Consider the following 281,539-nt stretch of genomic DNA (forward strand, 5'->3'; position numbering starts at 1 on the left):
AAGCTACTAAATCACTTTTATTCTATTTAAAAGTCTAAATAAATTTCTTAATATTTAACAAATATTAAGTATAGTGGTAAGATGGATTACATTTTCAAAAGAGAATATAAATTCAAACTTTAAAGACGATATTGTTGAAAAAACAACCCTAAACTATAATCATGAACCGTACAATAGACATATAGTAGTACAATCTAAATTGCTTTAAATAAGAAAATATTTATTTTAAAAATGAAAATTTATTTACTTTATATTCAGTTAAACATTTTTTTGGTTATTAAAGTACTTTTATTAATAGAGGCATTTTCTTTTGTCTAGTTTAGAATAATACAGCGATTTGTCTATAAGAAAAATTATTGAGAAATATTTTTTTTAATTTCTTTCTTCAATTATCTGTATATTTCTCCACACTTTTTTCATAATAAATAATAACAATAATTTAGTTAAAACCAAAAATTGACATAAAGAACAATACTTAGAGAAAATAATAAATATATCAAATTCGTGAACTCACGTACTCTCAAACTTTGTATGAAAATTTCGCTACGCTTTGAATTGATTGCGTTGAAAAATTCAACACAATTTTTAATGCAATTAAATCACATTTTTTAAATGGTCAAATGTTTGATAAATTTCAACCCTAAATTTAATGTTAACAAAAACTTCAAAATCAACAAAAGTTTGATTTAACCCCAAAATCTTTTCGACATGTATTTAAATTTTTTATTATAATGAAATTTTATGGAATTTTTAAAATTACCGATTGAAATAAAAAGAGAGAAAATTTAATATTAATCCATCATTGATTATGTCCGGTAGGGTTTGTTTTAAAAAATATGAATCTACATTTTAATTAATTCAACTAATTTCAATATTAAAATAGAAGAAAAATTGGTTTCCAGATAAAAATAATATATTCAATAATTGATCTAACATTTTTCAGGTCACCAATATAATTTCTTAATTTTTGACATGACTTTGATCAAACGGTTATAATCTCCTCATTTATATCTTTAATAACAACTATTAATTTAAAAAAAATCTCATGAGATATTATTATAATAAAATCTCACCTTAGAAATTATAGTAAATTAATAACTGAACATATATAATTACTAATCTCGAACTAATTATTATAAAATTTGAATTGTGAAATTTCAAAAGCTAAATTATCATAATTTTGATTTAAAGGGGAAAAATAATTGACCTAATAAAAATAAAAAGAATTGGAAGAAAAATCAAATGAACATACAAACTTGATTGAAATGTCAAATAAGCATAAATGTGTTTGAAAAATTATGTAAAAAATTTAAAATATAAAACAAATTTTTTTTATCAAAACCACCGCAATTAAATTTATTAACTAGATCTAAATTCTATTGTAATTTTTAAAAGTTTATTTTTATGATGTAATAAATATTATTTTAAAATTATTTTTATATTTTGATAAATTTTTAAAAAATTATACACACATGATAAAAATAATGGGATTTGAATCTAAAACATTAAATTATCAATATTTATTTCTTCCATGTACTATATGAAATATGAGTTGTCTCAATTCCCCACTTGATTGAAGCTGTGAAATATGCAATATGTTAGTACGATCCAACCTTAAATTTTATGTTATACTAAGGTGACGTTGTTAATATGAGAATATTTTTTTTTTCTATAAACAACAAATGTCTTCTCAATCATATTTCGAAGCCTCAAAAATCTAAAATTAAATAATTCACGAGCTGTTTATAGTGTTATTGTATAATATTGTTCTCTCAAATGATATCATACCCTATGATATTGCGTAAGAAAACCTTTTTTATTTGCATACTTAGTATCAACCTTGAAATATTTGAGTTCACAAACCAAATAGGTTATAACTTTAATTATAAAAACACATATAAACTTAATTTGCAAAAAGACTTATATTAGGTTAAATCCCTTTTATGAGATGTAAGTTAAGTAAAAAATAATATAATTTTTTTATAAAAAATGTTTTATAAATTGTCTAAAATCTTCATAACGCTTATTGTAAATAATATAATTTTGTTCATAATCTTAGAAATTTATTTTTTTATAAATAAGTTATAAATATTCTTTATGAATAGATATATTATTTTTACAACACATAGCAATGGTACATAAATAAGTTACGTTTGTATTTAGCCATAATTTTTTTTATAAATAAAAATATTATAACACTTATATAACAAAAAAAATAGTTACCTGTATTTGAGTATTTTTTAAATTATAACACTTATATAAATAATTCTTTTTTTAAAATTATATTTGAGTATAATTACCTGTATAATTACTTTGATTTTTACACTCTCTCCCCAAAATCAAAAAATATAATTAGGGTGTTCTAATTTCACCCAATTTGTTGTGACCCATAATTACAATAGTTACCTAAATATATTATTTTTATGTAATTATAAATAATTATATTTAAATCCTTGAGTTTGTAAACAATTTAGTGAATGGATGGATTGATTTCAATTGCAATAGATGGACGTGGGAGAAGCTATAAAAGCATAGTAATGCAATCTCAATTTAATATGTTTTTATGTTAAAAAGGAATAAAAATAATTAGAAAAAGGCATTTCAAACAAATAATAGACATCGGTTTTAATAAATGAATAACTTAGGGTTAGTTTAGATGGACGGTGTGTTTATCTACGATTAATATAAAAATAACGGTGATAGTGAGATTAAATATTATAGTGTAAGACAATAAATAAGCTAAACACACCGTATCGCATCAAACCACACCCCATTGTCCATCCAGACCCACCCTTAATCAGTTTAACTAAGAGATGTCAAATCAAATCTTATTTTTTATCCACATATCAAATCAAATCTTAGCCATTAATTAGAAAAATAATTTTGTCAAGATTTTAATTAGCGACACGATTATGCAGATTTGAAACAAAATTTAGATTACTAATTGGTTGTAATGAAATTAATAAATAGTTTTAGGGTACTAAATCTGTACATAAATTGAAAAATTTTAACCCTTCAATTGAAATCTTGTCATCTGACTCGTTTATTTATTTTTTAAATTTTAAAATATAATTTAAAAATATATGAAAAAATTTCAAACCAGTTAAAAATTTCTCCCCTAAATTATCATATCATTATCAATAATTAAGTAAACGTGTTGTAAATCATTATGTGTTACGGTAGTAATAGATTACTCCATTTTATTAGCTATTAGAAATTCAATTATAACTGGTTTAAATATCTATATATATATAATTATTCAGTACATTCTAAGTAAAATTATTTAACTATGCATGTTTTGTCAAAATGGTCCTAATTTCTCAGTTATGGTCTTGCATATAAACATGCCATGGTCTAGCCATGGTCTAATCATTATTTTATTCGTCAATTTGTCATTTGCCACAGAACGAATGTACTCAATTCTGCGTTCCACTCGTTTTGAACATTTATTTCAATTTCATAATTCAACGATAATTTTATTTCAACATTAGATATGAATAAATACATAATAACATTCACCAATATAATAAATAAATCTTAAAGTTTAACCATATAAACTTACATGGGGTAGATTTGTTGAATTTGTAGTAGTTTGAGACTATTCTTCTAATTTCCTTTTTTCTCGTTGATCTACAAATTATTGATCTAAAATGTAAAGTTATTCATTAATTAGCACATATTTCAATTCTAATTCAATTAGACCATGGCATGTTTATATTAAGACCATTGCTGGACTATGGCATTAATGTAAATGATGAATTGACAGATAAAACCATAACTGGGTTATGACACTATGGACCATGGCAATGATTAAATATAAGACCATAGCTGGGCTATGGCATTCTGATGATAAGACTATAACTGGGTTATGACACTATGAATGTAAGATCATGGCAGGACCATAGCAATACATGTGTAAGACCATAGTTGGACTATGGCATAAAGAATATGATATACTCACATCTGTAAGTCGTTCCTTGATTCAGTAAGAATTGACAAAAGACTTATGTGAATGAATTGAAAAATATATTGATTAATAATGTTATTGATCTGATGGAAGTATGTTCATTGATTTATGTTGTGCTTGACAGGGAGAATGTATGATTTATTTACAATTTAGTTTATTATATTAAGTTCGGTAAGATCAATGTTAACCTAATAAAATTGCTAAGCTTCATTAAGCTTACATGTGTTGTTTAAATATTCTTTGTAGATTTTCAATAAGTTCAGAGGATCAGATCAACACATCGGGTCACACTATCCAAATTGCTCCGGTAGATTTTTGTTGTACATTTTATGGTTTATATGACATGTATAGGGTTGGTGTGGAAAAATAATTAAATTTGAAGCATGGTTGTGAATGACACACACACACACACACACACACACATATATATATGTTAGTATGCATGTATTTAGTAATAGATTTTAGTAAATCAATGAATAAAGTTATTTTGGTAAGTTTAGGTTATTGAGTTTGTGATGTTATATTATGTTTAAAAACATAATTTTTGGCTTGTGTTGATTGTTTGATTGGGGCTATTTGATGTATTGAAATATTGTATGTAGGTTGATGTCAAAAACGGTGAGAAAAGTGGCCTTAAAATGACATATTTTCGTCCACACGGGTAGAGACACGGGCGTGTAGTCTGGCCGTGTGTTCTGTGCACCTTAAAATTTCAAAATAGAATGCCCAGGTTTTTACACACAGCCTAGCACACAAACGTGTGGCTTGGCCGCGTGACCCAAGTTAGTAGCTACCCTAATTTGAACACGGACTGGGATATGATCGTGTGCCTCACATCTAATGCCCATACGGCCTAAGGCAAGGGAGTGTCACCAGGCTGTGTGAGCCATACGGGCTTGTATTTTGGGCCTCGAGGGCCTATCTAAGGAACAATATGAGTATAATATGAGTGATTCTTGATCTGTATAATAAAGATGATGAAATATTCTCAAATCAGTTTGTAAAATGTAGTAATGCTCCGTAACTCTATTCCGGCAATGGATAAGGATTAGGGGTGTTACAAACTCTTGATTTCTCTCTTTAAAAAAAACTCTTTTTTTTTTAAAAATTAATTTCTATAATTCTGCTACTAGTGCCATTTCATTGGTTATCTTGATTTCATTTAGAATAACAACATCATTTTTGGTCGTTTCTTTATCAAGGTTTTGACGTGGCATTGGGTTACGTCGAGACTTCTGTTCAACGAGCATCCATGGCCCAAAGGCCTTCGTCGGCTCCGCTACCTTGTTCTTCTCCGATGAGGCTATCGTTGCCACATCCGTACCTATCTCAATGTCATTTGCTACGCCAGAACTAGGACATAAATTCTACAAATGGTCGAACTTGCCATAGGAGAAACATACTGATGGAAGTGATTCAAACACGACCCTCTGAACCATATCGTTGACTAGGATCTGAGAGACCAAGGGCTTTCCCAAGTCAATACACACTACCATCTAGGCAAATTTCCCTCTTATCACCCTTATTCGTTTGAAAATCCAGTTTAGTAACTTTACCTATCAAACTTCTGATTTCCTCCAAGATACGCTGTTTATGAAGATAACCAGATAGACCAGGTAGCTGAACCCAAACCATAATGTTGCTGGGAAAGGCTTGAAGGGGTTAAATTTTGGAGTCCATAGTTGTTTCGTGAGATACTACCCAAGAACGATCCTATAAGATAATTACATGTAAAAAATAATAAAATGAATAAATAATACATCAAATTGAAAAATAACTCTTAATTTAAAGAAAAAAAAGATTTAACTCAATAGAAAAACCTCTCAGTAAATAAACGTATAAAAGATTGAGACATTTTGAAAAAGAAAGAAAGATTGAAACCTTAACTTTATTCATTAAATATATTAGAAAACACAAATTAAAAAAAGAAGAAGCAAAATTTGATAGCAAAAAAAGACTAAAAAATACAATTAGGATCATTTTGATAAAACATACAAACATTAATGATCAAATTTATCATTAAACCTTAAAAAAAAAAAAAAACATCCAGTGAGACTCAAACTATATTTATCCTATCGTTCCATTTTGTAATTCCGCCGTTCCCCCCTTCTTTAAAGCTTCATAAGTTTATTTCTCTTTATTTATTTATTTATTTATCAATTTCCACCATTTATCATTTGATTGATGACACCTGTCTATTCCCACCTCGCATGTGAATACAATAATAATGCATAACAAGTCAAAAAAATTAACAACTCGTATTTCTTTCTATAAACAACCATATATGATATGTTCAATATTAAATTTCATATATACCATATTTAGCTTTATTACCTTATTAATTTTACCATCTCTTAAAAAAAATACCATCACAAGTTAATTAATAATTATCACACTGAGGGAATGAAATTACTATTAAAATCATATTTACAAAAAATAAAGAAATATACTATTTATGAATAACCTCTTCTTAGACAAAAATAATAAAAAGACAAAATGTCTTAATATTGGTATTTATTAGTTTAATTAAAAATTATTTTAAAGTAATATTTCCAATGGAAATGATTTCGAATTGATTTGTAAATTATAATTATATTTTTTAATTACTGATATAAAATTGATTATTATCGGCTATAATTGACAGGGCAGGGCGGAAATTGTTAAAAAATATAAAGAAAGATGGTACATGTGGTGTTGATTTACGAGTAAAGAATCGGGTGCGTCAATTTTTATTTATGTGAATATTGTTTCAAGTACTTTTTTTTATCTTAATGTCAATGCAATCATATAGGATTTTGTCAGTTCAACTCTTTTTTCATTTTTTTTTGGTTGTATTGCTTCTCTCTGGATTTTGGCCTCTCCTTTTCTCTGCAAAGTACAACAATTAAACTCTGCTCTCAGGATTCACTGAACAAATCTGTGTTTCTTTTCCACCCCCAAGGACTAGGAAAGGCAAGGGTATGTTTTTTGCCCCCTCTCTTTTCTTTATGTTTTCTGTGTTAGTATCTCATGTATGATGAGCTTTTTTTGAAAGTCCAGATATGAGAAATGAATTGGGTGTTTCTTTTGGGGATTTGGTTTTGAAAATTGAGTTCTGGAATGAATATATATATATATTACCATTTTCATGATCGGAGTGCAGGTAAAATAAGGAAAGAGAAGTGTTTGTTAAATAATAGTGATGGACCAAGAAAATAAAGTAGCGAATGAGGAAGGTGATATTGAATGCTACTACGGGAAGGACATGGAGGATAGGATCTACAGTCAACCCCTGTTGACTAAGAGACACAACACCACATCCCAGATCGCTATTGTGGGTGCCAATGCTTGTCCCGTTGAGAGCCTTGATTATGAGTAAGCTCTAAGTCCTCAGCTTTATGATCTAAGCGCTGTACCTATCTCTCTTGCTATACACGCTCGGATTGTGTTTCTTTGTTGATGTTTTTTTTTTTTTGGTAATCAACGGTCAGCAATGCTAATAGTGATGCAATTTGTTGCAAAAGAGTGACATGCTTTGATTTATAGCAGCCTCAAGTACCGTGATGAAAAGATCAACTATGATCTTGTTGTCTTTGCTACTTGTTCAATCGTGTGTGTGTGTTTATGTATTGGTATTGATTGCTACTACTCCAGACATTAACATTCTTAAAAAATATGTAATTTTACTACTTTTTTATGGATTAGTTATGTTTAAATTGTTGTTGAATAATTTGTCTTAGCTACCAATCTTTGTTTTATATATATATATTTGTTTGAACAGGATTATAGAAAATGAATTATTCAAGCAGGACTGGAGATCAAGGAGGACGATCCAAATATTTCAGTATGTTCTGCTTAAATGGGCATTTGCACTTATTATAGGCCTCGGCACTGGACTTGTTGGGATCTTTAACAATATAGCAGTTGAGAATATTTCTGGGTTCAAGCTGCTAATGACCACAAAACTCATGCTCGAGCACAAGTAAGCCAGCTTTACTATTGCTGCAACTTCTAAATTTTTCTAAGTAATAAGCCTTGATTCCTTAGCCATTTTGTGAATTGCTTATGCTATCTTGTAATTTTGTTCTGCTTTCTCGCTTTCTGGGGAATACTGATCATTGATCCATTCACAGCCCGTAATGCTTTCTACTTGGACAATTAGATTATTTACATTTTTCTGTCAGGCAAATTCAGATCTGCAAATGACCAAAGTGATCCAAAACTACTCCTTAACTTCTAGTTTTGCATATTTTGGTTTTTCTTCACATCACTACCTTGCATATGTATGATGACATCCTCATATGTTCTTAAATATCAGAAAATGCTACACTAATGTGAAAACTTGTTATTATTTGACCACTGGAACTGCCTTGAATATGTATGATGAAATCCTCATATGGTCTTGAAACCTCTAATTAGATGTTAGTAGTTATTACTTTTTCCAGTTTATAGTTAAACCAGCAGATTAGTTTAGTTATTTATCAGTGTTCTAAAGTTCAACATATTTCGGTTTTTCATGTAAGTCAGATTTTTGAAAATATTTGTGGCTCTATCATTGGAAGAGGATAATTGAACTTCATCTTTAAGATTGAAAAAGAAGAGGAAAAAGTGGGAAAAAGTTTCCTCCATATAACAAGACTAAGAAGAACTAATGGACTTCATGAATGCTTTTTCTTTCAAGGCAGGCATTTCATGTACCTTGTTGATATATTTAAGACACGAGAGAATCTAGCTAATACTGTGGCACCATCAAAGTTATTTGGTTTTGAGATAATTGGGATCAGGAATGGTTGGTCATTAGCAGAGATTGGTGGTTAAAGGTAATTACAAATTGGTTTCATAATTTCATGGATGGTTCATGTTAAAGTGGTTATCAGCTGGAGTAAGAATAGGTTTAGCAGCCATTACAGCACTAGTCCTGATGCATGTGCGTGAAGAACTGGCTGTAAGTAGTTTCAATGCTGGAAAACTAGTTGGGATGTAGTAGTTGAAAATGGATTTAGCCAAACATAGAATAGCACGGTTGCTTCGCATGTCCACTATTTTCTAATTTTCTTCTTGAGTTCAAATTCATAAATTGCATAATAGTCTTTAATTTCTAGCAATTATTTCAGATTGATCTGCATTTTTATATTTTCAAGTGTAATCAACTTATTGAAAACTTACAGTTTGATCAATTTTAGTACGGGTCTAATGTGGTTAGTGTTAGACTTTTAGGTGGGATTTACTTGACAGTCCCACACGATAACTAAGACATATAATGATCCAGTGCAGATACTACAAGGCTTTTGCAGCTTTAGCTGGTTGCAATTTAGCTCTGGCAGCAGCAGCTGCAGCTCTTTGTGCTTATATTGCTCCAGCAGCAGCAGGTTCTGGTATTCCTGAAGTGAAAGCCTATCTCAATGGCGTGGATGCTCATTCGATACTGGCTCCAAGTACTCTCTTTGTAAAGGTGAATGGCATTGGTAGTTTAAACAATATTTAGCAAGCTTCTTTTGCCTTTTATCCTTAACATTGCCTCCTGTGCTTTTGATACTGGTTTGCAACTTTTGTATATATCAATGACTACTGAATTGTTTACTACTCATGTGAACATAGTCTTGGATTGTAGGGACACACATTTTTAATATTTATGTTTATTGATTGAAGTTGAACCTGTTTTCTGTATGTTTTTTTTTTTAATATAATTTCATTTCTTATTGCATATCTGGCAGATTTTTGGTTCGATCCTATGTGTATCTGCTGGATTTGTTGTCGGCAAAGAAGGGCCTATGGTTCATACAGGTGCTTGCATAGCTTCTTTAATTGGACAGGGAGGTTCGCGAAAATACCATTTGACTTGGAGATGGCTTAAATATTTCAAAAATGATCGTGATAGGCGGGACCTGATTACTTGTGGAGCTGCTGCTGGTGTGGCTTCCGCCTTTCGTGCTCCAGTTGGCGGTGTACTCTTTGCCCTTGAAGAGGCAGCATCATGGTACCCCCTATTTCTCTGACTAATGAGTTTTTTTGTTACAGCTCCTCTCTTTTCCCTTGTTTTCTCTTGCAGACTCTCATAATGCTGGTAGATTTTTACATATGGCATGAAAGATAATTCATAACATTACTGAGAAGATTGTTTTCCATGCTAGTCATGCTGTGTAACTTTTTCTAGTTTTATTTATTCAACTTGCAAGACTTGAAATACTTGATATCTCTACTAAATGAAGCAGTCATTCTGCATAATTGTTTGGAAGCCTGGTATTAGATTGCATGTTGACATAGAAACTCAGAAGTGTGTGAATCACAATGATTGACTGAAATGTTACTTGAATATTTAGTGATTTCATTCTTATTTCTTGATGCTTAGTTGAACACGTTGCATTTCATGTTGAGTACATTACATACATGTCCTATCATGATGTGTGTTTTTCCTTTTCTTATCCATAGGTGGAGGAGTGCACTTCTTTGGAGAACCTTTTTCACAACAGCAGTAGTTGCTATAGTTTTGAGAGCTTTCATACAATTATGCTCTACTGGAACTTGTGGTTTGTTTGGGGAAGGAGGACTAATTATGTATGATGTCAGTGCGGCCAAAGTGGCATATAGCGTGCCAGATATTCTTGCTGTGATACTTCTAGGAGTTATTGGAGGCATTTTTGGAAGCTTATATAACTATCTTGTGGATAAGGTCCTTCGCACTTACAGCATCATTAATGAGTATGTACTGCAATCAATCTATCATACTTCCTGGTATACTCAAGCATAAGTAGTTTGGTAATACTATTATTATCAGTAACATGACAACATTAATAATATATGCTTACTAGTAATAACTAGTTTGCTTCTCTTCTATTTTTTTTTAAAAAAAAAAAAGCAAATTTCTGTTGTCCCTCATGTGACAGCCCTATACTATTTAATTTGATTAACACACTGGTAAAGGTTCTACAGTAGCAGTTTCTAGTGAATAAAAATTTACCTTTGTGCTACATTTGATGAATCCTATAGCCTAAGTTGTTCACCTGTTTCTGCAGAAAAGGACCTGCTGTTAAGATCCTACTTGTTGTTACCATCTCCCTGTTAACATCAATCTGTTCCTATGGATTGCCATGGTTTGCTACATGCATCCCTTGCCCCATTGACACGACTGAAAGCTGCCCCAACACTGATCTATCTGGAAACTATAAAAGCTTTCAATGTCCACCAAATCATTACAATGATCTGGCCTCCCTCTTTCTAAATACTAATGATGATGCTATCCGTAACCTATTGAGTACCAGTACTACGAAAGAATTTCATATCTCCTCCCTTTTCATTTTCTTCATTGCTATTTACTGCCTTGGTGTTATCACTTATGGGATAGCTATCCCCTCTGGGCTCTTCATTCCTGTCATATTGGCTGGAGCTGGCTATGGCCGCCTTATTGGTAGACTATTTGATCCGATCACTAAACTCGATGTTGGTCTGTTTGCCCTCCTTGGGGCAGCTTCTTTTCTTGGTGGCACTATGAGAATGACAGTTTCCTTGTGTGTTATACTGCTTGAGCTCACTAATGATCTGTTGCTGCTTCCACTTGTCATGCTGGTTCTCCTTATCTCGAAAACTGTGGGTGATATGTTCAACCATGGGGTCTATGACCAAATAGTAAAACTAAAAGGATTGCCATACATGGAGGCTCATGCAGAACCGTACATGAAACATTTAGTTGCTCGAGATGTTGTTTCTGGTCCTTTAATCACCTTTTCTGGTGTTGAGAAGGTCGGAAACATATTACATGCTTTGAAAACTACAGGGCATAACGGGTTCCCTGTTATTGATGAACCACCTTTCGCAGATGCTCCCGAGTTGTGTGGGCTTGTTCTAAGATCTCATTTACTTGTTTTACTTAAAGGAAAGATATTTTCATGGGATAGGGTACTTTCAGGAGATGAGGTAGTACGTAGAATCTCCAAATTTGACTTCGCCAAGGCAGGGTCAGGAAAGGGAGTCAAACTAGAGGATCTTGATATCAAAGACGAGGAAATGGACATGTATGTTGATCTCCATCCAATCACCAATACATCACCGTACACAGTGGTTGAGACCATGTCACTTGCCAAAGCTGCAGTTCTCTTCCGTCAGCTAGGTCTCCGGCACATGTGTGTGGTACCAAAGAGTCAGGGGGTAAGTCTCTCTTGCTCTCTATATGTTTTTGCTGCATGTCAGCCTTTTTGCTTCAAATAATACATTTTGGTAAGAACTAAAAGCTTCCTTCCTGGAATTAGGAGGATCAATAACTCGAACTAGTTAGTTAGCCAATCTTACCTCTTATATATATACATGCAGGCAATTTCATCTTAACTTTCCGCTATTTATCTGATAAATGCAGAGGCCTCCAATTGTTGGAATTCTGACCCGGCACGACTTCCTGCCGGAGCATATATTGGGACTGTACCCTCACATCAGGCTTCGGAAATGAGGATTAATGAGCTATATGGTTGGTGTATGTTTGGTTCCTATGTAAGCTGGCATCCATGGCCATTATGGAACTTGTTGAAGAGACATTCTGTGGATATTTTTCAGAGAGACAGGCTTTAAGCCTGAACACTTCCCCCCTAAAAGTGTTTATTTATATTATCTTCATTTCTTTTCCCTTTTTGAGCATGTGTGGTTTATACATACTACAGAGTTTTGTGGCAGCAATTAAACTAAATTGCCTTGAAGTTTGTTGATTCAGAATGTACAAAACGAAGGGGTTGGAATAAATAGGCTATTTTTTTTAATCTCTTTTGATAAGATTTATTTATTTTGGAATATGTTCGAAAGAGTTATATCCATCGTTCTACAAACATTTATCCATGGAGTTTAACAAGTTTTAGTATCAGTGAAGAGGATAATTTTTAATGCATAATCGGTGTTATATTAATCTAAACTTTTAGAAATTTCAAACAAACGAACTTTATGCAACATTGGAGTTGGGCTTCAGAATTGATCTGTTAGGTGTATTTGTTGTGCTTTTCTTAGTTCTTTTTTTTTTCTTTCAAGAAAATGCATTGGATCATTATTAGTATTAAATTCTAAAGAGGTATTAATGACTTAATATAAAATATGCTATGTACCAAAAATATATAAAATATATTGAATCAAGTTTTTAAAAGTTTTATGAATATACTTAACGCAAACATAGTTGGGAAAAGATTAAAAAGATATTATCTTTTAAAATTATTTTTACATAAATTAATAAAATCTCACAATAAGATTTCAACTAAAACTTTATTTAGAATGTACCATAATTTAGTAATGTTAGTGAGGTTTTGAAAACCTATAATTTCTTTTTTTTTAATTACAAGTATCTTTATTTGATTTAATTTTTTAAAGTAGTTTTATTTAGCTTGTGAGAACTTTGAAATCCCAAGTTCCAGTTTGATTATGTGAATTTTCATTCCAAATTTTATTGATATAGGTATTTAAATGTGTATTATTGATATTTGTAATTGTATAATAGTTATATTTAGAATTTTAAAAAAGAAGGATTAACTCTTTATTTATTTGTGTTTTGTCTTGAATAGAGTGGTGATTAAAATTCTTATTAAACACTCGTTTGATATGGGTTCGAACTGTGTTACTCCTATCCCGTATTCCTAATATTATATAAAAACTCCTTATTTATTGGTCAAAACAAAATATTCTCATCAATTTTAACGCAAGCAAATTTGTTTCTTTGTTTTATTTTTCACAACTCACATATCACTCCGCAAATTATTGTGGACGCACATTACAACATACAATATATTTGCAATTCGATCTCATACAATTGTTTTTTGAGTCAGACCAATGGCTGAACCGATCAAGTGACCAATTTGTCAGTCCGACTTTTCCAATTAAAAATCATTTTAAAAAAACTCAATTCAATTATAGGTTCAATAAATTTTTTAATCGATTTATTCGATCTGTACCAGTTGGTTATTCAACCAATCCAATTTGATTCGGGTTCCTAATAAGCAAATCTTTTTTATACAATTTTTAGTATACTTAGGTTCCTAAAACTTAGTATACTTATTATGTAAGCATATATATATAGATATAGATATAGATATAAAATATGATTTGATGATAATAAAGTTGGATATAAAAAATGGAGAAGCTGGAAAAGATGAAAAGAAACGCTCTCCGAAAACAGCCTCAACTAACCGACTGAGCAAGCCATAAAGGATTCGACAAAAGGACAAGAAACTGCTGGAAAACTGCAAAGGAGTCGATAAATGAGCATCATCATCATCTCTCTCTTTTTTCTTTTTCAATTGATCATTGCTGATTCAAAAGCCGTTTTAACTTTTAAAACACAATCAGCATCATCGTCTCCATCTCATTCACCGCTGAATTATCTTTATATTCACACAATTGCTGCACTGGAGAAATATATAAAACCCAGAGATGGAAAGGATGAGCTGGGCCTTGGTGTGGCTGAGCTTGGCCTTCAAGTTGGTGGTGGCAATCTCAGTGTGTGATGGCCAGTTTCCGGCGATGTTTGTGATGGGGGATTCCTTGGTGGATAATGGGAACAATAACGGCTTAAGTTCATTGGCAAAATCCAATTATCCTCCCTATGGTATTGATTTTCAAGGGGGTCCAACGGGGAGGTTCACCAACGGTAAAAGCATCATTGATCTCCTTGGTACTCATTCTTCTCTACATAATCTCTCCTTTGTATGGTTTTTTAGTGATATTCAAACTCATTATTGTTGCGCTATCATGATAATTTCAGTGTCTCTTCCCTTTGTTAATAAAAGACTACATAAAATAATATGAAATATAAGAAGTGGTTTATCTCCTGTTAAGAGTTAATTTATTTGGTATCTTAAATTTTTAAAAAAATTACAAATTTGTGCATAAAAATGAGACCTCTAATGTTTCTCAACTTTGGGGTATTTACTATTTTGGTACTTCCAAAAAGTAATTTATAGACACTTATGCGTAAATGGAGAATATATTATGTTTTACTCGCGTTTATGGGTGGTAAATCTTACACAATTCATAAATTTTAAATGTAATTTGATAATTATAGTAAAAGAAATGATCTAATTTGCGAGTTTGATCACGAAAACCTTATATTTATTTCGATGTAATTAACCAATCCAAATGCTCTTAATTAAGATGTATGCATTCAAATAGCTGTCCCATTGTCATCCATATATCTACTAAAACCATTTTGCAGGGGATTTGCTAGGCCTTCCGCTTCTTCCAGCCTTCACCGTAACTTTCACCGGCCAACAAGATATTAGGGTCGGAGTAAACTATGCTTCAGCAGCAGCTGGGATCCTTGATGAAAGTGGCCTAAATCTAGTAATTTCTAATCCAATAAGTTCAAAGGTTGATTCTCTTTTCTCCCCTTTAAACGAAAGGAAATAATGACCATGCAGGGGGACAGGTTCAGCTTAAGGCAACAGGTAGAGAATTTCAAAACCACATTGAACCAGCTTAGAAACCAAATGGAGCAGGACACACTGAACCAATATTTGGCCAAGTCTTTAGTTGCCATCAACATCGGCAGCAATGACTACATCAATAATTATCTCATGCCCTCTATTTATTCCTCAAGCTCCACTTACACTCCCGAAGCTTTCGCTGAACATCTAATAAATGACTATGATGCTCAAATAATGGCACTATACAACTTGGGGCTCAGAAAATTTTGTTGGCGGCCATTGGACCACTCGGTTGCATTCCAAACCAGCTGGCCAAAGGCTTTGCGCCGCCGGGGAAGTGTGTGTCGGCTGTGAACGATATGGTGGAAATTTTCAACCGGCGGCTTAAGAATCTTGTTGATCAGTTGAATCATGGTAACTACACCGAGGCTATTTTTGTTTATGGCAATACATATGGAGCCTTCAATGACATATTGGGTAACCCGGCTACTTACGGTAAACATTAACTGTTTCTTTCTTCTTACACAAATTTGTTTAATCTTATATAAAAAATTTAGTTTAATTAAATCAGATATTATTTTAATTATTGCAGGATTTAAAGTGGTGGATAAAGGGTGTTGTGGGGTTGGAAGAAACAAAGGGCAAATAACGTGTCTTCCATTTTCAATCCCATGCACGAATAGGGATGAATACGTGTTTTGGGATGCTTACCATCCAACCCAAGCTTTCAATAAGATTATAGCTCAAAAGGCATATTCAGGCCCTCAATCTGCATGCTATCCCATCAATGTTAAGCAAATGGCTCAACTCTAGGGATTGTAATATCCCAGCTGCTTCAAACCAAGAGTTTCTTTTTTTTTTTCTTTTTTTGGGTGAATAAGGATAGTGTGGAATATGGAAATTTTGGTAAATGCTTGCTGCACAATTTTAAAAATAATTATAGCACTCCTTGTAATATTATATAATATCAATTTTATATTTTTTGATATTAATTAATACATATACTAAAAAATTATATATATACAAATACCTTACATATATATTTTATAATGTTGGCTCTTACAAGGTTTAACTTGTTCATTCAATACTTTTACATATATCGATATTTATCAAATTAAACAATAAGAACTTTAATATCTATTAAACAAGTCTCGATTTTGAGAATGTGAATAAAAATAAATAAATCATATGTAAATTTTCTCCTATTTGGACTCCAAAATATTTGGCCTAAATATGAGTGGTTAGAAGAAAAACATAAGTAGAATCAAATATGTTGATAGAGAAAAATTAAGTTGGTTCATAATAACACTATTTAATATAACATGTATATTCTAATTAATCTGATTAAATCTTAATTAGCATGCATACACCAACAGTCTTAAGCCCGGAGCATGAAACTCAATTGATCAAAACAACTATTCTGTAAATCGGGAACAATAATAATGAAGAGGTTAGTTCTATATCCAAACCAACACTTAGTATAATTATACATGCATATATATGTAAAATTTCTAATATACATATAGAGCTCGCTTTCGAGGCGAATTACAAGCATAATGATGAGGAGCTTAATCACCAAAGAAGAATCACCTGATACGAATGAAACCCAGCCCAAGTTAAGTTTTTGAAGATAGAGCAAGTCCTCTCCTCCCTTTACTCGACAAGCGAAACATTAACTAAAACCCTGTTTATAATGATGAGGGGTTTAATTAGTTCTTTAAAACCAAGTTGCCAAGGTAAAAGATCTTGATCTTCAAGGTCTTCATCACCGCCAACAAGCTGATCTTACTCTGTTTCTTGGGGTAAATCATCATCCCCGCCCCACTGTTCATGGCCGCCTTCACCTCTTTCCGGCTGCGCAAAGAAGAGGCACGTTTGAGTTCTTCGTTGAATTCCTCCCACAGCATGTCCATTTTCTCCCTGTCCTCACCGTCTCTCTTGTTCGCTTCACTTTCCGATGATAAGCAGGAGACGGAGAAGTTCTTGCTTCTCATCGGTTCTTCTTCTTCTTCTTCATTATTATCTCCATATTCGGGATATACCAAGGAAGTTACACGCCATAACGATGGTAAAGAGGTGAATTGAGGCAAAGGATTGGTGATTTTCGGGAAGCTAAAATCTTCGGAGACCATTACGATCCGATCCCCAGTAAAAACAAATTAAGAAATTATGGGTGGGGAGGAGGGAGGAGATAGAAGATCAAAAAGACTCAAGCGTTAGTAAGAAAAATATATAGGTATACGTGTGGAAGGGGAAACCATAAAACAAAGTCAAAGTGAAGATGGCTCCTTCATTCCCGGCTAGCGCCGGATTGTTCGGATGAGATCAATTTCATGGAAACACACCCGTCACTGAAATTGATGTGAGCGACGATACAAATATATTGCCAACTAGGCCTATAAACAAAGTATGTATTTAGAAAAATATTTATTCGTGGTGAAAAACCCTAGCCGTCAACTTTTTTTAGATTAAATTTTGTTTCGGCAGCCGGGCCGTGGACCTTCGGCTCATTATTTTTCATGACTTTTTCATCATTTTTATTTTGTTTTAAATTTAAATTTATATTATCATTTTTTATAATGTTTTGTTCAAAAGTAAGTGTGTTTTCATTTTTACTTATGTTTTCATATGAGATTTATTAATGTAAGGATAATATGGGATTTATGCAGAATTATTCTCAAAGGGTTTTATCATGATTGATTTGGTGATGAAGAGGCTATAATATAAATATAAGTGGTTTGATTAAGTTGACACATTTTTTTTCTCTAGATTCTTCCAAGAACGAAGCCAAAATTTTTTTTAAGGGGGCCGAAATGAAATTTTAATTTTTAATAGTCTATATCTTTATAATTTTTAAAGGATTAAATTAATTTTTTATAATTTTAGGGGGCAAAGTATAATTTTACCTTTACTAATTTAAAATTTTAAAAAATTTTAAAGAACTTAAATAGCAATTTTTCATTTTAGAGAAGGGCTAGGGCCTCTGCCAATTCTTCTAGATTCGCCTCTGGATTCTTCCAATGTTACAATTAGTGCCCGTTTGCCTTTTTAACTTTTTTGAAATTATTCTAAAGACATGACATTATGTATTAATTTATAGTAAATTTTTTATTGTAATTTTATACTCTTATTATTTATTATTCTATTGATGATCACAATTTCTTTAAAAAAAGCAAGTATTTATGTTATCTCATTTTAAATTAAAATGACGTGAACCTACCAACCCTTGGACGTTTACATTAAAGAAGATACTGCCAAGCCAACAAATAAAAATTGAAATTAGGCGTTTATATTTAGAAAAATATGTATATGGTTTTATGTTATTATAAATTACAAACCAACCAAGCCTTGGGGTGTGGGCCAAAACATGGAAGATAGATGATATAAGCAGGAAAAACGTGGGTGACTTAGTGTTGACTAGTTGGTTACTTGTTGGCGACGCCGTCCACCCTGGGTTGGGGGTCATCATCCATCGCTAATGGTGGACTAATTAGAGAACCATCCCCGACTACTCTCTCTAATAATCTAATTCCATTCCCACATGCCTCTCTTAAATGCCCCATCTTTCTTACCCCTAACTTTTACCCCACTCCACGCTAATCTTATATTCATTTTCTCAAATGCATATTTTTATTTATTTTTTAATAATTTAATTTTTATCAGAATAAATTTTTTAATAGTTTAAAATTAAATTATTTTCTTTCATTTTTTTAAATAATTAACTGGACAACTTCCAATCGAATATACTACATAATTTTTTAACTTTTTTTAATAAATAACGGTTTACAATATAAAGCAACGAAAAATATCGAATATAAATATTTACACTCATTGCTTGAACTAAATGTCAAAATCCCAATACTATAACATCATTATTTAGCACGGCAAACCACCAGTGAGAACGTCAAATTTATTTGAACTAAAAATTGAAAACCGTCAAAATTTTTTAAGCACTCGAAAATTTCATTAGATGGTATATAAAATTCTTTATTTTTTGAAATGGAATTTTTTTTTATACTTAGAGGCATTATACTAAATGGTATTTAGAGTGGTGATTCTCCATTAAAAAAAAACTACCAATTACACATCTTACTATCATGCATACAAAGATATGAAAATAAAACGCAGCAAAACATGAAAATAACTTCCGAATCAAAATAGTTCCAACAAATGAAATTCTAAAAGAAAGTGAACTGACATGTTATAATTTCCTACTCATTAATTTGTTGGGTAATATTTTTTTCAACATTCACAATGATTTAGAGATGTGAACAAAAATGGATTCTAGTTGCTCGTTGCTGATTTCAAATGACCCCTTTTATATATATATAATTTCAAAGACGGCCATACTTTTTAACCCAAATTTCTATCCCATTGTTGATCTTCTTCTTGTTACTAGTTCAACATTTTCTCCAACAGGTAGACCTACCTATCATCGCCATTTGAGAAACGTTTTTTTTGCCATAATGTGTTGTCCAGTTGAAAATTTTCAATTTAGCTTGAAATGAAAGAAATTTGGACATAATAAGCAATGGCTTTGGTAAGCTCTGAGTCAAGTGATTTTTGAGAGTTTGCAAATATAACTTCAGCATAATTATAAGTAGAATACAGAATCAATTCAGGAAAGTTCATATATGATTGGATCCAATTACCCATTTTGTTTGTTTTGGATGGGGAGCGGGGACCATGATTTTTGACAAGTTGATGGCTCGTAGCTTAGCATTTGCACATCTGTTCAATTATGCATGTATCGTATTTAAGTTGATGTGAATTAGAGGGTCCACGCCTAGATGCTTTGGACTTTGGAGCTGTGTTTGACTGTATTGTCGTAGCCTTTTGCCACTTTGGGTCCAGCGAAAAACACCAAAAATGAGTAATGATAATTGGTATGCGACAACACATGATTTTGTTTCATAATTTTTCTTTTCAATTCATAAATAAAAGAATAATATATTTTAATATATTTAAACCATTTTAATAGAAATGATTGATGTTATATTTTGTATTTAGCTGTTGCTTTTATTTTGTTAGAGATTTTTTTTCAATTAATTTAGTTTTTACTATTATTAGAGAAATTAAATAATGTTAAATTTTAATGAAAGTTATTTTTTATTATTTTAAAAATATCATTTATTATTTGATAGACTATTTAGTTAATTTAGAGTGCTTTCATTTAGGTATCCCAAAATTAATTTTTTATAATTTTGTCACCTAATTTTTAATATGATTTTATTTTAGTTACTCAAGTGTTAACTGTATACGTCACATTATGTTGTTGAACTTTCATTTCAGTCACTCAACTTTTAGATCATTTTCATTCTGATCACTCAAAAAAATATCTTTTTTAAGTCTTGATTGGAGTAAAAAAAAAGGTTAAAGTGAAAAAAGGGTAAAAACTAAACGATACACAAAAATTATCAAACTGTACTTGTTTATCTCGTTGCCGAAAATTCTAAGTTTGGGTTTTGAAATATAAATTTTTAAATATTAGGATTCAAAATTATAGTAACAAATTGGTCGATATTATCAATAGATAATAAAATGTCAACAATTTATTTAATTTATTTTGATGTTTTGAAATTATTTTCAAACACTATCAATGAAAATATGATATTGAATCTTCCATACTAAGCTGAAAAAAAGGAAAAATCCTATCAATTAATTTTATCTTCCATTTCAAACAAAACTCATATTTTTCTCATAACTTCTTTACCAAAATGAAGAACAAACAATTAGTTTAATTAATTGCAAGTAACTTTTATTTTACTTTTAGCTTAGCATGGAAAATTCGAGGTTATGTAATCAAAACAGTTTTAAGTTTTGTAAACAATTATTAAATATGAATTATTTCAGTTGATTTCGTTTAAAGATAATCTGAAAACATAAAATAAAATTTTAAATTTTAAAAAAGAGATTAAATTAATTAATTTTAATAATATAGTAAATAAATTTTTTTATTGGAATTAAACTATAACTAAAAAATAATATTTTTATGTACTTTTTAAAATACTAATCTTAATTGATTTTAAATTAAATTTATTTTTAATTAATATAAAAATTAAATTAATCTATTTAATAGTAAAAATATTGATTTAAATAGGTATCTAATACAAATACTTTCACCTTTGATGATTTTACTTGTGTAACTTTGTTTGAGATGATAAGAAAAAAAATTTATATATATATATTTGGTGGAGTAGTAGAAAAATGGACGACATCTTCGAGGTTTAAACTTAAGTTTTCCCCTTAAGAGTATAATATGTGTTATTACTACACCTAACCACTTGTTAGTAAAAAATAAAAAATTTTATTTCTCATAAAGGAACTCAGATAATATGTATAAAAATATTAAAAAATACATGTAAGATGTATTTATTTAATTTTAATTATACAATGTATTTAAAATAATAGAAAAGTATTAATATTAAAAAAAATCAAAGGCCTTACTGACAATATTAAAAATATTATAATTGTTATTGATATTGCAAATAATATATATTTCTCTTAATAAAATTTAATTTTTAAATATCATAGATTTGCATTTGTAAAGCGTTTATATGAAATAAAGTTTTGTTAGTATAAATTTTGTATTAGATTTTTGTAATGATTTTACTTTTTTCCTCTAAACATATAATTAAAAATACTAATATAGTCTTAGCTTAATTCATCTAGTTGTTATTGTAATAAAGGTAGTTTAATTTTTAATTGACGCTGGTACGTATAGATATCAGTTTATTTCAGTATATCGTTTCAAATTTATTATATGTTAAGTTTCATAAATACAATCTATCATTAAATAAATTCAAAATAAATAAACATAAAGTTTATTTCGTAAATGATAAAGTTGAGGTTTTAGAGACCTGAGCGTGTTAAGTTCAAATATCACTATGTGTGATGTTTATTATTTGAGTTAATTACATTTGACATCCTCAAATTATAACTTTCATTCAAAATTGATTTCAAACTTTTGTAAAATTTTAATTACTCCAACTTGTCGATATTATATCGGTCGGATCTTTTCATTATTGAAACCATTAATTTAACAAGCAAACGACAAATAAAATTTCATGTGACATAATTTTAAATGAAAAATTTAAGGAAAAGTAAAATGTTGTCACATAATTTTTAAAATTAAAAACTAAATATAAAGTAAAACCAAAAAAGAAAAAGTGTGAACAATAATTTTTGTAAAAGCTTTGAAAACTTCAAAATCCATATATTTACAACATCCAGTTTTTTACAATATTCATTTTTTTTAAATTCGTTTTGAAATTATGTCACAAGATCTAACGTCTCATTTAATAGTTAAATTAACAATTTTAGTAATGCAATGACACTATTAATATAGTATCAATAGTTTAAGGATGTAATTAGAATATGTTAAAATTTGAGTATCAATTAAAAATAAAAGTTTAAAAGATGTTGAATGCAATTAAATTTTTTTTACAGAATAAATTTTTAATTATTTTCTAATTGAGTCATTACAAAAAGTCAATATACGAAGTTTCAAAAATTATAGTATAGATGAAAAATCAATCTAAAGAAACTCCATCAGCGAATGGGCGTTAATTTATGTAGATGTAAGTGTTCCAGGCAAGTCGAAAAACCACAAAACTTAGTGATCTACCTTTAGTCTCGCATGCAAGCCCAATCCAAAACCACTTACCCAGTTTTATGCTTCCTACCCCTAACTCTATGGATAAGCTTCTAGATTTGAAATTTGAAAATTAAAAAATAAATTCTAGGGTTAAATATAAAATTAATAGTCGAATTTGTCTATTTTTCTCAGATTGGTATTTATAGTTTTTTTTGCCTTAGATTGGTACCCAAATTTTTTTTCCGTCTATTATATTGGTATATGAGTCTAGTGTCATTAAATTTTTATTGACGTGGTAGTATTGGCCACTTGCGCACTACCAGATGTCACTCTCTTTAGTTTAAAAATTTGTAACAGCTAAAGAGGTAGAAAAAGACGATAGGAAAAAGAAAATTTTAAAGGAAAAAAATAAAGCAAAAAATAAATGAAAGGGTATTTAAAAATATAAAATTAAATGAAAAATAATTAAAGAGAAACAACTTTTTAAGTCAAAGAGTGATACGTGGTAGCACGTGAGTGGTCAGCACTATCACGTCAACAAAAATTTAATGTTGTTAGACTCAAGTACCAATATAATGGACTGGGAAAAATTTAGGTACTAATCTAAAACAAAAAAAAATCATAAATACTAATTTAAGAAAAATAGAAAAATTAATTTTATATTTAACCCTAAATTCTATCATTTATTATTTTATATATAATTAATAATACATAAAATATTATTAAAAAACAATTATGAGAGTTAGGTTTAAAATTTTTATTGGGGTTTGAGATTTTAAGTATAATAAATTTATTTTGGATTTAGACAAAGATGAGTATAATATTTAAATTTAGGTTTGTGATAATATAATTGAATAATGAATTTAGGTTTGAGTATACAATGTGGATATTTTGTCTATAAATTTAAATAATGTTTTTTCAATATTTTAAATTTAGGAATAAAATAAGAATTATTATGATTTTAAGGTAGTAATATAATAAACAATAAACGGTACTTTTGGCGGTTTAATTTTTTTCAAAATTTATTATTTTCTATATAAATTATAGATAATAATTCAAATATATAAAATTGATATATGTATGGTATAATGATTTGAATTATATTTATAAAATTCTTATACATATTATATTATCATAAACATTAGATATGCCATTTTTGGTTGTGTTATATAAGATATTTTTATTATAATAAAATATCTATATTTACTCATGAGTTGTGTTATCGTAAATTTAAAAGTAAAATTAATTATTACATTCAAAATAAAAATATTTATAATTTGTCTTGACTTATATAGAGTGATAATTAATTTTTTTGTCAAACACTCGTTTAACATGAGTTTAAACCGTTGGACCCCATCACCTACTCCAATATTTAAAATAATATATTTATAACTTATAATCCCCTAAACATTTAATTTCGTCTGAGCTTACTCAACTCAAATCAATCCAAACTCAATATATATATACATATATATATCTAAATTTTATAAGATGAAAGCTCGAAAAATTCAAGTCCAAATTGAATTTAAAAAAATCTAAATCGATGTAATCCAAATTAAAAAATAATTTGATACAAACTCACCCGCCTAGTGGGATTCATTAGAATATTGACAATATTGTGCAGAATATTCCGATCTTTCTTAGGGCTAGTTTAGTATTGCTTTTGAGGAGCGTTTTTAAAAAGTGTCGTGGAAAAGTGATTTTAAGAATAACTTTTGAAAAGTTTTGTTTAAAATTTAAGTGTTTAGTGTTGCGGTCAAAAAGTAATTTTGAGAAATAAAATATGTATTTTAGACATGGTGTTATAAAATAATAAATATGCATTTAAATAATGTTCAAATTAGTTAATATTATGATATTTTAGTAAGAATATAAAAAATAATTTATTATAATTTTTTGTTAATATTTTTAATATATGAAATATAAAATTTAAATCGAATATATAATATTATATATTTAAAATAAATTTAAATAAGAAAGTATTACTCAATATAAATATTAATAAAGAATTAAAATTATCATTTGTTACTAAAAGCGCTTCTCTCAATAAGTGGAAGTAAAACTATATACGATTGTAATTATTCTTAGTTTTCAGGTTCGTATAACTTCCAACTAGCTATCTCACAAAAATTAATAATTTCCCCGTAAAGTTCCAAGTAAAACCTCTGGTATTTAACTATGCATAAACATTATGAACAAGTCAACAGCCAGCTAACCCAAAATATTGCTTGCAAACTAAGCAACCACCCTTCAATTCTTTCTATATAAACAAGACAAATTTCATGAGCTTAAGCAGACTGCAATGGAGTTTCCAATACAGGCAGAAACCAGTAGTTTCAACACCTATTTCTGTCTGCTGTTGGCTAATAACATTCTTCAAGCAAAAGGTGTTGAAAATGGATCAAACACAGTGATCTCACCATTTTCATTCCATCTTTTGTTGAGCTTGATTGCAGTTGGATCGAAGGGACGTACTTTAGAGCAGCTATTCCACTGTTTAGGATCCAAAAGCCTCGAAGATATCAATTCACTAGCTTCCCAAATGGTTGATCTGGCATCACCATTCAATAAAAGCAATGGGGTTTCCATTGGTGAACCAGACTTGTCCTTTGTTAATGCGGCTTGGGTCGCTCAAAGCTTAAAGCTGAAACCTTCTTTCCAAGAGATTGTAGAAGGTGTCTACCATGCCATTGCCAAAGAAGCTGACTTTGCCAATAAAGTAAAATTTCCTTTAGTTTTTCTTATATTTTATGTATATTCACATTAATTATCGTTTATTAATTTGATACTTTGACAATGAAGGCTGAACAGGTTGTAGCTGAAGTAAATGCGTGGGCTGAGACTGCAACAAGAGGGCTCATCAGGAACCTTCTCACAGCTGAGGCCTTGAAGGTTATAAATTAACATACAGCTTTGATACTTGCAAATGCACTTTACTTCAATGGAACATGGGCTCAACTATTTGATACATCAAAATCTAAACAAAGGGTCTTTCACCTCTTAAATGGTGAAAAAGTTCATGTTCCTTTCATGACTAGCAATAGATTTGAGCGTTATCTTTACAGATCATTTAATAGGTACAAAATCCTCAAACTCCCTTACAAAACTAGTCAACCCACTAGAAAATTCGCCATGCATTTCTTTCTACCAGATGCAAAAGATGGCTTGAAGAACTTGCTACAAATGTTCAAGTCCAACCCTGAATATTTCAACAAGCGATTCGATCTCGTCAACGAGAAAATTTTCGACTTCTGGGTTCCGAGATTCAAGTTCGAGTTCGAGTTTGAAGCATCGGAGGCGATGATCAAAATGGGACTAGATCTACCTTTTAATAGAAGTAAAGCAGAGATTACTGAAATGGTAGACTCGGTTACTGAACCTCTATTTGTGAGGAAGATGTTTCACAAATGTTTGATTGAAGTGAACGAGGAAGGAACCGAAGCTGCTGCTAGCACTGCAGTTATAATCGAACAGCAGCAGCAGTCGGTTTATCCAAATCCAAGCTTTGTAGCGGATCATCCTTTCATGTTCATGATCAAGGAAGAGACATCTGGAGTTGTGATCTTTGTTGGAGCAGTGCTCAATCCCTCGTTGGACTCCTAATATCAAACAAATGGGTTAAGAATGTAATAAAATTAAGAAACAATTTGGGGGCAGGTGATTTCTATTCATCAACTACTGCTTATATTCCAATTTTCATTAATTACATGTCGCAAAAGCATCTCGTTTGTTGAGAGGGATTAAAAGGTTCACTTTTAGGATGTCGCAAAAGCTTTCTAGTTCAGTTCTTGCCCAAAAATGGTATGATATTAGTTAACTTTTTAATGATGTTAAAAATTAAAGTTTTAGTCACCAATCAAATTTTATGACATCATTAAATTTTAAAGGCCATGGATAGAGAAATTATTTTATGCACCATTCCCATCGTATTATTTATGGTCTATTTCTAATTATTTAATAACATTTCAATAATTTTTTCTCATGTCCTTACATATAATTTGATAATCTTTTTACCATAAAACCTAAATCTAGAATCTTGAACCTTGAATCTAAGACTTAGAATCCCAACCCTTAAACTCAAGAACGTAATCCCAAACCCTTAAACCCTAACCTCGAACTCATAACATGTAATCTCGAATCTTTGAACATAAACCCCAAATCCTAAATTTTAAGATTTAGAGTTCAGGGTTAAAGATTTAAGATTTAGGGTTTAAGTTCAAGGTTCGGAGTAAAATAATTATCAGAATCATGTGTCGATGACATGGAAAAAAATTACATAAAAATTACTAATTTTTTTTAAAAGAAATTAATTGCACAAAAATAAAAAAATTAACTTATGGAAAAAAATGATTAAAATTTGTAAAAGAATAAAAGATGGTGATTTATAATTTAAAAAATAATTATTTTAAATAATTTAATTAAAGTTAAATTAAATTAGAGAAAATATTAAATATAAATAAATGTATAATAATATTTTGTTATTTTTAAAATTTAATGACACTATTTTATTGATACTTAATAACTATACCTTTTAAAAAATTGAATTAAGCGTATTTATAGAAAAAGGTGTTTAATATTTGATAAAAATACCTTTTTCAGTTCTTCTCAATTTTAAATTTGAGAAAATTAATCTCCCCACAAAAATTAAAACACATAATTCCTATTAATTTCGAGCAAGTAAAGACAATACATAACAGCAATAAGGTTTTCTATCCAAAAATCCCTCGTGACAAGAAGAAAAAACCCTTATTTCCTTTTGTCGAATTCTTATTGGATGATGTAATTTAAAATTAAAACTTTATTTCCAACCTATTAAAAACAAAACAAAACAAAATACACATAGTACTATAAATTTTATATTAGGTTTTTAAGCAATTTTATAAATTTTAATGCTATAAATTTAGTATTTCATAAAATAAATAATAGTAAACTCATATTATTTATGTTTTTTATATTATATATTTATAAAATAATTATCTACTCTAAAAAAAATTGATCACCTTTTTTCAAAAACGATTTGTCTTTTAAAAAACTACATATTGTCCTAAAAATGTTTTAATGTTAATTAGATATGTTCATGAATTGGATAACCCGCCTAGCCCAATAGATTCGAACTTATTAGGATCGAGCTTAGACAAATATTTTTACACTTCAAGCTAGTTTTAGCTCGAATTCAATTTAAATAATAAAAAATATTTTTAAATTTAATTATAAAAAATTCAATTAAAAATATATTCTTAATATTTTATAAAAAATTAAATAGTTAAATAGTTTTTTTAAGTAGGTTAGGTAAAAAACGAGTCTAGATTAAAATTTTTTTTTTAAATCAAACTTCAATTTTACCTGATTCATTCACGGACAACTTTAATATTAATCAAGGTTTCACCTCAAAATCTAATTTAATTTACTTCAATTTAAAAAAAATACATAAAAAGATAAGCATTAATTTAAAGTAAATATTTGGTATATATTATACAAACACCCTTAATAGGGTGTTCACAATTTGGTTAAAATTGAATTAATCTTCAAACCGTTCTAATTCGGTTAATCGATCGGTAGTCGAATTTAGTTCGATCAAAGGTTGATTAATGATTTTTTGAAATTCTAGTTATTGGTTAGTTCAGTTCGAAATCAGATAATTAATCAAATTAAACAATTAATCGAAATAATTTATTTATTGTTTTCAACCCCATTTAAAATATTTCGATTCAGTTAATGTATTTAAAAATTTGTTGATTCAATCAACGACTAAAAATTTTATATTTTGAATATTTCAATTAATAATAATTTGGTTAGATTACCACCGTTTCAACATCTCTACCTTAAAATACTTGACAAATAATTTCGAATAAATTAATTATCGATGATTAATTTAGTAAAAGTGAATAAAATTCGATTTAACTCGAAAAAATTAAAAAAATTAAATTTCAAATTATTTAAATCGTGATAATCGAAGTAATTTCAAGTTTAAATCGAATTAAATTTTTAATTATAAATAACTTAAAAAATTCAATAAATCGAATATTAAACTATCCCCCCAAGTCTCAACTCTTCCCTTCAAAATTTTTACGAGTACCTCCAAAAATTTTTTACTTTTCCTCCCCTCTTACTCTCAAAAATTAAAATCTTATTTTTTTTAATAAGTTACTTTTATTTATTTGCTTGAATTTTTTTATTTAATCATTTTTAAAAACTTAAAATAAATTACATAAAACAAAAAAAAACACCAAAATTATTTTTAAATTTAATTTAATTAAATATATTTCATCTCAAATTCAATTCAAGAAAATTTCAAATTAAATTAAAATTATAAAATAAAACTCTCAATTAACTTAGGATGTTTTGATTGGATTCCATCCCACCCTCAACCTAACTTGTTGAAGACAGGTTGGCCGACTACTTTGACCGTATGGAAGAAGTTTGCCATGGCTTTGGGTTTTGGTAAAGCTAATATAAATATATAAATTTATTTTTTCATTTCCCAATTCCCACATAGAATAGTGGTGTGCCTACAGTTTTTTACTTCTGCAATTGCGAGAAGAAACGAGACGGTCAAAATCCAATGGATTTGGAAACGGTGAAGAAATACTTGGAGAAAGGAGTTGGGGCTGACGGCGATGACAAGAACGCCTCAACCATCAATGGCATGCCTTCTAGATTCTTCGAAAACTTCATCATGCAAGGTCTCCATGTTGACCAAATCGAAAAGGGTCGAGTCCTTTGCTCCATGAAAGTCCCTCCTCGTTTGCTGGTATATCTTCTCTCAATTTCACAATTCATCACAAATTTTGATTTTGGTTAATTCTAATTCGGTACTTTAATTGATTATTGGTGCCTTTTTTTTTATTGTTTGATGCTTGAATTGTGCAAAAAAAAAAAGAACGCTGGTAATTTCTTGCACGGTGGAGCTACTGCATCACTGGTGGATTTGGTTGGATCAGCGGTTATTTACACCTACGGAGTTAGCACCAGTGGAGTTTCTGTCGAAATCAGTATCACTTACTTGGATGCTGCTTATGTTGGCGTGAGTGATTTTCTCCTACTTTTTATCCTATTTATCCAATTCCTTTCCAGGTTTGCTTGACTTGATCTTATAATCCGAATGAATTTTCTGTTTATTTTCTGTTCATTTTTCTTTTACTTTGAAGAAAAAGAGGAAACTGATTCATCAATCATTTTTTGGGATCTCTTCAACCCGTCTCTGGGTTTTCATGGTAGGAATCTTAGAATAAATCAATTGGGCGGATATTAGTTTGGAGATCGTAGAGCTTGTTAATACCTGAAAACCTTTGTAGTTCACGGGAGGATGTTTAGTTAACTACAATCTTCCTCTCAGATCAACGCCTGTTGTCAAGTGGTAAGGATTTCGGCATCCTTAAAGTCTCAGTTTTGAGTCTTTTGAACATAGAAAGTACCTCTTTGGGTTCAACCTGTTGCTTCCGGATTCCTGGGTCTTACCTTCAATGCCTGATTTGGAATGCTGAAAAATGTCAAGAATCAGAGGCTCTGATAGTGGTAAATATGCTCTGAATTTTAATTGAAAGTGGTTAACTCAAATGAAACATGATCTGAACTTTATTTCAAAGTTCATTTGAATAAGAAATCCTTTGATTTGGAATTTCGCATTAATTAATTAGATTGCTTGATTTATTTGCCAACATTTCAACACAATATTTCTTTTCAATTGTATGAGATACATTATGTTGGAAATACAATAAATTCTATAGTCCGAAGACCTTGGTCTTTGAATGATCTAAATAGTCAATCCAACATTGCTTTGTTCAAGATGTTTGAAGAGGTTTAGGATAGTGCACTTAGGCTCTTATAAAGCAATTTTGAGGAGCTACCTTATGCACACAAGCGCTGGTGATCGCAAAGCCAAATTTGGATCCATAGGCCAAAACCTTTTTTTTGAAGGGATGTGGTCCCAATTTGTTGGATGGAACAAAGGGTTTTAGGTCAAATAGAAGTATTGCTTCTATTTATGATTCTATGCCGGAATTATGTAGAAAGTTATGTAAAGTATTTTTTTGATATCTTTTACTTTAGGAAAATAGAACTCTCCAGCTATAGAAAGAAATGAGGCTCTTGTGATGTTCTTAATGTACATATTGTTGTTCCTGCAGGAGGAAATCGAGATAGAGGCTAAGGCATTGCGTGTTGGGAAGACTGTTGCCGTTGTCACGGTTGAGTTTCGGAAGAAAAAAACTGGGAAAATCATTGCGCAAGGGCGTCATACCAAGTACCTCACCGCCCAGAGTAAAATGTAAATGATATTTCTATCTGAGCTGTCTTCATACGCAATTCCTTATGTTAGCATAAATATTTACACACTCACCACGTTCTTTTTAATAAGTGAATTTCATTTGAAATTTCTTGCCTGCTCTTCATCTCCAGTGACTTGTATAAGTATTTGGTTGTGTAAAACTGTGTGTTAGCATTATATCTAGAACTTGATCCAGCTCCAAAGGACTTTGACATCTTCCCTGGTTGATAGTATATTTATAGTTTCAGTCTGCTGTTGTGCACTCATGGTCGTTTACCTTTCATCTACACTGTTGAGAGTCAACAATGAATGTTTAACTTCAGATAGATTTGGATATACGAATGTATTATCCGCTTTACTTTTTAATTTCTCTTTATAGTCTAACTTCGGGTATTTAGCAGATAGGAATAACCGGTGGATAATGCTATTCAGTTCATATTCAATTAACTTAATGTGGATTTGAATTTTAAAACAATTATGCAGACTTAAATTTTAATTTTATAAATATTACAGGTATTCAATTTGCTGTCATTTCTTATTAAATATTGTTCACATGCAACATAATGTCAATAAAGATTTTGTGGCATCAGACCCAAATAGTCATAATTGAGATTTTCCTTAAATTGCAGTTCTAACATATTTAATTTTAAAAAAGGCTTAATTCACCAATTGCACCCTAAATTATATCTCTTTTTCTAATTTGGTATCTATACTATTTTTTTGTCTAAATTATATCTCACTCTATTTATTTATATTTCAGTTTTGACTTTGAGACCCTATAACCTAATTTTTAAAATCGTGTATTTTCTCAAATTTGAAATTCTTTCCCACTGTTTTCCAAAACGTAAAAATTGGGTCACCAAAGTACTGTGTAACATTGAAAACGTTCACTTAAAATTTATTTAGCATCTAAAAATGGTAAAAGTATCATAAAAGCCTTTTTATTAAAAGTCAGATTGTATTTTGTCCTATTTACTTAAAAAATGAGCAATCTAGTCCTTGTAAGTTAGATCTAGAGGTGTGCATGGGCCAGGTTTGGGTCAAAAAATGGGCTTAAAGTTTTACCCAAGCCCAACCTAGATAAAAATGTTAAAATTCGGGCCCGACTTGGCCTGCCCATGTTAATTTTTATATAATTTTAAAAAATACATAATACATCAAAAATACTAAAAACATCAAAATAAATATTTCTCAATAAATTGAAAATAAATTTTAAAAAACATGTATACTTAAATAACACTAAGATAGATGTAACTTAACAAGCAAATGTCTCTAAAATAATAACAAAATTAACAAATGTCTTTAAAATAATAATAAAATTAACAATAAAATAAGTTTTATACAATATCTAAACAATAACAACAAAATAGTAGCAATATAATAATAAAATGGTAGCAAAATAAGAAGAAAGTAACAAGAAAATAATATTTTTTTGTCCTTTAGTGAATTTAGGCCAGACTTTTTTAAACAGGCCTTATTTTTTTGTCCAAGCCCATTATTTAGGTTTATATTTTTGCTCAAACTCTTTCACATTTCGAGTGGCCCAACCCATAAGCAGGTACTTAAATCAAAAAGTAAATTAGTCCATTCTATTAAAAAATTTATTCATTTTTACTGTTAAAAACTAGCGTTGCTGATAGAATAATCAAACAATTACATATGATATAACACGTATGCCTCATTCTGACATATAATGACAAATTTTTAATAAAATGATTAATTTGCTTTTTTGATTTGATATACATGGACAAATTTAACTATTTTTTAAATAAAGAGAACAAAATACAATTTAACCTTTAATACAATAACCTCTACAATACTTTTATCTCTAAATATTTTCCATTTAAAACTTTAAAAATTGTTCCAACTTACCATTAGTAACACACGTTTCTCATCTCTTTCTTCACAAAAACATCATATCTCTTTTTCTTTTTTCTTTCTCTACATGTTTTTTTTGCCCATCTCTCAATTGATCTCTCTCGTTCTGTGATGGGTCTTTTTCAGAGAAGAAATAAATAGTTGATAGTGACCCCAAAGGAATCCAAGTGAGAAGAATGAAGGTTGAATTGCAATGTACCGTACTCCGATAATAATAATGAAACTGAAACCAAAGTCTAGAACAAAAATTGACCAATCGGCGCTGACTTGGACCAGAATCCAAGCCTCCAATAAAATTCAAAACGTGTAAGTCGGGGGATTAATACATTCATATATGAAGACAAAATTTGTGATAAGCCCAACGAGTTTCTTCTTTCTCCCCCACTGATCCAATATTATTTTAATTTATAATGAGGTAATTATTACGATATTTTTAATTTTTTATATAATGTAAAGTAAATACTTTTAAAATCATTTTTTATGTGAATATTCACGATGCATGTTGCTTTATTTAATTTTTTATTTATTTTTTCAAATTAATATTATAATATATTTTCTTATATAGTTCCGAATTCATATATTATTTAAAAATTAAAAGAAATTATAAGTATCAATGATAGGTAAGAATAATTATAAATATATTATTTAAAAATTGATTAAAAATTTAACATATAAAATTACATACAACACGTCTATTAATATCTCGTTTATTAAAAATATATAAAATTAATTTAAAATTTTCATTGACCGGTTAATTTAAAATTTTTATTGACCGAGTTGGTGTCAAGTTGATTTATGACATTAACTTCATCGTACACTTAAATAATAATATAGATATTTGAGGATTTAATTGGTTGCAATGAAAATAAGCAAAGTGTCAAATTTATTCTCACTGTCTATATTTTTTTATCAATTTGATCCATTTTTAGTTAAATTTAATCTTCAACATTTAAAAAAAATTAAATTTAACCATTAATCTTATAAAAAAATTTAATTATTTATTTTTAACGAAAACATTAACTAATACAATAAATTTTTAAATATAACATCCTGGGTGCCAATCACGTGGACACTATTCTAATTTCCTTTTTATGAACTTTTTTACTGTCGAGTTACATACTAGTATTATTAAAAGATTGGATAAATTTCATAGATAGTGACTTAACTATTAAAAAATTTTCGTTTTAAACACCCAATAAAAAGTTTACAATTTAAACACCTCATTTTTTATAATCACAAACAAAAATCTCAACATTTATTTTTTCTTTTAAATTTTTATTTTCCACGTAATTGAATTAAAATTTATGTCATTGTTATTCATTTTAAAAAGTTTATCATTTTAGTCCCAACTTTTAATTTAATTTGAATGAAGTATAACCCAAACATTTACATTTGTGAGTCTCTGGTGTAAGAGAAATGCAGCAGTTAAAGAGAAGGAATTTGGAAGGGAAGACGTGGGAAATCAAGAAGAAAATGGAAGATACAACAATAAATCCCTTCTCTTCAACTCATTGTCTCTTACACTGCCCAAGCAACTCTTTATTTCCCCTACTATAAAGCTCTCAAAAAATTGCTTCTGCACTTTTCAAAATAAGTTTTTGTTGAATATCCATCTTAGAGGAAGTGCCAAAAATGTCACTTGAGCATGGTTCGCAGTTGTTTCAATCACCTTTGTTGAGTTTTGAAGCCTTTGTGTGGGCTGTTCTATTGGTTGGAATAGTTGCGTTGTGGCTTTCACCAAGGGGTTCTGCATGGGCTGGTTATAGGTCCAAGGCGAGTGTTGCCATCCCTGGTCCACTCGGTTCCCCACTTCTTGGATTGCTCACAGTATTCACCGGTGCCACCCCTCACCGAGCCCTGGCTAAACTTGCTAAAACTATTAAAACAGTGAAGTTAATGGCTTTTTCCGTGGGGTTCGCTCGGTTTATCGTGTCCAATGACCTTGAGATCGCGAGGGATATCCTCGACAACAACAACTCAGCTTTTGCTTATAGACCGGTGAAGGAGTCAGCCTACGAGCTGTTGTTTCATAGGGCAATGGGTTTCGCTCCATACGGTGAGTATTGGAGGAACTTGAGGCGTATCTCAGCCACCCATTTGTTCAGTCGAAGAGAATCACCGGCTTTGAAGGGTTCAGGCGTGAGACTGGTGCCAAAATGGTCGAAGAGCTAAAGTGTTTAATGGAAGCCAAAGGTGAAGTTCTTACAAGAAGGGTGCTTCATTTTGGGTCTTTGAACAATGTGATGGCCACTGTGTTTGGTAAAAAGTACGACTTTGAGAAGCCTGGAGAAGGGTTGGAGCTAGAGGGGCTTGTTAGTGAGGTACGCGTGCAAAATCAAAATTTAAAAGAAAAATCCATGTAGTATTTTCGATATTGATTTTATCGGAAATAATCAAGGGTGTTTAAATTATAAATTTGTTTTGGGTCTAAAATAAAATATTTAGTAGTTAAGTAATTATTTATATAATTTATCTTAAAATTAATGTTTTAGTATTTAAAGATAATTTAATATTTTTAGAAGGTTAATTGCTAAATTTAATTTTAAAAATGGTAATCAAAATGATAAATGACGTAAACTTTGACTAAAATAAGAAATCAAAATTTTGAACTAATGTTTTAAAAAATATTTTATATGAACTTGAAAACAATTTTTACATTTAAACTTAATTTTTTTATCTAAATTAATTTTTGAATTTTTTTAAATTAATCTTTAAATTTGATAATTTTTCTTATCTTAAACTTGACAAATTTTCTTACAATGACTTGAGATTTATAGTTTTAAAATATCTAAAATTAACTTGTGATAAGAAAAAATTCAAAAAAAAAAGGTAAAATGATTTAACCCTATATTTAAATCAGATAAGGGAGAAAACACATTTCAAATACTAAACACCATATTGTTGTGAGGGATAAGTAGTGAAAAGATTAGACTTAGAAAATAAAATTGACTTGAAGGGGTTATAAAAAAATATTAAGTTAAAAATAAATGCAGAGCATATATATTTATAAAAAAAAGGAAAGTCTGGTCCCACTGCACCGCACAAACTCTATGTTAGAAAAATATTATTTTTTCCTATTTAAATGAATTAGTGAAAAATCTGTGTACTAATCAGATATTGCTACGTCTCGCGGAATCTGAAGTAAGTTCTCAATATTACAAAGTTGGAAGGCAAAGAGATACATATATTTATAAAATGAAAAAGGTAATTACTAAAATAAATAGAAAAGGGTTTTTAGGAATTTTGGCGGTTAAGGTTTTAGTAGGATTGATATATTCGATAATAGAATTTTTCGGCCAAAATGTTAAAACCTGAGCCTGTTCAACTTTGCTTTCAGTTTTATTTTTCCCCTTCTTTTTGGCATTTTTGAAAGCTTTCTGTCTCTGATCCCAAAATCACAAGGGTATTTTCTCTTTCTTCTTTAATTTTTAAGGCTCTTTTTATTTTATTTTTGATTTTATTTAACATTCTTCTCCGTAAATGAAGTTAGGGTTTTAGAATGGATTGAATGTCGGTGCTACAACTCATAATTTCTCAAGGTAAGTCCCTTCTTTGGCCGCCGCCGTAATTTCTCGTTTCTTATGCTTCCTCTGCTATTGTTTTTCTTTTATTCCCCTCAAAGCTAAATGCTTTATGTGCTTGGTTGCTATGACAAAAGAGGGGGAAAAATGAAGGAAAATAAGAGTCAGGATCGTATGCTTGATGTTTGAGGTTTTTTTAAAAAAAATAATTGTTATTGTTTGATCCATTTCCCCATGAGCCATTCTAAGGTAAAATGTATTATTTTTGGCATCGACTTTTCTGGTGCCCAAGACGTGATATTATTTGCCAAATAGTTCTCTTCGAACATTTTCCTTGATGTACTTAGCCACGCCCTTGATTTTGGTTTTCTTTTACACTGGAAGTTGAGTATTTTCAGTGAAGAAGCTGACTTTTGATTCTAGAACCTGTTGATTAATTGAAAAGCACCATCGGCGAGTCAATTAACTTACAGTCGACAATGGGCTCAGGTTGGATGTGAGGGACAAAGCTTTGTTGGCTTAGCAGATATTTGAATTTAATTACTGAAAGAAAATAAAATACGAGGCTGAGATTTTGGATAACTAGAGTTGGGGTATCTATACGGAACCTGTTAGTGGTGGTGGGAGTATCAAATTTTTAGTTTGAAACATGGGATTAGCATGGATTAGTAAAGATACAGTACTTCTAAATTTTATGAACTGTGGTGGTTTATTTTCTAATATGAATACTTTTTTAGACAACCTGATTTTTAAGCTTTCTCTTAGAATTGGATGAGTAGAAAGTTGAAAGTGACACTTTGTGTTACTTGTATTTATCTTGGATGGGAATCTACTAGTTATTTGATATTAAATTGTGGATTCTCATGATTTTGGGTGAAATATATGAGCTTATTTTGCAATGTGATTAAAACTGAAAATGTTACCAACTTCTCTTGATAAGGTGTGAGTAATTGATTAGGAAATAAAAACTGGTAAAGGCCGTAAAATTTTCCCCAGTTCATTTTTCAAATAGGATGTTGATTTTTGGACTCAATGTTGGTCTTATTCTGTGGCTTTTCGTGTTAAGAAAAGGTGCTGGCTGCATTAGACAAATTTCTTAGTGTTGTTTGTAATTGTACATGGTGGTGTTTCAGAACTGTGCTGAAGTAGCTGAAAGATCTAAGAAAGGTTTTTTTTGGTTTAAACTGGACTGATCCGGGATGGCAGAGCGGGGTGTCTGCCGGCAAGTTAAATTCCTAAATTCTCAAGGAGATAGCACTGCCAAATCGTTGCCTGGAAAAATTGAGGAAGAATATGATGAAGATGATAAAAAGCATGTGAAAACTATGTTGATTTCATGCCCAGAAGTACGGAAGAGAAAATGCCTTTCCTCCAACCAACTGAGAAAAGAAAAAGCTGCAAGATGTGGGAAACAAAGCTTAAGTAATGGTCCTAACAAGGGCAAGCAAAACAAACATAAAAATACTGTAGAGAGATGGTCTGCTGAAAGGTGAAAGCCTTGGTTACTCACCAGTTAGTTTTCTCGTCTTCTGTTTATGCTAAAATTTTTCTTATATATGGTACAAATATTGAAGGTATAATCTAGCTGAAGAAAGCATGTTAGAGATCATGAAGGCTGAAGGGGCTGTGTTTGAGAATCCAATATCTCGGCCTGCTTTGAGAATGGCAGCCCGTAAACTTATTGGTGATACTGGGCTATTGGACCATCTGCTGAAGCACATTGATGGAAAGGTGGCACCTGGAGGTACTGATAGGTTTCGGCGTTGTTACAATACCAGTGGAGTGATGGAGTATTGGCTGGAGAATGCTGACCTGGCCAACAAGCAAAAGGAGGCTGGGATCTCCCCATTTTGGCAGAAACCTGTTGCAGCTCCCAATCATGTTTCAGCTGGTGCCATAGAATTCAATCTGCTTAATGAAGAAATGGTAAAACTGAAGAGGTGAGAACAATAAAGTAATTGTTATTTAAAGATGGAGCTATTGATGTTTTAGCATCTCAAGTACCCCCTATTCTTTGTAAATAGAGATATGCAGGAGCTGGTATCCAAGCAGCAAGAGCAAGATCAAGCAAATTCAATTGAGGTGAATGTCATTATAGTTCAAAATGAAATTAATTCCAACGGTATGATAAGTTGCTGATCCCGAATTCTTTGTTGTACAGGAGATGCAGAACGAAATGCTGAAATGGAAAGCAAAGACAGATGAGCGCGTAATGGAGTTTGCAAGTTCATTGAATGGTATGCAGGTAAGGTAACAATAACCTTTTTCCAATAAATAAATTTCTGACAATCCTACATATGCTAAATATAACGTAGAAAGTAATGTTTTGAAGTTATTTAAAAACTTGTCCTTATTAAAAGACAGTAATTTTGTGCACGCCTATATCTGAAACTACCTAGTGCCAAGAGCTCTTAGTTCTCACCTTTTTGCAAGCAGAATATGTGCAAAGAACTGATGACATGGAAAACTAGAGTTGAGCAGCAGATGCTGGCAATTTCAAATTCATTGAGTAGTCTGCAGGCATCAAAGCAATGCCCTATCTTTAGTCCAGCTTCTGAAAGATGGGAAGATTGGTTAGAGAGCACCAACCTGGACAATTTTCAAGGGGGTAACTTGTCACCCTGGATAGACAATCCTGAGCTGATTAATTTTGGCCAGGATGCAGTTCAAGAGACGGATCTGGCCCCACTTGCATGGCCAAGACCTGGTCATAGCCCCTTTGAGGGCCCTTTTTGTGCTCAAGATCTGGACATGATTAATGAAGAAATGGCTAAAATAATGAGGTAACAAAAGCTATTTGACCAATTTTGGTATAAGATTAATGTGTTTAACGTTGGAGCTACTCTCTTTTGTTTTGTAAACAGCAATGTGGAGGAGCTAGCACCAAGGAGGCAAGGGGAAGATCAAGCTAATGTGACACCTGATTCTTCTGTAACTGCCAATTCAAAGTCAGATCTTGATAATTTGCTTCTGGTTCAGGTGATGTCAAACAAAGTTTTTCTTTTAGAAAAAAATAAGACACATAAAACAGTGCATATTGGATGCATAGGTACCCTTAGAGATGCATGTAAATGTTTAGTCTTGCATGTGGATTTGCATGTCATGTGAGTATACTCTGCTATGCGATGAAGGGCCAATTTGGAATCTCCTCTTTGACAGGAAATGTTGAAGGACCTGGTGAAGTGGAAAGCTAAAATTAAGCAACAGCTGACAGATATTTCAAGTGCGGTTAGCGTTCTGCAGAAATCAAGGCAGTAAATTCTCATCAACTTTGCATGGATAGAACTGAGTGGAGAAATACATTTGAATCCCGCAACGCCCCTTCCCCACCAACCCTCCATCTCCCATATTTTCGGATAGCTTAAATTAACATTTATATTAAGTAGGATTTAGATTTTGTATAGGACTCACAGACTGAAGCTGAGCCCCCTGCACTTTCTGATACACTACATCTGTGGCACCGTATCAGACCTTTAACCTACAAAAACATGACACTTAATATTTGTGAGTTGCAGGTTGTCAATATGATGCTCTTTAGAGTAGAAACATCTTTTCCGAGTATAGATTTCTGTAGAATGGCATATATTTAAAATATATATAGATATGGATTATTGTTGCTCCGGTGGTTTGTATCAACCATAACTAAATGTGCCTTTACTATGAACCCCAAATTTGCTCTTTGGGGAACCACATGAGACGGCTATGGCTATTTCAAGAACCAATATTGAGGTGATTTTTTTATAAAGATCAAATGGTGAATAAATTTTTTTATACAGAATCAATTTTACCCATAATCTCTCATCACTTTTGTGCCTTACTAGATGTCGCAATAGTAACAAATGTTTCTCGAGCTAAAACTCTATTTGCAAATGGTGGATCTATGCCTCAATTTTTTGTTTTTGAAGTTATGATTAACACATCTCTAACATGAAATATTCATGGAGCCAAATTGTGAACGCAGGAGAGAGTACAAATCTATATATCCTTGTGTTGGGTTTAAAGCGAATTGGTGCAAATTCCAGGAAAGGCGGTCAAGTTGGGTCATCCCCGAAAGGTTCTTAATCTCATGAAGGTAATTAAGACGTTGGTAATGGGGATCCGATCGTGCTTGAGCGTAGGGTTAGTGGGTGTTTATAGATAGCAACACCAGATAGCATGGAATGCAATTATAATTATAAGCTGGGTAAAAGTATCATGGAGATTTTATGTTAGAAGTTAAATTATATCTTACTTTTTTTATTTAAAAATGAATAAATTAATTTTTATATGTTAATTTAAAGAACATATTGATCCTTTCTATTAAAAATTGTATCTATTTGTACTATTAAAAATTAGTGCGGCTAATAAAATAGGCGGATTACGTCATGTTGACGTACAAAGACCTATTTTTAATAATAAAAATAGATGAAAATTTAATAAAAAGACTAATTTATTCTTTGATTTAATGTATATAAATCAATTTACTCAATTTTTAATGGAAAGAACAAAATACAATCCGATTCTTAATATAAAGCTTCCATAGTACTTTAACTTGCTTAAGTTGGAAATTGTTTAATTTAATTTATTTACTAGCTTTTTTACCATGCAATGCACATATTATTTGTGTGTATTAATTAAAATGTAATATATTTATTTGTTTAAAATTTGATACATAATTTATTACTATTCAAAATAATATGATTAAGAAATTAAAAACATTATAACTTGAATGCTTAATTTTTAAAATCATGATAGTTTGTATTATGATGGATATAAATTAAAGGGGGAAATTTAATATTGCAAAAAATTGAGAAAATTATTTTTCTTAAAAATTGTTAAGAAAATGCTTTATCATCCACGAAAAATAAATTGTTAAGAAAAATTGTTATAAAAATTTAAATATGGTTTCTCATAAAACTTAGATTAACTTTTAAAAACATTTTAAAGTTAATATCTTTGCAATTTGGTAATTAAACTTAAATTATTCCCAAATAACATGAACACCTAACCAATAGATTGAGTTCATTTTAAAGTTATTATAATGCATTAAAATTCTTACAATCTTAACATTATTTCAAAAATTAATTTCCATTTTTGTAAATATTATATTTAGTTTGAAATTAGTTAATTTAATAATTATTATTTATAAAAAATAAATATTATTTAGATTCAATAATTTTGTTAAAAATCAAAATTTTCAAATAAAAAAAATTATTTCTTATAAACATGCTGTAAATATTTGCAGTTTATAACATAGGAATTAATTAACGTTTTCGTACGATTGAATTTAATATATTATTGTCGAAATATAATAAGAACATATTATCAGTATGAACCTCGTGTGTTGGTTTGATAGTCAAGATGTTCACTGTTTCAGGTGCGACTTGGATTTAAGTTATACTAATCGCGTTGTTGTTAGGATTTTGCCCTTCTTATAATTCACAAAAAAAAATTACATTATCAGTATAAAACATGTCAAAATTAATTCTTAATGTAAATAAAAATTAATGAACATTAAAAACTTGGCAATATTTAATAACATAGGTTATTCAATAATTAATTCTTGCCAAATTTGATATTTTTTCTTCTATAAAACGAATAACATAATTAAATTTAAGAACATATTTGTTGTGTTTCCATATTAGTTATTGTGAAAATTAATTCAATCCGACTAATTTTAATTCAAGTTAAAAATAAACTCTTGTTAAAATTTATTCAAATTAGGAATTAATATGTATTTTTAATTCACATTAAAAATTATTTTTTTTCAAAATTAATTAATTAAATCGGTAATAATACGAAAAAATTATCAAGAAATTAATAATAGTTGTATTGTGTAATTTTCATTTTATGTTTGAGCAATTATATGACAACTTTTAGGATATGAACAATGCATGCCAAATTTCAAAATTTTACGTTGCCACGTCAACAACTTACTATAATTGGTTGAATATGCTACCATAATTAGATTAGATCCTTGTAGACGATTATTTGACCGAACTCTGCAACGCGCCTAATCAATTTTAATGATGGACCAGAGAGAATGATCATGGCTGAAATGATATGGACATACCCAATTAAGACCCGAAACATGGCCCAGCCCACCTCTACCGAGGCGTAAAGTCAGTGGCTTGCCCTTCTCCCAAGTTTTCCCCCAAAATAAAAATCTTGCTCTCTTGCTCTCTTGCTCTTCATCCACCGTCCGGAAGCGCTTGAGGTTAGTCTTTCTTCTTTCTTTTAAATTTATTTGTCTGCTTCGTCAATGTTCTTGTTTCGGTCTGTGATGATGCTCGAATCTCTTTTGAAATTTAAGCAACCGTCCACTGAAAGAAGGTTTCACACTGTCGCTTCCGACTTGAAAATGGCTGTTGATTTATCTATATTTCTGCTCCATTACATGATCGGGAACTTAAGGGTTCCTGCGTTAGGGTTTTTCTATCGTTTAATTTTGGGATAATTGATGATTATGTTTAAGGGATGAGAGAAAAAAATTTGAAAGAAACAAGGAAGATCAATATCTATTTAAGATATTTAATTCTACGCTGTCCGACTAAGAGTGTTTTATGGTCTTTTTTCTTCTTAATTTTAGTTTCCCATGATCTCTGATTTTAATTTTTCAGGAAAGAAAGTAATGTTCTTTTTTTAATACATTGTTCATAGATTTAAGGTTGGTCACTTTTAATTTCCGTACAGCTGGAAAGATTTACAGTTTTAATTGAGAATTAGAAGTCTGGGCTTGTAAGTGATATTTCTTTACACCTTCATACTTTAGATCGTAGGTAGAAATAATGTGCTTGATTAAGATGAGTTAAATTTAAGGTCTATTGAGAACTGCTTTGATTTGGAATGGATAGGTGCTACTCGGAACTGGCGGTCTGGTTAAATGCCTCAGATTCAAATTAACAAAAATGGAGGAAAATATATATAATAAATATAACATTGCTCTCAGTACATGTTTGTGCACATTGATTTTGGAAAATCATCGGGTTTTCTTTGATGTTGTTTTGGCATGTCGGAGGCATGATTTACACATTACACGTTCCTTGATTTCTTGATGCATGAATTTGAGATGTGGATGTTGCATTTGTGGTGTTTTGCTGCTTAAAGTTGAAATCTGTTAACTCTTTGTGAAGAAAGAAATTTCTGTGATAAAATTGTATTTGATTGGATAGAAGGCAACAGTATTCACTTTTTACTTGAAAAAATCATGGTTTAACTGTGTCTTTTTATCCTTCCTTTTTTGTTTTTAGTTAATTTAAGTGTAGGTCAGCCTTAACAAAAAAATGTCTCGGAGATATGATAGCCGCACAACAATCTTTTCCCCTGAAGGCCGTCTCTACCAAGTAGAGTATGCAATGGAAGCCATTGGGAATGCTGGCTCTGCGATTGGAATATTATCAAAGGATGGTGTTGTCTTGGTTGGTGAAAAGAAAGTTACTTCCAAGCTTCTTCAAACCTCCACATCTACTGAAAAGATGTACAAGATTGATGATCATGTTGCTTGTGCTGTGGCGGGAATAATGTCCGATGCAAACATCCTAATCAACACTGCTAGGGTGCAAGCTCAACGATACACATATGCTTACCAAGAGCCAATGCCTGTTGAACAGTTGGTTCAATCTCTCTGTGATACAAAGCAGGGTTATACCCAGTTTGGTGGTCTCCGCCCATTCGGTGTTTCATTTCTTTTTGCAGGATGGGACAAGAACTACGGATTCCAACTTTACATGAGTGATCCTAGTGGTAACTACAGTGGATGGAAAGCTGCAGCTATCGGTGCCAATAATCAAGCAGCTCAGTCAATGTTGAAACAAGATTACAAGGACGATATCACAAGGGAAGAAGCCGTTCAACTTGCGCTGAAGGTGCTGAGTAAAACCATGGACAGCACCAGCCTTACTTCGGAGAAACTTGAACTGGCTGAGGTTTTTCTTACACCTTCTGGGAATGTGAAGTACCAGGTTTGCTCACCTGATTCTCTGAGCAAGTTGTTGGTGAAGTTTGGAGTGACCCAACCTGCCACTGAGGCTTCTTGAGTTAGCTTTCTTTATTTTCCATTCATCGTTTTCCCGAAACTAGTTTATCGTCTTGTTTTTAGCTATTGTTATATACTCTGGAAAATGGAATTGAGAACTCTGTCGGTTAGCTATTGTTATATACTCTGGAAAATGGAATTGAGAACTCTGTCGGATCGATATGTTGCTTGCTTTGAACTAGACTTGGACTATATTTTATGATATTTTGTTGTGCTGAAGAAAATGGTGTTTTCATTTTATCTGGATAATTCTTTGGGTACAAGTTTGATTGGTATGTGACATGTTTTGAAGAATATACATCTAGTGTCATGGTCCTAGAAAATAATCGTATACTATTGTCGGATTGGGTATGTAATGCTATATGTAATTTTGGACACTTGTGTTTTAGATGACAGTTGACTTTTTTATTATATATAGGCATATTTATCTAGATATATCAGCTAAATGTAACTTTTAACTACCTCACTGTGCATAGTTCCTTACCAAAATACTCTATGATTCGATGGTAAGGTCTATGGTTCAACTGTTAGGTTTAAGTTTCACCTCAATATTTGAAATAATGTGCATAATGGGTAAATACACCTAAATTGGTTGCTCAATTTTAACAAATTATAAAATAGTTATTTAAAATTTTTATATTTATATCACTTGTTGATATACAGTTTTTTTTGTTTACTGCACCTACACGAATTAAAAAGTCTAGTTTTTTTAAAAATATATATTTTTAAATAATTTTAAATGTTATAAATCTACGGATTAAAACAACTCCTATAGATATTAATCCTTCAATCAACATATTAATTGTTAAATTACGATTTGAAGATCACTAATTGAAATTTAAAAAAAAAATTTAACCCGACTTACATTAAATAAAAAATTTCAGATATTTTAAAATTTTGAAATATCTAATAATGACTTTGAAACTTATAAGTTATTGAGCTTCTTAAGTGTAAACATTTACATAAAAGCCTCATGAATACAAAACAAGGCTCAAAATATTAAATAAAAAATTTATAAATATTTACAAACAATTTACCAAGTCTGTCTACTTAGAAGAAGAATACCCTAAATTGAAGTATGGTCTCCATATCATAAATTTCATGTGGTAATTAATAATTTAGTGTTACTAGAAAATTATTGATTATTAATTAACAACCCTAAATTCTTCTCTCCTCCCTCGTTTGCGAAGCTTTTAACCCGTGCATAATCTTATATTATTGAAGAGTACTCGGAAATGTCAGATACACAGATAACACGTATACTGAATTTACCAAATGACTTTTTGTATATTTAAAAAGTTCATTCTCTATACTCATGATCAAATATAAAGCCATGGTCGAATTTAAGAAAAAAAGAATATGAAGGTCCGTGTCTGGGTACCATCATAACTGTGCATTTACTAAAGAGTCCAAGATAATAGCCATGCCATCAAAGAGTCCGTACTCAAAAATGTTGGAAAGGAATCCTCTTTACAAGCACTCCTACAAACAGACGGATTGTGAAAAACTCAGACGCCACGACTCAAAGGAACAGTCGGTCACCTTCCAGACGAGCAATAAAGGACACTGAATTAGAAAGGCTCCGACTGTAACGACACTTTACATGATTAAAATATCTTGAGGTTCTTTCAACTGACAACTGACAGCATCGGCAATGTAAATCCATCTCCATTCAAAGAAAAAACCAAGATATTTTGCAAACAGAAATTGCGGAAAGGCACCTACCTCTAGTTAGTCACTGAAATCGGAGCTACGAGAACTGCTAGCATTACGACTGTGTAATGACAAGCCTCTCATATGACCAGCCACAGCAGAACCGTCAACCTTTTTCTCCTGAAAGTACCTTTCTCTCTCAATGTGTTTTGCAGGAGGGGGAGGAATTGCAACAGCTGAAGGATGTCCATTGTTTTCATATGATGTTTCCGAAGGCAATGGTCGAATAAGTGGACGGTTTAGCCGTTCTTTTTCTCCCAGAATGTTTGATCCATACAATCCCACGTGTGGCTGCTCTCTAGAGCACTCTTCATCTTCCGGTCTTGCACATGCTTTCCCTTTTCGTATCCTATAAAGTTTTGCAGTTGAAACAAAACAATTTCATCAATGTATACAACCAACAATGATCTGCAAGAACTATAGAGTACCAAAACTTTATCCCTTTATACATCACTATTCCATCTGTTAGAACTAGAATGGAATAGTTCAGCTTTTTGGGAAATTGATGATCTAAATTCCAAAATAACAAGGTATAACACTCAAGTTCGAATCTGGAACCTACTGTCTTGTTGCCTATTGTGTTTTATTGCTTCTCTAATCCTTCTCTAGCATCCACTTCATTTTATACACGGGTCCTCTTGCAAAACATTAACCATTCATCTTTTATTAAGCTTTTGAGAGAATTCATCGACCAACCTAACATAGTCATCTCAAACAGCGAGCAGATAGAATCTTGGAAAGATAGACGAACCTTCTAAAGAGTTGCTCAGGCTCCTCTTCCTCTTCTTCATGGTTGAAATGATTAAGAGTTGATGGCGGCCTACTAGAAACAGTAGTCCTCCCAGAGAGAAGAGAATCATGTCTGATAAGAACATTCTGGAGTTGCTCATTCAATTCAATTGCTCGAGAAACCACCTTCTCATCCCTGAATATAAAAAGACAGCATCCAACAGAGTTACAATACCATAATAGTGGACTTCTATATGCATTTTGCATTAAAAAACATAATGAATTTGCCACATGCATCCTAGCATTTTGAAGACAAGAAACAAATAATCTCCAAGTTGGACAATTAGCTTAGAATTTGCTTGGGTGTAGGAAGTAATTCCACTTCAAAAATAATAATCTTAAAGCTAGGGATAACTAGCATATGATCATATATACAATGAACTATAAAGAATCATTGAAATTTTGATTTCCATGAAACTGCAAGCAACTTTGTACATACCTAGACTCCCCATATCCATTCATCCAAATAATCACTTTTATACGTTACTGCATGCCACCTAGTCTACCCTAGCACTTGGGAGTAAAAATTAATATAGCCAGCACATGTACCCATTGGTCCCTTGCCATTCAAATAAAGGAACTTAAAAGAAAGTAAAAGTCCCTTCCTCTCTCTGTTCATCTATTCATGGACATGTACAACACAACGGATGATGACTTATTAAAACCCAAAATCTACTGTGCTCATAACAGCCTTACCTAGAACTCATCACAAGATGCATCACTCGTTGCTTCTGGAATGAACACTGTTCCACAAGGTCAAGTGTAAATTCATCCTTCGCAGCCTAAAAGAAACATATCTTTGTAGTCAAAAATGGCATATCCAGGCTCATATTTTCATACATGCATCTGAGGATAATAAAATACATCAATAATAAAGCAAGGAAATATCACCCATACCTCAGGATTTTGAGCATCAACTGCATCAAGGACTTCTCTTAAAACCTCTAACGCATTACTAGCCTTCTGAATAATACTGTGGCAAGAGAAAAATAGACTTGAGGAATTTTGTTTTTCAGGCAAGACAAGATCTCATATTAAATGCATTGTCAATCTATTTAGCAAATAGCAAGCATAAAATTAAATTTTGACAGAAACTTGTGCAGATATAGCCCAAAAACAAACAAATCCCAACTGCTCCAAAAATGAATAAGCATCTTAGAGTTTAGACAGCAAAGAAAGAAGCTCAAATGTGGTCGTATGGTGTCTATATTCCAAGGAGTTATTTTTTTAGTAAGGTAGAATTTAGTTCATGTTTTAACCTTTGGCACAATGGATTGCTAAAAACAAATTCACATGGAATAAATAGTAATTTTTTTCCACAAGATAACACACAAAAACTTTTTTTTTGGGGGGGGGGGTTACCTGGACTCGGGAACAATCTGAGGCTCTGCTTCCTTTGCAACTGCCTCTTGTCTGGCGGAGGCAAGTTCACCATTAAGCGTATTACTTTTAATTGGTTGTGAAGTAGGTGGATTTGATGGTGTTGCATGAGGCCTTTGAGGAAATTCTACTCCAGCACTCTGGAAGGATTTAAAAAATAGAAACATGCAGTTATTGATATATTCACTTTCGATGTATCTGTGCTAATTAAGTGTGCTGTAAAGAACAAACAAGAGAAAATCACTTATGCAGGAGTTTAAACAGTCAGGAAAACAAGTTAAAACATTAGTATTGAAGTATAACTGCTATTTGATGAAACACCTTATGAAGCATAAGCACACTTTTTGAAAATGGAAAGCAATATGAAATACTGAAGTTGGGGTAAATTCATATGCACCAAGCTGTTCATTTCATAACCATGCTTTGAGAAAGCTAAGAAGAAACAATTAAACATCTAGTCATGCCCTAATATATCATTTATGGTGTAACTATAATTAGATATTGAAACTTTCACAATATAGCCCATGAATAGGACCAACTTCTTAGCATTTTGATGAGCAAAGGGTTGTAAAAATGTACAAGGAATCAAGGAAATAACACAGTTTAGATGTTGCTAGCCGACAAAAAAATGAGGGTCAAAGATAGTGAATTAGCTGCAGACATTTTTTAGTGCATTTATATTGAGGAAGTTTATCTATAATGTAGGTTGAGGAGAAGGCTTAGGAGAAGAATCCACGTAAAATAAACGAAATAGAAGAAAGAAAGGTGAAACAAGCAAAACCAATTTGCTTAGAGAAAAATGAGAAAAATTAAATTACTGAGAAATAATTAGTTAAACTTGGCCAAAAGACTTCAAAGACAAAGAGTAATGAAGGCCCTCGCCCTCACTGTTCCACCACAATCAAGAAGTAAGTACAAAAATCTCAACAGCAGCACTCCCAAGTCCCAACAACATACCTACCCATACTATTAAACTACTATACCCTCATGAAGAGTCAAGAGTGTATACTTAAGTTACAAACCTCCTATTCAAAAACATAAACAACAAACGTATAAAAAGCAGCAATCATATGATCAAACCAAACCTCGTAAACGCTTTGAATAACATCAATATTATGTCAAATGAAGAAAAAGACTTTTAAATTGTGTACAACTCATAAAGTTAGCACAGGGTTCCTAGAGGATACTTTTTCTCTAATCCACCAAAATGTACAACGTATGAGGGTTACACATGTTTCATGTCTGTACCTACCACCAGATCGTAGTATGCTGAATAGTACTGAGGGAACTTTCCAGAAGCACCACCAAGAGATGTTTGTGTAGCATCCAAAAGCAAAAAAATTCTCTCTCGCACTGGTAAGTCCGACTGCAACAAAAGAAAGAATAATAAGAAGAGCAATATAATTGTTAAAAAAACCCATGAAAAGCAAATAGTTTTTAGAAATGGAACAAGTTCACACCTTTTTCTTGACTATCTTCACAAGAATTGGGAGAATGCCTGTATCAATCACCAGCTTATGAACATTTTCACCAATATTGTTCATCAACATCTCCAATAGCTGCAAAAGTAGGTGTTAGAGAATGTATTTACCATATATAAAATAACATAATGTCATATTGTCATTAAGCAAAAATAGGGTATACTAACCAATACAGCGTATAATTGAGTATTTGGGTTTTTGCTCCCCAATCGTTTCTTAATTGCTTTAACAACATCTTTAGCTTGCCTGTATTACAAAAAGAAAAACACAAAACCAAGGAAAAGAAGAACTCTAATGAAATGAAGGCAACCCAAAAGACTGAATTGTAGCGCCAATTTCAACATAACTTAGTGACCATTTTCAACATAAATAAAAAACTAAAGGAAAATAAATCTACCTTTGATCTCGAGCAACTAACTCGCAAATTTCAATGTTCTTTGCCCAGTCCATCTCAGCCAATTTGTCACTTGTGGCAGAATTGACCAGCTCAGCAGCCATCTCTGCTTATTTCTGAATATAAATAAAACAAATAGAAATTTAAGAGCACCGATAGCAACCCAAAATACAACATGAATAGGTAAGGATGGAAAAAATACACAAGCAGATCACAGCATATACATATTAAGAAATCAGAAGGACTGATAAACTTCCAAACCTAAGTTATAAAGCCATCTTTAAAACAAAACTCAGATGAAAATAAGTAGCTCAAACTAAAGCCTTCCGTTCATGTATTTGGCATGCTGCAGATTATGCCTATAATATATAATTCAAATTTGTAGGCATTTAGCACTTCACATCTGTCATGTGCTTATTGGAAAGTACAATTTTGTTGGGAAACATTAAACAGTAATCTCCGGACGTATGACATTGGGTTAGTAACAGATACCTCAGTCATTTTAATGTTTATGACAATTGAAGAAGCAACTTTTATCACTCTGAAAATTTATTAGTGGACTTGAAGTATTATCTACACGTTATCAGGTAATACAAATGTCTAAGGTATGCACACACACACATATATATAAAGAAACAGTGCTTCAAAAAAAAACACTAGCAGCATGGTCCCCAACTTTAAGGTATTTATTAGTCCTGTGCTTTTTTTGCTCTCCATTTTTACTTAACCAAGCTGATTGGTTGAAAACTGTTGATAGAATTTTCAATAGCACTTAACGGTATTGAAATTAATATGGTAGAACCAACTCTTAATAGAAAATAACAACAGATTTTACATTTTTTATGTATCTGTTAATTCTTTCGCCATTAACACCGGCATTCCCATCTCATGTAAACCTATGCTGAACTAACTCATTGTATAAATAATAAGAACTGGTTTTCAGAATAGTCCGCAACCACTTCGTAAGTATTCACAACCATACATAGTACATGAATATGTGCTGTGAGTGCGAATAGCATATAAATAATCTGGTATTTCACACAGCAGAACATAAAACTTAAAGGAGTTCTCAAACACAAATGCAGAACTCAAAAAATGGTCTTGGAAAAAGTAAACTGGGCAATTAAATCACACGATAGAACCGCATGCACCAATGCAATAGAAAGAAAGGCCTTAAGAATAAGCAAATCAATGGTAGAGGTTCGTTCACTTAGTTAATGAACTCCTCAACTCCTTGGAGTAACCATACACACGTCCGATAAGAGAAGAGAGAAAATAGACTGACCGGTTCTTTTCCTTGCTAGCAGTGACTCTGAATTGCATACAGTTTCATTCGTTACTCTGCAAACAACAAATCTCAGTTGAGGAATACATTAAAGTAGAGATATTACAAGCCAATGGAAATAATCATCATCAGCATCATCGTGTATATATATATATATCTAAGAGAAACACATAATTCCTCCAAAGAAAAGAGTTAATTGGGAAAATCAGCTTATATTAAAAAATTATACATTCTCCTACACACTTAATTCTCAAACTAAGTAACTTGACTTGAACTGATTATTTTCGTGAGAATTATAACACTAAAGGACAAATAACAAAATTACAGGAAACAAAGTAATATGAATAATAAAAGGCAAAAATCTTGGATCTACTCTAACGTTCTCTTCTGTTATGTCATACTTTACTACTGGAGTTTAATTCAGCCATTCCTTCACTTAAATAGGTGCAGATCTCAAATACTTCCAATCTTATATATCTTTCTAACCAAGTATAAGTATAAATTCTCATAAAAAAAAAGAAAAAGAAAAACAGAGATCTAATTTCAGAAATCCAGACCACGACATACCTGTAAAGACGAAAACGACGTAAAGGAAGCTTAGGAACAAGTGATAAACCCTAGAAGGCAAAGACTGAAAGACGAAGCAAAGGATCAATTTACCAGAAAAAGGGAAAAAAATTGGAGATTTCTCGTTCTTTTCTTGCCTTTATAGCAATGTTAAATGGTAAAGCTTATTATTAGCTTAATATATAAATAAAATATAAATTTAAGAATTTTGCAGATAGGATTTTGCAGATAAAATAATTACTACAGAAAGGATAAAATGAAGTTTCTTTTTTAAAGCTTGGGCTGATTGATTGAAGCTTGTAGCAGCACCGCCATGCCCCCATGAGGGGCTGTCCAAAGCTTCCTTAAAAAGCGTCTCTTGCTGGGTAAGTCTAATGTCACTTGAAGGTGAGCTGTGTTCGTTATTATTTCTTTTTATTTTTCTTTTACGCGTGTCAAATAATTCTCTTTTTTAAGTCTCAACCATTCAATGAATAAAAAGATTTTCCTAATTAAAATTAAATAAATTCGACAAATAATTAATTAATAACGTTCTCATGTAAAAATTAACATATATACACCTTTTTCCATAAAAATTTAAAATATTAATATCACAAATTAATTTAATTTCAGTTGAATAAATAATTTATTTTTTTTAAAGGAGTCAGTAAAATTACTTAAAAGCTTAAACTATAGTGTTTTCCACAGTTGGTCACCTATTTTCTTTTTCGAAAATAGTACATAAATTAGGATTTCATTGCACAATTTGCTTCAATCATCACCCTTGCTGAAAAGTCACATTTTTAATTAAAATTTAAATAAATTAAATATTTATTGATAATTTTAGTACTTAAATTTTTTTAGTCAAAATTAATACTTAAACTACTTTTTTTCACTTCGGTATTTTTGTCAATCAATAGTTAGTCAACAGTAACATAGTTCAATCACTCAACTACATGTGGCATAAAAGTCATATAAGCATTGACCATTTGTTGAGTGTTGAATGATGTTGATTAGAATTAAACCCGGTCAACCTCCATCAACATTTAATTTGAATATATTTATTTTTAAATTATTTATATTTTCTACGAGGATGAATAATGTTGAGATAAATATTAAATTTATATATGAATTTTGATTTAGTGTAGTTATACAAGTAAAACTTGAATTATGATTTATATATACATAAATTTTTTATTTTGATTCAATTACATGTATTAAAATGAATAAATACATTTATTTATTTTCATATCAAATTAACATAATTATTTGTATATGTAAATATAGCAATGTAAAATGGTACTAATTCAATAATGTTATTAGTGATTTGTGAAAATTAATTCAAATTAAAAAAATTATATATAAAATTGCACAAAATCAAAGTTCATATATGGCATTGCACATTGGATCAAAGTTCATGTATAATATTAATATTTATCCCGTTTATATAATATAAAAATATCATAAATTAAATTTATTTTATATAATTTTTTAAGCTTTTACTTTGAATTTTTAATATATTAAGTTTTTTTTATATATTTTTAAAAATTCTATGTAATTAATATATTATAAAAGAATTATATAGATATTATTATTTAATGTATATTTTTATTTAAGGAGGTAAACGACTTTAAATGAAAATTTTGTCAAATATTAAGCTTAACATATTTGTTCAGGGTCGATTTCCCCGAAAGTTTAGAACTAACTCTTTTTTTTTTCTTTTTTTCTTAATTCTAAGTATGTTGATATAGATTTTAAATTGAATTTATAAATAAAATAATAATTTTTAGCATAAATCTTATTATATACTTTTATTATATTTGTTATTTTTAATATAATACTTAGAATTATTCATAATTCTTCTTAACTTTTAAATAAAAAGATAAAGCGTTTCAGAACACTCGAATCTACGTCTTCTTACATTATAACAATGCCAATATAAATTGAGATAAGACTCAATCAATAAATTAAATAAATTTTTAAATATATTATTTAAAATAAATATATCAACTCAAAAAAATAAGTTTAAAGCTTAAAGAATAAACGATTTAAAGGGGATTTTTACCTACAACAATATTTCATTTGACGCTGCAAGGTAAACATTGCAACTTGACAAATAGCTAAATCTAACAAAAAGTAGAACAACAAGTGTTTTAAATAAAATCTTGTCGGATAAATGTAAGTTTTAAGACCTTCCTTTAAAGAATAAAGTTGCAACTCTCGTGCAAAATAACCAACTCAACTGCAATCTAAGGAATAAAAATGAGACTAAACAACTATAAGAAGAGAGGTATAAGAAACTCTAGTTGTTGGCTTGATAGTTAGAAAGTTTATTAATTTAGGTATGGTTTGGGTTTGGTTTTGAGTCACACTAGTTATGTTACTATTAAGTTTTTGTGTTCTTATAAATCATTAAAAAAAGAGAGAGGTATAAATAAAAGGAATTTTTTTGCCATTCACCATTGGGTAAAAATATTATGGAGGTGTTTGTATTAAGAATCAATTTGTATTTTATTTTTTATTTAAAAAATTAAAAAATTAATCTTTGTATATTAGATTAAATAATAAACCGATTATTTTTTGTAAAAATTTTATTTATTTCTATTGTTAAAAACTGACACAGCTAATTGAATAATCAGACAATTACATGTGACATACTATATATATTTTATATTGACATATAAAAACTACTTTTTAATATAAAAAATAAATAGAATTAAAAAATCAATTTACTCTATATTAAAGACTGAATTTTTTATTTTTAAAGTAAAAACTTTTACCTCCACTATTTTCATTTACTCTTTTAAGCTCTTGTCCCTCTCGATACTAACAGCTTGTTTGGTTCAGTGTATTGGCTATGCCAATACACCTCTAATCGGTGGGCCCCACCTAATACCTCTCTAATCCGCCGTTTGGTTCAGCGTATTGCTAATACGCGTGTATTCCGTTACTTTTCTAATCGGTGAAAAGCACTGATTTCTATTCCCCCCCTTCTGCCCAGATTAGGTGACGCTTCAGCAAACCCTCCCTCTTTTACCCTCCCCCGATCCCCTTTGTTTCTCTTCTGTTTTCCACCTTCATCCGATTTGCTTCCTTGTTTCATTGCTTTTCTTTTCTGCCGATTTGGTCCCAGTTTATTTTCTTGCCTTTTCCTTTGTTTTCTTTCGTTTTCCCTCTTACCAAACACTAAATTTTCCCTCTCTTTCTCTCTATTTTCTTTCATAATACTCGGAGCGTAAAAAGAAAAAATACTGTAATTACTTTCTAGACGATAACTAGAGAGAGTGAAGCCAAGAACTTTCTGGAATTTTTAATCTAACCTTCTTCTTTTTTTGTTTTAGTTCAGAGAGAGTGTTTTTGAATTTCATCGTTTGTTAATTTCTTCTTTAGTTTCCTTTTTTTTTGCTACTTGATTCGGGTAACGATCAATATGTGAGATTTAGCTCTTTGATAGTCGGAATTAGAATGATGGAGCGGTTAATCTCCGTTTGTTTACAGTTGATTTTGGTGTTGGATTTGGTTTTCAGAGTTTCAGGAAATGCGGAAGGTTCGTCATGATTATTTCCTCTTATTTTCTTGTTTGAACTTTGAACTTTGCAAATGGAATTATTGTTAAATTTAATGTATATGATTCAAATTAGATGAATTTAGTAGCTATTGGATTGGTTTAGCAGTGGCATAAGGTTGACTGTTTGTTTTAAATTTCAATTAGCTTTGGTGCTGTAATTGGCTTGACTGGAGAGATACTTGCACGCTTACTAATTTATGCGAAAGTTTTCGATACAATTTTACGTTCTAATTCTCGATATCCAGTTTGGTTAAATTAACCAACGCGTTGTCTTCATCCATGTCTGTTGTCGTCTTGAACCCTGTTTGTTGTTTTGAATCTTTCAAGTTATAGTGGAGCTTTAGCGCTTTACAGTATTTTAAATGTTTCATGATATGATTTTAACTTCTTTGTTGTTATCTGTTTATGTGATGAAATAAATCTTCTTTACAGTATTTTAAATGGTGCAGGAGGTTGTATTATGCCATGCAGGGATCTTTCAAACAATAAGCTAGAAGGAGATATTCCAGTTAATGGTTCCTTTTCACTCTTCACTCCCATCAGGTTTTTCTCTTATGCTATTTCATGTTTCTCTCACCCTAACTTCTGATCCTCGTCGCCACTGTTTTATCATATCTATACTCTTAGGCTAGCCTCTTGAATTGCTGCTTCTTTTGTTCACAGTTTTGCTAATAATCGGTTGAATAATCCTCCACCTGCTCCGCCGCCTCCTATCACACCTACAGCTCCAATTCCATCAGGTTTGTTCTCGATTTTATTATTATTATTATTAATTATTATTAGCTTTTAATTGTGCTTAACTTTGAGGCCTGCTTCACTTTTATTTGTATTTATATAGATATTTGATTGGGAGTTGAGATATTCCTTTGTATTTTTCTTTGCATTTGCCAATTTTTTGGTATATTGCTGATCCTGAGCTTTTTTACATCTGGGTCTGTTTTTTAAGAAGGTGCCTTTGAGCTCAGATCTAAAATCTGATTATAATATTGCCTAAGATGGCTTTAGGTTCCTGTTTAAGAGGTACTGGCTGTTTTCTCCTCGTTTATTTCTTTAGTCTCATGTTTCACATTTGTGCTATGCTCTCTGTATTTGGTGCGCCATTTATCATATGTATGTTCTTCAGGTTGCCAATTTTTTTCTGACTGTTAATTATTAAATCTATTGTTAGCCTCAATTATCAAATATCTTCTCTTTTGCTTCTTCAGTTTGAGATGATATTCTGAGCTACTGATCACCTACTGGAAACTTGTATTATAACATTTGTTATTTTTAAATTCATGTGCTTGGTGAATGTGGATTGTCTTTGAATCGAAGTGGAATTGTTAGAAATTCGTGGATGCCAAATACTTTTTGAACTCTTGTTACAATGGACCATCTATTGATCTGATTTTTACATTGTCTAGAACGTCCGGAATCTCAAGCACCACTTGATTGGGCTGTAAGGAAACGGATTGCATTAGGAGCTGCAAGGGGGCTTGCATATTTGCATGATCATTGTGACCCTAAGATTGTACACCGTGATGTAAAGGCTGCAAATATATTGTTGGATGAGGAATTTGAAGCAGTTGTCGGAGACTTTGGGTTGGCCAAATTAATGGACTACAAAGATACGCACGTCACAACTGCTGTTCGTGGCACAATTGGTCACATAGCTCCTGAATACCTATCAACTGGAAAGTCATTAGAGAAAACTGATGTTTTTGGCTACGGTGTCATGCTTCTTGAACTCATTACAAGACAGAGGGCTTTCGATCTAGCTCGGCTTGCAAATGATGATGATGTCATGCAGCCATTACCTCTCAGAGCTGCACAAGACCTCATTAGATTCTTGCATCAGCCAGTTTATCACAGTCAGAGATTTAAATTGTGGCTTAGCTATTTTGAGATATATGGTGGAAAACTCTTTGACCTTTTGAGTGATAGAAAGTAATTCCCTTTTCTTTCCTTGCTTATTTATTTATGCATGTCCATGTGTGTTATCAATCAACTTCTTTCTTAAAAGCACTTGATTGAGTATGATGTGTAATAAATTTTAATTATCTTCTGGTTTGACCTTCTATTATGTATCAAGCCATTTGCCCTTTACACATTCTCTCTTTCAATATGTATTCTGGTATAAATGTGCATGCACATACATATTCGAATTTTTTAAAATTGGAACATTAGATATAATCAAGTAAAGAACTTGATTAAAAAACAAATATTCAATATATTAAAATTGGATCTGTAGATATAATACAATGAATAAATTGTAAGGTGATTAAAATTGAATGAATAAATTAGAAAAATTTTATTAAAAATAAAACTAATTAAATGTGTATATTCATATACACTGCATTAATTAAAAATATTTTTAAATAATTAAAATAAAAAATATTATTTTAATAATATTACATATATATCGATTTTTGAACCAGTGGCAACTACTTCAGTACAAAATAAAAAAGGTAATTAATAAGCAGGCTCATTCATAATTTTTTTCCCACAGAATGAATGATGTTATTTGCAAACAAAAGCCGTCCTCAAAAATCTTCTCCCAAATTTTTTTTGCCATTGATATAAATATAAACTGGTTAATGTGGTATATTAATATATAAAAGGAAATGAGTATATAAATTCATATAAGAATATTGATTATTAAGAATTTTATTAAATTATATATTTTAATTATAATATATTTAATAATAATTATGTTAAAATATGATTAAATTATTTATTATTGATATTAATAATCTTATTAAAATTTAATAACAATAACAATAATTATTTACCTAAACCAATTTATGCTAAGGGTATTCTAGTCATTTTAATTTTTTCCATTATACTATTACACCTCTATTCCATTCAACCAAACACAAGATTACTATTACGCCTCTATTCCATTACATTCAACCAAACAGTTGATTTGCTATTACACTTCTATTCCAATACACCTCTAATCTAATACACTTCTATTCCAATACACCAATACAGCAAACCAAACGTGCCCTAAGAGATTTAAGCATTAAATTGACCTTATGTTTTGCATGCTCTTTCTCATCCAAGTCCAAACCCGGTTGCCTACGAGCCCAGTCACGTCGAATAAAGCTGTAAACAAAAATAAAGGAACTAATAATTTTATTTTAAAACAAATTGGATAGAGATAGTAATTTGACACGCGACTACGTGGAGACAGTTTTAAATAACAGTTAAATTCATTTTAAAAAAATTAGAGCCATAAATCAACTGGCGAACTAACTTTCTAAGTACATAATTTAATTATAAAATAATTAATGAAGATAATTTTTTATATTTTTTGATTCTCTCAATGCAAGTCAATGTGCGACAGTGCGAGCCTAGTTGGTTTTATTTTATTATTATTATTATTATTTCTTTTTGGTACAAGTTTTATTTTATATATAAAATAATTTTACGTTTTACTTAATTTACTGGTCGAACCATCAACGACGGACATCAAATTCAGTAGTATTAGATTTTTTATACGCCCACGTGCAATCGCGGTGCGTAGTAGAGGTTAGAGGTCCATGGTGTTCTCAAAGTTTAATTTCTTTTTGTAGTTTAGTTTTTATAAATATATTATGGCTCTCTCAAATATATAATAAATATTTTATCGGTGTAAACCATAACAATTGATGCATACTAGCTTCAAAAGGTAAAACAAAATGATAACATATTTTCTTAAAAAGTATAGATTATATTTTTCGAGGAGCGAATGATCAAAATAACTTCTTAAATCATTGCCAATAATGAGATATTGTCACTTTAAAGGGAAATGTTATTATCTCAATTTTGTCCTTCCAAAAAAGGCATTGATAACCTTTATTATATGTAATAACAACAGAATTATTAGTTAATCAATATATGACAATTTCCCTTTAATAATATTGTTATAACATAAAAGTACGAGGTAACTTATGATAACAATTTACATCATGAGGAGTATAAAGAGTTGTTATAATGGAGGTGATTCACATCGCGAGAGATGTAAAGAGCCATTCTTCTTATAAAGTTAAAGAGATGAAAAGAAATTTAGACATGGTGGAGTTAAGTATATTGTTGTCATTAGCTCTCTCCCTATTAAGGGGTATTCATAGGAAAAGAATGGTTGATTGTAGGTTCTATTATTAAGCTTAAGTGTAGTGCAGGATGATAAGTATTAATTTTAAATATAGTTAGACTTAACTCAAAGAGATTAGTTGAGAGAACATACCTCCATAATATATATTCATTTAAATCGTGTAGGCTCCGGACAAGTGATGCTTGGGCGAGGGATTGAAGGGCGAAGCTTACCAAGCTTATGCTCCAAGAGGGAAGCGGTCTCCAAAAATGGGGCTTACCAAGCTCAAGCTCTAAGGGCAAAGCGGTACATGGATTATATCGTTATAATTTAGATAGAGTTGTGGAGTTGGGCTTTTTATATGGTATAACAAATAATATATAATAATAGACTATTATAGTGAAACTCGTAATTTCACCAGTCGATTAGAAAGTTATTTAATTTTTATTTTTTAAATACGGTTAAAGAATATTAATTTTTTTAACCTCGTGAAATTAAAAAAAAAATAGAATATCAGTACATTGTAATTATTATTCTACAATAATAATATAGATAATGGACGGGAAGAGCAGAGGACAGGTGGCAGGTGGAATAGTCAAGGGAGAGGTGATGACGACCGGCAGGTGAGAAAGTACGTTCTCCTAAACGACCTTTCTGCCAAACCCGCAGCCAACACCATTTAATTTCAAAATTAACCAAAAACAAAAGAGGAGAATTGAAGCGGTCTAGGGTTCTGACGAGACGAATCCAATTTCGATCAGCATATTATTGCTGTAATCTAACGAGACGAATCGAATTCCAATCAGCATATTATTATTGAATTCATAGTTGGGAAATCAATCTCTCCCTCTCTTTCTCTCTCTTTGTATATATATGTATGAATGCATGTGTATACATGTATTTATAGATGTACTCCAGCAATCTCAAGGGCTTTATTCTGGCGATGGTCTCTAGCGCCTTCATTGGCTCCAGCTTTATCATCAAGAAAAAGGGTCTCCGAAAGGCCGGTGTCAACGGCCCCCGTGCTAGTAAGTTTCATTTTCCCTTCTTTTTAATATTTTAAGGTTTTTACTTTGTATGGATACATTTATGCGTATATATATGAGAATCTGATTGATTGTTATTTGCTGCGCGCTTTCTATAAGGTTCTGGTGGATATGGCTACTTGTTGGAGCCGCTCTGGTGGGTTGGCATGCTTACTAGTGAGTTTTTTAACAGTATTTCATTTACGAGAATTTAAGTTTAGCTCAATCGAGTCAATTTGATGCTTTCGTTTGTAAAATGATTCATTTTAATATGACAGTGATTATCGGGGAGATTTCCAATTTCGTTGCTTATATCTATGCACCTGCTGTTTTGGTAACGCCTCTTGGTGCTTTGAGTATCATCGTTAGGTAACAATTTTTTTCTTTGTTGATTTTGGAACTTTAATTTATTATTTCAATCGAAACTACTTTACTTAATTGTTTGTTTCTGATCCTCTCTCACTTCCTGTTAAATTCGGCAGTGCTGTTTTAGCACATTTCATGTTAAAGGAGAAACTGCAGAAAATGGGAATGTTGGGATGCCTTTTGTGCATAGTAGGTTCGACAATCATTGTGCTTCATGCTCCGAGGAGCGTTCTATTAGCTCAGTTGAAGAAATTTGGGAATTTGCTACTCAACCAGGTAGATTGCTAAAGTTCTCACCAGATATTAAATGCTTATATTATCTTATTCTTGGCTTCCATATGTTTACATGAATCTGTTTTCTCTTTTCCAGCCTTTCTTTTGTATACAGCTTCAGCAATAGCTACTGCGTTGGTACTAATTTTGTATTGTGCACCTCGTTATGGTCAAACTAACATAATCGTGTATATTGGAATATGCTCAGTAATTGGATCATTGACGGTAAGAAATGTCATCTTTGCAGCTAACTGCATCTCGAGATCTAATAGTTTTATCATTTTGCTTTCTAGTAATTTCTGTCTAACTTTTATCAATTTGAATGTAGTTTATTCATCACTGTTTTAAAAGTAATGGACAATAAATGTAACTTTCTTGCAGGTAATGAGCATAAAAGCAATTGGTATTGCAATAAAGCTAACATTGGAGGGCACAAATCAGGCCAAATACTTCCAGACTTGGATCTTTGCAATGGTTGCAATTACCTGTATCATTATTCAATTAAATTATCTAAATATGGTGAGCATTTTAAGCATGCTCTTAGTCTCATAATGACAAATCATAATGCTGAAGCAACATGCTACTGATGATATAAATAATAGATGCCTTCAAAAACAAGACTCTTTGAAACAAAAAAAAAAAAATCTTATACTCATGTAAACAAACTAGAAATTACTGGTACGGTTATTTTTCTTTAAATTTGGGAATGATTAGTCTTGATTCGAGAAGTATTGCAATATAATTGTTCAAGGGAAGAAAAGGAATATTCCACTTCTTGCTTCAAAGATTCATAAAAATGTTGCAAACCTTAGGCACTGGAGATTGCTATTAAAGCAGTTGGTTGCTCTTTGTATGTGTTGTATGGCTGCAAGGAACTATTCTTAAGAATCATATGCTCTGAATTATTGAGAAAAACAGAAAAGTAAAATTTGAATGAAGAAAATGGAGGAGAATAGATCCTTGAGCTTTAGACTAGGGTTCCTTAGGAGTTAAATCTAAAGTTGATTGCATCAAATTATCAATAAGAAAAGGAGAGATCCTAAGATTTCTCCTAGGACCCTTAGGCACACCTTGCATCTTACTGTCACAAAAGTAGTAATTTATAGATTCTCTAATAATATTCTATATTATTTATGTAGATTCCTAACACCCTTGGTCCTAACAGATCTAAAACTCTATTTCAATTAGGACTCTAACAAATACTTGGACTCCAAAATAAAACTAGAAGGTTAAAAATAATGCAATGTGAAACGAAAACCCAAATGGTCACATTGGAATCCTCAAACTATCAGTCCCACATCTGTGCTTTAAACAGATACGCCTTCTTCATTCTCGGATAAGCATATGAAGTAGAGGGACATGCAAAAAACAATAAGAAGAAAACATGGTCAAGACATGGCGAAGGCATTCCCAAAATGGGATGGGAACAACAGTAAATGACAATAAATTTGGCCATCTTTAACTTGAAAGGGGGTTATAATAGAAGAGAAATCAATTCTTGAATTGCAGTTCCAAATTGTTTCAAATTTATGTAATGCTTTGATGTGGTTGCAGGCATTGGATACTTTCAACACGGCAATTGTTTCTCCTATTTATTATGCACTGTTCACTTCTTTCACAATTTTAGCGAGTGCAATAATGTTTAAGGTATTATTCTCTCCCATGTAGACGTACATGGATCCGCAAAGTTTGCACACAAGTGGATTTTGTAATGCATGGACTATCATGAGCATTAATATTAGAATTGATCCATATTAAATGCAGTACGGAACATAATTCCTTAGAGGTCAGGGGGAAAACTGTAATTCTAGAATTTGGGAGGATAAATACTCATTTGGATATTGCTGAATTTCTCATGGTTGTGGGACCCAAATTAGATTACTTTCTTTTGAGTTGCTATTGCATATATACTTATTGTATTTTAATATGCGCTTGAGATGATGGGTGCTTCAGTGGATGAGGGGCTGACTAGGAATTTAATGGACATGAATATTTCTTAAGTTTGGATGCTAAAGAAACATCCAGGGATCAGAATTCCACTGAATTTGTCATGGTTGTCGGATCCACAATCAATTATTTTCTTTTGACAACTCTAAATTCTATATACTGAGATGTGGTTAAGTTCATGCGTTTTTTGTAGTTTTAGGGTAATAATCATGTCTGTTTAGGTATTATCCCTAATTCTTATGCTTGCAAAATGAAACATATATGCTTAAAATTATGAAAACTGGTACCTATTTTCTTTTCCTCTGTTGTGGGGAATAAATGCATTGATAAATTATATGAATTTTTCATGCGATTGTTTCTTATGAGCATCATTGGACAAGGACTTGAATGTCTGTGAGGCATAGGTTGACACCTCTATTTCTATGTCCTTATTATAGTTTCTTTTCCTCGCTTTGTAGGACTACTCTGGTCAAAGTGCTAGCAGCATAGCATCTGAACTTTGTGGTTTCATAACAGTGTTATCTGGGACTGCTGTATTGCATAGTACAAGAGATCCAGAGACTCCTCTTATCACAGGTATCTCTCATATATGAACTCATGAGGAACTTGTTTTGAATTAGAGAACCTGCTTCTTAAATTTGAATCCATTATTTTTTCTAAATGTGTCATTATATGGGACTTGAGGACAACTTTTGTTGAACCTTGGAAAATATATTGCCTAAAGGAGTAAAAAAGTGTGTTTAACTGATTTTAGAGCTATTTTTAAGTAAAATCCTAACATTTTACAAAATATATCGACACTTCTACCATGAGCTTCAGCTTAGAAAAGCTTTTACCAAAATATCTAAATATTGGTAAATCCTTAGATATTTTGGTAGAAGCTTTTCCTAAGCATTTTTTAGTGGAGCTCACCCTCAAATTTCCCAAAATATATCTTGAACCAAAACCTCTAAAGACTTGGGGAACTGTAGTGAGAACCACCAATGTGCTGTTGCTGAAACAATTATTTGAACTAGACCTCTCTCTCTTTAGTTACTTACTTTTTAGACATGGTGAAACTTTACCCCTAACTTTTAAGTATATTTGTTAAGCTTTCTTGCCATTCTATTGAAAATATTATAGCCTTTCATAAATGGCATTTAGCATAGTCACGGTGAAATTTGCAGTATTGGACGCATGTATAAGAATAATCGATAGGACCGGTTCCTATCATATTTCCTATTCCTAACCCTTTTCTTTAGCTCAATCAATTAATTGGTATTGCCTCCCAATTCCCTACCCTTTTTTAGCTCAATAAAAGGTTGAAAAACACTATTGAAGGACACATGAGCTTTGTGTCTAATTATGGCATGAATTTTAAAGAAGCAAAATATGAAGTAGAATTAGAAGTATGTAGAAATTCTTAAGATATTCTTTATTAATGACTAATCTTATACCTTTTTACTAGACCAAATTGCTTGTGCTTGATGTTTCATTACATATGGTTAGTGATTTCTTACTTCCCTTTTAATCAAATCCCCCAAGGTCATCTCCATATTCAGTTCTTATATAAGAGATGAGTTTCAAACTTTCAAGAAAGCATTTTTCTAAAGCCAATCTATTTATTACATTACTATTATCGAGATTACTTTTATATGAATAATGATATTATTATTGAAATGAAATTGTTTGCTAGTATAACAATATCTAGGTTGGTAATATAAAATTTAAAGTTTAATGTGGGGATTTGTAATTTGAAGTCTTGAAATATATGCAGTATGATGACAATATAATTTTTATTTGATTCTTGGATATGGTTTGACTATTAGTTATTTTTAGAAGTAAATGATTTTGTTATAAAATTTAAAATAAACTATTTAAAAGTGTTATGATAATAGAAATTACTTGTTTTTAAACATATGCAGATCTATACACCCCATTATCACCAAAAGTATCATGGTACATCCAAGGCAATGGGGAACTGTGGAAGCAGAAAGATGAAGATGAATCATCCCCTAGCTTTATCACAATTCTCCGGCAAGACTATTTCAAGTAAATACTTTATAACGGGACACCCACTTTTGGATTTTGTCTCTTTCGTAGATAGAGCATCAAGATCGAGAAGCACCATTTGCCAGTGCCAGATCAAAGCATTGGTAATTTTTGTTTTAGGATTTCTTTCTTTCTTTTATTTTTCTTTTAAATTATTCAAGCTTTAGAATGAAAAAAAAAATCAAAGCATACTCGAAGCTATTTTGTGCAGTAATTTAGTTATTTAATTTTCAAGGAATGATTTGAGTTTAGGTTTTTGTTCTTTGAATCCTTTAGAGCTGCATTCATGCTATGTGGGTTGTGCAGACGAGAAGTGTGGTTAAGGTGTGTGAGTACTTCAAATGAGGTACACTTTGTATTGTAGGGTTCTTTTTTTTTTTTAATGTAATTTGATTTATTGAAGTTCCTATAATGACTACAGAACAGTGTTGGAATATTTGTTTGTTCCCTGTTAGTTGTTGAAAGTAATATCAACTTGGCCAGTTTGAGTTTTAGCTTGATCGGCATGGGTATTATTGTCAATGCAGGAGGATGTGGGTTTAAGTTCGTTGAAGTACATTAAATAGGATTGGCATACTTTTCTACAAATGTAAATTCAATTCAAATAATGGAATTTGATAATGAAAATTCAAAAATTGATATATGTATTTATCTTCGTGGATAACAATTATAACATATGTGAAGGTATCCTAATCTCTAGGTTGTTTTGATCCTTTAGGCCATCCCAAATTCGTGTGATAGAGGGCAGCAATTGGTAGTGATAGTGACGGAAGCATACATTCGTTTGCAAAATGCTTCAAATCTCCTCTTTACTAGTTAGAGATGTTCACTCACCAACCAAAGTAAATACATCAATATTACTAAACTTTTTTTAATAATAAAGTTGGAGTTAACATGTTTACAGTTTGAAATTTTAATAACAAAATCTACATTTTTATAATTATTAAAAATAACACATAAATATTAAAGTACTTTTTTAATAATAATGTAGATCATTTGTGTTGGTCCAAATATGCCTAAAATGGTAATGCATTTCAAATTTTAGACTCAGCTATTCAGTATTTTTGGGAGCTGAAATTGAGTCATGTATATGAGAGTTAGAATATAATTTTATTATTGTATTAGTTTATATTTTTATAAATTGTGAATGATTAAATTAAAATTTTATCATTTTGAGAGTTCATGTTACGCTTTTACTATTTACTAACATATAATTTTATAAAATTTAAAGGGATTAAAGTAATATTATTTTGTTTTAAAGATCTAGATCTCTTTCAACTTTTATCGTCATAAACCACCTTTAAAGGAGGTTGGGTGTTTTTTTTTTTATACATATATATTTTCTTGCATAAAAGTTTATTCTAATCAATAAAGTAAGCTTTATTTACAGGTTCCAAAAACTGAAGATAGATAAAATTCCCTAGCTAAAATCGTGTTACAATAAAGGTTGTTTAAAATCGATGTTGGCTCATTTGGTTAGGAAAAGCCATAAGACATTGGGTCTTCAATGTTGGAATTGCTGTGGTTTGTGGGGTTATTACCACGTTTCCCTTACCCCCCACCACTTTCATGTTGCATGTTGGTTAGTGGGAATTAATTTGTACACGTGATAATGGGATATGTAGTTTGTGGTTTTTTATAAGGAATCACTGTTATAAATATTAACTAGTTTAAGGTCTCTAAGTATAAAAAATTAAAGACAATTCTATTTTAAAGACAATGAGTTATAGAACATTTAGTGAGGTTTTCGAGTGTTTAGAAGGCTTTGGCGGTTTTCAGTTTTTCAATTTTTTGTACAGCTAAATTTGATGTCCTTGTCAGTGGTTTAACGTACTTGATAGTAGTGTCACAACATTTGGATTTTGGCATTTGGTTCATGCAATACCTAAAGGTATTTATGTTCGATATTTTCCGCTTGTAAACTATTATTTATGCTAACATTTGGTATCCGAGCCAGGTTTATCTCTGCCTTTTCTAGTTTTAAAAGTTTGTAAATTTCTCAAAATATCAATGCCATGTTTTTTTTTAATTATTATTTTTTGAACATTTTGTGAGAATCTTTATTGCAAACTTTAGTGCAAAATCATTAGATTTTATTAAAGTGAAATTTCTAAAATCAATTATGTTACAAATAATTTAGTGAAAATTTTGAGAAACTTATTGTTATTAGTTACATATATTTTTTAGGTGTATGAAAATTTTAGACTTATTGCATAAGGTATTTAGCAATAAAACTCTAGAATATATATCCAGGGATCCAAATAATTTTATTTAATTAGAGAATTAGCCACAACAACTTTGATTAAATGAAATTATTTATTGTAGTAAGAATCTCGTAAGGTTTATAGACATTAGATGTTGCATGATGATTTAGCAACAATCTTGAATAAAGTTTAAGGATTAATATCTAGCTAAGTGATTTTCATAATTTTATTTAGTTAAATACTAGTCACGGCATCTTCAGTTAAATAAAATTATTAAAGTTAAAAATTACATATGGAAAGCATATGTATTAAATCTCATTCTATAAAGATGACTTTTTATAGTTACCCACAAGAATTGTAAAAATGAATTTAATATTTGTTATCAAAAAGATAGTAAATAATTCTATTATAAAATGGATCTAATTGAATTAAAAATTTAGCCCCAAGCAATTTTTATGACATTAGATTCATTATTTACATAATTTGCATTGATAAGTTATAATTTACATTTGCCTCAAAATTTTTGTTAAGCACGTATATTCATTCATTTTACAATTTTACAACCTGTGAATATGCCTACTAAGATATATATTTAACAATTAACTAGTGAAAATTTTAAGTTTTGGAAGGAAAACATTCTTCTCCAATTGGAGTGCTTGGATATTTATGCCATAAGAAAATTTAAGTCACATATTACTGAAACCAGCACTCAATTTAAGAAACTTAAGAGAACCACCACTATAAATACTGACTAGCTTAAGGTCCCTAAGAACAAAAAACAAAAGGCAATTCCATTTCCAAGATAAGGAGTTATACACCATCTAGTAAGGTTTTTAAGTGTTTAAAAGACTTTGGTGATTTTCAATTTTTTGTACAGCTAAATTCGATATCCTCGTCGGTGGTTTGACATACTTGACAGTGGTGTCACAACATTTAGATTTTGGACATTTGGTTCAGGCAATGACTGGAGATATTTATGTTTAATCTTTTCCACTGCACTATATTGTAAATCATTATTTATACTAACATTCAATTGTAAACCAAAAGAGCAAAATACCAGTTTCTCATTCTTGAACCTTTAATAAACTCATCTCATGTCGGAATCGGTGAAGCGACCATGAAAGTGGAGTCTTCAATTCAATATTTACTGTTAGTTTAATCCAACCCCACAGTAGTTAGTGCATGAGCCACCATATTTCCCTGTGAGTGTGTGCTTAGCTCTAAAGTTTTTGAACTACTAAAGTAAAACTCTCTTCTTCAGTCAAAGGTCCTATGAGTGATCTATCAACTGTATGGCTCTAGAGTTTCTTAATAACACTCAAGCTATCTCCTTCGAGTACAACCCTCCTGAAACCTAGATCTATGGCAAAATGGAGGGCCATAGTGCATGTCCACGCTTCTACCACAAAAGCAGACTCCTACATGGATATACTAAAGCAGTCCTAAATCCCAGAAATGTTGTCACAGTTTCTACACGTGTGGATGGCATCCTCTACAATCAATTAGCTACAGGGGCATAAGTCACTTGCACAAACATGTTCCACATGAAGATTTTCCATTGTGGGAATCAAATTTCTTGAAATCGTCCATAAACATATTTTAATTTTGCTAGAAATAGGCAGGAGCCATAGGTTGTTTTAGAAAGCTTTTATAGTAGGGTCTAGGGAAATATGTGATTGATTTATGGTCTATGCACCATCTGCTTTAAGTTGCTTGTAGCGCCACTTTCCATTGTGCAGCACCCTGTATCTTCCAAACCCAGACCAACAAATCATCTAGGCGTTGTTCAAATGAAGGAAGCCGGAGAATCCACTGGGCTAATTGCTCATCAAAAGTTGATCGAAGTAGGTCACAATTGCAATTCATGGTATTAGTGTTTATTAGCTCAAAAATCGTTTCAAAAGGTGAATTACATCTGAAATGATGTTTTACTTTTCTTAGATGCAAAAAAAAGTTAGATCAAGTATATTAACCCTGCATTGGATCGGAAAAAAAGTACTTACCTATAAAGTTTTCTTTGATAGTCTTCATGTCCATTTTACAGTCCATACTCAGGAGTTATAGTTGTCATTTCCAATAATGTCATCTCAAAGGTTTGCATTTGTGTTCTCTCATTGAAGTACAATGTATTTTACCACGGCATCTAAAAATTATTGTTAGAACGAAAGTAATGATCCTATGATAGGTGATTTTGATCTAATTATTGATACCTTAAATTTAGGTCAAGTATTCTAATGGATGGGGTAAGTAGGTGGATTAACCGTAACTCCATATTAGCATCTCTAAAGGCAAGGTAAGTAAAATGTTAAAAAAAGTTTGAGTTGTTTCATTTCTCTCTCTAGTTTATAAATTGTAATTATACCAGAAAAAGAACACTAAATGCTAAAATTGGAATTTTTTTAGCACATAAGGGTTAAATTTTTTTTGAATATGCTCAAATGAGGGCCAAACATAGTGACAAACCTTTTCGAAAGTGTTGAAATAAAAGCTTTTCAAATGTCGTATATAAGATATTATATTATATTTTATTTTGCTATTTTCTTTTCAAGCATTATTTAACTCAACTGTCATGTGTCCAATTTTAAAAACTTCAATATGCTCTTAATTTTTACTACAAATTAGAGTCGTGAAAACCTCTTATTTGATTACTCTTATCAAGATTTAGTCCTTATATGACCATTTTTAAAGGAGTGTACTTATTTGAACAACCGTTAAAGAATTAGACCCTAATTTAAAAATAGACACATTAATCCACTTCATAACAAAAAAAAAAGGAAGATGCATTCAAAGTTTCAAACAAGCATGTCTTTTCAAGGAAAAGGAATGAAAAAAACGTTGCGACATGGTACATGCTGTGTTTTACATATAGACTAAAAATGAAAAAAAAAAAAAAACACTTTCTTTTTAAGGTAGAAAAAGGTAACTAATTTTAGTTAATAAAAGCAATACTATAAGCTTTTTAATTAATTAGGGTCAAATTTAAAATTTTAACCCTAAATTTAGTACTAACCATAAACCTTAAATTTTTATTTTATTATTATTGATTAATTTTTTTAATAATTTAACTCTAAATTTAAAATAATTATATTTAAACTAAGTTTAAATCTTGAAGTCGACATTTTTAAAAATTTTTTATTTAAATACCACCTTAACTCGAAAAGAATTAGACCTAGACCGTAAAACACATTTATAAGTGTCATCTTAATATAATTTAAAATCAATCATATATGGGTTCACATTTAATTTCTTGTAACTTATTATTACTATATAAGAAATAATCAGTTTAAAATAAATTATTAAAATTTTAGAAGTAAAATAATTTTATAAAAAGATCAACTATAATATATTAATATTTCTAATTATGTTATGATATTTTATATTCATATTTTCATATATAATAATTTTTTAAAAATAATACACCTATAAAAATATACTATAAAACTTATTATTACTTGAAATATTATTTAAATACTAAAAATAATTCAACATTCTTCCCCCTTTGTTTTTCTCTAGGCTTTTTCTTTTAATGTTTACTGTTTACATATAGTATAAATAAAAATTTATATCTCAAAAATTATAATATAAAATCGAATGAATACAAAATATCATGTATAAATAATTAGAATAAACTAAATAAAATCTATGCATAACATAAGCATAAAATGAGATTGGAAACTTACATATTATAATTATATAGAGTGAAATTCAAATCCGAATACTAAAAAACCTATGGCTTCCGACTTATCCAACAAAAACGTGGTATGTGTATGTTAAAGGTTATTGCAAGTCCCTGTACCATATCCAAAAGTTTATTTTAGTTCCTCTTTTATTAAAAGGAACATTTTAGTCTTTGTACATTTGAAAAGTTGATATTTTAGTATCTATAATGATATAGTTTAATGGTGACTAACGCGGCATTAGATTAAATTAAAAAGCCTCTTAATTTTGAACACAAATAGAATGACATGATTTAATGGTGGCTAACATGAATCAAATTACAAACGATTTAAACACAGCAATTGTGTAAAAAAATTTGAACAAAAATCAATTTTGAGGCCAAAAGCATATATATGTATATATGTATATATTATTTCTGCAGTTTTGAATCAAAACTATGGTTTAAGTTTTTAATTTAATTTAATGTCATGTTAACTACCGTTATGTCATAACATTATATTAATAATAATGTTTATACATAGGATTAAAACATTAATTTTTCAATCCTACAAAAAAATAAAACATCTCTCATTAACTTTATGATATATTAAAAGAGTTATAATAATTAGGCTCGCTCTTTTTAAAACGAAAATTTTTTATTTAAATTTTTTAAAATTTTAAATTAATAAATATAAAATTATACTTTTTTATCCCTAAAAATATAATAATTTAATTTAATTTAATTATTTAAAAATCCGTTTAATTTCCTACCATAAAAAAATTTCTGTGTTTGCGCTTGAAATGTCTAGACTTTCTCTCTCTAAAATCTCAAGTTTCAAACGGAAAACTCATCAAACCCAGAAATGAAATGGTTGCAGTGCCCAGATTCCACCCGTTAGATGGTGGGAGCGGCAGCCGCCGGCTCGCCGCCGACTGACTGAGAATTTTTGAATTCCGCGCAAGATCTCAACCTTTTCTTTCTTATATTTTTGAACTTCGTTTCAACAAATAATGCGTGAAAAATCCCAGAACTACACTTAGAATTGCGTTTGTTTGGGATTCTTTTGTTTCCTCAATCTATTGTGGTTTTTGGTGGCTTTGAAATAACATTTCAAAGCGATGAATGGAAGAGTGAAATAAACTTACAGAAAAACTCAACAAAATTTCTTGTAATCTGCAGCCAAATATATACCAACAAAATGAGATGTTTCATACATTATAAAAGAAAATACAAAAAAAAAAAGTAAAGGAAAAATGTAAAAAAAAAATGAAAATCGGTTGTCATAATTTTCTTGATGATTTAATCTTAGACTTAATCTTGGGTTTCGACTGAGGCTTTGCACAAGTGATTACATCACCGTGATGCTGCTGAGATGATGATCGATGGCTCTTTACGTTGTTCTTCAACACCGATTTATTTTTTCTCTTCATTCCAAATGAAATCCTCCTCCTCTTCTTCTTCTTCTCCTTAATCGTCTCCAGCGTGGGTTTCCAATGGCGTGAACCAACGAGCGATGCGTACTGTTTCTGTAACTGAGGGGTGGTGCATATTCTACTGCAACTCTCATCACCACTTCCCTCTTTCACGTTACTTTCTTCCATTAACTGACGTATAAACTCATCGGAAACCCGTAACCTTAAACACCCAGACGCGCTCTTCTCGATGTGGAAAGGTTGGCAAGCGGCGGCCTTCTTCAACATCGCGTTTCCCGATTCCCGAGACGACGAATATCTGGCGTTGGCGAAAGAGGCGATGGTGACGAACGATAAAGCTGACTGGAAAGCCTGTTGAGGGAGAAGGAAGTAATCGTGGCCGAAGTGGAGCTTGTCGTCCATGGAAAGAGGCGGGATCTTTTGGCCTATGTAAAACGAATCGGAACGGCAAATCATGTGCTTAGGGAACTCGATCAATAGCTCGGAAACATGAACCGGACGGTCGTAGATCTTGACGACCCCATCACAGTTGATGACCTTGATCGTTCGAGGCGGCTCGTGGTGGTGATGGTGGTGGTGGTGGAGGTGGCGGTGGAGACAGGAGAAATGGTTTCTCAATAACCGAAACCACCATGGATTTAGAATTTTGATACCCATTTTTAGCCCATACAAGTTTTAACCCGAAATGGTGGATTAAGATGATAATGATGATGATGCAAATAACAACACTTTGTTTTTTCCAGGGGGCGACGGAGAGTGGGCGGTTAATGGGTATATATGCAAATTCAAAGGACTTTATAAGTTATATTTATAATAATTTTTTATTTAAAAAGAAAACAACCTTATATTATTATAGTACTACAAGTCGTCTACTACTACTAGTAGTAATCCAAATTGAAAATGAGAAAGGCGTAGACTTAGAATGCAGAAAAGGGTTTGTTGTTGTTTTTTTTTTTTAAATTTTAGAGAAAAAGAGGCGTGAGACAATGGGGAACCTATTTGGTCTAATTCAGGCACATACTGTACGTACAACCATGGGTTTGGTGTTTTGTATTTTGTCGTGTTTGTGGTGTCAATTTTTGACAGTGTTCATATTTGACTTGACAAAACTTTATTTTTTTCTCCGACCCTTTGCTCCTCCGACGCCAATTGGGGCCATCACCTCGTATCCCGCGTTTGTGTTTTGAATCAGATCGATTGTGGTTGGTGACCGCTACTCCTCCCCTAAAACGCCACCGTATCAATAATCTTTTTTCCTTTAAAACTACCTTGTAGCATGAGTGTTTTCCAAATAATTAATTACGAAATAACTGTCGCATCTTATAGTTACGGTATCCGTTTGTTCATAATGACTTCACTGACCCAAAACAAAGTGATGCATACATTGTCCAAATGAAATGGTATTAATAGTGTTTCATTTGTGAGTATCAAAATTTCTCAAACCAATTAATATTAATGAAAAATCTTTTAAAATGAATGAATAAATTCTCTGTGTCAAATTTATTAAAAAATGATGAAGTTAGTTTTTTTTAATCCTGCGAATATAGTGATTTTGACGGAAATATGAGGTGTTAAACCCGCTTTAACTAGATTAATTAAATAGGGTAATACTTGAGACGGGTAGGATTGAAGCTATCGAAGTAATTCAAACAAATGAAAATAAAAAACTTTTTTCAGTTGTGGGGCGTGTCATCAAGTACCTTCTCAAACGTTTATAGACGATCTACGTTAGACATGTGTTCAGAGAAAGGAATAAGATTACGAATGGATTAGAAAAAAAACGTTCCCAAAATCTTTAAGAGTCAAATTTCATGCAATCACAAAAGAAAATGCTTCAATTATTGTACATGATTAAATTGGAGAGGATTCGCTTTTGTCGAATTTGTCTTTATCTTATTACTTCTCTTATACCAAAAAAAAAGATTATATAATCCTAAAAATTTTCAACTTAGACTTGAGAGGGTTTACATGGAGGACTTAAGCAAAAGGAAAATCATTATTTAAAAGGGTAATTAGAAAATTGATTATTAACTTAAATTATTCACATTTCACAATTTCTAAAATGAAGGACTTTAGGTGCTTAAAAGTAGAAGTATCACAAAATATTTTATATTATATTCTAGATTGCATTTTAATTTTTTTATTGAAAAAAATAAGAAAATTAACCATTGTATATTAGATAAGTGAGTAAAAATAATTCCTCGGTTACAATTATACCATTAAATGTTTATTTTAATGTTTATCTATAAGGTATAATAATTAATTTAGCTCTAAACTTTTAATTATTTATTCAATTTGATCCTACTCTTTTATTAAAAATTAATAAGAGTAAAGAATAAAAAAAAAGCCTTGATAATAAATTAAAAGAAATCAATTAAGCTCTTTATATTTTAAAAATTATTAAAAACCATAAACTTATAAACAAATTTTATAAAAATATATATTACTAAAGCTTTTTAACCCTTTTTAACTCTTCAACATTACTAGTTTAAAAATATAAATGTGTAAAAATCGAAAATTAATTTTGTTGTTATACTTTTTATATTGAATAAATAATATATTTTTAAAAAAATAATTATTTTACTTACATATCTAATATATATGAATTAATTTATTTATTTTCGAGGTAAAGATATAATTAATTTACCCAAAACAAAGAATTTAAATATGCATGAAATATTTGGTTAGGTAGGGTGGTTCGATGAAGCCTTGGGTATGAGAGAAGCATTTTTAGGATTAAATATTTTTAAAAGATGTCTAGAATCATACATCACATTAATTCCACGAGTGAAACATTCTTCCCATACAAGAAAGACAAATAAAAAGAAAACAGTATCACATGGTTTGAAGCATTTGGTTAAGGTCGGCCCACCCACAACTTTGATTATCTTAATCTAATTTGTCAAAATCGACGTCTTAGATTGTGGTTGACTCATCTCTTCTAGAATTTACCTGATTTTTTATTTTAATTAAAAAAAATTAAGGCCATTTCATTTGCTTTATCTTGATCGTAATAACGTTTTTTACCCACTATTTTTTTCTAGATTCTAATAATATATGGATACTTGGAGAGTCCATTCAATTCAAAGTTTGACTTTGACCCACACGGACTTACGTGCATTGGTAAAACACTACGGAGGTGAGGTGAGGTGCAGTGCAGGCATCTCATCCATGGTTGGTAAGGCTCAGCCTCAATTTAAATTTATTTTATCAATATATAATAAAGTAAATATAAACATCATAACATTTACATGTCATGCAATTTTTTTATGGAAATTTTCATAATCAACTAAGACAAATCTGAATTACATAAAAGACTTGGGCAGAGAGCCCCCTGCTACAGGGACTGGAACAGAATTCTTTTACCCCACGGATTTGTTTTCTAATAAATTTACGTTATCTCGTTATAGTATTTTAATTATTAAGTCGTTAATTTTTGTTAATAATGTAAGATAAGTTGACGTGCATGTTAAATCATCATTTCAAATAAAAATTTTAGGTTAATTTATACAATCAGTCATATATTTTTTCGTTTTAAATAATTTAATTTTTTATTTTATATTATTTTAACTTTTTTTTTAAAATTAATTTTAACAAATGAAAAATATAGTAGCATGCAAATACATAAAAGAGAGCAAATATACGATGAATTTATATGTACATATGGTAATTAGATATTTTATCATAATCCAAAATTACTTACAAATTCTAAATTTGAAACAGGTTAATAATTTATGTTACCCTCTTTGTTTTTTATTAAATAGAATTATATTTAAATTTAATTCATTCGCTTATTTTACATTCAAGTCATTTTTATTTTGATTCATTTTTTTTATTCAAATCAAGTTGAATAGGATTTTAAAAAATAATTCCAATTAGATAAATTGGTCAATTTTTTAATATTTTTTAAATCAAGTTTATTTAAGTAAATTAGTCAAAAAAAATTTTAAATGGGTTAGAATTGACTGCCTAACTATAATGTGGGATATACGAATTAATAATATTAAGTATAGTTGAAAATGAAATTTATTAAAAGAACTACAAGTTTAGAAAAAAATTTACCCTTTTTTATTTTTATCTTGATATTAATTTTAAAGAAAAATCGATAATAAGCTTATAAAAATTAAGTTGAATTCTGTAAAATCTACAAGACCCCCTTATAAGTTTTCGCCAAAAAGTGGGGCTTGATCCTAGAAATTTACCCAAATGTTTTTGCCGACTAACACATGTCACTACTCACTGTTTTATTCTTTTGTGGGGCATATTTTTTTTCTTCTTTTTGATAATCATTTTTGTGAGGTTAATTGTGTCATTTGCTTATGTTTTAAGGTTAATTTTGAATGTATGATGTGGGTTGTATTGGTTTTGATTATTAGGTTAGATTAGTAATTTTTAAAGGTTATGTTATGTTCATATTTTGTATTAATGCATAATATGTATTTTGCATAATTTATTATAATTATTTAAAATTAAATTTGGGTTGATACGAAAACTTAGTATTCAGTAGGGAGTCAAATGTTAGAAAATTCATTTTTATTAGATAATGTTATGAAAAAGTTAGATACAATAATTTCAATTATTTTCGCTCATTGGATCATTATTTAAGGTGAAATTTTGTAACACATTAGGGCATCCTATTAATAAGCCAACGTGGTCCGATTCCCCTAATTATCACAGTGGATCTTCAAAAAAAAAAAAGAGTTTATATCAAATAAAATATATACTTTAGTTTTCTTGTGTTAAAACTTTGGCTCGTAAACACAAAAGTATTATATGTGCTTTTTTGAAAAAAATTAGATTTAAAATTTTTTGAAGAATTCTTTATAGAAACGAAAGAACATGTTTTTTCTTTTATCTTTCAAAGAGATTTTTTTGCTGGGCGGAAGTTCTATAAGGGACGAATTTAGTATTTAAATATTATTTGTATCAACGCTCTAATCAACCGTTCATGATTGGTTATGAAATTATGTAAATCTAAGTACAATATAGAATAGAAATTTTTCGATATAATAAAAAAAATTCAAATCTTTATATTTAACAAACTAACAAAATAATATGTTTTGATGTAAAAACAATAAGATGATTCATTTTTTTTGTCAATCTCTAATTAACTTGTAGCTAACAACAATGATACTCACATGGTGTTGTCCTATGCCACCTCCAATTAAACCTTAAACCTAAAAACATGCATAGCTCGGAAATAATAACAATGATGAATCTCTTAACCTTGAAACAAAGGCTCATGGCCAAAGTTTAATTGATTGGGTTGTTAAAATTAACAAGGGAAAGAGAAGTAAAATAAATTTAATCATTTCTGTTTGGTTAAACAGTGGAAAGGAAATAAAATAATGGAATGTAGTAATTATAATCATAATATTTTCTTTAACATAATTACATAAAATATAAAAAAGGGTAAATAAATTATTAAAATTTTATCTATCTCTTTTTTCTAGCTTTTCCTTTGATTCGAGGTAAATAAAAATTTGACACTTTAAAAGGAAGCAAAAGATAATCAACTCCTTTAATTTTTCCTTATCTGAATAAAAAAGGATAACCAAACGAGAGAAATGATATTCCTTTCTTTTGTATTACCTCAATATATACATATAAGTAAAATCTAAATAAAAATTTAAATTTATAAGTCTTATATAAATCAAATCTCTAATTAAATAAATATTTAATCCCCTAAATAAACTTCTAAATAGTATAAAATTTTAACTAATTTATCCTAACCAAATATAATTAAAGAGTGTTATTTACAATATATCTGTGATAGTTAAATATAAGCTCATTTAAATAATAAAAATCCTAAAATACTAAAATAGACATATACTACTACTTGAACTCATATCATTCTCCCTCTGTTGATACATTGTATATTTATCCTTGGCTACTGTTTGACTGCAACATTTAAATATTGGCTACTATTATACCCCAACCTTCAACTCTCCTGTGATATCTTCTTAGACGCAAGTTTGCATTAATAAATTAGACTAAGAAAAACGAAATTCTCTCCTTTTTTTTTTTATCAACAACTAGAAATATATATTTGTTTAAATACCTAAACCAAAGTCTTATATTAAATGTGCATAATTCTAATATCTTGATTCACCTTAAATCTTTAAGTATAACAAATCGGTAAAAGAATATGTTGTTTTATGTAAAAATAATGATAATTTATCATGTTAGCTCTAATCAATTTATAACCAGCAATAACGATAATCGAATGACGTCTTGCCACACCCATAAATAATTTGTATTCGAAAACATGGATAACAAGAAAATAAACAAAGAGAACATGAGTAGATTTATTGAATTCAGATTTTATAAGCCAATTTATGATATGTTACTTATTTCGTTTTACTTGTATATTCAAATTTATAAGCCAATTTATAACATTTAGCGAGTCGAATTGCAAATTGGTCCTCATTTTGACATATAACATCAAATTTCAATAATTGAATTTGATGAAAATTTTAACAAAAAAGACTATTTTACTTTTTAATTTAACGTACATGGATTAAATTATTCTTTTTTAGAATCAAAGAAGTAAAATGTAAATTTACTTTTAATACAAAAGCCTTAATTATACATTTATCATGTTATGTCTGCTTAAAATAATTTAGTAAGAAAAGTTTTAAATGAAAATGCAACATTTGTTTAATAAAGAAATAAATAGGAAAAACTTGTATTCCAAAGATTAAGAAATGGATATGGAACACGTAGAATCTTGCCAGCATTTTAAAGTTGGCCAGTTATTCTCATTACGATGAATGATATTTTTCGAAGTTATCATTGATAGAATGGTTAATAAAAAGAACATGTAAATATTATTTAGTTTGAATAAACAAAACCGAAAATTGATGAACTAAAAGTGAGTTCAGATAAATAATATAATTATGTGATGTTAGTATAAAAATATTGGTGACGATAAAATTAAATATAATAATATTACTATAAATAGTACAAACAGTAAATTAAACATAAGGCACCGTCTATCTACGCTAAATAACTGAATAGATTAAAAACACTATGAAATTGAATTGATTTGATTTAACCGATTAACTATTTCTTGTACATCCCTATTGGTTAACTACGTTAGTGTTATAGATTGGTGTCGGGGAATGCAGAGGGAGAGGAGGGATTGGGGAAAGTTTATTATCTTAGAATATATTAGTATTATATACATATATACTAGGAGACGAGTAATGCCGACTGACGACTTGTATACTGAGAGAGCATTAGCTAAAGCAAGGGGAAAAAATGAAGCTAGGGACGTTGTTCAAAGTAGGGGCGTTTGTGGGTGTAATTGCTATAGCCAAGCACTATGGAGGTGCATTGGGATTCGACCAAGACGCCGCTCTTCGCTATTTCCACCAATGGTCGGATCGATTGGGGATTTGGGCCATCCCTCTTTACGTTGCCGTCCACACCCTCACTCTTTCCCTCTGCTTGCCCTACGCCGTTTTCTTCGAGGCCGGCGCTGCTATGCTTTTCGGCTTCATCCCCGCCGTCCTTTGCGTCTTTTCCGCTAAGATTATGGGGGCTTCTCTCTCTTTCTGGATTGGCAGGTCCCGTCTCTGCTCTCCGTTACTTCCGATTTTATTTTATTTTATTTTTTTATATTAATGAATTATGTCACTCTGATCTTAAATGTTTTCGATGGTTGCTTGCTTTTTTCTGTTTGAACTTTCTTTAGTTCATTCGATTTCTGATCTATTTGAATTTGAACCTTCTCTGATTTGCTTTCATCACCATTGTTTGCTTCCGAATTCATTTCTCCTTTGAATCGTGGTTGAATGAATTGAATTATCTTTATTAATCCAATGGTTTTGGGGAAGGCATGGTGAGAGTAAAGCCAGATAGTGTTGAACACCGCCTCATCTAAATAGGTTTCCAATAACATGACGGATCAAATTTGGTCAATCTTTTCCATTGCTTAATCTTAGATAGGATCTTTGCTAGTGTTGTTGCATCATATTTTGGTATCCATTATAGTACCGATTTTTGCTAGTTTTGCCCTCCAAAATATCAGCTTTCATGAGCATCTTTGTGGGCATAAGTATTTCGATCTGAAAGAGAAGAAGAGGTGAAATTCCCTACCTTCAGTCCTAGGGTTCCCTAGTAGTGGCACCTAATGTTGATTGAATAACAATATCTCAATAGTATTACCATTAGAACTATCAATTACTAAAAGACTTCAACCTGATGAGCTTAATAATAACTAGACTGGAGGTTCAATAAGTCAGATCTCTGATTTTTGGTCCAATCAATCCGACTGATTGGATCAGTTGGTTTGATAGAAAGTACTTTCAGATATTTAAAAACTAAACTTAATGTTAAATTAATATTAAGGACAGTTAATAGTTAATAAAATTGTGCACTTGAGTTAATGGTATGATCTTTAATATAAAACTGGCTATTACCGGTTCAATTTAGTTTTTTATCAATTTTTAACCTTCTTCCAGACCCTGCTTATAGTGAGAAAGCTTTGTGCACTGGGTACAGCCTTTTCTGATCTTGATAAAGAGCTTTAGCATTTGATTTGGTTTTGCAGTTGTATCCATTGTTAACCAGAATTACAATAGTGTCTTGATCTTTAAGCTATAATACTATTGGTGTAGGACAGTTAGCTGGTTAATTTTATGACAGTTCTCTGATCTGAAATGGATAAAATTTATAAATTGGTAAAGAACATAGCCACTATATATGCTTCAACAATACCTAATACAAATACAAATACCAAAAATGGCCAAACAGTCTTAATTCTTGGAAAATAAACAAAACTTATTGATGTAAAAGTATCCTACATTTCAGAATCCTAAATCTAGAAAAATTACTAGTAAAATAAAAATCTTGAGTAGTTTAAGTCTTCAATTAACTTGTTTGAATTTTGCACTAAAAATATCCAAAGCTTGATTACTGGTTTCACTTAGAAACTTTTCTGATTCAAGAAATTAACTAAACCAAAGGGTTTCAATTGAAGAGCCGTGGAAAAAAAAAATTCTATCGGTTGTCATTCAAGACATATTAGTGAAGTCTGCCCTAGGTTTATGGTGGGACATAAAAATAAGGGATTTTAGGGTATTTGGCTATGGTAAAACTGGAGCTTCGAATAGGGGTTTAGATTTTGATGTACATTGGATGTCAAATGAAGGCAAATGTTATGCAGACTGGCTGCTGAAATTTTTGGATGGCAGTGAAACTAGGTGAAAGTGTTTATGGGTGCTAACAAGATATAGAGCAAAGTCTTTTTCTCTCCTCCTCCACTAATGAAGTTCCTAATTTTTTTATCCAAGATTTGATTTGCTGCAATGCTGGTCTTTTACTCTTCAGATTTTGTGCTTTGGGTCAACTTGTTTGGTCAATTATACTTTGAAATGTTATATAAAAATGAGTGAACTGAAGGGGAGGAAGAAAGTAAATGCATTTATCAGAAATTCAGACATAATAAATTAAGGTGAAATCGGAATATTGTTCTTTAATGCGAAGTTCAATTTAAAGGGGGTAACGTTACTCCTAACGTCCTCTATTTGTCCAGCTACATTCATTGAAAGAATGAACAAAGTGGCATAATGTTAGTGAACTTATTTTAAGCAACCTCTCATCAAAAAGCCAAGTCTACATTGTTTGTAGTTGATTTCACAGAGCCAGGATCTAGCTTGTGTGCCAGAAGTGTAGCCTTACTCATTTTTCTTAGCATTCTGAATCTGATGCTATATCGATATTTTATCTTTTCTTATATCTATTTATTATTCTTTCTTTCGGTAATTTCCTGTTATATATATAACCAATTTTGGTTTTGTCAATTTGTTTAGGCTGGTTTTCAAAAGTTCAAGTTCTGCAATGAACTGGGTCCTGAATAACAAATACTTCCATCTCCTTTCCCATGGAGTTGAACGAGATGGTTGGAGATTTGTCCTTCTTGCACGTTTCTCTCCCATCCCTTCCTACGTCATCAATTATGCTCTAGCTGCCACAAATGTTAGATTCATAGTGGATTTTCTGCTTCCTACGGTCATTGGCTGTGTCCCAATGATCTTGCAGAATACTTCCATCGGCAGCCTTGCTGGTGCAGCTGTTGCTACAGCATCTGGCTCCCAGAAATCAAAGGTTTGGTCTTATATTTTACCTTCACTTGGGATTATGTCAAGCATTCTTATTTCCTTGAGGATCAAAAAGTATTCTACTGATATTGCCTTGGCCGAATCTTCTTCTAGTGATCACCCTAAAGTTGAATAACGTTGACTCATATCGAACCTCTGATAATATTAACTTTTTTCCTCGAGTCTTTGGTATCATTCACTCTTCACAATCTTGACCAGGTGGTTTCTAGTTATTAGTTTGTGATATTTGCTGAAGGTTGAAACTATGTTTTCTCTTCTTTTTTTCCCCCTCCCTTCAAAGACTTTGAAACTAAACAGATTTCTCAGTAACTTTATCTAAGATTCAGCAGTTTTTGGTAGTGAGAAATGGGTGATGACTTGAAAGTCCATGGAGTGTACTTACAAATTTGTCATATATGTTTTCTCTCGCTGTTTATAGAGTAGAGATTCGCATACACTAGTATAAACTAAAAATAGTTTTATACACTTTCATAACTTTTTATACGATTAATATTTTAACCATCCAATCGTTATATTCCATGTTCATTTATGTTGATTATGCATGTCAAGTTTTGAGCAAATTAAAAATGTCTACCTATTTTTATAGAAAAAGACTTTCAGCCGTTAAATATATATTAAATAGTAATTTGGATTGATATGATAGAAATATTGAATCGATTCAAAAGTTCACATACATAACAAGTGTAACTATAATGATAAATTCAATGGTTAGATTGTTAAGGTTAAAATATTTCAAAAGTATTCATGCTGTTCATAAATTTGGAATTTAGTTTTTTTCCATTTTAAAATTCAGATTCAGTTGTTAACGCTATTAAATTTGTTGATGTGATGTCTTAAAATAAAAATATATATAAATAAAAAGATTAAATTCCTAAAATGAAAGTATGAGGTTAAATTTTTAATTTACAAAAAGTACAAAAATTTATGACATATTTTAATCAATATAATAATACAAGCCCTCTACTTATTTTTATATTGTGAGTATGTATAAAAGTTCTCTCAATTCAATCGAGAGGTTTTTTTTGGAGGTTTTTTTTTATTTTCATATTAATTTTCAAGTTATAATTGAGTTCAAGGTATTATTATATACTTATACAAAAGTTTAACTGTATTAGACATCCTCACACTATAATTAGATTCTAAATTGATTCTTCACAATGTATTAATCGAGTAATTAAAGTTTCAATATTATACAAAAGCTGTTTTTTGGTCACTTTAGTTGTCAATTTGAGGGTTACATGTCACCCAAATTTAACTTTAAGTATATTTAAAACATAAATATTTATTGTATTAATTTGATGTTCAAACGAAGTTTTTTTTAAATTTTAAACATAAAAAAACACACCTCTATAATTTAATAAACATATTTTAAATATATTTTACGTTAAATCTAAATTAACATTTAATGTATAAATTGATGAATTAAAACTTTACTAGGTTTAACAATTAATTTATAACTTAAAATTAGTTAGTAGCTTGGGACCATTTGATGGAATTAGCTCTTAAATAACTTTTAATTTGATGTTAAGGAGATTTTGACATGTATATGCATTTGGGTTATGTTTGAATTAGCTTTCCATAATGCGTGATGTGGTGGAAATTGTAAATTGCTGATATTCCCTATCAATCTCCTGATTTATGTTAATTTGTTTTGTATAAAAGAATTTTGGTGATAAAAATAAAAAAGAAAGAAATTAAATCAAATTACCAAGATCATAAAACTTACTGGTTCTGTCAAACTGTAAAATTACTAAAAATTTCGAAACAGCTTTAGCAATTACTCCCACATCTACCTCTTTGTTTGATGCCATCTTTAATTAAACGGCTTGAAATTAAATTATTCTCTCTCGGGACATGTCTTATATGTAATGAACCGAAAGTTACGGTATCGAAAATTGAGTCTTGAGTACTGTTTCCGTGAAATTTATTCATGAATATTTATTAGAAATATTTATGAATTATAGTTGAATGGTTATTTAGTGTTTAATTAAGTGAAGTTGCTTGAATTTAGTTTAAATGATTAAATTGCATAAGGAATAAAAGTTTAATTATAGATTAAAGAAGTAAAAGGGACTAATCTAGCAATTAGACCCTAAGTGCCATGTGTGTAATAGTTGGTATATATGTGTAATAGCTATAAGATATTTTATGTTATAGCTATTACACATGTTAATTTTATATTTATTATAGGTTAATAATAATATAATATAGTATAATGAATAAAGAATAATAAGTAAAGAATAGAAAAGTTACAGAGAGCAAACGTGAGAAAGAAAGAAAGATAGAAAGACTAACAGAGAGCAAACGTGAGAAAGAAAGAAGGAAAAGTTCTACATGTATGAGGTTAAAATGAAGAAAAATAGAGAATTTTTAGATATTGATTTAGTTGAATAAATTGAGATTTTATGGGTTAAATTGATAGAAAATTGAAGTTAGAAGTGATTAGTTAAAGGAATTTCTAAGTTAGGTTTAAATAGGGGGACGTTACAATCTTGATTGGTATCAGAGCTAATTAGGTTTAGTCGGTTCTAGGACTAAATCGAATGTCAATGTAAATCTAGAGGTACATGCCATTACTGAGTCAAATTTGAGTTTGGATTGGATGCTGATATGTTTATTGAATATTTTTGTTTTATAGCATTAAGAATGTCTGATAAAAACATTGAGGATACTGATCAAGAGATGTATACTGAAGATGATGAACCGTATAATGTGAATGAATCAGAGTCTGCAACTCCAAGTGTGAATCCGGTAGGAAATCAACCGAATGTTGGAAGTGATAATACTGAAATCTTTAGAATAATCGCCGATGCCCTTCAAAAAGCGGTAAGAACTATACCTGCTACGTCCTCTATCCCTACTACTCGAAGAGCTCCAATTAAAGAATTGAGAAAATATGGAGCTACAGAATTTTTGGGTGCGAAGGGAATTGATTCGACTACTGCTGAAAATTGGTTAAAGACTACAAAAAGAGTTCTGAAGCAACTTGAATGTACACCACAAGAAAGCTTAGTGTGTGTTGTCTCATTACTACAAGATGAAGCTTTCATATGGTGGGAATCAGTGATTCAAAATGTACTTGAGGAACAGATAAGTTGGGACTTCTTTCAAAAAGAGTTTCAAAAGAAGTATTTAGGAGAAATGTACATAGAGGACAAAAGACAAGAGTTCTTAACACTAAAACAAAGTGAGATGCTCATAGTGGATTATGAACGAGAATTTCTGAGATTGAGCAGATATGCCACTGAGTTTGTACCGACTGAAGCCGACCGATGTAAAAGATTTTTAAGAGGATTACGTGATGAATTTAGACTACAGTTGATGCCTCTTAGAATCACTGAGTTTACGGATTTAATGGAAAGAGCTAAGATGATTGAACAAATTCTCAGAAGGGATAAAAAGTTTGAAGTTGCTCGTTCGACTGAAAAACGTCCCGGAATAGTTAGTTTAAGTCCACAGCCTAAGCGGCCAAAGGAATCACGAGGTAATTGGAGATTTAGTTCTCGACCGGAAAGGAGTGATCGAGGTCGGAAAAGACAGACTACTGTGTCTACTGGCAGTATCCGAAGTCCAGTTCAGAATACTGAAATTCTAATATGTGAGCATTGTGGAAACCGGCACAAAGAAGAGTGTAGAAAGTTGACTAGAGGTTGTTTCCGTTGTGGAGCTACCGATCACTTTATTAAAGATTACCCAAAGATATCTGGAACAACACCGACAGTAGTGCAAAGATCTGAATTTGCTTCCAGAGTCCGGGGATCAGGCCGAAGTAGTTCGTTTGCTAGAGTTGGTACTAGAAGAACTAGTGAGAGTGCTACACAACAATCTGAAGCTAGAGCTCTAGCTCGAGCGTATGTTGTGAGGACTCGAGAAGAGAAAGATGCTTACGATGTGGTGACAGGTATATTATTATTGAATTCAGCACCCGTTTATGCTTTAATAAACCCTGGGTCATCACATTCATATGTTAATACGAAAGTAGTTGAGACAAAAAAATTAGAGTCTGAATTGTCTAAAGTTATGATAGAAGTGTCTAGTCCACTGAGACAAACTACTTTAGTGAACCATATATGTCGAAGATGTTCGTTAATGATTCAAGATAGAATATTCCCTATTGATCTGTTGATTATGCCATTTGACGACTTTGATGTTATTTTGGGAATGGACTGGTTATCAGAACATGGAGTGATTTTAGACTGTTATAAGAAGAAGTTTATTGTTCAGAATGAAAGTGAAGATAGAATTGAAGTAAATGGTATTCGGACTACTGGATCAATTCGTATTGTTTCGGCCATTAAAGCTAGCAAGCTTCTTCATCGAGGTTGTAATGCTTTCTTAGCATATGTGATTAATTCGGATTCAGTTGAAAGTCAGTGTAGTAAGATTCGGACTGTATGCGAATTTTCTGATGTATTCCCTGAGGAATTACCTGGATTACCCCCTGATCGAGAGGTAGAATTTGTGATTGAAGTCTACCCAGGTACAGATCCGGTATCGATACCTCCGTACCGTATGGCACCTACTGAGCTAAAAGAATTAAAAGTACAGTTGCAAGACTTATTGGACAGAGGTTTTATACGACCTAGTACATCACCATGGGGAGCTCTAATGTTATTTGTTAAGAAGAAAGATGGGTCGATGCGATTGTGTATTGATTATCGACAACTCAACAAAGTGACTGTCAAGAACAAGTATCCACTTCCCCGAATAGATGAATTGTTTCATCAACTGAAATGAGCTTCCGTATTTTTAAAGATTGATCTGAGGTCGGGATACTATCAGTTGAAAGTAAAAGAGTGCGACATATTGAAGACGGCATTCCGTACGAGGTATGGGCATTATGAATTTTTAGTAATGCCATTTGGACTGACAAATGCCCCTGCTGCTTTTATGGATCTTATGAATCGGATTTTTCAGCCATACTTGGATCAGTTCATAGTAGTTTTTATCGACGATATTTTGGTGTATTCCAAGTCAGAAAAAGACCATGAGCAACATCTCCAGATTGTTTTGCAAATACTACGAGAAAAGCAATTGTATGGAAAATTGAGCAAGTGTGAATTTTGGTTATCAGAAGTTGTGTTTCTTGGTCATGTCGTATCAGCGGATGGAATTAGAGTGGATCCAAAGAAGATTGAAGCAGTTATTCAGTGGAAAGTTCCTAAGAATGTATCAGAGGTACGAAGTTTTCTCGGATTGGCTGGTTACTATCGAAGATTCGTCAACGGATTTTCAAAAATAACTTTACCGATGACCAAGCTATATAGAAGAATATTCCATTTGTTTGGAATGAGCAATGTCAGAAAAGTTTTGAAGTATTAAAAAGAATGTTAACAAAGGCACCGGTGTTGACTTTACCAGAATCAGAAAGAGATTTTTTAGTGTACAGTGATGCTTCATTGAGTGGACTGGGATATGTACTGATGCAGAACGGGAAAGTCATTGCTTATGCTTCACGGCAACTGAAACCGCATGAACGCAACTATCCAACTCATGATTTAGAATTAGCAGCTGTAATTTTTGCCTTGAAGATTTGGAGGCACTATCTTTATGGTGAAAATTGCTATGTTTATACGAATCATAAAAGTTTGAAGTATCTGCTTTCGCAAAAAGAATTGAATCTGAGACAAAGGCGTTGGATAGAGCTTCTGAAAGACTATGATTGTGTCATAGACTATCATCCAGGGAAGGCTAATGTAGTAGCCAACGCATTGAGTAAAAAAGCTGCGATTGAATTACGAGCAATGTTTGCACAACTTAGTATCACTAAATGGAAGCCTTTTGACTGAATTAAGAATAAAGCTAGTAATGTTTGATCGAATCAGATCAGCACAGTTAGAAGATGATAAGTTGTTAAAGAAAAGAGAGATGATTCGGAATGGTACAACAGAAAATTTTAGCATTGATGGAAATGACTGTTTAAGATTTCAGAATCGACTTTGCATTCCGAATAATTCTGAGTTGAAAGAGTTAATTCTTCGAGAAGCTCATAATAGTCCATTTGCATTTCATCCTGGAGGTATGAAAATGTATCGTGATTTGCGTGAATTGTATTGGTGGTCGGGAATAAAAAAGGATATAACTGAATATGTGGCAAAATGTTTGACTTGTCAACGAGTGAAGGCAGAACATCAAGTTCCATCGGGATTACTTCAACCTATCAATATTCCTGAATGGAAATGGGACCGAATAACAATGGACTTTGTGACGGGATTACCGACGTCTACAAGTAAAAAGAATGCTATTTGGGTAATAGTTGATCGACTTACGAAGTCAGCTCATTTCTTAGCTGTGAGAACTGATTGGTCGTTAAAGAAACTTGCTGAGGTTTATGTTCGGGAAATCATTAGATTACATGGTATTCCAAAATCAATAATTTCTGACAGAGATCCAAGGCTTACGTCAAGGTTTTGGAAGCAATTACATGAATCTTTCGGTACTCGACTTCACTTTAGTACAGCTTTTCATCCACAGACTGATGGTCAATCTGAACGGGTAATACAAATTTTAGAAGATATGCTTCGAGCCTGTATGATTGATTTTGAGTCTAACTGGAAATATTATTTGTCATTAGTCGAATTTGTGTATAATAATAGTTTCCAGTCAAGTATACAGATGGCAGCGTATGAGGCTTTGTATGGACGAAAATGCCGATCACCCGTATGTTGGACAGAACTGAATGAGAAGAAGATGATTGGACCTGAATTGGTTCAAGAAACAGAAAGTACAGTTAAGAAAGTTCGGGAAAGATTGAAAACTGCTTTTGATAGACAGAAATCGTATGCAGATTTGAAACGACGGGATATTGAATACCCAGTCGGGAATAAAGTATTTTTAAAGGTTTCACCTTGGAAGAAAATTCTAAGATTTGGTCAAAAAGGAAAATTAAGTCCTCGTTTTATTGGGCCTTACGAAGTTATTGAGAGAATTGGACCAGTAGCATATCGATTGGCCTTACCTCCTAAACTACAGAAAATGCACGATGTCTTCCATGTTTTTATGCTAAGAAGATATCGATCGGATCATTCACATGTTATTACGATCGAGAATGTAGAGATTCGACCTGACTTATCGTATGAAGAAGAACTAGTTGAGATTCTAGCACGAGAGGTAAAAGAATTACGTAATAAACGTATTCCTTTTAGTAAAAGTGCTATGGCGAAGTCACAGTGTTGAAAAAGCTACATGGGAACCAGAAGAAACGATGAGATCTCAATACCCCCATCTCTTTTCAGGTAAATTTCGAGGACGAAATTTATTAAGGGGGAGAGAATTGTAATGAACCGAAAGTTACGGTATCGGAAATTGAGTCTTAAGTACTGTTTCCGTGAAATTTATTCATGAATATTTATTAGAAATATTTATGAATTATAGTTGAATGGTTATTTAGTGTTTAATTAAGTGAAGTAGCTTGAATTTAGTTTAAAGGATTAAATTGCATAAGGAATAAAAGTTTAATTATAGATTAAAGAAGTAAAAGGGACTAATCTAGCAATTAGACCCTAAGTGCCATGTGTGTGAATGTATGATATAACATGTGTAATAGCTATAAGATATTTTTTGTTATAGCTATTACACATGCTAATTTTATATTTATTATAGGTTAATAATAATATAATATAGTATAATGAATAAAGAATAATAAGTAAAGAATAGAAAAGTTACAGAGAGCAAACGAGAGAAAGAAAGAAAGATAGAAAGACTAACAGAGAGCAAACGTGAGAAAGAAAGAAGGAAAGAAAGAAAGAAAGAAATAAAAAAGGGAAATTTGAGGATTAAGGCCCTAAAGTTTGATTGGTAAGTTGTTTTAGCTCATTTTCTTATGATTTTTATGTTTATGGATGCCTAATTCAAAGTTCTACATGTATGAGGTTAAAATGAAGAAAAATAGAGAATTTTTAGATATTGATTTAGTTGAATAAATTGAGGTTTTATGGGTTAAATTGATAGAAATTGAAGTTAGAAGTGATTAGTCAAAAGAATTTCTAAGTTAGATTTAAATAGGGGGACGTTACATTATAAGTCATTGCCGTATATTTATATAAATTTTTAATAACTTGTTTTAGGAATATTCAAGCCTATTATGTTCTTTTAACGTTTTGTTGTGATTATTAATTATTATGCTTAAAATATTATTAATTTAAGTACTAACTAACACATGTTTGATTTAAATTCAATTCCTAATCATTATTACCCTAATAATGAAGGTGAATAAATTCAAATCTTAAGATTGAAAACTAAATCAATTTTGAAACTAAATTTAAGCTTCCAGACTATTTTATAAGGGTAACTTTTATATATTTTCCTAATTAAATTTATCTATTGTAGGGGACTAATAATTTTAAAACTTTACTGTCTTATGTATTTAACGAGTTATTTAAATTTTCGTAATTGGTTTGATGATCAAGAGATATTCACACAAAAAATTTATTCGAATTTAAGTTTTTAAAAGATAAGTAATATGTTTTTATTTAGGTACATCCCTTTAAATGTGATGTGTGCTTGTATAGCGTGAATATGTCCTCACGGTGTGGTTAAGTACTAATCCTATATTTATATACTAAATAGTACCCAAAAAAAAGGGTATTCTAATACTCTAGTTTGAGTCTTAAGAAAAGAGTTTTACAAGTTAACGGAGTTTGTTAATTTACCGCTGTTAAAAGTACACTATATTTTTTCATTAGATTGTCTATTTACTTAGGATGCATTTGTTATGGGCATTTTTTTTATTTGTTTCACAGTTTAGTCAACCAAAAAAAAAAGTTTATTGGACAATAAAAAATAAATTATTTTTGGAAGGAATTGTCCTTTTTTTTTATAAATATAAGACATTTTTCGAAAAAAAACTTCTTTTATGAGTATCATGGATAAGTATAAATATTTTATTTTTACTTTTATTTTTAAAAATATTATAAAATTATTTAATAATAAAATTCAGCATTTTGATGATAAATATAGATTATAATTTATAGATATTTAGTCATGAATGTTTTACAATATAAATTATGAATATTTAATAGTACAAAAATTAGTATTTGTTTAAATATTAGTTCTGTCTGTCTATCACTTTTAGTTTCATTCTGCCACTATTCATTATCATATATTAAATTTAAGTTTTAATTAGGAAATGATTTTAATGAAGTTTACATTAGATAATATATTTATTATATGATAAGTAAAATTTGGTTGTGGGCAATGTTTGGATAATATTTTATAACAATATAATTTATATTGTGTATATTTCACTGAAAATAACTTTGACTTTGAAAAAATTATTCTAATAAAATTTGTTTAAGAATAGAAAATCTTTTACACAATCATCTAAATTTTAAAAAATAGTTACAATCGTTCCTTGCAATGATCCTTTTCTACCAAAGAGACATGTTTAAGGATATGTGTCAAACTTAAAGTTGAGAACGTACCGTATGTACGGCACCTAATTGACCTATAACACGTTACATTAAGAAATCGTACTTTATAAATATGAAAAATTTACTCCCAAGTAAGGAAGGACCAAAAGAGAACCTTAACAAATTTATTATTACCTTTATATTTATCAATTACTAAATAGGAATTTGGATAAACGATAAATTACGATACGTTTAACTTATTTTTATCCCATATTATAATAATATTAAAGTATCTTATTTCATTACTATCGCCATAATAAACTTACTGTCCAAACTTATATTAAATCGCATTATTTATTAACACGTATCCATTTGCAAAATTTGTATTATTTTATGTTAATACAAAAATGGGTGTGAGGAACTAGTTTGGTAATTGTAAATTGAACTGAGTATGCGGCGTGATCAGATATGGAAATAAGCAAAATTCTCGCAAAGATGGGTTGATTTTGATTCTTGGAGATCACAATGAGAGAGAAGAAGAAAGAAAAGGCAAATAGAGTAGGGACCTCTATAAGTGATATGGGTGTTGGAGAAATCTGAAATCAAATCAAATCATGTTTTGGAGTTTGAAGCTATCCAAAGTGGAAGACAGACAACATTGTCCACTTCAATCATGAAAGGGATTGCATTAAATTTCTTCTTTGTTTTGCTCTTAGCCAACTCAGGCTTCATGTTTAACATCTGCATTCAGTCTGCACCAATTATTCAATTGCCCCCACTTTATTTGAAAAGACTCCTTTGGACTCTTCCCCTTTTAGTATCATAGACTTGGACATTTTTATGTGATGTGTGATATATTCATCTCATCTCTTATATACTTGTATTTATCAATAACTAAGATATGAAATTGGTCGGGTTAAGTGTAATTGTCCAACTACAATGAACATAGATAAATATCATTTTTTAGCTCGAATATTATTATTAATGTAAAAGACATAAATTCAAATATATTGAAATATATTATCCTCCTATTTATAAATTAGGGAGGAGTTATGGATAATTCTCAATATTTTTTCAAAAAAAGTAAATATGATCAATGTTTATAATGAGATTATTCAAAAAAGAATTCATAGGTTTGGGTATGGATTAGATGAACATGATTAAATTTTTGTTCGTTTTAAAAAAGTTATATAAATTTTAATTGATTTTTTTTGTTGTAATGATAAAGTTAAATGTTTTATTTATACCATAAGTTGGTGTCACAGTTTAACTCACACTAATTTAGTTTTGAAAATATTAAAATACCCTTATTTTAAAGGGTAATTAATATTATTTTAATGATATTTTTAGCATTTTTCATACTTTTAACAACATTCAAATAAAACAATTGAAAAATATTATTTAAGAATCAAACATACGACAAACAAATTCGTGTATAAATCTCTTATCACTTCACCAATAACAATCTGTTAATATAAATTTTTAAAAGGAAAATTCATTAATTCATTCCATGAATGGGATCGTACAATATTCATGGAAAAAAAACAATTAATACCCGTTGTAGGTGGTGAAGGACAAACTCCATCAACACAACAAATGCTTCAACCTTAGCATCAATAGAATATTATGACACATTAACAATTGACAATATTTCAACTTTAAGTGCAACATATCTAGAGTGATTACAAGCTCTTGATACAATAAGAAAATCAACCTCAAATGGTCTTGAAAGGTGGGAAAAAATTGATAGAATAACCAAGCATCCACTACTAGAGAAGACAACGACAAAACCATTCCTAAAATCACTTGTAAAAACAAGACTATAACATATAATTTTTAATATAAAATATTTTTATTTACACACATCTTGGGTGTTATAAAATGTAGTATGCATAATTTTTCCAATTCAAATCTCATTGCGGGTAATTTTTTATTGATTTATCGAATATAAAGAAAAAGATAAAAATACTCTTGACAAAAATCCTAAATTCTTGTAATGATATGACTTACTTTATATATAAAAAAATATTTTAATATTTTTTTCAACTAAAATAATTTCCGATTAAATCATAAAATCAACTTGGTCGAAGGTTGAATATAAATATAAATATACACTACTTATAATTCTGGAAAAAAATGACCCTACAGATATTTTTAGCAGTATTAAAACTTATTTAGAAAATTATTTAAATATCACATTTAATAATTAAATCACATGATCTCCAATCCCTCTTCTAACATGGTATTAATAAAAGAAAGCTGTTTAATGGTAATTATTGCAAATTAAAGGCGATAGGGATATGGGAAGTAAAAATAATACTAAATAATAGAACCCGAAGCTGCGTCTCATGCAAAGATTTCGCAGAGTGCATTATTTAAGAGCAAGACAGGCAGGCACAGCTAAGAGCAGGAGAGGTTTGATTTGATACAGATAATGCAAACGTGCGTCCGCCACATCAACAGCAAGCATTTTCATATTCATATATCCAAAATGAAAGGAAAGCCATAAAAAAATTAGGGGGGGGAGGGGGGCATATGTTTAGGCATGGACATCGGCCCTTCTTTCTCACCTCAGTCCCCCCCACCCCCATTGACCTTGGGAAGACTTCCTGCTTCAGCCTCTCCTTAATTTTCTCCATTTCTTAATTACTTGTTGCTATTACAGATGGGTTTTGGCTGCACATCACATGAAAAAAAAGGTTGGGTTTTGAGCATTTGACAAGAATTGACTTTCGTCTTTCCTATTATATCATATTATATCTATGTGTTTGAGATTTGGACTTCACACACAACTTCTTATCACCATTATCACCATCTGGTGAAGGTCTTATCTCTGTCACTCCAAGTCAAACCATTGAGGACGAGCTTTATTAATTCTATAATAATAATTGTTGTCATAGCCATCCATTAGAATCATTCATCAAGATTAAATTCAAAATATGCCAAGATTAAATTATTTAATAATTTAGAATAATGGATTAAGTTTTAGTGGAGCAGGCATTGTTATTAGTCTAATAATTAAGACAATGCGACTTTAAGTGTGTTTTAAGTACATCATTTTATCTGGTTTAAAGATAGAAGTCGACTTTGCATAAAAAATAACTCAAAAAAAATGTGTCAAAATATGATGTCTACCTCTCTATTTTTATAGAATTTAAGATTTAATAATTATACTTTAAAAGTTAAACATTAAATCAAATAATATTTTAAGTCAAAGTTTAACGTGTTTTATTATATCAAGTCACCCCAATAAACAGGTTAAGTTAACAAGTTTAGACACAAACGAAAAAAGAAAAAAACAATATTAAAAATTAGACTAAAATTTTTAAATTGAAAAAATATAAATAGACTTAAAATCAGCTTTACATTATTATTGTGGTTGAAAATTACTTTTAAAAATATTGTAAAAAACGTATGATTTGATAATTTCATGTGTTTCGTAATAAAAAATTATAATGGAAAATTAAAACAACTACTTAAAATATTAAATTTATTTTTAAATGGAAATATTAAATCACTTTTTTTTTGGTTAAAATACAGAAACTAATGATTTATTTTTTTAAAATACTAAAATTATGATGGAATATTCGGAAGACGGATCAACTCATATCCCATAACGAAAAGAAAAACTGTTTCCACTTTTATATATATATTCGATCACAATACTTGGAACTTACGACATTATTCATGTGTTACAATTTTATTGAAAGAGGATTGCTAGATCTTATTATTATTATTTTATCCATTACACCAGAAGAGTAACAGTGAAGGGGGAAAGCAACGGAGACGGCAGTTGGGCTTTGGGCCAACACCTTCTTAATAGTAATTAATTTTAGACAAATGAGACGAAAAAACTTCTTAAACTTATAAATAAATTTTGATTAGACATAATTATACTTACGGAATTTTAATTATTGTTTAAATATATACATAAAATTTTATTTTTATTTAATAATATATAATTTTTATATATATTTACATAAAATCAAAATTTTTATAAAAATACGTATTAAACTAAAATTTATTTGTAGTTTTATAATTTATTCACAATAAAATAAAATAATGATGAGATTTTTGGGGTCAGATGAGGGGAACGGGCAGCAGACCAATATTTGAGTAACGCGTGGCAGTGTCCACTTGTCGTTTCGGCTTTTCTTAAAAAAATTAAATAAAATGTATAAAACAGTGGAACGCATGTGCTTATCAGCTCAGGTTCCAACTGTTGCACTACATCCCACATGCCCATGCTTTGGCCTTTGTGGTCTCTATATTTTTACCTTTATCTTTCCCATTTCTTATTATTTTATTATATTTTCTTAAAGTGATTTGAAAATATTACTTAAAGATACAGTGTTTCACCCCTTTTTTTCAGTCATCAACGTGTAATAGTAAACAATAAATGTTGGGTTTTTTTTAAATATATTAAAATGGTAGTACCCATTAGAGCTCAAACTAATTTAGAAGAGGATTTTATGCGATAATTTAATAGTTAAAGGTGTTTATTTTTTTAAATATAGTTTAAATTTAAATTCATTTAATTATATTTATTTTTTGAATTTTATTATTTTATAATTCATTAATTCATAAAAAATTTAAAAGAAATTTTTAATGACTATTAATAATAGACATTAATGTTAAAGAAAAAAGCGTTCCTCAATTTACTCCACCAACTGTTACCACTGTCACTGTTCAGTATTTAGCTGGACTCACAACTACTAATAATTCAAAATTCAAGACAAAAGACAAACAAAAAAAAACTTGGAAAAACAGATCAACATGGTCATGGCCGACAGATTATTGCTGGAAGGGGGTGATTGAGACCAGTAAAAGTAATTTTTTAAAAGAAGGAGGGGGTAAATGGTCAACAATGGATGACTGCACCACGTCTCTTGGAGGGACCATAATAATAGGGAGCACACGAGTATTGAGTATCAGATGGTTTCAACTTTCCACATATATAGAAATTCTAAATTCCAACCAAATTGGTCCAAATAACCTTTTACGACACACACAAAATCTAGGGCCTACAACAGCTATAGCTACTTTCCCTCTTACCATACTGCACCGCCTTTGGTTCAGATCATAATATCTAATATTATATTACCTCTACTATTGTTTTATTTCTAAAGTGAGTGAGACATCTATCCACTTTTATTATTATTTTATTTATTTTCTTATATTTAAATATTGAAATTTTCTAATTATTATGTTGTACAAATTTATTTTCATTGGAAGTTTGAATTTTAGTTCTCGAGTACTATAACTTCAAAGGAGTTAGTAAATTTGAATTTAAATAGATATTCAATGTTTTTTTTAATGTAATGATTGATTTTTGATATGTTTTAAGTTAAAATATGTTGTTAGTTTATATATATTGTTATAAGAAAAAGGGTAAAAATCATAATTAAGTTAAGTAACGTCAAATTATTTTAAAGTAATAATTATGTAATAATTGAAGAATTTTATTCGACAGTTACATGTAGATATACCTATCCAAAAGTCTTGAGGACGCCATTAATATTAAATTGTTGGCTACTCAATTACTATATCTAAATATATGTCTAACCCAAACCATCCAAAATAGTTAGAATAGATCTTTAATAGATCGTAACACAACTGAGTGATGTTATTTTACTAAAGTTGTTCGAATCAAATGGATAGCTACAATACTATCCACATTGAGCACCATCTTTTTTAGCCTTAGATTTCAATTTACTTGTAGTCCCTCAAGAGCACCCCCAAAGCTTTGCATTGAGTATAAAACAACGGCTAATATTTTTAGAAAAATCAACAATCCAATTGTTATGTTGATCACGGATAACTATCAATTGAACCATTCTCAGACACGTTACTAACAACACTATCGATGTTTACCTTATGTCATCCATCCTTAGGTGGAATCCACCTAACTAGTCTATAAATTTTAGTTTGTCTATGTCTAAAAAAAACTTGCCATCCCGTTATTAGTTTTTATATTCTAATAAAATTTGATATTTAATTTTTATATTTAAAAAAATTGAAAACTATGTTATTTAATATTTATGATTTGAAATTTTTAATCTGACCATATTAATATTTTTAGTATTTTCTATTAAAATTTATTAACTGATTAGGTTATTTTTATATTATATAGCATATGATTGAAAAAACAAGTAAAGTTTAATTATGTTTAATTAACTACGGTTTGATTAGATACTGAGTTAATTATTTAATTTAATTGTTTTAAAAAACCTTAAACTCAAGAAAATACAACTATTTAATGTAATTTTAGTTTATTTTAAAACAATTATATCTACATATATGTTACTATAAAAAATATATATAAATAAATAATAAAAGATCCAAATGACTCAGCATGTATTTTAATATGAACAGTGGTTTCCATTTGGTCTCCTTGGTTATATAAAAATTCACATAAAAAACAACAACAATTACAATAATAGAATTCCCAAGTTTTCAACTTGTCCATTGAATTCAATGCCTACATAAAGCCTCACCCCCTGCTTCAGCTTTCCTCGTCCATTCATCCCCAAACCACCTTGTTCTCCCCCCTCCTCTGTCTTTCTGGTAATGCTCTATGACATCTGCAATACCCCATTGTTTTTTTTCCCCTGAAAATTTCTCCCCATTAGACCAAGTTTATTTATTTTTTTCTTTTATCATTAGTGTATCTGAATGTTGGTTTCATGGTGTACAGGCAACATGGGTTCACCACCACTTTGGATTCTGCTTCTGGGTGTGTTGTTTATGGCTTCTGGAACAATCGCAGCTCCCCCTAGGAAGCCTGTAGATGTCCCATTCTCCAGAAACTATATGCCTACTTGGGCTTTTGATCACATTAAGTATTTCAATGGTGGCTCTGAGATTCAGCTCCACCTTGACAAATACACTGGTAAATCAACTAACTCTTCTTCACTTGTTTGTCTTGAGAATCTGATGGATCTATGTAGCATCTTTCATATATTCACTTTTTTTTTTCACATTGTAAAAGGTACTGGTTTCCAGTCCAAAGGATCATACTTGTTCGGACACTTCAGTATGCAAATAAAGCTAGTCCCTGGAGATTCTGCGGGGACTGTCACTGCCTTTTATGTGAGTAAAAACTTGATATCCCATTCTTACAATATCCTTTCAGCTTTCTGTATTTGAGTTTAACATTTTTATTACATGATACGTTTCAGTTGTCTTCTCAAAACTCAGAGCATGATGAGATAGATTTTGAGTTCTTGGGCAACAGAACAGGGCAACCATACATTCTTCAGACCAATGTGTTCACTGGTGGCAAAGGAGACAGAGAACAAAGGATTTACCTTTGGTTTGACCCAACAAAAGAATACCACTCCTACTCTGTCCTCTGGAACATGTATCAGATAGTGTGAGTGCTCTTTTTCTTTTTTTAAGTATTTCAACTGAAATGCACTTGTTAGTTAGTGATTCTGATTAAGCTTTTGAAAAAAAAAATAATGGTGGTGCAGGTTCTTTGTGGACGACATACCAATCAGAGTGTTCAAAAACTGCAAAGATTTGGGAGTGAGGTTCCCATTCAACCAACCAATGAAGATATACTCCAGCTTATGGAACGCCGATGACTGGGCCACAAGGGGTGGTCTCGAAAAGACCGACTGGTCCAAAGCCCCATTCATTGCCACATACAAGAGCTTCCACATCGACGGCTGCGAGTCGTCGGTGGAAGCCAAGTTCTGCGCCACACAGGGCAAGCGGTGGTGGGACCAAAAGGCATTCCAGGACCTCGACGCCTATCAGTGGCGCAGATTGCGTTGGGTCCGCAAAAAGTTCACCATTTACAACTATTGCAGCGATAGGGTGAGGTACCCCACGATGTCGCCCGAGTGCAAGAGAGACAGAGACGCTTGATTCATTTGCATCACCGAGTCCAAGTTCCCCCCTTATATTCTTCACTACCATATGAGATCCGTCATTGTCCTTTAGATTTCAATTGCTTGTTGGCCTTCACTTATCTCCACATCAATTTCATTATATGTAATTTTACTCTTAAAACATTGGTTTTCGTGATAATATTATTTAAATATAGATCACAATAACATTATCTTGTAAGTATAATAAGCTTGGATTCGATTTCAAATAATTTCATTTCTCATTATTATTTATAGTAAATAATTTTTTTATAATAATTAATTATTAATTATAATACTAATCATTAATTATTACTTTGTAACTTATTCAATTATTTTTTATAATTAAGTGTAGTAAATACAGTTAGCAATGTAAAATTAAATTAATAATATTTTAGGTAGAATTTCATTCAATGCATAATTAATATTATACTATGCATAACTAACTGTTTTATTTCCAACCAAATTATGCTCATAGAATTTATTATTAATCATGATACTTAAATTTCCTTACTATATTCTTATGTCATGTTCAAATTAAATTGATTAATAGCAAGATCAATTTTAGCTACTTAATTAAGTATATTTTTATCCTAATTAAATATTTAAGTATGAATCGTTTAAATTAGATTAATAGTTGACGACGTAAACAACAAAAATGAAAAACATAACCAAATCTATAGAAAGAATAAAAAGGAATAGAAATAGAAAAATTCCAAAAGAAAAATAAGGGCTCATTCAATGGCGGAGTCCGGGTTGACAAAGTCCGAGTCTCTTACAATATATAAAATTTTAAATTAATAATAATAAAATTATATTTTAATTTTTTAAAAATAATAAAAATTTAATTTAATTATTTAAAAATTATAAAATATAAACTATTAAAATTATAAAATTATATTTTTACTATAAATAAATTACAATTTAATTTCTAAATGAAAAAAACTTTTCTCAATCTACCGTTGCTCTCGTTGATTTTTTTATCAAATCTTTTACTAGTCATCTGCGCTCAAATTTGGTGACTTTTTTTTTCTCATAGGAAGGCCTTTAAATTTAGTAGTCCTAGAAATAAGTCTTGTAATCGCGTCGCTTCAATTAAAGCAAAAACTTTTCCTTGCATGACAAGCTTAATAATTTTCTTTATTTGTCGTAAAGGGAGGCAAGTGCTTTGCCCCCTTGGTTAAATTGAAAGTCTTCTCTTTTAACCCATCTAAAACATTAAATCATTTTATTTAAGCTTTTTATTTCTTAATTGGATAGGAAATTTTCATTTTTGGCCCTTTCAAAAGATTAAAAATGCAATTTAAATTTTTTTCACTTTGAACCCTCCAAAATTTGTAGTTTTGGCTCCCCCATTAATTCAGCTGTCTAAATAAATTTTCTAGTTCTACCTAATTTTTAGAATCTACTCTACACAAAAAAGATTATCAAAAAATAGTACTACCATTAATAATATATAAAATAACCAAAACATAAATGAAAGAAGTTTGTTATAATCTAATAAAAAAACTTAAAAGCAATATTAAGATGTGATGTAATGGTTATTTATTTATTTTTTAAAAAATACTCACTTTATCTTTTAATCATGAAATTAGAGGTTCAATCTTTATTTATGAGAATAAAATATATTTTATGATCAATTGTTTAACTCTTTAAAAAATAATGATATTTACAATAACTCAAGATTCAAGAATAAAGAACATTAATATTTAATCATCTAACTAAGGAGATGATTCTTTTGAAAAGTCAGAAAAAAATTAAAAAAATCCACTCAATTGGACATATTTTTATTCTCTCTTCAAAATCAACCTATTTTAATAAATATTAAAAAAATTCTTTTTACAAAATTTAGCCATTGAAGGATATATAATTATAGGTTTTTTTTTAAAAAAAAAAAAGAGGAAAAATGGATATATCCATACATAATTATGTTAAAGTTGTCAAAAGAAAAATTGTTTACTTTGTCGGTTAATGTATTTGTTCTGACGGTTCCATAAAGGGCTCAATGAACCTAGCCATTGTCACTCCATCAATGAAAGGGACAAAACATAGGCCTTTGCCCTATCCTTGCCTGAGGAACTAGATTTTGTCCCTGTCAATTTCATTGCCTGTTGCTAATTTGGTGTCACTCCAAAAGATCCAGCTGCTCTTTTATGACTATGCTTCATTTAAACGAGTGGTTTAGCTTTAAGGTGAAATAGAAAAATTAATTCATATTTTACTATTTAAACTTTGTATTATTTAACATTACTTTTTAAAATTACTTTTAGACTAAAAAGTTAAAATTTTTATTTTTGCTTTTAGTTAAAAAAAGTATTTTTTAAAATATTTTTCTCAAAAATATTTTTAAAAAGCTCAAAAAGCCTATTATTTAATAATATTTTTTTCTCAAGAGTAAATTTTAAAAAGTAATACTAAACTGATCTCAATACTTAAGTTTTCTTTGATTCGATTTCTAATTTATATTATTTAAAAGTTAAATATCTAATATTATAAATTTTAAAAACAGATATTAAATAATTTGTTTCCAAATTTTAATATAAATTATATATCTTAAAAAAATTAATACGAATAAATGTAAATGAAACTTAGATTAATTAATAATTTTAACACCCATCAAGGGCTGGGCAGGCCAACCAAATAACTATACATGGCGACTTATAATTAGCATAAGAGATGTCAGTTTCAACGGAAGTTTAAGGGCCCTTTGGACCACCAGTGGCCCCTAGTGCGGTGAGATTTTAGCCTAAACTCACTATTTTTCTGCCTTTTGATTATATAGCATCAGCACGATTCAAATAGTCTAATCTCACTGGACCTTATATTTTGACTGAGGGTTTATGCTGTGGTAGAGAAGAATCTTTCTCACCTAATTTTTAATTTTTAATATATATTTTTATTTAAAAATAAAATAACTTTAATAAAATATCATAACATGCATTTTAATATTGTATTAAATGAATTATAAATTCATATATTTTTAATAATTTCTTAAAAATAAAATAATTTAATAAATTCTATTATATATTATTTCTAATATATTATTTTTAATAGTTATTTTCTATTCTTGCCTCATCGCTATAGTTGTGTTTAAATTCAAATATCCCACCGATGTTTTTAATCTCATCACTATAGTAGTTTATCTCGCCACCACTTTTTTTTTAACTTTACCAGAGATAAACACATCTCCCATCTAAACTAAACTTTAAATAACTAAAACCTCAATCATGATATTGTTTTATTAAAGAATAAAAAAAGCCCATTATGGGTAAATTATTTTAGAGGTATGATCCAAGTTTTAAATGGGTCAAGTATTTTAGTGAAGCCCATTATGGGGTCTAACACCGTAAAAAAGCCTTTCGGTTTGGATTAATAGGTTTTGGCAAAGATGGAGGCGATATTTAGGGTTTTAGACCGCTATAAATTGCGGTGAACGAAACAACAGCAGCAGTCGTCAAAGATTTTATCATCGTTTCGGGTTACAGGGTTTCAGATCTGAGCTATTTTTCAGTTTTGTACGTTTCAGATCTGTACTTTTATGGGGTTAATCTCAACCTCTTTCTTCAGTCTTATGCATGCTACTTGTATTTTTCAATTATTATCTGCAGTTAAAACTTTTCATCGGAAATAGTCGGCATATGCTCTCGATGATTGAACTTCAATCTAATAGTTTCAGCCTTGTCCGAATTTGTTCATGTTGGAAACTAGTTTTGTTCTGAGAGAGCTTTCTTCTTCTTGGCGCTTTTTTAAAAATGGGTTTTATATCAACACTTTCGATCAGTCACAGCTCCGTCTAATGTGTTAAAATAGTTTTCAATTTTTATCATCCAAACAAATTAATATGTAATGCTTTCATTAACCTCTCACTTTAAACTCAGATGTTTTATAGTAGTTCACAAAAAATTATCTTATTTATTTAATAATTAAATAAATGTTTATTATACAATCCCTACTAATATCATAATCCCATCTCACCTCACCTTAATTTGGATTAAAAATTAACTCTTTTTTTTTTAAATTACGACAATAAGATTAAGTTTGGACTATAAATACGATCAGTGTAATTTAAACTTAAATCATATAATTCTATTGATCATCATGTCATATTATCACATAGGTTCAGATATTTACATATTATGTCATGCTATCACATGGATTTAGATATTTACATATTTTTAATTGTTATAATAAGAAGGATAATAATTGAGTTAAGAATAGTCACAGATTACTTACAAAGGATATTAATAGAATTCTAGGTTTGCGTGGCCCTATATCCATATGGCTGTTGATGAGTATACTGTTAGGTTATTGAATACTGAGAGATAAAAAGAAGTTAAAAAGGGGAGTGGTATATTGAGTTCTACTTGGTTGGGTGGGTTTTAATAAAATTTTTTGCTGGGTTTAAAATTTACTTTAAGTTTATTCTATTTAAAAATATTAAAATTTAAACTCGACTTAATCTGTCCGTATTAATTTTTTATATATATATAAAAATTTAAAAAGAAAATTCTTTAACAATATTAAAAATATTAAAATAAATATTTTCTGATAAAATGCAAATAAATGTAAAAAAATTTATACTCAAATAATACTAAAATATGTGTATTTTAAGAAGCAAATGTCTCTAACAATAAAACAATAGTTATATAATTATTGTAAAATAATGAAACAACAACAGTTGGAAAACAAGAGTTATACTGGTGGCCTGGCCTTTTTTTTCTTAATAAGTTTTATTTTTTTGCTCAATTTTTTTCTTAATAAGTTTTTCTTAATGAAGCAATGAATAAAGTGGATCTGGTGGTGAACCAGAAAACACATCCTTCTTACATTGTATAAGGTTTACAATGAATTGGTGAATGGCGAGAGTGAAACCTATGTATTATGATCAAGGAAATTGAACATTTATTAGAGGAAGAAGCTAATGTGTGTAAGCAGGAAGCCTAATAAGCCTGGCCAAGACTTCCTCCATCCTCTCATCTCATGTGCATATTCTGGATATGGCTTTACCTACTCCTCTAAAGTACCCAATCATACTTTGAATTTTCTTATACTTATTATTATTGGTTTATCTCAGGATTAATTGAATATTAATTAAGTTGAGGAAAGGTGAAAAATAAATTATATTATTTTAAAGGATTTTTCTGTTAATTTTATATTTTATATAAAAAATACATACACATATTAGGGTTTTTTTTAGATTGTTTATCTGTACTTATTATAAAGTCGTTGAGTTGATGTTATGTGTGTTGGTCTCAATTCATTCTTGGTCCAGACCCAAATATTTAGAATCCAAAATATAAAAACAAACCCATTAACCACTTAAACCAAACTCTAGGCCCAGTACATAAATAACCCAACACCCAAATCAGTTGACCCAGGTACCAGCAAACCCCAAACAACAGCAGTCCTCGCGCCGCACGCCTCTCACCAGCGTCCCACTCCGCCACGCCTCTCGATTCCGAGATTTTTGCAGCTATACCTACAACAAGAAAAGACACAACAATAGAATATTTTCATTGTATCTCTAGGCTATAAAAGGCCATTGTAAACAATGAAAAAAGGGAAAAAAAAGAGTTTTTTACGTGGGAATCAAGAGAAATACAGAGAATATACCAGATTTCTGAGTAAACTTTTAATACCATCCAATAGATTCAAAGGTGATTATAGTTTCTTTTCAAGGTTTTTAGCCCTTTGTTGTGCATCTACATTTTTTTCCCTTTCTTTTTCTTTCTTTTGAAAATAAACAAACAAAGTTTTAAAAGAGAAATGAGGGCTTACCTGGTTTTGATCCGTGAACCAACGGTGGGGTGGAGGTGCGTGGCACCAATGATCCTCCATGGTGTCACAAACTAAGTTGAATTCCTAGCAAAAATGGAGAGGGAGCAGGGAAGAAGAAGCATTCTGCTTCTTTTTGCTTGAAAAACAATAGAAATAAAAAATAAAATGGGTTCTTAAAAAATGGCAGAACCATTCAATAGTTTTTAAAGTGGTGGGGCCCACTGTTTTGCCCTTAAAGGGTCAATTTGTACACAGGTCCCCGTACATTTTCTTGTTGCCCAAATCTGCTTCACTTTTGTTTTTGAATTTCACCCAGCAATTTTGTGCAGCTTTTAATTTGGTCCATATTAAATGCTAGGTTTAGGAATTTGGGTAAATTACATTTTTAAACCCCCTTGTTCCACGCACGCTTCAATGAGGTCCTCCTTTCCCCTTTTATTTGTGTTTTACCCCCGAACTTCCGTTTTGATTCCAATTAAGCCCTATTTTGTTTATTTTAAACACTTTTATCACAAAATTAATTTTTTGGGTACTATTATTATTAATCTATTATTGCTATTTTATTTATTTATTTTTTTAGTTATTTTCCTGTTATTTACTGTATTTTTTTTTGCTTCCACTATTATTTATTATACTTATTATATCATTTTCGTTATTTTTATCTATTTCCATTCAATTTAATCAATTGGAGTTATGTTTCACATTATTATATTATTTATTTATTCATATATTTGTTATATGCTTCGTATATATATATTTTTAAAGTAAAACTAATTATTTTATGTATAAATGGTCATTATATGTATTACATTATTTGTTGTATTATTTTTTTGCTAATAATCATTTTTTTATTTCTTTTTATATATATATTTTATAATAATTTTAAATATAGTTTATTATACTTATTATATTTTATTTATTTTTTCCTACCGTTTATTACTACTATTTTACTATTATTATTTATAATTTTTATATGTATATATTTTTTGCTAAAGTTTTTTAATTTTTAATAAACCTACTATATTATTTTATTATTTTTATATACTATAGTTTTTTTTATCGATTTTTTTTATACTAAATTTTTTTTTCTTTTTTTCTTTTTTTCGCTTTCTTTGTTTGTTTTGAATATCAGAATATCCTTTTATCGGTTCACTCTCAAAATTTTTCAAAACATAAGCAATGTTTGGTATTTAAAGAATTCAGGGGATCGTGCCCTAACGTACTGGGTTTCGCTTTCTTTGTCTGCTTTGAATATTCGAATACCCTCTTAAAGCTAAAAACGCACGTTTCAAAGGTAAGATCACATTTGAGGGTCAAAAATATTGTGTCCTAACGTACTGGATGTAATGTTTTACCTCAAGGTGAGATGGTCTTTGATACACATTTGACTTATCTAAATGTTTTAAAAGCCAATAAAAGGAGGATCGCGTTTTGAATTCTGTCCAAATCTTTATTTTTCGGCATTAAGACACTAAATAATCAATCAAGTACCAATTTTGGGCGTGTCGAGGGTGCCAATCCTTCCTCGTACGTAACTGACTCCCGAACCGGTTGTAACGGCCTAATTTTCAGTGGTGTCGGAAATAGTGATTTGAGATCACTAAATTCGACAAATAAGATTGAACAAGATAGTAATTTAATATTTATGAGTCAAGTAAGAATTTAGAAGAATTTGTGAAATGATGAAATTAGTGAATTAAAAGAATTTATTAGGTCAAACGGGTCAAAAATGAGGTATCGAGACCTCAAAGTTGAAAATCGAGTTATAAATATTTTTATAAATATTTATGGAGTGTCATTGAGTTAGTATTAAAGTTTCGTTAGAAAATTTTAACGTTTGGATGGCTAATTAATTAAAAAGGACTAAATTGAAAATAGCGCAAAATTTGTTAAATTGTGAGTAAATAGCTTAAGTATTTAAAAAGATGGATTTAAAGAGCAATTAGACTCAAAGGTTAATGGCTGGACGGTTTGGGTATGAAATAAGCAAGAAAACAATGTGAACAAGGGGCAAAATTGGAAATAGCATAAAAGTTAATAGTTAAATAATGATGTAATTGAAAAATCTAGACATTTCTTCATATTTTCTCAGCCAAAACTCCATAGAAGGTCTGGAGAAAGCTGGTTTTTCATATTTTTACATCATGTGAGTTTAATTCTTACTTTTCTTGATAATTTTTATGTTTTTATGACTTTTACAATTAGGTCCACTTGTAGAATTCATTAGTTTTTGATTTTATGAGTGAAATTGGAAGTTACCCTGGATGGCTAAGGGAATTTTATGATGAATTATTATGAAATTTAAGTTCTAATTTCATATTAAGGTGGTTTTATTAAGTGATTTTGATAGGAAATGATATTTAGGACCTAATTGTGAAAAAGTTGTGAATTGAAGGTTTCTGTTGAAATTAAGAATATAAAAGGTTTTGAAATAGTTTATAATGATAAAATAAAGTGTTAATTGAGAAAAATTAGTTCAATTGATGGGTGAATTGAGCAGGGACTAAATTGTGAAAACTGTAAATTTTGGGGTAAAAGTGCAATTTCGAAATTTAAACAGCATAAATTGTGAAGTGAAATAGAATTGAAATGGATGCTAATGAAGGAATGATTTTATAATTATAGATCAAGAAAACGAACTGAATCGTGGAAAGGAGAAAATTCAAGAATAGTCCCTGAATTTCTACGACTTTTGCAAATTAGTCCAGGTAAGTTCATATGGCAAAGTTCAATGTTTTGATATGAAAATCTTATGATTGTTAAAGTATTTTATTGTTGATGAATACTATCAATTTGCATTAACTAATGAATAATGTGTAACTAAAAGTACAAATTAGTAGGAACAATGGACTTGAGTGCTTCTATTCTGTGACCCTGATGAATTGACGAAAAATATGTGATAAGTGTGCCCGTTTAAGACCGTAGCTGGGTTATGGCATCGGTGCAATGTGATAATGTGACTCCGTATAAGACCATAGCTGGGCTATGGCATCGATATAATGTGATAATGTGATTCCGTATAAGACCATGTCTGGGATATGGCTTCGGTATGATATGTGAACCGTGTAAGACCATGGCAAGGCTATGGCTTCGGTGTGTGATGCGTAACAATGTGAAAGTCCATAGTTTACTATGGCAATGTGATAATGAAGCACTCAATTCCCTTATTGTTCCTTAATTTGACAATGAAGTAAATGAGAAATGGGCCTAAGGGACTTAAATTGTGAGTAGCCATATGGAAATTATTCCAATGAGTTATTAATGAAATTGTGATTTGGAGGATGAAATAGTTAAACTAATAGATATATGATTGTGTACGATATTTGATATGATTTGTGTTTATATGCCTATGAGCTTACTAAGCTTCAATAAGCTTACTTGTGTCTGTTTAATATTTTTATGTAGATTGACTTGAAGTGAAGTGGGTAGATCGGATCAACACAACAGGGCACACTATTCAGATCAATTCTGGTAGTTTTTGTTTTATGTTTAAAGATTTATATGGCATGTATAGAGTGTGAATGAATTGAAGTAAAGATGTTATGAACTAGTTAACAATATTTGTACTAAAACAGTCTTTGGTAAGTAGCAGTAGTTTGACTTTGAAAATTCACCATAAATTGTGGAAATTGAGTTAAGGGCTGGGGAAAAAATGAGATTAAAGCCTAATGAGTCTAGTTTCATATAGAGGAAACAGTGCATGCAATTGGATTTTATGTTATGAGATATTAAAATTGTGGTGAGACAGAGTCTGAATGACTTCGAGTTCCCCTGTTCTGATTTTATAAAATCATTAAAAATTGCACAAAAATAATTATGAGTCATACTATATATATATATGGATTCCTCATTGGGTCTATTTTTAAGAGAAATAAACGGTATGGTTATTTGAATTTTTTACAAAGAGAAATTTGGTTCGTAGTGCACAGGGGTCAAAGTAGCCAAACCCTGAAATAGGGGAGGATTTAACTAATAAACTGTACTAATTGGACCAACCAAAAATTATAAAAAAAATTGGTAAGTAGATATATGAGTATAAATTCGGGGAAAATTTACGGATTTGGGTTTCGAGTTTTATAACTCGAGATATGAATTATTTAGCAACTATGACGCAGTTGGACAGCTTGTCTGAAAAGTATGATATAAATTATCTAAATTTGGTTAAGTGCTCAAATAAGTTTAGTAGTGCCTTGTGCTTGACTCCGGCAACGGTCTCGGGTAAGGGGCGTTACACCGGTTTTCTATTTTCGCAGACCAAAATCGTCGTTTTAAAAAATTTATTTATTTATTAAAAATGACCGTGTTTTGAGGTGATCCAATCACACCCCATTAAAAACGATTGGTGGCGACTCCCAACTTTTCGTTTTCAAAAGTCGATTTCCCATTTTTCAAAAAATGGTTTCGACAGCTTGGCGACTCCGCTGGGGAGTTTACTAGAGAGTCGAGCTGTAAATTGATTGTTTTCTATCTTATTGTCAAAAATTGGAAATTTCGTTTTTAAATCTACGATCCTCTCAATGTATTTTCTGTGTTTTGTCAGTTTTTATCATGTGGGTTTTATTTTATTTGTCGAGTCTTTCGATATATTCTTGCATCATTTTGCATGACCGTTGTGGTCGCACCTTTTAAGTGAGAGTGAGAAACTATGCTTTCGTGAGGTTTTCACCTCCGCATGGGCTAGGGGATCGCTTCCGGAATACATCCGTACTTATGTCTTCGTGAGGTTTTCACCTCCGCACGGGCATAAGGAAATGTATTCCCTTGAACCGAACTTGATCCATATGAACTTATAATGGGCGAGGGTCGAGGAATCTGCTGGTTCAGGTACCTTTACACTATAACTAAATTACATATAGTGAGCTGTAGGAACCCGCCTTAGGTAGAATTACACCTAGCCCTAGTGGCTTCCCGAACAGGCTTTGGATAATTTATTGATTGCTTTGATTTATATTCTTATGTATGATTCTGACTTGTGCTTTTCCTTCTTTCTCTAATAGTGTTTGCATATCATTTTCATCATAAAAGGAGGTGTCGATATACGGTTCAGTGACTAATAGAAAGTTTTGCCATTAAGAACGAATTCCTTGATAAAGTGAAAGACAACGCGTTTGTCCAAAGATGGTCGGAGAATGCACAGCTAGAGAAAGGTGACAGTTTGACAAAGGAGTGCACGTCAGAGTTATGGGACTTTACTCGTATTAATGTGGTCCAGAACGATCTTCAGGAGTTGGAAAAAATATGGAGTCACTGGGATGATGAGATGAAGCAGTTACTCTACTGTAATTATGGTGATATTCCTTATCTCCTCGATGTTAAGGTAGATAGGTATTTGTTCCGCGCTATGGCTCAATTTTGGATTTCCTCCTACAGTTGTTTTACTTTCGGAAGGGTGGATCTAGCACCTACTGTTGAGGAATATACACCCTTGCTTCGTTGTCCAAGGTTTCAAGTTGATAAGATTTATTCTAGAGCTGTCAATACCCCAACTTTTGTAAAGAGGTTGATGAACATTACGGGGATGAGTGAACAGTGGGTTGAGGCTCGGGTCCAGCAGAAAGGCAGCGAAAAGTATATCCCTTGGGAAAATCTGAGAGATCTGATCCTGACTCACCCTGACATGAAGAAAGGAGTTGATGTCTTCGCCTTGAGCATTTATGGTTTAGTTATTTTCCCTAAGGCTTTAAGGCATGTAGATGAAGCAGTCGCCGATCTATTTGACTGACTAGGTAAAGGAGTGACTCTAGTTCCTGCAATCCTGGCTGAGACTTTCAGATCTTTGAGTGTATGTCGGAGGTCAGGTGAAGGCAGATTTATTGGGTGTGCACAACTCTTGTTAGTATGGTTTCATAGCCACTTTTGGAGGGTAGAAAAAGCCTCTTACCGACCTTTTTTCGGAGATTACTCACCTTTGAAAGAGATAGTGGTGGCCATATCGAGAAAAGATGACATAACAGAGGAAAATGGATGGCGATACTTCAAAATCTCCAAGAAGAGGATATCAAATGGAAGGCCCCTTGGATGGTTTCTGATGAGATTCTCTACCGATGTGGGAGTTATGATTGGGTCCCTTTGTTGGGGATTTGGGGAGCCGTTGGATACGCCTCTCTACTAGTATTGAGGCAATATAGATCAAGACAATTTATACCGATGACGCAAGGGCTAGCTCAGAGCGGGTTCTCGTATGGGGAGAAAGACTCCAAGAAAAAGAGTCGTGAGATTTATAATGCTTGGAACCAAACTTGCCGGATAAAGAGAATTGCTGTGAATCCAATGGTAACTTCTGAATATAATGAATGGTGGAGTAGAAGGGTTAACGATAATATCCCGAGGCCGAATTTAGAAGAAGCTCGACCGATAGAGGAATATCTGCGAGTGGTTCCCTCTGAATTGGAAATCATAAAAGAAGACTTCGAAAAGAAAACCTCAGAGTTAGAAAGGAAAATAGAACAGTTGGAGGAGGAAAAAGTATATTTAAAGTTGGATGTTGATGTTCAAAAATCCGAGGCTGAGAATTTGAGAAAGAGAAAGAGAGAAGTTGAGGAGGACCTAGACAGTCTGAAGACTGATTACAAGCAGCTGCATAAGTCAATGAGAAATGCTGGTTTGGGTAAAACGTCTGAACAGTGGAGGCAAGAAATCCAAGAGGAAAAGGCTAACGCTGATTGGTGGGAAAGAAAGTTCCACGATGCCCAGGCTCGAGAAGTCACTTGTAAAAAGAGTTTGGATGATAGCCAGAATGAAAAACAGGTGTTAAGAGCTCAGGTGGAGAAGTTAGAAACGGCACTACAGCAACATCGGTGTAGTAACTCAGTAATTGAATTAAGAGCTAGTCTAAGCAAGATCGAGAATTTGAAGGGGAAAGTAGAAGAACTTGAAGTTACACTTCGGAACTGTGAGAATCAAATTGAATTATTGGAAGCAAATAATGAGCAATTAGGGGAGCAACTTCACCGATCTCAGGATCAGGTCCGAGATAGGGATTACTTAATGGGTGAAGCTATAGCTCAGAACGAGACGTGGCTGATCACTTACAGACTTTGACGGTCCAAGCAGATGTGCTAGGAGTTAAATATGAGTTAGAATCAGATAGGGGGCGAGAGTTAGCTTGCCTTCTTAGGAAAGTAAAAGCTTTGGGTGTTAGGGCAAGACCGTATATGTAATTCATTTCATGTAAAAGATTTTGTTTTTCAGTGAAGTTTTCTAAATGAAATTGAATTCGAATCGACGTCTCCTTTTTGCATTCATGTCATGCATTTGCATTACATTGCATCGCATAACATCATATAAACAAAAGAACCTTATTAATTAGTGGCCATTTATCTAGTTACCCTGGAACACCGGTACTACACACGAAGGAAGACAGAGGATATGGATCAGAGGTTTGAGCAAATACAAAAGGAGATGCAAGAGCAACTGCAGGCTCAGATGCAAGAGCAACTGGCTAAGATCCAGCAGGAAATGAGAGACCAAATGCTGGAGTCCCAGAGAAACATGCTAGAATCACAAAATAGCATGATAAGCCAGCTGACACAACTGTTTAAAGAAGGGTCTGACAAAGGAAAAGGCCCTATGGTTGACACGAGAAATAACAATGAGGATTCCGCTTGTCCTACAAGTTTTGCCCAGCAAACATGCAAACACAACCACCAAGGGTGTCTGTTAATGTCCAACCTCTTTATCAAACTGGTACCTCGGCACCAGTAAACTTCCCAGCGGGATCGAGCATCAACCCTAAGGATAATCTAGCAGACCCCCAGGTCTCTGACTTCGATGACGCAGCAGAGGTGGAAAAAGAAAAAACAGAACTGCCCAAACAAATGGAGGACCAATATAAATGGTTGGTGGAGAAGTTCAAGGCGTTGGAAAGTGTTGATAATTACTGCGGAATGGATGCCAGAGAGTTGAGTCTAGTCCCAGATTTGGTATTACCTCCCAAGTTCAAAATACCAGAATTTGAAAGATACAACGGAACTAGTTGCCCTGAGGCTCACATCACAATGTTTTGTCGGAGAATGACGGGTCATGTCAATAATGATCAGTTGTTGATTTACTGTTTTCAGGACAGTTTGGCTGGGGCTGCGGCCAAATGGTACAATCAGTTGAGTCGTACCCAAGTTAAGTCATTGAATGACCTAGCTCAGGCCTTCATGAAGCAGTACGGCCATATAACAGATATAGCACCGGACCGGATCACACTCCAGAATATGGAGAAGAAGCCAAGCGAAAGCTTCCGGCAGTATGCTCAGAGATGGAGAGAGGTCGCTACACAGGTCCAACCACCGTTGCTAGAAAAAGAAACAACCATGCTCTTTATCAATACATTGAATGCGCCTTTCATTACTCATATGTTAGGTAACGCAACCAAGAGCTTTGTAGACATAGTAATGTCTGGCGAAATGATAGAAAATGCCATAAGATCAGGTAAGATAGAAGTCGGGGAGAACACGAGAAGGTCAGCCCCGAAGAAAATAGAGAATGAAGAGGTAATGTGAGCTCAAGCTACGCAAAACCGGCCACTGTTAATCAATCAAGGGCGATAGTCACAGGCCAGCAGGCCTCACCAAGGCGGGAGCCTAACATGAGACAGAATACAGAGAAGTTTCAATTTACTCCCATACCAGTGACACATAGGGAGTTGTACAAAAGTCTGTTTGATGCACATGTAGTGGCTCCTTTCCACTTAGAGCCGTTGCAGCCCCCATACCCTAAGTGGTACGATGCAAATGTTCAGTGCGAATACCACGCAGGGATTACAGGGCACTCGATAGAAAACTGTACCTCATTCAAAAGGTGCGTGGAAAGGCTTATCAAAGCAGGTGTTCTAAAATTTGATGATACACCTGGTACAGGAAATCCGTTGCCCAGTCATACTGATAAATGGGTAAACGCGATAATTGAGAATGTGGGGAGAAAAGTCAAGCTGAATATCGCGGAGGTGAGAACCCCATTGAATCTAGTTTGGAGTGAAATGCAGAAGAGAGGTTTAGTCCCGCAAGGGTTGGGAGATAAAATCCAAGATACACAGAACTACTGTGAGTTCCATCATGAGAAAGATCACGAGATCCAGAATTGTATTGAGTTCAGAGCCCTAGTACAGGATCTAATGGATAATAAGGAATTGGAGTTCTTTAAGTCTATCGAAGAGGGGGATGTATGCTCGCTAGGAGGAGAGTCGTGTGAAGAAGGCGGCAGAACCAGTCGTCCAGTGATAATTATTTCGAAGCCTAGAGTTAGTGAAGTAGAAGCAATAATTACACCAAGAGTTATAATCCAGAAGCCAACAGCTTCCCCTTATAAAGATAGCCATAGGGTGCCTTGGAATTATAACTGTAGTATATCAGTTTCAAAGAAGGAGGGTTCGATTAACACGCCAAGGATAGAAGCCGAACCAGCAAAAGGGAAACTCATCATGTTTAGGCAAGAAGCAGAGAGATCAGAACCACTAGTTAATGAGCCAGTAATTGAAAAGGAAACCAAGGAGTTCTTGAAGTTCCTAAAACACAGTGAGTATAATATTGTGGAACAACTACACCAACAACCGGATCGCATATCGGTATTGGCTCTGCTGTTAAATTCGGAGGTCCACCGCAACGCATTGATGAAAGTGTTGAACGAAACCTATGTTGAGGATGACATTTCAGTTAACAAATTGGATCGTCTCGTCAGCAACATAAGCGCTGACAATTTCATCTCCTTCAGCGATGATGAGATACCACCAGGGGGTATGGGGTCTATTAAGTCTCTACATGTCACTACACGTTGCAAGGTGTATACGCTACCCGGAGTACTAGTTGATAATGGGTCCGCATTGAACGTGTTACCGTGGGCTACATTAAACCGTTTACCTATAGACAGTTCCCATATGAAGACGTGTCAGAACATAGTAACAGCATTTGATGGCACCGAAATGAAAGTAATGGGAATGATAGAAGTACCTCTGCAGATTGGCCCAAACACGTACGAGGTAGATTTCCTCGTGATGGATATTAAGCCTTCCTATAACTGTCTATTAGGAAGACATTGGATTCATTCAGCTGGGGCAGTGCCATCCTCGCTACACCAGAAGCTAAAGATGGTTACTGAGGGTCGGCTAGTAACAATAAATGTGGAGGAGGACATTATTGCGTCAGTTACCAGTAATACACCCTACATAGAGAATGACAACGAAGCAGTTGAATGTTCATTTCGATCATTAGAGTTTGTAAACGGAACGTTTATAGCTGAAGGAAACAGGATTCCGATACCTAGGATATCAAGGGCTACGAAAATGAGCCTGCAGTTAACAGTTGGGAAAGGCGCGTTACCTGGCAGAGGACTCGAGAAGCACCTTCGTGGGAAAAGTTAGAGTGCCAGTCTTGGTTGGAAAGTGGGATCGCTTCGGTTTAGGATTCAGGCCAGATGCAAGCCAAGTGAAGAAGGAGTTTGAAAGGAAACAAGAGCAGCTGAGAGCGAGATTGAGAGGGACAAAAGTTAGGTGGGAACCGATGAACTTCCCCCACATTTCTCAAACATTTGTATCTGGAGGGTTTATTCATTCCATACAGCATAAGGTGAAAGAAGGAATAACTGAAGATGCTAGGGGAATTTGGAGCATCAATGCCATATTTGAAGAGGAAGTAATGGAAAGAAATTTATCAAGTATTTGCCCGTATGAGCCTGGAGTGTTTTGAATAACTGGACTGTAGAAGAAATTCCTGTAATCTTTAGAGATAACACAGAGTAATATTCAAAAGCCACTTGTTGTCTTCTAGCCTAGGGACAATAAGAATCTTTTGTGAAATAGGCTCATGTTTAAACATTATTATTTTCAATAAAAATGCATTTTCATATATCGGTTCGAGCAATTATTCTTTTTTCCTTTTCATTTCATACATAATCATACCATACAGAGGAATTATTCATTTCGTTTTCTTTTGGTATTCTCTTATACTCATAATAGGCCCCCGGATGTCAACGTCATGAGTAATGCTGATACGAGCCCAGAATCTCCTTTTGAGCAAGACATGCGCTTTGAGGGATTTCAAGATTTTGAAGAGGACGAAGATCGTGGTTTATCTCTCGATTTGTTAAGGATGGTGGAGCGAGAAGATGAACAGATCCTGCCACACAAAGAGACTACTGAGATTGTGGCCCTGGAAGAGGGGAAGGAAGTTAAAATTGGCACTTGCGTTAACGAGAAAACAAGACAGAACCTCATGAGCTGTTGCAAGAATTCAAGGACGTCTTTACATGGTCATACCAGGATATGCCTGGTTTAAGTACCGATATCAAGTGTACCGTGTCCCTACAAAAAAGGAGTACAAGCCAGTTCAGCAGAAGCTCCGAAGGATGAGACCCGATATAGCAATGAAAATAAAGGAAGAAGTCAAGAAACAGTTTAATGCCGGATTCCTACAGGCGGTCAATTATTCAGAATGGGTGGCCAACGTCGTCCCTGTCCCTAAGAAAGATGGAAAAGTACGGATGTGTGTAGATTACAGAGATTTAAACAAGGCCAGCCCAAAGGATAACTTCACATTGCCTCACATAGACACTCTAGTGGATAATACGGCAGGCTATTCACTGTTCTCCTTCATGGATGGGTTCTCCGGGTACAATCAGATCAAGGTGCATCCTGAGGACATGGAAAAAACCACATTCGTAACCTTATGAGGAACGTTTTGCTACAAGGTGATGCCCTTCGGGCTGAAAAATGCAGGAGCCACATACCAAAGAGCCATGGTAACCTTATTCCATGACATGATGCATAAGGAAATTGAGGTCTACGTTGACTATATGATTGCAAAATCCCGAACTGAAGATGAGCATGTGCGAGTGTTGAGGAAATTGTTCCTGAGGTTGAGGAAATTCCAATTAAAGCTTAATCCGTCAAAATGCACCTTCGAAGCTAGGTCTGGAAAGTTACTCGGCTTCATAGTCAGTGAGAAGAGAATAGAAGTCGACCCTGATAAAGTCAAGGCTATACAGGAGCTGCCTCCGCACGGTTTATTTCGCAGCTGACAGAGAAGTGTGACCCCATATTCCGTCTTCTTAAAAAGCACAATCCTGGGGTATGGGATGATGAATGCCAAAAAACCTTTGAAAAGGTTAAACAATATTTGTCTAGTCCCCCAGTGCTAACACCACTAAGCCCTGGTAGACCATTGATACTATACTTAACAGTATTTGATAATTCGATGGGGTGTGTGCTCGGCCAACACGATGAGACTGGGAGAAAAGAAAGAGCGATATATTACTGAGTGTGAAATGAGGTATCCGCCAATTGAGAAGCTATGTTATGCTTTGGTTTGAACAACACGAAGGTTGAGGCAATACATGTTGTACCATACAACTTGGCTAATCTCAAAGCTAGACCCTCTCAAATACATGATGGAGTCAATCGCTTTAAATAGAAGGATGGCCAGGTGGCAGATTCTGCTCTCCGAATTTGACATAGTCTATGTAAACCAAAAAGCTATGAAGGGGAGTGCAATAGCAGATTTCCTAGCCAGTAGAGCTTTGGAGGATTATGAACCTTTGAATTTCAATTTCCCCAATAAAGATCTAATGTATGTAGCAATCGCTGAAGGGGACATGCCTGAAAATCATTCCTGGAAATTAAATTTTGACGGAGCATCAAATGCCGTTGGAAATGGAGTTGGGGCAGTACTAATATCCCCAAATGGAGATCATTATCCGTTCACTTGCAAGCTGGATTTTGACTGCACAAATAACATGGCAGAATACGAGGCATGTATCATAGGAATTCGGGCAGCTATAGACCGTGAAATCAAAGTATTAGAAGTGTACGGAGACTCCGCATTGGTAATTTATCAGCTTAAAGGCGAGTGGGAAACGAGAGATTCCAATTTGATCAGTTACCGAAAGTTAATCCTGGAGTTAATTGAAAAGTTTAATGATATTACCTTTCATTACCTCCTGCGAGACGAGAATAAGATGGCTGACGCCTTGGCTACACTAGCTTCCATGGTCAAAGTAAATGAACAGGAGGATATGAAGCCAATTCAGATGAGTATTTGTGAGGCCCCAGCTCATTGCTGTAATGTTGATGAAGAGGAAGAGAGAGATGATCATCCTTGGTATCATGATATCTTACAATATGTGAAGAGCCGTGCGTACCTAGAAAAAGCAACCGAAAATGATAAAAGAATATTGAAGAGGTTAGCCAGTGACTATGTCCTAGACGGTGAGGTCCTATATAAGAAGAGAAAAGATCAGGTGTTGTTAAGATGTGTTGACGCTGTTGAGGCAAAAAAAATTCTAGAGGAAGTCCATGATGGTGCCTGTGGGACACATGCCAATGGTTTCACAATGGCTCGACAAATCATGAGATTCGGATATTACTGGTCTACAATGGAAGGAGATTACATCAATTACGCTAAGAAATGCCATAAGTGTCAAATTTATGGAGACAAGATCCATGTGCCTCCTTCACCCCTCCATGTTATGACTTCCCTATGACCATTCTCAATGTGGGGCATGGACGTCATTGGGCCAATTTCGCCAAAGGCTTCCAACGGACATCGATTTATTTTTGTGGTCATTGATTACTTTACCAAATGGGTAGAGGCTGCTTCGTACGCCAATGTCACAAAGTCAGCGGTCAGCAAGTTCTTGAAGAAGGAAATCATATGTCGTTATGGTATGCCAGAAAGAATCGTATCCGACAACGCGTTGAATTTGAACAACAGCGCAATAGCAGAAGTCTGCAGTTGGTTCAACATTAAACATCACAACTCATCACCATACCGCCCGAAAATGAATGGGGCGGTTGAGGCAGCTAATAAGAATATCAAGAAGATTGTGGGGAAGATAGCGGATACTTACAAAGATTGGCATGAAAAGCTCCCATTTGCCCTTTATGCTTATCAGACATCTGTTAGAATTTCTACCGGGGCAACACCTTTCTCATTGGTTTATGGGATGGAGGCAGTTTTACCTATTGAGGTCGAAATCCCTTCTCTCCGAGTTTTATCAGAGTTGAAGTTAGACGAAGCAGAATGGATCCAATCTCGTTACGATCAACTAAACTTGATTGAAGAGAAGAGGCTAAACGCTATTCGTCATGGCCAAATGTACCAGAGAAGAATGATGCGAGCCTACAACAAAAAAGTTCGCCCTAGGGTGTTCCATGAGGGAGACTTAGTGTTGAAAAATATTCTCCCTATGCAAAAAGATTTCAGGGGGAAATGGATGCCAAATTGGGAAGGACCCTATGTGGTAAAAAAAACCTTTCTCTGGAGGGGCATTGATACTAGCAGAGATGGATGGCAAGAGCTTGCCTAACCCGATAAATTTAGATTCTGTCAAAAGATATTTTGCTTGAAGCACTCGAGGTGAAAACCCGTAAGGGCGCAAAAAAAAAGGAGAGGCCAATGTGAAAACCCGTAAAAGGGCGCATTGAGACCAAAGAGGTTTTGAGTTGAAAACCCGCAAAGGGCAATTCAAATTTCGATCCAAATTGGGGCAAGCGGCAGTCTCACTACACTTGAATTGACAAAGAGGGGATAAGCTACATCTTGGGGCATCAACAAAATGCTATAGATCCTCTGAGCGCATGCCAAGTTTAAAAAGGTCCTTGAGGAGTTCGTACAGAGAAGCTCAAACTGCGAAATCTGGGGGACCTATTCTGTTCCTTTTCATCTGTTTTTGTATCTCAAACAATGATTGCTTTCTTTGTTGATACATCTTTCGCAAATTCTGACTCGAATAAATTTCAATTCTACCTATTATTATAATCTTTTTCGAGTATTTTTATTGAAATAATGATTAATGAACTAATAATGCTCTCAAAAGAAGGTTTTGCATATTACTCTGAAAGGTTTCTAAACAATACGAGAACCTGAAACAGGACAATTATTTAGAACTCACTGAGTGTAAAAGGGCTAGAAACGTATGAGAAATAAAGGATTAACCGCGTCTTCAAGTCCTCTTCTACCGAGCTGAACAAGAAGGCATATGTTAGGGATGTTACCTTAGTAAACAACGAGCGATGACAACCCAAAAATTAAAAATGGATCATTCTCATGACATTTTGTATTTTGTACATTTAACATCCATAATACATGTAGTTAGGAGCATTTGATTCATATTAATCATGGCATCCTAATCATCTAGCATAAGCATATCACTCTTCAAAGATAGATTCCCCAGTGGATAATGTATCAGGATTACAGATATCATCAGCCTTATCTTCACTGAGCAGGAGTGGAACAGGCTAAAAACCAGATCTTATCTTCACTGAGTAGGAGTGAAGCAGATCGAATTTTGATGAATCTTATCTCCACGTACCGGCGATGGAGCAGATTCCAATCATCAGCCTTATCTTCACTGAGCAGGAGTGGAGCAGGCTAAACATACCAGATCTTATCTTCACTGAGCAGGAGTGAAGCAGGTCAAATTTTGGCAAGTCTTATCTCCATGTATCGACAATAGAGCAGATTTCAGCCACCAGCCTTATCTTCACTGAGCAGGAGTGGAGCAGGCTAAACATACCAGATCTTATCTTCACTGAGCAGGAGTGAAGCAGATCAAATTTTGGCAAGTCTTATCTCCATGTATCGGCAATGGAGCAGATTTTAGCCACCAGCCTTATCTTCACTGAGCAGGAGTGAAGCAGGCTAAACATACAGATCTTATCTTCGCTGATTAGAAGTAGAGCAGATCAAATTACAGCAGACCACATCTCCGTAAAGCAGCAACGGAGCATTCTAAAGTAATAAGGTGCGGGGGGTTGCGGCAAAGAAGTCAGGACTCAGTCGGCCACAGGCAAAATTGGTCCCTTATAGTCTTTGCTCTATTCTTGTTACACAATAATGAGCAAAGAGGGGCAGCTGTTGGTCCCAATTCATTCCTGGTCCAGACCCAAATATTTAGAATCCAAAATATAAAAACAAACCCATTAACCACTTAAACCAAACTCTAGGCCCAGTACATAAATAACCCAACACCCAAATCAGTTGACCCAGGTACCAGCAAACCCCAAACAACAGCAGTCCTCGCGCCGCACGCCTCTCACCAGCGTCCCACTCCGCCACGCCTCTCGATTCCGAGATTTTCGCAGCTATACCTTCAACAAGAAAAGACACAACAATAGAATATTTTCATTGTATCTCTAGGCTATAAAAGGCCATTGTAAACAATGAAAAAATGGGGGAAAAAGAATTTTTTACGTGGGAATCAAGAGAAATACAGAGAAATATACCAGATTTCTGAGTAAACTTTTAATACCATCCAATAGATTCAAAGGTGATTATAGTTTCTTTTCAAGGTTTTTAGCCCTTTGTTGTGCATCTACATTTTTTTCCCTTTCTTTTTCTTTCTTTTGAAAATAAACAAACAAAGTTTTAAAAGAGAAATGAGGGCTTACCTGGTTTTGATCCGTAAACCAGCGGTGGGGTGGAGGTGCGTGGCACCGATGATCCTCCATGGTGGCACAAACTAAGTTGAATTCCTAGCAAAAATGGAGAGGGAGCAGGGAAGAAGAAGCATTCTGCTTCTTTTTGTTTGAAAAACAATAGAAATAAAAAATAAAATGGGTCCTTAAAAAATGGCAGAACCATTCAATAGTTTTTAAAGTGGTGGGGCCCACGTGTTTTGCCCTTAAAGGGTCAATTTGTGCATCAGGTCCCCGTACATTTTCTTGTTGCCCAAATCTGCTTCACTTTTGTTTTTGAATTTCACCCAGCAGTTTTGTGCAGCTTTTAATTTGGTCCATATTAAATGCTAGGTTTAGGAATTTGGGTAAATTACATTTTTAAACCCCCTTGTTCCACGCACGCTTCAATGAGGTCCTCCTTTCCCCTTTTATTTGTGTTTTACCCCCGAACTTCCGTTTTGATTCCAATTAAGCCCTATTTTGTTTATTTTAAACACTTTTATCACAAAATTAAATTTTTGGGTACTATTATTATTAATCTATTATTGCTATTTTATTTATTTATTTATTTAGTTATTTTCCTGTTATTTACTGTATTTTTTTTGCTTCCACTATTATTTATTATACTTATTATTTCATTTTCGTTATTTTTATCTATTTCCATTCAATTTAATCAATTGGAGTTATGTTTCACATTATTATATTATTTATTTATTCATATATTTGTTATATGCTTCGTATATATATATTTTTAAAGTAAAACTAATTATTTTATGTATAAATGGTCATTATATGTATTACATTATTTGTTGTATTATTTTTTACTAATAATCATTTTTTTATTTCTTTTTATATATATATTTTATAATAATTTTAAATATAGTTTATTATACTTATTATATTTTATTTATTTTTTCCTACCGTTTATTACTACTATTTTACTATTATTATTTATAATTTTTATATGTATATATTTTTTGCTAAAGTTTTTTAATTTTTAATAAACCTACTATATTATTTTATTATTTTTATATACCATAGTTTTTTTATCGATTTTTTTATACTACATTATTATTTATTTATTTATTTATTTTCTTTTTTTTTGCTTTCTTTGTTTGTTTTGGATATCAGAATATCCCTTTATCGGTTCACTCTCAAAATTTTTCAAAACATAGGCAATGTTTGGTATTTAAAGAATTCAAGGGATCGTGCCCTAACGTACTGGGTTTTGCTTTCTTTGTCTGCTTTGAATATTCGAATACCCTCTTAAAGCTAAAAACGCACGTTTCAAAGGCAAGATCACATGTGAGAGTCAAAAATATTGTGTCCTAATGTACTGGATGTAATGTTTTACCTCAAGGTGAGATGGTCTTTGATACACATTTGACTTATCTAAATGTTTTAAAAGCCAATAAAAGGAGGATCGCGTTTTGAATTCTGTCCAAATCTTTATTTTTTGGCATTAAGACACTAAATAATCAATCAAGTACCAATTTTGGGCGTGTCGAGGGTGCCAATCCTTCCTCGTACGTAACTGACTCCCGAACAGGTTTTCTATTTTCGCAGACCAAAATCGTCGTTTTAAAAAATTTATTTATTTATTAAAAATGACCGTGTTTTGAGGTGATCCAATCACACCCCATTAAAAACGATTGGTGGCAACTCCCAATTTTTCGTTTTCAAAAGTCGATTTCCTATTTTTCAAAAAATGATTTCGACAATGTGTTTATTGGATATCAACTCAATTGAAAAAAGATGAAAATACCTTCACCTTACAATGTAACTTATATTATTTTGAGGATATTTTTTGTCACTTTATATATTTTGTATAAAAATACACCGACATGATAAGATTTGAATCAGTACCTCTTTAATTTTTCATATTTATATTTTATCCTGCAACTAAAACCTTATTTATTACTTATATAATATCTTTACAAATATATTTGTTACATAATTTTGTTTTTCATCCACATCGTGAGCGTGTCATAATTTGAATTTTAATATTTGAATTTCTTTCAATAACTTTTTGATGTGTTATAGAAAAATGATAATACTTTAATAAATAATTAAAGTGCATTATTATTTTTAGTCTGATGAATTTACTTGTTTGATTTATTGTTACTTACAATTTAAATTATTTTTTATTTTAATTTTACGCATATTACATATATGTGATTATTAGTATCCTATCATACATTTTATTATTTATTGTATGCTATTTTTAAATGCATATATATATTTTAAATAGATAGTTTTATTTATGTGATAAAATTTCTAGTAATATATAAAAGTATTATCCTATTTACGAAAATATATAAAAATACTTTAGCATATTAGCAAAATAATATTAACTAAAAAAGTAATTTAATAAAATAAAATCATATAATATTGCAATAAACTTTGTTTTCCCATTTATTTTACGTTATTAATTATTAAAATTAAAGTATATGCTTACATGTTTTTGCTGACATGGCCAATTTCTATTGGCCCTGTAACATCATCCACCTCTCTGGAAATGTTATATGTTCGGTCTAGCGGAGTCTTACGGTTTTCTAGAAAAGGATAATAGTAAAATAAAACATTGAAGCTTCAGCTCAGCCCTAGAAGGAGCAGAGTAGTTTGCAAGTGGGAAAATCAAATTTTCTGTAGTGACGAAATTAGGGTTCAGGATTGATATGGAACGGTTTCCAGCTTTAATATCATTATTATTGTTATTTATGGCAACGGAGATAGTGACGACTTCGGTTGAGCGCGAAAATAAGTCATCTTCGGCAGGGTTGATTTGGTCCACCGCCAAAGAGGAAGGGGATCTGGTGCACAAGGCTGGACACGCTGATGACTCCACCGCCGCCGCCGATGACGTTGACGGTGGATTTTCTTCCCTCGAAGGGATGTTGCAGTGGGCGATAGGTTTGGTGATTTTTCTCCATATTTCTAGCATTTTAACTATCAGAGGAAAAATTCGTTATTCCAATCTTATTCTATGAATCAGGTCATTCTGATCCGGCTAAACTCAAGGAATCTGCGCAAGATGTTCAACGTCTTTCTCCATCGGAGCTTAGGCAGCGTCAGTTGGAAATAAAGGTCCTTTATCTTATTTCTCAATTTTAAAATCTCTATTGCTAATTTATTTATCATAATGTGATGATTTGAAAGGAATCAACTGAGTCAACAATGTCATTTAGTTATTGGGACTATATTTCAAGTCAGTACAGGGCGGGTGATCTTTGTATAAATGTGTTAAACTGCTATTCTCGCCTGATGTTATTGCATCTGTAATCTATATTCTATAATAAGATTTCTATATGAAAACATATATGGATATTAAAGGACATTGTCTTTTATTATATGTCCAAATTTTCGTTTCATAATCTTTATTTCCAGAAAAGATAAACAGAGTGAAAGTTAAATAAACGGTGTGTTAGTGATACATATTAATACGTGCAACGAATGACAATGCGTTCCTTTCTACAAACCAGCAATAGCTTTGCCAACCTTCTCTCTAATTTTTATTGCAGTTGCTTGAAGTTTATACATTTATTTTGCTTTTTTGTGATATCTGACATAATGATCCATGCATTTTGTTGCACAGGAACTGATGGAAAAGTTTAAAATGCCATCAGATGCACAGTTGATGCAAATTGCACTAGATGACTTGAGCAATTCATCTTTGTCTTTGGAGGATCGCCACCGTGCTTTGCAGGAGCTTTTGATACTTGTTGAGCCAATCGATAATGCAAATGGTAAGCGGTGATTTGGTCCATAGCTGGTTTCCTTAGCAGCTTGAAGAATTGATATCTATCCCATCCTTTTCAAATTATTTCCATAACATCTGTTTAGCTCTGAATACCTGAATTATTGCCATGAGTATCTATTTGCCTGCAAAATTCTAGAATGTTAAATGATGTAGATTTTATCTTGGTATGAATGTTTTCCCCAGTTTATTTATCTCACTTTATTGTTATTAACTGAACCTGAAATTTAATTATTCTAACTTCTGTCAGTAAGATTTAACCCCTTTCTCTAAGAGAATGTCTAATATTTACTGTATTCTCTCAAGAATTGTGATGTGGCCTTCACATGGCTAATACCAGAAAATTATTGAGCTTTATCTAATTTTAATTACTACTTTAGATTTTATTTGTTTGGTCATTTGTTGTGAAATTTTGATACAGTATGGTAGTCTAAAAAGTAAAACACACACAGGCACAAATATCGATTGAGACCACAGTAGTGGTTAATTGATCTAAATTGACGTTGGAAAAGAATGCTAGGGTTTATAGTTTTAGAGCCACTAATAGATACTAGGCCACTGTAATGCGGCTACCTATGTCTCTCAAAAGCTTTGTAAATTTTTCTTCCAAAAAATAAAAAAGAAGCTTTGAATGAGGTATAAGTTGCGTTGTAGAATCTGTTTGTGCCACTTGTGAAGTTATTCAGTCCTATTCATGGATCGTGCTGGAAATTTCTTTGCTTAAAATTTTCAGAATTTGAGATTTGAGTTTTCCCCAACTAAGGGAGAATGAAAATATGCCAGTTAAGAGATTGAGTAATCTTGGACTTTGTTTTATATGTTGGGGGTTAGATTGTAAGCTTTACATATATTACACTATTTTGTGTTATTTAGTGTATTTATGTTAGTTTTGTATTTTATTTCTTTTCCATGATAAGATTCTAGGCTTATTAGGGTTTTGGGTGTAGTTATAAGTAATTAAATACTAAGCTGTTTCCGTTTCTAGTGTCTTTTGCATGATGGATATTTGAGATTATGAGATGCTGAGATTTGTGGTTTGTTCAATAATTTTTATGGCTTTGTAACCCCTACCTGTATTTCACCCCTGATTTACTCATAATGGCTTCATCCTCGCTATCTTCGATATTTCTTCGAGGCTTCTATTTTTATGCTTAAAGAGATGTGGCTCACGTTGTTAAGGTTTTGCCATCAGATATGTGTAAACTTGGTGGGCTTGGTGTGATTATTCGGGAGCTCGATCACCCTGACTCAGATGTAAGGAAATTTTCTGCATGGATACTTGGGAAAGCAAGTCAAAATAATCCATATGTACAGAAGCAGGTACATCATCTTCCCTTTGTATGAGCTAGGTATATTCGACATCAACTAACTTGCAAAAAATTTCCTGTCTTAACTCTTAGGTCCTGGAACTTGGGGCATTGGCAACATTAATGAAACTTGTGAATTCTAGTTCCGCAGATGAAGCCACTAAAGCATTTTATGCTGTTTCAGCCTTGATCCGAAACAATGTGGCTGGTCAGCAATTGTTCTTTGCGGAGGCAGGAGACAAGATGCTTCAGGTGATCTATAAGATTGAATTTAGCATTTGCTCTTGTTTTATGCATCCCTGCAATTTGCAATTGACAACCATTCCCATCTGTAGGACATACTGAGCAGTACGAGCATGGATGTTAGGTTACGCAGGAAGGCTGTATTTCTAGTTGGTGATCTGGCTGAGTGCCAGTTAGAAAATATAGATAAAGCTGAGATGCCATTTTTCAGCAATCAATTCTTCTTGAAGTCTGTGGTTGATTTAACTGCATCAAGTGACCTTGATCTCCAGGAGAAGGTAGTTGTTTAGCCTCATTTTCATGTTTTTGTGTCCTATATGAATGAACAACTATTGATGCGATGGTGGGTATTTCTTTTCATTGATTCATACTGCGTTTTTCTTTGAGTTTACAGGCGCTTGTTGCAATTAAGAACCTGCTGCAACTTAGAACAACGGAAGCAATGGTTTTCAAGGAGTTTTGTAGATTGGATGATGCTTTGGAGAGGATGAAGAAGCAACTGGAGGATTTGATGTTGGACGAAGATCACAGAGAATATGTTACAGACGTTGAAAGCCTTCGCAAGGAAGTGGAACTCAGTTTCCAGGCCAAGTTGGGAAATGTAAGATATCAGTCAGAAACTCCATTGGATCTTTTATTTAAGCTGGTGGATTTTAGCTAAGGAGGTTTATTATCTTAACAGGTAAGAACGGTGCCAACATAGAAGGCAGGATGGTTCATAATCATTTGAAAACAGAGTGGAGCAGGAGCAGGTAGAAAGATGAGCTAGTTTTGTTGCAGCCCTTGCTTACCCTTTTGTATGGTAAAAATATTTGGCAGAGAAATGAAATTCCTGCTGATTGGGAAAGCGAAACTGATAGGTTGGATTGAAAAAGAAAAAAAAGAGAGCAGGTTCCAGGATTAAAATGTAACAATAGAAGTTTATATTACTACACTTTTTTTGGATAAAGGTAGGGGATAGAAGTTGTCAAATGATTAAATTCAAAATTGATGTTAAACTCATCTCAAAGTTTTCTATTAGGTCTGTGATTTACTTTATTATACTTTGATTCCTTTCCTTTCATATAAGAAATTTCAATTCAACTTTGCAATGCCTTGTATCATGTATCGGACCCAATTTTTTTCCTAACCGGATCGGGTATGTTAAATGTCACATATTTTCGCTCAAAAATTCTGCACTAACCCTTCACCGTCACCCTTTACCTGTCTTCTATCACTGACAAACACCATTACACCCCTCAATTCAGCACCTTTGAGTCTCAACATAATCCAACCATTGTTCTCACTGAACCCATGGACCCACCAAGGCAACAACAAACAAATCCATAAAAAATCTGTAAAGGAAAGAGGAGAGAAATCAGGAAAAGAAAAAAAAAAGGAAAAAGAAAGAGTAAGACCCATTTTTGGTCATTTCGAAATTGGGGCCTCCAATGAATCTTTGGGAGATTTAAATGGAAAAAACATCCGTCGAAATCTCAAGTCTATTCAACGACTAATGAAGAGGTAAGAGCCATAAAGTGTCGAAAACAAAATCGAGACACTGATTTTTGAGGGGCATTTTGCGAAATTCCAACTGGGGATATAGAAAGGAGACAGTACAAGGAACTGTTTGATGGCATTATTGACCCGAGAAGGCCACCGACGGCAAGGCTAGCGGCGCGGCAACAAAAACAACTAGGATCCTTTAGGACTTACGAGTGGGTCGGTAGAAAGGCTTCTTTGTAAGCTGATTTAGAGAAGAGAAGACAACTTATTCACATGGAAAAAATAGAGGAATGGTTAGGTTATTATTTTATAATAATTTTATAACATTTAGAAATTTAATAATTTTAAACAGAATTTAGGAATTATTGATGTAATTAACGTAAAGAATTTTATTTAAGAGAAAAACTTAAAATGTTTTTATTTTTAATGATATATTACCATTTAATTCATACATTATATATTATTAATATAAATATATCCTTACGATATGTTTATGCAGACTTAAAGTTGTAGTCAAAATCCCTTAAAAGAATTGAGGATGATTTAAGATCAAGCTTGCGAAGTTGCCCATCTTAATTTTTTATCAACTAAAAAGTAAACCCAAAGGAATAGTGCTTGCTTCGACGGAACCTTTGCGTGTGACAACACACAAGCACAATTTATTAAAATAACGATTTTCTGTATACTATTCGAGGAGGTTGAATGTGATAATATATTATTGATGAAATTACTTTTAACTGGTGGGGGAGACAATAGAAGTATGGTAGAGTTATATTTGTTGCATTAAATTTTAAAATAGAGTCAGAGAATAAGGATTCATTATATTTTAATAATTCATAATGATCATATGGCTAAATATTCTACTGCTGGAGTTTTGTTTTAAGTTTGTAAGTATAAAATATTCCCCTAGATACAGTAAACAGTTTACTGTTAGCTATAATAGTTCAGTCAATATTGGGTTTAATTGATTGATGTTTTGCTTTATGCTGTAATTTTTTACTAAAAAAATGTATATTATCTAAAAAAAATTCAATAACTGTTAAAAAAATAAGGTTAAATATTCAAATAAGGACCTATAAGGTTTTTGAATCTCTTACAGGGTTTATTTAAGCATTTGGATTGCTTACATTTTTTGTATTGAAAATTTCACTTATTCGGCATTCAAAAATAGTGAAAAATTCATTAACATGACATGCAGGATACGATTGAGTACATCACTTCTTTTATACGACAATTTGAACTTTCAAGGAACTAAAGATAATTATATCAGAGTTTTATTTTTAACTAAAATTAAAAAAAAATCCCAAATTCCATCTTCTGGGTCAAAAATAATGAGGGGATGTTTGATTCAATGTAATCGCATAACAAATCTATTACAAGTCTATTTTGCAGGTCCGCACAAACAGCTGTTTGGTTCAATGGAATATCCTATTATGGGTGTATGCTATTTCGGGCTTATACAGAAAAATTTGGTGATTTCTATTTCCTCCCCTCTCTACCGATTACTAATTCAATGCTTGAAGAACCTTATCTTACCCTCACCAAATTCTCACCTCAAAAACATTCAAACGATAGTCATTCCTTACTTCCTTCATTCCGGCACTCCTCCCCTTCATCCAGCATCCTTCAAGTAAACATTTCTCACTTCCACTGTTCCTTTCATTTTCCTCTCTGCCATTTTTTCTTACCCACAAAAATTTTCTGCCTCTTTTTGTTACTGCTTCCTTCACCATCAAATACAAGTGCTCATTTTCTTTAATTTACCTTTTTTTGTGTGATTGGAATGGATCAGAAGATTTATTCTTGACCATTAAAAATCATGATTGTGTTGATGATATTTTGGTAACTTTTTGTGTTTGTAATATCTGGATGGTATAATGACATGATATAATGTCATTACAATGTTGTAATTTTTTGACGTTGTAAAATTTAACATATGGTTATGACATATAAGCTAATAAAATCATGTAACTTTTTGTTAATATATGAATATTATGTTTGGATTTGAAATATAATTCTCAAGCTATTTATCACTTCTAATATTTTATTTTTTATTGTAGAATAATTAAATTATTTGTTTCACTAATGATATTTTAACAAATTCAATATGAATTGCAGTTTAAAAAAATAAAGTATGTTATATATTATTTTTTATAATATTATATATTATGATTTTTAATTCATATAATAATAATTATATTAAGAATATTATTAAATTATATTTAATAATAATTATGCTAAAATATGACTAAATTATTTATTTTTATTAAAATATATTTAACAATAATTTTATTAAAATTTAATAACAATAAGAATAATCATTTACCTAAAAAAATTCTGCTAAGGGTATTTTGGTCATTTAACTCTTTTTCTTATACTATTACAACATCTATTCCATTCAACCAAACAATTGAATTATTGGTTATAGTTTTATTCTATTACAACTCTATTCAATTACAACATTATTCCATTATAGTGAACCAAACGTACCTGAATGTTTTCTGCTCCATAAATTTATCTTCTTCTTTTTCTTTTTTTTTAAATGAATCTTGCAATAACCACCTAGACCCTCGTGGTTTAGATACCAAGTCTAAAAATGGAGGAGCTCCATGATTCAACTTCACACGTTCTTTCTAGGCCTATTTTATGAGTTTGATTTTCAAAAATTCCAATGAAGATAAGCAAAAGAAAGAAAGAAACGTGATTCTTTACACATTTACTGTCTCTTGACTCATGAGCACACACCTTCTTCAAGTTCTCTTAAGAAAAACAAAACCCATGATTGATTCAAGTATGGATCTTTTTAATTCAACAAAAATTCGAGTGTTAGGGTTTTGTTGTGTGTTAGTAAATGTAAGCTTTGTAAATATCATAGTCGTTTTTCAATAAAAAATTAATTCAGTGTCATCAAATTTTAACCTAGTTAATAGTTTTGTAAGTATTTACTTACATTTTAACAAATTTTCTCATACACTGATAAGGAATGTATGGATTATCGAAAAAAGAGGAGTCCCGGTGATCCCCTTTAAATTGCCCATATCCCACAAGTTAATAGAGAGCACCCTATTTATCCTCTTGAGGAGAAGTTTGGTTTCAAACCCCAGGTCGAACAGCAGAAGTACGCATGCTAATATGCCTTGGATGATTCACATCTCAAGGTCAAGGATTGATGAGCATGTTGAACAATCCATATGGTTAGGAGCCTTCACAGCCCAAGTGCAATGACACAATTATCAATAGATAAAAAAAAGAATATAATCTTAAATAAAGTGAAATAAAATCAAATAATTAAATTTATTCGCTATTAAGAGATAAATAGATCCCTATTTACTTATCCATTTTTATATTTTTTTTTGTAAAAAAAATCTATCTAGTATTTTTCTTTATATTATAGGTTATTTAAAATTTAAATTGTTGAAAATGTTTATTTTTAATTGATTCAAATTTTTAACACTTTATCAAACAGACCCTTAATTAAATAGAATAATGTTCTACTTTTTAACTTAAAAAAATAAATATTTAATACATTAACTAAATTTTTATAAATTTATAAATGAAATTAAAAAGTTATCACATTAATAAATAAAGCACATTAATGATATTGCAACTTAGATTTGTAAAAATTCAATTACCGAAATTCGTGTTGGTACGATGATTAAGATATTTATCATCTGAGTTGTAGCTTGAGTTTGAGTAACGCTAATCACGTTGTTATCGAGGCTTTATCCTCCTCTCGTAATTCAAAAAAAAATCAATTATCAAAATATACATTTTTATATTTTTTGACATATTCAATAAGTAATTGTACTTTTCAATCATTTAAAATTTAGTTTGATAATTAATCTTATTAAAAAATTTATGTTAAATTCAAGTTTATTACAATATTATCTTTTTTCTTTAGCCAAAATGAGTATTTATTTATTCCAAACAATTACCATTAGACCATAATTTTAAATTTTAAAAAGTTAAATTAAATTATTGAATATAAAAAAATGATTAAATTTTAAATATCCGAAGAATAGGAAACTATTACGTATTTAAACAAAATAATTATTAAATAAAGGAATAATTTAGTCACATTATTAAATAAATAAAATTCATATAGTGAATGTAGCAAAATTCTTGGTACTTTAAACAAAAAAGCGTGAGACATCCACAACAAATAATGACAACACATTTGTATTGAGAATTTCAAGGAACTATTCAATTCAACCCCTACTCTCCTATCCCACAAAACTATCGTCACACCCTACTATCATCTGCCAAGTGGCGCTTTATTTTCATCCAAGGACACATGTTGAAATCACATAGGGGATTTATTTATCATCTCAAGACTGTAATGTTGTGTGTAATATAAAAATATTGTAATCAACATTGGCATTATGCCATTTTGTATATATTTTTTTAATTATTTAATGATATTTTAATAAAATTTTTCATGTTATTCATACATAATTTTAGTATTTTTTTTAATCTAAACTTTGAACTCGAATTCCAAATCTTAAACTTAAAATTTAAAACCTTAAATCCTAAATTTAAGATTTAGAATTCGAATTTAGAGTTCAAGATTCTACTAACTTCATTTTCACTGCTCCATCACAACTAGATCAACAGATGTTCCGTAGCTTTCTGAAGGTTTTGCTTTATAGTTTCTTTACCCATGATGGATGGTAAAATTGACTTAATATTCTTGAAGCAACGGGAAAAGAAGTTTGTGGCGGAGATACCATCTGCATGATGAGTTCTCAAAGATGAGAAGATTTGGTAATTTGTATATCATTATCATAATTATACTTATTAATCTATATGTAAGCCAGGCTCGGGGCCAAGGTTAAAAGGGTTAAAAATATTGTTTTTTAGTTTTTAAGAGGCTTAATTTTTCTTTTAACTTTTAAAAGTAAAAAAAAAAATTCAACTTTTAAGTGCTCAAAATTTTTTTTACCAACTTTTAAGCACTTAATTTTTTTTTCTAAGGAACCTAAAATCTTATTTTATTGTTGCTTAGGGTCTCAAAAATATTAAAAATGAACCTACCTATATGTTCATATATATATATTTGTTGTTAATTAGTAAATTATGTTATATAAAATTAGAAAAAAAATAGTATTTTATGTTTTTTCTATGTTAGGTTTAAAATGATCAAAAGTTAAAAAACACCATTAAAGAATTAATTCATTTATAAATTCTATTTTTTTATTTAAAATTTCATTCTCTTTCTTTTATTTATTTACCTTAAAATTCCATTTACTTTTTAAAAATATAATCATTGAGGGAAGGGAGAAGAGAAAAGTTGGGGGGGGGGGAGAATAGGAGAAGCAAATTAAAGGAATAAAAAAAGGGAAAGAAACAGGAAGTAAGAAAAAATTTAAACCGCTCAAAAAGAAAAAAAGATTAATTATGTAATTTGATTTAAAATGATAATATAATATGTCATGTTAGCTTACGTTACACCGTCAACTGCAGCTAATGATAATAACAATGACTATATTGTAGTAATTTAAAATTTAATGATTAAAACATAATTGAAAATATATATAAATGACTAAATTTATAAATTACCCTAATTTTTTTTTAGATATCTTGTGCAGAATGTGATTTTGCAGTGTGAACCGATTGAAAGAAAAAGATCATAAGAGGCTCAAAGTCGGAAAACAAACTTTTAAAGGATGTATCGCAAATAATAGGAAAAGGAAAAAAAGTTGAGAAATATCAAAATTATACAATTAAAGTAACTTGAAGGTAAACCACAGTTGGACAGTGAAGACTTTAAACATAGGGTTGAATTTCATATATAATTTTAACATTTATCGGAAGAAAAAACCCAAAAGAATTGGTATTCCTATATATAACCACAACTCCACCAATTATCAAAATTCTTAAACCGAAAGAAAAGCTCCAAACCGACCAAAAAAAAAAAAAAAGGGTTGTCTCCAAAAATTAAGATCTCAATATATTATTCTTCGTCGTTCTCCTTTACAGATTTCCTTTTAAGTTTGTTTTTCCCCCCTTAGTTTAAAAGATGTCATCAAGTGAAGAGCCATTCTCACAAGTGCAGGCACGGTTAGCTGTGCTTGCAGCTCATTTAGCAGCTCCTGATTGCTCCTCCAACAACCTCAATTCTTCTGTCCTCGAGCCATGGTGCGTGTCGGCTCAGAACGGTGGCTCTGTTGGCCTTTCATTAACCATCATCGACGAGCGAACCGGGAAGAAGTACCAGGTCCCTGTCTCCAGCGAAGGCACTATCAGAGCTACCGATTTAAAAAAGGTTTTTTTTTAAAAATATTTCGAAGTTCAATCAAAATTTTAGTAGTTTGTTTTAATTTGTATTAAAAAAAAACTGATTTTGAGTTTTAGGTGATATAATTTTAATTTTAAGCTGGATTTTAATTGCAGATAACAACAGGGAAAGATGATAAGGGGCTTAAAGTTTATGATCCGGGTTACTTGAATACAGCTCCGGTTCGGTCGTCGATTTCTTATATAGACGGTGATGAAGGGATTCTTAGATACAGAGGGTATCCAATTGAAGAACTGGCTGAGAGTTCCACTTTCTTGGAAGTGGCATACCTCTTAAGTAAGCTTATAAAATTACAAACACCCGTTGTTTATCCAAACTATGATCGTTTGTGGAAATTGATTAATTATTTGTGAAACATACTTCAGACCGACAAAATCGATTGAAATCTTTAATGGGTTAAAGTAATCAATTATTGAGGTTCATGTAAAATCGATCAATTATTGAGGTTCATGTAAAATCGATGTATGTGGAGATTGTATGTACTATGTAGATCATATGACATGGTGTGTATTGAAGATCAGTTGAAGATTAGGGGAGATAAAAGTGAGAAAAAGAAGAAGCTTTAATGAATGGTAGATGGGGTAAAAAGAAGGACGTTATGGCAATGATAGAGGGAGTTGGACTCCCTATTCCAGTGTAAATAATTAGTTGTTACTTTTAAGCTGAAACTTATGCTAGTTTGTTGATCTGTATCTAAAGCAAGACATTTTTAAAAAAAAAAAAATTATTAATAATTCCCTGACTGACTGTTTGAGGATAAATAATAGTTGCTGATTTCTCCGATCACTAATTTGACAGACATGACCTCTTAACTTAAAAAAACCAATTGCAAACAATCTTTCAACAATGCTTTTATCAAATTATACAGGAGCAATGAAGGTTTATAGTTTCGTCTTCGATAGCAATCATGCATTTACTTGTATATTTGGTCATGTGTTGATATAATTTGCTTCCACATTTTCAGTGTATGGGAATTTGCCTTCTGAAAGTCAGTTAGCAGACTGGGAATTTGCTGTTAGCCAGCATTCAGCTGTGCCGCAAGGGATTCTGGTATGCTTTTCTTTCATCTAGAAAATAAACCGCTTCTAGTCTCTCACCTTGTGATGTTGTAATGTACATGATGTTTATAATAAAAATGATTCTTTGCTTTTCTAAGTTCTTTAATTTCTTTGGTATAAGGGCCAAAGTTTTGATACTTTTTCAGCAATACTATTAATTGGGTCTGTTCCTTCTAGTTCAACAAAAGTTATTTTACTTGTATCATGTTTTCTCTGTTTTTGTAGGACATTATACAATCAATGCCTCATGATGCTCATCCAATGGGTATACTTGTCAGTGCAATGAGTGCTCTTTCTGTTTTTCACCCTGATGCCAATCCTGCTCTTAGAGTAAGTTGATGGTTTAAGTTTGTATAAATGCTTTATGAAGATTTTAAGTTGACGTTGTGTTGGTATGGCATTTTGTTCGATCGTGGGTATGGGTTTTATAAGAGCACATAGGAAGCAGAAAACTGGAGAAAAGTCATTATTGGACAAGTGGGCCTATTAGTTTTGGAATTGTAAAGACTCTAAGATCAAATTGTTTTAAGATATTGGATATTGCATTTTACCTTTTTAAGTTGTCTTGAGGGACTATTTTCCAAATTTTAAAAGTCACTATTTATTCTATGAGGTAACCTTTTGCAAAATGTCAACTTGGGAGTCTTATCCTGATCCATGCGATATAAGAAAGTGCACTGACAGAATGTCTTTATTGAAGGCAAAAGTAACTTTAGCTTTGTCGAGACCAACATTAGAGCACGATTTATCAGAAGGAATTGTGGAAGCACTAAAACTTGGATAACTTGCAATAACCTCGTGCACTTTTTGTTAGAGAAAGATTGCAAGGATATCTCCTATAGCGAAATACTTACTTTGGCTTAAGCTATTTTCAGTTTTACTATTGTGAAGCATCTTGAAGACATGAACTTCTACTGTTCTGCTGTGTTCTTAATTAATAATTTAAAAACCTTTGTGCTCTCAAATTATGATTTAAAAGCCTTTCTGGAATTATTTTACTCTCTGAGTTTATCAGGTTTTTAGATCTACTATTAATGCAGGGCCAAGAAATTTATAAGTCGAAACAAGTGAGAGACAAGCAAATAGCTCGCATTATTGGAAAGGTTTGTGCATTTAATTCCCTTTTCCCTCTTTGTGTCTTTTCTACTCTAAAGCAGTTGCTTCTATTCACTAGGGCGTATCTTTAACTCTGGTGCATGAACTTGTTACTTTCATCTTGTCCTACGGATTTGGGTTTGCCACACCATTTTTTTCTCATTCTGTTGTGAGATCAGTATAAAACATCTTTCTTTTTTCAGGCACCAACCATTGCTGCTGCAGCTTATTTGAGGATGGCAGGAAGGCCTCCGGTTCTCCCTTCCAGCACCCTTTCTTATGCTGAGAACTTTCTCTATATGCTAGATTCAATGTATGTTCTTTGGCATTTTCAATTCTCTCATTAATGGCTACATCTTCAATTACTTAAATAGTAGTAACTTATTATCTTCTGGCTGCCAGATTTTCTTTCCATCAAACTTAGTCTTAATGCTATTTAAATTTATCAGCCTCATCTAGGAGGCAAGATTTAGGCCTACCTTTTCCTAGGTAATGCGTCCATTTTATTAACTTTCAGGGGCAACCGGTCTTATAAGCCCAACCCTCGGTTAGCTCGAGTGCTGGACATTCTTTTCATACTACATGCAGAACATGAAATGAACTGTTCCACAGCTGCTGCCCGGCATCTTGCATCAGGGTATGTCTATTAATGTTATTGTCCTACTGTGTTAGAGCAACAAAAAACAATCTATATATGAAATATGAGTGTATCTGCATCTGTAGTGGAGTTGATGTATACACTGCTTTAGCTGGAGCTGTTGGAGCACTATATGGTCCTCTTCATGGTGGAGCCAACGAGGTATGCAGAACCAAATATTTTCTGTTTCATAATAATGCAATGCCTATCAGTAATTTTCTGAAATTCAATTTCCAAAGGAATGGTGTTACAATATGCTTGTTCAGACTATATAATTGCACTTCAGCTGTATATTATCCACTTGAGCATATCAAGCTTCTTTTTGTCATAAGCTGTTTGTGACAGCAATGCCTGACCTTATTTTTGGTTTTGTGACAGCAGTGCCTGACCTTATTTTTGGTTTTCTTTCTCTTGGTTGTTATAGGCTGTGCTCAAGATGCTTGGCGAGATTGGAACAGTAGAGAACATTCCAGAATTCATTGAAGGTGTCAAAAACAGGTGAATATTGCATATATAATTTTGCTGTTAGTTCAAGCTAAAGGTTCGACATGCAGTGCTATATTTTCTTGTGATTGTTTTATTAATTTTTGCATATATATTCATTTCTTCCGCTTTATATTCATTTCTTCAGGAAGCGGAAAATGTCTGGTTTTGGCCACCGTGTATACAAAAACTATGATCCAAGGGCAAAGGTGATAAAGAAATTGGCAGAGGAAGTTTTTTCTATTGTTGGCCGGGATCCACTTATTGAGGTGTGTATCGACAACCCTCCGAATTATTTTCTTTTACATAAAGCAACTAACCTTTTCCCACACCTAATCTGTTTTAAGTACGTCATGATTAAACTTGAATGTTTCCATGGTATGTAAGCTGATCAAGGTATAATAACGCATGGACTGAGAGTTCAGTCATGTTGGCTTCATATTTGGTGGCAGATTCTGTAAATAGTATTATGTTTTCCAAACAGGGATTCATTAGTACTTTGTAGTTGACATTTCTAATATTGTCTATGATTTCTTTGTTTACTGTAAATGTTTTAATATGCTTTTCTCTTGCCTTCTATCATTTTCCCCTTCCGCAGGTAGCTATTAGTTTGGAGAAGGCCGCATTATCTGACGAATATTTTATTAAGAGGAAGCTTTATCCAAATGTTGATTTCTATTCTGGGTTAATATACCGGTAAGATAAGATTAATTTCTCTGCTCACTTTGAGAAACTAGACGAATGTATAAGATATATTTTAGATGTTGGACCAGTGACAATTGAGGTTTTATTCAATAGGGCCATGGGATTTCCACCAGAGTTCTTCACTGTGTTATTTGCAATCCCTCGAATGGCTGGGTACTTGGCACACTGGCGCGAGTCTCTAGATGATCCTGATACAAAGATAATAAGACCCCAACAGGTCAGTCAATACTTCAGGACTCAAAACCTATATTATTATAATTATGACTTATGATCATGACTGTGGAACCGAAATAAGCAACATGTTATTTTCTTCTAGTGTAGTGTGATTCCATATTCTTGGTTGGGAAAATCCCTACCAACTTTGACTTGAAAGTGACAGGAATTATGAAGTTTGCACTTTTAAAGTTACTAGCCTGCCATATCTGGGATCTCTCTCATTCCATTTAAAATTTCAGGTTTATACTGGTGTATGGCTACGGCATTATATGCCACTCAAGGAGCGCATGGCGTTGAATGATGCAGACAAGCTTACTCAAGTATCCATATCAAATGCCTCGAGACGACGACTGGCTGGTTCTGGGGTTTAGGCTTTATTGTTATATTATAACATCACCAAGTGAAATAAAATGGAAAACGGCCTATCTATGTGTCTCTGCGAAAATAAATTTACTACCCTTGTCAATAGCTTTCTGCTTGAAAACTGTATGCTTTTGAGCAGACATAATGCAATTTGCCTCTTATCTTGTTGGACCTATTGTTGATGGGATCCATGTCTTGTTACATCTAGACCATTAAATACTTGCTGTGGGGAGTTTGGGAATGATTAACAAATTTGTTCTTCTTGTAATTTGTCAATAGATTGGAAGGATGCATTTTAATTAGTTAAAATTTATCGCTACATATTCATTATTAATCAAATTTATTTAATATATAACAATTTTAATTTCATTAAAGCATTCTCATTAAATAAATTTTTGAGAGTTACTCAACTATTACAAAATTTCATTTTAGGTGTTTAAATAAAATAAAATTACAATTTTAGGCACCATGTTATATAATTTGATCCTTTTGGCCACTCTTATCAAAATCTAGATAGAAATGGAAATTTCTGTTAAATAATAGTAATATTTTCAAAATTATACTTTTGGGTTGTTTTGTTTCATCATCCCCATCCTTCATTGCCAGAACATTAAAATCTCAGAAAATTTCACTAAAAATTTAGAGAAAGAAAATGAAGCAAAATATAAATTTGAGAGTACTATTACAATATTTTGTTTCAAATTCTGCTATAGAACCATAATCAGTTGGCGAGCCCTTCTTTATGTTTCTAATAAAATCTTCACATTTCTTATTTAACTCTTCATTACTCATTGACTCAAGTTCTTCATCTTCATCCTCCTCCACTGAAATAACCTCATTTGATCTGATAATATTATTATTTAACATTTTTTTTTGTTTGGATTTTAACAAGAGTGATCAAAATGATCAAATTATGTAACATGGATGCCTAAAATAAAAATATTTTTTTATAATTGAGTGACTATTGATATAGTTTACCTTCATTTTTTTTACACTAAATGAAAAAAAGTTAAATTTCTTATAGTATGGGACGATGTAAGAGAGGATAAAGTGGAAAGCAACGAGATGAAAGGAGAGTTTCCTAGTGAAAAATATTTAAAATAATTTAAAATATATCAAAAGTTTTTATACTTTTCACAAAACTGAAATTTACTTTTATTATTAGGAATTCAGTTTTTTTACTTCTCAAATTTCAAAGTTCAGGTCAAATTGTTAACACTATTAATCTTTTTGTTAAATTTGTTGGTTTGGCATATTGAAATAAAAATACACTTGATAACAATGTAACTAAAAAGTTGTTGTAATGAGTTTGAATTTAACAAATAATTTTAATAGTACTTAATCGTTAGATCTGAACTTTAAAATATATAAAGTTGACGCATTAAATTCTTAAAAATAAAAGTACAAAAACGAAGAGTTAATAGATTTATCACATATTTTAACCTTAAAAATATTAAGATATAATTAGTAATACCATCTTTAAAAAAGGGAACACACATCATCTATTAAATGTTAGACCTTGAATTTGGATGGTCAAAGCTAAACTCTCCATATTTGTCAAAATAACTAAAATTTCACATGTATAAATAAATATTTGAAGTGGATTGAGTCTTAGCTTGATTGTTATGAATATCATTGTCAATATAATAAGACGTGGGTTTAAGTGTGCTGAAACATATTATCTTCCTATTTATGGGTCAGGAATGGACTGTGAGTAATTTTATGTACAATATTTTAACATTAAAAATAATCTGTAGTAGCAAATGAGGCATTAAAATTGATACTTTGGATCCTTTAATATTTTGGTTTAATTTCATTATATTAGATGTGAATTTATAGTTTTTTGTATTTTATATTGATTTAATTTAATTTTATAATTTTTAAAATTATTTTTTGTAAAATGTAATTTAAATATAAATGACGAAAATAATAATTCAAAAATTAATATTTTTCTGCTAAACGTCTCAAAATATACTTATTTAGAAAAAAGGGAAATAATGGAATATAAAATTAAACAAGAATCATATGGGCTATAAAATTAATTAGGTTTTACAAACCGGGTCGGGTCATGTATGGGTCCACTTCCCTGCACGGTTAAGTTAATTATAGTTAATTAGTTATTAGTGTAAATAAAGTGGATCCGAAGAGATAGAGTGGATCGGACAGCCAATGAACAAAGTGACAAAAAGCCAAGCAATCAAACAGTGTCGTGTTGGACCCACCTATTTAAAACCCAACTTCCTCTATCACTTTCAACACACACGTAGAGATCAAAAATAAAAAAAAATTATCGCACAGAAAAATTTATTCATCCAAGTTGGAAACGTCGGCCGCAAATCTCCGCTCCGTTACCGGTGACGACGCTCTCTCTAATGTTCTCTGTCTTTATCCATTGAATTTCAGTTTCTTGCTTCATTGTTTACCCGTCTTTAGATCTCTGTTTCGTTTTTTTTTAATACAAAAATAATTAATTCATAATTTGATTTGGGCTGTTATTTTGCATGTTTAATCACTGGCGTTTTCACCTGGGTCGTGTAGTTATTGATTACATGGAATTTTTCGTTTTTGATTAGAAAATTTCGATTCTGGTTCCATCGCATTATTCAATTCAATTCAAAGCAAGAGGATTTGATTATTAAGTTAAATTTTTTTTATCTGAATTGAGACATTACTGGAATTGAGCTCAATCACTGCATTTCTTGAGAGATTTCTCTAAGCGTCCCGTGGCTCCCAAACATACATCCAATTGTCTAATCATGGATCTTAGATATTTTTTAAGTCCTAACGTCCTTCAACTCCTTTTTGAGTAGGAATGTCAATTGTGAGTCGTAGATACTAGCGATCACGCAGTTTTCTGGTAGTGCTTTAGGTTTGTTCTCATATTGTTTTTGCGTCTGATGCTGAGCTGATGTTGCTGGCTGGGTGTTACTTGATACGGTGAAATAAGCATGGACTAGATACTCAAATTTCCTTCTTTATTATTATTATTATTGACTTTTATGGGCTTTGAATTGGAAATAGTTTCATGCAATTAGATATGAGATTTTTCTTCCAAATTGTATGTAGATACTTTGAATACATATTGGTAATCTCTCACATAAAACAAATATCATCTAGTTACTCTTACAAACTAACTATTACATTTGCATTTTAGATAGAAAAGGATGTTAAAACTATTAATATTGTGCAAAAGAAAAGACAGACTGTAATCGATGTGTGAAAGGCTTATTATAAAGCTAAATTAGCTATTGATGGTGAATTACTCCCTTCTGTACAGAAAGGAAAGAAATTAGGACAAATTAGCTTTGTAGGATATGGTAAATTTTTGTCTAGTATAAATTTATTTGGTGTTATGATAACGTGATGTTGCACATTCTTCTGTTTATTTTGATGGCAAACCATTGCCATTCTTGTTAAAAAAAAGGTGCACACAATTAGTTCATAGGACTTGACTTATTATTTATTGCTTCATGGTTCTATAATTGGATCATTTGATGCAGTCATTAGATTGCTTGTGCAATTTAAGTTCTTTGATAAAACTTGCACTTAAAAGGGTTGATAAATTAAGATAAAGTTGCTGGTGTGCCTTTAAGATTGATATTTTACTGAGGTTTGTTTTATTTACCTCTGTGATGGTAGGCTAAGCAATATTCTGTCATTTCTTTTTATTGATCCTACCTATACTCTCTCTCGGTTCAGATATCTGAAAAATGTCCGGCCAAAGCCAGCGCTTGAATGTGGTTCCAACTGTTACAATGCTTGGAATCATGAAAGCTCGGCTTGTGGGCGCGACAAGAGGTCACGCACTTCTCAAGAAGAAGAGTGATGCCCTAACCGTACAATTTCGTCAGATTCTTAAGAAGATAGTGTCTACGAAAGAGTCAATGGGAGAGATTATAAAAACCTCCTCATTTTCCCTAACAGAGGCCAAGTATGTTGCTGGTGAGAACATCAAACACGTCGTGCTTGAAAGTGTTCAGACTGCTTCTCTTAAAGTCCGATCGCGACAAGAGAATGTTGCTGGAGTGAAGCTTCCAAAGTTTGAGTATTTTACTGAAGGTGAGACCAAAAATGATTTGACTGGTTTGGCCCGAGGTGGACAACAGGTCCAACAGTGCCGTGCTGCTTATGTGAAAGCAATCGAGGTTCTAGTTGAGCTTGCTTCTCTTCAGACTTCATTCTTAACACTCGATGAGGCAATCAAAACCACAAATCGTAGGGTTAATGCTTTAGAGAATGTTGTGAAGCCAAGGTTGGAGAATACGATCAGTTACATTAAGGGAGAGTTGGATGAGCTTGAAAGGGAGGATTTCTTCAGGCTAAAGAAGATCCAAGGTTATAAGAAGAGGGAAATAGAGAAACAGCTAGCTGCCGCAAAGGAGTTCGTCGAGGATAAATTTGCTGAGAAGATTTCCTTGCAGAAAGGGATTTCAATAAATGCAGCTCACAATTTGCTATCTGCGGCCAGGGAGAAGGATGAAGACATTATTTTTTGATGAAGAGGTTAGTCTGTATTTTTTCTATTTTGATGTATGTTCGACGGTGGGAGATTCCTTTATTTTCAGGTGTTGTTTTGAATAAATGTTATATGCATGTCTCTACTCCACTTATTTTGTGTTATTGTGAATGATCAGACATACACCATTTCGAGGCTCCAAGGTATGCATGTATGATATTATTGCTGTGTTCCTAACGGTGAGTCTTGGGACCTATTCTTTGGCTTAAAATCCATTGCTGGAAAACAGTAGCTCGTGTGCATTCAGTGTTCGCCTGCGTGTGCATCTAAGAGCATTTTGTGTTCATTATGAGAGTTGATTCCAAAGATGCATGCGAAACCTCTATCCCGAGGTTAGGCCACGGGTATACCTAGGGATATTCGGTTTGGTTTTTGAACAAAAATTGAATCGAATCCCCATTCAACTTTTAACTTTTGAAATCAAAACCGAAATCATATGAAATAAAAACCAAAATATCCGAAACCAAAAGCGGTTTGGTTCAACAGTATATAGAAAATTTGGGTTTTGTTAAAAAAATTTATCACCTTGTTTTTAGCTCAAAAGAATCTAATATTGCAATTGTTGATTTTTTTTATAACAATCATAATACACCTCTAGATTCATTTATACATTTATAAAGTGAATTAAATATTAAGTTAATATCATAATCATCCATAAGATCATTTAAAAGTCTTTGTAACTTAAGCTATTAAGTTTATAAATCATTTAAAGTTATTAAAAGGAAAGCTAATAAACAAATAATTCATATACCTAATATTTTGTTGTGTCATTTCTTTTAATTAGTTATAATTGTAATATGGATGCTTAAATAGCAAATTTTTTATTTTGGGTGCCTAAAATGAAAATTTTTGATGGTTGGGTAATTATTTGCGAAGTTTACCCTTTTATTTAATTAAGGTATCTTTATGTTTCTATTGAAGGAAATTATCCCTTTGTGAGTTTATAATTGCTCCTTCCAACAATGTTATCTCCAAGATTCGAACATGAGTTCTTTATTAAGAAATGTAATGTGCTTTATCATTGGGGTGAATTCATAATTTTTTTAGTTGGGCCAAAATTTAATTATAAAATTTCGAGAGATCAAAATATATATATACCATGTATTAATCTATTATTTCATCATTTTTTAAGGGATTAAAAAAAGTCATTTTTAAGGGAAAAAGTATAATTTTATTATATTAATTTATAATTTTTTATTTTTGAGTGCATTTAATTGATTTTTTTTATATTTGGGGCCAAAGTACAATTTTACTGTACAAGTATTAATTTATAAGAGAATTGAATTGAATTTTTTTTCATTTGGTCGGGGTGTGAGGCCCCTACCTACCCTCGTTACATTTGCCTATGCTTAGCACCACACCCAACACTTTTATCATACCTTCATGCCCCTACCCTTCAATCGAAGGATGTATTATACTTCTACTTAATTTAGACACGTGACATCATTAGTAGTCACCTAAGAAGCACTTGTGAATGATCCATCACCTACCATATCTGATAATAACCCACCTACAACAACCATGCCACCTAGATAACCACATAATCACCATGTCTCGAATTTATCAATAACATGACACTACTGGACATAGAACCTCTCCCTTATAAAAATACCCTATGGAATAATGAGGAACGAGTTTTCTTTTCCATCCGCAACCCTAAATGGTTCTCTTTAACACTTCACCTCTTTTACATACACAACATCCTCCTCTTTTTATTCTCATACTTTTCAACTTTTCACTTATTTTAATAAATCGACCTCCTTTGCACCACCATAATTTTTTTCCTTATCTCCATTATTAATATATTGAATAACTTAAACTTTTCAAGTCATAGTCAATTTTTTTTTTTGAAATTCCATACTCAAATTAAACATTACCACTTTTTAATATAATACGAGTTGTTGGACTTAATATAACTATGCATATAAAATTCTTTTTTAATTTATTTTTTATAAATGAGATTAAAATAATTTTTTAATTGAAAAAGTTGCAAACGCTTAATTAAATTAAAGAATGCTTATGTTTGGATTTTTTTAACTAAATTTTTTATAAAAGCAAAAGAAGTACTATTTATACAGAATTTACCCAACAAAATACATTAACACAATTTATATAGGGTAAATTATTAAAATAGTCACTTTTGTTTATCTCATATTACATTTTAGTCATTTATATTTAAAATATTAGTTTTTAGTTACTTATGTTAACGTGTTATAACATTTTAGTCACTGAATCGTTAATGGTGTAACAATAAACTGACGTGACACGTTAAATCATCATTTCAAAAAAAAATTAAGGTTGAATTATACAATTAGTCTCCACATTTTTTTCGTTTGTTTTGACTTTCTTTTTTTTTCCATTATCTTCTGCTTCTCCCTTTGTTTTCCTCTCTTCTCCATCTCTTTTAACATAGTTTTTTTATGTTTTCTATTTGTTAAAACTAGTCCCTATACTTTTATTATTTTTGAACAATTTAATTTTTTCTTTTTATTTCTTTATTTTCCTTTTATTCTTTCCCTTTAGTTTTAACAAATGGAAAACGTAGAAAAACTACATCAAAAGAGATGGAGAAGGGAGAAAATCAAAGGGAAAAACAAAAGATAATGAAAAATAAAGAAAAAAAGAAAGTTAAAAGAACATAAAAAAATTAAATTGCTCAAAATAAAATAAAAATATAGAGACTAATTGTATAATTTAATCTAAAATTTTTGTTTAAAATGATAATTTAACGTACCATATAATTAACAGCTCAACAACTAAAATGTTACAACACGTTAATGTAAGTGACTAAAATGTAATATTTCAAACATAAATGACTAAAATATAATTTAAAATAAATAAAAAATAACTATTTTAATAGTTTAACCTTTAAAATATTAAACTTCAATATTTTTTACGTTAAATAAAAATAAATTAAAATCGTTTACCGAATAACATTTTGGATGTTGTTTTTGAGATTTCTGGTTGAACGTACGATTTTGATTTAAAAGCTGGGCAGACTCGATAATAACGCTCAAGCGAACAGCATCATAATCATAATAATTATAATTATTACATTAAAAAAAATCCAGATCTCTTAATTTTTGCTTTTTTCTTTTACATATTTTAAAGATCCTCTCTTTGTTGCCGACTCTCTCATCCTTCTTCGCTGCTTTTGGATCTCATCAGAACTTGACCAGGTCACTTCAATGTCTTTTCCTTTTCCTTTTCCTATTTTTCTTTTATTTCATTTTTGAATATCATCGAAGCTCTTCGTAGTTTGATTTAGCTTGCTTTTTTATTTAGATAAAGAAATTTATTTGTCTCTGTTAGATATATTTTTGTTTATTTGAGCTATTTTCTTTTTTGCTTTTCATTTATGTTGTTTACTATTAAGAGATGGGAGGCTCCTATTTTGAGGGATGGAGGGTTGGGGCTTATTTGTTATAATAAACTTATTTAATGCGGTGTTTTATCACTGCGAAAACTGAATAGATATAAAATTTTATTTTTTGAGAAATAATGCCTGCTTGTTTATAGTGGGAATTGAGAGTTCCATCGTCTCATATTTTCTTCATCTCTTGCTTTCGAATGAAGCTTTTGTACTCAGATTTTGACAAGTTTTGATATTGTATTTGTTTACAGCAGGTGATATATGGGGCTTTGAATGATCTAACATAAGCACTAAGTAGAGTGGCTGATTCTTAGTTCATTTCATGCCCAAAATATTGTTCACATAATAGTTTTGCGTGATAAACTTGAGCAAAATGATATAGTTGTATAAATTGATGGAAAAGAAAGTACTAATTGGGCATTGATTAATTGTGCTTAGATGGGCCTTAACTTAGAATGAGAAAGGAGATGGTAGAGAGTAACTTTGATAAAGAAACAGTTGGATGCATCAGGACAACTGATACTCATAGTGGAAATCAAGGTTCAGGTCTTCGCAGGGAGCCCTCCTTCTCTCGCTGGGCTGATGAAGATGGGATAATCCATTTTGAACACCCTTCCGAGAGTACTGCTCCTAGCGTAGAAGGTTCTGATTTTGAGTTGCCTATGCTTAATCAGAGTGGGTTAGACAACGGATTTGTAGACGGGATTAGATACGGTAAATTTCCAGAGCAGCGTATGCACTTAAATGGTGGAAGTGCCATGGAAGATTTACATGGGAAAGATAGAAATGGGAAATATACACCTTTTGATGTTGAAAATGAGTATATTGGGGATGGAAGATCATCAAATATCAGTGTTGATGGAGCCAATTCTACTGGCAGCCCAAAAGCATCTAGCAACTCTATTTCTACTGCAGATGTGTTGAAGACATTGTTCTTTATACTTGTATGGTACACTTTCAGCACATTTTTGACATTGTAAGTACATGGTAAAATCTCAGTAGCATTGTAGCCAATTTTAAGACCATATTTGTTGAACCTTGTCCATTTTTCCTCTTATATTTTGCTGTGAGTAGGTACAACAAAACCTTGTTGGGAGATGAGTTGGGGAAGTTTCCTGCTCCCTTGTTGATGAATACTATCCACTTTGCATTTCAAGCTTTATTATCAAATGCAATAACGTGGTATTGGTCTCATAGATTTCAGCCTTCGGTTGCAATGTCATATAGGGATTACTTCTACAGAGGTGAGTGTATCAATCATATGTTCTTTCCTGCTTATTAATAATGTTAATATGGTGCTTGCATGTGGTCCATTGAGTAAATTTCTTGTAATTATATGTTTAAAATTGCATCACTAGCCAGGTGCATCGTTACACTTAGATTTAAGGTTTCAAAATGCTGGTCTCCTGTTCTTCTACGGCTTTTCCACCTCTGCATTTCTCTGTTAATTAACTTTTCTATCAACTAATGTACAGATAGACTTTGCCTTTCACAGTTGTACCTACAGCTCTTTCAACTGCACTGGACGTTAACCTGAGCAATGTATCCCTGGTTTTCATATCTGTTACTTTTGCAACAATGGTTTGTTAACTCTTCTGTACTCTTAATTGTGATGTATATTTAGTCTCATCAAATTGGCCTACTCTGTGAATATGCTTTTTGATATTTCTTTTTCTGTTGGTGTTATTGACTAAAATATTCTTCCTGTGTACCCTGCAGTGTAAATCAGCAGCTCCTATATTTCTTCTCCTATTTGCTTTTGCATTCAGGTCAGTTTTAAAATTTTCGTGTCCATTAATGTTTGGATGATGCTGAACTGTTTAGATGGTCTTCAAGTGTAGGGATGAAGCTCTCTTTTGTAGGTGTAGGGACCGAGTAATTTGGTAGTTTATGCTTATTAGTAGCTTGAAACCATGTATAACTTTGAAAATTCTAAGTTTTTATGCTTGTTCAATGCTAAAAAACTTAAAAGATGTTAGTGATACGGTAGTTTAAGCTGTCTTTTATACATTTATATTAACGTTGACTGTTGATTTTGGAAGGTTGGAGTCCCCAAGCTTTAAACTCTTAGGGATCATTGTGGTAATCTCTATTGGAATTCTATTAACAGGTATAAGATTCTTGCCAATTCCATATTTTGTTTTGGTAATTGTCTCAGTTCAAAGCGTTAGACAGTTTCTGAAAATTAGTTAACTTTCTGTTGGACCGAAGTGTTTTTTTTTTTTTCATTGACCAATTTATTTTCCTTGAAATAACAAGCGTGCCCTAGATGTTGAAATCAATTTTGAAACCCAATTTTAAAAATCTCTTTTGGGTACTTTTTTTTTCTTGAAAAACTTTTGGGTACTTATTTGATTTTGCTTTTATGTTGTAAATATGATACATTCTGGTAACTTTAATAATGGATTGCATATTTCAAGAAAATGATCTATTTGGTATAATTGATTTATTGTTTTGTTTCAAATATATAATCTACTAAAGTCTCTTTTAACCGCGATCTTACAATCTCTTTCCAACATTAAATCTCGCCTTAATTATCCAAATCAATCTGACAGACTATACATTCTACAGTGAGAGTAATATGTGAGCTGGTTGTGACATCCTTCATTTCTGCTGTTGCTTCTGTGTGTGTGTGTGTCAAGCTTTTACAATGTCAAATATTAATAACACCTGTGAAAGTTGATCTTTTTTATTCCAGTTGCAAGGGACACTGAATTTGAGTTTTGGGGTTTTATCTTTGTCATGCTTGCTGCTGTCATGTCTGGATTTCGCTGGTGTATGACTCAAATACTTTTGCAGGTATGGCTTTGATTCATTGGTTAGTTACGTGAAACATTAGACTTAGAGTTCAAGTATTTATCCAGTTTTCAAATTGTTTTTTTACTTTTTCATTTATTTTTATTGATTATATTGATTATTGATTGTCTCCAAATTGACTTTTCAATGGTACGCTTTCTGGAATGGGATTGCTATCTAAAGAAAGAAGTCTATGGTAGGTGCCCTCTGACTATCCCCGTCCTCTCTTTTTTCTCTTTCCTTAAGTTTATTCTTTTTTTCTTGTTCTTGGTTTATTATTGCAAGTAATTGACATACTCTTTTCTATGTTTTTGGATCAATGCATTTGCATGATATTGTCATCATATATTCTTGATTTAGACAACATTCTGACTGTGTTCTTGTCTCCAGATAACTCATATATGTGAGATATGGTTACTCCATTGAATTGAATTGATGGCTGCTAGATAGTTTTGTTTAATTTTGTTATATAACTTAATTTTTAGCAATCCTTCTGTCTTGAGCATATAAAGTTTATAATAGGGTTTAAAATTGAATTTTGATATGATATTCCAGAAAACTTTCTTTTAACTGTGAAAGGGTTTGAATTTGTATGTAGTGATAAATTGCGAGTAGTTTGGCGAGAAGTTACCTGTTTTGTTAAAATGAGCTAGTCTTTATTTTATGCTTCATGCTTCTGGTGTTTTACAGCATTGCTCTAAGTTCATTTCTGTTTAATTTCTCCAGGTTTGAAAAACCCTCTTACCTTCATGAGCTATGTGACTCCAGTAATGGCAGTTGTGACAGCTCTTCTTTCTCTCTTCTTGGATCCATGGCATGAATTCGGACAGAACAATTATTTTAATAGTTCATGGCATCTTGCTCGAACTTGCTTGTTGTTGCTTTTTGGTGGAACACTGGCATTCTTTATGGTATGGTTTTATGCTGAAGGGTCCTTTTTTCATTTTAAATATTTTTCTTTGTCTTTTGACTCTTTTCTCAACCTTTGGAAGGTTGGTGAGGTTATTTCTTTCTAAAAAAGCTTACAGGCTTTATGTTTCTCTTCATGCAGCTGTAATACACATCTTGTGGATTGAAGAAGCTAAGCATTTTTTGTTCTTGCAGGTTTTAACAGAGTACATCCTTGTTTCTGTAACCAGTGCAGTTACAGTGACAATAGCTGGAGTAGTGAAGGAGGCTGTCACCATATTGGTATATATTTTGGATATATATTTGTTTAATGGTTTTTACTACATCTTGGTTTTTTACTAAAGGATCAATTTAAGATATAACTTGTGAGTCGCTGGTAGTTCAAACAATTATTATCTACTTGTGCATGCTACAGATAGCTTACTTTGAGATAGCAGTCATCTGTAATTGGACATTTATTTTAGGTGTTACACATTTATTTTATCCATTTAAGATACAAATGTTACACATTTATTTCAGGAGTTCCAGCTTCCCTTTATTTTCAGTAATTTTTTGGCTTGTATTTGGGTTGGGAGTGGAATTCTAACCCTCTTTATTTTATCCAACAAAATCTTCTTTAGTTTATCTGGTGACAGTCTTCACATGCATAACGTTATTTTGTTGTTTTGCTTGTTAATGCTGATTGGGGCTGTTGCTTATTTTTCCGCCATTATCTGTAGTTGTTTTTCTAATTCTTTTTCTATTACTTAATCAGGTTGCAGTATTTTATTTCCATGATGAGTTTACCTGGTTAAAAGGAGCTGGGCTTCTCACAATTATGTTTGGAGTCAGTTTATTCAATTGGTACAAGTAAGTGGTCAATAAATCTACTTTTTGAATTTGCAATTTCTTCTTGCTTGGGGCACCGCCTTCTGCAGAAAAGATGTAGTTATTGATTTTCTTTCAGAACTTTCTGAATTTTTTATATTTTATTTATGCTTTAGCGCTTATGGCTGAGAAATTGAATGTTAGGAGGTGCATGTTTGTTGGATTGTGTGTTAAGAGGAGCCTATGCTTTGTCTTTTGTTGTGGAACTAAAATAATATTTACATTTTTTCAGCTTATTGTTTTTAGATCTTACTGTTCTGTTAGATTGCCTTTGTTCATATCTGAAATCAAAGTTTTGGAGGTTTTAGTCGTGATGTAGTTTCTTTCTCAAGTGTTGGCACGGAATTAGATAGTGGTGTATAGGAATGTTCTATGTCATTTGAAGGGAGAATTTTGGTCTTTCTTTTTAATATTTTTGCATTTTCCTTTTCTTCTTTAAACCAATTGTGGAATCTGGTGTTTTTAGTTGTTGGTCTACCAAGTTAATTGGTTAAGTTGCTCTTTATTCTGATTTATTTCTTCAGTTAAATAATTAACCTGTACAAACTTCAGCATTTCATTGTCACCTGTACAATCTTTATCTTTGCCTCTTTTTAGGTTCATTGATGTGATTCCTCAGTTTGTTTACTGATTTGTTTCTAGTTTCTGGTTTCTGCCGTGGCTAAGTTGACCAACATTGCTTTTCTTATTGTTTTTTAAGATACCAAAGGCTGCAGGAGTCAGCACCGACTAAACATGCTGCGAAGTATGTCATCCTTGAGGAGATGGAGGATCAAGATGATATCCGTTGAGAGCTTTAAAGATCAAATGATGTAGGCCTCTCTAATAGTGCCTTGATAAATAAGTTGATTCCTATACATATTTCTGGATTCACCATTCAATCCACGGCTTTTATTCTCACATCTTACATTGATTCATTTCCTCCAACCGAGTTTGTGATGTATTAATGTTTAATAGAAATTCAGTTTGAACAGGAGATGCCGAGCTCATTGATGACGGGACTTATAGTTTACCTTCAATAATGTCGGTGATACAGTAAGGTTTCCTGCATTAATAGAAGTTGTAAACAATTTCTTGATGTTTTACAGTTCGGGAAAACAAGTTTGTGTGTAACTTTTAATCAAATTTTTCAATAGGGATTATCTTTTTCTTAAGTACTTGATCTCGCATGCATGCATGCCTGGTCCAATTGTCATTTGTCTTGAGCTCGACATTCTTAAGATATTTGAGGATAGATATATTGCTACACTAAGTTGTAGGTTGAAATCCAATATATTTTTCTTTAAATGGCCATAGGGATTGTAATTTCTTGAAACACATGGTTTGGGTTTTACCTTTCCTCATAGACATACTGTACGTATGTGGTGCCACTTTCACTTTAAGTATCGTATTTGATATATTGATATGTATTTAGATGTAGGCATGTCTTGTGAGTGTATGATCTTTTAAGCATATGAAATAATTGAAAGAAATGCAGTATGCTCGTGTTACACATTCTCAATTTCGATGCTGAGTTTGGGTAACACAGTTCATGAGTGTATGATCTATCTATCTCGTATTAGACACATTCTCAACTTTTATGGATTTTCTGATTTGCTTTCCTTTGATAAATAAACCAATCTTATGTCAGATTTAATAAAATTCATAGTTTTTAGAACTTTTTTCCTTTCGAAAAATGAATTATAAAAAAAATTAATTTCTTCTAAACAGAAAGTAGAAAGAAACATCTCTTTTCGGCCTGAAAATAGGAAACGCGGCGTTTCAATTGAGCACGTGTCCAAGGGCGTCTGCTGTACGAATCAATCTTTGTAGTGAGATTACTCCGAGTTTGGTTTCACTTTTTTCTCCATTAATATCGATATAGAAGGAATCACAAATTCATTTTCATATTTAATACTTTTTATATATTAATAGATGAAAAAATAATAGAATGATTTTTGACTTGATTATTATATACTTTTAATTTCAACAAAGATTTTTGAAGTTCTGATGGTTAGATAATCCGTTAAATCTTTAGTAAAGTGTTTTTTTGTAAAATTGTCTTTCATCTACATTGAGAGTCTTAATTGGTTTATAGGGAGGAATATAATATAAGATTCATGAGATAAGTGTTGGTCTAGTGCATTATTAGTTATAGAAATCACCTGGACACAAGAGGATTAGAATCATCAATTTGAGGGATTTAAAGTTTATTTCCAAATAAGATACCTCTTGATTCAAGTAGCTCAATCCCTACTCGTAGGCAAGAGCTTTTTACCTTTAAATTGGCGGTTCAAGTCTTTTTGTGCTCAAGATATTTACATAATTTATTATTACACATTATATTTACACTTATTTCATTAGCCTTGCAGGTTATTTGGAAGCATTCTCCTTTTTGAATTTTTTAGGGCTATTGACGGAGGTAAGAGATAAAATCTTATCGAGAATGATATAAACCATTATTGAAGATTTGAACCATGGTTTGATGGGCGATTATTTTAAAGCCTTTTCTTGAAGAATTTAAAAGTTCTTTCAACATATTTAGTATGAGTATTATTTTTTATATATGTTCTAGCGTATGAGTTAGTAATAATAAACAAATTCAAGTGTTAACAGATAAACATTTAAAACATTCCACCCACCAGCTCTAAATTTATCGAATATGATAGAGTTTTTTATTTAGATAATATAAAAAAAATTCATTACAAGACATGTTATAAATTATTTACAATAAAATTAAATATTGTTATCCTGTGAAGCAACATCAGATATAAAAATAAATAAAATTAAAAAAAAATTAATGTAAAAAATGGTCAAGCAAAAATGTCAGCGGGCATCATTTTTAGTTATTAATTTGGGGGGTTATGATGTAATTTTGAATTTCATATGAAAAATAAAATCTATTTATATTAATTTTTCATAATTTGATGTTGAAATGTTTTCAAATTTAAAAAAGTTATTAAAATTATTTAATACTATTAAACTTAGTCATCAAATTACTTACATCAAGATCAACCATTTATTAAATTTAATGTAAAGAATTAATAAAATCATCAATTCAACAATTTATATGTGAAAAATTAAATTTTTTTTGAAAAGGTTATGTTTTTATGATTTCTCATGTTTTAATTAAATTTTGTGTATCATATATGTTTTTCTATAATCATGCAATGTTTTGGTATTACTAATTTTTTTAATCTTTCTACTTTATAAAAATCTGAGAAATTAAAATATTATTTGATATGAGCGGGCCATGAACATTTCTAGTCGAAAATAGGTGTCTCACATTTTGGCTTAACTTCTTTTTAGATTAAAATATTATTTTTTATAAGTAATGCTTGCTTAACATAGTAATCGTATCCAATTTTACTGTATAGTTTACAATCTTTCTCATTTTCGTTATTAATTTTTTTTATCTAGGTAAAAAACCCATACGATGGCTATAAAGAAAAAAAAGCTCTAATAAAAAGGCCCAGCTACTTTATGTTCGATATGGTAGACGACTGCGAGGAAAACCCATAAAATTACTAGTAGCAAAACTCGCTGCCCCGCTGACTCCATTACTCACTGCTTCTCATTGCAAAGCCAACACTCTTCCATCAGCTTCCAGCTCCTTCAAGCTCCCAAATATTCAGTTGATTTTTTCTTTCGGACTCAGCACACAAGTAGCCTATCTGTTCGATATATTGTCTGCAAGAAACCTTCTTCTAATTTCATCCATCGTTTTATTGAATAAAATGCACTGAACAAAATTCATTTTTTTTTGTGGTAAAAAATAATGTTGGAATGAGATGAAACATTTTCCCTGATTCTATCCTTTCTGCTTTTGAACAGACAAATTTTAAGAGAGAGAGACACTCTAGGCTGCTCTGCTCCTACTAAAATGATAAATTCATTGGTTTTCCCTAGGCCTAGCGAAGTATGTATAATCTTCATTTTCTTTCATTATTAACTTCCATCTTTCTACTTTCTTTTTTGCTGTCAATTCAATAACCAATGCTTTTGCAATTTGATTCCACGGGTTTTTAGTTTTGACTTTTGAGAGGAATGAAGCTTTATTTATCTGAATCGGATTCTATTGTAACCTTTATACTTAGATCATTCACTGTTGTTTGATGTTTGACCATTACTCCATTTCATGGTTTTGCCTTGCCTTTCTACTTGGTTTAACTGTTTCTTTTGTTATAGGCATTTAAGTTCGCTTCTACGAGATTTGACGGGTCAAGAAAATCCAAATACAGCAAACCCAGGATGGAGCTAACCCTAACTCAACCTGATGATTGGCATCTTCATCTCCGTGATGGTGACCTTCTTCAAGCTGTTGCCCCTCACAGGTTGTTTTACTTTAATAACCCACGTTTTCTAATACTAGACTTTGGGGTATTATTCAGGTTATGGTAATAACCCAAGCCGCTGAAATCACTGTTGCAATCCTGTTAAACTTGTATTTTGGTTGTTGTCATAAATGATAAAAGATTTTGAGTCTCTCAGTTTGTCACTGTTTCCAAGTTTATCTACTTCGACCCATACTGGTTCGGATTCAATATCTATTATTTGAGATACTCTGTGTTGGATACTGCTTGAAACTATCCCCATATTACTTTTTCACATCCTTCACATACACTTGCATCGACTGCTTTCTTGACATCAATGCCAGTTTGTGGGCATGATTGTACATTTTGTTTTTCCTGTTTCTGAATTTTTATTGAGCATCCAACATGCGTTGGTGGTTTCAAATGTAACCCTGTCTTGCATTATGATTAAATAGAAGTGAGAAAGATTAGCAATGCCATACTTTGATCTATGCTCAGTCTAAGAGAACTCTTATAATCTTTATATATATCTGGTTTACGCTGAAGAATCGACTTATTAGTAGTTGGAACTTACTGACTGATTTTTTTATTTTATCTGGTGGATTTTTTACTTATTAGTGGTTGGGTGGTTTCTGTTCTGAAAGTTAAACATGTCTGATTAATTCTGTTTTAACAAGCTTCAACCAAATTATCAAAACAGTCATTTGATCACCCTTAGTTGACTTGAATTACTTCTTCAAGTTATAGGGAAATTATCCGTTGACTAATATCTGAATGGTTGTGATTTTTTCTCCCATCTAATTTGTATTATTACTGCAGTGCAAAGCACTTTGGAAGGGCAATAATAATGCCAAATTTGAAGCCTCCTATTACCACTACTGCTGCTGCTGTTGCTTATCGAGAATCAATCTTGAAAGCATTACCTGCCGATAGCAACTTCACTCCTCTAATGACACTTTATTTAACAGATACAACCAGTCCCAATGAGATCAAGCTCGCTAGTAAGTCTATCTCATATTTAATATGGTATCTAGGAAGCCTCGTATTTGTTTCACATGTGGAAAACCTCTACCAAGTTCCACACTCTCCTTTCTGTGCCAAGCTTTTTTACTTCCTGCTGTTTTGAATTTGGTCCTTTCATTTAGAATAGTAGAGCAACTACAATTAAAGAAGTGACTCCTATTTGTTATTTGGCTCCATTTGTTCTGACTTGAATCTTGCAGTTTTGCTGACAATTGGTCTAATGCGTTGACAGGAAGGAGCGGAGTTGTCTTTGCTGTTAAGTTATACCCTGCTGGTGCCACCACAAATTCTCAAGATGGTGTTACTGATCTGTTTGGGAAATGTCTACCAGTTCTTGAAGAGATGGTTGAGGAAAACATGCCGTTACTGGTAATTTGAACTATGCTACTAAGTTCACTTCTGTATGTCGGTTAACTACATGGCTTTTGTACGTTGGCAAAGATCATGGGTTAGCATGTTGTGGAAGCTAGAATGTTTGAACAAGCAAACATTATCCCATTTTGTATGAAAGAACTCATGAATATAGTACGTTATACTTTATACAACAAATCCTCTTTTCTAAAATGACAAAAGGCTTTTATAAGCGGGTGGCTTCCTTCTCTATGTTACTTATATTTTAGTTTTTCAAAGGTTTCTTTCTTTAAAAATGTGATTTCTTAGATAACACGAGAAAAGCAAATGCTGCCTATATTTCCTTGTCAACATTGCAAGACATTACTTCTTCTTCTTCTTCTTTTTGCTTTACTTTTGTTGCTTACAAGTTGTATTATTATTGTTTTAGAAGAAAGACTGAAATTTGATTTATCTATAGGTTCACGGTGAGGTCACAGATCCTGATGTTGATGTTTTTGATCGTGAGAAAGTGTTCATTGACACTGTTTTGCAACCTTTAATTCAAAGGCTTCCAAGACTAAAGGTTGTGATGGAACATATCACCACTATGGATGCTGTTAGATTTGTTGAGTCCGGTGAAGAAGGTAAACTTAAGTGCCTTTTGGGAAGAAATTTGGTTCTTCATTTATTGTGTTAGTGGTAGAATCGTTTATGTCCTTTTGGATTTCTTCCTTGTTTCTCATTAGCTCTCAAGTTTCTGTTTTCCACTGTAGGATTTTTGGCTGCAACTGTCACGCCACAACATCTTATTCTCAATAGAAATGCTCTCTTCCAAGGAGGATTGCAGCCGCATAATTACTGCCTTCCAGTACTCAAAAGAGAAACCCACAGTATGCTCCAATCAACAATTTACTTGATGCTGTAAATATGCATTGCTATCTGTATTTATATCATTGGACTTCCTTCTTCTATATGTTGGAACTATGTTTTATGAATTATTGCTTTTGTTAAAATCATGGTGTAATTACCATACATGAATATACTTTTTTTCCTTACGGTTTTAAAACTTAGATAGTGTGATAAATTTAATAGCCTTTCTTCTAATAATTGTGTCTTAACACACTTTTTATGTGTGCTGGTCTTACCCCAGGACAGGCTATTGTTTCAGCTGTGACTAGTGGAAGCAAAAGATTTTTCCTTGGAACTGACAGTGCTCCCCATGAGAAACAAAGAAAAGAATGTTCTTGTGGTTGTGCTGGAATTTTCAACGCCCCTGTTGCAATTTCACTATATGCCAAGGTCTTCGAGGAGGTACATTTCTTATTTAATTATAAGGTTCTTACTATTTTCAAGAATGCTGCAACGGAATTTGAATCCTAGATGAAACCATATAAATGAAGGAAAGGTTGGTCAGTGATTCCAATGTTCATGTACATCTGTATCCTATGTATATTCAGGTATTGGTGTAGCTGTATAGGGATATGACTCTCCAAGGACTGCCCTAATACATGGAAAATTAAAAGGAAAAAATAATGATACTGTCTGACTTACACCAATTTTCGACTCGCACCTGAGTTTGAGTAACATTAAGTTTAGATGTGGGTTGGCAGAATGTGCTTAAAACATTTGAGGGATACATCATGCTTCTCATTGAAATAGTAAATGGCTATTTGTAGGATTCTAGAAGTAATTGTTTGATAATACAGTTGTTTTCAATTGCTTGATCTAATAGAAATACTACACTTCTGGTTGATTGTTTACCTACCTTGAGTCTGTCTTTTGGTTGTCTATCATAGGCAGGTGCGCTTGATAAATTAGAAGCATTTACAAGCTTCAACGGACCAGACTTCTACGGTCTCCCAAGAAACACCTCAAAGATTAAATTAACGAAGGCTTCATGGAAGGTTCCAGATTCTTTATCGTTTTCTTTTGGCAATATCATCCCTATGTTTGCAGGTGAAACACTTGAGTGGCAACCATGTGTTGGGGAAAAGGCCGAGATGTTGAATGAAGTTCAAGAGGTAGGGGCTAATAAGGGTTAAGCATATCCCTACTTGGAATTTCATTCAGCTCTATCGTTAGAGCCCAAGGTGAGATTCAATCTTTAGTGCCTAATTTGGTTGGTTAATGTAACAACATTAGAATAAACTTATTTAGTACATCAGTGCTAAAATAAGTGATCGTAACATCAATAATAAAAACAGTCCAATCTTTGATAGCCAAAGAGGTTGAACAAGTAAATTTAAATTATTAGTGTGTGAAATGTTACTTTTGTCCTTAGTGAAAGGAAAAATCTCAACTTTTTATTCATGGCTTGATTTTTTTTTCCTTTTGGAGTTTATTTTATTAAAAAAAATCACATGTTTGCCAAATACATTATTTTTATTAGAAATCTTATGACACGGTATGCGTGTGTTGAAACATAAATATTCACATTAAATAATAAAATATATGATTTAAAACTAATTAATAATAATATATGAAATATATATGTTATTAAAAAGAAAATATTAGATTAAATTGTTTATTATTATATTGTCCTCAATATTGAGTCAGTGCTAAGTTAACTTGTGATACTAATTCAATTAAAATATATTATTAATATATATAAAGTCATAAAATGTATAAAAATATATATTTTTTATAAAAAAGCTTTAGATGAATGGTAAATTAAAAGTTTTACTAATGCAATTGGTAAATTAAAAAGATTAAAATATCGTTAAATAATATTATTTATTTTATTTATTAAAAAATAAACCTCACTAATCAAAGTACAACAGGAGTTGGATAGTGTTATAGTGCACATAAGATGCAATTGTTTAATCATCAGCTAAATTATTGATTTAAACCTGGAATGGAAATAGTTTAAAAAGAAGATTAAGAGTGTTTATAAAAAGAAAAAGCTCTTATTCTTCATATGAGTCACCTAAACTCATCCCAAAATTCAAAGTGACAATCTTTTCGTGCACCTTACATAAACCTCTTAATTGTTGCCCATCCTCTTCTGCTCCATTTATTATTTATGTTATGTTCACTATCACTTTTCTCATTCCCTTCCAAACCAACTTTATATATTTATACCCTTCCCCCACAGGTATTTTCTATTTTACCACCTTCATGTCTTCCTTGTTCCTTTTTATTTATTCACTTCTTCAATCTTCATTTTGATCTTCCATTAATATATTAGGATATGTATAAGATGGATGATGTCTAATGTAAATTCCAACTTGTATTTTAATATGTAGTTAAATTATTTGGTTCCACTTTCATATAAATTTGATTATACCATCTTAAAATTAGGATGCAAAGGGAAACTAGCAATGGTGTAGCAGCAGCAGCGGCAGCCGCATCGCGAGTCCATCCGGCATGCGCTGCATGCAAGCATCAACGTAAAAAATGCGACGAGAATTGCATTTTGGCGCCTTATTTCCCGGCCGATAAGTGCCGAGAATTCCAAGCCGTGCACAAGGTTTTCGGTGTTAGCAACGCGACCAAGATAGTCCGTAATGCCAACAGTGACGAAGACCGGAAAAAGGTGGCGGATTCGCTGATATGGGAAGCCTTTTGCTGGCAAAAGGATCCGGTGTTAGGACCTTATGGTGATTATAGGAAAATATATGAAGAGCTGAGCTTGTATAAAAAGCAAAGCCAAATGATGCTCCTACAAGATCATGACCACCAGCCTACTCATCCTGTGTTCAAAATGGGACCTGCTCATGCCGTCACGCCGACAAAGCGGTTAATCGATGTTAAAGGAGCCATTAGCGACGGTACATTACGATGCTATAATCCCGATGTGGATGTGAATTCGCTCGTCGGCTTCAGCGGATATCCGTATCCTTCCCAGTCGGAGAAACCGGTGCAAGAAAAAGCCATCCACAATACTACTACTATTGTTCCACTTCAATACTACGCTTCTGCAGGTAATTTTTCTCATTTCTTTTAGTTTCTATTTAAATTAAAATTCTAGAGTGAGTCTAGTCCAATCCAACAATTTAAGCTTCAATTTTGCCTCTCATATTATTTTCTTTTGTTAAAAAAACACGCTTTTTTTTTTGTGAAGTTTTAAATAATTTTATCATATTTTTAATACATAAATTATGTGTATATTAATATAAACCCATTATTAAATAATTAAAAAAGAGTTCAAAATTTGAGAATAAATGGTAATACTAAAAACACTAAATAATTGTAATATAGAAATATTGATTGATTTGGCTGTGCAATACAGATGTAGGTTTTATGAATGGGAAGACATTGGAAAGTACAAGATGGGACAACATACTATAGTTCTTAATTCCTTCAATTCCGACACGTGTTGCAATATTATTTCAAGTTGTTATTTATCTTCATTTCAGTATTTTTATGTCCATTATTCTTTTTTATATTTATTATATCGACAAGTTGTTGTACTAAAACAAAACAGATATATCATCAGAATTTATAATCTGTAATTATTTTTTATGATTGCAGAAATTATAGCATTGAAATATAAATTATCCACATGCACTAAGAACAGGAACTTTTTTATGTAATTATCCACGTGTCATTAAACCAAAAGAAGGGAAAACAGCCGTCGGAATTTAGAATTCCTATTTATTTAAAAGACTAGCAAATAAACACAATATCTAAGCCAATCACATCATATATATTGGTTTGGGTTCCACGTTGTATGTTGTGGCGTGCTGGGTGCTTATTATCGTCAGTCACAACGGTTGGCGCTCTGAGTACTGGGTTGGTCGTCGGGTCCGATAACAAGGTCCTTGGTGTTTTGGGCAATTTCCACTATGGTTTCAGCAATGGCTCCCAATACACCTGTTTGGTTTTCCTCCTCCTCCTCTTCTCTAACGCCTGAACCCTCAACTGTTTTCTCTGCCCCACTCTCCATTCTTCTCTCTACGCCCTCCATCGGCACTTTTTTGATTCTCTCTTCTTCCACCTGGCTTCTCTTCTCAGTTTCCTCAAAATATTCAAATCACAATCGGTCATGTCAGCAGGAAAACATATTTTCATAAACAAAAGTGAAAAGAAACTGGGGTTGTTTGGAATTGATTTGCAGAAATATAAACCTGTGTTAATTCACCGGTTTTGTTAGGCTCTGATGACCCCTGAAAGGTTTGCGTCAGGGCATTTCCAATTGGCTTTGCAGTTTTCTCGAATTTCTCTTTGGGTTTTATGGCCAAATCCTCCATTTGTTGTTGGCTCTCGCTCGATCTTTCTTGGGTTTCTTCTTCTCGGTAACTACTGATATCACCCTTTGAAACAATAATAATAGAATTCATTATGTCGAAATAATTGAAATTTACATAGGGAAGGATGATAACTGATAAGAGGATCATAAATGGTTAAATACCTGTGTTTCAGTAGCTCTCTTAGCTTCTAATTCTCTCGCTGCCTCTTCCTTTTTCCTGGCGGTATACTCTTTCAGAGTCTCGCCAGCAGCTGAAGCAGCATCCTTGGCCGCCCTTATTGGCTTGGCAGCAAGCTCCATTGATTTTTTACCAGCATACTCCGCTGCTCCCTCCACCATCTTCGCCGCCACCTTTGTTCCTTCCACTGCTTTCTCAGTCGTATAGTGTGCCGCACTCCATCCAGCTACGACGGCCTTGTCCTTCACATCGACAGCCACTTTCCCCGCTAATTCAGCTGCCTCCTTGCTTTTCTCTACCGTCACATCCTTGGTCACCACTGCTTTTTCCCCAGCATAACTCGCAATGTTTTTGCTGACATCAACTGCGGAGTCTTTGGCTTTCACTGCCGTTTGCAAGGCATAGTCTTTCGCCTGTTCTACTCTGGGCGCTGTGTAGTTGCCGGTACTTGCTAGGGTTTCAGCTGCAGTGTCTTTTGTCTGGGTTCCTTTCTCTGCAATGTATTGTGTAGTCCTTTTTGCACCTTCAATGATGGTGTCCTTTGCTTGTCCGCCTTTCTCTGTGGCGTACTGAGCGCTTTGAACAGCGGTTTCCTTGGCTTGCTGGCCCTTTTCTTTGGTGTAATCAGCGGCGGTATTAAGCGCTTGGGCAGCCGATTCCTTGGCCTGGTTATACCGTTCTTCGGCAGCCCTTAGGGTCTCCATTGAATTCTGTTGAGCTGATGCTCTGAGCTTAGATATCTCTTCTACAGATAACTGCTCTTGTTTCTCACCACTCTCTTTTTTAGCTCCCTTATTAACCCCTTCTTCGCTACTAGCCATTTGAGTGCGGCGTCCTTGCTCTTTATCACTCTCGTGTTTGCTGCCCTTGGACTCCATTGAAGCACCTCTCTCTTGTCGATGTCCAGCAGCAGCAGCAGCATAACTCCGTCGTCCTTTCTCTTTATCACTCTCGTGTTCGGCCTTAGACGCCACTGAAGTACCTCTCTCCTGTCCAGTTCCAGCAGCATAACTCCGTCGTCCTTTCTCTTTATCACTCTCGTGTTCGGCCTTAGACGCCATTGAAGTACCTCTCTCCTGTCCAGCTCCAGCTCCAGCCCCAGCTCCAGGAGCAGTCACTTGGAATTTCCCTATCGCGTAAGGTTCTCCCTTTCTCTCCTGAAGCTGTTTCCCTCTTCCTTCTCTGGCCTGATCACCTGCTTCCGTTTTGGCGATTATGGTAGCGGAAACATTCACGTCACCGACTTTCCCTTCAAGGGAGTGAAATTCATGGCGCTCACCATGAATAGGATTGTGCTTGGCAGCAGCAGCACCCACATCGGACTGCCTGGATTTCTCGGCAAGAGATTCGAAATGAGTAGCCATCTTAGGGACTCTGTTCTCCTCCAAATGAATGTCTCTCTCGGATGTGGTGTTTTCTCTACGACTAAGTTGTTCTGACGCCATATCTCACTGATTTTGGATTTTGCTTGCTTTGTTTCTAATAAGTGGAACAGTATTGATGTTGAGTTGAGAGAATGAAACATGGAGTGGTGTTAAAATAAGGGGAAGGGGGGGATGTTGGAGAAGATGGAGGTTTGTGCATGGGAGCTGACACGTAGTCGGCTGAGTTGGAGGGTAGGGACACATGTTGTGATTATAATAATAGGAGAGGTGAGTCATCTTATTCTCTTGTCCGTTTGAAACAATTTATGCCTTTCATCGCATTTGCAGCGCACACGTGTTGAGGCTCTCCAAATGAGTTGAGGTGGCAGTCAAAGTTTAACTACATGTCACCCGCTTGATTGTTCCAATTAGCGGCACAGATTTCCGTAGTCTTAAGAAAGCTTTGCTCTTCCTTACTCTCCTCACATTGTGAAGATTTAAATCAATTTGATTCATCATTACTACATACGACAGATTGGGAGGGATGATCAACTCTTGATTTTTTGAGTACCAACAATAATATTCCTTTGTGTTCTTTAAATACTTTTAAAGATATATTAATAAAAGATTTACGCTTAAATTTAATTAAAATATAAAAATGAAAGAGCTAGACATTCAACACTAAATTTGACATCATACTCTAATATTTATTAATGGCTTAAAATTTAATTTTTTAAATATTTTGTTAATGATTAAATTGATATTAAATTGATTTATCACACTAGATATGATTTGTTATTATTACTATAGAAGGAATTAGATTACGTAAAGAAGGGAGTGGAAGAAAGTGGCGATGGAGACGACGACTAGTGAAATAGCAGTTACTATATTAAAATTAGGTAAAACATTAGAGATAGTAGATTACCTTGGCACCCACGAAGAAAGGTGTGTAAAGAATTTTGTATAAATTCTTATTAAGAATGAAAAGTCATGTTTATTATATATATAAAAAAATAAAAATAAAAACGAAAGCCAATTTTAGATTATTCTCATGTCGTGTATGTTCCAAGTATATGGTCTACTAAACGGAGTAATTACCGGAGGAATGGTAAATTTAACAGTAGGACCTAATTCCAACCATCACCATAAAAATACAAACAAAACATTTGCATATTCCCATTACAAACATAACACCCTTACTGCAAGCCTCTACCCTGCTGCTTGAAAATCCCCAAAATCATCCTCCTCTATGTCTTCTGTGCTCTGACTTTCACCACATTGTTGTTCATCTCTATGCTCTTTCTCGGACTTCGAAGCCTTCTTTTCTGAAGTTCCGTCTAACTGGAGATCCGGGGGCGAGCTTGTTGGAGAATTCCCAGTCGTTTCTACAGGTGAAAGTTGTGCTGGTGGATGTGGCTGGGGTGACTTAAGGGCGCTAGCTACAGGTGAAAGCGGTGTCGGTGGGGGAGGTGGTGGTTTGATGCTAAGGATGGGCTCTTTCCGATTGCCTTTGTCAGCCAAAGACATCTTGTCAATGCCCAGCTCCGCAGCTTTTGACTTCAGAGTAGAGCCACCTTTCTGAGCATTTGGCATCAATAAGGGAGAAAACCTTTTAGAAAGTACTTGAATGTGAAATGCTGTTGTTATATTGTATTAAAAAGATGTAAAATGGCACACATTTTTTAATTGAAGTACAATGGTCTCCCCCTCCTTTAAACTGTAATCAACTGAGGAAGATTTCTGGAATTGCTGCTCCATCTCTTCCGCAGTTTTCTTTTTGTTCAAGTATCTTCAATACGATTTAAAGTTATTAGTGCAGTATTCATTCATATTCTTTGAAAAAACGAAGCAGCATGAACTTAAGAAATCACAGAATAGGAAAGCAAATGAAATAATAGTGCACAAATATAAAAGCATACTTCATATGGTCATGCAGCGCTGCTTGGAAATCATAAGCCTCTGTTCTCTCTCGAAACCCAATGCCAATGAAAGCATGCCGAAGGCGACCACCTGCATGACTTCTGAAGTAATAAATATAGAGTTTAAAAACTAAATACAATGGCAAATAAGCAAAGCACATCGATCATCATCCTCGGAGATACTTGAACATTTAAAAAGGGAATTGCAATGTTATGACATTTAACACAAACCAGTTGCCTTAATGACAACCACACGGTGATATATACTATTACAACGGAACAGAAGTTAAAAAGGTTTTGGGTACATGGGTATATTGAGACAGTTATACTCCACATAAATTGAGCAGAAGAATAAGTCACAGAACATAATCAGACTATAAAGATTACAAGAACTAGATGGGGTAACCATAGCTCAAAGACAACATCAAGCAAAGCTAGTATCACGTAAAAGCTATTTCTTCTTTCTTTAGGATGCTGCATTACAAAAGATGGATTCTTCCTTTTTACATAAAAATGGAAATGTTTGATCTTCCTAGATGCTAAATGCAGAAGATAACTTGATACCATAAGGGATGCTCCGAATAGGAAAGGAGTTAAAGGCATAAATACAGCCCTTTTTCAAGAAACTACTTTGATTACAACACCCCTAAGGAAACATAAGTATGAAGAATTCTGTACTCTATTGCTTCATCATAAGAATAGTTAATGATGGAGTCTAGCTAGTACCACAGTAGTAGTACCTCAGTAGTAAGCATCTAAGAATTAACGTCCATATGACTCCTCTATAACAGTTTTGATTTTGCTTTTTTAGTAAGCTTGCATTCAGCCGTATTATTTTGAGTAGTACCGAGAAGCCATAAAATTTGAGGTGCAACTCCAGAAATGTTCCTAATTACTCAGAGGGAAACGTTGTGGTGTGTTTCCACCAAAGTTTCTAATTGATTCCAAAGTGCTTCTTCTGTTATTATTTTAACTTAAAACTTTACAGCATCAGAAAGGCAGAATATAATCAAGGAATATATGCACGTGTCAGAATGGCAAGAATTTTATATACAACAATTGCAAGAAAACATTAACAAGAAAAGGACTGACCGGAAAATTTTAAATCGAATTCATAATTAAAAGTAAATTTAAAAGAGGAGAAAGCAAAAATTACCAATATTCTCCTCAATCCGAAGAACAAAATATCTGCAGAACACACACATTTGAGATAATGGGCTGCATCAAAATTAAAGCAATATAGCTCTGCTCACACATCAAAATCTAACGTATACTTATTTGTACATACCTACTGCTATCAATTACAGATTCCACTGGATGTGGCTCTCCATCTCTCAGAAATGCTCGAGCATACAATTCACCTAAGAAGAAGAGTGAGTTCTAGCACTAAACAATCATCTAATAAAAAAGATAACAAAATACATATTACCCTACCAAGCACAAAACTAAGTTTACCTGTATTCTTGTCTTCAAGCCTGATAATGCATTCTTCTCCCTTGCTAATGACTTTCAAAGTTCCCTCCCATGCCCATTTGTTGACATTCCATTCATCAGCCCTGAGATAAATTTAAGAAAAAATATCCATATCTACCCCAGCAAGAAAATCTTAATCATTGTTAACTGATCTAACAGCCGCAATAAACTCAGCACATAACCTAATTGTTGAAAGTATTGCATACACTGTAGTGCTGCCTGGATCAGATATTTTACGCACTCTCCTTCTTGAAGGTTAAGGAGAAATATATTCATCGGGTTTGGGAGTGAAAGACTTTTCCATTATCCTACAGCTTCTTAGCTATTAAAAACAATTCTTTTCATGGAGAAATAAATTTAGTTTCAAATTTTGGGGCAAAATGGTATAGATATCTCTATCTGTTTATTACATGATGATTTTTTCTTTTCAGCAATATGGCTGATTTTATGCAAGTTGACACCAAGATAGAAAACAAACAAAAAGAAATGAACAAAGGTTCACCTAACATGATGACAAACTTAACAGTTCCTATTATTGACAATGCAGGTTACACAAAAGGAAGCGAATTGCAATCACGCAAATAGAGAAAGAACGATAGGTAAGGTTTTCAACATCATTGTGAATAGAACATGGTAAACACAATATAATACAAATGATATCATTCACGTTTTTTTTCTCTAGCATACTGGGTATCATATCTTGACAAGTAGGACAACTACCTGTAAGATGCTGCAGTTTTCCTTGGAGGTATCTGCAGAAGTAATGTGTTGAATTAGCTAGATAGCATAGCAGGCACAGAAGGGAAAGAGGATAAAAGTGGGAAAATACCACAAGATTGGATTTCACGTAAGTAGGACACCTAGGTGATTAGAATTTGGGGTTGTATTCTGATATGAAAACTTGAGGAAATGGAGATAATAAATAAAGAATAAATATTTACATGTAAAGCAATCCCCTTGCTTCAACCTAGGTTTCCTTAGAAGTAACAACCAAAGGTCAATTGCATCATACACAGAAAAGATTCTTGGAATTCACCGATAATAACTCCCTCCCTCCCTCTATCTCTGCATGCAGACACAGATAAAGACACACACACACACACATGCACACAAATACATATATCCATTTCTAGTCCCCTAAGAACAAGCAGTATGAGTCCAACAAGGACTTAGACACATTCTACAAGTTTGAGGTGGGAACGAGCAAACTTAAACAACACGATATTTTGCATTTGATCGAGAAACATGCAAACATGCAGAATTGGTAGTCAAATACCAATATCTAGACTCTTTAAGAACTAGCGCTCCTTGGACAGTTCAGTAATCAAGAAACATGCAAAATTGTCATAGTGTTGGCATAAATGCAAACATAGATTGGGATGTGGCAAAATATCAAATCACCAAAGAAAAACATTCTTATCAGATTATTTACAGTGATGCTTGAGACAGTTCAAGTCTAGCTTTCCATTTTGAATATACAATCTTGATAAGACTTATTCATTACAAAAATTGGAGTGGCAGTAATTTTAGAATTGTGTTATGATCAAGTGTAATTGGCACTAATCTAAAGATCAAAAAGCGTAAATCATTATGGTTGGAAAGCTAGTTAAGTCAAGTTTTTGATGATTCAAGTTGTTCAGCAATTGGAGCTTCCTAGAGGGTTCCTAAATGGCATATATTGGTTTCCTACACATTGTTCACACACTCTATTTCTAGAATAGAGTTGTACATTAATATTTGATCAGACTGTCACTGATAATTGTTACAGTACTTCTATTTCAAAAACTAACTATGCCTGGAGTGCAATTCCTGGAGAACATTGGATTACATAAAATTGTTTTCCAGATGAAATTATCTTCCTTTAACTCTACATATCTCTAACCAGTTCTTTGAGTTTAGATTGGTGATGTTTAGTCCAATATCTCAAGGGTGGTAAAGTGAAATTAGATCTCTACTGTAGTTTACTCATGATCTAGGACTTATTTTCTACAAACTGGCATCAAGATCAGTTTTTTCTTTTTTTATTCTATCAAGGTACCATTTCGGGAAGAGGGATTCACAACATGCCAGCTTTTTCAATTGGGGAATACGCACACCTTAACAGACCAAACACCCAAATGCTTGTATCAGAGATCGTGTTATAATCAGGTTGGCATAGGATTTCATCTCAGTATCATAAATTCATGCAAGGTAAAGTTATCAGCTTCAGACAGTTCTGCATAAATCATAAAAAATAACGATCAAGAAAGACGACTATCTGCAAAACAAATTGATTAAGCAAATGAAAAAGACTGCAGAATAATTTAAATGGATCCCTACCATACCATATTTGAAGGAAAACATTTTTGAATCCCTGGGTTCTGACATTCATGATGTGAGGCAAAAGTCTATCTTGTAGACGCAAGTAAAATCCATTTACCAAAGCAAACAATGGTCCAATCCACTTATTTACTTTTTATATAAAAAATGTTCCAAACCTAAAATATCCTAAATAAAAACTATCCATCTCAATTTACAATAACTGTGTCTAGAGTTCCATTAAGTAATTGTTTACGTTGCTCGTTGCAAAATTGAAGTCCGCGTTGAAAAGGTATAACTAGCAATCTAATAATTCTAATCATTGAATCTGAATCTTGATCCACTACCAAACTAAATAGAATTCAGCTAGAATTGAACGAATTGAGTGTGATCCGAGGAAAAACAGTAGAAGTTCAAAGTTGACGTGCAACAGATCGAGAGATTCGTATGATGCATAAAGAGTAAAGAGAGGAAATGGGGGACTGACCAAATAAACATAACATTCAGAGACTTGAAAGAGGACAATTTCTAAGGCTTCCTGAATCTCCTCGCTCTCGGCCTTACCAACTTCGCCATCCTCGTTGGCTGCGGCGGGCTCTTTGCCTTTCTCCATCATCGCGCTCACCAGCAGGCAACCAAACAGACACCTTCCCACTCAGCTTCCTGACTTTATGTGTATTTTCCAAATTTTGTCTCACCCAATTTTTGGTTTCTCTTTTCCAAATACGCTACAGTTTTTTTCTTTCTTTCTCTCTATCTAACTTTTATTTTCATTTTTTATTTTATTTTAGATCTATGTAAAATAATAAAACTAAAGTTTTTAAAAAACGAGCAGTTAAATTACAATCACATCATTAGTTTTCCACCATCTAATCCATATATCTATTTAATTAAATAAATTATTAAAAATAGGAAAAACATGTCAAATAACTTTTTTAGCTTGATTCAATTAATTTATATTAATTTGTGAGATATTAATTTATGAGTCAATTAATTTAATCTATCGAATCAGACCGATATCATATTTAATTTTAATCAAATTAATCGATCTAATTCAATTCAAGTAATATTGTTCAAAACCAAGTTAATCGGTATTACATTTAATTTTGTATTATTTTTTACACAAACTAATAGGTGTCAATTTTGATCTCTTACAATACATCTTTTCACATTTATTGATATTCTTCATACATAAATATTTTATCACCCACCAATGACTCTTTTATATATATTACTTATGATTGGGGTAAGGGGTTTCTTCTTCTCTTTTACTCCTCAATCTGGCCAACCACCATACACAATGTTTGGAGCCCTTCTTGCACCTCTATGGAAGCTCTTGACTACTTCTCCCTCTCATCTCAATTACTGCTGGTTTTTCGCCTTACATGAGTGAATCGCTTTAATTTTTTTTTTATTAAAATTTTACATTAATAATTTATGCGGTGAATATGAATCTATATTTAATCTTTAAAATCAATTAAAATAATTTATTTAAATGAAATTCACCTCAAAAACCCATAATAGTATTTTTTAAAAATTTTAAAGCAAGTAAATTGACATCAAACACCTCTTGCGAAAAAATTGTACACCAACATTTCCGACGAGACTGTTGGTCATGACTTCAATGACCATCTATATAAAAAGAATTCCCAGTTCTTTGATCGTGGCTTTATTGGTCAATTATATACCCCTCACCATTTTGAAAAATAAGGGTTACTCCCCTCCTAATTTATATATGAAAAAATATAGTATATGAACCCTCATGAACAAGTGGTTATAAAACCCCTCATTAGTTGTATTACACATAAAAAAAAAAAAGAAGAAGAAGAAGCGAATTTGGGGTTGTGAACTCCTCACCAATATGGGTTGGTACCCTTGCAAATACGAGGCGTAAACTTTTAATAAATTCGAAATCGAAAAATTTAGTATTATCTTATATGGTGACTCTTTATTTATTGCTCAACTTTATAGTTTTTTGTCCTTTTAAGATAAATCGCTCTCTAGCGTAATTTTAAACAATTCCCTACAAATTTAATCTCGAATGGTGGTTCATTACTTATTGCTCAACTTTACACCTCTCCGTCCTCCAAGGGTGAACTGTCCTTAAGTATAATTCTAAATGGCCGCCACGAGTGTAACTTTGGACAATTGACCATTACTTATTGCTTGACTTTATGGCTCTTTGCCCTCCAAGGGTGAACCGTCCTCAAGCGTAATCCTAAGCAGTTGCCTACAAGTACAATTCCAAACGATGGCTCATTACTTATTGCTGAACTGTCCTCAAGCATATTTCCGAACGATTTCCCACGAGCATAATCTCAAATGACAACTCATTATTTGTTGCTCAATTTTACAACTCTCACACCCCTTAAAGGACTCCTAAAAGATACAACTCTCGCACCATCCTAAGGGTTTACTCTCCTAAAGGTACAACTCTTAAGGTCTAACTTTTACACCCTCTTAAGGATTCACTCTCCTAAAAGTATGACTCCTAAAGGTATAAATCTCACACCCTCCTAAGGGATTGCTCTGATAAGATCTAGGACCAAGTTATAGTGTTCTTACCCACTAAGACTCTTTAAGGGCATTAGTTCAAACCCTACCAGGGTCAAAATGCTTAAACATTTCCTTGGTGGACTAGGCACTCCCACTAAACTTTGTGAACCTGTCGAGGGCTCTCCGCGGAGTTGAAAGACAAAATCTTAATACTAAAATCGAGTACAAACATCTTAAGAACAATACTTTCTTTGAAGGTTGGTACCAATCCAGAAAGAGACCTTCCCTCAATAAAACTCAAAATGAAAAATTCTATAAATAAAGATAAATGTTATTCTATTTTTAATACTCAAAGTTCTTTTGTTTTGAGAATATTTGGCTAATGAGTTATGACGGAAGAAAATGTTATAGATCTTGTTTATACTATAAATTTTATTTTCTTTCTTCTTCTTTTTTTTTTTTGAATTATGACAAATTTCATCTAACTTTTTTTTGTGCATGTTTACTTGGTTTAGAGCTTTGTTTAATGTACCTTGGTTACGATGCATCAAGTAGGACCATATATTTAACAAGTGAAAATGGTTTTCAAGTGTGTTTTATTTCAAGTTTTAAAATTATCTAAAGATCAGAAGCATAGTTAGGAATTGATAAGAGCTTTAAAATAGAAATTTTTTTATTTAGGCCTTTTAAAAATTTTAAAAAATTTAAATTAGTAAAGATAAAATTATATTTTTATCCTTGTGAAAGAATAATAATTTAATTTAATCTTTTAAAAATTATAAATATATAAACTATTAAAATAATAAAATTACAATTTTATTATCGTAAAAATTATAATTTAATTTCCACACTTAATTGTTTTTTTAACTTCACCCATAATCAAGCTATAACAAGTGACTAAACTTCATATTATAGTTATATACAAATATCGATGTTTACTACTTTACTATAAGTTGTTGGTTTAAAATTAATTATTTTCTCTTTGGCTCGTCAATAGTTAGGTGGAAAATGAAAACAATCCGCACTCAAAGAGAAAACAACCATTTATTATTCATTACATCATTATGCAGAATAAGGAAGAAATAGTAGCATATTCAGTACATCATTATGCAAAACTCGATATCCTAGATTTACGTTTTTAGACTCTCCCTAAGCTTGGAAATATATGTATTATATTTTATCAGATTTATTATTGTAAATATCATTTTATGATTTTCTTTAAAATTTTACTATCTTAATTCAAACGTTTTCCATATCAATTTTTTCAACAAAATCTTTAATTATAAAATACAATAAATTAAGTTTATCTCGTTTATCTTCTCAAATCTTTTGTAAAAAATAAAAAATAAAAAATAAAAATTCAATGTACAATTTGAAATGAAAAAATTTTATCTAAAAACATCATATATCGTGTCAGGTTAAATTGTTGTTCTACTTTTAATAATATTTAACAATTTGATGATTGAAATATAATAAATCAATAATATTATTTTTTATATAAAAAATAATATTTAATAATATCAAAACATAATTTAAACAATACATATATAAGGCTACATTTATTATTGAGTCAAATCATGATTTCAAAATAAAACAATCATCACCACATATTTTTCAAACCAAGTTTTAAGATTGGAATTTCAACCCAAGTTTAAAAAAAGAACTAACAACAAAATTTATAACTTTTTATCTTTTACAAATTATTTTTGGCATTTGTACTTGGTAAGTAAGTCTATATTGACCTCCTTTAAAATTCATAATTAGGTTAACTTTGATACTTGTTTTATTTTATTTTTTTGGTTCACTTTGGTACCTTAACTTGACAACTAGAGTTATTTTGATTCATAAACTTAAAAAATTTAAAAGTTTAATAATGTAACGCTCTGAGATTCTGACACATTATCACTTGAAAAAAAATTTTAGATGATGATGTGGTATGATCTTAGAGTATCATATTTAATGTTTTAATAATCGAATCGATCGTTAAACTAGTTAGATCACCAATTCTTGATACCAATTCAACCAGTTCAACAATAATTAAAAATTCATAAGAATCTAAAAAAAAGTAGAACTTATTTCACTTGCCTTTTTAAATTTTTATGAATTTTTAATTATTTATTTAATTATTGTTGGTCCGATAATCATGTAATGGCGTAAATTCAATGTTATCGGAACAGTGGTTTCGTAACCACAAATCCGATTTAAAGAGAAATTTATTTCAATATTTTTGCTTGAAAATTTATATGATAGGAAAATCGTATGAAAATATTGATAGGAAAATTTTATCAATTTAGTGATTAGTTAGAAAAAGAAATTATTGAAGAAATTGGGTAAAATAAGGTATCGGGACCTCTATCTCGTAAAACCGAGTCAAAAATAATTTTATAAATATTTATGAAATGTTATTAATGTAGTATTAAAATTTCGTTAGGAAATTTTAATGTTTGGGTAGTCAATTAAATGAAAAGGACTGAATTGTAATAGGTGTAAAAGTTGCTAGAGTGATTAAATAGCTTATTAGTCTAATGAGAAAGGATATAAAAGGCGATTAGACCCAGAAGTTATTTGGGCTGGACGGCAAGGGTATGAAATCAGCAGAAAAATTGATAAATTAAGGGTAAAATTGGAATATTGCAAAATTAACTAAATAAAACTAGGACTAAATAGGAAATATCTAGATTTCTCTTCATTTCTCTTCAATTCCAGCAGCTAAAAACGCCATAGGAGAGTTCTCTAAGCTGGTATTTCATAATTTTTGCACCAAGTGAGTTAATCCTTGCCTTTTTCTTGTAATTTTTGTGTTTCTAAGACTTTTACAACTAGATCCTACTATTAAATTCATTAGTTTTTGATTTCATGGATGAAATTTAAAGTCACCATGGTTGAGTGCTGTAAGTTTATGATGAAATAGAATGAAATTAAAGCTTTAATTTGTTTATGAGATGATTTTATTAGGCAATTTCAATGGAAATTGATTTTTGGGACCTAATTGTGAAAATGTTTGGAATTAAAGTCTATTGCTGAAATTCTGATTCCTAAAGGTTGTAAACTAGTTTAAGGTGATAGAATAAAATGTTAATTGAGAAAAATCAGCTCAATTGAGAGGCTAATTGAGTAGGGACGAAATTATCATTTATTAAAAGCTTAGGGGAAAAATGGTAATAAACAGCTTGCACTAAAACAGTTTGGACAGCAGCAGTAGACTAACTTTGAAAAATCACCAAAAATTTTAGGAATCGAATTAGAAGATGAACAAAATATGGAATTAAAGCTTATTGAGTTTAGTTTCTCATAGAAGAAATATTGTAAGCAATGGATTTGTAAATTTTGAGATATAATGAATTTTGTGAGACAAGGTCAGAATGAATTCAGGTTCCCCTGTTCTGACTTTGAAAAATTATAAAAAATTGAATAAAAATAATTAGGGACTTAAATTTATATGTCTAGAATTCTGAATGAGTCTATTTTTAATAGAAACAAACAAGAACATCATTTGAATTCTGTATAAAGAGATAATTTATTTTTAGTGAAGAAGGGTCAGAACTGTTAGACAACAGAACAGGGGTGACTTTGAAGAATAAACTGTACTGATTGGCTAAACCAAAAATTCTGAAAATTTTATGGTAAAAATATATATGAGTCTAGTTTCAGGAAAAATTAACAGATCTTAATTTGGAGTTCCGTAGCTCAAGTTATAAATAATTTAGTGACTATGACTCAAGTAGACAGCTTTGAATGAACTATAAATAATAGTTGAATTATAGAGAATGTTGCATATGAACATGAAATGTATTAAATTGATAATTAAATTTATTTATTTAGATCCAGAAGATTCAAATACGAAGCTAGATCGAGGAAAGGAAAAAGTTCGGGATTAATATATTTTTACTGTTTACAAACAAGTATCAAGGTAAGTTCATGTAATTTGAATTATATTCATAAATTGCTTGAGATTGTATGTTATTGATGTGAATATGATTTGAATGTTCATTGTATGAAAATTAATGAAACATTGATATATTTGATAAAATGGGAAGAAATCCTGGTTGAATGAAAGGAAAATTCGATGGATCTCTGAAAAGGAATCAACGGTAAAAAGGATCTAGCCCGGACGGGTGATCCTATCTTGATATAGCCCTCCTGAAGAATATGTGTAAAATGGATTTAGCCCGGACGGGTAATCCGAATTAGGGTCTGAATTTAGCCTGGACTGGTAATTCAGATCCAAGCTCATTAGAGTAATTGTCGTTGCAGGGGATTTAGCCTGGACTGGTAATCCCGACAATACTCTATGAGTTTATATTGCAGGGGATTTAGCCTAGACTGGTAATCCCGCTACAAGGTTGAGGTTCGCGGGAGTGTGCTCTCTGAAATGGAAATGTGCGCACATGAATATGAATTGACGGACCCGAAATTGTACACTAAAAGTGTACCTCTGAAAATCCATCGAAATTCCGATAAATTCAACGGGATAAATATGAAAAATAATAAGGGAATGAAAATCATGGTATTGATGAGTACATCAATCATGGTATATATATTATTGATACATGGAAATTATTGTACTAACTTGAATGTTGAGTTTGTGCATGTTAGGGTAATAATGCATTGAATGGATATATGAATGTTTATTATATTGTATTGAAAATATTAGGTAAGTATAATTCTTGTTACATGAGCTTACTAAGCACAAAGTGCTTACCCCGTTTCCTTTTTCCCTGTTTTGTAGTGTTAAGAGCTCGGAGGTCGGATTTGGTCGGAGACACATCACACTGTCAACCTCAGGATTTCGGTATATAAAGAAACTTTATTTTGGAAATCAATGGCATGTATAAGCTAACAAAATAAATGTTAACGTGAAATGAATGTAAAGTTAGCCATTAGTATGGTTAATAAACCTGGTTATAGATATGTGATGACATTATCTTATATAAATGCATGAATCTATCATGAAAATATGTTGAATTGAAAAAAAAATTAATTCGTAAACTCCAGTAATGCCTTGTACCCTATTCCGGCAATGAATACGGGTAGGGGTATTACAAATCAAATTGGTTAAATTGAGAAGAGATGGTCTAACTTATTCAACCATAAGTTTGATTATTAAAAACATTGAATATGACACTGAGATTGTACCACATCATCATCTATTTTTTTTTTAATTTTCAAACTCAAAATGCTATATCATTAAACTTTTAGATTTTTCAAGTTTAAGGATAAAGATGGACCTAATTGTCAATTTAAGTGCCAAAGTGAAAAAAAATATACAAGTAGTCAAGTAAACCTAGTTGTCAAATTCAAAGACCAATGTGGATCTACTTATTAAGTTCAGGTACCAAAAGTTACATTATCCTCTTTCTTTTTTTTTTCATAATCATTATCAAAATGAAATTAAATGAATAACTATTTTTAACTTTAAAACTCAAAGTGGATAAAAAAAGTTCACCAATATGGACCTACTTACCAAATTTAGGGACCAAAAGTTGTATTATCTCATCTTTTTCAAAAAGTAAATTTCGCCCTAATTTTTAAAATCAATTTTCAATCTCATGCTAAATTAATTTTAGTTTACCCTAAAAAATATTCAACAGATTCGATGGTCTTGGTTGCTTGAAAGGCTCCTCAGAAATGGCCACCAAGCTACCTCTGATTGAATCCCCCTTGCATCCAAAATCAACAGAGTGAGTAAAAGGAACACTGGGATTATTAAGCCCAATTATTTGCCCCACACAAATTAACCTCACTCTCCAGTTTCTAAATCTCCTCACCTTTCCTTGCTTCTCAGAACCAGGCTTTACTGCTCTGTCATCTGCCACAACCTGCTGCTTATCAAGACTTGAAGAGTCATCAGACACTGCAGTGAGCAGGTTGTTGGCTAGTTGAATCCCCTAACTCCAATTAGCCTGAGCCGGTGCTTCACCACAGTGGTGGTTGTTGTCACCCTCTCCAATCTGTAGAGACTGCCCCCAAGTTTTAAACACCAATCCAACGACAAAACACCCCAAATTACAGAACCAAAAAAAAAAAACCTCATTGATCAACACAATTAGAACAACAGCCACCGATGAATATCAAAACCAAATTAAAGATACACAATGAAACAAAGAAATTCTCAGCAGCCTTACCTTCGTTCGTTCGATTTCAGATCTTCGTCGGTCTTTCTCTGTTCGTTTAATCACTGGATCTTGTTTTCGACCTCTATGTTTAACGTACACGTGTACGGTAGTGAGTGGCCTCCGGTCAAACGAACGGAGAGATGCGTGTGGGTGAGTGCATCAAAAGAGCCGTAATCAGGAAGTAATTCATAGTGGGGCAGGGGAGTATTCCACTCACGATCTACTCCTTCGCGAGTTTAGCACCAACCAGATGGAGCTGAGGAGAGTGAATGGACGACAAGTTGCGTCATATGGTTAGATTATATTATACCTGGGACTTTGTAACTTATTTGATAAATTAAAATTCACATCAGCATCGATTGAGTCGTGTGTTATTGTTGGTATATAAAAACGTAGGTTGAAGTTCACTGTAAAGTATTATTCATTTATTTAAACATATTGAGAATAATTATACTATCATTTAATAATTGAATGTAATAAAAGAGGTTATTTGCAAAATTATAAAGCAACTTACCAAGAACATTAACCATAAATTTTACGGACTTCCTATCTTGATATACATTGAATTTAATTTTTTAAATGGATTAATATATATGTTAAATCATAAATATAAAAAGTAAAAAAAAACTTTTCTAGTCCCCTTAATTTTGATATTAAATAAATTGGTCTCTTTAAAAAAAATTAAAGCAACTTGATCATTATCGGTTTCAAAAGTAAGCAACTAATGACAATTAATTATTGTTTATGTGTTTTTTTTGTTAATTGTACATATTTTTATTGATAAAATAACAGATTTAATTTTCAAAGTTTATGATTTTGTCAATTTGGTCTTCATTTAATAAACTTAACCCACGACATTCACACATTTGTCAACTTGAACTTGATTTATCAAATTTACTCATTCTGCCAATATTTATATAAGATATGTAAACATCAAAGGTTAAATTTATTATTATACCAATCAAAATTAGGTACAAATAACAAAAAAATATTAATGTATTGATTAATTATCTTTATTTGTTCACTTTTGAAATAAATAGAATTTAAATTGCTCTAATTTTTTTGAAAGGAACTAATTTATTGAATTTAAAAAAAAGTTATTTTTAGCAAAATAATAATAATTGAGATTTAAAATTGAGTAGAAAAATAAGCATCAGCAGGTGTATATATATTAATTTAATCTCTCCACATAAAATAAAAGAACAATTTAATCCCTCACTTTAGGGAAAAAAAATTGATCAAACCCATATAATAATAAAAATCATTAATGAGATTTTGACTTGATGAGAACTAAATCTCGAAAATTTTAAATTCGATGTGAGTTGGATTTAAATTTATTTTGTTGATTCGAAAAAATTACAAGGAGAGCTAAGATAATTAAGTGCCATTTATTATTACAAATTTTAAATAAAATTTAAACAATACTTATTATCATTTAATCTGAGCTTTTTCTTATAATAATCACAAGATAAATGAAGTTAGATGAGTTTCCATTGTTAATAAATGAAGCAAATTTGACAGAAGAGAAGATAGTCAAAATCCTTGGGCTGTAAATTACTGAATTCAGAGATTGAGGCTGTTTATCTTCATCTCCTACCTTCCCCCACTTTCTTATGATGGAATGCATTATGCATATGCCATTCAACATATAGATGGACTACCATATATTAGTTATTTTGATAATGATAAGGAAAAGGAAAACCATTTCTTATAAATGGACTTTAAAAATGGTATCAACAAGACTCCTACCAATAACACCAACTACTAAAATAAAAGGGTTGGGTTCATATTGTGAGAAAAATCACAATGTTGAAGTGTTTTAGAAAGTCCCTTAAGGATTCAATTCCCATGTTTTGAAATGTAATGTCCTTTTACCCCTTTTTAGGGATATCATGGTTGGGTGCTCGGCCCGCCTGTAATAAATTAATATTAAAATAAAAGTTATATAATATCCCAACAATAACAATAAATGTTAATAATATAATAATAAAAAGTAGTAGCTTTTTTTTTTCAACTTTGGGCTGAGTTGGGCCGAAGCCAAAAAATCTTACTTGAGGCCTAATTTATTTTGAAAATGACCATCTTTTTTTGTCCAAACTCATTTTTTTTAGTTTATATTTTTATTCAAATCTATCCACTTTTCGAACGGGCCACCAGGTCTAAGTGAAATGGAGGTAGAGATATTGTTAAATACATCACTGCTTCATAATTACCATGCTTTATTCTATTACTTACCTCGTTCCACTATGAATATATAAATTTGAAAAGCATTACTATCTCCGTGGAAATTGGATTCATCCATCTCCACCTCTCCTTGCTTTGCTTTGATTTAATTTTTGCTACTTGTCTTTAATATTTTTAATCTTTTTAAAATTAAGTAAATGTTTAGATATAATTCTTCAAAAAACTATTTAAAACATAAAATATATATTTTATATTACGTTATTATATTTTTACCTTTTTAATAATTTATTTATACAAAAATAAAATAATAATTTCACATAATTAAACTGGGCGGAACACGCAATTACCATAATCAATTTATACCTATTATTCAAAGAAAAAATCCATCCCACATTGCATTCACCTTTCAAAAAAAAAAATTACTCTATTCGAAAGAATTGATTTGAAATCTGTCAAATGATTTGGATTTTATTTTTAGGGATTCATAATTGCTCATATTAATAATGTTATCTTTAATATTTTAATTTAATTTCTCTCTAGACATGTAATATATTTTACCATTATACCTAATATTTATGGGTAAAATCTTGTATTTTTTTTTAAGTGATAGTTAGGCTTAGGCTTGAATGGGGACTAAATTCCCAAAAATTCCTGCCTAGCTATTGATATTTATCGCAATTAACGGTAATATATTCAACATCGATTGTTGTTAAAAAATATAACGTTGCAAAGAAAAACCCGTATATGCAATTACAATTTGAAGCGTAAATGTGGTAATATTTACGGAAGAACAAAGGAACAAAAAGGCTACAGGTCATCGCCATTTATTTATACCTACCATTCTTGTGCGTCCTTGTTCTTAAAACTCAACCTCAACAATCAGTCATGGCTGACTTGTGCTTTCACGTTCGAAAACTAGGAACATACACCATCTTCCCTTCTTCAACTGCCTTTCAACTTGTATTTAATTATTTCTTTCTCTTTCTAATGTTCAGATCCCTCTGTATGCCTTAACGCTTAAGGTTCTTGTTTCATTTTCATTCACTAACGAACATGAAGAGGACTTTCATGCACGAAAACCCAAGGGACATATAGAAAGAAAGCGTTGGTGGTTGTTTAATACGTTATTGCCGTAACAAAACCCTAGGGACAGATTCTTCAACAAATCAATTACCAAATGGAAGAATATTCAAAAGGAAACCTAGAGGTAGAGGATTCCCAGAATGTACAGGTGCATGAAGAAGAAAACAAGGACGAATTTGGTGTAGTAAATGGTGGGGAAGATGATTCCAGTTCAAGTAGTAGCAGTTCGGACAAGGAGGATAATTCAGAGGAGAAACTGGTTTCTGAGTCAGTTGAGGAGAAAGTGGTTTCTGAGTCAGTTGGGGTTTCTTTGACTGAAGATACCGAGCCATCAGTTGAGAAATTGGGAGACTCTGATGTTGCTGAATTGGATGATAAAGAAACAGAAGAGAACGTTTCACCATCTTTAGAGTTAGACCACACTAATGCTAAAGAAACAGAGGAGTTGTCTGCTGCTGATACCACTGTAGTGTCCGAACTCTCAACAGATGTGGAATCAAAGGAAACGGGACAGGATGATACTAATGACTCCACGGTTGGTGGAGCTGTTGTTGTTGCAGACCAAGGAATCACGGACGATAATGGTGGGAATCCATCAGGTTCCCCTGAATTGTCTTCTAACCAAAATGTTGAAGATTCATTGGAAGCAGCAAATGTTCCTCCCGTTGAGACCAGAGATGCTGGTGAAGTTGAAGACAAGCCTGTCATGCATGAAAGCATAGAAAATCAGGTCAATAGCTTAACCTTAGCTAGTATTAGAAAGAATTATGTTTATATTTCCGGCCCTGAATTTGTATTAGCTGAAAGCTGCTTTCATTTTGGACAGACTATTCTATCTGTGGGTAATCGTTCGGTGCAGCCAACTTCTTGGAAGAGTTGCTGTGGACTTTTTGAAGTTCTAAGGCGCTCTGACAGATAAATTCAAGGTGAGGAAACCTGTCATCATAAACCTTATTTTCTTACCATCCATGGAAATTTGCTTATCCTTCACTTGCCCTATAGTTAGTCCTAGTTCTAAAACTAAACTAGTATGCTACTAGACTCCTTGGCATTCGACACAATTGTAGCAATCAAGGCTCCCTATAATGTCTAGATTTGATTGTAAGCTTCAATGATGAACCTTGTATATATATATATATAGAGCAGTTCCATAGAGAGAATGTTAGGACATTAGATCACTAGTGGTTCATCATGCAAGTAGGAGATTGGATCTCTATGTTCACTATTAGATTCGACTTAAAAACCCCAAATTCTTCTTTGTAATTGTTAAGAGTTCGAACAGTTCTCAAAGCTAATCAATAGATCCTTTTTTTTAATCTATAATTAACACTAATAAATCTCAATTCAAAATTAGCATAAATAGTTGATCTTCTGCTGCTTCTTTTTTTATTTGCAGTTTGGGGAAAAAACTTAAGCAGAATCTCAAGTTCTTGGTGGAGTTTATAGGTTGTTATGATGTGTTTTATTTTAATTTTTCTCCAGCATTTTCTGCAAAAATAATGGGTGAGAAGATAAGTGAAGTTGGTTTGAGAATGAAATTAGGGTTTTCTTCGTTGGGATGTGCGATTGCCATACGTGGAGTGTTTGAATTTGTATACAATAATATATGTGATGATACTGTGATTTCAATTTCATTTCTTGGGTTTTTCCTTCTAGAATGGTTTAAGATTAAAAACACACTTTGTAGTAACAGTTTCAATTATGACTTTGAATCGTTTGTTCATACTTGGAGTTTGAGATGTTGTCTTAAAATTTTGTTAGAAATTGTTTACAAAGCTAGGGCTCAATCTTGTCTGAAAAAAGTAAATACCAATCACATCTCTCAATGCAGAGACACACACATTTCCAAAATGGAATGAACTAAAATATCCCAACACTTTGATTTAAACTCAACAAATAAACACAATAGGTGACATCATTCTAATAATATCATTTGAATTTTATGTGTTTGTATGATGGTTAAATAACTTATTGTCTCTGAGTGTAACCTAGATTCGAATTTTATTATAATTAATTCATTAAAAAAAGAATATAATCATAATCTCATTTAGTTTAATATTAAAAATTATTGTTAAAATTATAATAATTAGATGGACGTGAATTATGTAAAGGATTTTGTTTATAAAAAATTTAAAAAAATTATAAAGCACCAAAGATGAAGCACTTTCCCTCCCACGCATGATGAAAGCACAACTTACCAGTAAAAAAGAAATAATGAATTACCGAAACTAGTCTTTATCTCCATTCTTCTTCAATCATCCATTAACATATTTCTCTCCATTTAGTAATAATTTCTAATTCTGATTTTTCTCCACATTATATATCGAACTATTCAAATAGTTAAAAAGGGTAGTAAACCATAATCAAGAAAAAACAAAACAAAATGAAAAATCAAAGTGGATGGGAAGTGGGAATATAATGTGGGATGATGCTCTCCTTCATCAACTAGCTAGGCAAAAGAACAAAAAAAAAATTACAGTTGAGAGAAACAACCAGTGTGCTTGAATTGATCAACCTCCAAGCTTCCTTTTCTGTTTATCCATGCCTTCAATAAAGCTTGTAAGAACTCTCATGGCCCTAATTTGACCCTGCAAAGTTAATATATACCCAGCAGTTTCTTCAAACAGCTTATCCACCCCTAATGCTTCACCTCCTGGAACTATCCTTTGCAATGCCACAATCTTTCTTTTTACTTCTATCCTCTCATCATCATCATCATCGTCGTCTTCTTCTTCTTCTTCTTCTTCCTCTCTCAAAGAATCCTTGTTTTGAGACTTCAAGTAGACTGTCCTTTTCCTGGTGGTGCCCCGGGTTGTTTGGAAAGTGGGAAAAGCTTCATGCAATGCACTTCCCATCAAAGGGTTTTGCTGGGTTTTGCTGTAAAAAGTGGGTGTATTTGTCTGGTTTACGGCATTGATCTCCATTAACAGAGGGGGCAAAGCAAAGCAAAAGGAAAGGAGCTGAGTTTTGGGTGTGCATGAGATGAGAGGGGGGGTGTTATATTCAGAGATTTTGCCAATGCCAGCCAAGGCAATTGAGGCCCCACGGGGTTATTGGGGTTCCCCAAGCGTACGGCGTTTTTCTTTTTCTTTTCCGTATGAGCTGAGCGGTGAAATTCACTCTCTGTGCAAAAGCGCGTGACTGGATTTGTCGTGCAGTGCTTTGCATGTGCCATGGTGAAGGGGTTAAGAGCAGGCAAAATGTACAACAGGGCACATGCAGCGAGTGGAAAGCTGTCTGGAAATATAAAAGAAAACATTGACGGGAATCCCCAAACGCAGTCGGAAGCGAGTGGCGATCAAACGGATTGTATGGGATCACCTGCGGATAGGTCCATAGAAAAGAAAAAAAAAATGAAAAAAAGGGGACCCACGGAAAGCACATGTGATCACATGGTTTTCTTGAACCAAACACCGCCCATGTGCCTCCCCCATCTTTCCTTACCTCTCCTCTCTCCTATGATCAATATCACTACCACTCGCATGAATGCCACGTGTCTCTTTCTTAGTTGGGACCCACCCCCTATTCCCCTAAAAGATCTACTCAAAATCTCCCACTTTTTTTTTAAAAAAATTTTGATTTTCTGTTTGTTTTTTAGTAATTATTTTTGCGGATTTTGGAATTATTTTTTTTATCAGAATTGCACTATTGTTCTTTTTATGTACAAACATATTGTGCGCCTAGATTTCTTTTTTTTTTAACGCTTTTTCGTACTAACTTCTTTTAAGTTAAGAATATAAAAAAGTATGTTAATTGCTAGGAAAAAATTTTAAAATATTATTTTATGACAAAATTCTAATACATTTCTATAGAAAATTTAAACTCAAAGGATGCCACAAGTGCCTTTTTGGGACTGAATTATGCATTCACGCTGGAAAAAAAATTTATTTTGTAAAATAGGTTTTTTTTTTCAAATTTAAGAAAGTAAGTTTTTTTTTCTATAATTTTTTTTCCTTCTAATTGAGAAAAAACACACTTAATTGGACGCGCTTTTCTTTCTCTCTTCTTAGTTAAAGAAAGAAAAACAGGTTCAGTTGGTACATATTCTTGCCAACTGTACAGAAAACGTATCTAACTAATCCTCTTTTCAAAATTAATCTATTTTTCTAAATTAAAAAAAAACTATTTAACCAGATTTTTTTTCCACATATAACCCTAATTTAGCTCTTTTGGTGTATCAAAAATATTTGATTCAAGCATGATTATAATAGTAGAGTTTTATAGCTTGCGAGTAAGGTTAAATCTTTTAATTTAAAAAAAAAATATAAAATATGATTATTTTTTTTAATTTTTGTTTTGAGTTAAAATATATGATGGTAATATAAAAAAAATATTTTTGATATATCAGTAGTGAAATCTTTTGTTTGTAATTCACATGCATATTAAGAATTTGTATGTTTCTCACGTTTATTTTTAACTTTTTGTTTTTTTTAATTATATCCAGATATATGTCCACTTGCTAAGATTGTGAAATTAAAAGTGAATGAGTTAATTTCTCATTTAAAAAATTGTTTTTAAAGTGTAATAAGAAAAAGACATTTGCAATTCACTAAACTATCAGTCATTCATGCAAAATAACATATCCCATTAAAACGTGGAATTCACTCGTAGTAAATTTTGAAATTGAGGTAAAATTATTTTATCAACTTTTCTCTTTATATTATCTATATTTTTTAATTACTTAGTAATATTTTAGTAATTGTTTTATGTCAGTGACATATAATTTTGGTAAAGTTTTTACCCAAACTCTGAACTCTAAGTCTTGAATCTGTACTCGTTTAAGGTTTAAGATTTAAGATTTAAGATTCGACTTCAAGATTTAAAGTTTGGGGTTAGAAGTTCAGAGTAAAAATTATAAAAATTATGTGTTAATGGTGTGAAAATAAATTGTTGAAATATAATTAAATAATTGAAGATAGACTAGATATTATGAATAGGGTCCATAAAATAATTTCATGAAATTTAAAATTTAATATTGAAATCTTAATATTCGTGGATACTTTTTGTTATTTCTTTTATATATTTTACAAAATTAAGAAGAAAAAAAAGGGTCACAGTGTTAAGATTTCAACTTTAAGGATTAATATAAAATGTCAATCACGTCACTTAATTATGAACAAATCATGATTTAATTATTATTTGACCACGTCACTTAATTAGATTACCAGAGTTAGAGAAGTGTACAATTAATATTTAATACTAGAAGTCTAGAATTCATCACTCACTTTTACGAGTGAAACAGATAAATTGTTTTAAACTAATAATAATAAATCATTTAAATTAATTTTATGTAAAAAAATTATAGATTTTTAGTGTGGGGTGTCCCTGACATTTATTGGACACGTTGCAGACACATTAGATGATAATTGACGAGCAATCGAACAAGGCCAAAACAAGCCCGACGTGTTCTCCTATTTGGGACTCAGGCTTCAGGCAGAACTTCTTCTCCTGATTAGGCTCTGATTATTTTAAGGATATTTTAGTATCATTAAAACTCTAATCCTAACCTATTTAAAGGGAGCTTGTATCCCTGTTTTGATACGCCGATTTGAAGTTGCATATGAGTTTTGGTAATTATGGAGATTATTTTATACCCCTTTTGTGAGTGTTCTATGAGATTTAAGATTTTGTTTAACGGTTTACTCTTCGAGATTTTGAACTTTTTATTCGGTGTTTTGGGTAATATATATTTAATACATTTTAATTTATTTTCTTCATATTGTATTCTCGTTTGTCTACTCATTTAGTAAAAAGTCAATACATCTTTTGTCCGTGATTTTTCTCTCTTTGAATTTTGCACGTAAAATATTTGTATTCGTTCCTCTTTGCTTTTACTAACTCGTTATTTATACGGGCCGATCTCTTAATGATTATTTTTATTGGTAATTATAATTTTTTTCATAGTAAATAACACATTTATTTGTTTACGGAATAAATTTGAAAATGTGGTTTTAGCAGAATGAAGATGGTAGTGTTAAACTGCTAGCTAAATTATTATTAATTATAAAATCCAGACATTTACAAAAATGTTTTATAATATTAAAAATAAGGTTAGAAGACAAATCAAGCATTTGTTTTTGTTGAACAGGAATGGGAATGGTAGTGATGTTTCCAAAAAGGAAACCAGTGGGAAGTTAAAAGGGTATTGGGATTCAGTGTGTTGGGCATATGGGGCTCCATGTGATGTGATCAATTAAATCTATTATTATCTTTGTAATATATATATATAATTAATTAGTAAATGATTTTATTTAAAATTATCACATAAAATATATTCAGCCAATGCGTTAAAATATACAACTTTTATATGATTTTATTTGTTTTGTTCAATCCAACCCACAACAAGAACCTTCCCTTCCTATTTTATATTAACAATTTTTATAATTTTTTTATTAAATAAATAATATTTGAGCATAACAAAATATTATTTAAGAAAAATATTTTACATTTTAATGTATGTTTGGGAGAATTGAAAAAGTTAAGAATTTAATTGCCGGTTGAGTCTTAACTCGCATGGGTATTATACTATTATTGTCAATGTGAAAAAACGTCAGTTTGAATACGTTAAAATGTATTATCCTCTTATTTATAGATTGTGGAGAAACTATAAATAATTTTAAAGATTCTGTTAAAATTAAGAGACTAACCTTGAAAGAGTATTTAGGAAATAAAATATAAACAGAACTACACACAACACGATATAAGAGCAATTAAACATTGAGAACTTAATTTTGTCATTTTTGGGTTAATAGTTATATGAGATGCAGTAAAAGAAAATAATAAAAAACGTGACATAACAAGTAAAATAAAATACATAAACGCATAAAAATGTCTTAGTAAAATCTCGAAATTTTATATAAAATTCGACTACAACATTAAAAAAAATACCAACAAATTATAATTACTTGATAATTAAAGCTTTTTAATTTCATAACTAGAACTAAAAAATTATTATTATCTCATTTATTTAGAGTATATTCCATAAACTGTTTAACTTTTTCATTTCATTGAAAATAACTTTTCAACTTTTAAAAATATGTTTCACAATGATGTTAAAATTTTGATTGATACAATTTTTTTTTTAAAGTGGTAACATGATAAATAAGTTGGTAGCTAATTATTACTCGATATTAAAAATGTGTTTTCATTAATATTTGAGATAAATGATTTTTTTTGTTAAAAAACCAAATTATGATATTTAATTTTTATTCAAAACTAATATTATATTTATAAGATTAAAATTATAAAAATAAATAAATTAAAAAAACCTTTTATTTTTATCAAACAATATAATTATTTTCTATAAAAACACCAAACAATTCTATAACATAAAAGCTAAATACTCTTCGTATATTTGAAATTTAACCATCCTACTTTTATTTCAAGGAATGTAACCTCTCTATTATTTATATTTGATAAATACAAATCCGATTGTTAATATTGATAAAATTCTTTTTTTAAATTCATATTCATTACAATGTCATTTGTTTTTATTAAATGACTATCAAGTGAGTATTTATTATTTAAAAAGATATCACACAAAAAAATTTAACAAAAAAAATTTAATGATATTATGAATTAAACTTAAAAATTTAAAATCAGCAAAATAAAAGAATTAAATTCCTAAAAATGACTAAACTTCAAATAGCAACATATTTTGACCTGACATAAATTCAATACTAAAAAATAAGCATTTCACTTTTAGCACTTATTTTTTTAATTTACTGACCAAAACATTATATTTTAATTTTTAAAAATACCAATTAAATTTCTTAATGATGAGATTAAGCTGCCCTCTCAAAGATATCTGAAGCGTGATAAGTGAGACAATTGACAAATTTTGGTCATAAAAATCAAACATAAGAGGTGTGCATGTTAATAGCTAGTCCCAAACCCCTTTTTTCTTTCTTTCTTGTTCCTTTTGATTTTAGGATTACAAAAATGATACAACTTAAAAGAAATCTTAATTCCCATAATATCCGACCCAACACTGCATTGAATAATTAAGGAAAGCCACAGCAACAACCATAGAGTACCAGCGGGGTATATATATATATATGTATATTCTTCTGCCTATCCCCACTCTGCATTGTAATTGATTTTTTTGAGACATCGAGACACATTAGATGTGAGTTGCTGTTGTTCTTGCACTCCGAACTGAACCCAAACTCTTCTACCGATATGCACGCCCACCGCTTGCTTTAGTCACTTCTTCAATAAGCCTATACATCCAACGATCTAGCATTCCTGTTTTTGCATCACATAAAGTGTCGGTTTAGCATAGGAAAGTACATGCTCAAACACCATATTGAACTTGTATAAAGTACTAAATTACACCCAAACACCACATAATTAATTTTGACAACCTAAGATTCTGCATTTTGGCCTAGTTGAACTTTGAAGCACTGGTAAGTAATTTTTTTTGGATAATTTAATAATGACCATAGGTTGCAAACCTGTTAAAGCGAATGTCCCTCCCAAGACAGCACAAAGTCGAGTGATAAAATGGAGAAAGCTTCGGCGCTCTTCTTTTATTGTCACAGTGATTGGTGACAAATCATACAAAAAGTAAACAGCTGAACAGAACGGTAAAGTAATTAGCAACCACTAACCAAAGGTGCAAAAGAAGTAGTGATGTTTACCAAGCCACGCATCCAACTAACCTGGCCAACTCCTATCATACTCCTTCATAGGGGAAAAGTATTCAGAGACAGAAAACTGATTTGTAGGCAAAACTTCTTTCCAGATATATCTGTACTCAGTAGGGACAATCTGCAATGTAGTGAAGACATCACTTGGCTGAACAGAGATGTCCAAATAAAGCAACTCATTTCTGAAGTTATAGATGCAAAGAAAGAGGGAAACCGAAATGGTACCAAAGAATGTAATATGCAAAATGAAAGAGCTTGTTACAATTTTATGGAATATACCATAAAACTATACTTTTACAAGGATCTAGAGTTTGGAGCATAATGGTAGAGCAGAAGAAATGTACCTAGAGAGCAAGACCTGTTAATGCTTATAGGATGTTGCAAAAGAAGAAAAAGGATAGGTATGAAAAAAATCTAGGGTTTCCTTTTAAGTGAAGGATGAAAATAATCACAATTAACAAGATAACCTTACTGCATTGCAGATAACCTTTTTGAACCAACAAAAAAGCTTTATATTGTGCCTCTTCCCAACCAATCATACACCGGTAAAATAAGAGATGATACAAAGTTCAGATAGTTATGTGCTAGATAACCAATATAATTTGGGCTCAAGCACTAAAAGAGAGGAAGAGGATGCAGAGGGAGGCTTTAGCTCTATTTATAAACAAAAATAGCGACCATGCATGATTGTAATACTTACTAGATCATCAAGTTCATCAACCAAAAGACAATTACACAATCAATTCAATGCAGAAAACATGGATCATCAGTGTGGGTTCATTGGAAAGGTTGAGTGGCATTTGCCACAATCTTTGGTAAATAAAGAGAAAGCTTGAAATAGAAACCTTTATGTAATACTTGAATGTTCCACTTGTTTCATGCAAAATCCGCACTGTACCATCAAGTGGGTTGTGGAGTCCAGGATATTTTGGCCCGAATGATAAATCATGAATCATATGACTTACATTGACATGTGTTGCTCCTCCAAAGATCTGTGAGCAAAGAAGAAAAGGACTTCAACTTAATATGCAGATAAAGGAAAAGCCATGTCAAAAAGAAACTAAATATGACAATATTCTAGATATCCTCATTATTGTAACTGCCAAGCAACTAAGAGAGAAATATTGTAAATAAATCTAGCACATTCTTGCAAACTAAATTTAGAATTTCAATTTCTTCACTGTAAGCAAAGTTTCAAATCTTAGGCTAAATATGTACCAAGTATCTACGGCAAGTTTGGTCAGCTGCATGTTCTTGTTATTTAAAAAGGGGATGATCTATCTCTGGTGTATATGTATCAAAAATATATTATTAATAGTAATTTTAAAAGACATAAAAGGACAATTTCTTTTCACCCGTTTTTTCCCTTCCTCCTCTTTCTACCTCACCCCCTCTCTCTAACTCTCCCTTCTTTAATTCATTCAAAAACAAAGCCCAGAAATCACTAACATTTCCAAAATTCAGCACCAAAACATCCCAAATTTCATCCAAAGCTTCCTCTAAAACCTCTTGATCTAATTTCCCACATCACTTTCTTATCCCCCCCACCCCCCCCAAAAAAAAAAAAAAAAAGGATATAGCCTAGATCTAAGAAATCAACCCATGCATCCACCCCAAATTTAGCCACCCTCCAGCACTCCAAAAGCCCCAAATTCCCGTAAACCTCTATAACTAACCTAACCCGAAACCCTAGGAGAGGGCAGAAAAAGGAAATAGGTCACTTGCGTAATAGGGGACCACAAAATTTATCAACTAAACATGTTTCAGAAGAGCAGGTTCGAGTTAAATTCAACACCATATGTCCAAATGCGGCATAATATTCACGTGTATAAAAAAAATAAACAGGAAAACTTTGTACAACTAGTCATCTAGATGAAAACTATTTACAAATTAACACATTAAAAGCAGAAGAAAAAGAAAATAGGTCATAATAATCATTGTTATTTTATTATATTTAAAACTATGAATTGTGAAGGTTTCTTTCTGTTCAAAATTTTGCAGCATACAACTAATTATGCCGTAGGCTGATGGTAAATAAATATTCATATATTTTCTTCCATTAAAAGATAAAAATTAGGGTGTTTTTCTTATAATAATAATTCAAAACATTCAATAAAGACCAAAATGGTAAAAAAGGAAAAAAAGTCATGCATTTCACTATCAATCAAACACCAACAAGAACCTCACACGAGCTATCACTAGATGCACTCCAGCCAAGAAGCTGAATACATGCATGATTTAGGATATCAAATTAGATTGCTACGAGAAAAGGTTAATAACCATTTGAGCAACATAAATGTTTAACCCATGAACCGAGATGTGAAAGTTTCCAGCCACCCTTTGGACATCTAATACCCCATAAACCTGCACAAATGTTACGTTAATAGATCAGTTAACTTTATACTCTTTCATTTACAACCCTTTTGGGGCCCTAAAAATAAAAACTCTTGAATAAATACCCGGCATCCTTCTCCATTGTCCAATGCTTTCTTCACCTTCTTGATCATATTTTCAGCTTCTTCATTGAAGCCAAGTGCATGAAGCTTCTTGTCAGCATCATCATGATGTTCATTTTCATCATCTGGTCACATTTGCTAAAAGAAATTAATTATTTAAGCCTTAAAATATCAGGTTACAACTATTTCTCATTTTCTATATATACCTCACATGAACCATAAATGAACTAAACAAAGTTGTAAATTTTTAAATAAATAGATACACACTTTGATGTATCCTATAAGAAAGAAGTAAACACTCTGATTTATCTAAATAAAATCTGCAGAGCAATTTGGTCATTTTGACTAAAGTCAATGATAAAAAATCTAGAACTTGGAAATGTGGTTTAAGCCACAAGTCAGAAATATTGCTTAATAATTGATCAAACATGCTTATGCTTCATTTTCAAAGTGACTCATATCTTTTATCAAAGGAGTAAAGCATGGTTGTTTTAACATTTCAAGCCTTCTTTATGTACTTTGGCTCCCTCTATGCTTATTCTACCCATCCAGCTCAAAAATATAGGAAAGAGAGAAAAGGCAAAGTATGACTATCAGCAACATTGGGAAAATTCTAAAACGAGCTCCTCAATATGAGCTTTCCATCAGCTCCAATATTACCAAAACATTACAAAAGCTGTAATAATTTGTGTAATTGGATAATGTTTTGTATAATTACACAAAACATTACGAAAGTTGTAATAATTTGTGTAATTGGGTAATGCTTTGTGGGATTGCATAATTACACAATACATTACAAATGTTGTAATAATTTGTATAATTGGGTAATTGTTTTGTGTAGTAGAAGCTTATGGAAAGCTTATTTTAGAAGCTCACCCTAAAAGTTCTCACAACATTGTGCAAGGGATGTTGCATCCTCCATACATATAATAATGTCCAGAAAATATATCCATACACTGTGAACATAGATAAATCTCCCAAAAAGATAAACTAAAAAACTAAAACCATGAGGTAGATCTACAACACCAAGGATAATACCGTGCTTGTGAGCAGCATGTTCCTTTTCCACAAGGTCAGACAAATATTCAGTGCCAATGATATGACCATGACTGTTCAGGCGAAGCTGCAGAAGGTTTAACATTGTTAGTTATATAACAAACATGGAAATCTAACCATAAATCCTGCATCCATTTCTAAATACATTCATTTCCAAAAGAGGGAAAAAGGACCTCCTAAGAAGAATGCCGTATTCATTAGTACATGATGATCATTAAAACAATAAAGTCTTGCTGACAATAAAAAGTTGTCTTACTTTCCATATGTTAGTATCAAGATCCACTTCATGCTTGCCTGACATGTCAATGGCATCTACACTTAATACTGCAAAAATAATATAATAGACAAACAGCCAACAGTCAATATTCTAAATGAGATTAACAGAATTTACCAAAAAAAAAAAAAAAGACAGAGAGGAAGGTTTCATTAGAAGAGATTTACTAACCATCGCAAGGTAATGAAGGAAATGTCATATTAATGTGAATTGGAAGTGTTTCTCCACGTTTCAAGTCTACAGACATCTGACAAGCAACTGTTCAGTTAGATCATCTCACCTACCCTTAAAATCTCAAACTACTAAAGACATCATAACCGGTTACAAGATTCCCTTAATGAGTTAACTCAGACAGAAAGGTTGGAGAGGAAATCACTTTCTTAGAGAACTTATGTCGCTTGGGTGCTTACAATAGAAGATATCAGAAAAGGCTGCCTTAATGGCACTTGAGATGAGTTAGGCTTGGAGAATTAAGGGATTGTGCAGTCAAAAGTTGTAGAACAGCAGAAGGATTCATGGATTATATTTGAGATAAGGTTCAAATAAGTGGCCGCTGAGTTGCAACTTGCAAGGATTAGTTAAAATCATATACATGATAATTGCAAGCAAAAGATGTTGGAATTGTTGAAATTAGACTTTAGAGGGACTAGTATTTGGCAGGTCAGTAAGTTTAAGTAATAGAGGAGAAGATAATATTGATATGATTGCAGAAGATTATTAAATAAAAAAGAAAGCAAAGGATTAAAACCATTCATTGTCTTCAATTAGAAGCCTACGCAAAAAAGTATCCAACAAACTAGCAAAAGAAGATGTGTTGTACAGAAGCATCATTTATGACACCCAAAAATTTGCCTATCATTCTATTTCAAGCTGAGATACAATAGAACCATGTTCAAGGCAGCAGACAAGTCTTTTTCAAATTTGTCTTTGGTGTGATCACGCCCTATGGGCAATACCATTATTCCATCCAAACAAATTCAACAAAATAAAATAGGTAGCAGCTATAATTAAAACTGCAAAAAAAAAAAATGCAAACCTGATGAACAGTGTACGTCGAAAGATAATAGGTAAGCTCGTGAAAGAACAGCGTGGCCATTATCACTAAACCAACGATGGACACTATAATAATGAATTTTACCAGGAAAAAGAAAAACAATTAGTACTTGTTCAATTGAATAAATAGCATGATTTTTTAGTTGAATATAAGTTAACAATTGACAATTCACCTAATCCTCCCGATTGCGTCTTCTGCAGCAGATGTTCCTCCGCGCGAGGAAACGCATCCAGATTTTTAATAGCTTGCTTCACGCCCATCTTCCCTCCTTTTTTTTCTCTACCAAAACCCCCCCAAACAAAAAGTAATATGAATTAATTAGAAACCTTAAATATTTAAATCAATCGTCGCTACCCTAAACCCTAAAACAAATTAAAAGGAAAAGAAGAATTAGGGTTCGTTAGAACCATAAAAAAAGAAACCGAATGTGATCTGGTGTCAAATTAGGGTCTCGTAGCAGAACGAATACCTAATCGGGATTTTGTTTTGGGGGAGTTTGTTGTGGGTGTTTTCTAGGAGCAGCTTCGAAATCTTCGTAAGGGGGGGTGTGGGATGAATTTTTGTTAGTAGTCAACTCCGACAGCAAGCCGCCTGGATTTTCTTTTCTTTTCTTTTTTGTTTTTTTTTTTAAGTTCTTTGTGAGGAAAACATATCGGAACCCGGAAGCCCGCCCGATTTGAAACTGAATTCAATCTAATTTATCAGTTTACTCGCGAAATTTGATAAAATTTCCCCTTTGGTTTTTTTTTTTAATATTAGTTTTGAAATTTGACATTTTTTCAAAATTAATCCTTAAATTTAAATTCTATTAAGTTAAAAAAACATGACGTTCTAAAATTATACTGTAATATCACTTACTTTTTAAAAAAAAATTATGCATTTTATAATTTTAATAAATATATAATTTTTTAAAATTTTTTATATAATAATGTAGCACAATATTAGAATGAAGATTTTAATAAAATTTAAGTTCAAGGGTGATATAAGGTTATTGTTAAATACACCGCAAGTGAAAAGTAAAAATTTCAATAATAGAATTAGAATAATAATAAAAAATCTAAAAAGAAAATAAATAAGACACTTATCCATTGTGATATTTTAATTTTATTTGTGAAAATTTCACTTTATATTAATGTTTCGCCTAATAATAACCTTATATTAATAATTTATTATAATTTTTTTGGTAAAAAATAACTTCAACAAAATTAAATCTAATAAGACCTTCATCACGAGCATATACTTACAGAAAAAGCGAGAGAAGCTTTGAGATGGAAACACCAAATAATGAACTTCAAAATCCGAAGCTTGTGCCAAATTCACCTAATATACTCATCTATTTCCATCTCTAAGAATGCAGCATACTTCTTATACCAACCTTTTCTAATTAACGAAAGACAGTCACTTATACTTGATGATTTGATTTGATTCGAAGATTTTTTTGAAAAGTAAAAGGGTTTAGATAAAAATATAAATATAAAAAATAGATTTAAATAAAAAATAACTCATTTAGAAAATAAGTCAAGCCTCAAGTAAGTATTTTTGGCTCGGGCTTCGCCCAGCCCAAATTTAAAAAGAAAATTATTGTTGTTTTTCATTGTTTTGCTGCTATTCACTATTATATAAAAATAATATTAAAAATTTTTAATACAAGTCTAGGCTCGGATTTTAGCTTTTTTTATCTGGGCTAAGCTTAAATAAAAATTTAGACTCATTTTTTGGGGCAAAATTCACCTATCAAACGAGCCTAAAATTTTATTATAGCTCAGCTAAAACCCTTACCTGATCTGATGCATGATCACCACTAAGAAGTACTCAAAACATGCCAGAAATCTTCGAGACCAATGTATATCTTTTAAAACAATCTTAAATTATTTTAAAAAATAAACACATTAATTATAAACATAGATTTTCTTTAATACAATTATTATATTAGTAACAATTAATTCATACTCAGATTCGCACAAAACTAATGTATCTTGGAGCCATGTCGTCCCAACCTATACAAACTATTGTGTTTGCTATCCGCCCAATTATGGTCGCTACAAATGATGTATGGTACACTAGAGGTTTCTGAATATATCATTACACATAAAAAAGTAAAAAAATCCAGAAAGAGAAAGCCTTAGAAATCCTCAGCAAGGTTTCTGAATTGCAGTTTGAAGATGTTGGAGATCACAATTCTAACACTAAACCAACCATAAGAAATTATTAGAAATGCAAACTAATAGAAGTTGTCTGGTAATGGCTTCTGCCTCAGCATTGTATTCCATCTCATGTTGGGGTATGTTTTGTTTGTTGTCTTTTCTGTTTTATCTACAATGTCTTTTAATATTTGTTTTATTGCAGAAGCAGAAATTTTGATGTGTGTATTTGTTGGGAAAGGCAATTAACGTGATTGAAAAGGGTCAGTTTCAGGCAGGCAGTTGGATAAATTAAAGCATGGATACAAGGTTGGTATCACTTAACCATCTCCTACCCTACAATAATTCTTTACTAATAAATTTATTGATTGAAACCCACTACTTAAACTGATATGCTGGACCAGTTTCTGCAAATTCTGAATGGGAGAAGCCACAGATTTGAGAGTGCTTATGGATCATAACAAAGAACAGGACAAAGAATTTCATGCAATGCTAATGGCTCCCAAAATGCCAAAGGCAGTGAAACCAATCATTGCAGCTGATGGTGACAATGTTAGGCGGCCTCGAGGGAGGCCAGCAGGCTCCAAAAACAAACCAAAACCACCCATTATCGTCACTCGAGAAAGTGCTAATGCGATAAGAGCCCATGCAATGGAGGTGAGTTCAGGTTGCGATGTGATCGAGAGCTTAGCTAACTTTGCAAGGAAAAAGCAGCGTGGCATTTGTGTGCTTAGTGGGAGTGGGTGTGTGACTAATGTTACACTCAGACAACCAGCTTCATCAGGTGTAATTGTTACTCTGCATGGCCGGTACGAGATTCTCTCCTTGCTTGGATCGATCCTGCCCCCTCCAGCTCCACCGGGGATCACGGGGCTAACCATTTACCTGGCTGGCGCTCAGGGACAGGTTGCTGGTGGAGTGGTAGTCGGTGCACTCATTGCATCCGGTCCTGTTCTGGTAATGGCTGCATCCTTCATGAACGCCACCTTCGATCGTTTACCATTGGATGAAGATGAAGTTGCAACAGCAATGCAGAACCAATATGGTCACCATAATGGTCCACATCATCAGCTCGACGAATCCGATCTGTATGGGATGCCGCAGAACTTGATCACCAATGGAACTACACCTCCTGAGATGTACTCTTGGGCACCAGGACGAACCATGTCAAAAACCTAACCTGGATTAGCCAGCAATTCTTTGAAGATTCTCACATCCTCCGAATATCCTCATTCGGTTTCATTGAGTACACCTGTGTAGGACATATATGTAACACACGTTACCATACACTTAAATAATGGTAGACTTAAAACATGTCTGCAGCACCAATTAACGGAATGGAACTATTGCCATTTTTTGATCCAGGATATAAGCATAATCCTACAAGAAAAAGCACCAAATATAATGACCTCCTGAGTTTGAAGCTCGTTCATTCCTTGTATTGTAAAATGAGTTTCAACTCATTCAAAACAGGGTATATCTCCTTTGCTTGAGGGTGCAGCCTTCCACCAGAAACAAACTCATGAACTTCACCATTAACTTCAATAAGACTACACCCTGGTTCTTTCTCTAATTGCTTCTCTTTTACTAAAAGCCTCTGCTTGATGGCTTCCTCGAATTGCTTATTTGCAGCATAAACATTAGACATAAGTACATATCCAGAGCTTTCATCTGGATCAAGTTCAATAACATGTTTAACTGCCTTTTTTGCCATCTCAACATTTCCATGCTTCCTACAAGCTGAGAGCAAAGACCCCCATATAATGGCATCTCCATTAATGGGCATTCTTGTTATTAACTGTTCTGCCTCTTCAAGGAACCCAGCATTACCTAGCACATCAACCATGCAACTGTAGTGCTTAATGGATGGTTTGATTTTGTATTTTTCAGTCATCAATGAGAAGTATTGCCTTGCTCTATCCACCATCCCTCCATGATTACAAGCCATTAGAACACCAATGAAACTGACATAATCCGGTCCAAAACTCGAAGACTCTAGCTTAGAAAACAATCGAATCGCTTCTTGTTCACATCCATTTGTAGCTAGGCCTAAGATCATGGCGTTCCAACATGACAATCCTCCCTTGGGATACGTTCTGAAAACTTGTAGAGCCTTTTCAACATCCCCACACTTGCAATACATGTCTATAATTGCAGTAACAAGAATGACATTCAACTCAAAGTTTTGGCTCAGTACATAATCATGTACCCATTTTCCTTGTGCAATTGCTCCCAAGCAAGCACAAGCATTTAGCAAGCTGACCATTGTGAACTCACTAGGCCGAACCTTCTCTCCTTGCATCTCTTGAAACAGCTCCAATGCTTCCAAAAACTTACCATTCCTAACATAACCACTAATCATTGAATTCCATGAAACAGTGTTTCTCGTCGCCATTTTATCGAACAGTCTCCTGGACTCATCAATCTCTCCACATTTAGCAAGCCCCATAACCATGGAATTCCAGGCGACAACGTCTAATTCCATTTCTTCTTCATCAAACATTCGCCAAGCTTCACTCAAAAGCCCACAATTCGCATACATGTAAACCATTGTGTTTCGTATAAATCGATCACAGTCAAGACCCTGTTTTATAACTCTCCCGTGAAGCTGTCTACCATCAGAAGCCAGACCAAGTTGAGCATATGCCTTAAACACAGAAGGATAAGTTAACCTTCCTGGCTCCACAGACGAATAAACCAACATGTCAATGAAAAGAGAGATGGCAATTTGCGGGTTAGAGCTTCGAGAGAAGCCTCTAATGATGACGTTCCAAGCAAAGAGATTTGGGTTTTGGATTCGAGTGAAGACGGAGCAAGCATAGTTGATGTCGCCGGCTGGAGATGCAGAGAAGGCCAAGACACGGCTAGCTGCTATAATGTCATTGAAAAGACCAGTTTTGATGAGTTGGGCATGGATTTTTTTGAGGTCGTTCATGGTGGTGCACTTGGTTTCTAGTAAGGAGAGGCATGGCTGATCTGATACGAACTTGGTTATGGAATTTGGAAACGGTTTTAGGCTGCAAAAACTTTGAAGCATTGATTTTTATTCTGCCGCTTGTTCTCTGCTTTCTTACCCTCCGTATGTTATCCACAAAGAGGAAAGAGCACAGGTTCTAAGCATAGGGCTGATTTAATCAAGGATTATTTGAATCAAACATCCCCAAACTTAGATTTCATTTTAAATTAATTTTTAAACTTTAAATTATTCTAATTACATCCTTAATCTATCGAGGTAATATCAATTAAGTCATCTCATTATTAAAACCATTAATTTAACTATTGCATAACTCGCTCCTTTCGCAGTTACTGCGGCTATTTTCTTAATCTATCTAATTGGTGAAAGAAGTTTTCTTTATGGTATGCCCCGTATTCTTATTTTTAAGTGTTAAATTATATGCTAGGTATTATTGGACATAATTTAGCATTAATTTAATGTTGTTGCATAACTTTTAAAAATAAAATAGAAAAAAAAAGTGAATGATAAAGCTTTCGTAAAAAAATTTTAAAAATCTCAAAATTAATATTTTAAAAATTTTTATTTTTTTTAAATTTCCATTTTCAATTATGCAACGTAAAATTTAATATGTTATTTAATAATTAAATTAACAATTTTATTAATAAAAGGACTTAATTGATATGACCTCAATAATTTAAAAATATAATTAAAATAATTTAAAATTTACAAATCAATTTGAAATAATAATCATAACTTGCATGTCTCGTGCAATTAACTCTTAAATAAATTATGGAGATAGGATAGAAATAATTTGATACCTTTAATCTTTATTGTATTAAAAAGTATTCAAGTAAATATAATTAATGAATATGTTAATTATTTTTATTAATAATCTATGTGGTAAGTAATAATTTAGTCACACGAAATAATTTAATTCTCAAAATATTTGAAATTCAACAAATAAATATTATTAAAGTGAGGTTAAGTGTTTATGTTAATTAAAAAATATTAGTATGATACTTATATTGATTATTTATTTATGTCAAATTATAAAATATAAATTTGAAGATGAAATATATTTTAAGTAAAGTTTTCAGAACTAAAACTGTGATCAAATTGATTAGATCACTAATTCGTATGGTTCGATTAAATGACTTAATTAATACCCTAAACGAAAATAAAAGAATAGTTAATTTATTCGGGAAACTAACTTTCATGTGAATTATTAATTATTAAGTGAATTACTTTCCATTGCTTAAATCTTACATTTCAAAGAAAAGGAATTAATTTTACATTCAAAACATTGAAATTATGTTCCAACCAATTAAATTTCTTGAAAAGTGTTAACTTTCCATCATATCAAGCAACCATAAATTATTTTTTGAGTATTTATTTATTTCCTAAAGAAATAAAATCTACTCTTAGTTCACTCATTATGTTGTTTTTAATCAGGTTTAAAAAATTATTATTTATAGTCTTAATTCGATTGGCATCTGCATTACTGCAAGTATAGGAATATGTGAGTTTAAATGCATTAAGGCGCATTATTCTCCTATTTTAGAGTTGATGAGGAACTATAGATAGTTCTAGACATGGTATAAAAACAAAACAGACATAATAAAAATAGGTTATGATATTAATATTAAAAAATATATATAGTTTATTAGTAAAAGATTTTTAAATTTTTATTTCATAAAAATGGAAGGAAGGGATTCTACAATATTTTAAGGCGGCACCTAAAATTAATTAGAGGTCTTCATGAGTCGATTCGGGCCTAAGCATGATATTAATATATTTTATGTTTGTCCAACTCTGGCTCGACTCAAAATATGGGTTTAAAACTTAGCCCAAACCAACTGATATTTGTAAAAGACTAACCCAAGCCCATTTTAGGTTTGCTCATATTATTTTTTAATTTTTTAAAAAATATTTATTTTAATATTTAATAATTTTTTATTTTTTATTTATTGAAAGTTTTTATATAGTTATCTTAACATTGTTTTAATGTTTATATTAGAATAATATTATATATTTAATATAGATTAATTTTTTAATGCGTTTTAAATTATATAATATATAAAAATATAATTTATTATAAATTTAAAAATGGGTTCAGGCCTTGAATATTAAAGTCTAAACTCGATCTATTTTTTAAATAGGCCTACTTTTTTTGCTTAAACTCATTTTTTGAACTTAATATTTTTACTCAAATATTTTTAAATTTTGAACGAACTTTGAACCTAAATGAATAACCCGATCAAGGTCTAGAATCAATGGTTAGAAACCTCATTTCAAGTTGAATCTTTCAACACTGCACCACTAGCTGCATGGACAAGACTACGCTAATTTCCCTAACCTCAAAGCCCTTACATGAATCAAGCTATTTGAACTACATTCCTTTGTTCTTAATTAAATTTAATTGTTGAAAACAGGAATTCATTTTAAATATTTCAATACTTGGATAAATTCATGAGACTTAAATTACTTCATTGTTAGTAATCGAGAATATAATGTGTTAAAAAAACACTAATTATATAAATTTGTCACTACTATTTTATCATAGCACAATTTTATTAATTATCGTTTTATTAATATTGAGCATCGTATGCATATCACCTGAAATTCTTGTAATATACTTTGTCAAAGATAGATGTTGAGTTTTTTTTTATATCATGGCTCACACATGAGATTCTATTCGATCATTTCTATTTCGTCAATGACTAATTAAATGATTGTAGTACTCTCAAGTGGCCAACCAAAATAGAATTTGAACCGTACACATGTAAAAAGCCAAAATTAAGAGAAAATCCCCTTCACTTAAATCATGAAAAGATTCTATGTATCTCCATCACACCCTCAATACTAAAAAAATTAGAAACCTAGCTGTCCACACATCCTCCATTGTGAGTACCGTCTCCATCTCCTCCTTATCCCTCAAGTAAATGTTATGTGGGTATGCTCGATGGCGATACTACATATTATGCACTGCCAAATGGAGAGAATACATGTTTGTATATATATAACATTGCAGTTTACACGTATTTCACAGGCTATTTTTTAAAAAATTTACAAGGTAAGTTTCATTCAAGCTTTATTTGAAACTATAACCCCAAAGAAGAAAAGAAAAAAAAAACTCCAAAAAGAAAAGAAATTATGAAGTAAACTACCTACCACCACCCTCTTTTCTGAAACATTAATACATTAATAGAAATCCTACTTCACAAACAGTCGTCTATAATTTGCTGCTTCACCACTGATAATTTCACATATCAAGTCTTTGAAGATCAACCTCTCAACATCCAACACAACCCATGGAATTTCACTCTTGCACTTGCTCCAATCGATTGCTCCAACCTTCAAATCTCCCATTAAGATGCTTTGCACACTGTTAATCTCATCATCCAACCTTGTACTTGATACTGTTTGTAGTTTATCAATGTCCGAACATGAATCTCTTACCACATCCTGTCTCTTTGGTTTTCTATCCTCCACCACACATGGCTTGTCTATCTCAGAGCTTTGCTTCACTAACTTCCTCACACGAATTTCATTAACCTCACCAAATGTAAGCTGTTTGTGGCTCAGACTCCATTCTGCTTCATCAGCAATAAGACCCTCATAATCTGTCATAAGCACTATGTTAGCCAGATTCGAATAGATATGTTTAATTAGTCCAATGCATAAAGGATATAAGAGCTTCTCACCTTTAAAGGGATTTGATTTTTTCTTCACAGGAGATGGTGATTCGTCTCCGTAAAATGCGGCATCTAGAACCGAGACTGGACTAGGTTGTTCCATTACCGTATTCGGAGGTTCTGTTGTTGAAATCTGATTGATAGAAATGTAAGCTGTTTTAAAAGATGATCAAAATATTACATGAATGAAATGATTCGAAGGTAGAAGAACATTTACTTTATGATTCTTTTCTTGTTTTTGGGAGACTGATCCGTTGTGAGATCTATTCATGCTTGTAACTTCAATGTCACCGTAAGTGGCTGCACTCGAATTGCTCTTGAATTGCATTGAACTACCATCCCCTTGGTGGGTTAAGTCTGTCATGTCACTACTGATATCACTTGTTTGATCATCACGTCGTTGCAAATCGTGGGATTTATTCCTGGAATTCCAATGCGGCAAGCCTGATTCTGCTTGTATTCTGCTTGATTGCCTTCTGCTTCTGCTCTGCTCTGATGCTGGATGAGTGCGACGAGGTTTTTTTTCCAATTCAAGCTTCTTCTTAAGGCATGTGGTCTCTGAGCTCATTGCCAGCTTCGGGTTTTCTCCAGCAATAGGCGACAGCTCTTTTGAAGTTTGGTTTAATGTTAGAGTTCTGGGAGTCGTGTTCGGTTGGGGTCGGCAGGAAGGATGTTTAGGAGAATTAGGCCTTAGAGTTAATTCTTTATATGGTCGCTTGTCAACCTTTTCATTTCCGACTTCCGCAGGGCTACTCCTTGTGCGGATTCTGCTTAAACTGCTTGTTGCAACCACTGATGAACTAGAATTGCTGGCATTTTCGATGCAGTTTGCTGGTTTAGTAATCTTGACCGGGGATTTAAGGCGTGTCGGAGAACTAGTTCCCTTAACTATGGCTGAAACTGAATTGCTACTTTGTAGCTTTCTCAAGTTTGGTGCTTCTGAGCTCTGACCAAGGACGCTGTTCGCTTGAGATACAAAAATTGAAGCTTGGTCATCTTTTCTGGTCCCCACCATCTGTTTAGACTTCTGCATTGCTTCAAGTATTTGTTTAAGGGCTCTGAGATCCTTTCCTGACTTTTGGAACTCGAGTTCTGCCAGCCGTTTCTCAATCTCACCATAAACAGTTAGAGAGGGGTTTGGGGATTTAGGCAGAGTTTCTCGACATTTCGAAGCCGATGTTTGAACCATGCTTCCATCCATATGCTTCCATGGGGCTGGTTCATTCGGACATCTAGTTGCAATAGATTTCTTCGAGTCTGCATTTGTCGAACCAGGTGAGCTGGGTTCCGTCTTTGAATTTCTTGGAGAACAAGAAACCCGATTTTTTGAATTCTCATCGATTCTCAATGAGAATGAAGGGAGATCATCTTTCAATATTTCCAGCCCCATCAACTTGGCTACAATGCTAGATGGTCCTTTGCCGCTCCCAGGTTCTTGTTGTCGGCTTCTCATTTCATTGCAGTCCATATGGTTGGTTGAACCTTTCATGGAGATTTCCCTACTATCAAGTGACAGCCTTGGCTGATCTTTGAGCTTAACTTTAACTGCATCATGCGACCCCCTCCCGTCATAAGAGAAACGGCGAGCATCCCTTGCCACGAAAGTGAGCGAACCATCATTGCGTCCATTGGCCGTTCTAGGCACTTCTAGATTGATTTTCCTTGTCATTGCAGGTTTCGGTGACTGCAAAGGCCTCGGGGAATCTATGTACTTCAAGGTCTGGTGCTGCCCTGCATCCGCTTTCATCCCCGTTTTAACCGATAATCCCCGTGCTTCTCTGTAGATGCAGTCTTTAACCACATTTCTGAGGTTAACTGAATGTTGGCATGACTGCAAATAAACCGTCGATTGTTCATTGGATATTTCCTGCTTTGGGATTTCAGGAAAGCTGGTTTGGCTCGACGAAGACCGATGCTGATCGAGTCGAGATGCTTTGGTGCAGTCAGCAGATGAGTAAGAGGACGACGAGGTTCGGGGTGATTCAGACGACAACCTTTGATTCTCTTTCGCAGTCTTTTTCAGATTATTTTCCTGCAGCCGTAAATCAAGTTAAGTTAGCTTTAATTTTGTTCGTGTCAATTCCCACACCATAACAACTGATTAGACAATTCCTTACCTTTATTCTTTGTGAAGCAATCTTTGCCTCTGTTCCATGCTTGCCAATTGAACCTATAGTAATTGCAGAAGCAAAATTGAGTCAAATGTTAAAAGAACTTGTACTGAAATTAATTAAGCAGTAAGAGCAGAGAGTTAAATTACCAGGTGGAAGGCATTTGTGGGATGGGGTGGCAAAGCGTCGGCTACCAAGGAAATGGTGGAAGAGACCATTCATGCACCCAATCTGCTTCTGCAGATCTGGGTTTTCATCTGACAATGGATACATAAACTTTGCAGACATCTTCACTTTATCTCTTCAACATTTACCATGCATTGCCAGAAACCATATCAACTCTTGTCCATGGAGTATATATCGGGATTGTGAAATCTGAATGCAGACGTTTTATATCTTTGTCCTGGTGAGAATTCAGAGAATATTCAGAGGGGGAGGCACAGATTTAAAGATAAAAAGAGAGGAACTGAAGGAACCCCACGATTCTAATTCTTCCCATTTGCAATGAGATAAAAACGTTTATTCCTTGGGCTTCACACTACAATGGCAGACAATATCTTCTGCCACAAAGTCGAGAAGGAACAAAAACAATTAAACCGGAATATGGGACCCAAAAACCCAAAACCCCAAAAAAAAAAAAGAACTTGCCTTTTGGCTCTCTCTAGGAAAATGGCAGCTAAGATTTTTTGAATATTTAACAAGAGGGAGAGGGATGCTAGTCTACTATATATGCAGGCAATGCACTGTGAAATTCTGCAAGAAGAATGAAAAGTTGTACGGCCAACTAGGATCAGGAACTCGCCCCCAAAAAGAAGATCAGGAAAATAAAAAAAAATATTATTCAATTCGACAATTTTAAAAAATTATTATTATTTAAATCAAAATCAGACCAATTTTATTTTTAATTTAACTTATAGTTAAAAGTTAAAATTTTTAATAATATTATAAAAAAATATTCTTTGATATTAAGCATGATTTTGATCCGAAATACAATTTATTTTCGAAATTAATCTTAATCTAACCATTATTATCGTTTATCAAAAAATATATATAATTCATATTTCACAAAAATTTTCAAAAAATAAATCTAAGTATAATACTGAATGATACTGTTAAAAGGTTATCAGTATTTTTTTTCATATTTTAATTTTTAAAAAAAATTATATCAATGTTTATATTATTTGTTTTCATGATATAATACAAATTAATTTTTGAAAATGCAGGCAGATAGAGATGTGATAGTTGTGAATGGGTGGGTGGGTCAGATTGCATGTGGACAAAATAATGTGCTCGGTCCGATGGTTTCTCCAATGACCATGTGGAGTCTGTCGCGGAAGAAAAAAAAGTGCATTTTATGTACTGGAAAAAAATAATTCATTTATATAAAACCCACCTTTCTTGAATCATTCTCTTCCACCCCCTCGCCCTTTAACTTTGATTCCCTACTTAGATTTTGATCCTTCAATCATTGAGATTAATTAATAAATAATATATATAAATTAAAGTTACTATTTATTATCATGTTAATACCAAAATCAAAAGTGGGAATTTTGACCGTCCATTTCAACATATGGATAAGCCACCTATTGCACCAAAATTTCTATACTAAAAATCAATCAATTCGAGAGAAAATTTTGTTTGAAATACAAGCAACACAACAATTTATATCATTTTTAATTATTTAATTATATTTTAGTAATTTTTTTTCATGTTATTAATTCATAATTTTAATAATTTTTTTAAACTCAAAATCTAAAATTCTAAATTCAAATATTAAATCTCAAACTTTAAACTTCAAACTCGAATTTTAAAATCTAAGTCTTAAATCGTAAATCTAATTTTTTTGATTTAAGGTTTAAGATTTGATAAAATCATTTTTCAAATCACACAACAAAATTTATATTTCACCCAAAATTGATTCCATTAGCTACACTTCTCATCCATCCCCGAGAAAGACTTGCAAATGATCCCAATTAGTAGGTTAATTAAATTAGGGATAAAATTAGTAGGAGAATTGCAATATAGCATGTGACAAGATTGCTGGTAGATAGACAATCATTTAATGTGAGTTTTGTCAACTTGGAATGAATGCGAGGAATGATCTGTCAAAACCTAGGAGTTCCTAACAAAATGGACTGCCTCCCTCAATCTCTCCATAATATACAGTACAATTTCATCATCATTTTCCTATAATTAGCACTTAATTATAAATTTAATTATAGGGATAAAAATAGTTCCACAATTATAGGCGCATGGCATAATGGCACTATCCCTTCCCTTTTTTTTACGACAAGAATGTGTGAATACCTTCTTTCACAGCACCAAAGGATGAACATAATTATAATTTTAAATATAATTATACAGGTTTACGGGAAGCAAGTGATAAGGCTTCGTTGCTGTAATTGGTCCTTCTTGCCTGTCTTATGAAATGTAGCTATCCTTCATGTGATTCTCTCACATGATGCATGTGTTTGTGTATCCCTTTTTATGTATCCATTACCCCTCTTTTTTTTTATATATATATATATTTCTTCTTTTTTATTGCATACTATGATTATGCAAGCAATACCGCTTCCCAATGTTTGCTGTTCATTAATAAATCTTATGTTTGATTATAAAAAACAAAACCTAATTTGAATTTGAAATGATTTTTTAAAAAATTTATGGATTTATAGAATGCTTATTTAATAGTGAATTTAAAATATTGGGTATGGATTGCAGGCTTCATAAGAAATATTGGGAGTTGCTTGGTGTTCATGATTGAACTCTGGGGTATACTCAATGAGCTCTAAATAGTGTGGAGTCTCGGACTGAAAAAAGTGGTGCTTGAGACAGACAGTAAGGAAGTTATTCAAGCAATTTAAGAATTTGGAAAGGAGTAGTATGATTCTTCTGTGATTCGTAACATCAAATACCATCTCCAATGTGATTGGACAATTCACTTAATACATGTTTTTAAAGAAGGCAACAAAGAAGCGAGTGGTTTGGCAAAAATGACATTATTGAGACCTTTGGGCAAGGTTACATTCATGCAATCTCATAAAATCCTTCAATATCTACATAATGATCTATCTGATGTAATGTGATCTCGTTTTATATTGATTGGAGTTAATCTCTTGTTTGGATAAAAAATAGTGAATTTAAATTTCATTGTCAAAAATTATTTCAGATTTTTAATTTTATAAAATTCTATAATATATATTTAGCTTAATTTTGTAAAAATATATATATAAAATTCAAAATATTATACCAAACCCCTCCCTTATACCATTCTTAAATATTGCTGTCATTAAAAAGGTTTATACAGCTACTAAGCTAATATATAAAAATATATGAAGAAGATGAAAAGGGAGGGTTGATGCTGACATTTTAAGCTGTTTCATAGTTTGAGCATTAAACAAGGGAAGGGTTAGGGTTAGGGTTAGGGTTTACTTTTTCAACAGTTTTAAATCGGTTCATTCCCAATTCTATATTTAAAAAAAAAAATTGGATTTCTAAGCTTTCCAATAATTTCTTCCTTTATTCTCAAACCATGTATTTAAAAAGGGAGGTGGGTCCATGCATGCATGCTCCCATTTGAAGGTGTTTTAACTTTTCATAAAAGGAGGCCTCGATAGTGTGAACCTTAAACAAAGGGGGAGGGGGAGAGAGAGTTTAGGGTTTATTTGTGATGGTGGAATTTAAGTCAAGATTCCATCTTATCCCCCTTTTTTCTTCATCAATCATGTGCATCAAAGATAAGCTTTTGATTACAGATCTAACCAGCCTTGAATGTACGAACCCCAATAATCTGAATTTTCAAACCTTATATACAAATATATACATACTTTCTTCCCAGCTTCCTATATGCTTATGCTAAATTAAGGAAGAACATGTCCATCTTTTGTGAGAATGAATTACCACCCAAGAAAACGTAAATTGACCTAATTCAAATATTGTGTGGTCCTACAGATTAGATATAGTGTAAAATAAATATAACCCAATGCTTATTTTGGTGCTGTTAAAATGTGTATTTATGGGAAAATGTGTTGTATTTATTTGATTACCATATCTTGATGAATCAGATAGTGGTTGGAAAATCAGATATTTTCCCAACTGAACAATCAGCAGAAGCATCCAATGGCTCCTTCTTTACTTCACGGAATCTTTGTATATTCTTATTTGATTATACTAATTACCATATGATTACAAAACTCTAATCTTTCAATCTAAGGGAAACGAAGAAATATCATTACCCTATTTCTCATTGAAATTGGGCATCATAACACTAATGTAATCCTTGTAAATCATGACTTTTTATATTGTTGGGGTTTAGGGTGAATTTTAGATACCATCCTGGTGTTCAAACGGGCCAAATTATTATTAATTAATTATTCGAAATGTAAAAAATTTTAATCGTTAACCGAATTAATTTTTTTTCAAATACATTAATCAAATCGAAATAACTAAATTTGATATTTTTTTTTGTTTTTTGGTTAAAATAAGTATAAAATATATATAAAAAAAATACAGGGTTAATGTTCATTTTTTTAAAGTTCAAAAAATATAATATATTTTATTTATTTCAATTAATATAAAAAAATTATTAATCGAATTAAATCAATTCGACTGATTAATTCGATTTTAACTGAACTATAAATAATACCCCTAATGATACATAATACACATATTTTAAATTTTGAAAAAAATTATATTCACGTTAAAATGTGAAATCAAATATAAAATGTCAAACATGAATATTATAATTGTAAAAAAAGAAGTGCAGTAATGTGGCTTACTATAAGATGTGTGGTGACAGGGAATGGGCAATGGACCGACTTCAAAAGCTTTTAAAGTCAATGCCAATGCCTGCTTTGATGACATAAAAGTCATGAAAATGCTCCTTTACTCACTTCATAGTTCATATATAGGTTGTCATGGTTTGAAAAATGAATTTAATTTGATACATCAGTAATAAAATCTTTTTATTTTACTAGGAAAATCATTACATATTTTTATTTGACAAGCTTTATCATTTTTTAAAATATATAATATGTTAATTAACTCAAAAATCATAATCGGAGCTCTTGTAACATCATAGTATCTGCAAATTTCAGGTGCATGTTTGATCATTTAAAATCTGCCAACAATTTTTTTTATAATTTTTTTTGTTTTTTGATTTTTATATTTGTGTTCTAAAAACATATTTTATTTTCGGTTTTTAGTTATGTTTATTATTAAAAAAAATCTAAAATTATCAGAAAATTTTAAGAGAGAAAAGTTTTATGAATAAAACCTGAAAACTTTCTAATATCAAGTTTTTTTTGTATTGTTATTTTTTTATATTATAAAAAATACTTAAATACCAAAAAAGCACATCCATATGCTACCTCTAATTGGCGACAACTTATTTTAGTGGAATGATTTCTGGGAAAACTAAAAAGTCATTAATTCACCTTTAGAAAAATCATGAATTTAAATTGCACCGTTCATAAATATTGTTTTTGAAAGAAAAAAAAAACCTTAAAATAAAATTTCCTTTTAAATCTTTTTTACTGCAGATGATTTTTAATTTTTTTTATATAACAAAAGACCCCCCCCAACTACCACATATCTATACGACTATATATAAAAAGAAGGTCTATGGACATCTGCCCATTTTTTTCCTTTTTTTGATATGAGAACATTAGGGGTAAATATCATTTTCTAGCCTTCTACTTTTTAAATTATAAAAATAATTAAATTTTAATTTAATCATATATTTCACTTAAGTTTGAGATTTAATCTATATATTTTAATTTTGATATAATTTGATACTTCATCTTTTATAAGAACATTAATTAGTTTAAATATTTTATTCTAATTAAAATGATAATAAAAATTTTTAAGAATTGTAAGCACTGTTAAAATTCTTTATTAGATTTAAGTCCAGTATAATTTATTTATTTTTTTGGTCACGTGAATACCAAAATTTATTTTATTTTTTTCTCAAAATGCCACAGAAATTGAAAAACAAAATAGAAAATGCAGCACCGTAAGGCACAGTACACGTATTCCATACTCATGCCTAAATGTGTGTCCGCCAAAAATCTCACGTGAAAATACAAATACAAAAAAGAAGGGGCAACATAGGCTAAGGAGTATATGAATAAATTATGGTCAAACTACATGGAACATTTTCGAAAAAGCAATTCCCTAATAAGAAAGGATTGCTCTGCAAAAATTGATTAAACCCGAAGCTTAGCTTAGTTGGTTCATATAATCAAATTAGGAGCTCGAGCCTAGCATCAATAATCCTTCTTCCACTATCAAAATAATAATCAAAATAAATCATCCTTAGCCCTTTTACTAAAATGTTGTCTCGTGTAATTTGTTTAGCCTAAGTCTTGTTTCGATTAATGTCATCAAAACTAGACGTTAAGCTGTTGTAGTTGAGAATGAACACAAGTATCGATAACCCGGCCGTAGAAGCACCAGTCATGGCTTCTTTCAGTGATAGCTATCTGACCAAATGGGTTTAGCTCTAAAAATTTCTGTACATTCTCTGCTAAAGCTAATCTTTCCAAATAAACTCTAAGGTCACCTCCAACACCTGAAAGAATAAAACCAACTTACAAACTTGCAGGCTAACACGACAGTCAACAGAATAAAAACCATGCATACAAACTTCAGCAACGAACAAGGAGATAAACACGAGTTATTAACCTATGGAACTTAATAGTGTTATAAATGATTTCAGAAGTCATCTTACCCAATGAATCATCGTCCATGTCAAACATGAATGGATGAGGAAATATTGCAGTATCCAACTACAAGATCAAATATTAATAGAAAACGGAGAACGTTTGTCAGGACCTACTCAAAAGGACAATGGAAAATATTAGGGACATAAAACAGCAAATAAGATAAGTCTATTTACTTACGGGATTAAGCAGTGCTTTGTAAGGAGAATCATCTATCAACAATGTATTTGATTCATTATAATATCCCTTCTCCCATGGAAGATTAGGATCGCTTTTTCTCCAAAGCTTCCTCAACTCTTTGAAAACTAAGGGCTTATATCTATGCCCCGGAGCTTTGAATTGTGTTGTGGTGCAGTGAGATGAATCCTGATAAATCATTGCGCATAAAGCAAATGGCTCAGAGTTGGAACTCTTCTAGTTTAATTTCACATGGAAACAAAGATGACCTGAAAACATACAGGGGACAGACGCACACCAAAAGACAAAAACTTGTGCAGCAAAGCAAGTTTAACAGAAAGCAAAAGGAAACAAGTTATAATTACCCAACAAAAAAGCAATTTTTGTTTCATATCTCCCATCAAAAAATCGACAACTCTTTCCAAGGTTCTCCTGCGAAACATGATTGATCCAGCAATTAACGGTAATATATCAATGTTCAACCACAACAAAAAAGGCAATCAATTGTTTGTTTCTTATTGAAAAAATACCTGTTTCTTGAAGACCAGATACCAACTTCAAACTTCTCAAAACAAAACCTTAAAAAGTCATCGCAGAAGGGTCTCTTAAAAACTGAACAAAGAAAGAAACTCCCAATTAGCTTTTAAAATAGAACTTATAAGCAAATAAATTTTTCGAGATCAGGTTTCTTACTTGCCCGTCCTGCAATGTGTGCATCTGCTTTGTAATTCTTTGAAGGACGATAGATTATATCAGCAAGTAATCCATTCACATCGAGAACAAGAAGTTTTTTCCTCAATTGACTAACAGGAGTCTTAACAATAGTAAGAGAAACATCATTTGTCTCATTTGCATAAATGGAATCACTACTTTCTTCACTGTTTCTTTGATCCAATAAAGTTAGAGTCGAGATACTATTTACAAGACCACTCTTGGCAAGAAGAATTTCCTCAGAAAGCTTATCACTTTGAACAATTTCCTCAGAAAGCTTATCAGTTTGACATTTACCACCATGGTCTGAGGAACCAGGTTGCTGCTTTTCCATCCTTTTCCTAAACTTGGTTTTCTTTTCTATAAAATGATCGTACTTCCACGGAAATTCAGGCTACAACCTTATCTATCTGTAAAATTCTGATAAAAAGAAGGAAACTTAGTTATTTGCATAACATAGACAATGTATGTTACATACAAAATTTAAGCTCGGCACTATCGGTTAACTGTTGAAACTAAAACTTATTCTCCATCATCAGATCAACCAATCAAATCAATGGATCAGATAACTAGTCCTTAAATACATATTACAATATTAAGTTGTGTTTAGGGGTCCCTAAACTCATATCAGAGCACGGATGCTTCAAGAAAAATGAAAGTCTAGAGAACATAGTTGGGAACAATCTACAACAAGCATCATAGTTTTCTCTTTTATGAACCCACAAAACCTATCAAATAACATTATAGTTCCACCTTCAAATGCCAGTTTTAACTTTCCCTTTTTGTTGATGATACTTGTATTATAAGTCAGTGGAGCCTAAAAACTTGAGAAACGATTTTTACACCTTGTCGATTGTCCAACTACATTAACTTGAAAATGATTCAAAGTTTGATTCCTTAACCGACATCGAAACATGGCAAATCCATAAATCTGCTAACAAAGTTCTACACTCCACAGCTCTAATGCAAAACATAGAATTTAAAGCTTACAGCCATATAAAAAAGCTTCAAAAAGATTGGAAACAAAAATAATAAACAAAACCAGAACGGAATTTTCACAGGCTACAAAGAAACAAACAAAGAAACCCAAAAATTTTATGAAATCAAACAAAGAAAGAGATGAATAGATAATTAAGCTCTAATTAAAAGAAAATTAGCCTCAAATTAAACTCTAATTACGCAGGGAAAAAAAGGGCGAGGGAGAAACTACCTTTGGGGTATAATTGTTGACGTCAGAGATGGTTCTACTTTGTGCAGAAGACAAGAATCTTAAACGACATCTTATAAATCGTTCTTTTGCTTGCCAGATACAATAGGATTGGTTTCTCCTAATTTTTTTCTAAAAAGGGTTTGTTGTGGATTTAATTGGGCTGGGTTTTTGAATTCCAATCCAAAAATAAAACAGTTTGCTTTTCCTGACTGCCGACCTACGAATACACTTGCCTAAGGTCAAGCCGGCCGTTTGAAAAGCTGAAAGATTTAATAAAAATATAAGTTCGAAAATTGGTCCGATCTCGAGTAAATATTTTTATCTGTTCGAATTTGTAAAGAAAATTTGTTGTTTTTACTATTTTGTCACCGTTTTTCATTATTTTGTTATAATTTCGTTATTATATTACTACTATTTTATTATTATTTTTTGGATATCGTATAGCTCTTGTTTTATTATTAATTTTGCTACTATTATAGAGGTATTTACTTGTTAAGTTGTACTTATCTTAAGGTTATTTAAGTTTTTTTTCATTTGTTGAAAAATATTTATTTTAATATTTTTATTGCATTTGAGGTATTGTATTTTTTAAATTTATTTTTATATAAATAATAGTAATGTAAAAAAGTTTAATAGAAGTAGGCTGAACTGAGCTTGAGTTTTAATATTTTTTTATTCAGATTAAACTTAGATAAAATATTATACCTAATTTTCGAGTCAGACCAGATTTAGACTTAAAAAACAGGCTTAAATTTTTTAATTAATCAAATTCGACCCATAAACAACTCTATCTATAAACTTAAGACAAGTCTTAGTCTTTGTTTTGGGCAAAAGTCAAATCTTTATTATTATATATTTATTAAGGAGGAATTGATGATTTACCTACTTTTGCAATTATTTTTTTTATCGAAATTTATATAAAAGTTATTAAAATTTTTATATTATAGTTTCATTTTCACATGGAAAAAAGAAAAATCATATATCTTGCTTCATTTTTTTTTACTTTTTCTTAAATCTACTTTTTTAATTTCTATTAATTTTTTTAGTTAGTTTGGTTGTGTATGTGTTTCGTAATGGCCTAAATTCAAGGTTATCGGAATAGTAGTTTTGTAACCACAAATCCGATTTAAAGATAAATTTATTTTAATATTTTTGCATTAATATTGATATGATAGGAAAATCGTATGAAAATATCGATAGAAAAATTTTACCGATTTAGTGGTTAGTTAGAAAAAAATTATTGAAGAAATTGGGTAAAAATAAGGTATCGAGACCTTGATCTCGTAAAAATAAGCCAAAAATATTTTTATAAATATTTATAAAATGTTAGTAATATGGTATTAAAATTTCGTTAAAAACTTTTTATGTTTGGGTAGTCAATTAAATGAAAAGGACTAAATTGATAAATGTGTAAAAGTGGTTGAGATGATTAAATAGCTTAAGTGTCTAATGGGAAAGGATTTAAAAGACAATTAAACCCAAAATTTATTTGGGCTGGACGGCAAAGGCATGAAATCAGCAAGAAAACGGATGATTTAAGGGCAAAATTGGAATATTACATAATTAACTAAATAAAAATAGGACTAGTATGGAAATATCTAGATTTCTTGTGATTTCTCTTCATTCCCATAAGCCAAAACTGCATAGGAGGGGTTCTTTAAGCTGGTATTTCATAAGTTTTGCACCAATTGAGTTAATCCTTGCCTTTTTCTTATAATTTTTGTGTTTTTAAGAATTTTACAACTAGGTCCTACTATTAAATTCATTAGTTTTTTATTTCATAAATGAAATTGAAAATCACCATGGTTGAGTGCTGTAATTTTATGATGAAATAGCAAGAAATTAAAGTTTTAATTTGTGAGATGATTTTATTAGGTAATTTCAATAGAAATTAATTTTTAAGACCTAATTGTGAAAATGTTTGGAATTAAATTCTAGCGTTGAAATTATAATTCCCAATGGTTATAAAGTAGTTTAAAACGATAGAATAAAGTATTAATTGAGAAAAATCAGCTCAATTGAGAGGCTAATTGAGTAAGGATGAAATTATTATTTATTAAAAGCTTAGGAGAAAAATAGTAATAAACATCTTGCACTAAAACAGTTTTGGACAGCAGCAGTAGGCTAACTTTGAAAAATCACCATAAATTTTGAAAATCAAATTAGAAGATGAAAATAATATTGAATTAAAGCTTATTGAGTCTAGTTTCTCATAGAAGAATCGATGTAAGCAATGGAATTGTAAATCATGAGATATAATAAATTTTGTAAGATAAGGTCAGAATGAATTTGGGTTCCCCTGTTCTGACTTTGGAAAATCATAAAAAATTAAATAAAAATAATTACGGGCTTAAATTTATATGTTTAGAATATTGAATGAGTATATTTTCAAAAGAAACAAACGGGAATATCATTTGAATATTGTATACGGAGATAATTAATTTTTAGTGAAGAAGGGTTGAAACTGTCAGACAGCAGAACATGGATGAATTTAAAGAATAAACTGTACTTATTGGTTAAACCAAAAATTCTAAAAATTTTATGGTAAGAATATACATGAGTCTAGTTTAAGGAAAAATTATCGGATCTTAATTTTGAGTTATTTATCTTAAAATATAAATAATTTAGTGACTATGACTCAAGTAGACAGCTTTAAATGAACTATAAATAATAGTGGAATTATAGAGAATGTTACATATGAACATGAAATGTATTAAATTGATGATTAAATTTATTTATTTAGATCCAAAAAATTCAAATACGAAGCTAGATCGAGGAAAAAAATGTTCGAGATTAGTAGATTTTTGTATACGAACAAGTATCGAGGTAAGTTCGTGTAACTTGAATTATATTCTTAAATGCTTGAAATGTATGTTATTAATGTGAATATGATTTGAATGCTTATTGTATGAAAATTGATGAAACATTGATATATTTGATAAAAAGTTGAAGAAATCTCGGTTGAATGAAAGGTTCGATGGATCTCTGAAAAGAAATTGAATGTTTATTGCATTGTATTGTATTGAAAATATTATGTAAGTATAATTCTTATTACATGATCTTATTAAACACAAAGTGCTTACCTTGTTTCCTTTTCCCCTGTTTTATAGTGTTAAGAGCTCGGAGGTCGGATTCGGTCAGAGACACATCACACTATCAACCTCAAGATTTCGGTATATAAAGAAACTTTATTTTGGAAATCAATTGCATGTATAAGCTAATATAGTAAATGTTAATGTGAAATGATTGTAAGGTCAACCATTGGTATGGCAAACAAATCTTGGTTTTGGTATGTGATGAGGTTATCTTATAAATCTGCATAAATCTATCTTGAAAATATGTTGAATTGGATTGGCTGATGTGGATTGGTCTCGGTTTAAAATTGTAAAGAAGGTTAGATATCTATAAAAGGGTTATATGAAGTTAAAAAAAATTAATTCGTAAACTTCGATAATGCCTCGTACCCTATTCTGGCAACGAATACGAGTAGGGGGTGTTATTTTTGTTGGTATCAGAGCTACGGTTTAGCCAGTTTTAGGACCGACGTAGTAAATACGGGATTAGCTATACATGCCATTTAAATTATTATTGATAGTGTGATATCTCCTGACCATTTAAATGTGTTTTTCTTATAGTAAATGCCTGTCGATCGAGCTCAATCCGAGGAAGCCGAGAGTCATGCTCCGGGTCCAGAACGGGCATAGAGGGAAGCCGAAGTTACTAGTAGTACAAGGCTCGTATCTGAGGGTCAATGTGAGGAGGAAAAATGAGCCTTCTTTCAAACGATGAATGAATGGTTTAGTCAATACTTAAGAACTAACCATGTAATGCAACAAGCTCAAGCTCTCTCTCCTGTTGCTCCACCGGTTCCCGAGATCCCATAAGTTATCTGTATTGAATCTGTCAGAAAAGAGAAAGCTCCGGTAGATGAAATTCGAAAATATGAGGCCGAAGAGTTCCGAGCAGCAGTTGAAGATGATCCCGAACGGGCTGAATTCTGGTTAGAGAATACTACTCGGGTTTTGGAGGAATTATCTTGCACACCAAAAAAATGTCTGAAATATGCCGTCTAACTGTTAAAAGACACACCTTACCATTGGTGGAATACTAAAGCTTCAGTTGTTCCGAAAGAAGAAATTACATAAGAATTTTTTGAGACCGAGTTTAGAAAGAAATATATCAGCCAGAGGTTCCTCGATCAGAAGAGAAAAAAATTTCTTCAGCTAAAACAGGGTAACAGATCAGTATCTGAGTATGAAAGAGAATTTGTTCGGTTGAGTAAATATGTTTAAGAATGGGTACAGTCAAAAGTCAAAATGTGCAAACGATTCGAATAAGGGTTGAATGAATATATTAAGCTACTGATCAGAATTCTTGAAATTCGAGAGTTTGCTACCTTGGCAGAAAGAGCTTATAAAGCAGAAGAATTGAGCAAAGAGAAGAAACAGGCTGAAAAGAAAGCTCGAATTTTTAGTAAAAGACTGATGGGAAAATTCCAGTTTTCTGCTCCAATGAAATTGAAGAAATACCAAGATCGTTTTACCTCAGCCACTAGGTGAGTAGAGAGCGAGGTTCTCAGCGCACTAACCCAAGACCTTCCACTCCGTCAGTGACCAGTGTTGGCAATATTGGTACCCCTAAGTCGAGATTCCAGTATTGTAATAAAGCTCATTTTGGAGAATGCCGGCTGAAAAGTGAGGCTTGTTACCGATGCGGTTCATTTGATCATTTCTTCAGAAATTTTTCAAAAATGGGTGAAAAAGAAGCTGAACAGACATTAAAAACCGATTAATCCAATTTCGAGGGGTAGACCACCTCGACCATCCGGTAATGTCTGTGGTAGCCAAGGAGACACAAAAGATGCTGCAGGCAGGGCTGAGGCACGAGCACCTGTTAAGACATATGCCATTCGTGCCAAAGAAGATGCCTTAGCACTCGATGTTATTACTGGTACATTTTCTTTACTTGACACTGATATTACTGCATTAATTAATCCCGGTTCTACACATTCATATATATGTATAAAGCTTGCATGTGTTAAAGATTTATCTATTGAACCTATTGAATTTGTGGTTAAAGTCTTGAACCCTTTGGTCCAATCTATATTGGTGGATAAAATTTATAAAAATTGTCCACTGATGGTAAGAGGTGATTATTTCCTAGCTGATTTGATGTTACTGCCATTTGCTGAATTTAACGTGATATTGGGCATGGATTGGCTAACCCAGCATGATTCAGTAGTAAATTGTAGACAGAAATATATTGTACTAAAATGTCAGAATGGTGAGTTGCTCCGGCTTAAATCTGATTAAACAGAAGTGTTATCTGATTTGATTTCAGTAATGGCAGCACAGAAGTATGTCAAAATAAAGGTATGATGCTTACTTGACTTATGTACTCGACACCAAGGTATCTGAGTCAATGATACATACAGTGCCAGTGGTATATGAATTTTCTGATGTGTTTATAGAGGAATTACCAAGGTTGCCACTAGAAAGAGAAGTGGAATTTTTTATAGATTTGATTCTGAGAATTTACTATATTAGCTTATATATGCCATTGATTTCCAAAATAAAGTTTCTTTATATACCGAAATCTTGAGGTTGATAGTGTGATATGTCTCCGACCGAATCTGACCTCTGAGCTTTAAACACTATAAAATAGGGGAAAAGGAAACAGGGTAAGCACTTTGTGCTTAGTAAGCTCATGTAACAACCCCGGAATCAGATCGGAGTAGTTCTCAAAATTAAATCTATAGAAAATTCCACTTTTCTTTATGGTGGCAACCCCGGTAATTCCTCTGGAAACACATCGAAAAATTCACATACCACTAGCATTACCTGTATCTTTGACTTAGATACCTTGGTGTCGAATACATAAGCCAAGTAAGCATCATACCATTTTTTGACATACCTATGTGCTGCTATTACTGAAATCACATAAGATAACCCCTCTGTCTGATCAGATTTAACCCGGAGCAACTCATCATTCTGACATTTTAGCACAATATATTTCTGTTTACAATTTACTACTGCATCATACTGGGTTAGCCAATTCATGCCTAATATCACGTCAAATTCATCAAATGACAGTAATATCAAATCAGCCAGGAAACAATAACCTCTTACCATCAGTGGACAATTTTTACAAATTTTATCCACCAAAACAGATTGGCCAGAGGGTTTGAAACTTTAACCACAAATTCAATAGGTTCAATAGATAAATCTTTAACACATGCAAGCTTTATACATATATATGAATGCGTAGAACTGGAATCAATTCATGCAGTAATATTAGTGTTAAGTAAAGAAAATTTACCAGTAATAACATCGAGTGCTGAGCCATCTTCTCTGGAACGAATGGCATATGTCCTAGTAGGTGCTCATGCCTGAGGCTTGCTTGTAATATATTTTGTAGCTCCTCGTCTACCACTAATATTACCGGATGGTCGAGGTGGTCTACCCCTTGAAACTAGATTAATCGACTTCGATGTCTATTCAGCTTCTTTTTCACCCCTTTTTGGACAATCTTTGTGGAAATGATCAAATGAACCGCATCGGTAAAAAGCCCCACTTTTCAGCCGGTATTCTCCAAAATGAGCTTTATTACAGTACTGGCATCTCAGCTTAAGGGTACCAACACTGCCAACACTAGTTACTGGTGGAGTAGAAGGTATTGGATTAGTGCGTTGAGAACCTCGCTCTCTACCCAAATACCCAGTGGCTAAGGTAGAACGATCCTGGTATTTCTTCAATTTCTTTGGAGTGGAAAATTGGGATTTTCCCATCGATCTTTTACTAAAAATTCGAGCCTCCCTCTTAGCCTGTATCTTCTCTTTGCTCAATTCTTTTGCTTTATAAGCTTTCTCTGCCAATGTAGCAAACTCTCGAACTTCAAGAATTCCGATCAGTAGCTTAATATCTTCATTCAACCCTTCTTCGAATCGTTTGCACATTTCGGCTTCTGACTGTACCCATTCCCGAGCATATTACTCAACCGAACAAATTCTCTTTCATACTCAGATACTGATCTGTTACCCTGTTTCAGCTTAAGAAATACTTTTCTCTTCTGATAGAGGAACCTCTGGCTGATATATTTCTTTCTGAACTCGGTTTGAAAGAATTCCCATGTAATTTCTTCTTTTGGAACAACTGACGCTTTAGTATTCCACCAATGGTAAGTTGTGTCTTTTAGTAGTGAGACGGCACATTTCAGATGTAACGACCCGAATTTTACCGTTACCGAAAAAGTGTATTTTTGGGTCTCCATTTCTGAAAAACGGATTCGTAAATATTTATTAAAAATATTTACGAAGTAAAATGAGTGGTTAATTAGAGTTTAATTAAGTGAATTTAATTTAATTAAGAGTAATTAAGAAAAAGGACTAAATTGAATAAATGATGAAAGTTAAATTGTAGATTAAAAGAAAATGAAGAGGACCAAAATGGCAATTATGCCATTTGTCCTAAGTGAGGCGGCATAAACATAAAAATCTGAAATTTTTATGTGTTAAAATATATATTAAATTATTATTATTAAAAGTAAAGTAAATAAAAAGGAAATAAAGGAAAGAAACAAAAGAATAAAAAGAAGGAAGGAAACAGAATAGCAGGAAACGAAACAGAGAAGAAACAGGGGAGAAAGAAAGAAAGAAAAGAAAAAGGGAAAATAAGGTTTTAAAGGTTCCAAGTTAATTTGGTAAGTCAATTTAGCCCCTTTTCTTATGATTTTTGAGTTTTTTGGAATCCTACAGATAAATAGTACTTGTTTTAAGTAGAAATTTTGAAAGTCATTAGATTTCTAAGTTTGGTTCATGTTGAATAAAATGATGGAATTGGGGGTTTATTTGATAGAAATTTTGATTGGAACTGAATAAAGGATTGAATCGTAAACTAAGCTATAAGTTTTGAGTTTTAGGGATTAAATGGAAATAAATTCGAAATTATGAAAATATGCTGGAAATTTAATAGTTAAGTATGAGTTTGGACAAAATTTGAATAGAAATAAAGTATGAATTAAGATAGAAAAGTAAGAGAATTTAGTTAGGATTAAATTGAAATTAATGTAAATCAACATTTTGCACTAAAACTGTTTTAGACAGTAGCAGTAGTCTAACTTTGAAAAATCATAAAAAATTATAGAAATTTAATTAGAAGATGAATAAAATATGAAATTAAATCTTATTGAGTCTAGTTTCTTATAGAAGAAACGACATAAGCAATTGAATTGTAAATTATGAGATATAATGAATTTTGTGAGATAAGGTCAGAATGAATTCGGGTTCCCCTGTTCTGACTTTGGAAAATCACCAAAAATTGAAGAAAAATAATTAGAGGCTTAAAGTTATATTTTTAGAATACCTAATGAGTCTATTTTTAGGAGAAATCAACGGGAATATTATCCGAGTTCTGTACTGTGAGATAATTAATTTTTAGTGAAGAAGGGACGAAACTGTCAGACAGCAGAATAGGGGTGAATTTAAAGAATAAACTGTACTTAATGGCTAAACCAAAAATTCTGAAAATTTTATTGTAAGAAGATTTGTGAGTCTAGTTTCAGGAAAAATTAGCGGATCTTAATTTAGAATTCTGTAACTCAAGATATGAATTAGTAATATATTAATGATTATGAATTGTATTAATTTCGTAGTCAATGTGGTACCGGAAATCTCGGCTAAGAAAGAACAAGACAAAGTCAACGGGAGTTAGCTCGAAAATTACGGTTTGTATTTCTATAATCCGAACTTAGTCATTATTTATTATATGTATATACATATGGAAAATGTTAGTGATTGAATTATGATGTTTTACAATTGAAATAGATTGATTTTAGTATGCGATGAATTTATTGAATTTATATTGATTGAAATTATTTTGATTGAAATTATATTGATTGAATTATATAATATATATGACTTATGTAGAAATTTGAATATTGAATGAATGTTATATTGAAAAATATATTGATTGGAAATATGAGGAAATTGATATGAATATATGAGATTGTGATATTTGAATATTTGGTATTGAAAAGTAAATTGAATTGTAATTAATTATGAATTAATGTGCATAATTGAAATATATTTGTTGAATTGAATGAAATTGTATGAATTGTGAAAATGGGTAAATATTTGTAATTATCGGAATGAGATATTGATGAAAGAATTATTAAATTGAAAAAGTGAATGAAATACCCTATTAACTAGTCGGGCTAAGTCGGATATAATTGGCATGCCATAGGATCTGGAAGTGTACGGGATTTGCCGGCTTTATCAATCAGGCACTTTATGTGTCGTATTTCAGGCACCTCGTGTGTCGTATCAGGCACCTCGTGTGTCATTTTAGGCACTTTATGTGTCGTATACTAATTAGGTACTATGTACCGTTTTAGGCACAATGTGCCGTACTGGTGTGTTTGGGTTGGAATCCGTGTATCCATCAAAGTCCGGGTTTGTTAATAGGGGTAAATAAGTGAAAGATAAATCGAATAAATTTGATTGATTAAGCTATTGAAATGAAACAAGAAATTGAATTGAGAATTGAAAATTTAGATATGAAATTGAAAATATGAACCAAGGGTTCATGAAATGATTGGAGTTCGAATTGATGATATATGATGCCACTTGATGAATTAAAATGTGATTTGAGATATATGAATCGTATGTATATACTGAAAGCTATCAGGGATAGTAAGTTGATACGATGTAAATGAAATTGACTGTTATTGAAATGAATTAAAATGGAATATGATTGATAAGTATATAGTTGAATATAGTTTAATGGTATTGAATTGTGAGTAAATTAAGGAAAGCTATACCGAATAGTAAGTGAAAGAACGGAGTAAATAGTAATGGATTTATTTAAGAATTGAACAATTATGTTATTGTGTTTATTATATGAACTGTATAAAATTTATATGGTAAGTAGTTGAAATTTATCTATGAATAAATAATTGAATAATTGTAATTATTATTATGATCTTAAGTATTTGTTATATTATTAATTGTTCGGATTATAGAAATACCACTGAGTATACCATACTCAGCGTACGGTTTGTTTCCGTGCGCAGGTTAAGTAAAGATAGTACGTTGAATCAGCATCTCAAGACGATCCCGAATTCATTAAGGTAAAGTATGTTGAGTATTGATAATGGCATGTACCTAGGACGTTTTATGAGAGTCATTTAGGTTATAGAAGTATTGATGAAATGAGTAAATTATGGTTGGCAACGGTATGTAGTATGAATTTTGAAATTTACTAAGAATTCGTAGTGATTCTAAATTAGTCCCGAATTGAATTTATTGTTTATATTGGACCGCGAGGGCCCATTAAAGGGACGACATCTTAAAACTAGGATGTGTGTGAATATTTATTTTAATTAATGACCGGAATTGGACTGTACTGACTGGTAATGTCTCGTAACCCTGTTCTGGTGACGGTATAGGGTTAGGGGACATTACATCAGACATTCTTCTGGTGTGCAAGATAGTTCCTCCAAAACCCGAGTAGTGTTCTCTAACCAGAATTCAGCCTGTTCGGGATCATCATCAACTGCTACTCGGAACTCTTCGGCCCCATATTTTTTAATTTTATCTACTGGAGCTTTCCCTTTTCCGACAGATTCAGTACCTGTACCCTGTGAGATCTCGGGAACCGGTGGAGGAGCAAGACTGGGAGCTTGAGCTTGTTGTATTACAGGGTTAGTTCTTAAGTATTGACTAAACCATTCATTCATCGTTTGAAAGGAGGCTCGTTTTGCCTCCTCACCTTGGCCCTCAGATACGGATCTAGTACTACTAGTAACTTCGACTTCCCTCTGTGCCCGTTCTGGGGCCGGAGCATGACTCCCGGCTTCTTCGAATTGAGCTCGGTCGGCAGGCATTTACTATAATAAAAACACATTTAAATGGTCAGGAGATATCACACTATCAATAATAATTTAAATGGCATGTATAGCTAATCCCGTATTTGCTACGTCGATCCTAGAATTGGCTAAACCGTAGCTTTGATATCAACAACTGTAATACCCTCTACTCGTATTCGTTGCCAGAATAGGATACGAGGCATTACCGGAGTTTACGAAATAAATTATTTTAAATCAATATAAGCCCTTTATAGATATCTAACATTCCCTATAATTTTAAACTGATAACAATCCACATCAACCAATCCAATTCAACATATTTTCAAGATAGATTATGCATATTTATAAGATAACCTCATCACATACCAAAACCAATATTTGTTAGCCATACTAATGGCTGACCTTACAATCATTTCACATTAACATTTACTTTATTAGCTTATACATGCCATTGATTTCCAAAATAAAGTTTCTTTATATACCGAAAACTTGAGGTTGATAGTGTGATGTGTCTCCGACCGAATCTGACCTCCGAGCTCTTAACACTATAAAACAGGAGAAAAGGAAACAGGGTAAGCACTCTGTGCTTAGTAAGCTCATGTAATAAGAATTATACTTATATAATATTTTCAATACAATACAATAAACATTCAAATATCCATTCAATGCATTATTACCCTAACATGCACAAACTCAACATTCAAGTTAGTACAATAATTTTCATGTATCAATAATATATACCATGATTGATGAGCTCATCAATACTATGATTTCCATTCCCTTGTTATTTTTCTATATTTATCCCGTTGAATTTCTCAGAATTTCGATAGATTTTCAGAGGTACACTTTTAGTGTACAATTCCGGGTCCGTCAATTCATATTCATGTGCGCACATTTCCATTTCAGAGAGCACACTCCCGCGAACCTCATCCTTACAGCGGGATTACCAGTTTAGGCTAAATCCCCTGTAATATAAACTTATAGAGTATTGTTGGAATTACCAGTTCAGGCTAAATCCCCTGCAACGACAATTACTCTAATGAGCTTGGATCTGAATTACCAGTCTAGTCTAAATTCAGACCCTAATTCGAATTACTCGTTCGGGCTAAATCTATTTTACACATATTCTTCGAGAGGGCTATATCAGGATAGGATCACCCGTCCGGGCTAGATCCTTTTTACCGTCAATTCCTTTTAAGAGATCCATTGAATTTTCCTTTCATTCAACCGGGATTTTTTCTCCTTTTATCAAATATATCAATGTTTCATCAATTTTCATACAATGAACATTCAAATCATATTAACATCAATAACATACATTTCAAGCATTTAAGAATATAATTCAAGTTACACGAACTTACCTCGATACTTGTTCGTATACAAAAATCTATTAATCCCAAAATTTTTCTTTTCCTCGATCTAGCTTCATATTTGAATTTTCTGAACCTAAATAAATAAATTTAATCATAAATTTAATACATTTCATATTCATATGTAACATTCTCTATAATTCCCCTATTATTTATAGTTCATTCAAAGCTGTCTACTCTTGTCGTAGTTACTTAATTATTTATATTTTAAGCTACATAACTCCAAACTAAGATCCGCTAATTTTTCATAAAACTAGACTCACGTATCTTTTTATCATAAAAGTTTCAGAATTTTTGGTTTAACCAATAAGTACAGTTTATTCTTTAAATTCACCCCTATTCTGCTGTCTGACAGTTCCGACCCTTCTTCACTAAAAATTAATTATCTCCTCATACAAGATTCAAATGATGTTCCTATTTGATTCTCTTGAAAGTATAATCATTCAGGATTCTAAATATATAAATTTAAGTCCCTAATTATTTTTATTCAATTTTTAATGATTTTCCAAATTCAAAACAGGGGAACCGAATTCATTCTGATCTTATCTCAAAAAATTTATTATATCTCATGATTTACAATTCCATTGCTTACGCCGTTTCTTCTATGAGAAACTAGACTCAATAAGATTTAATTCCATATTTTTTTCATCTTATAATTCTATTTCTAAAATTTATGGTGATTTTTTAAATTTAGTCTACTGCTGCTGTCCAAAACTGTTTTAGTGCAAGATGTTTATTACCATTTTTCCCCTAAGCTTTTAATAAATGATAATTTCTTTCCTAGTCAATTAGCCTCTCAATTGAGCTGATTTTTCTCAATTAATATTTAATTCTATCACTTTAAACTACTTTATAACCTTTGGGAATCAGAATTTCAGCACTAGATTTTAATTCCAAACTTTTTTCACAATAAAGTCCTAAAAATCAATTTTTATTGAAATTATCTAATAAAATCATCTCATAAACAAATTAAAGCTTCAATTTCATGCTATTTCATCATAAGATTTCAGCACTCAACCATGGTGACTTTCAATTTCATCCATGAAATAAAAAACTAATGAATTTAATAGTAGGACCTAGTTGTAAAAGTCTTAAAAACATAAAAATTATAAGAAAAAGGCAAGGATTAACTCACTTGATGCAAAAATTATGAAATACCAGCTTAAAGAACCCCTCCTATAGCATTTTTTTCTGATGAGAATGAAGAGAAATCATAAGAAATCTAGATATTTCCATACTAGTCCTAATTTTATTTAGTTAATTATGCAATATTCCAATTTTGCCCTTAAATCATCCATTTTCTTACTGATTTCATGCCCTTGCCGTCCAGTCCAAATAAATTTTGGGTCTAATTGTCTTTTAAATCCTTTCTCAATTAGACACTTGCTATTTAATCATTCCAGCTATTTTACACATTTATCAATTTAGTCCTTTTCATTTAATTGACTACCCAAACGTAAAAATTTTCTAATGTAATTTTAATACCATATTATTAACATTTTATAAATATTTATAAAAATATTTTTGACTTATTTTTACGAGATCAAGGTCTCGATGCCTTATTTTTACCCAATTTCTTCAATAATTTCTTTTTCTAACTAACCACTAAATCGGTAAAAAAATTTATCGATATTCTCATATGATTTTCCTATCATATCAATATTCATGCAAAAATATTAAAGTAAATTTCTCTTTAAATTGAATTTGTGTTTACGAAACTACTGTTCCGATAACCTTTTATTTAGGCCATCACAATAAATATCTATAAAGGGGTTATATTGAGTTAAAAAAATTAAATTAATTCGTAAACTCCGTTAATGCCTTGTACCCTATTCCGGCAACAAATATGGGTAGAGGATGTTACAATACCCTAATATATTTATTAAGCATGAAATTGATTCACAAAATCATAAAAATTGGATCAATTAATTTTTACAGTTTGATTCACGGTTTACGGTTTAATAATGGTTTAAAATGATTCGCGACTCAAACAACTCAATTATTATCTTTGGACCAATATACTAGTAGATTCTCGATTCAATCAATTTAATTTATCGATCTGATCTAATTTAAACAACCTTGCAAATAACTTAGAAACTTAAAAGGGAGGATAAACATATAAACTTAAGGGGTCAGCTTTAAGGTTTCTAGTGCATTTCTTTGAACACAAAATAGGTTAGAAACTTGCTGCAAATTTTGGAAAGCAATGTCAGTTGATATATATATATATATAAAAGAAGTGAAAAAGACGATCCAAACCAAGAGAAGAAGGGACTCGATTGAAGACAAGGTAGGAAAACAAAACGAAACTCTAAAGGACTCGTGGAAAAGATGAGATTCATTGCTTAAGAAAGAAAAGCAATAACTTTGCAAGGGGAGAGGCAAGGACATTCCCCCCCTTTTTTTTTATTTGTTATACGATTACTATTTATACATCAAACTTTGAAATTAGAGGATAACAAGAGTTTAAGTATATTTGAATTTAAGTTTTTTTAAGTATTGCAACAACAATAGTTTCAATTAAGCTAAGACTTAAGTGGTACTCAAATTCATATTTTTTTGAGTGTTTCAATAACAACAATGCTAATTAAATTAAGACTCAATTGACACATGACTATTCTTACTAAATAGAACTCAAACTATTAATAATTATTTAAACTTTTTTAATCTTTTAGTTAAATAAAAATATTTTTTAGTCTTTCTTAAAAATTAAAAACTTAATTTAAATTCATTTAATACAAAAATTTTAAATTTTATTTTTCAAATTTTTATAATTTTCCCTCCGCATCTAGTGCAAATGGTAACAGAAGGCAAGAGCCTTGGTGCTTCCAAAAATTTTAAAAACTTTTGATAGTTTTTTAAATAAGAAGATAATACGTTTTAATATTTTTAAACTAATTAAATTAATTTTATTTTTAAAAGTCTTAGTAACTCTCTAAACTTTTTTTTAAGATATTCATCTCCCGCAGCCTTATTTGATGTACACCTCCACATTTTTCTCCTCTAATAGCTTGCGCTTTACATCTTCTGCTAGCTATAACCTTAGTGTTACGTTACGTGCGTTTCATTGCGCCCAAATCACTGTCATTTTGATGATTTCTTTACATTAAAAAAATACAACATAATGAATAATAAGAGTGCCACGTGCCCCAAATGATCATAGTTTGAGAATAACATATGGTCATGACCTTGCATTAATTGAACTGCGAGAGTTTGGACCACATATCAAATGATGACTTGGTTAGCCACTGTGGATTCTATTCCTTCTCCCTTACATTTCACATAATATTTTTTATGTTATAATTTTTAAAAATCAATAAAGGCGTATCTACATCACATATCTATAAAATTAGATGCGAATGAGGGAGAGTATATATGGTTTTGCAGGTGAGTTAAGTTGGTAGGATCATGTGCACATCATGTTGGCCATGATTATTACAAACTCATGCTCTCTTTTCATTTCATTTAATAAATTATACTCCACTTTTTGCCTCTCACCATCACATAAAGATGTTCTCTTGGAATAAATGGAAACCACATGCTTTATTAGCAAATCATATTTACCATCTGCATGACATTTGAAAGATGTTTAGAACCGCTCATTTTCAAGCGAGTTTATCTTCAATTCTTTTTAATAGTAATCAACTTAGTTTATAATTAACCCAAAACCTAAGAAATGCAACCATCTTAATTAAAAATTATTCCAATATAATTGCTTTTTCATGCATCAACCGGGAAACATAAACAAATTACTTCATTAAATTTATCGTTTTCATACAATGTGTAATTAAAACTATTATTAATCGATTGGATTTATCTCGATTAGCATAGGCATTGTTATCAACGCAGAAGGATGTGAGTTCGAGTGTATTGAAGTGCATTATTCTCTTATTTATAAGTTGAAAGAGACTATAAGTAGTTTTAAGTATTAAGTGATTACACTATGACAACCAAATTAAAGCATTATGGAAATATTATAATCATTCAACACTAAACGCTGCACTGAAAGAGGTGGTTATGCAAATAAATGTAATCCTGTGAATCTCATAGTAGAATACTTGGCTAAATGGTTCGCAATTTCGTTTTGGGTTCTTGGAACATAACAAACACGTACCTTCCAGGCTTCAGCTCTGGTTAAACAATTGATGTAAATTCCATCAAACTACTATACCCTTATCCCACGCTAAATGCAAATCTTCAAGAACAATTCTTACTTCAATCCTGAATACTATATCCTTACCAAATCTCGTATAATTGTTAATATACATATAATTAAAAAAATTCCATAAATATGTCAAAATTTTTATAAAAATATATAATTATGAAATACTTGTGATGAAAATAGAAACACGAAATCACAAATTACCAAAATCAACAGAAGCTTGACAACAAGACAATGGCATATCAATGGGCACTAAATTGGGTATACCAAAAAAGTCAAGCCATTAAAAAAAGCTTCAAAAAACAGGAGCCTCCAACCAGCTTTGACACATCTTCACAAGACTTGAGAGAGAGAGAGAGTGTGTGTGCTAGAAAGCTACATGATTTTTTTTTTCACTTTTTTTAGTTATTCACTTAGGAAGCAACTTGGAAGTTTACTTTTATCAAGTACATGCATTTGCATGAGCACAAATCAATTGGATAATATGTATTCTTTAAGTTTGTAAAGTATAATATAAATTTAATTTTTAATATTTATATTTTTTATTAATTTAGTTTTTATTTATAATTTAAACTAAATTTGATTATTATCCTTTCTAAAAAAGTCAAATCAATTTTTTTAACAGATAAATTGATTAAAACATTAATTTTTTCAATGATATTAGCATGACAACCCATGTAATCGTTTACATATATTTCATGTTGATATAATATTATTTATATTATATGTCATGTTAATAAATAATTTAAAAATTATAAAATATTCAAAATTTTAAAAAATCATAATTTTTTATAGAAAAAAACCCTTAGCATGAAGTATATGCAATCATATTTAAAAATTTAACATGCCAATCAGTATTTTTGTCAAAAAATTTAATTCGAAAAACTTTTTTAAGATGATTGTCAAAATTATCTATTTTTAAAATATTTAAGAAAAAGTTTAACAAAAAAAATTAAATTGACAAAATATATATATTAAAAAAACAAAATTTATCATCATGCATAAAATAAATGTTGAATTCTTAACTTAACCATCATAACTAAATTTTGTATGTTGCATGTAAAATGGGTATGAGGAATTAAGTCCAGAATTTTATGTATGGGTGGAGATAAAGTTACTCAATTTATATATTTATATAGGCTGCAAATTTAGATTTTTACAGTTTAGCTTGTTAAACTACTAAAGAATACGAAGAAACAAAGGATTAACGGCTGCTATTGAAGTTTTCTTTATAAAAAATAAAAAAGCAATTAAAGAGAAAATGCTAAAGCGGAATCGTGATTAACTGACATAAAAGTAGGGGAAAATAAGATAAAAATTTTAAGAGTGAAAATTAAATTGTAATTTTTATGATAAAAAAATATAATTTTATCATTTTAATAGATTATATTTTTATAATTTTTAAAGGATTAAGTCAAATTTTATATTTTTAGAAAGGTCAAAATATAATTTTACCTTTACTAATTAAAATTTTTAAAAATTTGACTATATGAAAAAAAATTCATTCTAGAGGTCCTAATTTTGGCACTACATCAAAGTTATATCCTATGCATATAGAAACAGGCAAAATTAGGCGACTGGCAGGGGTCAACATTTTCCATTTTGATTTTTTAAAATTTTAAATTAATAAAAATAAAATTTTATTTTGGCTCTTCTAAAAATATAAAAAATTGATTTAATTTTTTAAAAATTATAAAGATATAAACTATTAAAATAATAATATTATTTTTTTTTATCAAAAAAATTACAATTTAATTTCGACTCTTTCTAAAAAGAATTTTTGATTTTGCTTCTGTTATAAGTATGAGAATTTGAGTTCGATCTCAAACAACTTTATTTCTTTCTTTAATTATCGAAAAAAAATTAGACCATATTAAAAATAAAACTAAATAATTGCTAAAACGTGATATAAAAATTGATATTAATACATGAATTTAAAAAAAATTATAAGTAACAAATCATTATTATCATAATCATCATCAATATTCATCATGATCTAAAAAGAAGTCTAAAAGTTACAACCATTTAATTCCACATCATTCGCACGTTATTTGACCAATATGCATTCTCAATAAATAAAACATTTTTTTGTTTGGAAATTTCCAACAACATAATTATTCCAATTATGCCATATATTTTGTTGTCTTCTAGCTTTTATTCATTGTAGTTTGAACAAATTTTTATTTTCCCTTTTGAAGATTTTAAGTTGAATAAAAATTTCGAAATTTTGTGGTAAAATAATTTCCTACTTTATTATTTTCTTATGAAATTACACTAAAGAATAAAAAAATTAAAAGGATAAGGTTTTTTTATATATATATTAAGTAGAAACATACAAATCCACACATGTAAGGGAAAAAATTACCTGCGGTTAGTTCTTACAAAGAGAATTTGTTCTTGTTTTCTTTTTTCTTGGCCCAATATTTTTTCAATACAATTCCTATTATTTCCAATACCCCCGAATCTTTGTTCGTGAATGTTAATAAGCGTTTAATAAATGATTTTTTAAAATTATATACACCTTTGGTAATTGGCTTATTGCTAATTAAAGTAGTTGATCAATTGATTTATTTGATCAATTAATTTTATTAACTGTTTATTTAAAAATATTTGATAAAAATTAGTAAATAGCTGAAAGTTGATATGTATAAAATAAAAAATAAGGGCATGACATATTTTATTATTAATGATTTATTTGTTTGTAATATTTAATTTTTATTGGATGAAATTCTTGAAATAAAAACTATTACCAAAGAATTAAAACATTCATTATGGAAATTAAGTAGTGAATATTTTTGAAGATTAAAATTAACAAATTTCTTAAGTTCTTTATTTGCAAATATTAATCTTGTGGAAATTGATAAATATTAATAGTGTATCGATATAATTATAAACTATACATTTAGTGATAATTATGTCATGTTGTTAGTATGTAAATTAGTGATAATTATGTCACACTTTGAATAAATTTGTCAAGTAGTATATTTCAATTAATATAAAGTTGCATAAGAAATTATTTTACACAAGTAAATTGAAAATAAATTAAGAGACCATAAGTATTCAAGGATGAATGAGCTCGATTGAAATTTTTTCGCGGCAATGTTGATTTTGGTAGATTCACGGTGAAGTTTTTTTTTTCTTTTTTGAGATTTACTTTGGAATTTAGAGTTGAAAGTGAAAATAGGAGAATAAAGACTATTGATATCTTGACACCTCTATTAGGATTGAGAGCAATAATATATTTTACACAAGTATAGTTAAATATTTCATTTCACATATCTCATTTCCATTCAACAGTTGAAAAAAATTGTCCATCCCAATATTATTTGGTTTTGAGTTTTTTACTCGACAAACTCTTACAAACTTCTATTCACGAAACAATACAATTAAAAAATTTGATTACCCAATTCTCTATGTATGTCCAAATCAACTAAAAAATGTTTAAAAAACTATTTACCAAACATCACAAAATCTTTCATCGTGAATAATTACCCTAATATAAAATATCTTTTAATGCACTGAAAATTATAGCATCAATATATTCCTGATGATAAAAATATAAAATGTTAATAATTATTTTTAATTTAAAAAACTCATAAAAAAGACCATCACTTCCAGGAATTCCTATCATATTTTAATGGAACAACATATTTTTAATTTTTTTATTAAAAAATTAAAAAATTAAAGTGAGAAGAAATTGGTGTCACAAGGAAAAAGTTGCCCCATGAGATTAAAGACGTGGACAACTTTGCAAATCAGCCATGCTTTAAAAAAACATATCTTTTTTCTCTTAACGAATGGGGTTACAGTGATAGGTTTTTAATTGCGTATTTATTCTCGTATATATTAAAAAACGAGTATCTTTATTTTGCAGTTATTTTTAAAATTAAAGTAAATATTTTTAAGAATGAGAAGAGAGAAATATTTTTAATTTAATTTTATATTTATAATTTCCAATTTAATTATTATGTAGTATTAAAGTAATTATGCGCTCATAATTTTCTCCTAACATTGACTTAAATAGTTAAATGGCTTTTTTATTATTTTCCAATAATTAAATATATCTGAAAAAAATAATATTCATATTTAATGAAAAAAGTAGTATTCATAAATATATTAATTAATCATAAAAAATGTCAATAAGCTAACAAATTGAAAAAGTGCTGGATTCTTAAGTCTAAAAATAAAAAATAAATCTCAATAAATATTTTTTTCCTAATTTATGCAAGTAAATTGTAAAGTTAGGCAATTTAGTACAAAGCAAATAATTTAGGGCTAGCATTTGGAAAAAGCACAAAAGTCAAAAAAATTCATTGACTCTCCAACTCGCACCACCCAACAGCCGTCAGCCACCAACGCCGCTCCTTCAACGTAGATAAAACTGTATATATATACGTATACAAATACATAGATACAAACTTATATATAAAGTCTCTTTCTCTCTCTTTGCCTTTTTCTAGTTCTTTACCTTTCATGCAGTCGAGAAAATGGGAAACTGCTTTGCTCGTAAAACAGTAACGAAACGACCGGTCACGAAAAGGTTGCAGAACCAGCAAAAAGGACCCAATTCCAGCAACCGGTGGGCTAGGGTCCGATCGTCGAGGAAAGACAAGCCTGATGATTCTCTGCTTCAAGAGCAGGCTTTAGCAGCTGCGATCTTGTTCAGGCAACATCAACAGCAAAACGGGGGAGCTTCATTGCCGTTTGACAGGTCGGCTTCGTTGAGGTACCCGAATTCCTCTTCCGGGTCTAAGAAAGCTGGTCAGTTGCCTCGGAGCTCCAGTTCCAGAGCTAGGTCCCTTACTGACCCGCTTTTGCAACCTCATCAGCTTGTTAATCAGGTTTGTGTTATTTTTTGTTCTTTAATTATGGTTTTTGGTTTTTTTTAGGTAAATTATTGGGTAAAAGTTTTTTTTTTGGGGGGGGGGTTGTGGGGGTTCATTATTGCGGGGTATTGGGTTTTAATTTTCTATTTCTATTATGGTTTATTTAATTATTATTTTTATAATTTTATAACTTCAAATTGTGGGAAGTACGATGGAATTATGATCAAAATTTTTTATTGGTTACTTATGGTATTTAAATTGTTGTTTATTTTTAGTCGGTTGGCTGTTAGTTTGGCAATATATCGGCATTCGATGAAAGTGGAGTTTTCATGTCATTGGAGTTCTGGAAAATTGAGTTGGCTATTTGAGAACTTGATTTGGTTATGGAAGTTTGTAGTATTAGATTTCCCTGTCAAACCTTGCATATTTTTAAAAGATCTTTTCTTTTTTTGAGCTTTGGCAATGGTTCCTTGTTAGTTTAAAGCCTTGATAGCTCTTTTGTGCACGAAGTGTATGCATTTCTAAATGTGGGGTAAAACCATGGAAATCCCACCTATTTTGATGGCGGCTAGGGATATATTTGGCACCAGGTTCTCAATTTGTAGATGTCTTTTTAAGAGATTCTTTGATCCATCTTTGTCTCTCTCTGTGATGGACATTAAAGGCTTTCTGCTATGCAGCAATAAGCTCCAGTTGCAGGCTTTTTGGCATATGTAGAATTATCTCAGCACTCATAAATGCTTTTGCTTGTCAAGGGTGTTTCTGGTCTACTTAGATGAACAATGCTTATTTGTTTTTTGTTTTCTTTTAACTATAAATGATAAGAATGGAGTCTTAATGACAATTATTATCAATGCTCTCTTACTCAGTTTCTAGTGCTGCAAGTGTGAGCTAAGAAGAAAGCTATTTTTTTTCTTGTTTGTAAAATTGCTAAAACGTGTGTGCTTATGATAGTACTTTGTCCCAGAACTGTTCATTTAATGGAAAGCTTCATTAAATCCTGATTCAGCTGGATAAGATAAAACTATGTTCATAAAATTTCTAGACAAATTTATCTATTTTGTAGTGTTATTTTGCACTGTAGTCTATCGTCTAGCAGAACACTTGTTTCTTTTATTATAATTATTTTTATGGCCTAGCCATAATCGAGAAGGCTGCATATTTACAGGTTTTGTTTCATTATTTGTTCTTGGTTACCACCATTTCAAGTCAATTTGTAAATTCTATTATAGTAACTTTGCTTGTTAAGTGTACATTAATCCTTTTAAATGTCGCTTATGATCTTTCTCATTTTTCTTTTTTGTGTTTGACAGGACATAAAGCTTGATAACTTGGAAACAAATCATTTTGTCCTTGTCCATGGGGGAGGCTTTGGTGCTTGGTGTTGGTACAAAACAATTGCACTCCTAGAAGAAGGTGGTTTCAAAGCTACTGCAGTTGATCTAACGGGTTCTGGCATTCATTCTTTCGACACAAATGGCATTACCAGTCTCTCACAATATGTGAAGCCATTAACTGACTTTCTTGAAAAACTTCCTGAAGGCGAGAAGGTTCTTTTCTATTTCTTTCTTTCCTCGTTTTAATTTCCACGCTTATGCTCCTTTTTCAGCTTGCTTCTTGGTCAGAAGAAATTTTTTCTTATGCAAATTGAATATCAAGCTTCTTAATGAATTCAAAATTGTCCTGCTCAATACCAAACGTTAAATCCAGGAAGTTCCTAAAATATAAGCCTTTTTGGGGTATATTAAATTTTATTTTATATTGGTTGCTAAAGCATTGTATTGGTGCTTGCATATTTCTGCTAACCAAGCTTTGTTACACATTCTTTACAATTTTTCATTCTCGCTGTTACTGGAAAGTTTGACATAGAAAGAGATCGATAACAGTCTCATTGGTCAAAGCCTTTTAAAACTATGCAGGTGATCTTGGTTGGGCATGACTTTGGTGGTGCATGTGTATCGTATGCAATGGAACTGTTTCCTTTTAAAATTGCAAAGGCTGTTTTTGTGGCCGCAGCAATGTTGACAAACGGACAAAGTACTCTTGATATGTTCACCCAACAGGTTTGCATTGCTTGAATCATTATTTTAATTTCTGAATATTTTTATCTGCAGATACATACTAATTATGCTGGACTTGAAAAATGCACTTCTATAGATTGTTTGTTTGAAGTGTCTATAAATTAACTTCTTCTGGAACTTACTGATTTGCTCGAGTCTTTGCCATTAACATCTTGTTTCACCATAGTGTGCCCTACATTATCTAAAATTTGGCATTAAATTTGTTTGAAAAAATGCATATTTGGACATGAGTATGGGGAGAGTATGGGGACATTGTTAAACACTTGAAAAAAATTGAATATACTCGTGTTGGACATCACACTTGAGTCCAAGTAAAGTAGCTTGTTAATACTTTCTATGAACAAATAATCTAACCATTTGAGCTTTATGGCTTTATGTAACTAGTGCTAAAACTTTTGCAGGCAGGTTCTAATGATCTAATGCGACAGGCTCAGATATTTCTGTATGCTAATGGAAATGACCATCCTCCAACTGCTGTTGATTTAGACAAGTCTTTATTGCGGGATTTGTTATTCAATCAAAGTCCTTCCAAGGTACATCTGAACTAGTGATTAATGATCTTTTTTCTTAATCAATGCGACTTATATGTCTTATAACGAGATCATTTAGCATCCTTGTTAGATATTCTACCACACTGGCAGGCAACAATGTGCATCTCTTATGAATGCTTGTAAAATTTCATATTTAAATTGCAATGTGAACACGTTAGGTAATTAGTAGTTTGTCATTTCCTTCTAACTTCGTTGTCTAAATCATTTTGATTGATTAATTAATCTTTTGATTTTTATTGTTCAAAAAACTCAATTTATCTTCTATGTGTGCCTATGTGCAAAATTACAACTGCTGATTTTATTCCACATTTTGCTGGCCAGGACATTGCATTAGCATCTGTTTCAATGAGGCCGATCCCTTTCGCACCAGTTTTGGAGAAGCTTACACTTTCTGACATGAAATACGGATCTGTGAGGCGTTTTTATGTAGAAACTCCTGAAGATAATGCCATACCAGCGGTGCTTCAAGAGAGCATGATTAACTCAAGCCCACCAGAAAAGGTATTTCGTCTAAAAGGTGCTGACCACTCACCATTTTTCTCAAAGCCTCAAGCCTTGCACAAACTATTTGTAGAGATCTCGAAACTCCCTTCACCTTGAGAGATTCTAATTGTCGGATGTTTCATGGAAGTCCCCCACTAGGGCATCATTTGATGAGGTATAGGGAAGTTATCCTCTCGAATTTGAGTGAACATGCAGATGCACATACACATACCGTAAAGATGGTCTTTACTGCTTGACCGCTAGATGGCTTAGACATTTTGCATCAGAGCACGGAGTATGTTGATATCGCTTTCCTCGGTCCTTTTTTGTTTTTGGTTTTCCTTTCATGAGATATTCATATTTATGCTAGCGAAAGAATTAACACTTCAGGGTTGCACATAAAGCAGTATCAGCCATTCTTTCTGTTTGTTGAACCAATTTCTCATGTAACATATGCGTCTGAGCTTAAAGATTGTTGGATTACTGAAATAAAAGGTTGATAATTTATTACGAGATTGAATATCCGAAATAGAAACACATTAAAAGTATTGTTATTAGGATAATAGATATTATTAATTAGTGTTTGATCATTGTAGTTGCCTCATAACAAGTGCTGTGTAGATACCATCCTGTGTGAGAAGCTGTTCATGAGTGCCACTCTCTGCTATCTGACCATCACAAATAACGGCTACGTTGTTCGCATTTTTTACTGTTGACAGCCTATGTGCTATGATTAGAACAGTCCTACCATTCATCAATGAATCCATAGCTTCCTATCAAGCACCATCACATAAATTAAATTAATAGTGAACCAGGCCTACAGGCCGAGGCAAGCTGAAAATGAGCCAATCTGCCCAACCCGGAGACAGGTTTATGAAAAGCAGCTCAGAGTCTGACCTGAACTAGGTATTCACTCTCAGCATCAATAGCACTTGTGGCTTCATCCAAAAGCAATACACTGGGATTCATTAACAGTGATCTTGCAATCGCTAGTCTTTGTTTTTGACCTCCTGACGGCCTCAAACCCCGTTCTCCCACAACTGTTTCAAATTTCTCAGGAAATTTTTCAATGAATCCATGGGCATTCGCCATTTTGCTGCACCCATCTTATATGCACACGTATTTTAAAAAAAAAAATGAATCTACTACTGTTTCATTTATCATTGGTAAAAAGGATTATAATCATCAACTTACAACCACATATTGTATCTCAGTTTTGCCGACTTTGCCATTGACTCCATACCCAATGTTCTCCTCTATGGAACAATTGAAAAGAACTGGTTCCTGGCTAACTACGCTAACCTGTATTTAGCAAAACAAGACCAACAATAAAGGTCTGAAAATATAACACCTAAAGTATAAACACGAGAAAATGAGTGGAGTTTTGTATGGAAGGCATATAAACATTGAGAAAGATCAGCAAAAAGGACTCCACCTTTCTATGAAGATATTGATGTGATATTTCCAGTAAAGAAACCCCATTTAACAAAATCTTTTCCTTGAGAGGATCGTAAAACCTTTCGATTAAGTTTGCTATTGTCGTCTGCAACAGATTGGAGATTCATGTTGGTGTTTGAAACAATGTTAAGCAAGCAGAGTCGAAAGCTTGTGTTCCAAGCCTCGTGACTTGGTGAAGAAACAAAAGTAGAAATTTGCTTGAGAACAAGAACCGAATTGAAAGCAAGAAAAATGGAGCATAAAAATGAATGAAATCTGATAATTTTCATTAACAAGAAACATTGGCATATAGCCATTACATATATCAGTCATTAACTGATCAAAACAAGACAAACTTCACCTAATGCTTACCTAATACCACTAATTACGTGAAAACTAGGAAAAATAACTTGTACACATAAACAAAGCTGATTTATCAGCTCAATCACCACCTAATTACATCAATCATGAATCAAACATGAATCAAACATAGTTCTAAATGAACTAGAACTTCATTACATCAACTAAGGTAACAAAATGAAACAAAATGGAACTTGATGGCAGAAGTTGCATTCGATTCTGCTGCTCCTGCATGATTTGGTGTGCATGGCCAGCTTCTTGGTGCTGCATGCTGACCAATTCTTTAACACTCCTCCTTGGTTGGCATGCTGCTGACTCCAAGTTCTTTTCTAAGCTTGATGAACCTAGACGCATTAAGGGCCTTTGTAAAAATGTCAGCAATTTGATCTTCTGAATTGCAATGAATCAACTTTATCTCTCGAGCTTGTTCCATCTCTCTTACCACATGCAACTTGATGCATAAATGCTTGATTCTACCATGGAAGACAGGGTTCTTTGCAATTGCAACAGCAGATTTGTTATCACAAAAGATCTCCGTTGCTTCCTTTTGATGCAGGTTCAAGTCAGCTAAAATCTTCCTTAGCCAAATGGCTTGATTAACAGCTTGGCAGTGGCAACATATTCAGCTTCTGCTGTTGACTGTGCAACTATCGATTACTTCTTAGAACTCCAGCAAAACATAGCTGAACCAAGGGTAAAAGCATACCCTAAGGTACTCTTCATATCATCTTTTGAACCAGCCCAGTCACTGTCCGTGTAGCCTATCAGTTTCAGATCTTTACTTCTACTGAATTTGAGTCCATAGCTCAAGGTACCATTGATGTACCTGAGTACTCTTTTTGCTGCTTGATAATGCTGCTTGTTGCAGCAATGCATGAACCTCAATAGCATACTCACAACAAACATAATATCTGGTCTTGTTGCTGTTAAATACAATAGGCAACCAACAAGACTTCTATAATCAGACTCACTCACTTGCTCATAGTCTTCTTGACTTGATAGCTTCATTCCAACAGCCATAGGTGTGCTTGTTGGTTTGCAATTCTCCATAGAGAACTTGCTTAAGATCTTTGCAGCAAATGTTTTTTGTCCCAAGAAGATTCCTCTTTGAGTTTGTTGCACCTCCATTCCAAGAAAGTAAGTCATCTGTCCCAGGTCAGACATTTCAAACATGTCCTTCATTTTGGCCTTGAAGTCAGCCAATATGATTTGGTTTCCTCTTGTCACCAGAAGATCATCAACATATAGGAACACAATGAGCTGTGTTTCAGCTTGTTTCTTCTTGACATACAGAGTTGGCTCACTGATGCTTCTCTCGAATCCCAAACTAACCAAGTAGCTGTCAATTCTTGCATACCAGGCTCTAGGAGCTTGTTTTAGGCCATACAAGGCTTTTTTAAGCTTGTATACCATGTCCTCTTTTCCAGACACAACAAAGTCTTGGGGCCGATCAATGTAGATTTCTTCTTCAAGGAAGCCATTGAGAAATGTAGACTTTACATCCAATTGATGAATGATCTATTGCCTTTGTGCAGCTAAAGCAACTAGCAACCTGATTGTGTCTAGCCTGGCTACTGGTGCAAAAGTCTCCATGTAGTCCAGGCCATATCTTTGACTGAACCCCTTGACAACAAGCCTAGCTTTCAGCTTGTTCAAATTGCCATCAGCATTTTGTTTGGCTCGATAGACCCATTTAACACCAATGGTCTTTCTGTTGGTAGGCTTTTCTACTAGCTTCCATGTCTGATTCTTTTGAATCATCTTGATTTCATTAACCATGGCTTGCTTCCAACCTTCATATGCTTGAGCTTCTTCAAAACAGCTAGGTTCTTCTTGTGCAACATGAGCCCTCTCATAAATCTCAATCAGAGTCCTTGTACCCTTGACAGGTTCATCATCAATGTCCATATCAAGACCATTTTAATCAGATTCAAGCTGATCTGATATAAGTTCTTCAAGAATGGCCTCAGGTTCATTTCTTTCCTAATTCCAGTATGCTTTCTCATCAAACACCACATCCCTGCTCACTTGGACTTTATTTGTTGAAGGATCCAAGATCCTATAACCCTTTTTGACTGAACTGTAGCCTACCAGAATACCAGGTTTGGCCCTTTTTGACAACTTGTCCCTCTTCACAGTTGGTACATGGCTGTAACATAGGCAATCAAAGACCTTCAAATGAGCCAATGATGGCTTAAGCCCGAACCATGCCTCAAATGGAGTTTTATGAGCCAATGCTTTGGTTGGTAGCCTGTTCTGAAGGTATACAGCAGTGTTAACTGCTTCATTCCACATGGTCTTGGGCAAATTTTTTTGAAATAGAAGGCACCTGGCCATATCCATAAGACTTCTATTTTTCCTTTCACTGACCCCATTCTGCTGAGGTGTATAAACATTGGTTAGCTGATGTTTGACACCATCATCATTGCATAGAGCTTGGAACTGAGCTGAGCTATACTCAGCTCCATTATCTAACCTGATGGTCTTCAATTTACAGCCTGTTTCTGTTTCAGCTGCAGTTTTGAACTTCATAAAACTTGAGGTACCTCAGACTTGTGCTTCAAAAATTAAATCCAGCAATATCTGGTATGATCATCAATAAAGAGAATGAAATACTTACTTTCATTCAGTGATTCTGACTTCATGGGACCACATACATCAGTGTGAACCAACTGCAATCTTTCAGTGGCTCTCTAGGCCTTGTTGGTTGGGAATGGAAGTCTAGCCTATTTTCCAAGTTGACAAACCTCACAAACGTCATTATGTTCAACCTAATTGGTGAAGTTTTCAACCAATTTTTCACTGGCCATTCGAGTCAATGCCCTGAAGTTGGCATGACCAAGCCTTTGATGCCAGAGCTTGGATTCTTCAGTAGCAGCAACACAGGCTGAATGTGTGTCACTTGGCCAGTTAACTTCAAAGTATTTATCAGTCATACTGACTTTCATAAAGTTTGATCCATTTGAATCAGCAATTTGGCACTGCTGGCCCTTGAACACAACAGAATAGCCCTTTTCAAGCAGTTGGGAAATGCTGAGAAGGTTTCTGTCAATCTCAGGCACCAGCAGCATATTTTTGATGACTTTGTCTCCTGTGGGAGTGCATATTAGCACATCTCCCTTTCCTTCAGCCTTGATGAACTGACCATTTCCAATTTTCACTTTGGTTTTACAAGATTTGTCCAAAGTTTTGGAAATGTTTGCATCTGGTGACATACGGTTGGTGCAGCCACTGTTTAGTAACCACCCTTTTGAGCCCTTGCTCTGACCAGGTAAGCATGACACAGCAAAGACCTGCTCTTATGGTCACTGCTGTCTTCAGCCACTCGAGCTTCAACATCCTTGTGTTGTGCTTTGTTTTGTCCAGGTCTGCCTTTTTCTTTACAGACCCTTTCAACATGGCCCTTCTTCTTGCAATGTTGACACAAGACATCTGGTCTGAACCAGCATTTGGCCTTTGGATGACCAGGCCTTTTACAAAATCTGCAGAGTTGGTCTCCCATTCTTGCAGCATCAGACTTAGGCCTGCTTCTCCAGTTCTTCTTTCCTTTATAGGCTGAGGTGCTCGAGGCTACTTTGGCCTTGGCTTGGAAAGCACCCTCCTAGTGCTCTTCCATCCTGCTAGCTTTCCTTTGTTCCTGAACATAGAAGGCATTAATAAGCTCAGTTAGAGAGACGCTTGCGAGATCTTTCGAATCCTCCAGGGATGAGATTTTTTGCCTCATATCTTTCAGGCAATGTTGAGAGCACCTTTTCCACAATCCTTGCCTCACTGAACTGTACTCCTAGCAACTTTATACTGTTTACAACAGCCATGATTCTATCCGAGTACTGCTTCACTGTCTCTTCCTCCTTCATTTTCAAATTTTTAAAATCTCTCCTCAAATTCAACAACTGCTGCTGTCTTGTCCTTTCTGTGCCTTAAAACTCCTCCTTAAGCTTGTCTAAGGCCTATTTTAGAGTCTCACAGGCCATGATTCTGGTGAAAATTACATCAGACACACAGTTTTGAATACAAGACATAGCCTTATGCCTTTTGGTCCTCTCATCTGCATGCTGTTTAATTTGAGCCACTGTAGGGTTGGCTCTGAGTGGAGCTGGCTCAGCATCAGTGTTGACAACTTCCCATAGATCAAAGGTCTGCAGGTAAGTCCTCATCTTGACAACCTATATGTGGAACCCTTCACCATTAAAGACTGGTGGTGCTGTAGGAGAGAAGCCTGATGAAGCCATTCAGTTTAAGATTCAACTACAACAGGTCCTCTAAGATGGAAGCTCTAGATACCAATTGTTGGTGTTTGAAACAATGTTAAGCAAGCAGAGCCAAAAGCTTGTGTTCCAAGCCTCGTGACTTGGTGAAGAAACAAAAGTAGAAATTTGCTTGAGAACAAGAACCGAATTGAAAGCTGTAATGACCCAAAATTCACGGGCATCGGAAAAGTACATTAACAGGCCTCTGTCTTAGTAAATCGAGTTCGAAATAATTACTAGAAATATTTATGAGTTTAGCGATGTGTTTAATTAGGTTTAAATTAGGTGAATTTAGCTTAATTAAGAGTAATTAGGAAGAATGACTAAATTGAATAAATGATGAAAGTTAAATTGTAGATTAAAAGAAAATGAAGAGGACCAAAATGGCAATTATGCCATTTGTCCTAAGTGAGGCGGCATAAACATAAAAATCTGAGATTTTTATGTTTTAAAATATATATTAAATTATTATTATTAAAAGTAAAGTAAATAAAAAGGAAATAAAAGAAAGAAACAAAAGAATAAAAAGAAGGAAGGAAACAGAATAGCAGGAAACGAAACAAAGAAGAAACATGGGAGAAAGAAAGAAAGAAAAGAAAAAGGGAAAATAGGGTTTTTGAAGCTTGGAGTTTAATTGGTAAGTTCAATCATGTCCTTTTCTCTTAATTTTGATGTTCTAAAAGTATTAAAACAAGGTTTTGATAGAACTAAGTTAGTAGTTTAGAAGTTTTTAAGTTTTTAAACAAAGTTCATGTTGAACAAAATGATGAAATAGGGGTTTAATTGAATGAAATTAAGTTAGAATAGAGATTGAAATGTAAAGTAAACTTTAAGTTATGTGTTTTAGGGATTAAATGGAAATAAATTCGAAATTATGAAAATATGCTGGAAATTTAATAGTTAAGTATGAGTTTGGACAAAATTTGAATAGAAATAAAGTATGAATTAAGATAGAAAAGTAAGTGAATTTAGTTAGGATTAAATTGAAATTAAAGTAAATCAACATTTGTACTAAGACTAATTTGGACAGCAGCAGTAGTCTAAGTTTGAAAAATCACCAAAAATTGTAGAAATTAAATTATAGGATGAATAAAATATGGAATTAAATCTTATTGAGTCTAGTTTCTTATAGAAGAAAAGATATAAGCAATTGAATTGTAAATTAAGAGATATAATGAATTTTGTGAGACAAGGTCAGAATAAATTCGGGTTCCCATGTTCTAACTTTGAAAAATCATTAGAAATTGTATAAAACTAATTATAGGTTGGAATTTATATGTTTAAAATACTTATTGAACCTATTTTCAAGATAATTAAACGGTAACATCGTTCGAATCTTGTAAAAGGAGATAATCAATTTTTAGTGAAAAATGGTCAGAACTGTTTGACAGCAGAACAGGGGCAATTTTAAAGAATAAACTGTACTTATTGGCTTAACCAAAAATTCTAAAAATTTTATGGTAAGAAAATATGTGAGTCTAGTTTCAGGGAAAATTAGTGGATCTTAATTTGGAGTTTCCTAGCTCAAGATATAAATGATTTAGTAACAATGACTCAAGTAGACAGCTTTGAATGAACATATAAGTAAATAGTGGAATTATGTGTATAAAAATGGTTAAATTTGCATGTTTAGGCTCATGGATTAAATTGAATTGTGTTATATTGATGATTATAAATTATTATTATTTTCGTAGTTAACAAAGAACCCAAGACATCGGCGCACAAAGGAAAGGAGAAAGCTGTCGAGGATTAAAACGAGAAATTTACGGTTTGTATTACTATAATTCAAATTACTTTTTATTAAATGTTTTATATCAATTCTATATTTAATAAGTGAATTATAAGGTAAGTATTGATATTTGAGTTGAATGAGAATTGAATTGGATAGTGAATGTGTATGTATAATTGAATTGAATGTGAAAATTTTAATTGAAAAGTAATCTTGGAATGGAAATGAAAGTGAATTGAGAATTGAAATACCCTATTAACTAGTCGGGCTAAGTCGGATATAATTGTCATGCCATAGGATCTGGAAGTGTACGGGAATTTGCCGGCTTTACTGATCAGGCACTTTATGTGTCGTATTTCAGGCACCTCGTGTGTCGTATCAGGCACCTCGTGTGTCGTTTTAGGCACTTTATGTGTCGTATACTGATCAGGTACTATGTACCGTTTTAGGCACAATGTGCCGTACTGGTGTGTTGGGTTGGAATCCGTGTATCCGTCAAAGTCCGGATTTGTTAATAGGGTGAATATCTAAAATGAGAAATTAAAATAAATTGATTGATTATATTATTGAAATATTGAAAGAAACGAAAAAGTTGAATAGTGGATTGAAATTGAGATTGAAAATGAAAGGCATGAACTTAATGTTCATGTAGTGATTGAAATTGTTACATGTAATATGTGATGGAAACTGAAGAATAGATAAAAATTGTATCGTTATTATTAATTAATGAAAGTTTAAGAATGAATTGATATTTGTGAAATTAGATAGTTACATGTTTGGTAATTAAAATTCTTTATTGCTATTATAATTTGAATTATGGTAATACCACTGAGTACGGAATACTCAGCGTGCGGTTGTTTCCGTGCGCAGGTTAATAGGAGTCTAGTACCCCGGTCCAGCATCTGAACGATCCCGACTCCAGCAAATTTTGGGTGATGTTTTCTTTCTTAATTGAAAGTGGCATGTACTAGGTGTTGTATAAGTTATATAGATATACTTGTAAAGTTGGTTATAAGAATGGTATACCATATTTTGTTATTCGTTTGATAAAATGGTAAATATTATACTATATAATTTGGTATAAGTTGGAATGAAAAATGAATGAAATTATTAGTTAATTTGGATTAATATTATGAATGTTTAGTTATTAAATGACTATGTTAATGAATTGGTTATGATTTAGATATATTTAGGTTTAAATTGTTTTTGATTGTGCCATTGGTTTTGGATTAGTTGGTTTTTGGTTTGAATTTGCAGGGGGTTTTATGTAAAAATTAAGAAGAAGTGCTGTCGAAATTTTTGTAAAAATAAAAAAAATCTCTGAATACTCGAACAAGTCCCGTTCCATTCCACTTTAATACTTGTGTTGGGCTTCGAAAGTCCATTATAGGGACATAATTCTTCAATTATACTATGAATGTTATAATAATTGTAAAATATCCATAAGTTGTCTGATATATCCGGTAATGCCTCGTAGCCCTGTTCCGGCGACGGTTTGGGGTTAGGGGGTGTTACAAAAGCAAGAAAAATGGAGCATAAAAATGAATGAAATCTGATAATTTTCATTAACAAGAAACATTGGCATATAGCCATTACATATATCAGTCATTAACTGATCAAAACAAGACAAACATCACCTAATGCTTACCTAATGCCACTAATTACATGGAAACTAGGAAAAATAACTTGTACACATAAACAAAGCTGATTTATCAACTCAATCACCACCTAATTACATCAATCATGAATCAAACATAGTTCTAAATGAACTAGAACTTCATTACATCAACTAAGGTAACAAAATGAAACAAAATGGAACTTGATGGCAGAAGTTGCATTCGATTCTGCTGCTCCTGCATGATTTGGTGTGCATGGCCAGCTTCTTGGTGCTGCATAACAATTCAGCTTTCAGTAATTTGTTAGTCCAAGAAGTGTCAAGGAAGGAAAAGGGGATGGCAATATTTACTTTTCCACCACCACTGGGTCCAACAAGGGCAACTTTTGAGCCAGGCTTTAGTTTCGTAGTTATTCCCTGCAGTTCCATTCAGATTTTACATTATCTAGTGAATGTGTGCATTGTTGTTACTTAAATATAGTAAATCTATTATTATCAGTTAAAGCTTGATAATTGGTACTTCAATTCAATACAACATCAGATCTTTCTAGCTCGAATATTCATTAGATTATGCATTCATTGCTCTAATCGGCTTTTGGATAGCACTTTTCTTCTAACCTTGCACGTGAGGTACACATTAAAATAATTTGAAACTTAGTCTATTTTCTAAACTTTTTTTTATTTGATAAAAAACCGACAAAAGATTCAGAATTTGCTATTAGCACATTTTGATTTTGCCCTTGTTTTAATTTTGATATTCTTCAAGTCTTAAAAGGAAGGAGCTAACTGAACAAAATCAAAAACCATTGAATCAATGCACAATATTGAGGCAAAACATGGGTTAGTTTGCTAGAGTAGAATATGTTCTATTAAACTCCTTTTTTTGTGTGTCTGTGCGTGTGTAACGGTATATGATATTCTTTAAATTCATTTGTGTAGCAGAGAAACCATTACCTTAAGTACCATATGACTTGGCCGAGAAGGATAAGCAAACCAGACATCATCCAATTCTCCATCTGGATTTCTGCCATTCACAGCATAACTTGTTTATTTAACATGATGGTCCATTGGGTTAACTTGCATGACATAAATAAAGTTTAAGCCTCTTTTTAGCATTTCTCATACAATGTTGTGTTACAGCCTGCCATAGGTGTAAACTAGTGGAATTTAAATTTAATGAAATTGTAATTTGACTAACCCCACTGTGTTACAGCCTGCCATAGGTGTAAACTAGTGGAATTTAAATTTAATGAAATTGTAATTTGACTAACCCACTGGACACTTATCTCCTGGTTTGGCATGCCTGAGACACGATCTAATAGCTGGAAAACCCTCCTACTTGACCCTGCAGCTTTCATGGCAGATACATATGATCCTGATAATGAGGACACTGAGGATCCAACTGCAGGTAAATAGAAGATTGTTTATCACAAACATGTCATGCAAATAACTGTTAATATGTTCCGACCAAAGTTGCAGATCGAACATAAGAGTTGTCTGGAACTTGTATAGTACCTGTGAGACTATAAAGGATGAAAGATGTAAGAGAACCAGCGGTCATGGATCCAGTTATTGTCAAGTAGGCTCCATAGCTCACCACTATAAAAATTGACAGTTTGGATGCAGCGTTCTGTCCTCCAAAGTACAGACCAACTACTTTCTGTTGTAGAAAACAGGAGTGAAGACTTAAGCTAAACATCTATGCAGAGATTTAAGTTGCAGTCGAACTGCGTTCGTGATTTAACGAATACAATTGCAACTAACTAAATTGAATATCATTGATGTAAAGAGATAAAACCACAAAAATAACAATTGTAATATCGTGTTCCGGCCATCTGTGTGTGGTTGAGAGATAGAAAGGACACTCACAGCTCGTTTGAGCCCAATCTTCAGTCTTTCATCAACCTTCTCGGAGTACTTGGAGACTGCATAGCCTTCTTGAGCAAAAGATCTAATTGTTCGAATAGCTCCAAAAGATTCCTAAACGTCAAGGGGTTTGTCATGAAGGACAGAATTTTCAAAGCTTTTCAGTTTTGAAGCACGTTACAGTTCTTACAAACCTCAGCAACCGAGGCAGCCACTGCAGCTGCAGCTTGTATTGTGTGTGAAAGTTGTTTGAGATATCGTCTGAATCTACGCATGGTGACTGCGGTAACCGGAACTACCACCAAGGATAGCACTGAACACAAATAATAGCAATTGTGACTGCTATAACTCTCAACATTAATGAAAACTTGTTAAGCAAGCAAAACCAGAGAACATACATGTCAGCTTCCATGATGATGAAAACATGAAGCCAATGCCAATAATGGCACTTGTTAGATTCCGAAGTGCCTCTGAAAGATTGGATGTTGCTGCAGTTTTAATGATCTGTGTGTCCACAGATAGCCTACTGAGGAGTTCGCCTGTTGAAGTAACATCGAAAAAGGCTATTTCCTCTTGCAGAATTTTAGGATAAAAACTGCTGAAATATTGAGTGCTGGGCAAAGGGTATTAAGAAAGAACAGCCGAATAACTTGCAGATCATGGACACCGGCACTCAACTTGCGAGAAATTATCCGCTTTGACTAGAAAACCTCACATTTTTGTCCTTTACAAGTATGGGCATAAGTCTCTACATATATCTGACATGATAGGCCTTACCTGATGGATAAGGTGAGTGAACAAGTTAAGCCTTAGTCTAGCAACAATCCTTTCACCAGTAGAAGAAAACAACCATGCTTGAACTGCTCTGCATATAGACCTAAATAGGATGGGTAAAAGAAGAACCTTAAGAGTCGATTTATTCATTTTAACAAGTTAAAAATCAACTAATATCGGCTCAACCAACTACTACAGAGTCAAGACTAAATCCATTCTATTTAAGCTATCAATTAGTATTCTCCTGTTGGTACTAATCTTCAATTAGATTTTATATCATGTTGTTTGAAATTTTTGTTTTTCTATATTTGTTCGCTATACACATTTGGATATAGCATGGGGTATGATCTTTCAAGGACCCTTAAATATAAAATCCTTCAAAAGATCGAATATTTTCGTTTTGGATTCATATTCATATCCAACACTTGCATTATTAAAGTTCGAGTAACATAGGTTAATATTGTACTGCTCTGTTCTATAAAATGCCGTAACTTGCATAGAATAGGCTTTTGAAGCCCAAACCCGTTCTTTATCTTCACTTAAAAATAGCAATTTTGATGAAGTAAAGCATGCATTTGACATCCATCTCAAAAGTTCAAAATTTTACTTGTAAAATATGGATCCCATGTTGAAGCATGATAGATACCCAGATTTGGTTCTTACCAGCTCTCTGATCTTTCTAAAGGTATCAATACTATTGAAAGGAACCCCGAATGGTTTTTACTTGCAAAGTACAGTCTTTAGCATAGACCAAGAAAGGAGCACTGCCTTGTGAAGCATTTCAACAAAAAAGTGTGTATAAAAGGAAAATGTGAAAGGGAAAGTTACCCTATTACAATTATCAGAAGAATATGTTACGGTGTTTTTGATGGCATCCAAAGCTTGTGATTGCTGTTGTGGGGTCTTTATTTCTCTTGATACGATGTCTATAATCATTCCACCATTTTGAGGCTGCAAGATAATTACATAAGCTTCTGACTTGTTATCCAGTTTCTCATCTTGTAATTCATTAACATAGGGAAAGAAAGGAACAACATACAATCAAGAAACCCGATGCAGATGCTATAAGCTTCCCAGCATCTGGTTTTGCCTACAAATTGCAGCCAACTCAATAGGTACTATGCAAAGAGAATAATGAAAAAACATATTTCTGACTAACCAGTGAAAATACTCTGGACAATCCAACATTGGCTGCCTGAAAATGTTCCACATAAAAGATTTAAGTAAATAAAGCCTGCTTCACAGCTGGGAAATAAAAATATGGAACAAATATCCATCACCTCAACACCAATGTCATGCTCAGGATTTGATATGGGGCAGTTTGATGATTGGTGATCATTTGCCTGCATAAATGGAACTGTATTTATAACATTGTACTATACAAAATCACCTTCTAATCTTTAATTAGTATACGATATGCTCATGCATTGAAACATATATATATATTTAAAATGTAGTAAAAACAAGAAACAAACTCAAGTAGAATGTTGAAAAATAAAATCCTAGAAAAACATGATACAAATCCAAACAAATTTCCTTGTACAAAAGGGGGTACTCTTTCACTGCCTGGAGGAGAATGCAACTTCTGTTTCTTCCCCATTTGAAAATAAAAATTCAAAATTGATAAACAAATGCAACAATGGAAATTGCTTCTGCAAATTAGTTGCCAGTATTTCATGGGATTATAAACAAAGAAGGGGAAATTGTTATTTTTTATTTGGTACATTGTTGGCTTTATGGCATGTTTCATGAGGCCTTCTACATCAATAAACTAGGAAAAAAACTGCAATCAATTCTTTTTTTTTTATGATTCTAGTCGGAAAAAAAAAGGGGATTTTATTATGTAAAAAGGGTTTTTTTAGTAATCTTCATCTCTACTATTTTTAAAGTTATGTCTATAATTATTTATAGTGCTTCTCTAACATTTAAATAAGACTATAATACATTTCAGCACATTTAAATTCACGTCCTCTTCTACTAACAACAGTAATCATACCAATCAAGTTAAGACTCAACCCAAAAAGAAAAAAATTAATTAATTTATTATTATTTGAAATGGTAAGGATTTAAAAGAATAATATTTAATAACTTGTTGTGTTTAATGCTTGTTTTAGAGGAAAGGTAAGGTGATGAGCATGAATCATCTTTGTCTTGGATTGCTGACCTTTTGTTAGTGATGTATATAATAAATTGATAAATTTATGAATATCAGTTGAATTAATCAATTTTATATGGAAAAATCTAAATAATCGAATTCAATATTATCGGCTTGATAACTGTTGCGACTTTTTCTTTACTTTTTAAATTTATTTTATTTATAAAAATAAAAAAATTACAATTACAATTATAAAATTTCATAAGTCTTAACCATATTTAAGTTATAGAAAGTTATTATATTTGCATCTAACGACCTCGTGATCTTATTTTGTGATCTTCATACCATATTTTTTATATTTTCTATGATTCCTAAGTTGAGAATCCTCATAATTGATGTCCTAAGAATACCGAATCAATAAAAAGACACCATATATCATTTTAGGAAGGACCAAAGGCACTCTTAATGGTGAATTCTAGGACAAAGTTTCGAGGTGTCTAGAAAAGTTTAAAAAATTTGAGAAGTTTAATGATAATTTTTTTATAAAAAAAATTGGGGTCTAATTAAATTTTTAAAATTTTTTGTGAGATTAATGAGAATTTTCAAATATTTTAATTGTGTTTAATTAAAATTTTCAAAATAAATTAAAAGGTATAATGAGAACTTTTAAAAATTTTTAAAGTTTGGGGTCCAAGATTCAAGGTTAAGGTTGAGGATTTAAGCTTTTAGGTTTCGAGATTTAAGATAAAAAAAGTATCAAAATTATGTATCAATAATATGTAAAAAATTCTGAAATATCATTAAATAATTAAAAAGAAATTATGAATAATATGGTGAAAAAAGTCTATAAAATAATTATATTTTTGTCTTGGTATAATTATATAATATATTTTTGAAACAAAAATCAATTGAGATCAAGGATGGAATAGTAAATAGATTCCCAATTTCCCCAACTCTCCTTTTTTGCATTTAAGTGATCCCTTTCAGCTAACAACTCCAATCTTATTTGTTTAGTTACCTCATTTCCTTTGTAAGCAAAAAGTGAAAGAAAATGAGGGCTGTTAATAAGAGAGAAGAAGGTTTAATCTATCTATCATTATTATTTGTAATGGCAATATTACTCTTCAACGCCAAATGTTTCAGAGTTGCTGTGTTAGCGGAGAAGGCTTTCAGGGGTAGCCACTGTGGCGGTGACAGTGTAGGGCTGGACGATGATGACTACAGCAGCTTCATCGGTGACGATATGGAGCTGGAGATGTTGATGGATTCCTACATCCGCCGAGTGCTCGACGGTAGCAACGGAAATTCAAAAACTGATCCCACTAAAAACGCTAAAAAAACTCCAAGTTGTGGCAAGGGTAAACCATATGGTCAGTGCATGGATGATGACCAGAATGTTGCTGACAATTGCGGTTTATACCACCGTACTTGCCAGGGATCGTCATAATATAAAAGGAAAGAAAGTAAGTTTGGTCAGTCTTTTTTATTATCTTGAGTCTCTTCCCCTCCCTTTTAATCCTTTGATCCATTGTGGCTGCCGGTCATCGTCCGGTTTTCTTTTTCTTTTTTTGCTTTTCTATTTGTTTTCTTTGTTTCCGGCGGAATAAAGTTTGGACCATGCTGTCTCTCGTTATTTCATCTTGTGGGGGTTCCCCCTTCCCACTCAGAACATCGGGCTTGGCCCTTATGACTTCTATCGGACAGCCACGATCCTCAGTTTGCTGTGCACCGCTGTCACTTTGGTCCTCCGCTAGTGATTCACCACACCAGCTTGTTCGATTGGTGACTGAGGTCGCTTAGATGACCGCGGATTCCTCCTCCCTCGCCGGCTCCCTTCTTTCTCCATGGTGCTTGACGGTGTAATTATGTACTATTTTTCGCAGGATGTGGTTTGAATGTAATTATTTTAAAGCCTTCCGGGGGAATAGAAAAGTTGAAAGCAATTTTCTTGGATTTTTTTATAAAACTAACCCAAAAAATTTAATTAATTATATAAATAATCTAATTTATAGTAAAAGTTGATGGAGATAAAAAGTTTTGTGCCACTAGCATGTTACGTCAACAATCAAGATAAAAAAAATCAAATTTTTAGTTGAGCCGTGTAGAATGGCGCTACTTATACAAATACTAGAGAAATATTATAATTTTTGAAAAATAGAGAGACTTTAAAATAAATTTTCCCAATTATATTAAAATTTTAAAATTAGTTATACTCAACATTTTCTTTAATATATTTAAATTTTAATATATTTAAAATTTTTAAGTTTTTAAAAATTTTAAATACATTAAAAAAATTTATCTTTACCTATTAAAAATATTTTAAAATATTGAATATATTAAAATTTTAAAATTAGTTATATTTAACTTTTTTTAATATTTTTAATTTTTTAAAAATAAATTAAAATTTTAAAATTAGTTATACTTAACAAATTTTAATATATTTAAAATTTTAATATATTTAATTTTTTTAAGTTTTTTAAAATTTTAAATATATTAAGAACTTTTTTTTTGTTTTTACCTATTAAAAATATATATTAAGTATATTAAAATTTTAAATATATTAAACTTTTAAAATTAATTATACTTAACTTTTTTTAATATATTTAAAATTTTAAAAAATTTAAAAAGAAAATCACATTGGAAACTGGTGATCTCAATTTATTTGGCTTCACCAAAAAATAGAAATTTTTATTAAAGTCCTTCTATTTTTAAAAAATTATAGTATTTTTTAATATTTATACAAGTAACGTCATTCTACATGGCTCAACTAAAAAAATTATTTTTTATTCCGGTTGTTAACGTGGAATGTTGGTGGTGCCAAACTCTTTGGGTCCACTAATTTTCACTTTAGATTTTAGGTCATTTACGTGTTTAATAAAAAAATGAGTCATTTATATAATTAATTAAATTTTTTAGGTTAATTTTATAAAAAAGGACATTTTTAATTCTCCATTTTCATGGTTTAAAGTTTGTCGAATTTTACTTTAATTAAAAACATTATTTGCTAACATGATGACATGTGTTTGATGTTTGAAAATGATAATTCCTATATCCACACTTTTGTCATCTTCTTCTTTCTTTCAACTTAAAGTATTAAACAAAGGGACCTCTCAACGAGAAACCCAATTAACAAAAAAAAAACATGTTTTTATTAGGGTGAGTATTTGATCGAGTCGAGTTAAATCGAGTTAAAAAAATTTGAATTAGTCGAGTTGGCGAATACTATTTTAGCAATTGAACTCAATTTAAATTTTTTTGAATCGAGTCAAAAAATTTCGAGTCAAGTTGAGTCGTATTAACGAATCATATTATTTATACTTAATGCTATGTTTATATGGACTTATTATTTAACTAGTAGACAAAGTACAAGATTATTTAATTACATAAATAAAATAATTATTGTACTTTTTAACTTAATGAGTAAATATTTATCACAACAGCGTAAAATGGTTTTGACTTTTAACTTTAGAAAATGTAAGCATTTATCAAAATGACATAGTTTTACCTTTTCTTATTTAGATTTCCAGATAACTTGAATTGTATAATTCATATTTGACTTAAATTGAAAAATTTAATTTTTTATTTGAGTTGATCCAAATAACTTGATTAACATAAATAACTTCAACTTTTTAATTCAAAATTTAAAAATTTTATTAAATTTTTCGAATCAAATGGAATTTTATTCGCACTTAATTATCATGTTATCTTCCTTTCATTAACTTTACCCCCACTTCCCTGCAAATAGACAGACCCAAAGACGAGGAAATCTTTCGCTTTATTTTGTCTACAATATTTATCTTCTTCCTTTCTTTCTTTTTTTTCTCAAACTAAACTCAAATCATTAATATTTGGACTTAAAAAATTGTGTTTGTTATTTATTTTTTATGAGATAATATTTGATGGATACATATGTTTTCTGTATCATTAATGAAAAAAATATTAAATGATTGAAAGATTTCTTAATCATTACTTAAAATTTTATTTAAACATAATTAAAATTAATTATAACTCTACCTCTATAATTTTCCATCTTCCTCCTCCTATATTAACATAAAAAGAAAATACTTTAGGGTTTATTAATTCTTATAATTAAAATTTATATGATTAAGGTTCGGGTTTAAAGTTAAAAATTAACTAAAATTCTAAAAAATTATTAAAATTTATAAGAAAATTTACAATTCCTTTCTATCAAAAATACTTTTTTTTTCAAAGAAAATCATCAATAATATGAATATTAGAAGTTTCTTTTTTAGTTATTGCCCCATCAAATTTGACACTTTCAATGAATAATAATTAGCACTATATTTTAGAATATTACTTGTTCAAGCAACCAATTAAAAGATTTTAAACTTTAAAAAAATTCACAAATTTCTCAAAATCCATAATCATATAAACTAAGTTTTAACAAGGTAATAAAATCATACCTTCAAATTTATTCTGCTAATAAAATTAAATCGCGCCAATAGTAATAAAGAACAAGAAAAAGAACTGTCTTCATTCAATCTAAGGTTTCTTTTCAAGATTTTTAAAACTCTAAGTTAAAACTTTTGTATTGTTATTAAGAGATGAAGATGATAAATTATAATTAATCTTAATTACATTTAAATAAAATTTTAATCATTTTTTAATATTTGACTCATTAATGATGTGGGGAATAGTGATGCGTTGATGGTGTATATAGTTTATGCATTGACAATGAATTAAATATTATCTTTTATTATATATATATTTTTTAAATCTTATGCTATATCCTACATTCACTTGTAGACATTCAATCCTACTTGTGAAATTTTTAAATTTTACTAGCAGTGTATAAAATATTAATTTATTTAAGTGATTTTTACATACTTGCATATTATTTTATACAATTAATATTTTGCAATTCAACAGATAATCAATCTAATTATATTTATCATATGTAAAGTTTTGTCAATCAATAATTGAGTGAAAAGAAGAATGAGATGCTTGACCTAATTATGATAATGTTAATGGATCAAAGATAACATTCACAAAATTTCCCTTTCGGAGCTTTGGTAAGGGATTGTATATTGCAATGAAAATCAATGACATAATCTCATGGAGCACCAAAATTTATTCAACCACCTTCATACACATGAGCGTAATGTAATCCACTGTGACTTGAAATATAGAACCCAAAGAAAAAATTCCATCATTGGCCCTTTACTATTTCCAACTAGATTTCATATCGATCCATCGTTAATCAGATTTTGTTAATCATTTTTCAGCACTACAAGATGGGTTTTTCCTTTTTACATTGAAGCAGAAGCCATTACAGTTTTATGGTTTTTACCTGTACTCTTTACACCATTTACAACATTCACAAAGTCAAACAGGGAATGCACAGGGAATTAAGCCTAAATGAAAGGGTTTCTCTTTCCCACTCTCACTTTACCAGTATCTGCTTCGATGTACATTTCAATGCCTCTTTGCTAATGTCTTCATTAGTCTCTTGATAATCTTTCCGAACCACATTAAGTTCATAACTGATAGGACTAAAGGCACAATGGATATTAACAACTGTCCCAAATTATTAACCTGCTTAACCTGGTTTGAGGAGAAAATGGCGGTTGGCTGTTAACATAGAACCAAACTCATAGATTTTCAGAATAAAATAAAAAATAAAAAATTGATTTTTAAATGCCAAATCCATGTAAACGCATAAAGAACAAAGCATGGCTAAGGGTGTTATATCGAGATTTACTATCGTCAGTCGTGAAGTGAACTTAAGTTTTCTCAGCACTTCAATAACAAAATAGACCTATGTTCTGAAGTTACATATGGTATGCGTCAGCAGTTTAATAGTTAGAATTCAAAATGTCTGGAAAAATAATTGATGCTCGGAAATAATAAACACCTATAGCTAAAACCAGATAAGAGTTTTGCAGGAATTTTACCGGATCATGGTGCAAGTAGATATGGTAAAATAGATACATAAACAGGAGAATTCTAGCAACCTGCCAAAAACAAAGTGTGCAACTTATATGTCTTAGCAACCTGCCAAAAACAAAGTGTGCAACTTATATGTCTTATAACGAGATCATTTAGCATCCTTGTTAGATATTCTACCACACTGGCTGGCAACAATGTGCATGATCTCCATAACCACATACTTCTCTTATGAATACTTGTAAAATTTCATATTTAAATTGCAATGTGAACACGTTAGGTAATTAGTAGTTTGTCATCTCCTTCTAACTTCGTTGTCTAAATCATTTTGATTGATTAACTAATCTTTCGATTTTATATTGTTCAAAAAACTCAATTTATCTTCTATGTGTGTCGATGTTCAAAATTACAACTGCTGATTTTATTCCACATTTTGCTGGCCAGGATGTTGCATTAGCATCTGTTTCAATGAGGCCGATCCCATATTCGCACCAGTTTTGGAGAAGCTTTCACTTTCTGACATGAAATACGGATCTGTGAGGCGTTTTTATGTAGAAACTCCTGAAGATAATGCCATACCAGTGGTGCTTCAAGAGAGCATGATTAACTCAAGCCCACCGGAAAAAGTATTTCGTCTAAAAGGTGCTGACTACTCACCATTTTTCTCAAAGCCTCAAGCCTTGCACAAACTATTTGTAGAGATCTCGAAACTCACTTCACCTTGAGAGATTCTAATTGTCGGATGTTTCATGGGAGTCCCCCACTAGGGCATCATTTGATGAGGTATAGGGAAGTTATCCTCTCGAATTTGAGTGAACATGCAGATGCACATACACATACCGTAAAAATGGTCTTTAGTGCTCGACCGCTAGATGGCTTAGACATTTTGCATCAGAGCACGGAGTATGTTGATATCTCTTTCCTCGGTTTGGTTTTCCTTTCATGAGATATTCATATTTATGCTAGCGAAAGATATTCATATTTTTTGTTTTTGGTTCAAGGTTGAACCAATTTCTCATGTAACATATGCGTCTGAGCTTAAAGATTGTTGGATTACTGAAACAAAGTTGATAATTTATTACGAGATTGAATATCCGAAATAGAAACACATTAAAAGTATTGTTTTTAGTATAATAGATATTATTAATTAGTGTTTGATCATTGTAGTTGCCTCATAACAAGTGCTGTGTAGATACCATCCTGTGTGAGAAGCTGTTCATGAGTGCCACTCTCAGCTATCTGACCATCACAGATAACAGCTACGTTGTTCGCATTTTTTACTGTTGACAGCCTATGTGCTATGATTAGAACAGTCCTACCATTCATCAATGAATCCATAGCTTCCTATCAAGCACCATCACATAAATTAAATTAATAATGAACCAGGCCTACAGCCGAGGCAAGCCGAAAATGAGCCGATCTGCCCAACCCGGAGACAGGTTTATGAAAAGCAGCTAAGAGTCTGACCTGAACTAGGTATTCACTCTCAGCATCAAGAGCACTTGTGGCTTCATCCAAAAGCAATACACTGGGATTCATTAACAGTGATCTTGCAATTGCTAGTCTTTGTTTTTGACCTCCTGACAGCCTCAAGCCCCGTTCACCCACAACTGTTTCATATTTCTCAGGAAATTTTTCAATGAATCCATGGGCATTCGCCATTTTCTGCACCCATCTTATATGCACACGATATTTTAAAAAAGTGAATCTACTACTGTTTCATTTATCATTGGTAAAAAGGATTATAGTCATTAACTTACAGCCACATATTGTATCTCAGTTTTGCCGACTTCGCCATTGACTCCATACCCAATGTTCTCCTCTATGGAACAATTGAAAAGAACTGGTTCCTGGCTAACTATGCTAACCTGTATTTAGTAAAACAAGACCAACAATAAAGGTCTGAAAATATAAGACCTTAAATATAAACACTAGAAAATGAGTGGAGTTTGTTTTGAAGGCATACAAACATTGAGAAAGATCAGCAAAAAAGACTCCACCTTTCTATGAAGATATTGATGTGATATTTCCAGTAAAGAAACCCCATTTAACAAAATCTTTCCCTTGAGAGGATCGTAAAACCTTTCGATTAAGTTTGCTATTGTCGTCTGCAACAGATCGGAGATTCAGCTTTCAGTAATTTGTTAGTCCAAGAAGTGTCAAGGAAGGGAAAGGGGATGGCAATATTTACTTTTCCACCACCACTGGGTCCAACAAGGGCAACTTTTGAGCCAGGCTTCAGTTTCATAGTTATTCCCTGCAGTTCCATTCAGATTTTACATTATCTAGTGAATGTATGCATTGTTGTTACTTAAATATAGTAAATCTATTATTATCAGTTAAAAGCTTGATAATTGGTACTTCAATTCAATACAACATCAGATCTTTCTAGCTCGAATATTCATTAGATTATACATTCATTGCTCTAATCCGTTTTTGGATAGCACTTCTCTTCTAACCTTGCACGTGAGGTGCACATTAAAACTTAGTTAAACTTTCCCTCTTTCCTATCAATTTAAACCATATTAACTAAATAATCTGAAACTTCGTCTATTTTCTAAACTTTTTTTTATTTGATAAAAAACCGACAAAAGATTCAGAATTTGCTATTAGAACATTTTGATTTTGCCCTTGTTTTAATTTTGATATTCTTCCAAGTCTTAAAAGGAAGGAGCTAACTGAACAAAATCAAAAACCATTGAATCAATGCACAATAATGAGGCAAAACATGGGTTAGTTTGCTAGAGTAGAATATGTTCTATTAAACTCTTTTTTTTTTTGTGTCTGTGCGTGTGTAACGGTATATGATATTCTTTAAATTCATTTGTGTAGCAGAGAAACCATTACCTTAAGTACCATATGACTTGGCCGAGAAGGATAAGCAAACCAGACATCATCCAATTCTACATCTCCATCTGGATTTCTGCCATTCACAGCATAACATGTTTATTTAACATGATGGTCCATTGGGTTAACTTGCATGGCATAAATAAAGTTTAAGCCTCTTTTTAGCATTTCTCATACAATGTTGTGTTACAGCCTGCCATAGGTGTAAACTAGTGGAATTTAAATTTAATGAAATTGTAATTTGACTAACCCCACTGTGTTACAGCCTGCCATAGGTGTAAACTAGTGGAATTTAAATTTAATGAAATTTTAATTTGACTAACCCCACTGGACACTTATCTCCTGGTTTTGGCATGCCTGAGACACGATCTAATAGCTGGAAAACCCTCCTACTTGACCCTGCAGCTTTCATGGCAGATACATATGATCCTGATAATGAGGACACTGAGGATCCAACTGCAGGTAAATAGAAGATTGCTTATCACAAACATGCTATGCAAATAACTGTTAATATGTTCCGACCAAAGTTGCAGATCGAACATAAGAGTTGTCTGGAACTTGTATAGTACCTGTGAGACTATAAAGGATGAAAGATGTAAGAGAACCAGCAGTCATGAATCCCGTTATTGTCAAGTAGGCTCCATAGCTCACCACTATAAAAATTGACAGTTTGGATGCAGCGTTCTGCCCTCCAAAGTACAGACCAACTACTTTCTGTTGTAGAAAACAAGAGTTAAGACTTAAGCTAAACATCTATGCAGAGATTTAAGTTGCAGTCGAACTGCGTTCGTGATTTAACAAATACAATTGCAACTAACTAAATTGAATATCATTGATGTAAAGAGATAAAACCACAAAAATAACAATAAAAATATCGTGTTCTGGCCATCTGTGTGTGATTGAGAGATAGAAAGGACACTCACAGCTCGTTTGAGTCCAATCTTCAGTCTCTCATCAACCTTCTCGGAGTACTTGGAGACTGCATAGCCTTCTTGAGCAAAAGATCTAATTGTTCGAATAGCTCCAAAAGATTCCTAAACGTCAAGGGGTATGTCATGAAGGACAGAATTTTCAATGCTTTTCAGTTTTGAAGCACGTTACAGTTCTTACGAACCTCAGCAACCGAGGCAGCCACTGCAGCTGCAGCTTGTGTTGTGTGTGAAAGTTGTTTGAGATATCGTCCGAATCTACGCATGGCGACTGCGGCAACTGGAACTACTACCAAGGATAGCACTGAACACAAATAATAGCAATTGTGACTGCTATAAATCTCAACATTAATGAAAACTTGTTAAGCAAGCAAAAACAGAGAACATACATGTTAGCTTCCAGGATGATGAATACATGAAGCCAATGCCAATAATGGCACTTGTTAGATTCCGAAGTGCCTCTGAAAGATTGGTTGTTGCTGCAGTTTTAATGATCTGTGTGTCCTCAGATAGCCTGTTGAGGAGTTCGCCTGTTGAAGTAACATCAAAAAAGGCTATTTCCTGTTCCACAATTTTAGGATAAAAACCGCTGAAACATTGAGTGCTGGGCAAAGGGTATTAAGAAAGAAAAGCCAAATAACTTGCAGACCATGGACACCGGCACTCAACTTGCGAGAAATTATCCGCTTTGACTAAAAAACCTCACCATTTTGTCCTTTACAAGTATGAGCATAAGTCTCTACATATATCTGACATGATAGGTCTTACCTGATGGATAAGGTGAGTGAACAAGTTAAGCCTTAGCCTAGCAACAATCCTTTCACCAGTAGAAGAAAACAACCATGCTTGAACTGCTCTGCATATAGACCTAAATAGGATGGGTAAAAGAAGAACCTTAAGAGTCGATTTATTCATTTTAAAAAGTTAAAAATCAACTAATATAGGCTCAACCAACTACTACAGAGTCAAGACTAAATCCATTCTATTTAAGCTATCAATTAGTATTCTCCTGTTGGTACTAATATTCAATTAGAGTTTATATCATGTTGTTTGAAATTTTTGTTTTTCTATATTTGTTCCCTATACACATTTGGATATAGCAATGGGATATGATCTTTCAAGGACCCTTAAATATAAAATCCTTCAAAAGATCAAATATTTTCATTTTGGATTCATACTCATATCCAACACTTGCATTAAAGTTCGAGTAACATAGGTTAATATTATACTGCTCTGTTCTATAAAATGCCGTAACTTGCATAGAATAGGCTTTTGAAGCCCAAACCCGTCCTTTATCTTCACTTAAAAATAGCAATTTTGATGAAGTAAAGCATGCATTTGACATCCATCTCAAAAGTTAAAAATTTTACTTGTAAAATATGGATCCCATGTTGAAGCATGACAGATACCCAGATTTGGTTCTTACCAGTTCTCTGATCTTTCTAAAGGTATCAATACTATTGAAAGGAACCTCGAATGGTTTTTACTTGCAAAGAACAGTCTTTAGCATAGACCAAGAAAGGAGCACTGCCTTGTGAAGCATTTCAACAAACAAGTGTGTGTATAAAAGGAAAATGTGAAACGGAAAGTTACCCTATTACAATTATCAGAAGAATATATGTTATGATGTTTTTGATGGCATCCAAAGCTTGTGATTGCTGTTGTGGGGTCTTTATTTCTCTTGACACGATGTCTATTATCATTCCACCATATTTAGGCTGCAATATAATTACATAAGCTTCTGACTTGTTATCCAGTTTCTCATCTTGTAATTCATTAACATAGGGAAGGAAAGGAACAACATACAATCAGGAAACCCGATGCAGATGCTATAAGAAGCGCGTTGGTGCCGATTATAAGCTTCCCAGCATCCGGTTTTGCCTACAAATTGCAGCCAACTCAATAGGTACTATGCAAAGAGAATAATGAAAAAACATATTTCTGACTAACCAGTGAAAATACTCTGGACAATCCAACATTGGCTGCCTGAAAATGTTCCACATAAAAGATTAAGTAAATAAAGTCTGCTTCACAACTGGGAAATAAAAATATGGAACCTATATCCATCACCTCAACACCAATGTCTTGCTCAGGATTTGATATGGAGCAGTTTGATGATTGGTTATCATTTGCCTGCATAAATGGAACTGTATTTATACCATTGTACTATACAAAATCACCTTCTAATCTTTAATAAGTATATGATATGCTCATGCATTGGAACATATATATATTTAAAATGTAGTAAAAACAAGGAACAAAGTTAAGTAGAAAGTTGAAAAACAAAATCCTAGAAAAACATGATACAAAACCAAACAAATTTCCTTGTACAAAAGGGGGACTCTTTCACTGCCTGGAGGAGAATGCAACTTCTGTTTCTTCCACATTTGAAAATAAAATTTCAAAATTGATAAACAAATGCAACAATGGAAATTGTTTCGCAAATTAGTTGCCAGTATGTCATGGGATTATAAACAAAGAAGGGGAAATTGTTATTTTTTGTTTGGTACATTGTCGGCTTTATGGCATGTTTCATGAGGCCTTTTACATCAATAAACTAGGAAAAAAACTGCAATCAATTTTTTTTTTTACGATTCTAGTCAGAAAAAAAAGGGGATTTTACTATGTAAAAAGGGTTTTTTTTTTTTGAGTAATCTTCATCTCTACTCTTTTTAAGGCCATGTCTACTATTATTTATAGTCTTTTTTTCAACCTTTAAATAAGAGGATAATACGTTTCAGTGCATTCAAATTCATGTTGTTCTCTACTAACAACAATATCTAAGCCAATTGAGTTAAAATTCAACCGATAAAGAAAAAAAATATTTTATTTATTATTATTTGAAATGGTAAGGATTTAAAAGAATAATATTTAATAAATTGTTGTGTTTAATGCTTGTTTTAGAGGAAAAGTAAGGTGATGAGCATGAATCATCTTTGTCTTGGATTGCTGACCTTTTTGTTAGTGATGTGTATATTACATAATTCCACAGCTAGAATTTTATATTTAATAAATTGATAAATTTATGAATATCAATTGAATTAATCAATTTTATATGGAAAAATCTAAATAATCGAATTCAATATTATCGGCTTGATGACTGTTGCGAATTTTTCTTTATTTTTTAAATTTATTTTATTTATAAAAATAAAAAATTAAATTGCAAATAAAATTTCATCAGTCTTAACCATATTTAAGTTATAAAAAGTTATTATATTTGCATCTAAAGACTTATTGAACAACCTCGTGATCCTATTCAGTGGTCTCTATACCACTTTGTTCATATTCTCTATAATCTCTGAGTTGAGGATCCTCATAAATTAGCATTCAAAATATTCCTCATCGGCCCAACCAGTAGGCAAGCATACATTAAGGAAAGGTCTTCCTAACAAGCGCAGAACACTTGCCATTCATACTTCAATAGGTCAATTGATGTCCAAAGAATACTGAATCAATAAAAAGACACCATATAGCATTTTAGGAAGGACCAAGGGCATTCTCAGTGGTGAATTTTGGGATAAAGTTTTGAGGGGTCTAGAAAATTTTAAAAATTTTACAAGTTTAATGAGAAACTTTTTATAAAAAAAAATTGAGGTCTAATTAAATTTTTAAAATTTTTTTGAGATTAATGAGAACTTTCAAATATTTTAAGTGATTTTAATTAAAATTTTTAAAACAAATTAAAAGTATAATGGGAAATTTTAAAAACTTGAAGGTGTGTAATTAAAATTTTCTAAAATCTTTAAAGGGAAAATAATATTTTTAAAAAAATTTGAAGATTCCCACTAATATTTTCTAAAAGTTTTTACACACCCAAAGAAATTATTTAGTGTTAATTTTTGTTTTAAATATTCACATTTGATATTGTATTGGACATAAATGAAAAATATAAACTTTCAAGAATGTTTTAAATATGTGAAAAGTTATGTAGTTATTATAGGTGTTTAATCAGTTAACTGACTCGAACTATCATCAATCAAATTAATTGATTCTTTTAAATTTTTAATTGTTAATCAAACCGAAATTATTTTTAGAAAAATTAATTGAACCGAACTTTTTCGGTTAATTCAGTCGGTTAACCTAATTAATTGAAATTTATATATATTTTAATTTTTGGTTAGGACAAGTATAAAACATATAAAAAATTAACCAAATTAACTGACCGATTAATTTATACTTCTAAAAAATTAACCGAACCGACCGACCCCCAACCGAATACTTATATATTATAATATTATTTATTACGTTTGGTTAACTGACTGATTTCAAACTGAATTAACCGTTAACCGAACTTCCAAAAAATTATTAACCGATCCCAATCGAATTAATTTAGTTAATAGACTAATTAACTAAATTCGATAAATTAACCAAATTAATTCAGTTTTACCCGAAATTTATACACCCTAATAATTATTACCGTTATAATTAATAAAGAAAAACGAATTTTGTAACAGAAAGCACATGAATTCTGGCATTTTCTTATAACATCTGCTTTGTGGTTTAAATAAATTCAATTGTTTAAGGGACGAAAATAATAGTAATAATAGTTTGAAGAAATTATTTTATCCTACTCTTGCAACTATTTTATTTATAATTTTTTAATTATTTAATGATATAATTAGTTTGGATACATAATTTTAGTAATTTTTTACTCTAAATCTCGAACCCTGAATTATAAATCTCGAACCCTAAACTACAAACTTTAAACCTTAAATCTTGAATATTGAACCCCAAACTCGAGGTTCAAAGTTCAAGTTTGAGGTTCAAGGTCCAATGTTAGGGTTTAGGGTTCGAGGTTCAATATTAGAGTTTAGGATTCGAGATTCATGATTTAATATTTAGAGTTTAGATTTCAAGATTTAAGATAAAAAAAATATTAAAATTATGTGTCAATGATATGAATTTTTTTTAAATGTCATTAAATAATTTGAAATTAAATAATTATAAAGAAGGGTGAAAAAGGTATATAAAATAATTATATTTTGTGTTGCTCTAATTATATAATATATATTTTGAAACAAAAATCAATTGAGATCACATGATGGTATACTAAATGGATTCCCACTTTCCCCAACTCTCCTTTTTGCATTTAAGTGATCCCTTTTAGCTAACGACTCCAATCTTCTTTGTTTAGTTACCTCATTTCCTTTGTAAGCAAAAAGTGAAAGAAAATGAGGGTTGTTAATAAGAGAGATGGAGGTTTAATCTCTCTATCAGTATTATTTGTAATGGCAATATTACTCATCTTCAACGCCAAATGTTTCAGAGTTGCTGTGTTAGCGGAGAAGTTCAATGACACCGCTTTCTGGGGTGGCCACGGTGGCGGTGACAGTGTAGGGCTCGACGATGATGACTACAGCAGCTTCATCGGTGACGATATGGAGCTGGAGATGTTGACGGATTCCTACATCCGCCGAGTGCTCGCCGGTAGCAACGGAAAATCAACGATTGCATTCACTAACAACGCTAAAAAAACTCCAAGTTGTGGCAAGGGTAAACAATATGGTCCGTGCATGGGTGACAAGAAAGTTGCTAGCAATTGCAGTACATACCACCGTACTTGCCAGGGATCGTCATAATATAAAAGGAAAGAAAGTAAGTTTGGTCAGTCTTTTTTATTATCTTGAGCCTCTTCCCCTCCATTTTAATCCTTTGATCCATTGTGGCTGCCGGTCATCGTCCGGTTTTCTTTTTTGCTTTTCTATTTGTTTTCTTTGTTTCCGGCAGAATAAAGTTAGGACCTTGCTGCCTCTCGTTATTTCATCTTTTCCCCTTCCCACTCACAACATGGGGCTTGGCCCTCATGACTTCTCTCCGACAGCCCCGATCCTCAGTTTGCTGTGCACCGCTGTCACTTTGGTCCTCCGCTAGTGATTCACCACACTGCAGCTTGTTCGATTAGTGACTGAGGTCGCTTGCTCCATGGTGCTTGACGGTGTAATTATGTACTATGTTTTGCAGGATGGGGTTTGAATGTAATTATGTTAGTCTTTCTGGTGAATAGAAAAGTTGAAAGCATTTTTCACTCTCCAGTTTCATGATTTTGACATTTCATGGTTAAAAGTTTGTCGAATACTACTTTAATTAAAAATTATTTGCTGACATGATGACATGTGTTTGATGTTTCAAAATAATAATTACGATGTCCACACTTTTGTCATTTTCTTCTTTCTTTCAACATAAATTATTAAACAAAGGGCCCCCTTGATGAGAAAACCAATTAACAAAAAAAACATTTTTCAAATAATTCGAGCACATGGCCTCCACCATAACCATTTTCATTTCATTAACTTTACCCCACTTCCCTGCAAATAGACAGACCCAAAGACGAGTTAGCTCGGGGAATCTTTCGCTTAATTTTGTCTACAATATTTATCTTCTTCTCTTTTTTCTTTTTTTTTCAAACTAAACTCCCTTTCTTATATATTTATTTACAACATTCAAATGATTAATATTTGGACTTAAAAATTTGTTATTTATTTTATTTTTTATGGGATAATATTTGATGGATACATGTGTTTTATGCATCATTAATGAGTAAATATTAAAATATTGAAAGATTTCATAATCATTACTTAAAATTTTATTTAAACATAATTAAAATTAGTTATAACGCTCTCTTTATAATTTTCCCATCTTCCTCCTTACGTATTAACATAAAAAGGAAAAAATTTATATGATTAAAGTTTGGGTTTAGAGTTAAAAATTGAATTGAAGTAAAGAATTAACTAAAATCCTAAAAAGTTATTAAAATTTATATGAAATTTTAATATAGTGGGATAATTTCTGTAATGACTCAAAATTTACGGGCATCAAAAAAGTACAATATTGGGCCTCTGTTTTAGTGAAATAAGTTCGTAAATAATTATTAGAAATATTTATGAGTTTAGTGATATGTTTAATTAAGTTTAAATTAGATGAATTTAGCTTAATTTAAAGTAATTAGTAAAAATGACTAAATTGAATAAAGAGTAAAAGTTTAATTATAGATTAAAAGAAAATAGTAGGGACCAAATAGAAAATTAAGCCACGTTTGGAGGTTGAGGCGGCATATAAGGGAATGTCTAGAAATTTTGTTGTTGTTTTATTATTATTATTATTATTATTATATTAGAAAAATAAATTCGAATATGACAAGTGTAAGGAGATAAAAATAGACAAATGAAGGAAAATATATATATATACAATTGTAATATAAATAATTAATTAGTAAATAAATATTTAGTATTTATATTTATTAAGTAAAAGATAATTATAAATTAAATAATTACAATATGAGATTTTTAGTTGATAAATAAATTAGATTTATGACAAATGTATGGTTGAGATAAAGTCCATGTATATTAATTAAAATAAAAACATTTGTAATACAAATATTAATAATTAAATAGATATTTATTATTTATTATTATTAAATAAAAGATGTTTATTTGATAATTAATTAAATTATAAGATTTTTACGAGGTAAACAAATTAAATAGAGACAAATGTAAATTATATGATTGTACAATTGTATTAATTATATTTATTATTAAATAGATTTTTATAAAAATAATTATCAATATAAACTAATATATATTATAAAAGAAACAAAGATGAAACATAAAAGAAAAAGAAAGAAAGTTACAGAGAGCAAAACGGGAAAGGCAGAAAGAAAGGAGGAAAAGAAAAAGAAAAGGAAAAATTCAGAATTTGAAGCTTTAAACTTTAAAAGGTAGTCAATCAAGTCATTTTCTCTTAATTTTGATGTTTTAAAAGCTTTAGAACAATTTAAAACAAAGTTTTGATGAAATTAAATTGAGGTTTTGAAAGTTTTAAGGTTTTTGAACATAGTTTATGTTGAACAAAAAGATGAATTAGGGATTTATTCGATAGAATTATTGATTAGAATTGAAAAAGGGATTAAATTGTAAAGTAAGCTATAAGTTTTATGTTGTAGGTACTAAATTGAGGAAAATTTGAAATTAGTGAAATATACTGAAAATTTAGTACTTAAATTTGAGTTTGGATGAAATTTGAATAGAAATAGAGTGTGAATTAAATTAGAAAAGTAGATAAATCTAGTTACGACTAAATTGGAACTAAAATATAAATTGGATAGAAATTCAATTATTATTATAAACTAATGTTGTAATTAATAGTGTAAATTATTATTATTTTCGTAGCTAACAAGGAACTCGAGACATTGGCACACAAAGGAAAGAAGAAGGTTATCGAGGAATAATCGAGTAAATCCGGGTTTATAGTATTATAATTCAAATCTATTTATTATTAATTGTTATATTTTAATTAAAATGCATGGTAGATAAATTTAGGAAAGTAATTGAAATAATGATATTGATTTGAATGAAATTGATTTAAAAGTGTTTATGGCTATTGAAATTAAATGTTAAATTAAATTATGTATTTGGTAAGTAAATTATGAGGTAAGTGTTGTTATTGTAATAGCCCAAATTTCAGCAATGTCGGAAATAGTGGTCTGAGACCACCAAATCTGAAAAATGAACTCTTAGATTATATTATTTAATATTTATGAGTCAAATGTAGCTTTTAAAAGATTTTTAAAATAGTAAATTGTGTTTTATAAATATTTATTTGGTCAAGAAATTAAGAAAAAAAGTATCGTGATCTCGATGTAATAAACCGAGCCATAAATATTTTTATAAACATTTACGGAGTGTCAATAAGGTAGTATTAAAATTCCGTTAGAAAATTTTGACGTTTGGGTGATTAATTAAATAAAAAGGACTAAATTGAAAAATTTGTAAAAGTTGCTATAATGATTAAATAGCTCAGTTGTCAAATGAGGAAGGACCCAAAGTGAAAATAAGCCTAAAGGAGATACTTTGGGCAGCACAAGCAGAGAAAAATCAGTAAAATTGAGGAAATAAGGGCAAAATGAGAAAATAACAAAATTTACTAAATAAAAAGGGGACTAGAATGGAATATCTAGAATTCTCTTCATTTTCATCATCTGAAAAACAGCCATGGAAGAGGGTTCAAGCTGGTTTTCATACTCTAGCTTCATCTAAGTTTAATTCTTGCTTTCTCCTTGAAATTTCTAAGATTTTGGACTTTTACAATTGGGTCAAACTTACTATGTCATTAGTTTTTGGCTCCATGACTAATTTTTAAAGTTTCTATGGATGATTTCTGGAATCATATGATGAATAAATATATAATTGAAGCTTTAATTTTGATTTATGATGATTTTATCAAGTAAAATTGATGGAAATTGATTTTAGGACCTAATTATGAAAGAGTTCGGAATTAAGGTTTAGTGCTAAAGTTCTGATTTTCAGGGGATATGAAGTAGTTTAAAATGATATACTAAATTATTAATTGAGAAAAATTAGCTCAATTGAGGGGTTAATTGAGCAAGGACTGAATTGTATGAACTGTGAAATTTGGGGTAAAATGGAAATCTAACATTTTGCATTAAAACTGTTTTGTCAGCAGCAGTAGTCTAACTTTGAAAAATCACCAAAAATTATAGAAATCGAATTATAGGATGAATAAAATATGAAATTAAAGTTTATTGAGTCTAGTTTCTTATAGAAGAAACGATGTAAGCAATGGAGTTACAAATCATGAGATATAATAAACTTTATGAGACAAGGTCAGAATGATTTCGGGTTCCCCTGTTCTGAATTTGGAAAATCATCAAAAATTGAAGAAAAATAATTAGTGGATTAAATTTATATGTTTAGAATCCTGAATAAGTCTATTTTCAATAGAAACAAATGGGAACATTATTCGAATCACGTATGAGGAGATAATTAATTTTTAGTGAAGAAGGGTCGAAACTGCCAGACAGCAGAACAAGAGTGCCTTTAAAGAATAAACTATACTTATTGGTTAAACCAAAAATTCTGAAAATTTTATGGTAAGAAGATACGTGAGTCTAGTTTCAAGGAAAATTAGCGGATCTTAATTCGGAGTTCTGTAGCTCAAGATAAAAATAATTTAGTAACTATGACACAGATGGACAACTTCAATATTCATATAAGTAAATAGTAAAAATTATAGATAATGTTACTTACAAGTGTGTTATATACATTAAGGATGTGGAATGGAAAGGAGGAGGAGGAAAATATGTGAGTGACTTATGCATAAATTGATCACATGCTCGATTATATTTGGTAAATGTTAAACTTTTTTAAAATGAAAAATGTTATAAATTCATATTTTAATTAAATGTTGCATATGTTAAAGAATAATTTGAATATTGGATATTGCCTAATAAATGAATATCCGATATTGCTTAGTAAATGTCAAGCCAAATATAAAAAATATATATTATAAGTGGAATATGTGTGAAAGAATGTAGTAAGTATTTTTATGATTATTATTGAGCTCATTCACATGAATCTGTCATTTGAAATTGTGATAGACAGGAAGAAATAGTGAATGACATGTTTATGTATGGCTATATGTATTTATCTGAAACATAAGAAAATGATGGTTATATATTTGATATATGGAGACATGAGACTACGATATATGAACATGGAATATATTTTATAAATGTGTTCGTTCATAATTATAGAATTGTACAACTCAAGTGTACTATTTGTATAAAGATAGTATTTCAAATGATTTGATGAGTAAAGCTCCAATGTGAGATAGTCTGAAATCAAGACAAATTGTTATGGTAAGTTAATTTCCATGTTATACAAATTTATTAAATATTACATGTTTACTTTGTTTTACTTTTTCCCCTGATTAATAATGATTCGATAAGCTCCGGTAATGCCTCGTACGCTGTTCCGATGACGGATGCGGGTAGGGGTGTTACAGTTATGGAATTGAATGATAATGGTTGTTAAATATATTTTAGTATTGGATTATGATTGAATTGTTGAATTGAAAGAGAATTTGGGATTTAAAGTGAAGTTGAATTGAATGAGAAATATGTGCTAGTATTGAATTGAATTTTGATTGGTGAATGGAAAGTGTATTTGATTTTGAAAGTGGATTTTTGAAATGAAAGTGAAATTGTGATTTAAGTGGAACTGATGTGAATATTGATTGAAACAGAGAAAGTGAATTAAATACCCTATTAACTAGTCGGGCTAAGTCGGATATAGTTGGCATGCCATAGGATTGGAAGTGTTCAGGGATACTTCGACCTTGAGTTGATGAGACACTGGGTGTCACTATTTTACTTCGGATAGATTCGATGAGGTACTGGGTACCACTTTACTCCGGCTAGGCCGATGAGACACTGGGTGTCAACTTTGCTTCGAACTATCTGATAAGGCACTGGGTGCCATTCTGGTGTGTTTGGTTGGATCCGTGTATCCGCCAAGGTCCAGGTTTGTTAATAGGGTGAATAACTGAAATGAGAAAATTAAATAAATTTGATTAATCGTACCATTAAAAGTATGAGAAAGAAATTATGAGTTGAATTGTGAATTGAATTGAGACATGAGATTTGAAGCATAAACTTAAGGTTCATGAAATTGTTAAATATCGAATTACCAATATTGAAATCAGTTGAATAAATGAAATGAGAAAATCGAATGAATTTGATCGATTGAACTATTGAAAATATGAGAAAGTAAAATTATGAATTGAAATATGAATTGAAATTGAGATATTGAAATAAGAAGTGAAAATAGAATGAATAGGAAATAATAAAATAGTGTATGAGTTAATTGAATATAATCATATGAATTAATTATAATTATTTTTATCAAAAAATGTTGGTTTAAATAATTATTGAAAGACTAATGTTACTAAATAACTGATGATTACTGAATGATTATATTAAAGTATTGAACAACTAATTGTTATTGATTAATTATGAATAGAAATGAATATTTTCTTGAGAATAAGTTATTGAATTGAGATATAAAAATGAAATTTATGAAATAATGATTTATGAAATGGTTATTGATGAAATGCATGAAATGGATATTGATGTAATAAGAAGATATATAAATTAAAATCACGAAAAGCTATTTAAAATACATATTATTAAATTAAAAATTAAAGTTTAAATGCATGAAAGATTTATTAAAGTTAAAATAGTGGTAAGATTTAATGTGTATATATATATTGTTTTACTTTAAGTATTTGAATTATAGTAATATCACTGGGTTTATACTCAGTGTACGGTTTGTTTCCGTGCACAGATTAGGTACAGGAATTTTTGAAGAGTTGAATTTTGAGATTTGCAAGCTTTCATCTCATCACATCTTCAAGCAACAACAAGGTATGTTTTAAAATTTTGAATAGAATGGCATGTACTTAGGAAAAATATTAAGTATATTCCAAGTGTCTGTTTTTATGTTCTAATATATTAGTGATTAACCAAGAACTACTTTGACACTAAATGTTTCCTATATCAACTTCCTTGAGTCGAACATGGTATAAGGGTATTACAATTCTTATTTATCAAAAACATTTTTTTAAAGAAACTCATCAATAATATGAATATTAGAAGTTTTTTTTTTTAAGTTATTGCCCCATCAAATTTAACATTTTCAATGAATAATAATTAGCACTACATTTTAGAATATTACTTGTTCAAGCAACCAATTAAAAGAGTTTAAACTTTAAAACAATTCACAAATTTCTCAAAATCCATAATCATATAAACTAAATTTTAACGAGGTAATAAAATCTTACCTTCAAATTTATTCTGCTAATAAAATTGAATCGCACCAATAATAATAAAGAACAAGAAAAATAACTATCTTCATTCGAAATAAGGTTCTTTTTCAAGATTTTTAAAACCCTAAGTGAAAACTTTTGTATTATCATTAAGAGATAAAGATGAGAAATTATAATTAATTTTAATTACATTTAAATAAAATTTGTCATTTATTAGAAAGTCTTTCATTTTTTAATATTTGGCTCATTAATAATGTAGGGAATGGTGATGCATTGATGGTACATATAGTTTATGCACCGAGAGTACATCAAATATTATCTTATATATATATATATAAATATTATGCTATATCCTACATTAGTGGCCCTTTACTATTTCCAACTAGATTTCATATCGATCCATCGTTATTCAGATTTTGTTCATTTTTTCAGCACTACAAGATGGGTTTTCCCTTTTTACCTTGAATCAGAAGCCATTACAGTTTTATGGTTTTTACCTATACTCTTTACACCATTTACAACATTCACAAAGTCAAACAGGGAATGCACAGGGCATTAAGCCTAAATGAAAGGGTTTCTCTTTCCCACTCTCACTTTACCAGTATCTGCTTCGATGTACATTTCAGTGCCTCTTTGCTAATGTCTTCATTAGTCCCTTGATAATCTTTCCGAACCACATTAAGTTCATAACTGATAGGACTAAAGGCACAATGGATATTAACAACTGTCCCAAACTATTAACCTGCTTAACCTGGTTTGAGGAGAAAATGGCGGTTGGCTGTTAACATATAACCAAACTTATCGATTTTCAGTATAAAATAAAAAATAAAAAATTGATTCTTAAATGCCAAATCCATGTAAACGCATAAAGAACAAAGCATGGCTAAACGTGTTATATTGAGATTTACTATCATCGGTCATGAAGTGAACTTTTCTCAGCACTTAAGCAATAACAAAATAGACCTATGTTCTGAAGTTACATATAGTATGCGTTAGCAGTTTAATAGTTAGAATTCAAAAAGTTAAGAAAAATAATTGATGCTCGGAAATAATAGACACCTATAACTAAAACCAGATAAGAGTTTTGCAGGAATTTTACCTGATCATAGTGCAAGTAGATATGGTAAAATAGATACATAAACAGGAGAATTCTAGCAACCTGCCAAAAACAAAGTTCATTAATTAAGATCACTCTGGATCAATAAACATCAAAATTCAATTTTAGCAAGCTGCCAAAGCTCAGTCAGGAGAGATGGGAAAAGAAAAAGAAAAAGAAGAATGTCTGAAAGAACTGAACTGATTGTACTCACCAGCCACGCTACAAACATTACAACTCCATTAATTAAGTAAGCTCTGGATCTCTTCATTCCAGCTGTGTCAAGATACCTATACAAATCCAGGTATCCTTAGTGCATTTTACAAACGATGGTAGGAATGAACTAGTATACAGAAAAAGTTTTTACCATCTCAAGTTGATCCCAGGGGTTGTACTCTCAGAGATGAGTACCATGAACGTGTAAACCTGACCCTCCCCTGTCAACATAGGATTTGCTATACCCGCTACTGATAGAAGATGGTGAAGGACCTGAAATAACAAGATTTTAGGTTGATTTACATCAGAATCAGATCAACCATCACTCACCAACTAGGCCTCTATATAGAGAAGAGAAAGTAGGGAAATATGATAATCAAACAACAGAATACTTACATACTCCATTCCACCCAGAAAAGGGTAAAACCAAATGATCATTGCAAGGTCAGAAAGAAAGTAACCAAGAGAAATCTGTCCAAAAATGAAAAGTTTCTGCAAGATGAATTTACAGAAATATATTTCCCGTTTGTACATATAACAGGCAACAATTAGCTTCTGGATACATTAAAAACTGACTTGATGGACAGATTGAGTAAATTTGTCTGAGGTTGGTAAATAATTTCATGACATGTTGCAAATTTATCTATTCATTCTTTTGTAGTTAATCGCTGTGCAATGTAAAAAAGGTAAATACTAAACATTATAAAATCCCAAATTTTTCCCAAGTTTCTTATATTAGCTCCAATCCTTATTTATTTCTCAGCTAAGGGCTCAGTTGAGTACAATATCCTATAGAGGGTTACATGAGAAATCTGAGACATTATAAGGACTTTTTTAATATTTTAGCCTTATCAAAATGAAGCAAAGAAAATGCTTAATTCAACTAAATCTTAAAAGAAGCACATTCTAGATATTGCACCCTATTATAGATATATGGATAGAGTAAGAGCTGTCAACTAAGTTTTCTTGGGATTTAGTTATCCTAGTCATGACATAAAGTCATAAAATATTGGCAAATGTCAATAGAGTAAGAGCTATCGACTAAGTTTTCTTGGGATTTAGTTACACTAGTCACGACAATGAAGATACTACTGGATCAAAGACTTAATGTGGTAGCTATGCTCCCCAGGTTTGGTTGTTCCAACTAGAAATGATCCAAGCATGACGACCTGGAGTATTTTCTCCTTAATACCGACTGCAAGGTGGTTCAAGACACATCCTAGACAAACCAGTGATCAAGCTCCTTGTGAGACAGGTCTGTATTGACTTAGCCCTGCACCAGATATCAATTATTTCACAAATATAATGGGTATAAGGTCACAGACTCATGACCATGATGTGATTTACTTATTCAGTTAGAAGAGCATCATGCCTCATGACCATGAAAGATTAGAGACACAGGCTGAGATTGTACATTGATTGGGTCGGAGACATCATGGTGATATTCATTCTGATGAGAAACCTTCACACCTGATATACATTGAGACAAGCCTAGCAAATAACTACAGAAATGAACCCGGCTTACCATAAAGTTCCACTGCCAGAGTTTGATCTTGTTCGAGAAATGCATTTCTTAACCATATAGTTTAACTATGTTAAAATTCGCAAAATGGTGTTAAAATCAATGCATATTTTAGCACCATGATTATATTGCTTGCTTTGTACATAAACAAGAACTTTGGCTAACACAATATTTTATATTCTGTTAGGGACTGGGAAACAAAATGCCAGAGAGCCTTTCATGACATTAAAACAAAAGAATTGAAATATTGCAGGCATAATCATGGCATATAACATAGATAAACATATAGTATTTCTCTTCGTTGATGTCTTAGTAAATGGGAACCAATTTCTCAGCATAAAAGTCAACAGCAATTTGCAATTATTCTGCCACCAACATAATTTGAAATCAAATAAAATCACATTAGAGATATTTCCACTTACATTAAATTAAAATGTTCAATGAAGAAAGCTTAACACTTAATTGCTTCTTCTAAATAGTACACTACTTCTTAGTATTTAAGTATCAAAGTGTATGACTAAACCAATTATCATGAAGGCATGTTACTAAAGGCAAGGCAGATCAACTTCTTAATATCATCAAATACCTAAACCAAGCATTAAAGAACATAAAACATTAAAAGTTATCTAAATCCAAGATTTCTCATCCAAAATAAAAGCAGAAGGTATCCTCACCCCCAACGTGAAGGTAGACAGTGCAGAACTGCGGAAAGTAATCGGGCCAGCATATTCATGGTCAGAATAGAGATTTGACCAAAAGACAAAATAGAGGGACATAATTGTTATGAAAATGGCATGAAAGGTTGATATGGATCTGCATTAAGCATCTAGACATTAATTCTGTATCAATAAAAGTAAATAGCAAGAACATATTCGAGTTAAATAGGGATATAAGTCACCGGTTGCTCCACTCTGTCCGCTGAAGTTTTGATAGACCAGGATAGCTCTTAAAGTAAACATTGCTAAACAATTGTGTAAGATCATATACCTGGAAAAGGGTAATGGTCAAAATTTTGGAGATAAAATGAAAAAGGGAATGGTAATAAAAGAGATAAAAAGGAATGACTTAAACAGAAGAAATGAGAGAAATATCAATAAAAAACTAGAAAGAAAGAAAGGCTCGATGAAAAAGAATCACCAGTGTGTAGCTTCATAATCATATAGATGCAATTCATCATTCTACTTCAACTGAATTGTTTTCAAACTGAATAACGAATCATAAAATTGATTAAGAAACATACCATCTTGCAAGCACAAATGCCACAAATAACTGATGTATATGGGATGACGGAATCTGCTAGTAAATATTCCTTCACCAACAGCTCAGCCTGATTCTGGTAAGATTTTATCTCCATAGCTTCCTTTTCAGAAGCTGATATCAAAGTAAATTCCTCAATCAGTCACTCTAAAAAGATGAAATTTCTGTTATGTTGTGTTCAATTCCGTATTCTTCTCCTCCTTCAAGATGAATAAGATCTACAATTTTAAGAATAAATGAATATCACAAAAGAAATTTAAAAAGAAAATGTGAGTGTATATAAATTGTGATCTGACTATAATTTGCTTTAATTTGATCAATAATGCACTTGACATTTCAAATACAGTATGCAACAATTGGCATTCCCCTCCAAGCAAGAAAAAAAGTATAACCTACTCGCCATATATGGAAAACAATCATAGAAACATATTACTATCTTAAATGACTTTCTAAGTTTTCTTTTTCCTTTTATTTCTTTTTCATGTCAATCAAATAAAAAAAGGAGAGATTGGGGCAAGGGGAGGATGGCCATGATACTGAAATGTAGACGCCATGTACTCAAAAGAGAGTTAGCAGTTCGACCTAACTACATATCCTCAAAGTCATCGGTCAAGCAACAGTAATAACTTAAAGACTGCATTGCAGTAAAAGCAATCTTGAGTGAACAAAAATGAATTTGCAACAAGGAATTACTTCAAAGTCCAGGGCATATTAAATACCCCCAAGACATCAAATACAAGTAACATATGAGATTCATTCATATCAATAAAGAATGCATGAGCCATCCACACCATTGGTGGTTTGATACGAAGAAGGTGATAATTAACCAACAAACAGCATATCTTAAGGCAAAGAAGCATTAGAATAAAACCCAGTTTCCTTTGTGTTTCTCTGCAAAATATCATTCAAGTTTTAAACATTATATATATTCAGAAGAAGGAAAAAGACAGAGCAAAAAACACAAGCTTTTGCATTAATCTTTTTACAGCCATGAATTAACTTCACTAAGCATCGGTAAAACTAAAGAATTTTTAATTTCTTCTCATCAATCTACTACATAAAACAATCCTTTTAGCTCCTTAAAAAAAATTAAAGAAACTGAAATATAAAATACCACTTATTTAAGGCAACCGATTCATTCATTCAT

The 281,539-nt window shown here is 31.8% G+C and overlaps 36 protein-coding genes and 4 long non-coding RNA genes across 75 annotated transcripts in view; 21 read left to right on the forward strand and 19 right to left on the reverse strand.

The window, feature by feature from the left end:
* The first annotated feature begins 6,641 nt into the window (after positions 1-6,641).
* LOC107924021 (chloride channel protein CLC-c) lies at positions 6,642-12,687 on the forward strand. 2 transcript variants are annotated; one of them, XM_016854273.2, is made up of 8 exons: positions 6,642-6,925; positions 7,110-7,321; positions 7,728-7,928; positions 9,221-9,398; positions 9,661-9,923; positions 10,376-10,645; positions 10,960-12,088; positions 12,294-12,687. In XM_016854273.2, exons 2-8 carry the CDS (start codon positions 7,149-7,151, stop codon positions 12,381-12,383), a joined length of 2,304 nt encoding a protein of 767 aa, XP_016709762.1. In that variant the 5' UTR covers positions 6,642-6,925; positions 7,110-7,148; the 3' UTR covers positions 12,384-12,687. The 2 variants fall into 2 exon arrangements, with proteins under 2 accessions (XP_016709762.1, XP_040936703.1); XM_041080769.1 differs by lacking the exon at positions 6,642-6,925 and having other exon boundaries at positions 7,188-7,321; positions 7,756-7,928.
* Positions 12,688-14,054: 1,367 nt separating this feature from the next.
* LOC107923215 (GDSL esterase/lipase At5g08460) lies at positions 14,055-16,318 on the forward strand. The gene is given in 5 exon segments (XM_016853432.2): positions 14,055-14,579; positions 15,120-15,247; positions 15,325-15,595; positions 15,598-15,825; positions 15,923-16,318. Coding segments are annotated over 5 exon segments (1,089 nt in total). The 5' UTR covers positions 14,055-14,338; the 3' UTR covers positions 16,144-16,318.
* Positions 16,319-16,724: 406 nt separating this feature from the next.
* Positions 16,725-17,736, reverse strand: LOC107923082 (uncharacterized). Its single transcript, XM_016853295.2, has one exon. It carries the CDS (start codon positions 17,460-17,462, stop codon positions 17,040-17,042), a length of 423 nt encoding a protein of 140 aa, XP_016708784.1. The 5' UTR covers positions 17,463-17,736; the 3' UTR covers positions 16,725-17,039.
* A 7,493-nt stretch (positions 17,737-25,229) lies between these two features.
* Positions 25,230-26,583, forward strand: LOC107923185 (serpin-ZX). The gene is made up of 2 exons (XM_016853404.2): positions 25,230-25,646; positions 25,730-26,583. The coding sequence occupies exons 1-2, from the start codon at positions 25,230-25,232 to the stop codon at positions 25,829-25,831; spliced, it is 519 nt and encodes a 172-aa protein (XP_016708893.2). The 3' UTR covers positions 25,832-26,583.
* LOC121209854 (serpin-ZXA) lies at positions 26,060-26,530 on the forward strand. Its single transcript, XM_041081612.1, has one exon. It carries the CDS (start codon positions 26,060-26,062, stop codon positions 26,528-26,530), a length of 471 nt encoding a protein of 156 aa, XP_040937546.1.
* A 2,674-nt stretch (positions 26,584-29,257) lies between the features above and the next one.
* LOC107924655 (acyl-coenzyme A thioesterase 13) lies at positions 29,258-31,407 on the forward strand. Its single transcript, XM_016855195.2, has 3 exons — positions 29,258-29,678; positions 29,808-29,951; positions 31,054-31,407. The coding sequence occupies exons 1-3, from the start codon at positions 29,490-29,492 to the stop codon at positions 31,195-31,197; spliced, it is 477 nt and encodes a 158-aa protein (XP_016710684.1). The 5' UTR covers positions 29,258-29,489; the 3' UTR covers positions 31,198-31,407.
* Positions 31,408-36,170: 4,763 nt separating this feature from the next.
* On the forward strand, positions 36,171-40,332 carry LOC107924377 (protein DYAD). 6 transcript variants are annotated; one of them, XM_016854794.2, is made up of 10 exons: positions 36,182-36,275; positions 36,409-36,474; positions 36,558-36,610; positions 37,726-38,081; positions 38,167-38,532; positions 38,617-38,674; positions 38,754-38,837; positions 39,029-39,375; positions 39,457-39,571; positions 39,752-40,332. In XM_016854794.2, exons 4-10 carry the CDS (start codon positions 37,792-37,794, stop codon positions 39,848-39,850), a joined length of 1,359 nt encoding a protein of 452 aa, XP_016710283.1. In that variant the 5' UTR covers positions 36,182-36,275; positions 36,409-36,474; positions 36,558-36,610; positions 37,726-37,791; the 3' UTR covers positions 39,851-40,332. The 6 variants fall into 6 exon arrangements, with proteins under 6 accessions (XP_040936705.1, XP_016710283.1, XP_016710285.1 ...); XM_016854796.2 differs by having other exon boundaries at positions 36,562-36,610; XM_041080771.1 differs by lacking the exon at positions 36,409-36,474 and having other exon boundaries at positions 36,171-36,275; positions 36,562-36,610.
* A 2,307-nt stretch (positions 40,333-42,639) lies between these two features.
* Positions 42,640-44,846, forward strand: LOC107924340 (proteasome subunit alpha type-4). The gene is made up of 2 exons (XM_016854736.2): positions 42,640-42,788; positions 43,822-44,846. The coding sequence occupies exon 2, from the start codon at positions 43,855-43,857 to the stop codon at positions 44,605-44,607; it is 753 nt and encodes a 250-aa protein (XP_016710225.1). The 5' UTR covers positions 42,640-42,788; positions 43,822-43,854; the 3' UTR covers positions 44,608-44,846.
* A 1,102-nt stretch (positions 44,847-45,948) lies between these two features.
* On the reverse strand, positions 45,949-52,654 carry LOC107924434 (TOM1-like protein 5). 2 transcript variants are annotated; one of them, XM_016854882.2, is made up of 12 exons: positions 52,216-52,621; positions 51,649-51,704; positions 50,367-50,479; positions 50,137-50,215; positions 49,949-50,047; positions 49,741-49,854; positions 48,471-48,628; positions 48,006-48,081; positions 47,805-47,890; positions 47,071-47,244; positions 46,332-46,668; positions 45,949-46,088 (listed from the first exon to the last, which is right to left on the reverse strand). In XM_016854882.2, the coding sequence occupies exons 3-11, from the start codon at positions 50,465-50,467 to the stop codon at positions 46,338-46,340; spliced, it is 1,218 nt and encodes a 405-aa protein (XP_016710371.1). In that variant the 5' UTR covers positions 50,468-50,479; positions 51,649-51,704; positions 52,216-52,621; the 3' UTR covers positions 45,949-46,088; positions 46,332-46,337. The 2 variants fall into 2 exon arrangements, with proteins under 2 accessions (XP_016710371.1, XP_016710369.1); XM_016854880.2 differs by having other exon boundaries at positions 45,949-46,668; positions 52,216-52,654.
* Positions 52,655-55,662: 3,008 nt separating this feature from the next.
* Positions 55,663-57,774, forward strand: LOC107923300 (BRASSINOSTEROID INSENSITIVE 1-associated receptor kinase 1). Its single transcript, XM_016853504.2, has 4 exons — positions 55,663-55,741; positions 56,212-56,305; positions 56,426-56,502; positions 57,166-57,774. The coding sequence occupies exons 1-4, from the start codon at positions 55,663-55,665 to the stop codon at positions 57,690-57,692; spliced, it is 777 nt and encodes a 258-aa protein (XP_016708993.2). The 3' UTR covers positions 57,693-57,774.
* Positions 57,775-60,398: 2,624 nt separating this feature from the next.
* LOC107924408 (probable magnesium transporter NIPA6) lies at positions 60,399-65,955 on the forward strand. The gene is given in 10 exon segments (XM_016854848.2): positions 60,399-60,847; positions 60,965-61,021; positions 61,123-61,213; positions 61,327-61,430; positions 61,433-61,486; positions 61,581-61,708; positions 61,865-62,002; positions 63,038-63,130; positions 63,889-64,006; positions 65,335-65,955. Coding segments are annotated over 10 exon segments (1,035 nt in total). The 5' UTR covers positions 60,399-60,726; the 3' UTR covers positions 65,466-65,955.
* A 6,554-nt stretch (positions 65,956-72,509) lies between these two features.
* Positions 72,510-73,683, reverse strand: LOC107922969 (uncharacterized). The gene has a single exon (XM_041080773.1). It carries the CDS (start codon positions 73,411-73,413, stop codon positions 72,604-72,606), a length of 810 nt encoding a protein of 269 aa, XP_040936707.1. The 5' UTR covers positions 73,414-73,683; the 3' UTR covers positions 72,510-72,603.
* A 6,062-nt stretch (positions 73,684-79,745) lies between these two features.
* Positions 79,746-83,249, forward strand: LOC107922785 (uncharacterized). The gene is made up of 2 exons (XM_016852954.2): positions 79,746-80,327; positions 82,575-83,249. The coding sequence occupies exons 1-2, from the start codon at positions 80,020-80,022 to the stop codon at positions 82,996-82,998; spliced, it is 732 nt and encodes a 243-aa protein (XP_016708443.2). The 5' UTR covers positions 79,746-80,019; the 3' UTR covers positions 82,999-83,249.
* Positions 83,250-98,545: 15,296 nt separating this feature from the next.
* Positions 98,546-100,340, forward strand: LOC107924710 (probable xyloglucan endotransglucosylase/hydrolase protein B). The gene is made up of 5 exons (XM_016855269.2): positions 98,546-98,800; positions 98,931-99,125; positions 99,225-99,325; positions 99,415-99,608; positions 99,709-100,340. The coding sequence occupies exons 2-5, from the start codon at positions 98,936-98,938 to the stop codon at positions 100,106-100,108; spliced, it is 885 nt and encodes a 294-aa protein (XP_016710758.1). The 5' UTR covers positions 98,546-98,800; positions 98,931-98,935; the 3' UTR covers positions 100,109-100,340.
* Positions 100,341-105,338: 4,998 nt separating this feature from the next.
* On the reverse strand, positions 105,339-106,060 carry LOC107923618 (uncharacterized). Its single transcript, XR_001691581.2, has 2 exons — positions 105,886-106,060; positions 105,339-105,586 (listed from the first exon to the last, which is right to left on the reverse strand). It is a non-coding gene; the product is annotated as an uncharacterized lncRNA (long non-coding RNA).
* An 8,403-nt stretch (positions 106,061-114,463) lies between these two features.
* Positions 114,464-117,143, forward strand: LOC107943947 (uncharacterized). Its single transcript, XM_016877763.2, has 3 exons — positions 114,464-116,225; positions 116,272-116,533; positions 116,825-117,143. Exons 1-3 carry the CDS (start codon positions 114,464-114,466, stop codon positions 117,141-117,143), a joined length of 2,343 nt encoding a protein of 780 aa, XP_016733252.2.
* Positions 117,144-118,281: 1,138 nt separating this feature from the next.
* On the forward strand, positions 118,282-119,768 carry LOC107943948 (uncharacterized). The gene is made up of 3 exons (XM_041081614.1): positions 118,282-118,530; positions 118,576-119,188; positions 119,758-119,768. The coding sequence occupies exons 1-3, from the start codon at positions 118,282-118,284 to the stop codon at positions 119,766-119,768; spliced, it is 873 nt and encodes a 290-aa protein (XP_040937548.1).
* A 1,124-nt stretch (positions 119,769-120,892) lies between these two features.
* On the reverse strand, positions 120,893-122,751 carry LOC107943946 (uncharacterized). The gene is made up of 2 exons (XR_001696105.2): positions 122,255-122,751; positions 120,893-121,954 (listed from the first exon to the last, which is right to left on the reverse strand). It is a non-coding gene; the product is annotated as an uncharacterized lncRNA (long non-coding RNA).
* A 2,064-nt stretch (positions 122,752-124,815) lies between these two features.
* Positions 124,816-128,572, forward strand: LOC107922716 (hsp70 nucleotide exchange factor FES1). Its single transcript, XM_016852862.2, has 8 exons — positions 124,816-125,176; positions 125,259-125,350; positions 125,859-126,009; positions 127,213-127,340; positions 127,421-127,579; positions 127,663-127,848; positions 127,965-128,171; positions 128,253-128,572. Exons 1-8 carry the CDS (start codon positions 124,942-124,944, stop codon positions 128,271-128,273), a joined length of 1,179 nt encoding a protein of 392 aa, XP_016708351.1. The 5' UTR covers positions 124,816-124,941; the 3' UTR covers positions 128,274-128,572.
* A 6,311-nt stretch (positions 128,573-134,883) lies between these two features.
* LOC107924402 (citrate synthase 2, peroxisomal) lies at positions 134,884-140,178 on the forward strand. Its single transcript, XM_016854837.2, has 13 exons — positions 134,884-135,320; positions 135,449-135,629; positions 136,318-136,403; positions 136,637-136,741; positions 137,452-137,514; positions 137,710-137,819; positions 138,024-138,143; positions 138,230-138,305; positions 138,568-138,641; positions 138,775-138,895; positions 139,225-139,322; positions 139,425-139,548; positions 139,787-140,178. Exons 1-13 carry the CDS (start codon positions 135,075-135,077, stop codon positions 139,916-139,918), a joined length of 1,536 nt encoding a protein of 511 aa, XP_016710326.2. The 5' UTR covers positions 134,884-135,074; the 3' UTR covers positions 139,919-140,178.
* Positions 140,179-142,118: 1,940 nt separating this feature from the next.
* LOC107924568 (V-type proton ATPase subunit D) lies at positions 142,119-144,568 on the forward strand. Of its 2 annotated transcripts, none has more exons than XM_016855078.2 (2): positions 142,119-142,264; positions 143,610-144,568. In XM_016855078.2, the coding sequence occupies exon 2, from the start codon at positions 143,621-143,623 to the stop codon at positions 144,404-144,406; it is 786 nt and encodes a 261-aa protein (XP_016710567.1). In that variant the 5' UTR covers positions 142,119-142,264; positions 143,610-143,620; the 3' UTR covers positions 144,407-144,568. The 2 variants fall into 2 exon arrangements, with proteins under 2 accessions (XP_016710567.1, XP_040936709.1); XM_041080775.1 differs by having other exon boundaries at positions 142,144-142,284.
* Positions 144,569-147,375: 2,807 nt separating this feature from the next.
* Positions 147,376-153,525, forward strand: LOC107924372 (probable sugar phosphate/phosphate translocator At1g06470). 5 transcript variants are annotated; one of them, XM_016854785.2, is made up of 13 exons: positions 147,376-147,605; positions 148,054-148,775; positions 148,874-149,043; positions 149,295-149,380; positions 149,519-149,568; positions 149,842-149,909; positions 150,498-150,598; positions 150,779-150,791; positions 151,322-151,506; positions 151,700-151,786; positions 152,259-152,353; positions 153,072-153,183; positions 153,337-153,525. In XM_016854785.2, exons 2-12 carry the CDS (start codon positions 148,255-148,257, stop codon positions 153,160-153,162), a joined length of 1,467 nt encoding a protein of 488 aa, XP_016710274.1. In that variant the 5' UTR covers positions 147,376-147,605; positions 148,054-148,254; the 3' UTR covers positions 153,163-153,183; positions 153,337-153,525. The 5 variants fall into 5 exon arrangements, 4 of the variants coding, with proteins under 4 accessions (XP_016710274.1, XP_016710273.1, XP_016710272.1 ...); XM_016854784.2 differs by having other exon boundaries at positions 153,072-153,525; XM_016854783.2 differs by having other exon boundaries at positions 147,412-147,605; positions 148,238-148,775; positions 153,072-153,525.
* Positions 153,526-155,717: 2,192 nt separating this feature from the next.
* LOC107924314 (dihydroorotase, mitochondrial) lies at positions 155,718-162,522 on the forward strand. Of its 13 annotated transcripts, none has more exons than XM_041080781.1 (11): positions 155,718-156,015; positions 156,185-156,269; positions 156,539-156,684; positions 157,483-157,664; positions 157,919-158,055; positions 158,498-158,663; positions 158,793-158,909; positions 159,170-159,330; positions 159,816-161,113; positions 161,320-161,942; positions 162,251-162,522. In XM_041080781.1, the coding sequence occupies exons 2-9, from the start codon at positions 156,234-156,236 to the stop codon at positions 160,059-160,061; spliced, it is 1,191 nt and encodes a 396-aa protein (XP_040936715.1). In that variant the 5' UTR covers positions 155,718-156,015; positions 156,185-156,233; the 3' UTR covers positions 160,062-161,113; positions 161,320-161,942; positions 162,251-162,522. The 13 variants fall into 13 exon arrangements, with proteins under 13 accessions (XP_040936715.1, XP_016710186.2, XP_040936711.1 ...); XM_016854697.2 differs by having other exon boundaries at positions 159,816-160,109; XM_016854698.2 differs by having other exon boundaries at positions 155,825-155,984; positions 159,816-160,109.
* LOC107911713 (seed biotin-containing protein SBP65) lies at positions 162,449-164,912 on the reverse strand. Of its 2 annotated transcripts, none has more exons than XM_016854695.2 (3): positions 163,373-164,912; positions 163,089-163,274; positions 162,449-162,967 (listed from the first exon to the last, which is right to left on the reverse strand). In XM_016854695.2, the coding sequence occupies exons 1-3, from the start codon at positions 164,831-164,833 to the stop codon at positions 162,722-162,724; spliced, it is 1,893 nt and encodes a 630-aa protein (XP_016710184.1). In that variant the 5' UTR covers positions 164,834-164,912; the 3' UTR covers positions 162,449-162,721. The 2 variants fall into 2 exon arrangements, with proteins under 2 accessions (XP_016710184.1, XP_016710183.1); XM_016854694.2 differs by having other exon boundaries at positions 162,449-162,979; positions 163,373-164,911.
* Positions 164,913-165,772: 860 nt separating this feature from the next.
* LOC107924242 (uncharacterized protein At1g03900) lies at positions 165,773-171,370 on the reverse strand. 4 transcript variants are annotated; one of them, XM_016854591.2, is made up of 8 exons: positions 170,930-171,370; positions 168,865-168,896; positions 168,127-168,227; positions 167,960-168,032; positions 167,828-167,859; positions 166,672-166,762; positions 166,430-166,541; positions 165,773-166,330 (listed from the first exon to the last, which is right to left on the reverse strand). In XM_016854591.2, the coding sequence occupies exons 1-8, from the start codon at positions 171,056-171,058 to the stop codon at positions 165,962-165,964; spliced, it is 939 nt and encodes a 312-aa protein (XP_016710080.1). In that variant the 5' UTR covers positions 171,059-171,370; the 3' UTR covers positions 165,773-165,961. The 4 variants fall into 4 exon arrangements, with proteins under 4 accessions (XP_016710080.1, XP_016710079.1, XP_016710082.1 ...); XM_016854590.2 differs by having other exon boundaries at positions 167,828-167,889; positions 170,930-171,226; XM_016854593.2 differs by lacking the exon at positions 168,865-168,896 and having other exon boundaries at positions 167,828-167,889; positions 170,930-171,187.
* Positions 171,371-178,226: 6,856 nt separating this feature from the next.
* Positions 178,227-179,591, reverse strand: LOC107922810 (uncharacterized). Of its 2 annotated transcripts, none has more exons than XR_001691437.2 (2): positions 179,064-179,591; positions 178,227-178,889 (listed from the first exon to the last, which is right to left on the reverse strand). It is a non-coding gene; the product is annotated as an uncharacterized lncRNA (long non-coding RNA). The 2 variants fall into 2 exon arrangements; XR_001691436.2 differs by having other exon boundaries at positions 178,227-178,898.
* A 2,482-nt stretch (positions 179,592-182,073) lies between these two features.
* LOC121209685 (uncharacterized) lies at positions 182,074-184,044 on the forward strand. The gene is made up of 3 exons (XM_041080787.1): positions 182,074-183,051; positions 183,148-183,247; positions 183,718-184,044. Exons 1-2 carry the CDS (start codon positions 182,416-182,418, stop codon positions 183,238-183,240), a joined length of 729 nt encoding a protein of 242 aa, XP_040936721.1. The 5' UTR covers positions 182,074-182,415; the 3' UTR covers positions 183,241-183,247; positions 183,718-184,044.
* A 496-nt stretch (positions 184,045-184,540) lies between these two features.
* LOC107923968 (transcription factor PAR1) lies at positions 184,541-185,245 on the reverse strand. Its single transcript, XM_041080788.1, has one exon. It carries the CDS (start codon positions 185,243-185,245, stop codon positions 184,832-184,834), a length of 414 nt encoding a protein of 137 aa, XP_040936722.1. The 3' UTR covers positions 184,541-184,831.
* Positions 185,246-190,143: 4,898 nt separating this feature from the next.
* On the reverse strand, positions 190,144-196,510 carry LOC107924691 (endoplasmic reticulum-Golgi intermediate compartment protein 3). Of its 2 annotated transcripts, none has more exons than XM_016855242.2 (12): positions 196,282-196,510; positions 195,985-196,091; positions 195,795-195,877; positions 194,930-195,005; positions 194,741-194,808; positions 194,467-194,551; positions 193,432-193,553; positions 193,253-193,336; positions 191,818-191,964; positions 190,985-191,093; positions 190,778-190,897; positions 190,144-190,568 (listed from the first exon to the last, which is right to left on the reverse strand). In XM_016855242.2, exons 2-12 carry the CDS (start codon positions 196,070-196,072, stop codon positions 190,495-190,497), a joined length of 1,056 nt encoding a protein of 351 aa, XP_016710731.2. In that variant the 5' UTR covers positions 196,073-196,091; positions 196,282-196,510; the 3' UTR covers positions 190,144-190,494. The 2 variants fall into 2 exon arrangements, with proteins under 2 accessions (XP_016710731.2, XP_040936723.1); XM_041080789.1 differs by having other exon boundaries at positions 196,220-196,486.
* A 1,694-nt stretch (positions 196,511-198,204) lies between these two features.
* Positions 198,205-201,105, reverse strand: LOC107922768 (pentatricopeptide repeat-containing protein At2g42920, chloroplastic). The gene is made up of 2 exons (XM_016852927.2): positions 199,363-201,105; positions 198,205-199,205 (listed from the first exon to the last, which is right to left on the reverse strand). The coding sequence occupies exon 1, from the start codon at positions 200,988-200,990 to the stop codon at positions 199,383-199,385; it is 1,608 nt and encodes a 535-aa protein (XP_016708416.1). The 5' UTR covers positions 200,991-201,105; the 3' UTR covers positions 198,205-199,205; positions 199,363-199,382.
* Positions 198,374-199,313, forward strand: LOC107922769 (AT-hook motif nuclear-localized protein 16). The gene has a single exon (XM_016852928.2). The coding sequence runs from the start codon at positions 198,374-198,376 to the stop codon at positions 199,130-199,132; it is 759 nt and encodes a 252-aa protein (XP_016708417.2). The 3' UTR covers positions 199,133-199,313.
* Positions 201,106-203,902: 2,797 nt separating the features above from the next.
* Positions 203,903-207,473, reverse strand: LOC107922860 (protein LONGIFOLIA 2). Its single transcript, XM_016853064.2, has 5 exons — positions 206,865-207,473; positions 206,722-206,774; positions 204,822-206,636; positions 204,614-204,737; positions 203,903-204,532 (listed from the first exon to the last, which is right to left on the reverse strand). The coding sequence occupies exons 1-5, from the start codon at positions 207,001-207,003 to the stop codon at positions 204,123-204,125; spliced, it is 2,541 nt and encodes an 846-aa protein (XP_016708553.2). The 5' UTR covers positions 207,004-207,473; the 3' UTR covers positions 203,903-204,122.
* A 5,350-nt stretch (positions 207,474-212,823) lies between these two features.
* Positions 212,824-215,839, reverse strand: LOC107923009 (probable C-terminal domain small phosphatase). The gene is made up of 7 exons (XM_016853207.2): positions 215,536-215,839; positions 214,308-214,745; positions 214,145-214,226; positions 213,980-214,046; positions 213,618-213,803; positions 213,446-213,503; positions 212,824-213,286 (listed from the first exon to the last, which is right to left on the reverse strand). The coding sequence occupies exons 2-7, from the start codon at positions 214,657-214,659 to the stop codon at positions 213,105-213,107; spliced, it is 927 nt and encodes a 308-aa protein (XP_016708696.1). The 5' UTR covers positions 214,660-214,745; positions 215,536-215,839; the 3' UTR covers positions 212,824-213,104.
* Positions 215,840-236,192: 20,353 nt separating this feature from the next.
* LOC107924809 (putative methylesterase 11, chloroplastic) lies at positions 236,193-240,384 on the forward strand. The gene is made up of 5 exons (XM_016855409.2): positions 236,193-236,771; positions 238,070-238,306; positions 238,676-238,819; positions 239,239-239,370; positions 239,710-240,384. The coding sequence occupies exons 1-5, from the start codon at positions 236,418-236,420 to the stop codon at positions 239,986-239,988; spliced, it is 1,146 nt and encodes a 381-aa protein (XP_016710898.1). The 5' UTR covers positions 236,193-236,417; the 3' UTR covers positions 239,989-240,384.
* LOC107924811 (ABC transporter B family member 25-like) lies at positions 240,215-241,581 on the reverse strand. The gene is made up of 4 exons (XM_041080791.1): positions 241,307-241,581; positions 240,769-241,173; positions 240,497-240,644; positions 240,215-240,354 (listed from the first exon to the last, which is right to left on the reverse strand). Exons 2-4 carry the CDS (start codon positions 240,961-240,963, stop codon positions 240,314-240,316), a joined length of 384 nt encoding a protein of 127 aa, XP_040936725.1. The 5' UTR covers positions 240,964-241,173; positions 241,307-241,581; the 3' UTR covers positions 240,215-240,313.
* Positions 241,582-243,186: 1,605 nt separating this feature from the next.
* LOC107923535 (uncharacterized mitochondrial protein AtMg00820-like) lies at positions 243,187-243,576 on the reverse strand. The gene has a single exon (XM_016853729.1). It carries the CDS (start codon positions 243,574-243,576, stop codon positions 243,187-243,189), a length of 390 nt encoding a protein of 129 aa, XP_016709218.1.
* Positions 243,577-249,189: 5,613 nt separating this feature from the next.
* LOC121203548 (uncharacterized) lies at positions 249,190-250,529 on the reverse strand. The gene is made up of 3 exons (XR_005904773.1): positions 250,217-250,529; positions 249,614-249,679; positions 249,190-249,536 (listed from the first exon to the last, which is right to left on the reverse strand). It is a non-coding gene; the product is annotated as an uncharacterized lncRNA (long non-coding RNA).
* Positions 250,530-250,715: 186 nt separating this feature from the next.
* On the reverse strand, positions 250,716-252,052 carry LOC107924810 (ABC transporter B family member 27). Its single transcript, XM_041081617.1, has 5 exons — positions 251,906-252,052; positions 251,527-251,698; positions 251,323-251,441; positions 251,132-251,242; positions 250,716-250,922 (listed from the first exon to the last, which is right to left on the reverse strand). The coding sequence occupies exons 1-5, from the start codon at positions 252,050-252,052 to the stop codon at positions 250,716-250,718; spliced, it is 756 nt and encodes a 251-aa protein (XP_040937551.1).
* Positions 252,053-260,957: 8,905 nt separating this feature from the next.
* Positions 260,958-266,312, reverse strand: LOC107924297 (ABC transporter B family member 27). Of its 2 annotated transcripts, XM_016854662.2 has the most exons (16): positions 265,751-266,308; positions 265,631-265,666; positions 265,487-265,561; positions 265,274-265,398; positions 264,449-264,548; positions 264,070-264,241; positions 263,866-263,984; positions 263,675-263,785; positions 263,321-263,465; positions 263,075-263,207; positions 262,752-262,827; positions 262,096-262,161; positions 261,905-262,012; positions 261,665-261,772; positions 261,372-261,569; positions 260,958-261,248 (listed from the first exon to the last, which is right to left on the reverse strand). In XM_016854662.2, the coding sequence occupies exons 1-16, from the start codon at positions 265,817-265,819 to the stop codon at positions 261,063-261,065; spliced, it is 1,827 nt and encodes a 608-aa protein (XP_016710151.1). In that variant the 5' UTR covers positions 265,820-266,308; the 3' UTR covers positions 260,958-261,062. The 2 variants fall into 2 exon arrangements, with proteins under 2 accessions (XP_016710151.1, XP_040936726.1); XM_041080792.1 differs by lacking the exon at positions 260,958-261,248 and having other exon boundaries at positions 261,419-261,579; positions 265,751-266,312.
* A 10,293-nt stretch (positions 266,313-276,605) lies between these two features.
* Positions 276,606-281,539, reverse strand: part of LOC107924298 (TLC domain-containing protein 4) — a 5,305-nt gene continuing 371 nt past the window's right edge. The window contains exons 2-9 of one of the 5 annotated variants that reach the window (XM_041080796.1): positions 280,376-280,610; positions 280,034-280,122; positions 279,810-279,948; positions 278,010-278,084; positions 277,765-277,886; positions 277,612-277,687; positions 277,401-277,460; positions 276,606-277,052 (exon numbers count right to left, since the gene is read on the reverse strand). In XM_041080796.1, the coding sequence (XP_040936730.1) occupies positions 276,924-277,052; positions 277,401-277,460; positions 277,612-277,687; positions 277,765-277,886; positions 278,010-278,084; positions 279,810-279,948; positions 280,034-280,122; positions 280,376-280,489 (804 nt within the window). In that variant the 5' untranslated portion in view covers positions 280,490-280,610 and the 3' untranslated portion in view covers positions 276,606-276,923. Of the gene's footprint in view, positions 277,053-277,400; positions 277,461-277,611; positions 277,688-277,764; positions 277,887-278,009; positions 278,106-279,809; positions 279,949-280,033; positions 280,123-280,375; positions 280,611-281,539 lie in introns of all 5 variants that reach the window. The other 4 variants (XM_041080794.1, XM_041080797.1, XM_041080795.1 and 1 more) reach the window with 4 other exon arrangements.

This window comes from Gossypium hirsutum, chromosome A11 (assembly GCF_007990345.1).
Source record: "Gossypium hirsutum isolate 1008001.06 chromosome A11, Gossypium_hirsutum_v2.1, whole genome shotgun sequence".
Classification (NCBI taxonomy): Eukaryota; Viridiplantae; Streptophyta; class Magnoliopsida; order Malvales; family Malvaceae; genus Gossypium; species Gossypium hirsutum.

Coding starts and splice junctions, on each gene's coding strand:
- LOC107923082 (XM_016853295.2), bottom strand. CDS start 17,462: ATGGTCTCCGAAGATTTTAGCTTCCCGAAAATCACCAATCCTTTGCCT.
- LOC107943948 (XM_041081614.1), top strand. CDS start 118,282: ATGGCCAGGTGGCAGATTCTGCTCTCCGAATTTGACATAGTCTATGTA. Junction 118,531..118,575: donor TTGGAAATGGAGTTGGGGCA/GTACTAATATCC, acceptor TTCACTTGCAAG/CTGGATTTTGACTGCACAAA.
- LOC107924377 (XM_041080771.1), top strand. CDS start 37,792: ATGGCAGAGCGGGGTGTCTGCCGGCAAGTTAAATTCCTAAATTCTCAA. Junction 38,838..39,028: donor GTTCATTGAATGGTATGCAG/GTAAGGTAACAA, acceptor TTTTGCAAGCAG/AATATGTGCAAAGAACTGAT. Junction 39,376..39,456: donor GAAATGGCTAAAATAATGAG/GTAACAAAAGCT, acceptor TTTTGTAAACAG/CAATGTGGAGGAGCTAGCAC.
- LOC107922785 (XM_016852954.2), top strand. CDS start 80,020: ATGAAGCTAGGGACGTTGTTCAAAGTAGGGGCGTTTGTGGGTGTAATT. Junction 80,328..82,574: donor CTCTCTTTCTGGATTGGCAG/GTCCCGTCTCTG, acceptor CAATTTGTTTAG/GCTGGTTTTCAAAAGTTCAA.
- LOC107924021 (XM_016854273.2), top strand. CDS start 7,149: ATGGACCAAGAAAATAAAGTAGCGAATGAGGAAGGTGATATTGAATGC. Junction 7,322..7,727: donor GTTGAGAGCCTTGATTATGA/GTAAGCTCTAAG, acceptor TTGTTTGAACAG/GATTATAGAAAATGAATTAT. Junction 12,089..12,293: donor TGGTACCAAAGAGTCAGGGG/GTAAGTCTCTCT, acceptor TGATAAATGCAG/AGGCCTCCAATTGTTGGAAT.
- LOC107924568 (XM_016855078.2), top strand. CDS start 143,621: ATGTCCGGCCAAAGCCAGCGCTTGAATGTGGTTCCAACTGTTACAATG.
- LOC107924691 (XM_016855242.2), bottom strand. CDS start 196,072: ATGGGCGTGAAGCAAGCTATTAAAAATCTGGATGCGTTTCCTCGCGCG. Junction 193,554..194,466: donor ACATGCTGCTCACAAGCACG/GTATTATCCTTG, acceptor AAATGTGACCAG/ATGATGAAAATGAACATCAT. Junction 190,569..190,777: donor AGGGACATTCGCTTTAACAG/GTTTGCAACCTA, acceptor ATGCAAAAACAG/GAATGCTAGATCGTTGGATG.
- LOC107924297 (XM_016854662.2), bottom strand. CDS start 265,819: ATGCAGGCAAATGATAACCAATCATCAAACTGCTCCATATCAAATCCT. Junction 263,985..264,069: donor ATCATCCTGGAAGCTAACAT/GTATGTTCTCTG, acceptor ATTTGTGTTCAG/TGCTATCCTTGGTAGTAGTT. Junction 261,249..261,371: donor AGAGTGAATACCTAGTTCAG/GTCAGACTCTTA, acceptor GGTGCTTGATAG/GAAGCTATGGATTCATTGAT.
- LOC107923300 (XM_016853504.2), top strand. CDS start 55,663: ATGGAGCGGTTAATCTCCGTTTGTTTACAGTTGATTTTGGTGTTGGAT. Junction 55,742..56,211: donor AGTTTCAGGAAATGCGGAAG/GTTCGTCATGAT, acceptor TAAATGGTGCAG/GAGGTTGTATTATGCCATGC. Junction 56,503..57,165: donor TACAGCTCCAATTCCATCAG/GTTTGTTCTCGA, acceptor TACATTGTCTAG/AACGTCCGGAATCTCAAGCA.
- LOC107924402 (XM_016854837.2), top strand. CDS start 135,075: ATGTCATCAAGTGAAGAGCCATTCTCACAAGTGCAGGCACGGTTAGCT. Junction 138,896..139,224: donor GCCGGGATCCACTTATTGAG/GTGTGTATCGAC, acceptor CCCCTTCCGCAG/GTAGCTATTAGTTTGGAGAA. Junction 139,323..139,424: donor TATTCTGGGTTAATATACCG/GTAAGATAAGAT, acceptor TTTATTCAATAG/GGCCATGGGATTTCCACCAG.
- LOC107922969 (XM_041080773.1), bottom strand. CDS start 73,413: ATGGGTATCAAAATTCTAAATCCATGGTGGTTTCGGTTATTGAGAAAC.
- LOC107922769 (XM_016852928.2), top strand. CDS start 198,374: ATGGGAGAAGCCACAGATTTGAGAGTGCTTATGGATCATAACAAAGAA.
- LOC107923535 (XM_016853729.1), bottom strand. CDS start 243,576: ATGGACATTGATGATGAACCTGTCAAGGGTACAAGGACTCTGATTGAG.
- LOC107924710 (XM_016855269.2), top strand. CDS start 98,936: ATGGGTTCACCACCACTTTGGATTCTGCTTCTGGGTGTGTTGTTTATG. Junction 99,126..99,224: donor CCACCTTGACAAATACACTG/GTAAATCAACTA, acceptor ACATTGTAAAAG/GTACTGGTTTCCAGTCCAAA. Junction 99,326..99,414: donor GGACTGTCACTGCCTTTTAT/GTGAGTAAAAAC, acceptor GATACGTTTCAG/TTGTCTTCTCAAAACTCAGA.
- LOC107911713 (XM_016854694.2), bottom strand. CDS start 164,833: ATGGCGTCAGAACAACTTAGTCGTAGAGAAAACACCACATCCGAGAGA. Junction 163,275..163,372: donor AGAGAGCTACTGAAACACAG/GTATTTAACCAT, acceptor ATTGTTTCAAAG/GGTGATATCAGTAGTTACCG. Junction 162,980..163,088: donor AAACCGGTGAATTAACACAG/GTTTATATTTCT, acceptor GAATATTTTGAG/GAAACTGAGAAGAGAAGCCA.
- LOC107924811 (XM_041080791.1), bottom strand. CDS start 240,963: ATGGCGAATGCCCATGGATTCATTGAAAAATTTCCTGAGAAATTTGAA. Junction 240,645..240,768: donor AGAGTGAATACCTAGTTCAG/GTCAGACTCTGA, acceptor GGTGCTTGATAG/GAAGCTATGGATTCATTGAT. Junction 240,355..240,496: donor ACAGCTTCTCACACAGGATG/GTATCTACACAG, acceptor CTTTTATTTCAG/TAATCCAACAATCTTTAAGC.
- LOC107924810 (XM_041081617.1), bottom strand. CDS start 252,052: ATGAATAAATCGACTCTTAAGGTTCTTCTTTTACCCATCCTATTTAGG. Junction 251,243..251,322: donor TGGCTGCCTCGGTTGCTGAG/GTTTGTAAGAAC, acceptor CTTGACGTTTAG/GAATCTTTTGGAGCTATTCG. Junction 250,923..251,131: donor AGATTGGGCTCAAACGAGCT/GTGAGTGTCCTT, acceptor TTTCTACAACAG/AAAGTAGTTGGTCTGTACTT.
- LOC107922716 (XM_016852862.2), top strand. CDS start 124,942: ATGGAACGGTTTCCAGCTTTAATATCATTATTATTGTTATTTATGGCA. Junction 125,177..125,258: donor GATGTTGCAGTGGGCGATAG/GTTTGGTGATTT, acceptor TCTATGAATCAG/GTCATTCTGATCCGGCTAAA. Junction 125,351..125,858: donor AGCGTCAGTTGGAAATAAAG/GTCCTTTATCTT, acceptor TTTGTTGCACAG/GAACTGATGGAAAAGTTTAA.
- LOC107924372 (XM_016854784.2), top strand. CDS start 148,255: ATGAGAAAGGAGATGGTAGAGAGTAACTTTGATAAAGAAACAGTTGGA. Junction 149,044..149,294: donor TAGGGATTACTTCTACAGAG/GTGAGTGTATCA, acceptor TGCCTTTCACAG/TTGTACCTACAGCTCTTTCA. Junction 149,381..149,518: donor CTGTTACTTTTGCAACAATG/GTTTGTTAACTC, acceptor TGTACCCTGCAG/TGTAAATCAGCAGCTCCTAT.
- LOC107924314 (XM_041080777.1), top strand. CDS start 156,234: ATGATAAATTCATTGGTTTTCCCTAGGCCTAGCGAA. Junction 156,685..157,482: donor CAAGCTGTTGCCCCTCACAG/GTTGTTTTACTT, acceptor TTATTACTGCAG/TGCAAAGCACTTTGGAAGGG. Junction 158,056..158,497: donor AGGAAAACATGCCGTTACTG/GTAATTTGAACT, acceptor ATTTATCTATAG/GTTCACGGTGAGGTCACAGA.
- LOC107943947 (XM_016877763.2), top strand. CDS start 114,464: ATGAGACAGAATACAGAGAAGTTTCAATTTACTCCCATACCAGTGACA. Junction 116,226..116,271: donor GAAGCACCTTCGTGGGAAAA/GTTAGAGTGCCA, acceptor GCTTCGGTTTAG/GATTCAGGCCAGATGCAAGC. Junction 116,534..116,824: donor AATTTATCAAGTATTTGCCC/GTATGAGCCTGG, acceptor TACTCATAATAG/GCCCCCGGATGTCAACGTCA.
- LOC107924434 (XM_016854880.2), bottom strand. CDS start 50,467: ATGGCTGCTGAGCTGGTCAATTCTGCCACAAGTGACAAATTGGCTGAG. Junction 50,216..50,366: donor TTAGTTGCTCGAGATCAAAG/GTAGATTTATTT, acceptor TTTGTAATACAG/GCAAGCTAAAGATGTTGTTA. Junction 48,082..48,470: donor CAGATTGTTCCCGAGTCCAG/GTAACCCCCCCC, acceptor CTCTTGCCACAG/TATTATTCAGAAGGCTAGTA.
- LOC107924340 (XM_016854736.2), top strand. CDS start 43,855: ATGTCTCGGAGATATGATAGCCGCACAACAATCTTTTCCCCTGAAGGC.
- LOC107923009 (XM_016853207.2), bottom strand. CDS start 214,659: ATGGAAAAGCAGCAACCTGGTTCCTCAGACCATGGTGGTAAATGTCAA. Junction 214,047..214,144: donor ATCTGGTCTTCAAGAAACAG/GTATTTTTTCAA, acceptor CATGTTTCGCAG/GAGAACCTTGGAAAGAGTTG. Junction 213,504..213,617: donor ACAAAGCACTGCTTAATCCC/GTAAGTAAATAG, acceptor TTGATCTTGTAG/TTGGATACTGCAATATTTCC.
- LOC107922768 (XM_016852927.2), bottom strand. CDS start 200,990: ATGCTTCAAAGTTTTTGCAGCCTAAAACCGTTTCCAAATTCCATAACC.
- LOC107924655 (XM_016855195.2), top strand. CDS start 29,490: ATGGATTTGGAAACGGTGAAGAAATACTTGGAGAAAGGAGTTGGGGCT. Junction 29,679..29,807: donor AAGTCCCTCCTCGTTTGCTG/GTATATCTTCTC, acceptor AAAAAAAAAAAG/AACGCTGGTAATTTCTTGCA. Junction 29,952..31,053: donor TGGATGCTGCTTATGTTGGC/GTGAGTGATTTT, acceptor TTGTTCCTGCAG/GAGGAAATCGAGATAGAGGC.
- LOC107923968 (XM_041080788.1), bottom strand. CDS start 185,245: ATGGAGATCAATGCCGTAAACCAGACAAATACACCCACTTTTTACAGC.
- LOC121209854 (XM_041081612.1), top strand. CDS start 26,060: ATGCATTTCTTTCTACCAGATGCAAAAGATGGCTTGAAGAACTTGCTA.
- LOC107923185 (XM_016853404.2), top strand. CDS start 25,230: ATGGAGTTTCCAATACAGGCAGAAACCAGTAGTTTCAACACCTATTTC. Junction 25,647..25,729: donor AAGCTGACTTTGCCAATAAA/GTAAAATTTCCT, acceptor TTGACAATGAAG/GCTGAACAGGTTGTAGCTGA.
- LOC121209685 (XM_041080787.1), top strand. CDS start 182,416: ATGGAAGAATATTCAAAAGGAAACCTAGAGGTAGAGGATTCCCAGAAT. Junction 183,052..183,147: donor ATGAAAGCATAGAAAATCAG/GTCAATAGCTTA, acceptor CATTTTGGACAG/ACTATTCTATCTGTGGGTAA.
- LOC107924809 (XM_016855409.2), top strand. CDS start 236,418: ATGGGAAACTGCTTTGCTCGTAAAACAGTAACGAAACGACCGGTCACG. Junction 238,307..238,675: donor AACTTCCTGAAGGCGAGAAG/GTTCTTTTCTAT, acceptor AAAACTATGCAG/GTGATCTTGGTTGGGCATGA. Junction 239,371..239,709: donor TCAATCAAAGTCCTTCCAAG/GTACATCTGAAC, acceptor TTTGCTGGCCAG/GACATTGCATTAGCATCTGT.
- LOC107922860 (XM_016853064.2), bottom strand. CDS start 207,003: ATGTCTGCAAAGTTTATGTATCCATTGTCAGATGAAAACCCAGATCTG. Junction 206,775..206,864: donor CCACAAATGCCTTCCACCTG/GTAATTTAACTC, acceptor CAATTACTATAG/GTTCAATTGGCAAGCATGGA. Junction 206,637..206,721: donor TTGCTTCACAAAGAATAAAG/GTAAGGAATTGT, acceptor TTACGGCTGCAG/GAAAATAATCTGAAAAAGAC.
- LOC107924242 (XM_016854590.2), bottom strand. CDS start 171,058: ATGATGGAGAAAGGCAAAGAGCCCGCCGCAGCCAACGAGGATGGCGAA. Junction 168,228..168,864: donor AAAACTGCAGCATCTTACAG/GTAGTTGTCCTA, acceptor AATTTATCTCAG/GGCTGATGAATGGAATGTCA. Junction 166,542..166,671: donor GCGCTGCATGACCATATGAA/GTATGCTTTTAT, acceptor ATCGTATTGAAG/ATACTTGAACAAAAAGAAAA.